The sequence below is a fragment of the Leopardus geoffroyi genome, chromosome C1, assembly GCF_018350155.1.
Source record: "Leopardus geoffroyi isolate Oge1 chromosome C1, O.geoffroyi_Oge1_pat1.0, whole genome shotgun sequence".
In the NCBI taxonomy this organism is placed as follows: Eukaryota; Metazoa; Chordata; class Mammalia; order Carnivora; family Felidae; genus Leopardus; species Leopardus geoffroyi.
Window position 1 is genome coordinate 105,712,602 of NC_059328.1, and position 275,022 is coordinate 105,987,623.

The 275,022-nt window shown below is 45.7% G+C and overlaps 18 protein-coding genes and 1 long non-coding RNA gene across 83 annotated transcripts in view; 12 read left to right on the forward strand and 7 right to left on the reverse strand.

The window, feature by feature from the left end:
• Positions 1 to 8,714: 8,714 nt before the first annotated feature.
• SETDB1 (SET domain bifurcated histone lysine methyltransferase 1) lies at positions 8,715 to 43,070 on the forward strand. 12 transcript variants are annotated; one of them, XM_045479101.1, is made up of 23 exons: positions 8,741 to 8,867; positions 9,937 to 10,207; positions 11,340 to 11,491; positions 18,221 to 18,238; positions 24,830 to 24,864; positions 25,512 to 25,611; positions 26,673 to 26,798; positions 26,966 to 27,167; positions 27,661 to 27,734; positions 28,929 to 29,119; positions 29,821 to 29,950; positions 30,599 to 30,773; positions 30,856 to 31,014; positions 31,624 to 32,250; positions 32,689 to 32,805; positions 37,940 to 38,109; positions 38,668 to 39,296; positions 40,122 to 40,150; positions 40,560 to 40,692; positions 40,974 to 41,139; positions 41,533 to 41,744; positions 42,021 to 42,109; positions 42,229 to 43,070. In XM_045479101.1, the coding sequence occupies exons 2-23, from the start codon at positions 9,948 to 9,950 to the stop codon at positions 42,344 to 42,346; spliced, it is 3,912 nt and encodes a 1,303-aa protein (XP_045335057.1). In that variant the 5' UTR covers positions 8,741 to 8,867; positions 9,937 to 9,947; the 3' UTR covers positions 42,347 to 43,070. The 12 variants fall into 12 exon arrangements, with proteins under 12 accessions (XP_045335062.1, XP_045335065.1, XP_045335057.1 ...); XM_045479105.1 differs by having other exon boundaries at positions 30,859 to 31,014; XM_045479100.1 differs by having other exon boundaries at positions 8,865 to 9,063.
• CERS2 (ceramide synthase 2) lies at positions 42,926 to 52,350 on the reverse strand. 5 transcript variants are annotated; one of them, XM_045479118.1, is made up of 11 exons: positions 52,229 to 52,350; positions 46,728 to 46,901; positions 46,148 to 46,265; positions 45,830 to 45,948; positions 45,559 to 45,616; positions 45,403 to 45,453; positions 45,091 to 45,183; positions 44,773 to 44,901; positions 44,454 to 44,560; positions 44,193 to 44,346; positions 42,926 to 44,014 (listed from the first exon to the last, which is right to left on the reverse strand). In XM_045479118.1, exons 2-11 carry the CDS (start codon positions 46,898 to 46,900, stop codon positions 43,874 to 43,876), a joined length of 1,143 nt encoding a protein of 380 aa, XP_045335074.1. In that variant the 5' UTR covers position 46,901; positions 52,229 to 52,350; the 3' UTR covers positions 42,926 to 43,873. The 5 variants fall into 5 exon arrangements, with proteins under 5 accessions (XP_045335074.1, XP_045335070.1, XP_045335071.1 ...); XM_045479114.1 differs by lacking the exon at positions 52,229 to 52,350 and adding an exon at positions 51,742 to 51,980; XM_045479115.1 differs by lacking the exon at positions 52,229 to 52,350 and adding an exon at positions 51,742 to 51,853 and having other exon boundaries at positions 46,728 to 46,944.
• A 4,960-nt stretch (positions 52,351 to 57,310) lies between these two features.
• Positions 57,311 to 66,902, forward strand: ANXA9 (annexin A9). 4 transcript variants are annotated; one of them, XM_045479140.1, is made up of 15 exons: positions 57,311 to 57,455; positions 57,769 to 57,846; positions 57,963 to 58,085; positions 58,572 to 58,657; positions 58,840 to 58,936; positions 59,506 to 59,600; positions 59,803 to 59,916; positions 60,137 to 60,227; positions 61,189 to 61,268; positions 61,453 to 61,512; positions 62,052 to 62,136; positions 62,279 to 62,374; positions 62,458 to 62,516; positions 66,161 to 66,283; positions 66,520 to 66,902. In XM_045479140.1, exons 4-15 carry the CDS (start codon positions 58,583 to 58,585, stop codon positions 66,580 to 66,582), a joined length of 1,038 nt encoding a protein of 345 aa, XP_045335096.1. In that variant the 5' UTR covers positions 57,311 to 57,455; positions 57,769 to 57,846; positions 57,963 to 58,085; positions 58,572 to 58,582; the 3' UTR covers positions 66,583 to 66,902. The 4 variants fall into 4 exon arrangements, with proteins under 4 accessions (XP_045335096.1, XP_045335098.1, XP_045335095.1 ...); XM_045479142.1 differs by having other exon boundaries at positions 57,963 to 58,063; XM_045479139.1 differs by lacking the exon at positions 57,963 to 58,085.
• An 832-nt stretch (positions 66,903 to 67,734) lies between these two features.
• On the reverse strand, positions 67,735 to 77,030 carry MINDY1 (MINDY lysine 48 deubiquitinase 1). Of its 2 annotated transcripts, none has more exons than XM_045479119.1 (10): positions 76,916 to 77,030; positions 72,788 to 73,609; positions 72,356 to 72,413; positions 71,875 to 71,939; positions 71,282 to 71,440; positions 70,837 to 70,939; positions 70,093 to 70,235; positions 69,117 to 69,308; positions 68,434 to 68,577; positions 67,735 to 68,097 (listed from the first exon to the last, which is right to left on the reverse strand). In XM_045479119.1, exons 2-10 carry the CDS (start codon positions 73,238 to 73,240, stop codon positions 68,017 to 68,019), a joined length of 1,398 nt encoding a protein of 465 aa, XP_045335075.1. In that variant the 5' UTR covers positions 73,241 to 73,609; positions 76,916 to 77,030; the 3' UTR covers positions 67,735 to 68,016. The 2 variants fall into 2 exon arrangements, with proteins under 2 accessions (XP_045335075.1, XP_045335076.1); XM_045479120.1 differs by having other exon boundaries at positions 72,788 to 73,355; positions 76,916 to 77,029.
• An 849-nt stretch (positions 77,031 to 77,879) lies between these two features.
• Positions 77,880 to 97,853, forward strand: PRUNE1 (prune exopolyphosphatase 1). 4 transcript variants are annotated; one of them, XM_045479122.1, is made up of 8 exons: positions 77,880 to 77,976; positions 86,380 to 86,472; positions 87,008 to 87,210; positions 89,632 to 89,816; positions 90,407 to 90,565; positions 91,195 to 91,289; positions 93,383 to 93,541; positions 95,919 to 97,853. In XM_045479122.1, the coding sequence occupies exons 2-8, from the start codon at positions 86,434 to 86,436 to the stop codon at positions 96,345 to 96,347; spliced, it is 1,269 nt and encodes a 422-aa protein (XP_045335078.1). In that variant the 5' UTR covers positions 77,880 to 77,976; positions 86,380 to 86,433; the 3' UTR covers positions 96,348 to 97,853. The 4 variants fall into 4 exon arrangements, with proteins under 4 accessions (XP_045335078.1, XP_045335077.1, XP_045335080.1 ...); XM_045479121.1 differs by lacking the exon at positions 77,880 to 77,976 and adding an exon at positions 78,983 to 79,217; XM_045479124.1 differs by lacking the exon at positions 77,880 to 77,976 and adding an exon at positions 84,976 to 85,245.
• A 744-nt stretch (positions 97,854 to 98,597) lies between these two features.
• On the forward strand, positions 98,598 to 106,332 carry BNIPL (BCL2 interacting protein like). 6 transcript variants are annotated; one of them, XM_045479134.1, is made up of 10 exons: positions 98,604 to 99,006; positions 99,890 to 100,063; positions 100,224 to 100,288; positions 100,710 to 100,934; positions 103,062 to 103,244; positions 103,433 to 103,535; positions 103,701 to 103,832; positions 104,940 to 104,984; positions 105,206 to 105,304; positions 105,674 to 106,332. In XM_045479134.1, the coding sequence occupies exons 1-10, from the start codon at positions 98,963 to 98,965 to the stop codon at positions 105,708 to 105,710; spliced, it is 1,107 nt and encodes a 368-aa protein (XP_045335090.1). In that variant the 5' UTR covers positions 98,604 to 98,962; the 3' UTR covers positions 105,711 to 106,332. The 6 variants fall into 6 exon arrangements, with proteins under 6 accessions (XP_045335092.1, XP_045335088.1, XP_045335090.1 ...); XM_045479131.1 differs by having other exon boundaries at positions 98,607 to 99,006; positions 104,940 to 105,026; XM_045479135.1 differs by having other exon boundaries at positions 98,609 to 99,006; positions 99,971 to 100,063; positions 104,940 to 105,026.
• Positions 106,333 to 106,439: 107 nt separating this feature from the next.
• CC1H1orf56 (chromosome C1 C1orf56 homolog) lies at positions 106,440 to 109,372 on the forward strand. The gene is made up of 2 exons (XM_045479138.1): positions 106,440 to 107,633; positions 108,469 to 109,372. Exons 1-2 carry the CDS (start codon positions 106,608 to 106,610, stop codon positions 108,487 to 108,489), a joined length of 1,047 nt encoding a protein of 348 aa, XP_045335094.1. The 5' UTR covers positions 106,440 to 106,607; the 3' UTR covers positions 108,490 to 109,372.
• A 1,322-nt stretch (positions 109,373 to 110,694) lies between these two features.
• On the reverse strand, positions 110,695 to 116,598 carry CDC42SE1 (CDC42 small effector 1). The gene is made up of 5 exons (XM_045479150.1): positions 116,479 to 116,598; positions 113,082 to 113,395; positions 112,435 to 112,545; positions 111,626 to 111,714; positions 110,695 to 111,329 (listed from the first exon to the last, which is right to left on the reverse strand). Exons 2-4 carry the CDS (start codon positions 113,133 to 113,135, stop codon positions 111,640 to 111,642), a joined length of 240 nt encoding a protein of 79 aa, XP_045335106.1. The 5' UTR covers positions 113,136 to 113,395; positions 116,479 to 116,598; the 3' UTR covers positions 110,695 to 111,329; positions 111,626 to 111,639.
• Positions 112,942 to 114,139, forward strand: LOC123598680. The gene is made up of 3 exons (XR_006712746.1): positions 112,942 to 113,030; positions 113,864 to 113,951; positions 114,035 to 114,139. It is a non-coding gene; the product is annotated as an uncharacterized LOC123598680 (long non-coding RNA).
• MLLT11 (MLLT11 transcription factor 7 cofactor) lies at positions 116,104 to 123,172 on the forward strand. 6 transcript variants are annotated; one of them, XM_045479148.1, is made up of 3 exons: positions 116,104 to 116,214; positions 117,455 to 117,526; positions 121,924 to 123,172. In XM_045479148.1, exon 3 carries the CDS (start codon positions 121,926 to 121,928, stop codon positions 122,196 to 122,198), a length of 273 nt encoding a protein of 90 aa, XP_045335104.1. In that variant the 5' UTR covers positions 116,104 to 116,214; positions 117,455 to 117,526; positions 121,924 to 121,925; the 3' UTR covers positions 122,199 to 123,172. The 6 variants fall into 6 exon arrangements, 5 of the variants coding, with proteins under 5 accessions (XP_045335104.1, XP_045335102.1, XP_045335101.1 ...); XM_045479146.1 differs by having other exon boundaries at positions 116,109 to 116,214; positions 121,920 to 123,172; XM_045479145.1 differs by having other exon boundaries at positions 116,199 to 116,214; positions 117,362 to 117,526; positions 121,920 to 123,172.
• Positions 123,173 to 124,044: 872 nt separating this feature from the next.
• GABPB2 (GA binding protein transcription factor subunit beta 2) lies at positions 124,045 to 160,111 on the forward strand. 5 transcript variants are annotated; one of them, XM_045479127.1, is made up of 9 exons: positions 124,045 to 124,653; positions 130,524 to 130,631; positions 132,504 to 132,671; positions 133,212 to 133,406; positions 136,804 to 136,942; positions 145,135 to 145,251; positions 148,813 to 148,998; positions 154,446 to 154,579; positions 154,971 to 160,111. In XM_045479127.1, exons 2-9 carry the CDS (start codon positions 130,524 to 130,526, stop codon positions 155,271 to 155,273), a joined length of 1,350 nt encoding a protein of 449 aa, XP_045335083.1. In that variant the 5' UTR covers positions 124,045 to 124,653; the 3' UTR covers positions 155,274 to 160,111. The 5 variants fall into 5 exon arrangements, with proteins under 5 accessions (XP_045335083.1, XP_045335082.1, XP_045335084.1 ...); XM_045479126.1 differs by having other exon boundaries at positions 124,046 to 124,653; positions 130,492 to 130,631; XM_045479128.1 differs by lacking the exon at positions 145,135 to 145,251 and having other exon boundaries at positions 124,046 to 124,653; positions 130,492 to 130,631.
• Positions 160,112 to 167,541: 7,430 nt separating this feature from the next.
• SEMA6C (semaphorin 6C) lies at positions 167,542 to 181,540 on the reverse strand. 13 transcript variants are annotated; one of them, XM_045479155.1, is made up of 19 exons: positions 181,428 to 181,540; positions 176,727 to 176,892; positions 174,851 to 174,965; positions 174,499 to 174,562; positions 174,284 to 174,340; positions 173,827 to 173,928; positions 173,513 to 173,603; positions 173,186 to 173,305; positions 172,917 to 173,005; positions 172,367 to 172,584; positions 171,948 to 172,079; positions 171,518 to 171,670; positions 171,103 to 171,276; positions 170,674 to 170,820; positions 170,349 to 170,426; positions 170,156 to 170,211; positions 169,940 to 169,984; positions 169,472 to 169,567; positions 167,542 to 169,063 (listed from the first exon to the last, which is right to left on the reverse strand). In XM_045479155.1, the coding sequence occupies exons 2-19, from the start codon at positions 176,836 to 176,838 to the stop codon at positions 168,018 to 168,020; spliced, it is 2,895 nt and encodes a 964-aa protein (XP_045335111.1). In that variant the 5' UTR covers positions 176,839 to 176,892; positions 181,428 to 181,540; the 3' UTR covers positions 167,542 to 168,017. The 13 variants fall into 13 exon arrangements, with proteins under 13 accessions (XP_045335111.1, XP_045335107.1, XP_045335110.1 ...); XM_045479151.1 differs by lacking the exon at positions 181,428 to 181,540 and adding an exon at positions 180,703 to 180,946; XM_045479154.1 differs by lacking the exon at positions 181,428 to 181,540 and adding an exon at positions 180,699 to 180,946.
• Positions 181,541 to 189,065: 7,525 nt separating this feature from the next.
• On the reverse strand, positions 189,066 to 202,717 carry LYSMD1 (LysM domain containing 1). 2 transcript variants are annotated; one of them, XR_006712748.1, is made up of 4 exons: positions 201,871 to 202,324; positions 196,812 to 197,176; positions 195,985 to 196,398; positions 189,066 to 189,077 (listed from the first exon to the last, which is right to left on the reverse strand). XR_006712748.1 is itself a non-coding variant. In XM_045479187.1 (3 exons), the coding sequence occupies exons 1-3, from the start codon at positions 202,048 to 202,050 to the stop codon at positions 196,260 to 196,262; spliced, it is 684 nt and encodes a 227-aa protein (XP_045335143.1). In that variant the 5' UTR covers positions 202,051 to 202,717; the 3' UTR covers positions 195,141 to 196,259. The 2 variants fall into 2 exon arrangements, 1 of the variants encoding a protein (XP_045335143.1); XM_045479187.1 differs by lacking the exon at positions 189,066 to 189,077 and having other exon boundaries at positions 195,141 to 196,398; positions 201,871 to 202,717.
• TNFAIP8L2 (TNF alpha induced protein 8 like 2) lies at positions 192,290 to 195,140 on the forward strand. Its single transcript, XM_045479188.1, has 2 exons — positions 192,290 to 192,420; positions 194,060 to 195,140. Exon 2 carries the CDS (start codon positions 194,065 to 194,067, stop codon positions 194,617 to 194,619), a length of 555 nt encoding a protein of 184 aa, XP_045335144.1. The 5' UTR covers positions 192,290 to 192,420; positions 194,060 to 194,064; the 3' UTR covers positions 194,620 to 195,140.
• Positions 202,718 to 202,827: 110 nt separating the features above from the next.
• Positions 202,828 to 205,305, forward strand: SCNM1 (sodium channel modifier 1). The gene is made up of 7 exons (XM_045479180.1): positions 202,828 to 203,012; positions 203,251 to 203,321; positions 203,491 to 203,579; positions 203,677 to 203,774; positions 203,878 to 203,966; positions 204,809 to 205,003; positions 205,152 to 205,305. Exons 1-7 carry the CDS (start codon positions 202,962 to 202,964, stop codon positions 205,249 to 205,251), a joined length of 693 nt encoding a protein of 230 aa, XP_045335136.1. The 5' UTR covers positions 202,828 to 202,961; the 3' UTR covers positions 205,252 to 205,305.
• A 526-nt stretch (positions 205,306 to 205,831) lies between these two features.
• On the reverse strand, positions 205,832 to 210,747 carry TMOD4 (tropomodulin 4). Of its 2 annotated transcripts, none has more exons than XM_045479185.1 (10): positions 210,660 to 210,747; positions 209,477 to 209,638; positions 209,109 to 209,265; positions 208,673 to 208,789; positions 207,801 to 207,890; positions 207,490 to 207,620; positions 207,286 to 207,393; positions 206,742 to 206,885; positions 206,339 to 206,483; positions 205,832 to 205,950 (listed from the first exon to the last, which is right to left on the reverse strand). In XM_045479185.1, the coding sequence occupies exons 2-10, from the start codon at positions 209,597 to 209,599 to the stop codon at positions 205,928 to 205,930; spliced, it is 1,038 nt and encodes a 345-aa protein (XP_045335141.1). In that variant the 5' UTR covers positions 209,600 to 209,638; positions 210,660 to 210,747; the 3' UTR covers positions 205,832 to 205,927. The 2 variants fall into 2 exon arrangements, with proteins under 2 accessions (XP_045335141.1, XP_045335142.1); XM_045479186.1 differs by having other exon boundaries at positions 210,632 to 210,738.
• A 421-nt stretch (positions 210,748 to 211,168) lies between these two features.
• On the reverse strand, positions 211,169 to 222,737 carry VPS72 (vacuolar protein sorting 72 homolog). 3 transcript variants are annotated; one of them, XM_045479181.1, is made up of 6 exons: positions 222,498 to 222,737; positions 218,250 to 218,402; positions 217,952 to 218,066; positions 217,375 to 217,551; positions 212,064 to 212,208; positions 211,169 to 211,745 (listed from the first exon to the last, which is right to left on the reverse strand). In XM_045479181.1, the coding sequence occupies exons 1-6, from the start codon at positions 222,612 to 222,614 to the stop codon at positions 211,358 to 211,360; spliced, it is 1,095 nt and encodes a 364-aa protein (XP_045335137.1). In that variant the 5' UTR covers positions 222,615 to 222,737; the 3' UTR covers positions 211,169 to 211,357. The 3 variants fall into 3 exon arrangements, with proteins under 3 accessions (XP_045335137.1, XP_045335138.1, XP_045335140.1); XM_045479182.1 differs by lacking the exon at positions 222,498 to 222,737 and adding an exon at positions 222,057 to 222,257; XM_045479184.1 differs by lacking the exon at positions 212,064 to 212,208 and having other exon boundaries at positions 211,602 to 211,745; positions 222,498 to 222,695.
• Positions 222,738 to 222,821: 84 nt separating this feature from the next.
• On the forward strand, positions 222,822 to 263,440 carry PIP5K1A (phosphatidylinositol-4-phosphate 5-kinase type 1 alpha). Of its 11 annotated transcripts, XR_006712747.1 has the most exons (17): positions 226,121 to 226,647; positions 235,816 to 235,854; positions 243,388 to 243,419; positions 246,080 to 246,160; positions 247,865 to 247,995; positions 248,438 to 248,555; positions 248,768 to 248,920; positions 249,891 to 250,190; positions 254,630 to 254,835; positions 255,618 to 255,701; positions 256,527 to 256,575; positions 256,773 to 256,857; positions 257,922 to 258,068; positions 258,270 to 258,399; positions 258,965 to 259,100; positions 261,445 to 261,493; positions 261,778 to 261,822. XR_006712747.1 is itself a non-coding variant. In XM_045479166.1 (16 exons), exons 1-15 carry the CDS (start codon positions 226,566 to 226,568, stop codon positions 259,062 to 259,064), a joined length of 1,737 nt encoding a protein of 578 aa, XP_045335122.1. In that variant the 5' UTR covers positions 226,121 to 226,565; the 3' UTR covers positions 259,065 to 259,100; positions 261,445 to 261,498. The 11 variants fall into 11 exon arrangements, 10 of the variants coding, with proteins under 10 accessions (XP_045335127.1, XP_045335126.1, XP_045335128.1 ...); XM_045479166.1 differs by lacking the exon at positions 261,778 to 261,822 and having other exon boundaries at positions 261,445 to 261,498; XM_045479168.1 differs by lacking the exon at positions 258,965 to 259,100 and having other exon boundaries at positions 226,122 to 226,647; positions 261,778 to 263,440.
• An 8,094-nt stretch (positions 263,441 to 271,534) lies between these two features.
• The window catches only part of PSMD4 (proteasome 26S subunit ubiquitin receptor, non-ATPase 4), an 8,953-nt gene continuing 5,465 nt past the window's right edge, over positions 271,535 to 275,022 (forward strand). Inside the window, exon 1 of one of the 3 annotated variants that reach the window (XM_045479178.1) lies at positions 271,535 to 271,647. In XM_045479178.1, coding sequence (XP_045335134.1) covers positions 271,622 to 271,647 — 26 coding nt within the window. In that variant the 5' untranslated portion in view covers positions 271,535 to 271,621. Of the gene's footprint in view, positions 271,648 to 273,541; positions 273,583 to 275,022 lie in introns of those variants that run through there. The other 2 variants (XM_045479179.1, XM_045479177.1) reach the window with 2 other exon arrangements.

Sequence of the window (275,022 nt, forward strand, 5' to 3'; positions counted from 1 at the left end):
ACATTACTTAAGGGTAAAAATGCAAAAAGTTCCTAGACACTGTCTTGTTTCCTAATCCTTCTATTCAGAGGTAATTGAAGTTAAGGTAGTATTTTTTTTTTAATGTATGCGTGTGTGTCCCTCCAGGCATGTTCCTTTTCTTTTCATTTTTAGTGTCATAATTTTGAATATACTATCCATTGTCATGTTTTAAAATTCAAAAGGTATAGGGACATCTGGGTGGTTCAGTTAGTTAAGTGTCCGACTCTTGATTTAAGCTCAGGTCATGATCTCATGGTTTGTGAGTTCAAGCCCCATGATGGGCTCCATGCTAATGGTACAGAGACTGCTTGGGATTCTTTCTCTCTGTCCCTCTCTCTGCCTCTCTCTCTCTCTCTCTCTCAAAAATAAATAAACTTAAAAAATTTTTTAATTCAAAAGGTATAAAGTAGTATACTGTGAAAACCCTTACTCCCATTCTTATCTGCCACCTTCCATTTGCCCTCTTCTCAGAAACCAGTATTAATCTCTTATGTATCCTTCCAGTAATCTTTTATGTATATGTAAGGAAAATATATTTTTAAACGGATTATTTACACAAATAATAGCATGCTATATACCATGTTCTACACCTGCTCTTCTCATTTAATAATGTTTCTTGGGCGACTGGGTGGCTCAGTTGGTTGAGCATCTGACCCTTGGTTTTAGCTCAGGTCATGATCTCACAGTTTGTGAGTTTGAGCCCCACATCTGGCACTGCACTGGCAGTGCAGAGTCTGCTTGGGATTCTCTCTCTCCCTCTCTCTCTACTCCTCCCCAGCTCATGTGCGCTCTCTCTCTCTCTCTCTCTCTCAAAATAAATAAATAAAAACTTAAAAAGTATTTAATAATGTTTCTTTTTTTTTCTGGTGAAACTCCTAAACTAACTTTCTTTCTTTCTTTCTTTCTTTCTTTTGCTTTTTAATATAATTTATTTTCAAGTTAGCTAACATACAGTGTATACAGTGTGCTCTTGGTTTCAGGGCACATTCCCATGATTCATAGCTCACATATAACACCCAGTACTCATCTCAACAAGTGACCTCCTCAATGCCCATCACCCATTTTCCCCTCTTCCCCGCCCCCTTCCATCAATCCCATTTGTTCTCTGTATTTAAGAGTCTCTTATGGGTTTGCCTCCCTCTCTATTTGAAACTATTTTCCCCTTCCCTTTCCGCATTAATAATGTTTCTTAAAGATCACCCCATATCAATGCACAAAAAGCTTCCTTTTTTAAAAAACATAGTTGAAGAGTATTCCATTGTTTGAGTGTGCCATAATTTGTTTAACCAACACCAGCTGATGGAAATCTGTTTTGTTTCTAAATACTTTGCTATTTCACACAATGTTCCAGAAGATAATTTAGCACTTACATCATATCAAAGGTATGAATATTCAAATGTATTCAATTTCTAATATATGTAGTTTAATTCCTAGAAGTTGAATTGCTGATTTAAAAAGTATAGCAGAACATTTAAAAAAATTTTTTTAGAGAGAGAGAGAGAGCATGAGTGGGGAGAGGGGCAGAGGGAGAGAGAATCTTTATATATATTTTTTCTTTTAATATTTATTTATTTATTTATTTATTTTGAGAGAGAGAGAGAGAAAGAGAGAGAGAGAGAGAGAGAGAGAGAGAGAGAATCCCAAGCAGGCTCCATGCTGTCAGTGCAGAGCCCGATGCAGCACTTGATCCCACAAACTGCAAGACAATGACCTGAGCCAAAATCAAGAGTCAGTTACATAACTAAGCCATCCAGGTACCCTGAGAGAGACGGAGAGAGAGAATCTTAAGCAGGCTCCATGCTCAATCCCCCAACCCTAGGATCATTATCTGAGCCAATATCAAGAGTTGGATGCTCAACTGACTGAACCACTCAGACATCCCCAATATTTTTTTAATTAGTTGTCAACATTCAAAACTCGAACGCTTTCATATAAAAAAATATTGATTTTTAAGCTCACTTGAAAAATTGGAAATCCAGCAACACCATATCTATGACATAGAGCAAAAATTAACTGGAGCTAAGTAGCAACTGTCCCCTTTGGTGAGACACGTATTTCTCAGGTGACCACAGTCCTCACCCACCCCATTTGGCTCCTTTACATTACTTTCCTGATGCCTAAAACCCTTTGAGTTTTTAATCCCCATATTCTTTCATTTTGATTCTGAGATCACTCAACATTGTTTAGATTATGATTTAATTTCCCTTAAGTCTGTCTGTAGGAAAAGGATCATTTGACATTCCAATGTTTTGAACCCTGTGCTATGATTTCTCGTGCTTAAGTATTAAGTAGCACATGGTTGTGATTTTTCAATGCATCACAAGGGATTACAGGAATGACTGTGCTGAGCACACCGTGAGTATTCCAAGCAGTATAGCAATTATTTATTACTTTATACTATTAAATTGGCAATAAACTGTCTACTTCAATTATTTGTACATTTTAATAACATGAATCATTTATATCAGGAGTTGATCATTTCTTTTTTTTATATTTATTTATTTATTTATTTATTTATTTATCTATTTTTGAGAGACAGAGAAAGAGCATGAGCTGGGGGAGGGGCAGAGAGGGAGACACAGAATCCCACGCAGGCTCCAGGCTCCGAGCTGTCAGCACAGAGCCTGATACAGGGCTTGAACCCACGAACTGTGAGACCATGACATGAGCTGAAGTCGGACACTTAACTGACCGAACTCCCCCCCAGGCGTCCCCCATTTCTTTTTTTTAAAGATATTCCAGATACATTGGTTCCCTGCCTGTATGTCAATCTTCAGTTAAATTCAAGGAATACATGAAGATTTTTTTTTTTTTTCAACGTTTATTTATTTTTGGGACAGAGAGAGACAGAGCATGAACGGGGGAGGGGCAGAGAGAGAGGGAGACACAGAATCGGAAACAGGCTCCAGGCTCTGAGCCATCAGCCCAGAGCCTGACGCGGGGCTGGAACTCACGGACCGCGAGATCGTGACCTGGCTGAAGTCGGACGCTTAACCGACTGCGCCACCCAGGCGCCCCAGAAGATTTTTTTTTTTAATTTAAGTTTCTTTATTTATTTTGAGAGAGAGAGAGAGACAGTGCAAGGGGAAGGGGCAGAGAGAGAGGGAGAAAGAATCCCAAGCAGGCCTTGCACTGTCAGCACAGAGCCTGATGTGGGGCTTGAAACCACGAAGCGTGAGATCATGACCTGAGCAGAAACCAAGAGTCAGACACTTAACGACTGAGCCACCAAGGTGCCCCAGTTCTTGATTCTTTCTTTTTTTTTTTATTTTAGTGTTTATTCATTTTTTGAGAGAGAGACACACACACTGAGTGTGAGTGGGGGTGGGCAGAGAGAGAGGGAGACACAGAATCTGAAGCAAGCTCCAGGCTCTGAGCTGTCAGTACAGAGCCAGACACGGGTCTCGAACTCATGAACCATGAGACCATGACCTGAGCCAAAGTTGGATGCTTAACCGACTGAGCCAGACAGGTGCCCCAGGACTTGATCACTTCTGACAAAAGTTAGTCTCCAGAGCTTGGCTCCCTAAATATTGGGGCCCTACCCCAGAAAGGATTACACAGCTCAAACCTGCCTTTCCTATAGTGATTCTCGAATTTGAGCAAACAAATTACCTGGAGATCTTATTAAAATTCAGATTCTGATTCAGTACATCCCGAGTGGGGTCAGAGATTTAGAATGTCTAACAAGCCCCTTGACTGCATGTTGAGTAGCAAGAGTCTTAGAAGACACCTCCTGGGGCGCCTGGGTGGCTCAGTCAGTTAAGCAGCGGACTCTTGATTTTGGCTCAGGTCATGATCTCATGGTTTGTGAGTTTGAGCCCTGCATCAGGCTCTGTGCTCACATCAGTGGAGCCTGCTTCAGATCCTCTGTCTCCCTCTTTCTGCCCCTTCCTTCCTCGTTCTCTCAAAAGTAAATAAATGTTTAAAAAAATAAAACAAACAAACAAACAAACAAACAAAAAGAAGACACTTCCTAAGTCCCTCTGCTGATTTCTACCAGACTTCTTGAAGGCAATGAAGAAATCAGTTTGGATATGATACCCTAAATAGCTCCTGTTTCTCTTCAACATTGTCCATTCTTCATTCTCTCCCCGCAAACCACCCCCTCCAGACACACAGCAGAAAGCTGAAAGAATCTAACTAATAGAAACATAATTAGGACAGAACACATTTCCCTTCATTTATCACACATGACAGGGCACCACATGTACAGGGCAATACGTCAGATGCTAGGGGAAACAAAGATGATTAATGATTAAGGCTAAGGTCCTTAGTCTGGGGTGCCTGGGTGGCTCAGTCGGTTAAGTGGCTGACTCTTGATGTTGGCTCAGGTCATGATCTCCGTTTTGAGTTCAAGCCCTGAATCCGGCTTTGTGCTCACAGCAGGGAGCCTGCTTCAGATCCTCGGCTTCCTCTTTCTGCCCATACCCCGCTCACACTCACTCTCTCTCTCTCTCAAAAACAAACAAATGTTTAAAAAAAATTTTTTTTAAGACAGGTCCTCAGCTTTAAGTTGATCACTAACCAGCAAAAGAGATAGAGACATATAGAGATAGGTCACAAGTGGAAGGAATTAAGGTAATGAAATAGAGACAGCAGTTAGTTCCGCAGAGGGCAAGTGATAGCCTAGATACAATGACTTTTTTTTTTTTTTTTAATTTTTTTTTTCAACGTTTATTTATTTTTGGGACAGAGAGAGACAGAGCATGAACGGGGGAGGGGCAGAGAGAGAGGGAGACACAGAATCAGAAACAGGCTCCAGGCTCTGAGCCATCAGCCCAGAGCCCGACGCGGGGCTCGAACTCACGGACCGCGAGATCGTGACCTGGCTGAAGTCGGACGCTTAACCGACTGCGCCACCCAGGCGCCCCACAATGACTTTTTTTTAATTGAAGTATAATTGACATACAATATTATATTAGTTTCAGGTGTACAACAGTGATTTCCCAATTCTATACACTACAAAATGCTCACCATGATAAGTGTAGTTACCATCTGTCATGATACAAAGCTATTACAATATTAACTATATTCTCCAGGCTGTACTTTTCATCCCCATGACTTTCTTATTTTATAACTAGAAGTTCATACCTCTTGTTTTTAATTTTATTTATTTAAGACCTCTCTACATCCACTGTGGGGCTTGAACTCACCACCCCAAGGTGAAGAGTCGCACTCTCTTCCCAGTGAGTCAGCCAGGCGCCCTGTATAGTCTGTACTTCTTAAATCCCTTCACCTGTTTTGCCCTCCCTTCGGGCAACCACCAGTTTGTTCTCTATATTGATGAGTCTGTTTCTGTTTTCCATTTGTTTTTTTAGATCCCACATATAAGTGAGATTGTATGGTAGGACAGTGTTTCTTAAAACTCTGGTCCCCCCTACCTGTAGCATGGGCATCACAGGGAAAATGTTAGATGTGAAGATTCTCAGACTGCACCCAAGTCTACTCCAAAGGTGGTGTGGGGGTGGCAATCTGTGTTTCAACAAACCCTCAAGGTAATTCCGATACATGATAACGTTTGACAACTGCTGGGTCTATGAAAATTTCACAGAGGAGGGGCACCTGGGTGGCTCAGTCAGTCGGAAGCGACCGACTTCGGCTCAGGTCATGATCTCATGGTCCGTGAGTTCGAATCCTGCGTCGGGCTCTGTGCTGACAGCTCAGAGCCTGGAGCCTCTCTCTGACCCTCCCCCAGTCATGCTCTGTCTCTCTCTGTCTCAAAAATAAATAAACATAAAAAAAATTTCACAGAGGAGACATTTGAGGTGGACCCTTAGAGAATTCATATTACAGCAGACAGAAAGAGAAGGGCATCCCAGGAGATCACAATGAACAAAGGTATGGAGATGAGAAATTGAAATGTGTAAACATGTTGGGGAAATAGCGCTTAAGCAGGTATGTGAAGGGAAAACATGGGAAATGTGGCCAGAGAGGCAAATGAGGGCCAAATTTTAAAGAGCCTCAAATTTCATACTGTAAAGTTTGAACCTTATTTTATAGACATAAAGAAAATATAGGTTTAAAGCAGGGGAGAGACAGTGATCAGAAATGTATTTTAAAGCTCTGTGTGGGACTGGTCTACCATGAGGCTACCAATTAAGAGGCTAGTTAGTCCTGGCAAGAAATAAGAGCTAAATACAATAGAATTAAAATAGAAAAGAGAGAAAATATATGTCAAACATTTCCAAAGTAGGATAAACAAGCTGTATTGAATAATGGTTTAAGACCACAAGCTTTAGGGCCAAACTGCCTGGCGCTGACACTTTTTAGCTCTGTGCCTTTGGGAAATATAACTGTGTGTCTCAGTTTTCTCATCCACAGAAAATATCCAATAATAGTTCCTACCTCACAGCACTATTATGAGGACTAAAATGAATAATCGTAAAGTGCTTAGAACAGTGCCTGGTATCAAGTAAACATTCAATAAATATGGTGTGTGTGTGTGTGTGTGTGTGCGCGCGCGCGAGTGTTTTTTAGGGAGTAATATGTCTAAAATGTTTAGTTCAAGTTAGAAAATAATACCATAAGATGAGTTGGGAACATGCTGAATTTGCAATGTCTAGAAGACACCTTCACTTTTCTGGACCTCATTTCCTAGGGTCTTAGCAATTGGAAACAGGCGCTCACAGTAGTCCCAGGAAACTAGTGGACAGGCGAAATGAGCATAGATAAAGGGGAGGTTATCAAGGCTGCCTGGGCCCCATTTCCAGTCTTACACAGAAGATCTGGTTTGTACCTTTATTTATTTTTTTTATATTTTTATTTTTGAGAGAGAGATAGAGTGCAAGTACAGGAGGGGCAGAGGGAGAGGGAGAGGGAGACACAAAATCTGGATCAGGCTCCGAGCTGTTGGCACACGGGCCCGATGCAGTGCTCGAACTCACAAACTGTGAGATCATGACCTGAGCCGAAGTCAGACGCTCAACTGACTGAGCCACCCAGGTGCCCCTCTGGTTTATGCCTTTTATTTTTATTTATTTATTTTTAACGTTTATTTATTTTTGAAACAGGGAGAGACAGCATGAATGAGGGAGGGTCAGAGAGAGAGGGAGACACAGAATCTGAAACAGGCTCCAGGCTCTGAGCTGTCAGCACAGAGCCTGACGTGGGGCTCAAACTCACAGACCGTGAGATCATGACCTGAGCCGAAGTCAGATGCTTAACCGACTGAGCCACCCAGGCGCCCCAGGTTTGTGCCTTTTAATTGAAGTTAGGTGTCATTAATGTAAATATAGCTGAACAAGTTAGAGCAATAATGAGATAATGTAGTCAATAGTGCTGGCTCATCAAATACGCCCAATTCTCTCTCTTTCCAAATGTGAGACATGACTGATCTTCCTGGCCCCCTTGTGGTTGGGTAGGGCCCTATGACTCAGTCAGGCCAATGAGTTGTTAATGAGAGTGTCCTGAATCACTTTAATTGCCAATATGAGACCGTCTAGCAGTCTCTCCCTCTGGCCTGACTTACTTATCAGCCTGGGTTCCTGAGTAGCTATCCTAGCAGAGCTCCAAAGTCAACTTTCTAGAGATGATTATGCAGTGTGAGCAACAAGTACACAGTTTTTGTTTTAAAGTTTGGGAGTTGTTTGTTTCCACAACACTATAGTCTATCCTGATGCAGATACTATTTTAAGACCCATCAAATTCTAGGGGCGCCTGGGTGGCTCAGTTGGTTAAGCATCTGACTTCGGCTCAGGTCATGATCTTACGGTCTGTGGGTTTGAGCCCCATGTCAAGCTCTGTGCTGATAGCTCAGAGCCTGGAAACTTCTTGGGATTCTGTGTCTCCCTCTTTCTCTACCCCTACCCTGCTCTCTCTCTCTCTCTCAAAATTAAACATTAAAAAAAATTTTAAAAAGACCTATCAAATTCTTAAAAATTAAATAGACACTTAACATCCAATCCTAATGAGGGTGTGGGGAAACATACTTTCAGAGATTTGCTAGGAGTAAAAATTGTTTCAACCTTTTTGAAAAGTAATTTGACAGTAGATTCTATTAAAATGAAAAGAGGTACATATATATACATATATATGTGAATATATATGTGTGTATATATTTTAACTCAGATTCCATTATGGGGAATCTCTTCCACAGAAATAAAAGTACTACTTCAAAAGCACGTTAATGTTTATTGTTGCATTATTCATAATGAATACATGCTGTAGTGAGAGCATCTTTCTAATTATGGTTTATCCACACTATTAAGTATTATGCAATTATGAAAAAGACAAATGTTGACTTCAAAGGATATCCACATGTGAAATAAAAACTAAACAAATCCACATTTAGGGGAGGCTGGCTGGCTCAGCAAGCAGTGCATGCGACTATCGATCTCAGGGTTGAGCCCTGCATTGGGTGTAAAGATGACTAAAAAATAAAATCTTTTTTAAAAATCCAGATTCATGACCTTGTAAGTACAAGCCTAGAAAACTAATCTATTTTACCTCAAAGCAGCAGGTGTAGTGATGAGAGGGGAGGAGAGGATATTGTCACGTTTGTCTCATTCTATCTTGATATTCCTCCACTTGTTACAATTTGCACCACTTCGTAATATAACAAACTAAAGTGAGAAAAACACCTAAACCTAACGGTTTGCTGAGTCTTTAAACAATAAACTTAGTGTGACTGCCAGGGGTTGGGGTGGCGGAAGAGGTGGAGCTTCGAGAATATACTCTAGGCCACGCCTACTTCACCCGCCCAGTGGCCTCTCACGTGTACCCTGGAAGGCTCTCCTTTGACGCATGCGTACTTGCCCGAGGTTGCCTGGCCTTGGAGGGGCGCTCAGAGGCTTAGGATTTGACCCCGGCAGGCTACCGTCGTGGCGACCGGAACGGCACCTGAGGTTTGCTTCCGGGCGTCTCTTTTGCTTCCCTTTCCCTCCCTCCCTCACGCTTCATCCCCTCCCCCTGCTCCCTTTTCCGTACGGTTTCGTTCTTCCCCGTCGAGGCCGACCCCAGAGTCTCGAGTCTGGGGTCTGGTTGGTGAAAAGAAGTGTTGTAGTTGGAGGCAGGGAGGTGTGGGAAGTACTGTTAATTGAGGTATTTGGAGATCCGGGGCCCGTCTGGAATGTTTTGTTTGTGGGAGGAGGTTGGGCGAGGGTGGGAAGGAAGTCTTCCCCGAGAGGCGAGCGGGGGCGGGGTTGAGCTGGGTTTGCGGGGTGGGTGGGACGCACCCCCAGAAAGGGTAGCGCGGGGGTGGGGTTGGTGTGTGGGCAAAGGAAAAATGGAGGCGGTGAGAACTGGTCTTGGAGTCGCACGGCATTCTGGCATCAGTTTTGCTCCAACCGTTTGATCAAAAAAGCAGTTAACACTAATGCGTAGGCTATTTGGATTGTAGTTTTTAGGTAGCCACGTTTTATTCCCAGATTGCTTTAATTTTCCTTTACTTTTGGGAAGCCTCTTTGCTTTTGTATGCATAAGTGTGAATAGACTTTAAAAAGTAAGTTTCCACGTGGAAGCAAGGTAATGTAAAGCGAACAAGTAATTAAAGAGAAAACAGTGAATTATAAACCAACGCCCCCCCATCCAAGTGGAGATATTTGTTCAAATTAGGCATAGCATGCAAACAAAGATTTCTCTCTTTAGTCAGTTAAGGAACACAGGTCACAGAAATACCTTCCTCAGCAAATTGGTTCTCTTCTGTTTCCTAAAACATTATTTTTTGGTAGCCTCTGTTGCGTATCATATGTTTTCCATGCCCTCACGCTTTTAAACCTTATCCAGGCCCATCTTCTGTAGAATAAGATCGGTACAAAATCTTAGCATCGGATACAGGGGAACGGAGAGGGAGAACATAGAATGGAACTTAATTGTATTTGAATGAGAAGTAGTAGTGTAGGAATGAGTTTTAGAGACTGAAGTTTGGCGGTTATAATAATTGCAAAGGTAATCTTAGTTTTCTCTTCCACGTAGGGGACAACAGCATGTCTTCCATCCCTGGGTGCATTGGTTTGGGTGCAGCCGCAGCTGCGGTGGAGTCTGATGAGATCGCAGAGCTGCAACAAGCGGTGGTTGAGGAGCTGGGTATCTCAATGGAGGAACTGAGGCAGTTCATCGATGAAGAACTGGAGAAGATGGACTGTGTACAGCAGCGAAAGAAGCAACTAGCGGAGTTGGAGACGTGGGTAATACAGAAGGAATCTGAGGTGGCCCATGTTGATCAGCTCTTTGATGATGCATCCAGGTGAGGACTACACGGAAAATCGGAGATCTCCCCTTGGCAGACATTTTAGAAGTGTAATTGCTCATGACGTTGTGCCAGTCTCTTTATTCTTTACAAGGTACAGACGTGTAGGACCTTTCTGTTTCTCAAAGGTTACGGCCAACAATCTGACCTCACGGTCGCAGGGTGGCTCAGTCATTTGGGCATCTGACTCTTGATTTCGGCTCAGGTCATCATCTCTCCCATCGTGGGATCTGGCCCCATGTTGGGCTCTGTGCTAATGGCGTGAACCGACTTGGGATTCTCTCCCTCTCTCTCTGCCCCTTCCCCACACCCTGTCTCTCTTTCTTTCAAAACAAACAAACAAACAAACAAACATTTTAAAAAATCCAACCTCACAACCACCCGTTATATGTAGAATATTCATCTATTGGAAGCCAGTGTATGGTCTACAGTAGAATGGTCAAGGTCTTGAGTCTTTTCCCCTTCTTTCTCCTGTACTCTGCTTCAGAACAACTGCACAGTTTTCTTAGTGGGATGATCTAGGGAGTGAGGATTGTAAGTCGTTGCTGTCTTATGAAACTGTGGAACATGAGCCCTGTATCTACTCATAAATTCCCAGAAGATTGGTGCCTAGTATGCCTTAGTTGTCACTTAGAACACATTTTCATATAGCAAGGTAAATGATGAGATATGGTTAATGTACTTTCAGGTTATTTTGGATTTTGTTAGGGCCTAGTCTGAAACCACTATTTAAACATATTTTAATGAGAAAAGCATTTTATTATTATTATTATTAAGTTTATTTTTGAGAGAAAGAGAGAGAGCACCAGCAGGGGAGGGGCAGAGAGAGAGAAGGAGAGGGAGACACAGAATTTGAAGCAGGATCCTGGTTCTGAGCTGTCAGCGCAGAGCCCAATGCGGGGCTCGAACTCATGAGCCGTGAGATCATGACCTGAGCCGCAGTTGGATGCTTAACCGATTGAGCCCCCCAGGTGTCCTGAGAAAAGCATTTTAAATTCTAAATGGAGACACTTTGGAATATGACCTGTTTAAATTGAGGTCAGTGTATACTTAAATATATATAAATTCTGATGGCTTTTATACCTATTTCTGCTGGCTTTGACCTTTTCTACATGTGTTCCAATATTAGGGCAGTGACTAACTGTGAGTCTTTGGTGAAGGACTTTTATTCCAAACTGGGACTACAATACCGGGACAGTAGCTCTGAGGATGAAGCCTCCCGGCCTACAGAAATAATCGAGATTCCTGATGAAGATGATGATGTCCTCAGTATTGATTCAGGTAAGAGATAAGGCTCTGGGTAGGAAAATCTCAGGATTGAAATTGAGACACAGGAAGACAAACAGATGAAAGAAGAGAGTAGAAATTGTTGTCACTAACTCCATATTCTAAACTGTTGAACTTGCCCGTTACCAAAAAGGAATAGAACATTATTAATATCATAGATGTCCTCTACGTGCTACTTTCTGATTGAATGACCTTCCTTTCCCCATTCTGTGTCACCTCTATTCTGAATTCCCTTCCTTTTCTTTTTAGGTGGCATTCGCTCCTATATATATATTTCAAAACGGTAGATTGTTTGGTTTTGTCTATTTTTGAGGGGTTTTTTAATGTATAATTTACAAACTATAAAATTTACCCACTTTAAGTGTAGAGTTTGAGTTTTAGTAAATTTATAGAGTAGTGCAGTCTTCACCACAGATGTTTGGATTACCCCAAAACATCCCTCTTACCTGTTTGTCTGCATTCTCCATTTTCACCCCAACCATTGATCTGCTTACTTCCTTTTTGCCTTTTCTAGAAATTTCATTTAAATAGAATCACAATTTGTTGTCTTTTGTATCTGGCTTCTGTCATTTAGCATAACATTTTTGTTGTGGAACATGTTGTTCCATGTATCTGTAGTTTGCTTTTTTTTTTCTTTTTGCTGAGCAGTATTCCATTCTATGGATATACCACATACTATCTTCTGTAATTGATGATAAATATTTGGGCTGTTTCTAGTTTGGGGCGATTATGAGTAATGCTGCTATGTACATTTGTGTAGAAGTCTTTATGTGGGCGTTATGTTTCATGTCTTTTGGATATTCCACCTAGGAATAGAATTGTTAGGGCTTAGGGTAAGTGTACATTTGAGTTTTTAAGAAACTGCCATATTGTTTTCAAAAGTGGCTATACCATTCTACATTCCCACTAGCAAAGTATGGGGGTTCCAGTTTCTTTACATCCTTGTTGGTGCTTGGTATTGTCAGTTTTTTATTTTAGCTTTTGCAGTGTGAGTGTGGTGGTATCAAATTGTGATTGTAGTGTGCATTTCCTGAAGGAAGTTGAGCATCTTTTCACATACTTAATTTACCATTTGTTTTTTCTTTGGGAAAGCATCCATTAAAATCTTGAGGCTTTTTAAAAAAATCGGGTTGTCTTTTTATTAGAGAACCGCTCTTTTGACTTAGAGAACTCAGGCTTTAGGTACAGTTCATTTATCAGATATATTTTAGAAATACTTTCTCTCAAATGTGGTCTTTTCATTTTCTTAATGGTGTCTTTTAACAGTAATAATTCTCAAGATAGAGGTTGAGAGTGGTTGGTTGATTTTGCTTATGACTATTTAGTTGTTTCACCACCATTCGTTGAAAAGACTATCCTTTTGGTATCCTTGTCAAAAATCATCTGGCCACGTATATGAGGGTCTATTTCCAGATTCTGTTCTGTCACATTGATCTATATATTTGTTGTTATACCAGCACCACACTGCTTTTATTACTATAGTTTCAATGGTAAGTATTAAAATCACCTAGTGGAAGTCTCCAAATACAAATGTATTTCATATGACTTTGAAATATATTTTGGAATCAGCTTGTCAGTTTCTATCAAGAACATTTTTAAAAGCCTGCTGGGATTTTTAATAGAAACTCTATTGAATCTAAAGGCCAATTTGGAGAGCATTACCTTTTTAACGACTAGTCTTCTAATGCATTAATGTGGTACATTTGTCCTAAGTGTTGTATTCTTTTTAATGCTAATGTGAGTGAGATTATTTACTTAATTTCATTTTAGGATTGTTTGTTGCTAAGATATGAAAATATAGTTGATTTTTGTGTATTAATCTTGTAGCCCTGACCTTACTAAGCTCACTTATTAGTTCTAGAAGTTTTTTGTGGATCCCTTGGGATTTTCTATATATTAGACCATGCTGTCTCTGCAAATAAAGTCAATTTTACTTCTTTCTTTCTAATCTAAATGTCTTTTATTTCTTTTTTATTGCCTTATTGTACTCAGTAGAACCTCGAGTACAATGTTGAATAAAAGTTTGAGGGTAGACATCCTTTCCTTGCTTCTGATCTTAGGGGGAAGCATTTAGTCTTTAGGCATTAATTATAATGTGAGCTTTAAGGTTTTTGTAGATATCCTTTCTCAGGTTGAAGGAAGTTGCTTCTGTTCCTAGAAACTGTCAGGTTGAAAGAAGTTCCTTCTGTATTGGATTTGCTAATATTTTTCGTTAAGAATTTTTGCACCTGGGGCACCTGGGTGGCTCAGTTGGTTAAGAGTCTGGCTCTTGATTTCAGCTTAGGTTGTGATCTTGCAGTTCATGAGTTCAAGCCCTGCCTTGGGCTCCACGCTGACAGGGGGCCTGCTTGGGATTCTCTCTCCCTCTCTGCCTTTCCCCTCTCTCTGTCTCTCTCAAAATAAATAAATAAACTAAAAAGAAAAAAGAGTAGTTTTGTGGAGGACTTTAAAAAAAATTTTTGTTGCATCTATGGTCATGAGGACTATAGGTTTTTAGTTTTATTGTGGTGTGGTTTTTTGACTTTGGTATTAGGGTATTATGGACCTTATAAAGATGAGTTGGGAAATGTTCCCTCCTTTGAATTTATGTGAAATAGTATTATTTCTTCCTTAAATGTTTGATAAATTCAGCACTGAGACTGTCTTGACCTGGACCTTTCTTTGTGGATGATTTTTTTTTTTTTTTTTTTTTTTGGATAGATTTTTTTTTTTTTTATAAGCTTTTTAGTTTGGAATAGTTTTTTGTTTTTTGTTTGTTTTAATTTATTTTTGAGAGAGAAAGAATGTGAGCGGGGGAGGGGCAGAGAGAGGATGGGAAATACAGAATCTGAAGCAGGCTCCAGGCCCTGAGCTGTCAGCACAGAGCCCGACATGGGGCTTAAACTGTTGAACCACCAGATCGTGCCTGAGCCGAAGTCAGACACCCAATGGACTGAGCCACCCAGGTGCCACAGTTTGGAATAGTTTTATATTTTTGTGTAAATTGCAAAGATAATGCAGAGAGTTCTGTATACCTTCCACCAGTTTATTCCAATGTTAGTATTTTTTAATGTTTATTTATTTATTTTGAGAGAGAGAGAGAGACAGAGCATGCATATGTGCACAAGTGGGGGAGAGGGAGAGAGAGAATTCCAAGCAGGCTCTGTGCTGTTACGTCAGAGCCCCACTCGGGACTTGATCTCCCGAACCGTGAGATTATGACCTGAGTCAAAGTCAAGAGTTGGACTGAGCCACCCAGGCACCCCTAATGTTAATATTTTGTTACTGTGATACATTGGCCCAAACTAAAAAACAAACATGGGTGCGTTACTTATCTAAACTTATCTAAACTCCACGCTTTGGATTTCTGGGCTTTTCCCATTCCAGGTGGGAAGCTTTTTAATTACTAATTAATTTTCTTTACCTGATATGTCTATTTGTATTTTCTGTTCCTTCTTAAGTCATTTTTGTTAATTTGTATCTTTCTAGGAATTTTTCCATCTCATTTAGTTGTCTAAATTATTGCCATAAAGTTCATACTATTCCCTTATGATTCTTTTGAATTTCTGTAGGTTCTGTAGCAATGTTCCTTTCATTCCTGATATTGGTTATTTGGATCTCTTTTTTTCCCTTGGTTAATCTAGCTGAAGGATTATTGTTTTTTTTGCTCTTTTTTAAGGGACCAGTTTTTGTGTTCATTTGTTTCTTTTTCTCTACCGTTTTCCTGTTTTTTTGTTACACTGATTTCTACTCTGATCTTTATTATTTTCTTTCTTCCATGTACTTGGGTTTGATTTGCTCTTCTTTTTCTAGTTTCTTAAAATGAAAATAGATTATTGATTTGGTTTTAGGTCTTCTTCCTTTCTAATATAAAATTTATGCATTGCTTTACTACATCTCATAAATTTTTTTGTTACATTTTCACTTTATTTTTTTAATATTAAAAATATATATGCTTTTTTTATATTTTAATTTTTATTTTAGAGAGAGAATGTGAGCGTGGGAAAGGGGCAGAAAGAGAGGGAGAGAGAGAGAATCCCAAGCAGGTTCCATGCTTAGCACAGAGCCTGACACAGGGCTTGATCCCATGACCCTAGAATCATGATCTGAGCTGAAATCAAGAGTCAGACACAACCGACTGAGCCACCCACGCACCCCATATTTTCCGTTTCCCTTTAACTTATAATTTTAATTTCCTGTGTGATTTTTCTTTGACCAATGGTTTATCCCAAGTATTTAGGAATTTCCCAGATTTCTTTGTGTTGTGACTTTTTTATTTAATATAATTTTGGTCAGAAAACCTGCTTTGTATTATTTTAATCCTTTTAGATGTATTTAAATGTTTTTTAATGGCCTAGTATATTATCTGTCCTGGAGAATGATCCATGTGTGCTTGCAAACAATTTGTATTCTGCTGCTGTTGATTGGAATATTTTATAAATGTTTTTTAGGTTAAGTTGGCCGATAGTGCTGTTCAAGTCTTCTGTGTCCTTATTGATTTTCTGTCTGGTTATTTTAACAATTACTTGGAAAGGAGTTTTGAAATCTTGAACTAAAATTGTTGACTTGTTTGTCATTTCAATTCTTTCAGTTTTTGCTTCCTATATTTTGGGACTCTGTTATGTATATGTTTATAGTTACTTTTTTTATTATTATAAGGTATCTCTTTGTGTTTCAAGTGATATCCCTTGTCTTAAAGTCTATTTTGTCAGATATTAATGTGGAATTTCCATTTCTGTTATGATTACTGTTTGTATATTGTGTCGTTTTCTGTATTTTTACTTAAAATCTTTGTTTTGAATTTAGTGTATTTCTTGCATACAATATATGTATAGTTAGATCTCTTTTTTTTTTCTTTTTTTTTTTTAATATATGTGTATTTTTGAGAGAGAGACAGAGCACAAGTGAGGAAGGGACAGAGAGAGAGTGAGACACAGAATCTGAAGCAGGCTCTAGGCTCTGAGCTGTTAGCACAGAGCCTGATGCGGGGCTCGAACTCACAAACCATGAGATCATGACCTGAACTGAAGTCAGACACTTAACCAACTGAGCCACCCAGGTGCCCCAGATCTTGTTTTTTTTTTAATCCATTCTCACAGTTTCTGCCTTTTTAATTAGTATTGAACGCATTCACAGTTGATATGAATCCATATGGGTGGATTTTTATCGGCCATTTTGCATTTTCTCCCCCTATGTCCCATGTCTTTTATATTTGTCTGTTCTTTACTGCTTTCTTTGTGTCGAACAAATATTTCAGTAAGTCATTTTAATTTCTCTGATTTTTTTTGGCTTTTAAAAAAAGTGCTTGCATATTTATCTGGTCATTAACTACTACAAGTTAATACTGACTTAGTTCTGGTAAAATATAGCAGCTTTGCACCGGGATAGCTCCATTTTCACTCTCTTCTTGTGTGGTAGTGTTGTCAAATATATTGCATCTACGTATGTTTAAAGCCAACAATTTTGTGTTACAGTTATTGCCAGGAGTAATCTTATTTTTAAAGATGTTATGGGAAGAAAAGAGAAAAATACATATTTACCCAGATGTTTACATTTCTATTCCTCTTCATTTCTTCCTGTGGATCTGAGTTAGGATCTAGTGTCATCCTTTTCCAGCCAGAAAGATTTCCTTTAATATTTCTTGTAATTCTGAGGCACCTGGGTGGCTCAGGTGTTAAGTGTCCCAACTCTTAAGTGATTAAGTGTCCAACTCTTGATTTTGGCTCAGGTTATTTGTGAGATCGAGCCTCGCGTCAGGCCCTGTACCAACCACACAGAGCCTGCTTGGCATTCTCTCTCTCCCTCTCTCTCTCTCAAAATAAATATTTAAAGCATATTTCTTGTGGTCCTGCTAAAAGTCATTTCATTTATCTGAGATATAGCATTCTTGGTTCACTATTTTCTTTTGGCATTTCGAATATGCCATTCCAGTGCCTTCTGGCCTCAGTTATTTCTGATAGGAAGTTAGATGAATGTGTTGTACCCTGGATGTGAGTCATTTTTGTTTTACTGCTTTTAAGATTTTCTCTTTTGATTTTAGTAGTTTCAGTAGGTTGTGTCTAGGTATAATTCTCTCCGTATTTGTCGTATTTGAGATTCATGGAACTTGGATCTGTAGATTCACATTTTTCATCAAATTTAGAAGTGTTTCGGTCATTATTTCTTCATATATTTTTTTCTAGCCCTTTCTCCCCTGGCCTTCTGAGCTCATCATTATGCATATGGTAGAATGCTTCACATTGTCTTATAAGTCTTTGAGACACTGTTCATTTTTCTTCAACCTTCTTCTCTTTGTGCTTTGGATGGGGCAATTTCTCTATATAGGTATCTATTAGTTTATTTATTCTTCTGTCATTTTAAATTTGCTTTTTTTAGCCCCCCCAGTGAATGCAGTAAAACCTTGGATTGTGACTAGTCTGTTCTGTGAGTGTTCTGCAAGACGAGCAAAAATTTCTAATAAATTTTAACTTGATAAGCAGGTAGTGTCTTGGAATACAAGTAGTTCATAACACTGAACATCAGTCACATGATCACAACTCAGCTCTCTCTCTGAGGGATTGTGGGTCATCATCAATGCAATCTCACATTTCTGTGAAATCCTCAAAAGGAGGCATTGGATAGGTTCCTTGTTAAAGTTGCACAAAAAGAAAAAGATTCCATTGAGCCAATAGCAGTGATTCCGTTAGTGACAGTGAAAGTCGTCCTACACAATAACCCTCCTCTCTCTTGTCTTCCTCACACCAGCCACAAAGGTTTTCAAAGGTAAGTGCAGGTTAATTTATTTTTCTTTGTATTTTGTATTTTCTTTATTATTATGTATTATAGTATTGTAATAATTTTTATATGAATTTTTGGGGTTGTGGAATTAATCATCTGAGTTTTCATTATTTCTTATGGGGAAATTTGCTTTGATATACAAGTGCTTTGGATTATAAGGATGTTTCTGGAATGAATTATGCTCAAAAACCAAGGTTTTACTGTATTTCGTTTCAGTTTTTGTAATTCAACCCTGGAATTTCCATTTGCTTCTTTTTATAGTCAAGTCTTTTGTTTATTAAGTATTAGCATATTTTCCTTTAAATCTTTGAATGTAATTTCCATGAGCTCTTTGAGCATATTTATAAATCCAATACCTAGGCCCGTATGGCAAGTCAGTTTCCATTGCTAGAGTTTTGTTTCCTGAGTATAGGGCGTACTTTCCTATTTCTTTGAATGTTTCATTATTTTTGTTGTTGAAAGCTGGATACTTTCAAGTTTTTTTTCTTATGATGCCAACTGTGTCTTCTTTGTAGTGTACAGCTGATGTCCCTGCTTGGTTTTTAAATTTGAACTATATATATTAGCTTGGCTCCTAACCTTTGCCCCCTTTTTTTTACATAGTCTAGCCAGTGAGTTTTATAGAAATATAGAGAATGCATTCAGAGATGCATGTATTCTCAAGTCTCCATTGGGTTTCCTGCATCTTTTCTGTATGTGCATAGTTTAGCAGTCACCCACAGATTCTTATATATGTATTTATGTGTGTGTGTGTGTGTGTGTGTGTGTGTGTGTGTGTGTATATAACTTTATATATATTAACTTGGCTCTTAACAATTGCTCCCCCCCCCCTTTTTTTTTGCATAGTTTAGCCAGTGAGTTTTACAGAGGTATAGAGAATACATTCAGAGTTGCATTTAGTTCTCAAGTTTCCATGGACTCCTGGGTCTTGTCTGCATTTGCACAGTTTAGCAGTCACTCAAGAATGCATAGAGAATTTATCTAAGCCTGTCCATGGCTCTCTCATTTTCAGGATCTCCTTGTTAAGTTTCTGACTGGTTTGCTGCTCACCCTAAACAAGAGCTGCAAGCTCAGACTAGTAAAGCTGCTCATTGCCATGGCTAGCGCCTCAATGGTAAAGCCGTAGTTTGCACTCACAAGGAGTGGAGTGGGGATGGGAGCCGCCCCAGGCAAGCAGGCCACAGACTTCTCTTTCTTACCAGAATTCAAGCAATTTTTCAGAACAAACACTTTGAATTAATTCTTTGCCTTTGGTCAATTTCCAGTGCCCTGAAATGATTGTTTGTAACTTTTTTTTTTCCAGTTTTATAGTTGTTTTCTGCATAGGGGAGTCATCTATATCACTATTTTCATATCACTATTATCAGAAGCGCCATAGTTTTGCCTTTTTTTAACAGAAGTGGAATCATACATAGTGTATACATACATTCTTCAGTCATTTCTTTAACATCTTGCTGATGTGCGATGTTTAACTCAGTAACTACTACAGCATAGTATTCCATCTTGTGAATATGACACAATATATCTATTCTCCTGTCAGTTGCATTTCATTTGTTTTCAATTCAAATAATGCTCTAAATATTCTTATACATGATTCCTAATCCACATATGCAAGAATCTTTCTAAATTTTGGCAGTCTTATAAATTTTTAGAAGATGTATATATATACACACACACACACACACACACACACACACACACACACACACACACACATATACACACACATACTCTAAGGAGTTGCTAGTTCTTAGGATATGGAAATTTTAACATTACTGGATAAGCAATGGCCAAACAGCTTTCCAAAGTGGTTGTACCAATTTATATTTGTAACTACCAGTGGATGAGAGTGTCCTGTGCTACACATACTTGACAACACTTGGTATTGTGATTTTTAAATTTTATTTCCCTACTGATGAACTTGAGAATCTTTTCATGTGTTTGTGAGTCATCTGTAGTTTTTCTTTGAAATGTCTGTTCATGTCTCTTGTTTGTTTGCTCACTCAGTGATCATTGCCATTACTAATCCTATGCAGTTGCGTGTTGCAAATATCACTCCCAGCTTACAGTTTATCTTTATTTGTTATGTTATTTGTTGAAAAACAGGTGTTATACTCTAGGATTTTTTTTCATGGTCATTGTGTTTTACATCCTTTCTGCCCTGAGGCTTTATTATAAAGGTCATTTATGTTGCCTTTGAAAGTTTCATAGTTTCACCTGTCACATTTAAGTCTTTAATTCAACTGGAATTTATTTTTTGTGTAGTATTTGAGGTCAAAATCAAATTTTTTTTCCATATGGTTATTAATCAATGTTTCAGCACCACTACTGAAATGAATCCCTCCTTACTGATTTTGCATTGTCTGCTCTATCATAAATTATTTCCAGGGGCGCCTGGGTGGCTCGGTTGGTTAAGCAACCGACTCTTGACTTTGTCTCAGGTCATGATCTCATGGTTCGTGAGTTCAAGCCCCGTGTCGGGCTCTGCGCTAACAGTGTGGGGTCTGCTTGGGATTCTCTGCCTCCTCTCTCTTTCCCTCCCCCACCCTCAAATAAATAAACATTAAAAAATAATTTCCATATGTATTGATTTGTTTCTGGATTTTCTGTTCTTTTTCATTGGTCTGTCATTTTTTTCTTTTTTTTATTATTTTATTGTATTTTTTATTTTATTTTTAATTTTTTCAAATTAACATCCAAATTAGTTAGCATATAGTGCAACAATGATTTCAGGAGTAGATTCCTTAGTGCCCCTTACCCATTTAGCCCATCCCCCCTCCCACACCCCCTCCAATAACCCTCTGTTTGCTTTCCATATTTATGAGTCTCTTATGTTTTGTCCCCCTCCCTGTTTTTATATTCTTTTTATTTCCCTTCCCTTATGTTCATCTGTTTTATCTCTTAAAGTCCTCATATGAGTGAAGTCATATGATTTTTGTCTTTCTCTGACTAATTTCCCTTAGCATAATACTCTCCACTTCCATCCACGTAGTTGCAAATGGCAAGATTCTTTTTGATTGCCGAGTAATACTCCATTGTATGTGTGTGTATCTATCTATGTGTGTGTGTGTGTATATATATATATATATATGTGTGTGTGTGTGTGTGTGTGTATATAAAACATTTCTTTATCCATTCATCCATCGATGGACATTTGGGCTCTTTCCATACTTTGGCTGTTGTTAATAGTGCTGCTATAAATATGGGGGTGCATGTGTCCCTTCGAAACAGCACACCTGTATCCTATGGATAAATGCCTAGTAGTGCAATTGCTGGGTCGTAGGGTAGTTCTATTTTTAGTTTTTTTGAGGAACCTCCATACTGTTTTCCAGAGTGGCTACACCAGCTTGCATTCCCTGGTCTGTCATTTTTTCTTATCTCAGTTCTGTATTATGTATAACTGGACTTTATTAGTTTCTATATCTGTTAACTCCAGTCACCTTACTTTGTTGTTCTTCATGTTTGTCTTGGTTCTTTTTATCTTTTGTGCTTATATATGTATTTGAGAGTCAGTGTGTCATATTCTCCACTCCCTCCCTCCCTGACAAAAAAAACACAAAAACAAAAACAAAAACTGTTGACATTATTAAAAGATCAATTTAGGAATAGCTGATAATTTCATGCTATTCAGTTGTTCTACATAAAAATAATTTATTTAGTCCTTAATATTTTTCAGCAAAATTGATGGTTGCACATCAGTATGAATGTGCTTAAACTACTGAACTGTACACTTAAAAATGGTTAAGGTGGTGTATATTTTATGTTATGTGTATTTTACCACAATAAAAAAAATGGGGATAAAAAGAACCAGATTTATAGGTACTAAGAGGAAATACTTTCCTAGATATTTGAGGTATAAGGATAAAAAGCAACATAAAAACTGATGTTGAAAGTGAGTAAAAGAATAGGGGAAAGAGTACATATTTACATTTATCTTTGGCTGCAACAGAAACTGATAATATTGGTTGTTTCTGAGGAGAGGAACTAGAAGCAGGAGTATGAGGGAAGTGTATTTTTACTGTGTGTCCTTTTAATAATGTTTGAATTTTTTTACCACATGAATACTTTTACTTTTAAGGGGCACTTAAATACAAAGGCCCTACAAGATTAAGAACTGTCCTTCCTGAAAGAAAAATACAGGATGTGTTTTGAAGCCTTTTACACTTGTGAGAGGTGTAAGATAACAGATCCTTAATCATATACTATATTCACAGCTCTTTGAGAAATGCACAGGGATGTCTGTATTCTCTCCGAGGTTGAGTTCATATCCAACAAATGACTATGTGTTCCAACTTTTAAAACTTAATATATCTTTAGCAGTCTCCTGTTACTGAAGATTCATTATGAACCTCATCTGGAGATGTTACAGTTTATTTATTTTGTTAAGTGGACATTGTTCTTAGAACATTTACATTGCCTTCTATTTTTAATTTTAGTTTTTTCTTTTTTGCTGCCTTTTTCTCCTAGTTTTATTTAAATATAATTGACATATAACATTGTATTAGTTTAAGGTGTAAAACAGTGATTTGATATATGTGTATATTGTGAAATGATTACCACCATTGCTTTCCATTTTTATCTATTTATTTATTTTAAGTTTATTCATTTTGAGAGAGAGTGCATGCCTGTGTGGGAGCATGGAGGGGGAAGGCAGGCAGAAAGAGGCAAGAGAGAGAATCCCAAGCCGACTCCACACTGTCAGCCCAGAGCCCATGGGGCTCAAACCTGTGAACCGCGAGATCATGGATCATGACCTGAGCTGAAGTCTGGGGTCAGACACTTAAACAAGTGAGCCACCTAGGCACCCCTGTTTTCCATTTAAACAGATGTTATAAATCTCTAAATCGGCACTGTCCAATACAGTAGCCGCGATACACATGTGACTGTTTAAATTATGCAAAATATGAAGGGTCTGGTATTTTCCAGAATATACCAAGAACCGTTAGGGTGCCCAGATGGCTCAGTTAGTTAAGTGTCCAACTCTTGATTTGGACATCAAGTTTGTGGGATCCAGCCTTACATTGGGCTCTGGGCTGACAGCACAGAGCCTGCTTGGGATTCTCTCTCTCTCTCTCTCTCTTCAATAATAAAATAAATAAGCTTAAAATAAATAAAATAGACTTTAAAAAATAAACTTAAAAAATAAATAAACTTAAAAAAAACCTGTTAACTCAAGAATGAAAAAAGGCAACCCAGTTAAAAAATGGGCAAGACATTTGAATAGTTATTTCTTCAAATAAGATTCGTAAATGACCAATAAATATATGGAAAGATGCTTGATGTCATTAATCATTAAGGAAATGCAAGTCAGAACCATTTTATACTAATTAAGATGGCTGTAATCAAAAAGACAGTAACAAGTGTTGATGTGGAGAAGCTGGAATCCTCTATATCGCTTGTGGGATTAAAAAATGGTACAGCCACTTTGGAAGTCTTTCAGTTCCTCAAAAGGTTAAACATGGAATTACTGTATGGCCCTGCAGTTCCACTCCTAGCCATATACCCAAGAGAAATGATAACTTGTGCCCATATAAAAATGGCTATAGAAATGTTCAAATCAGCATTGTTCATAATAGCTAAAAAGTGGAGACAACCCAAATGTCCATCAGTTGGTGAATGGATAAACAAAATATGGCATATTCATATAATGGAATATTATTCAGCCGTAAAAAGGAATTTCATGTGATGAGCCACATATATGATTTCGCTTATATGAAATGTCCAGAATAGACAAATCCATAGGGACAGAAAGTAGATTAGTGGTTACTGGCAGTTAGCGGGAAGGTTGAATGGGGAATTACTGCTAATGGGTGTTTTCATCACCCCAGAAAGAAACCTCATACTCATTAGTTGGTTTTGTTCCGGGGTGATGAAAATTTTCTGGAATTAGGTGGTAGCGATAGTTGTACAACAACTTTGTGAATATACTAAAAACCACTGAATTAAACATTTATGGTATGTGAATTATATCTGAATTTTTAAAAATTTTAAATAAAATTCAAAATTTACTTTGTTGGACTAGCTACATTTATTGTGCTTAGTAGCCAAATGTTAGCAGATTTAACAGTACAATATAGAACATTATCACAGCGGAAAGTTCTATTGGACAGCACTACTCAAGAATAAACATACTTTTGCTTCATTCATTGACCACATCTCATTTGTCAGATCATTCAGATAATCCATAAGCAAATTGTTGTTATAAAAATTTAAATATAATTGCACCTGGTTGGCTCATTCAGTAGAGTGTGCAACTCTTGATCTCATGGTCATGAGTTCAAGCCCACATTGAGCATGGAGCCTACTTTAAAAAAGAAAAATAATGCAGTGAAAAACCAAACTCCTGTAAACTACCACCTATCCCAGTACTTTATCCCAGGTAAGCACTGTCACCTATTTGCTGTGTATCTTTCTGGACCATTTAGTACTTTTAATGTATATGTTTATATATTTAGTTGTCATGTGTTATTAGTAATGCTTCTGTGATAATGTTTTTAAGTAGCTCAGTTTATTGATTTCTTGGAAATTCTTATGTTGTAAGTCTTTTATGCTCATTTGAGTTTTTCTCATCCATAGGTGATGCTGGGAGCAGAACACCCAAAGACCAGAAGGTGAGTTGGGATGGGGAAGGTAAGGTGAGAGGTAAGAATATGAAAATGTGAGAAACTTCTGGCCTGACCATTCAGTTGCTTCAGCCATCAACATAATCATCCACTCTGTAATCAGTCCTGTGGGTTCCAGTCCTTTAGTAGATGTTCTAAGGATGCAAAAGAGGTTACTTAGAAATACATGCACAAGTGCTATACGAATGTAGAATTTGGTGGCGACCAGCTAGGTGAGATTAACCAAGGAAGGCTCCCTGAAGCTGATCTCTGAACCAGATTTATAAGAAAGGGCAGTTTCGCCTGATAAAGTAACCATGACCTTCCAAATATAGCTCATTTTATTTTTTTTTTTTTTTTGAAAGACAAGTTCTTATTCTCAAGTCTAAGCCATGCTATTTTTTTAATTAAAAAGATATTTTATTTTGAGAGAGAAGGAGAGAGCGCGCGCACGCACACGCGCGCGCGCACACACACATACACACACGGGTGGGGGAGGGGCAGAGACAGAGGAGAGAGGCAGGGCTCCATCTCAGGAACTGCGAGATCATGTCCTAAGCCAAAATCAGGAGTCCGATGCTTTACCAACTGAGCCACCCAAGTGCCTTTAACCCATGCTATTTTAAAACTTGTTTCCCTCATCATCTTTCTTACAGCTCCGTGAGGCTATGGCTGCCTTAAGAAAGTCAGCTCAAGATGTCCAGAAGTTCATGGATGCTGTCAACAAAAAGAGCAGCTCCCAAGATCTGCATAAAGGTTAGGGTCAGGAGGTTCCTCAGTATAGGTGGGGGAGTGAATTCCTACAGAGATTTCATGGATAACTGGCTTTGGTTTAGCACCTCAGAATCCTCCTTCAGCCCTTTTGGGTTCTTTAAAATACTTTTTTCTTTTTTCATTTTATTTATTTTAGAGTGTGCAAGCTGGGGAAAGGGGCATAGGTGGGCAGAGAGAAAATGTTAAGCGGGATCCATGCTCAGCACAGAGCCTGATGCGGGGCTTGATCCCAGGACCTTGGGATCATGACCTGAGCTGAAATCAGCACTTGGACGCTCAACCAGCTGAGCCTCCCTGGCGCCCCTCTGTTAGGTTCTTTAGACACCAAAGGTTTTCCTTGTCTGCTGAAGTCTTTTGTCTGCTGATTTTCCGATGTGCATATTATCCAAATACCATTTTAGCTCTGTGGTCAGGACTACTTCTAGATAGAGATTAGAAGAGAGTAACTCAGGGGTGCCTGGGTGGCTCATTCAGTTAAGCGTCCGACTTCAGCTCAGGTCATGATCTCGCAGTTCATAACTTAAAGCCCTGCATCGGGCTCTGTGCTGACAGCTCAGAGCCTGGAGCCTGCTTCAGATTCTGTTTCTCCCTCTCTGTCTCTGTCCCTCCCCCGCTCACACTCTGTCTCTCTGTCTCTCTCTCAAAAATAAATAAAAACTTAAAAAAGCAACTCAAACTCTTGTAAAGAGGTCTGAAGAAAGCTTTGTTGAATGGGGCTGTTATTAGATCCCCTGCAGAAAAATGTTTTGTAAATGCTACTTAGCATTTAATGAGTATAATTAATATTGTTAATAAAGAGCTAGAGACACTTGATGTGAGATGTTCTTGTTAATGTGAATTTCAATTTTTGCAAGTTTTTCCTATTGGCATAAATAGTTGAGTCATCTGTAGTTTTTTGTGTCTGCCTGAGAGAGCCCCAGAAGTGATAAGGATCATTGATTACCCCCTTTTCCATGGTTACTATATTCTACCCTCTTTACTTTTCCATTCACGTTCCCAGTCTATGCCATATCTCTTTAGAACAACTTTGCTCTATTCCGTAGGAACCTTGAGTCAGATGTCTGGAGAACTGAGCAAAGATGGTGACCTAATAGTCAGCATGCGCATCCTGGGCAAGAAGAGAACTAAGACATGGCACAAAGGCACCCTTATTGCCATCCAGACGGTCGGTATGTTCAAGCTAGAAGAAGAGCTAATGAAAGGCAACCTGCAGGTCTCCATTGCCGATCATTTCTTTTCCCCACAGCCTTGCCTTTTGTCTCCCATGTAGTAGTCCTATTTACATGGAAACCAATGGTTTTTAAAATTTTTTTGTGTATCTTTTCTTTTTACTCAGGACCAGGAAAGAAGTACAAGGTGAAATTTGACAACAAAGGGAAGAGTCTACTGTCAGGGAACCATATTGCCTATGATTACCACCCTCCTGCTGACAAGCTGTTTGTGGGCAGTCGAGTGGTGGCCAAGTACAAGGATGGGAATCAGGTCTGGCTCTATGCTGGCATTGTAGCTGAGACACCAAACGTCAAAAACAAGCTCAGGTACCTGGACAGAGGATTGTAAAGAGAGTGAAGTCCAGTAGAGTGACTATTCAATCGTAGATCTCACAGTTAGCTTTTGTGTTTAGTCCCCAGTGGCCAGAAACCCTTGCTCTTTCTATGCCACAGGAGTCATGTGGGTGATTCTTACTTCTTTTTTTCTTTTTTTTCTCAAGGAGAAAACTTGGAGGAAAACTAGGAGAGGCATCAAGATTGTTAGGATAATAGGAAGGAAGGGGAGACTAAATGGTTTTAGCAGAATATGAACCTGGTAGTGGAACAAGAATAAATAACTGTTGGAAAAGTGGAGATAAGTTGGTTAGATTGAGAGGCTTCCTAACCCTTGGAAGGAACGATAATAGGAAGAAAGTAGTAGACTGGAACATCTTCACAAGAGTGTGTCCTATTTGTGATCAAGAGTGGAAACTATGATTTCTGTAGGTCGTGCTAAAAAATATCAGAACCCCTGATCTTTCTACCGTCACCTTCCTTACAGGTTTCTCATTTTCTTTGATGATGGGTACGCTTCCTATGTCACACAATCTGAACTGTATCCCATTTGCCGGCCACGTGAGTGTCCCTCCCTTCTTTCTGAGTTCCATCCATTTCCATCTCTACCTTGTATTTCTTAAGATAATCAGTTGAAAAGCCCTGATGTTTTTGGTGCTTCTGTCTCAAAGAGTGTAAGTTTGATTAATATCCTTTGGGAGATCAGTTCTATTTGTCCATCTCTAGTGCTGCTGGGGCCTTTATAGCCAAAGAGTGGCACACTAAGAGATCATGACGGACTTTCAGTGGATGCTCGTATTGTAGCATGTTTTCGTTTCATTTCTAAATGGAATAAGTGTTACTTCTTTCCTAGTCTTATGCTTCATCTAACATTTGTATATATATCTGTATAAATCTGTTTTCTGTAGAAGCTGTGTTAGATGGAAGCTTCATGCTGTCCTCTGCACTCGTGTCTCTGGCTTGGGAACAGACTGTTACAGAGCACTTATTTTTAATTACAGAAGAGTCAACTAACACTGCTGTGTTTCCACATAACATGGCAGTAAATGCATTCAGGGTCCATAGAAGTAGCCTGATAGAATGAGAAGGAAGGACGAATATTTTTTTTTATCAATTTCATGATGCCGCCTGAGCTTTTTTTTTTTTTATTTACCTCTAGACTTATGTAAAGTTAGCAAGAATTTCCACTTGAATTTTCTTTTTTTTTTTAAGTTTTTTTTTATTTTGAGAGAGAGAGAGTGGTGAAGGGGCAGAGAGAGAGGGAGAGAGAGAGTTCCAAGCAGTTTCAACACTGTCCGCACAGAGTCCAATGCAGGGGATCAAACTCATGAACCATGAGACCCTGACCTGAGCCAAAACCAAGAATCGGATGCTTAACCAACTGAGCCACCCAGGCGCCCCTCTGCTTGAATTTTCCTAAACCAAACATCCATTTTTATGAAATGAGTGACTCATCTCTATTTGCATATTGCCTGCTTAGTATTTACCTGATCTGTGTGTGCACTTACACATTAGGTTCAGGACTTTCAGGTAGTCTTGGTTTTGCTTCCTTAAGGTTATGTTTTCTTCATTTATTTTTTCTCTCCCTCCCAACTTGAAAAATACCCAACATCTCCTGGCCAACCATTGATTTTTTCCTATCAAGACATGCCTTGGGACACCTAGCTGACTCACTGGGTGTAAAGATTACTTTAAAAAAAAAAAAAAGACCTGCCCTACCTGCCCTCTCTGAGCCTTCATTCTTCCTTGGGACAGTGAAAAAGACATGGGAGGACATAGAAGACATCTCCTGCCGAGACTTCATAGAGGAGTACATCACAGCCTACCCCAACCGCCCTATGGTGCTACTCAAGAGTGGCCAGCTTATCAAGACTGAGTGGGAAGGCACATGGTGGAAGTCCCGGGTCGAGGAGGTGGACGGCAGCCTAGTCAGGATCCTCTTCCTGGTATTGTTCCCCCGTGGTTTGGAGGAAGGGTCAGGGTGGCATGGGGGAGCATAAGAGGCAGTAATGAGGATGATTTTGTCGTCCTCCATAACTTCTTTCTTGTCCTCCTCCCTGTTCTCACCATTTCGGGTCAGATTTTGCTTCGTCCTTTTGTATTTTTCTGTGATGTTATTGAAGATAAATTCCCTGAATTTAATTATGATGCTAATGTGCATGTTGGTTTGTATTTTTGGGTTTTTTCTCTTCCTAAGGATACTCCTATTATACGTAAGCACACAGCAGGCAGTTCGACTTGTTCAGGGTCAGGGTTTTAGTAGCATAGACCAAAAGGAGGCATCAAGGAATTAGGGGTTGATGACCTTTCAAGGCCCAGGTTAACTCTTGGATCTTCTGTACCTGTCCTGTTTCCCCCTCTCATACTTTTCTTAGAATTACAGTCCTTTTTGTTCCTAAGGCCTTACGATCCTTGTCACGCTTCGTAGAGTCATTATAAACACCTGTCTCTCCCGTAATTTCCTAAGGAGTGTATGATGGCTGTCATGGAGCCTGGAACATAAGTTTATTGACTAGATAGGGAATTGGGGACTCATCAGAGAGATTTCCTTCAAGGAGGCACATGGAGGCGTATTCTCCACAGATGGCAGGATAGATTCTAGCCTTTAACCCGTTTCCCTTATCCTTCACTCCTCCTGATCCCCTAGGATGACAAAAGATGCGAATGGATCTATCGAGGCTCCACACGGCTAGAGCCCATGTTCAGCATGAAGACCTCCTCAGCCTCCGCACTAGAGAAGAAGCAAGGGGGACCGCTCAGGACACGTCCAAATATGGGTATGTCCTGAAGGACCCTGGGGGAGGAAAGAAATGGACGAAAGCAAAGGAGGTTACACACAAAAGCTGTTCTTTGTTTACCAGCATGACACTAGTGACTCCCTGGAAACAGGACCTGTGCCCTGAGTTGTTTCCAGTTGTGGCGATGGGTTTGTGGTGCTGCCCCCATACGCCGTGGCTCTGATTCTTTCTAAACGACCCCATACAGATCTGAAACGACTGGCTTAGGTTAGGAGTAGAGGTGGTAGTAGTTGCCCTTGTTGTCCACACGAGGATAACTGCTTTGTATGTTATCCATGGACTTTTTTTAAAGCCAAAAGCGCTTTTGTTTTCACATGTTCCTGGCATACTTTCTGGTTGAGTTTTCCTGATAACATGAGTTGATCAAAGAATATGTTTTTATAAGCTTTCACTAAAGTGTAACGTAATTACTAACGTAAATCATTTGGGGCAGGAAAATAAAGTATTACTTGAGTCAAAGCCAGCCTATGCCAGTATTTTCACTCTTTGGTGTAAATCATGAGAACCGAGGGTCTTAACACTCAGAATGTTGCTACTTTTTCACATTATGTAAACTGAGAACATGTGTGCATGAATATATATGACGCAGCTGTCATCTTCAGTGGTCAATACCTTTTTCCTATATAGGTGCTGTGAGGAGCAAAGGCCCTGTGGTCCAGTACACCCAGGATCTGACCAGTACTGGGACCCAGTTCAAGCCAACGGAGCCCCCACAGCCTACAGCCCCTCCTGCTCCCCCTGCCCCCCCTGCTCCCCCTGCCCCCCCTGCTCCCCCTGTGTCCCCGCAGGCAGGTGACAATGAGTGAGTGACATTTTTTCTTATTTGCTAGTTTCTTCCATATTGCATTTCCATATCCTTTACTGTATGATGTCTGATCTCCTAGCAGCTTGGAAAGTCAGCTTGCCCAATCTCGGAAGCAGGTAGCCAAAAAGAGCACATCCTTCCGACCAGGATCTGTGGGCTCTGGTCATTCCTCCCCTACATCTCCTGCACTCAGTGAAAATGTTCCTGCTGGGAAACCTGGGAGCAACCAGACATATAGGTGAGAAACTCCCAGGCTCTCTGTGGGGAGGTGGCAGTGTGGACTAGATGGTCACTGTATGGAGACGTTACTTGGCTCCAGGGTGCTTAGTTAAGGTTATAATGGTGAGGAGTTTGAACTTGAAAGCTTTAACCTGGAAAGTTTCCAAGAAACAGAATATAAAATAATTGAATTAGGAACTAAGTGCCAAGAAATAAGGAATCACTAGAAAGTCATTTGTTAAAACTTGTCACTGAATGTGGCATCATCATTGGTACAATAGAAAGGGATCACTATTGCCTCTTTCTTTGAATCACAGGAATTAGTAAAGATATCTGTAGGACACACAAAAGGGGAAAAAGCATTGGTAGAAGACTAGACTCTACTTCCATAATTCACAGGCCAAAAACGTGTTAGGAAAAAAGGTGCACTGTTGAGGTAGAGATATTCTCAGTCAGTGAGGAGTAACCGGGGCCCTTCATTGTCCAGGTCTGGTGAAGCGATGGGAAACCTGACAGCTTCAAGAGCACAGCTGTTTGGGAGACAAATGGGTTAGCCAGCTTCAGGGGTCCGTACGCAGCAGGGAGGTCCTGTTGCTGTCTTACCTGATCTCTTGCGTGTCATTTGCAGATCACCTTTAGGCCCAACAGCCTCTGCCCCAGCAGCGCCCCCAGCACCTCCCGTGCCCCCAGCCTTCCATGGCATGTTAGAACGGGCCCCAGCGGAGCCCTCCTACCGTGCCCCCATGGAGAAGCTCTTCTATTTACCTCATGTGTGCAGCTATACGTGTCTGTCTCGAGTTAGACCTATGAGAAGTGCACAGTACCGGGGCAAGAACCCACTGCTGGTCCCGCTGCTCTATGACTTCCGGCGGATGACAGCCCGTCGCCGAGTTAACCGCAAGATGGGCTTTCACGTGATCTATAAGACACCCTGTGGCCTCTGCCTTCGGACAATGCAGGAGATTGAACGCTATCTTTTTGAGACTGGCTGTGACTTCCTCTTCCTGGAGATGTTCTGTTTGGATCCGTATGTTCTTGTGGACCGCAAGTTTCAGCCCTATAAGCCTTTTTACTACATTCTGGACATCACCTATGGGAAGGAAGATGTCCCCCTATCCTGTGTCAATGAGATTGACACAACCCCCCCACCCCAGGTGGCCTATAGTAAGGAACGAATCCCTGGCAAGGGTGTTTTCATTAACACAGGCCCAGAATTTCTGGTCGGCTGTGACTGCAAGGATGGGTGCCGTGACAAGTGAGTTGGGAGGGTAATTGCTGGCCCTGTCCCCAACTTCATTATCTTTGCCTTTTCTCTCCATCTCTTCCTTTGTCTTATATCTGCATTCCTTCCCCCCCCACCCCTTTACTTCCTCCCTTAGCTGGAGCTTCTGCCGGGAAGGCTGGAGTCTAACTTGGCCCCCATTGCATGACCCTGGGTACCTGTGTCCTGTGTTTGTTTCTTTCTCTGATTCTCCTTTTTCCTTTGTGTCCCTCCCATCGTGCTTTCAATTGCCATTGGTTTCATTTTGTCTTATTCTCACTCTACTGTGTTTTCCTGTCTTTTCCTTATTCATTTACATGTATGACAGAAGAAAAGGAAACTTCACTACCACCTCCCTGTGCTTCTGTAGTACTTCCTACCTCTAAAGGAAGCCTCACGGCTCTAGCCATTGTCCCCTTCTGTCTTACTCAGGTCCAAGTGTGCCTGTCATCAGCTAACTATCCAGGCCACAGCCTGTACCCCGGGCGGCCAGATCAACCCTAATTCTGGCTACCAGTACAAGAGACTAGAAGAGTGTCTGCCCACAGGGTAAGTAGGGGAAAGCAAAGCACTTCAGAGACATTTCTAAACATTGGAACCAAAAATAGAGTAACCGAAACCAGGTATTTTATCAGTTGAACCTTATTTACTGAATTTCCAACACGTTTCTTCCTCAGACTTTCCTTGAAATGAAGACATAAGATTGAATAGAATCTAGCAATTGCAGTTAAAGATGATCTTAACTTCATAGTGTGTGTATATCCTAACAGACTGCAGTTACTCTGGGAAGTGAGATCTGTTCAGAGAGAAGTAAGCAGAGACCTGATTATATAGGACTTTTGTATATCAGAATAAAAATTAGAACCGGGGCGCCTGGGTGGCTCAGTCGGTTAAGTGTCCGACTTCAGCTCAGGTCATGATCTCACAGTCTGTGAGTTCGAGCCCCGCGTCGGGCCCTGTGCTGACAGCCCAGAGCCTGGAGCCGGCTTCAGATTGTGTCTCCCTCTTTCTCTGCCCCTCCCCTGCTCATGGTCTGTCCCTCTCACTCTCAAAAATGAATAAATATTAAAAAAAAAAAAAATTAGAACCAAATTCATGGTGCGCTAGGAAGTTGTTTGAGAATTTTAAGCAGGCAAATGATGCCATCTGCCTTTTTTTTTTAATGTTTGTTTTAAATTTTATTTTGAGAGCGAGAGAACAGGGGAGGGGCAGAGAGAGAATCCCAAGCAGGCTCCACACCCAGTGCATAGAGCCCAGTGAGGGGCTTGATCTCACAACAGCAAGATCATCACCCGAGCTGATATCAGCAGTCGGATGCTTAGCTGACTGAGCCACCAAGGCGCCCTGATTCCATCTGCCTTTTGAAGGTTACTATGGCTTCTGTATAGAGACTAGGGCTTAGGGCAGCAAAAGTAAAATTAGGAAGTCCACTTAGGAGATAATTATGGGAATACAGGTGAGAAGCAGTGGTTGCTGGGGCTTTACTAGAGTACACGTGGCAGTGGAGACGAAAGAGGGTAGATTTGATGGAGGCCTGTGTGACTCAGTTAAGCATCTGACTCTTGATCTCGGTTTAGGTCACGAGCTCACGGTTTGTGGGTTCGACCCCACGTTGGTCTCTGCTCTGACAGTGCAGAGCCTGCTTGGGATTCTTGCTCTCCCTCTCTCTCTACTCCTCTTCTCCCCCCTCGAAATAAAGAAACAAACATTTTTTTTAAAAAAGAGGGTAGATTTGGGATGCATTTGGACATAGAGCTCCAGAACTTGATAGATTGACTGGACTGGGAGGGAAGCAGCAGAATCCAGGACAAGTCCTCTAAACTTTATAGTGGGGCAACAAAGTGGGTGTTGGTGCTTTTTATTAAGATAGAAGGCTAGGGGAGTGGTAATCTGGTTGAAACTCATCTTTTGGCCGTGTTGTGTTTGCGGTGCCTTCTAGGCAATCCAAGGAGAAATGTCAGGAAGGCAGTGAGGTTTCCGGAGAGAAGCATAAGGGCTGGACATAAAGAATTAGGAATCGGGCACCTGGGTGGCTCAGCCTGTTAAGTGTCCAACTTCGGTCAGGTCATGATCTCACCATTTGTGAGTTCAAGCCCCGAGTCGGGCTCTGTGCTGACCGCTCGGAGCCTGGAGCCTGCTTTGGATCTCTCGGATTCTTGTGTCTCCCTCTATCGCCCTCTGCCCCTCCCCCACTCACACTTTGTGTGTGTCTCTCTCTCAAAAAAAAAAAAACATTAAAAAAAAGAATTCGGGGGCGCCTGGGTGGCGCAGTCGGTTAAGCGTCCGACTTCAGCCAGGTCACGATCTCGCGGTCCGGGAGTTCGAGCCCGCGTCGGGCTCTGGGCTGATGGCTCAGAGCCTGGAGCCTGTTTCCGATTCTGTGTCTCCCTCTCTCTCTGCCCCTCCCCCGTTCATGCTCTGTCTCTCTCTGTCCCAAAAATAAATAAAAACGTTGAAAAAAAAAAAAAAAAAGAATTCGGAATCCTGAACACAGGGGTGGTACATAAAGCCTGGATGAGTTCACCCAGAGAGAATATTGATAACAGAAGAGATAAGCCCTGGGCCCTCTAACTAAAGACTGAGCAGAGGAGGTGAAGCCAGCATGTAAGGGAAAGAGGAAGACAATGAAAGAGTGGGGTAAGACTTGGTAAAATGGTTATATGTGAACATGGAAACTAACAAACCTGTGTTCAGGATACATAATTAACAGAACAGGAGAAGAAAAACATCAATGAAGTAATTCAGAAATTTTCACATAGTAGAAAATGGGAAATGTTTCCAAATGGAAAATGCCGGTCACGTCCCGGCATAAAGGATGAAAACAGAGCCCCACTAAAACACAGGATAATAAAATGTAATCATTGTGTCCACGGAACACTGAAGACAAAAGAAGTCCTAAAAGCTTCTAGAGAAGAGAAGTAGACCACAAAAATAAAGACTCAGAATATCTTCAGCCTTCTCAAAATGACATTGGGAGCTAGATGGAAATTAAGGACTCTTTTCAGAATTCTAAGGGGAAATTATTTCTAACCTAGAGTTCTAAACTCCAGGCCAGCAGTTTTAAGTGTGAAAGTAAGCTAAAGGCATTTTTTAGACATGAAATACCTCAAAATTGTCCATTATTCCCTTTCTCAGAAAGTTACTGGAATTGTTTGCCAAAATAAGGGGGAAAGTCGAGAGAAGAAAGCATGCTGATCCAGGAAAGAGAGGCTCTACCTCAAAAGAGGATTGAGGGGGAATCCCACAGACGGTGGAGTGAAGGGGGCTTCCAGGCTGACACCCGTGTCCTGGACACCGCGGCCAGTGTGAGCAGGGCAGCCCCAGCTGGGAGGGAAGCTCTGGGAAGATGGGTTTGGTAGGAAACCTGGTATGTCTGAGCATCTTCGCAGGAGACCGAGGCTACCAGGGAAGTCAGATGAATTCGTGCTGAATGCAAATTGCAAATGAAGCAAAGGAAAAGACAGTTAATTAGCTTTAGCTGCATCACTGTATCATGTATGTTTTAATTATAATCAAAACATTTGAATCTTCCAGTGATGTTTAGATTTGCTAATGCTGGGCAGTAGATGAACGTTCATTGTATCTTTTTTCCTGTTTGAAATGTTTCATAACAATATTTTCATATAACCACAAATAATCACTTCCCTGCCTGAAACTTTAATAGCTTCCCATTGTGCTGTAGATTTCATTCTAACTGTTAATCTTGGGTCACAAGACCCTGTGCTATCTGGCCCCTTCGTATCTCTCTCCCTCCAAAATTGTTCCAGCCACACTGATACTCTTTAGTTCCTGGATCCAGTCTGCCCAGTGTGTGCCAGCCTACCTCAAGGGCCTTTGTACATGCTGTGCCCTCTGCTTGCCATCCGCCCTCTGTTCTTTGCATGGTTATCTTCTTTAACCTTGAGCTCTCGGCTTTAATCGCACCTCCTCAAAAGAGACCTTTCTTGGTCACTCTAAAACTAGGTCGTTTTCACTCCCTTAATTCTCTCGTTGAGCACCCTGTTTGTATTCTTTATACCAGCTGGGCTGCTTTCATTTATGTTTTGACTTGCTTTTCTGTTTTTTCCCTTTAGCACGTAAGCTCCACGAGGATGGGGACCGGTCTTGTTCACCATGTAGCCAGCTTACCCAGGGCCTGGCACATAGTAATCACTCAAATTTTGTTGAATGATATTCAGTGTAGCTACTCTGAAAGTTTCCTATGGTGGTGATTTAGACCTAAGTCCAAATCCTCACTTTTCCATTCTTAGCTGATCTTGTTTTATTAGGTGTGAACAGAGGATAAGACCATGAACACCCCCATCCCCACTGAGGTTTTAAGGGACCTAACAAAGTTGTTTCTTGATAAGTTGCTAGTGACATGGTATGTTCAGTTTGTGAAGATTCATTGAGCTGTAAACATGTACATGAACAGTTGGGTACTTCTGTGTATATTATGCTTTTGTAGGTTTTTTGTTTGTTTGTTTTTTTAAGTGGCGTCTATACCCAGTGTGGGCTCAAAATCACATCCCCAGGATTGAGTTGTGTGCTCTGCCAACTGAGCTGGCCAGGCGCCCCACTTTGTAGTTAATTTTTTAAGTTAAAAATGTAACACTCTTATAGGGCTGCTTTAAGGATAGAGTAGGATAGAGTATGTAAAGCATAATGCCAAACGCAAAGTAAATGTTCAGTGACCAGAAGTTGTTCTTACCATCTTTGTCCAAAGGGATAGGACTAATGTCATCACCTCTGTAATTATACTGGTGTCATCTTGCCAAAAGTAGATGTTTCCCTTAAATCTCCTTATCAAGAAAATAAAATCCTAACACTGAGCAAAGTAGATGGAGCAGAAAAATTGGTACTAACTTCAGTAGTTTATTTTTTAAATAAACTGTGCACTTCCTTAAACTTGATAGAATATGAGCTCCTTGAGAGGAAAGATTGTGATTTTTTTTTCCATTGTCAGGTTTGCAGTATGTAGCACAGCTCTTGGTGTTTAGTAAATGTTCATGAAATAAAAGAATGAAAATCAGCTTTATCAGAAGAGCCCCGTGAACGTTTGTTCCAACTCCTTCTCTTTAGTCTCTTTCAGGATCTGTCATACTGGTTTCCGCTTTCCTCACATATCTTTATTTTATATATCTATTTCTGCACATTGATGTAGCTTATCTACTGATGTTTTTTTTAATGTTTATTTTTGAGAGAGAGTGAGCGTGAGCAAGGGAGGGCCAGAGAGAGGGAGATACAGAATCTGAAGCAGGCTCTGGGCTCTGAGTTGTCAGCACAGAGCCTGATGCAGGGCTCAAACTCACAAGCTGTGGAGATCATGACCTGAGCCAAAGTCGGACACTTAACTGACTGAGCCACCCAGGTGCCCCGCCTGTCTACTGATTTTAATGGCTCTTAACCTGTATTCACATCAGTTTGCTTGGCTTTTCTCCAGGCAGTAGACATTCTGGTATTCACTGTTACTAGTGCCATAAATACCTGTATAAATCACCTTCCCCTGTTCTGAATTACTTCCTTGGGCTATATTCCCAGATGAATCAAAGAGCATAAACAGTTCAGTAAATTCACTCACTTAGATCATTACCTAATAAGTGATGATACCTCAAGAGTCGTAACAGTTCTGTTACAATTAACAGGACTGCGTGGATGTTCTAGTGATCACGTTATGACTGATTTTATTGTAACTTCCTCCCAGAGTTTATGAGTGTAACAAACGTTGTAAATGTGACCCAAACATGTGCACAAACCGGTTGGTGCAGCACGGACTCCAGGTTCGGCTACAGCTATTCAAGACACAGAACAAGGGCTGGGGTATTCGCTGCTTGGATGACATTGCCAAAGGATCCTTCGTCTGTATTTATGCAGGTTGGTGATGAAAGAGTTGCCCCAGGGGTTAGGACACCACGGGGAATTGAATCAGAGAGAGGGTGAATGAGAATAAAATGCTTGACACGAGAACTTGGGAGTAAGAGGAGGCCATGATTTTCTTCTGTAAAGAACATGACAAGTGATGTGCCTGTTGGGGTGGACCAGGGAGGGACAGAAGGACAAGCAAGAAAAGGGGTAAAAGTGGACAGATGATTTTTCAGACGAGGGATGTGGGAGCAGAGTCCAGTACGTCATTTTATCCCACATCACCCTCCTCCACCCAGAGTCTTTCAGCATAGCTGCAGACACCCTTTTGGTAAACCAAGTGAAGAGGCAGAAAGGGATGGTAGAGAGGGCAGGATTTGAAACCAGAGTAAAGCTTCCCAGCCTCTCGTGACAACCCCAAGGAGGAGGGCATCGTCAGAGACAAGGGAGAGCCCATGATGGAGGTGTTTTTGACTGTGTGCTGCTGGGCTAGGTATTGTGGGAAGGACCCCTACACTCTCTAAAAGATCCTCATAACCCTAGAAGGCCTTTAATTCTCTTCATTCCCAGGCAAGATCCTGACAGATGACTTTGCAGACAAGGAGGGCCTGGAGATGGGTGATGAGTACTTTGCCAATCTGGACCATATCGAGAGTGTGGAGAACTTCAAGGAAGGATATGAGAGTGATGCCCCCTGTTCGTCCGACAGCAGCGGGGTGGACTTGAAGGACCAGGAAGATGGCAACAGCGGTACAGAGGATCCCGAAGAGTCCAATGACGACAGTTCTGATGATAACTTCTGTAAAGATGAGGACTTCAGTACCAGCTCTGTGTGGCGCAGCTATGCTACCCGGAGGCAGACCCGGGGCCAAAAGGAGAACGGACTGTCTGAGACGGCTTCCAAGGACTCCCGCCCCCCAGACCTTGGGCCCCCCCATATTCCTGTCCCTCCAGCGATCCCTGGGGGTGGCTGCAATCCGCCTTCCTCTGAAGAGACACCCAAGAATAAGGTGGCCTCATGGTTGAGCTGCAATAGTGTCAGTGAAGGTGGCTTTGCTGACTCTGATAGCCGTTCATCCTTCAAGACTAGCGAAGGTGGGGAAGGCCGGGCTGGGGGAGGCAGAGGGGAGGCTGAGAAGGCCTCCACCTCAGGGCTGGGCTTCAAGGATGAGGGAGATCTCAAGCAGGCCAAGAAAGAGGTAAGTGGTGGCAGAAGACTCTCAGAGCGGGAGCTTTTGTAGAACTTTGGTAATGGAACAACTTGACATGGCACACTGATTCTTCACGTGTAGATCATTTATTGGATGTTTATTTCTGTGGCAAACCTGATTATCTTCCCCCTGTACCCAACACATTCCTGGTGCTTAAAGAACCGAATTATTATTTTTTTATTTTTATTTTTTAATGTTTATTTTTGAGAGAGATAGAGCACGAATGGGGGAGGGACAGAGAGAGAGGGAGACAGTTTGAAGCAGGCTCTGAGCTGTCAGCACAGAGCCCGACACGGGGCTCGAGCCCACGGACTGGGCTGTGAGATCATGGCCTGAGCTGAAGTCGGACGCCCAACTGACTGAGCCACCCAGGCACCCAAGAACCAAATTATTTTTTAAATCAATCTGCTGGGGGGCGAAAGTATCTTGGTTCATTCCGAAGTAAAGGATTTATAAGTAATTTTTTTTTTTAACTTAGTGTTATGTCAAGTTACCTACAACATTGCTGTTTTTTGTTAGAGTTAAAAACCAAGAATTGATTATAGATGTATTTTTAATACTCTTGTCCTTGTAAAATCTGCCCATGGTGTTTGCCTTGAGTGTGTTATGGTCTGTCATTGGGAAGGTTTAGAGAACCCTTCTCAGGGGGTGTCCTGATGAGAACACAATTGTTACTGTTGAGCTGCAGAGGAATCTCTTTAGTGTACTTCTCACTGGCCTATGTCTTTGGAGGTCATTTGAGATGAACTCTGATTGTTGGATCTGTCACCCAGCGCCATGAAAACATCTAACCCTTCACTTGCTCTTTTCCAGGACCCCGATGACCGAAACAAGATGTCCTTGTAAGTGCTGCTGTTTCTGACCTGTTTCCAAATCTGTCTTCTCTCAAGCCTGTAAAAGAAGCCTGCCCTCTCCCACTCATGTTCAGTCTCTCTCTCTTAAAAAAAATGGATAAATGTTAAAAAAAAAAAATTTTTTTTTAAAGGGGCACCTGGGTGGCTCAGTCGGGTAAGCGTCCGACTTCAGCTCAAGTCATGATCTCATGGTTTGTGGGTTTGAGCCCCGCATCAGGCCCTGCACTGACAGCTCAAAGCCTGGAGCCTGCTTCAGATTCTGTGTCTCCCTCTCTCTCTGCCCTCCCCCACTCGTGCTCTTTCTCTTTCTCTTAAAAAAATAAATAAATGTTAAAAAAAAAAAGCCTAAGAAACAGCCAGTAATCTGATCCCCTCTTATTCCTTCCCCTCCCTTTAGAATCACTGAAAGCTCTCGAAATTATGGTTACAATCCTTCTCCCATGAAACTTGAAGGACTTCGCCGCCCACCTAGTAAGACTAGTATGCATCAGAGCCGACGACTCATGGCCTCTGCTCAGTCCAACGCTGATGTAAGTGACCTTGTTCCTCAAGCTGTACCTCCCCCCAGCCTTGTGTTTGGCGCTGAGTCTGAGGAATATTCCCCTCACCTCCTCAGGTCCTTGATGATAATTCCCAGTATATCCCTTCTTATTTCTTTGGCTGTGACTTCCTGCCTTGTCTTTCTTTGCCCAGCGTCTAGTCTTTCTCTTGCTGTAGTCTTAGCCTCTTCCTGCCTGACCATAGGAAGAGCGAGAACTTGAGTGGGTCCTCACCATTTACTCTTCTTTCTTCTCACTCTTCTGTTTTCCAGGATGTCTTAACACTGTCCAGCAGCACAGAAAGCGAGGGGGAAAGTGGGACCAGCCGGAAGCCTACCACCGGCCAGACTTCAGCCACAGCAGTGGACAGCGATGATATCCAGACCATCTCCTCTGGCTCTGAAGCAGATGACTTTGAGGACAAGAAGAACATGTCTGGTAGTCTAGAATGTTGGGGGTGGTAGGAAGGAATGATCGGAAAGTTGGGATAGAGGCTTTTTTAAGGAAGCTAAGGAAGTAGGAGGAAAAAATTCAGATCTTAAGAGTTGACACATGTCTGGGAGGGTTTTCTGACTCCCAGCTCAACTGTTCGACGCATCCCCTTCCTCTCTCCTTTCCACTTCCCTACTCGTTCCTCTCAGCTTTACCCAACAGATGTAATCCTGCTTGAAAAAACTGCCAGTTAGGATCTTTGCCCCAAGGGCCCAGCTAACCGGTATTCCTGCAGTGCAGTGGGTGGGATGGAAACGGGGGCGGGGGGGGGGGGGGGGGGCGGGGAGTAGAATGTCGGGAAATGGGATAGGGCCTAAGCCCGTTCTCCTTCCTGTCCAGGTCCAACAAAGCGCCAGGTGGCAGTAAAATCAACCCGGGGCTTTGCTCTTAAGTCAACCCATGGGATTGCCATTAAATCAACCAACATGGCATCCGTGGAAAAGGGGGAGAGCGCACCTGTCCGTAAGAACACACGCCAGTTCTACGATGGGGAGGAGTCTTGCTACATCATTGACGCCAAGCTCGAAGGCAACCTGGGCCGCTACCTCAATGTGAGACCCCCCCTCCCCCTCACCTCTAGATGCTGGATTATCGTACCATCGTCAAATTTTTTGTTCTTTTAACAAAAGAACAGTTCTTTTAACTGTGTAAACCCACCCTTTCTTGTCAGCAATTCTTGATCTCGAGCATCTTAAAGAGGTAGCTTTCTTTCAAAACTCCACTGTGATAGGGAGGAGCACATGGCATATTTTATCCAACTCCTGCTTACCCCACAAAGCCAGGTTCTGTTTCCTCGTTTCTTATGCATCCTGTCCTTAAACCCACAGCACAGCTGCAGCCCCAACCTGTTTGTCCAGAATGTCTTTGTGGACACTCACGATCTTCGCTTCCCCTGGGTGGCCTTCTTTGCCAGCAAGTAAGAGGGGATCAGGGAGGGGGGTGGGAGGGAAGAGCAGCATTCTGTCTGTGCTCCAGCGCCGCGTGCACCTGGTGATGGGCTGCCTTCACCGGACCTGTCCCTTCCTTCCTGTCCAGGAGGATCCGGGCCGGGACCGAGCTGACTTGGGACTACAACTATGAGGTGGGCAGTGTGGAAGGCAAGGAGCTGCTGTGCTGCTGCGGGGCCATTGAATGCAGGGGGCGGCTTCTTTAGAGGACAGCCTTCTTCTCAACGTCCTGAACCCTTCCCAAAGCATCCTTTCCTCAGGAACTGGGTCTTCCTGACTCTCCGACTCTGACCCTGCCTCCAGTCGCGCCCCTCCCCCGGCTCCTAGTAGGTAGAAATGGGGGCTCTGGATCAGGAGGTCCCTTCCAATGTGGTGCTAGCAGGCAAGGTCCCTCCTCCACCTCCTGAAGCGCCAGGGGTGGGGAGAGGTCACCACACCAACTGGGCCTGACATCCGTCGGTCCTCCTGTTACTCCTCCCTCCCAGCCTGTGTGTGTTCAAGTGTCCATGCTTCTGACAGACTTTATTCCTGGAATGAGGGCTGTGCGTTTACTATCCTTCATTTGTATGGTTTCTTGAACGTCTTTTAACAAGATGTTAAAACTAAGATTGTGATTTGATTTCTCTTTCTCAGTCCCCACACTTCTAGCTCTGGGTCTGTCTGGAACAGCACTGTTTCCCCCCCACCCTTCCCAAGGTGCAGCTGTCATTAATCTCTTACCCTCCCTACCTTGGCTTTTTCTTATTTGCCATATGAAATTTAAAAATGAAAACATCACATAACCATGAGGAAGACTACCTTAGTTTATTTAGTTGATCCCCCTTCGCAGTTCCTGCTAGTCTCAGACACTTGTTGCCATGTTTTCATCTTTAATATATTTTAATTAAAAAAAAAAAACAAAACACCATTAACAGTACATTTTGGTCTGAAGTGGTCCCTCTGCTCAAATGCCAGGTGCTAGCTGTAATTCTGGCTTGAAAACCAAAACACCGAATGTTTAATAAATAAAAATTAGAACTAGTTGCCATTCTATTCCAAACCAGCTAGCCTAGGGAAAGAGGCCAGAGAAAGGAGGCAGTAAGATCTTGGACCTGTGACTAGAGAGAGCTGGCAGAGAAGTGACACGTAGACCGGCCGAACAGTCCCAGTGTGGCTCCTCCTTTTTGGCAGAGGTAGGGCAGGGGTCATATGTACCCTCCTACACTCAATTTATTTGTGTCTTTGGAGGGAAAAAAGTAAAAGCTCAGCTTTGGTTTCTGGCCCAAGTTAGGGAGCCTAGAAAGGTGAGCCTTGGTCCATCTTTGGCAGAATGAGGCCCACAGGTGGCACAGTAAGGCACGACCCTGGCTCTGGAGGTCAGGGGGTCAGAGGCAAACAGCTGGGGCCAAATTCTGAAGAATAAGGAATGTGAGTTGTAACCCCCACCCCCAGAGCTGAGGAAGGGCCTCAAAAACAACAGTACACCTTGAAAAAAAGAGAGGAAAAGAAGTCCGTCCCCTTCTAACAAAGGATGTACCAGCCTCCCCTCTACCTGGGGATTGGCTGGTTCGAATTTGGTTTAAAGGCAACTGGGTGACAAAGAAGCAGGGGGCTGGGACACAGAAGAACTTTCTCCTTGCTTTCTGCTTCCCAGCCCCCTTCCCCAGCCCCCAGGGCTCAAAGTGGCCCTGTGGGGAGGAAGGACTAGTTCCTTGGCTTTATGCATTAATCTGAGGGGCAGCAGGGACAATGGTTCAGTCATTCTTACGATGGTTGTTACTGACGACAGGGTGGCCGTTGGCTAGTGGCCGGCTCTTTGCTCCTCCCCCTGCTATAGCCTCCTCCCCCTCTGAGCTCTCGGTTTCTTCCGGGTCACTGCGTTCATCTTCTACCAGCTGTGGAAGGGATAAGAAGGGTTACGCGCTGTCCTCAAACCCCCAAGAAATGCCTCTCTCAGCAGGCTTGTCCTGCTTTACCCAGGGCCCCACAGTAGTCTCTTAGCAGGTTGCTGGTACGGGAGGGAGTTTGGGCGGTTTCTAGAGTTGAAGGTAGTGGGGCCTACAGAGCATTCACCTTTCCAGTTATGAACTTGTGGGCCATGCGCAGAATGAAGTAGGCCCAGAAGACATGTAGCAGCTGTAGCACTCCCATCATGGAATTAAAGAAGTAGTAGCCAAAGAAGGCGGGGTAGAGCTCCAGTGGGTACACCACGGTGCAGTGCAAGATCCTGCAGCGGGAAAGTAGAGGGAATTGTAAACACACAGAGGAGGGGGCAGGGAGAGGCAAGACTCCTGATTCCTCGAGGACAGGAGTGTCCTCTGGCCTCCTACTCACCAGAAGGGCAGGATGACCAGTCGGGTGATGATGAAGACAATGGCGAAGACGATGAAGATGTTGTTGCAGGTGTTTTTCCATCCCGCATAGTTAAACATCTTGGCCGACTGCATAGATAGCCCCATCCATCATCACAGGCTCCTGACTCTCCCATATATGTTCATACACATGCTGGCTCTGTGCCCCCCGCTTCCTTGGTCCCAGGAACGTCACCACCACCACCACCACCACCACCACCCCCCCTTGCAAAAAAGGGAGAGGGAAGGGAGAACCTGCACCAGAGTCTCTAGGTTTGAAGAAATGGCCCAGGAAGCCTGACCTCTAGCAAGTAGTCAGAAGAGTCATGAAGAGCCATGATCAGAGTCCCTGCTCGGATGTAATTGGCAAACCAGGAGAAGCTGATGAGGATGATGGTAGCCACGTGGTGGATGATCTGTTCCTTGAAATCCTGAAGGAAAGATGCAGGCTTCAGGGCACTATTAACTGTTCCCCAGCCCCCACTATTCCTACCTCCCCTTCCCCTTTGTGCCCCTCAACCCACAGCTCCATCCAAATACCCAGAAATCAAAGCGGGGGCTCTTCCTCCCAGGGTTTTATCTTGGTTCTTTAGGCTTAATGGCACAGCTCCCTGACCCACCTTACGCTTGACATCAGAGGCAATGCTGAAGAGCAGGGACCAGTAGAAAGAAAGTTCAATCATGTAGTACCAATACTGGGAAGGGATGGTGCTCTGGGAGAGTGGAGAGAAAGAAAGGTAAGGGGCCCTGGAGCAGCAGGTCCCAAGAGTCTCACCTGTCCAAACCCAGCCCTTCTAGCCCAAAGTGCTTTAGCACCACGACTCCAGTGCCTTCTGCCATGTGTTCCAGAGATCCTCTCTTCACGAGGGCGTGTGTGTCCTAGTCCTGTCCTACCTTGATGCTATACAATGAGTCAGGACCCCATTTCATACCTGTATGGGATATCCCTCCCAAACCTTCTTCATGTCATAGAACCAGGGTTTCTGCAGAGAGACAGTGAGAGGTTAAAAGAGGAGGGACCCAAGTTCTGTGGCCTCATCCCACCTTGCTAGAGAGCCTACTCCCACCTCCCATTAATCCCCACTCACATCCACAATGACGGCCATGCCAGCAATGAAAGCGATCAGATAAAAGGTGAATCTCCAGCTGCAAGAGGAAGCAGAAAGGACTGGAAGAGTGGCATAGCCCTCCAGCCACCCCCAAGTGCCCCCAGATATCCTCTCAATATCATTAATAACCAAATTCACCTGCTCACCTAGGTACAGCCTCTCCCCGCACAGGGCCATGGCCCACCCCTCCCAGCAAGATACATCAGAACTTCCTCTGCCGCCCAGCTTCTCCTGCCCCAGCCTCCCCTACCTGGCTTCTCGGAACTTCTTGAGGAGACTGGGCCGGTCCTGGTTGCGGCGGCGCCGGAACCAGCGCTCTACCTGGCGGCCAGAGAGCCCGCTCTGCCGTGACAGGAGCTCTACCTCTGCCTGGGTGTCGTGAGGAAGCCCCATCACCATTCGGCTTCGGCTCCCCCACCCTCCCTTCCTCTCCCAGTGAGAAGCTAGGTCGGCACCCCTGCCCTCTCCTCTCTTCACCCACCAGGGTTGGCCCTGCAGCCTGCCCCCTCCCCCTGCCCTCCCCCCCTTAGCACCCAGTGACTGCCAGGCTGGGGTCTGCGGCTCAAACCTGTTTGGGCTGCTTGCCACTGGTCAGGTAGAAATGCTCCAAGGTGGGGTTGGGAGGTGCCCGCAGCCGAGTTTTCTCCTTTATGTTCAGGAGGGCAGCCAGTGGGGTGGCCACGTAACTGAGGAAGGGATAGGAGTGAGAAGTGTCTGGCTCTCTGGAAGCACCTCAGTGTCTCAGTAGCCCCTACACTGGGAGGGGAAAGGACTGCAAGCTCAGGCAACTTTATCCTGGGCCTCAGTTTCCCAGCAACCCTCTCTCTGGCCTCCATGGGCTGCCCAGAGCTGACAAAGCTGCCTGTGTTCACAAGTGACCGGGCGGGAGCGGGGAGGGGGAGAACAAACGACCATTGAAGGAGAGGGCCTGGGGGTGCTGAACCCTCAGGAAGACAATGCTGCCTTTAGTGGGGGGCACACAGTAGGCAGGGATCAGTGGGGGGGGGGCGCACAGTAGGCAGGGATTGGGGTGGCCAGAAGAGCGGGACCCAGCACCAATTAAACAGCAAGAGATGGACTTGAAGTGCGAGAAATTTCACTGTGTCTGGTAGCCAAGGAAGGCATGGGGGTAGGGGCAGTATGCTCACAGCTCAAAGAAGTATCGAACGATGAGGAAGAGCAAGGCCAGGGGTAGTGTGATGTAGAGGTCTGAGGCTTTGGCATAGACACGTCCATCCCGGTCTTCTAGATCAGCCCAGGTTAAGTTCACAGGCAGCCACAGCCGTTCCCACCAGAAGTAGTCATACAGGGTCTGGAGCATCCTGAGTGAGGAGGGGGGAAGGGAGAGGGCATCACAGGGGGCAGCTATGGGGGAAAAGAGAGATGAAAGTTTCCATGGTGTAACAAAGGAGAAGGGGACAGAGATTCAAGCCCTGGATTCTGGTCCTGGCCAATGGCCTCGGACAAATCAGCTTCTTCATCTGCAACATGGTGCCTTTACAGTTCTAACATTTACTGTTTTTAGCAACTGAAGGGTGATGCTGACAACCCCCAGGAGTCCCAATTCTCTAGAACTAAGAACCTTGGGGTCTTCCGGTCATGTTGCTACCCCAGCACGGAGGACAGGCAGGATCTGGCCCTAGAGGCTGTAACCAACAATCTGAGTAAAGGAGGCACCCTCCCCCATCCCACTCTTCAGCTACCCCCTCCATCCCTCAAGCCAACCCACAGCTGGAAGCTTCCCTGTCAGGGAAGCCCCGAAAACAGATTGCAGGGCTGAGGCGAACCCTACCTCCTCCTTCCCTACAACCCATCCAGGTAACAGGTCCCTAGGGAAAATTAAGAGGCCGAAGTAAAGCAAAATGATGTCCCTAAAGGATGCTGAGCCCCAGGACAATCAGTGGACCTCAAACTATCACACACAAGATTAACACCCCATGCTGAGACATCCAATCCCAGCAAATAAGGCTGAAGAACTCTTAACTGAAGCCTCTTTTCAGAAATAAAGTGAAAGCAAGGCTGCAAAGGATCAGGGATTGGGGAACAGACCATGGTGACAGCAGACCAAGACATCTGGTGGGACTAGGAACTATTTCTTCCTAAGGCTCATCTAGAAAATAAAACCCTAACTAGTCTGCAGGGGAACAGCCATCACAAATACTCTCAGATAATAAAAGCTGTTGCTTCCTCCGCCGCCCCACCTTTTCCTCCACTGTTAGAGAAAGGATCACCAGGGTGGTAGTGACCAACCACTTGGATACCAGAATGAGGGAGGATACAGACCTCCTTTGACGTATCCTACACAGCCACTGTCTGTGGCTCCCGAGGGGGACAGCAGCTGCTTGGAGCTAAGAGCAAGATGGTCCTGAAGCGTCAGTGATGCCGGTACCAACACAATACCTGGCAGTCCTGGGACTCAGCAATGAACGCCAGCAGGATGGCAAGGGCAGAAGTTTCCAGGCTCCCAGCCCTCATCCTCCCAGGAGGGAAGAGAGGTGGTGGTATTCAGGCTGGCCTTGGAATGAAGCGCTGACACAGAAGGAAGGTGGTCTCCTCCCACCCAGGGAGGGAAGAGAGTGGGGAGATTGTTCTCCACTGTGAATTGGACACCAGTTGGTGCCACTGGCTGAAGGCTGATCAGATCTCAGCTGAGCTGGGTTGGTCCTCCGGCTGTTCTTCCAACAGCTCCGCCCACACCCACCACAGAAGCACTTGCGAAATCCCTCTCAGCCTGTCACGGGTCATTATTCCAGCTCAAGGACTTTACCCTCTTGTCCCCACTCCTGGTCACTGCTCTCAGATGAAATCAGAGGTCAGCACTGACAATAAAGGAGCTTCAGCTTCACCTTCCCCCAATCTCTCTCTCTCTCTCTCTCTCTCTCTCTCTCTCTCTCTCACACACACACACACACACACACACATTCTCTCTCTCTCTCTCACACACACACACACACACACACATTCTCTCTCTCTCTCTCTCTCTCTCTCTCTCTCTCTCTCTCCAGGCCTCAGCTCCTGACGGCATTCATTGCCCCTTCCCCCTCCACCTTAGCCAGAATAAATATTTAATCAGTTAAAGAGATGGAACCTTTTTGAACTGAACAAAATTAAACATAATTATCCATAGTGGAACTTTACCCACACGACCATGTGTACGACACACTTTTATCCCGGAGAAAAGATAGAGAAAATTTAATGGAGAGGGGGCAAGGTAAAAGGCCTAGATGTGGTAGCACATCTCTGGATCCTCCTTTCCACATTCTTAGCTTAGCTAGATTGGAGGTAGGGAAGTACACCTGACATGTCCCCTGACTGCTGTCTCTTAGAGCCCAACTTGTCATTCACTGAGATCTAAAGCCAAAGGTACAGACAGGCCTGGAGATTGGGCCCCATCCCTACACTGGTCAGTGAAAACTGGCAGGAAGTTTCTCTTGTCAGGGACATTTTGAGGATTAAAGATTCAGAAGGCCGGCTGGGGTCCCAGAGGGTAGGAGTGGGGCCCCTCTCCCTGACTCCTGGGGTCCAGGAATGTCTTCTGCCAGTCTATCCCTCCAAAGAAAGTGAGAAGCTGGGGAAGCTGGCAGAAAAAGTGTCAGAGAGTGGTCAAGGGCAATCACCAGGATAGTGCAACTATCTCAACCCCAGGAAAGATAGCACTCATCCCCTTCCCATCCCAAACAGGGAAAGCCAAAGAATATGGTGTGTCAGGAGCTCAGAGATGCAGATTCATGGGGGCTCTCTCACACTTGGCTTTCAGTCTTTCTGTGACCACAGCCCTCCCTTGCGGCCCAGCCTAGGACTTCCATTAGCAGAGGAATGCTACCCCCTCCCTGCCCACCCTTCCCCACCCTGGGCCTAGCCCAGCAGGGAAAAGCACCAGATTCAGCAGGGTCAGGACTTCTGACTCAACACGGGGGAGGTGTGGGGGGGGGGGGGGGGCTGAACAACAGGGGCTCCCAGCGCCCTGCTTACACACCCCCACAGAAGCAACAAGTCTGCTCCCAGAGGCAGCCCTGGTGGCTTCTTGGCACCAGCGCATCAAGCCAAGAAGGCAGGATATCTACTTGGCCTAGGGAGACAACCCTGCTTTTCCAGCAAGTTGGCCCTCAGGGTAGATACTTGACTTTCTGCTGGAGGAATCACACCTACAGATGTTTTTCCACTCACAGAATTTACTCCTGACACACACATGAAGAGATGATAGTGTGTGTATGCATCTGTGTATGTCTCTCACATACATACACACATATACACATGCACACACACATACACACCTGCCTCAGAGACACAGATGCCACTTTCTGAGGCACAGGCTGGAAAGGGGCCAGCAGAGCAGGGATTTCATGGGCATTGGATTACCAGGAACTTGAACAGGGCTCTGCCCCACCCCCACCCTTTACCCCAACTCTGACTGACCCCTCCCACACACTCAAGAGATGGATGAAAAGGGGCAGAGGGTACCCATGGGGGCTTGTAAACCCAGAACGCTTAGAGGGCAAAAGTTGGAGTTGGTGGGGAAGGGATGTCCGACTCAATGTGAAAAGTCTCTCTGGCTCTTAGAGTTTGGAGATATGATTGAGGAAAACAGGATCAGCAAAGGAGAGAGTGACAAACACAGGGTCCCACAGGCTTGAGGGACTACAAAAAAAGCGGGAGGACCCAAATGGTCTTCCAGTTGAAAAGTCTCTTTTCAGGCAGCAACAGCACCTCAGGAACTAGATGAAGCCAACAGGAGGTGTGTCATTGTTCCAGGCCACAGTGTAGGTCCCCAAATTTAGCTTGTCTAAGCTGCCCCGCTAGAGGCCCCAACACACCCAAATACTGCATGTGACTACAGCCTCCAGGGGCAGGGAGAGGCAGGCAGGTTGAAGAGGCTGAGCCGGGCAGTGCTGTAAAGAATCAGTGGCCTGTGGCCAGTGACAGGGGAGAGAGGAGGCCGGCCCTCCCAGGGGGAAAGCCGTGCAAAGGCCCCAGTGAAGGGAGTGGACTGTAGGGTGCCAAGGGAGACAAGGAACTCTGTTTAGAACAGAGTGTGTGTGCAGGTCACTTTATGATTAAGGCCAGGCCCGGAGACACAAAGCTGCAGACAAGTCCTTATCCTAGAGCCCCACCACAAGTGCAGCTGGCCACCCACATTTAGATTAGGTGATCTGGACTTTGGTATGGGGGCAGCGACCCTTCCAGCACCGACCCTTCCAGCACCGATGCGGGGTGACTGCCTGCTGGAGGCTTTCCCAGACTCAGCTCCCTCCTCCATTTCTCAGGGTCCCCAGAGTCCCCCTGACTACTGAGTCTAGCAACTCAAGTGACTTAAGCCCAGGTTTTGATGCCAGGGGCCTGGCTTGGGGAGAGAGAGAAACCCCCAAGCTCAGGCCAAAGATTAGCGCCACACACCTGCCATTAACCTACTTGCCAGAGAGCCTCCAGGCCGGTAATTAACAAGCTGTGGCCCAGAAAACCAGTTTCACCGGCAGCTTCCCCCCTCCCCACCCCTGCCACACACACCCCATAACGGTATAGGAGCCTTAGCCTTGGGGGGCCGGGGCAGACGCAAGAGCCACTCCTTCCTGTTTCCCGTTAAGCACATGGACGCTCTGACCTCCCTCCCGGAGCCGGCACTGAGGACCAGCCCGAGAAAAAGTCGGCACGACCCCCAGTCTCCCTCCTACCCTGGCCGCGGGCCCGCCGCCAGGCCGGGGCGGGGGGGGGGGCTGGGGGGGACACTCTCCTCCCCAACAAAGGGGCGCCGGCGGCTCGGGCCCTCCGCGAGCGGCTCCGGGTGCCTCCCTCCAGCCTCTACCTGTTGCCAGGAGGGCTGTCTTCTCCAGGCCCGGGGCACCCGGCCAGCCTGCCCTCCGGCGGCGCTGGGGGCCCGGCCGCTCCCGCAAGGCGCTCCGGCCCGCCCTGCCCCCGGCCCGCCGCCATGAGCACCCCGCGCACGCGCCCCCCCCGCGCCCCGGGGCCGCCGCCATGAGCACCCCGCGCACGTCCCCGCTCGCGCCCCGGTGCCCCTGCCCCGGCCGCCCCCCCGCCCCCTCCGCGGCCAGGGCCCTCTCCGCGGAGCCGCGTCGGAACGGCCCCCACTTCTCCCAACTTTTCGGCGGCCGCTCCCCGCCCCTGCGCGCAGTGCCTGCGGCTCCCGGGCCAGGGTCCCCCACTCACTCGGCGGCGGCAGCGGCGTCGCGGGGCTGGCCGGGCCGGGAGCCGCTGCTCCGTGTCTCCGGGCGTCCGAGCTCCGCACCCCCCCCCCTCCGGACTGGCTCGGCTCGCTCCTCTCCTCCCCCTTCCGCCTGCCCGCCCGCTCGCTCCCTCCCTCCTTCCTCCTCCTCCCGCCGAGCCCTGCACGGCTGCGTCCGAGCCCAGCGCCGGAGAGCAAGGCCGCGGGCGGCCCAGGAACCGGGAGACTGGGCGTGGGCCTGCGGCCCGGCGACGGCAGGGGCAGGGGCGGGGAGGGAGAGCGGGCGGCGGGGCCCGGGCCTCTGCGCCCAGCCCCGCTCCCGCCGCCTCTTCCTCGGCCCTCGGACCCGTGCCCGCTGCGGTCGCCGCACCCCGGAGCAGCCCCCGAGCAGGGGAGGCAGGTGCGGGCCCGGCGGCCGCGCTGGGCTCTCCCCTCGGGGGGCAGACCCGCGAGATGCCCGCGAACCCGCACCTGCCGGCTCCCGACTGCGGTCGGCGACCTCAGCCCAGGTGCCCCCGACCAGTTGCCACCTTCCACCTCCCGCCTCACTGGGCAGCAGAGGGGGGAAGGTGCCTCGGCTTCTAGCGAGCCCCTCCACCTCAGTGCGGCGCGACCCTCAGGCCGACCCAGGTGGCGGGCGCCGGTGATTCCTCACAGAGCCTGCGGCCCCTACGAAGTCCCCCGCTGCGTCCCCGCCTTAAAACCCCCCAAGTGCGGTGAAACCTACCCCCCGTGGACACACACCCCACTGTAGTGGACGCTCTGAAAGGGCCAACCTCCAACTTTTGTTTTGTAAAATGTATTTGACTTTGCAATCTGCACCATTTCCCCCTCTCCTGATTCACGCTTTAAAAATGTCCTTCCTGCTCTGGTAGAATTGATGTTTCAGGAAGATGCCACATGCTTATTATCCTGGAAAACTGACCTTGACTCCTACCATCTCCTAGCATGGACAGAATGTGGCTAGGATGTGTTGAGAGATTTGCTTAAAGAGAGATCTAGAGTTTGAGCCACTAGAGGTAACTTCGTTTGGTTTGGTTTAGTTTTTACCTTGGTGAAATGTTGGTGCTTTTATATTATCACAGTTAGAACCTCTGACAATAATTTTGTTCATGGTTTATCTAGTCAAGTTCGGGTGTTTTAACAGCTGTGCTAGGAAGGAGAGTGGCCTCCCACCTATTCCAGTTGAGAGCTTGGCCCTCACCTGAGGCTCTGTCTTGGAGACTTGTGGAAGCAGGGGCTGATTTCGAAGCTATTTATTCATTTGCTCTTTGCAGTAGGACCCTCAGCGAATTCCTACCACTGGAGAAATGAGAACTATCGGCCCAACCCCTGGCCCACCTCTCACCGAACCAGCCCCCAGTGGGCTCTTCTGCAGTTTTTTAGCCCAGGCCTGCCTGATTTTCCAGATCCCAGCAAGCCCTCCAGCCCTGTCTTCCTTTGCCCCAGGCTGAATTCCTCCCTGACCCTTACCGCTTACATCTTTTTACCTCCCTGTACCCTCTCCCTCTGCCTTCCAATCCAGAATTCCCTCTACCTTTCTTGAGAGTCCTCCCCAGATTCCTCTGTGCTACACACCCACAGGCCCTTTTCCAGCTGGGTGCAGTGTCTCTTGTTTGGGCTCCAGCTAACCTTTGGGTGCCTCTCTACTTCCTCACACCTTGTACTATTTGGTTCCCTTTCTGTAGCTTCTGAACCCTTTTCTCAAGCAGTTTTCCTAGATGCCATGTTTCTCCAAAGGTGCCTACAAGACTTTTTTTTATTTATTTTAGAGAGAGAGAGAGAGGGCGTGTGAGTGGGGTAGAAGGGCAGAGGAAGTGAGAGAATCCTAAGCAGGCTCCACACTCAGCGCAGAGCCCTATGCGGAGCTCCAACCCACAACCCAGGGATCATGACCCCAGCGGGGACATCAAGAGTCCAACACTCAACCAACTGAGCCACCCAGGTGCCCCCCACCCCCGCCAGGCACAAGACGGTTTAAATGATTGCTCAGAGGACCGAAGACCGTTGAACCTTTTTAAGATAGCAGTGGGCAGGGGAAGTTTGGGGGCAGGAGTTGGATAGTCAAGGCCTGAGAAATAAAGATAAGAGGGTGTATCACTCCCCCAGGAAACAAATGAGAAGGTGGATGGAGGAGGGGGCAGTGGCTGTGGGCAGCATTAGAATGATGTTACCCCGTCTGGTCAACAGAGCGGGAGCACACACACTCCTGCCTTGACTGGACCAGGAGATTTTGATCACTACCTTTCTGACCCATCCCCCAGTGCCCAGGGCAGACATGGCCACACCCACAGTGCCCCAAGCTGCCTGCCCTGATGTGACTCACTTCCTCTATATGGGCTGGTGAGGTGTCCTGGGGCAGAGGACACCAAGCCTTCGGCCTGGGATTTAAGTATCTGGGCAGGCTTCTAGGAAAGAAGAGACATGGACTCCAGTCGAAGAAAGTCAACCTGACCCAGGTCAGACTGGCTTGTGCAACACAGAAGCCTATTTGGGTAAAGGAGTAGAGCGTGGCCACCATGTAAGCAGAGGAATTCAGGTGCCAGGAGTTCTGGGGAGAAAAGGTTTCATAACAAGAGGAAAAATAACTAGGAGGAATTTCTATGTGTTCTGAAATTATGCAATGCAAGGATTTTGCAGAAAAGCAATATGGAGTTGGAGTTGAACCAATATTCATGAGTCAACAGCTGAGTCTCTATATATTACTGCTTATCCCCTATATATTCCACTAAGAGGGGCCCCAAATCAGCCATGCCCTCATCTAAGTGATGAAGAAAACACAGGAGGAGTTGGGAGACCTGAATCTTGTTCCAAGCCATGGCCCTTGGGAAGTCACTCCACCTCCTGAATCAGTAACAAGAGGGGGGTAGGCTAATCACCTCCAACAACCCCTCCTCTCTGAAATTCTAAAAGTTGAGAGCATGGGGGTGAAAAGTGGTTAGTAAATCTAAAAACAACATCCATCTGACCCTGGAATTGAACAAAACAAAACGCCAGGACCAAAGGAGTGAGATTCCAGCAAGTTTCAGTGGAGCAGTTGTAAATGCATTTCACACACTCCCTCCTTGAACTTCTGGGCCACGAGGACTGCTCTTCCACCATGCGGCTTGGGTTTGGCCTGCTTTCTTCAAATATGGGGTTCAGCCTTGCTCAACTGCCAGGAATCCCTTGCAGAATTTTGGACTGGGGAAACAAAAGCCCTCTCTCTCCCTTCATCTTCCTCTAAGCCTACTTGGAACATGTGCCCAGAAGAGACACATGGGCAGAGAAGGGTAGAGAAGGTCAAAGACATGGGACCAGAGCTGTAAAGCCACTGTATGGTGGTAACCCAGACTAGGAAGTCTCCTGCAAGTGTATTGAGGTCTCAGAGTGTGCGGGGGGGGGGGGGGTGCCGGTGTCTGCTGGAGGCTCTTCTTCTGATCCTGCCTGCCCACCAAGTCCACCTAGGAACCTGGTGTCCTCCAGAGACTCCACTTCCCAACAAGTGAGCAAACGGAGCCCCTGGAGATCTGTGGGCGGAGCCAGTGCCTTGGAGACCTCTAGTGGCCACTAGGGGGCTCCCGGCTCCCGGTGGCTTCTAATGCCCTCCTGTGGCCAGATTGAAGATTGGCAAGATAGAAGTTGCAGAAGAGAGCCAAGACTGGACTCCTAAGGGAGACAAGTTAACAAAAACAGTTACCATTATAAAATAACATTATAGCAATATTTATTGTTTTTTAAATGTTTATTTATTTTTGAGAGAGAGAGAGGCACAGAGTGTGAACAGGGGAGGGGCAGAGAGAAAGGGCAACACAGAATCTGAAGCAGGCTCCAGGCTCTGAGCACAGAGCGTGACGTGGGGCTCGAACCCACGAGCGAGCTGTGAGATCATGACCTGAGCCGAAGTCGGACACCCAACCGACTGAGCCACCCAGGCGCCCCTCAATATTTATTGTTATGTATTGGTTAACATTTTGACATGTGTACCTACTGCTTTGTGCAGCAGCCCTCTTCTAAAGTGCTCTATATGTATTTATTTAATTCTCACAATAGCTTATAATATAAACACTATTATTACCTCTTGTTTCAACAATGAGGAAACCAAGCACAGAAGGGTTGAAATAATTGCCCAGGTCACACAGCAGACTGGAATTCTAGTCTAAGAAGTCTGTCTTGGGGCCTCTCAGTGGCTCAGTCGGTTGAGTATCAGATTTCGGCTCAGGTCATGATCTCACTGTTTGTAGCTTCGAGCCCCGTGCCTCACTCCCATTGTGCTCTGTGCTGACCGCTCAGATCCTGGAGCCTGCTTTGGATTCTGTGTCTCCCTCTCTCTGCCCCTTCCCCTCTCACTCTCTCTGTCTCTTGAAAATGAACAAATGTAATAAAACAAGTTAAAATTTAAAAAATAGTAATAATAAAATAAAAAATAAATAAAATAAAATAAAATAAAATAAAAAAGAAAATGAACAAACGTCAAAAAAAAAAATCATCTAAGAAGTCTAACTCCAGGACCTTTGCTTATAATCACCATGCTGAAACTGAGTCCAATTTTCCAGGTTTCCAAGGAATTACAGAATGCTCAGTTAAATCACAATTTCAGATAAACCACAAATAATTTGTTGACATAAGTATCTCCCATGAAACAGTTGGGTCAGACTTAATACCAACAAATTATTTGTTGTTTACCTGAAATTCTAATTTAACTGGGTATCCTGTATTTTTAGTAAGTCTGGCAGCCTTGTTTTACAAGGCATTTTTCTCTGCCAAATAACATCACACATATTACCTAATTTAATCCTCCCTGTAAGGCTATTCTCAGATGTCTAGGATGTCCCCTCCATACACTTCTCCCAATATTCCCATTTTTAAAAATGTTTTTAGGGGCGCCTGGGTGGCTCGGTCGGTTAAGCATCCGACTTCGGCTCAGGTCATGGTCTCACGTTCCCTGAGTTTGAGCCCCGTGTCGGGCTCTGTGCTGACAGCTCAGAGTCTGGAGCCTGTTTTGGATTCTGTGTCTCCCTCTCTCTCTGCTCCTCCCCTGTTCATGCTCTGTCTCTCTCTGTCTCAAAAATAAATAAACGTTTAAAAAAAAAATTTAAAAAAAATGTTTTTAATGTGCCCAGCCCCTGCTTGACCTATCTAGGGAGGCAGGAAGGAAACAGCTCCTAGATAGACCCCAGGGAGCTGACTGGGAGTTAGTTTCCAGTGACTGCCTGCTCAGGAGCCCCTCAGGCTCCCCAAGGCTGTTTACCTGCTGTTCCCCGCACTGACGACTTTGACCCCAGCTGCCGGGGTTGCATCACTTACAGCTACAACATCTCTGGCAGCCAAAAGGCAACAGAAGCAATCTAAGACACAGGGACCCAGGGAGCCTCTCCCATCTCCCTGTTGCCTTTTGGGAGTATGATGCTCTTGTCCACAGGGAACACCCTTTGCGTTTTTCTCTCTTGACTCTGCTGATCTGTTCCCCACCCTCTAATACCTGTGTTTTTCCTTCCCCACAGATATAAACAGTCCCCTGGCCCTTCCCAGCCAGGCTGGCTGGCTCTGATAAGGCAGTAGTAGTCAGGGACTTTGGGGGTTAGGAACCCCTCTGGGGTGCAGGCTGGGGTGCCCTGCTGGTATGTGCCCCAACAGGTTTTTCTCTATCAGCCTCAAAATCAGCCTAGAGCCTGTCTGACCTGTCCCCGCAGAGAGCTGGAGCCAGAGGCAGAGCCAGGTCAGAAGCTGGATTTAGAGACTAGGTTTTTACGGTCCCTCCTGGCCCCACAGGGAGAGCAAGGCACAAGGCCTCTTGTGTCTTCTCAACTGCTGAGAGGCTGAGAGGCTGAGCAGGCCTCCGTGGGCTGAGGCCGGGGCCCCTGGGAGGAAAGATGCTCTTTGGGGAGGGGTTTACACGGGGGACCAGGTACAGCTTGGTCCTCTCCCACATTTGGGAGGGGCCAGAGCTAGAGGCGACAGCTGAGCTGGGCTGCCAGGGAGGTCATCTGACTGGCTGCCCGGCCTGGGCTGACACACCCCTTCTCCTCTAGCAGGCCACACAGAAGCTGGTGTCCACACAGGCAGCCGCCAGGCTGTGACGACTGCCACCTCGCCTCCAGCACCTCTGGGTAAGCACCGGAACCTGGGCCCTAGTGTTGGAGGAGGTGGGGAAATCTGGATAATCCCATGGGAGAGGGAGAAAGGAGTTTTCCTTTTCTAGTGTGGTGCTTCCTCCCTTGTCTAGGCACCCAAGTGCCCGCAAGAACACATATATACATCAGCTCAGAGAGTGCACCTGCTTACCTAAAGATCCCTGCCAGAGACGCCAAGGGTGAAAGGCCAAAGGTGAAAGGCCGGTGGCAGGCAGGTAGCCTGGGGGGCAGGGAACAGGGGCTGACTTGTGGGCTGGGGCTGAAGGTGAGGAGGTGTTTTAGGAGTTGTTATCTCCCACCCCACATACTTAAACCTACCACCTTGCCTCACCTCCCCTGCGCCACCCCAGGAACACCTAGCCAGTCTACGGGAAGGAAGGGATGTGGCTCTCAGAAGGGGGTCATGCACCTGAGTCCAAAGTTTGGGAGCCATGGAGTCAGGGAGGGTTTGTTGAGGGCTAGCTCCAGCAGCATTCCTGACCAGTCCTTGCTTCCTGAAGGAGGGGTGAGAGCTGGAAAAGAAGGGGGCTCCCCTCCTGCCCTTCCACTTGTGCTCTCAAAGCTGCCAAGCCGATACTCTCTTTTTCTGCAAAAGGGGAAAGAAAGCATGGGAGGTGAGCCCCGGGGTCTGGGGGTCATAAAGAGGCCCAAAGGGCCAGGAGGCTGTCCTCAGTTGGCTCCCATTTCCCTCCCTGGCATAGCCAGTGACACCATGTCTGTGACCAGTGGGAAGACAAGACCATCCCTGACCCAGGAGATCCTCAGCCACCTGGGCCTTGCCAACAAGGTAGGGGCTGTAATGGTTGGAATCATTGTTGATGTATCAACTGCAGGGCAATGAGAGGATGAGGGACAGGAAAAGGGAGAGCAGGCCCTGAGACCCTGCCAAGGGCTGGGTTAAGGCCCTGGGGTAAGCGTGCACAGACCTGCGATGCTCCCCCCAACCCCTCACCCCTCGTGCTCTTATAGACTGCAGCGTGGGGGACCCTGGGCACCCTCAGGACATTCTTGAGCTTCAGCGTGGACAAGGATGTGCAGAGGCTGCTGAGGGCAATTGCAAGCCAAGGTGAGCCCTTCTCCCTCTGCACCTGGGGCTCTTCCCTACAGGAACCAGTCTGCAGACCAAGAAGGAGCCAGGAAGGAGGAAGTGATGTTGTTCAATAAACGTTTGTGGAATGCCTTAATTCTTGTCCGTCAAGTACCGTGGTGGGTGTGTGGTTCCTATTCTCAGGACACTGCCGTGAGGTAAGGCTTATTTCCATTTTACAGATGAGGAAACAGTGAGACAAAGGGGCTGGCCCGAGGTCACATGGCTCACGAAGGCAGGGCCGGGCCGGGACTCTAATCCAAGTCTGTGATCCCCAGAGCCATCTCTCCCCCAGCATACCAGGCCACCTACACTTAATTCGGGGCCAGGTTTGCATGCCATTTTGGCATCTTATTCGCATCTTCTCGAGGCCAAATGGAAGTTGGGGTGATGCAGCCCCTGCCCCTGTCTTTCACGGCCCTTTCCTAGATCTCCATCTCTCCTCCTCTGGAGGCTTCCAGTGTGAGGAGGAAGAGGATCCCCCCCCCCCCCGTAAAGACTCAGCTGGGTTGTGACCAGCTGATGGCCTAGCCCTCACCTCTGTTCAGGTGTGGACCACAGCGCCATTGTGGGTGTGCTGACCAATCGGAGTAGGGAACAAAGACAGCTCATCTCTCGAGCCTTCCAGGAGCGCACCCAACAGGTGAGGCCACTGACTTCCCAGGAGCAGTGGACTGGGGTGAGAGGCCCCCCCGAAATCTTGGGGTGCAGCAGTACCAGCTGGAGGGGGGGTGGCTGGTGCTTCTGGCCTTAGATAAAAGCCAGCCAGATATTCCAAATGTCCCCCGCGCCTCAGGGACCTCCCCCTCATATCTTCTCCTCTGTCATGGGGCCATTTATCACAGGACCTGGTGAAGTCCCTGCAGGCAGCACTCTCTGGCAACCTCGAGAGGATGGTGATGGCTTTGCTGCAGCCTGCAGCCCATTTCGATGCCCAGGAATTGAGGACAGCTCTGAAGGTACCGGAAGAGGCTCTCTGGGTTTCTAGGAAATGAGGACACCATTGAAGGGAGGAGAGGGTTCACTGCCTGGCCTTTGCCCACTCCAGAGGTGTCCACTTGGCAGAGGCCCCCTTTAAACAACCCATATTGACCCTTAGAAGGACAAGGGGTCATCCTCTGCTCTCTGCCATACTGCCGACATGGCCCAGTCTCAGAGTGGCCTCCCAATTTCCCACAGAACCCAGGTTCCACTGAGGATGTGGCTGTGGAAATTCTTGCTACCCGAAGCCCACCCCAGCTGCAAGAGTGCCTGACAGTCTACAAACATAGTAAGAGCACGTAAAGAACATGGAGTGGGGGTGGGGTGGGTGACAGGTTAGGTGAGCCCCCTTGGAACCTGTCTGCCTCAGAGCTTTTCCCTTGGGGTCTCTCCCCCCACCCACCCTTACCGGTTCTCAGTCTCCCCAGGGTAAGAGCCAGATGTGATCATTAAAGAAAGAGAAGCAGTGATTAACCATCTTAGTCTGGGGCCCCAGGGCGGATCCCAAGGTAATGACAATGTTGGGCGCTATGACAGCCCCAAGGGTGCCCATGTCATCTTCTCAACCCCTTCCTGATTCTGCCATCATATCACATCCCAGACTGAATGGAACCTTGCTACAGCTGAGGTGGGGGGGGTGGGTACTTCTCCCTAAGTCATGAGTGTTACCCCTCAGGCCCTTGCTTGGCTGCCACATGGCTCACCCACTAATTGCTGACTGGCCTTTTCTCACCATCTTAGCAAGCCCCCCCCTTTTTCTTGCTTTCCCCAATTTTCCTTTGATGTCCATTCTTGGCCTGTCTTAATCCCTCTCCTATCTCTTTCACTTCTTCCTTCTGTCTTTCTTTTCCCCTTCTCTTTTGTCTTTCACGTCTTCACATCTTTCCTCCCGGATCACTTCTCTGTGCCGCCAGTGAGAGGACCGGGCCCTAGCCATCTGGCCTCATAATGTAGGTTTCCCTATCCCCCTTGACTACCTGGTTACTACTTGAATCACAGACACCTCCTGCCCAGGGCAGGTTGGCTCCTGGAGATAAGGCTACTCCACTAAGTAGGGCATGGGTTACTCACAGTTTAGGGATGTTTTCAGGGTACCCACGATGGTGCTTCTGCCTTACATCCTGGGAACTACCGGCCATCAAGCTACCCCAAGCAGGGGCTGGCAGTAGGCACAGTGGGTTGGGCATTTGACAGAATATCTACACTGGAAAAAATTGGGAGGATTCAGAGAGCTCCTGACCCTACCCCAGATTTCCAGATGGAGGTGGAGAAGGACATCAAATCTGAGACCAGTGGCATCTTGCGGGACCTGCTCCTGGCCCTGGCTAAGGTGAGGGGGACTGGCCTGCAGGGGAGGGAGTTATACTGCCAGGGAAGGGGCTGGGGTGGGGTGGGGAGCATTGCAATTGTATAATTAAGGAGAGAAGGCTTTGGGAGGAGAACAGGCTGGAGTCAGTTTGCCTGGAGATAAAAAGCTACCCCTCAAAGAATCCTCCTGAGAGAGTTTTTCATAGGGGGCCCGTGAGAGCTATTCTGGAATCATTGACTACAACCTGGTGGGGGACGATGTCCAGGTGAGCAGGGGTGAGGAGTCTGCACAGCCACGCACGTAAGACACCCTCCCCCACCATATCCTAGAGCCAGTGACCTATGTACCCACTTGTCCTGCAGACCTCTCCTTGCCTGGGGGAAGGAGTCCTTAGTGACATGTGAGGACATGACCTGTTGGGTAGTAACCATCTGAAGCCTTTTCACTCCTTTAGCCTCTGACTCCTGAACTCCCAGGAAGTGAGCCCATCACGGATGACCGTTCTCTTGGGCATTTGGGTGGGGGAACCCTCCTCACACCTCTCCTTGTAGATCATTGAATTCCTTGAGTGCCAGGATTTTCCCAAATTGGGGAACTGAGCTGTCAGGGCAGAGCCTCTGTCTTAGCCCTATTCCTTTTTGTTTGCTTGTTTTAACCATAAATAAAAGCAACTACTTTACACTTTCAAATAAGCATTTCTACTCTGAATCCTGTTCCCATCATCATCATGATGGATTCTGGGAACGTCGCAACCGTGGCTCCCCAGCCCCCAAACAAGGATCCTGATTTACTCCTCCCTCCCAGGCATTAAAGCAGGCTGAAGGGCCCGGCACAGAGAGCACATGGGTCATAATATTCACGCAGAGAAATCCTGAACACCTTGTCCGAGGTACACACGGGACGTCTGGTCCTCCCAGCTTACTCTAATGATGAGCTTTGGCTGAGGAAGGTGGGGAGGGCTCATCCTTCTCTGTGATAATCACCCCCTGCTCTCATTTATCTTTCTGACTACTTCCCACACACACCACAAGTGTTCGATCAGTACCAGCGGTGCAGTGGGCACGAGCTAGAGAAGACCATCCAGAACATTTTCCACGGAGATGACCAGGCGGCTCTGCTCAGCCTAGGTAGGACCTGCTCAGGACATGTGGGGTAGGGTGCTCACCTGGCATGGGGAGCCATCTCCCCACTGTTCTCTCCTTGCTTGCAGTCTCCGTGATCAAGAACACACCGCTGTACTTTGCTGATAAACTCCATCAAGCCCTCCAGGTGAGACGGACACTTCTTTTCCCTCCCTTTGGAACAAAAACCGGGGTGGGGTGGCAGGGAGGACAACTTCTGGGCAACAGAGAGGAAGTTTCACGCTTTTGCTAATGTAACAATCTCATATTTGTTTTATAATCATAAAGCCGCTCTCTTTTCCTAGGTTTACTAACTGTCTTGTCAATAGCAGAGGATTGAGCTGTGGTTAGAGCTAAATTAGTCGAAGCAAAAGAGCACTAAGGCTAAAATTTTGGCCCAATTGGTGTTAGATGGCCAAACATAGATATAAATTTGCTCTATAAGACAGCATCTTGTCCAATTTCAGTGGTGGCCAGAATAATGATGGTGATAATGCTAGCAAGAATGGTGACAAGAGCCAGCATTTCTTGGGTGCTCATTGTGTCCCAGGGCCTATGCTGAGCTCGTGACACACATTTCAATTAATCTTCATGGCCACATTCCATCCCTGTTTTATAGATGAAAAAATTGAGGTACAGAGAGGCTAAGTTCTTTGCCCAAGGTCACACAGCTAATAAATCATACAGGCTTCCTACAAAACACATATGTTAACACATAACACTGTATGTTAACTCTATTGGAATTTAAACACAATTAAACACACATACACACACACAATGGTCCCACAGGACATTTAACTGCCATGTGTCAAATCATAGTCTATACCATAGGTGTTGGTCTATACTATAAGCTATACCATAAGAGTTCGTAGCATCCAGGACCACCTTTTCCACTCTGGTTGGACTTTGTTCCATATTATCCACACTTAAGTTGGTGATGTTGGTTTGAGTAATTTAATAAACAGAATCCAATCATTCTACTCACTGAGCTAGGTCTCCTATTAGTATAAATGTCCCCTGAAACCTATAAATAAAAAAACTCACCTCAATTCTTAAGAAGATAAAAGCAGTTATCATTTTGGTAGATGGCATAGCTTCATGAGGACTGTTTGAGAAACCATCATGCCTTATTGACAGCTATTCAAAAGACAGTACGTATATGCCCTTATTTTATCATCAATGGAGATTTCCATTGTATTTATCCCATGAAGTCTGTACTATTGTATTGAGCCAGCACTAAGACCGATTTGAAGAGTTGTGGTTATCTGTCTAAATTCTTGTTATAAAAACAAATTTGAATCCTAGCAGTAAATGATTGTAATGTATTTAGACTATAGGACCCATACTCTTGGATGTAAATGCCAGGTTGACCCTTAGAAGTAGAAGTCAAAAAATAATATAGGCCTGTTTTTCTGAAAACTTTTTTATTATTTTATTTTTTTTTAAATTTTAAGTTTATTTATTTATTTTGATAGAGAAAGTACAAGTCGGGGAGGGGCAGAGAGAGGGAGAGAGAGAATCCCAAGCAAGCTCTGCACTGTCAGCGTGGAGCTCGATGCGGGGCTCGAACCCACGAATCGTGAGATCATTACCTGTGCTGAAGTCAGATGCCTAACCGACTGAGCCACCCAGGTGCCCTGAAAACTTTTTTTAAAAAGGAAAAACTCAATCAGATGCTTCTATCTTATTCTCTTATGAGAAATATGTGAAAACATAGATTGTGACAAATATTTATTCAGAGAAGTGACCTTCAGTGAAGGCTGATTCAGGAAAATTCAGACCAATATGAACCATACAATGAATTTTCATTAAAAGATCCTAAAGAGGGGGCTGGCACCTTGGTGGCTCAGTCGGTTAAGCGTCTGACTTCAGCTCAGGTGATGATCTCATGTTTTGTGGGCTCAAGCCCACCGTTGGGCTCTGTGCTGACAGATGGGAGTCTGGATCCTGCTTCCGATTCTGTGTTCCCTCTCTCTGCCCCTCCCCTGCTCCTGCTCTGTCTCTCAAAAATAAATAAATCAACATTAAAAAGAAAAGAGAAAACACAATCCTTTATCATAATACAAAATTGGTGATATATGAAATTTAAGATAAAGTAGCTACTAGGCACACTGACAATGAGATCATGAGTCCAGATGAAATATGGCATCCTGTTGTTACTTCCTCATTTTCCTTTCTATTTTTTTCATGGGAACTTATGATCTGTGTTGATGCCATAAGTATGGGTGTCAGGCAGTTCTGGGAAGGGTCTTATGAGTCAAGCAACAGGAAACTCTGGGAAAGGGGCTCATAGGAAATAGTGACCGCACCAGTGCACATTTTTTATTTAGAAATCTGTCATGGTTACACATTTATTATAATCAGTTATAATTCAATTTGATACTGTATTGTACCTCTGTTATTTCTAAACAGAATCCTCCATTACCTTCTTTAACCAAAAGGCAGGAGGCTTGGTACAGGTTTAGGAGGAAGAGAATGATGCTGAACCCCAGGGGTCCAACCAGGAGAAACTGATAGATACAGATGAAGATGTGAGGTGGCCCTGGGAGATCAGGATTCAAACCGGAAGGCACATGACCCTGCTCCCTATCAGAACCCCATCAATTCAGTTTGGGGATAGGCTGGGTATATGCTCCTTGGACATTCACTAAATTGGAAGTTATAAAGTTCCTGGCTTTCATGCTGTAAGTCTTTATAGGTAGCAAGTCTTTCCTATCCTTTTTATATTTTTATATTTTTCATTTTTCCAAGTCTGGGTTTATTTCAAAATTATAAAGATTTATATGTTATTTTTTACATATAATAGCACATATAATACAATTATATGGATTTTATTACTTTATATGCATTTTGTTACATAAAATACAAATACTTATTACATATAATAAGCAATTTTTAGCTTAAAGTAAAAACTTTCACATTTAAAGTTTAAAAAAAAGATATTGGGAAAAAATTAGAAAAAAAGGGGGGTTGGGCGCCTGGGTGGCTCAGTTGGTTAAGTGTCTGACTTTAGCTCAGGTCACCATCTCATGGCTTGTGAGTTCAAGCCCCACATCGGGCTCTATGCTGACAGCTCAGAGCCTGGAGCCTGCTTCAGATTCTGTGTCTTCCTCTCTCTCTGCCTTCCCCCACTACACTCTGTCTCTGTCTCTCAAAAATAAATAAACATTAAAAAAAAATTTTTTTTAATAAATAAAGCACGTACCAGCTAATGCACCAATACTTCCAAGGGTGTAAAACGCTGCAAAAAGCTTTATGCCACCAGGAAACCACAGCAATCCAGTTCCACAGATGGAGAAGAAAATGCTGCACGCGAATCGAATGAGAAACCATTTCAATCTGGTGCTGAAACTAAGGAACGAGGAATCCGGGACCTGTGTGGTCAGGCCCTGTTCCTGGGAGTCCTGGCGGCTCAGCACCTTCTCCACGGCCCCGCTCCCCTGCAGCTTCTGATTTTTTTTTTTTTTTTTTTTTTGTTCGTGCCTTTGGGGCTGCTCACCACTGAACTCTTGAGGAATGAGACTCTAAGCTAGAGGCCTGGCCAGGAACGGTGGGTACACGGCCAGAACAACACCTACCCCAACTGCTCCCAGAGACTCCTCTTTCCTGCTGCATCATCTTCCATGAGGATGGACAAAGAGACAAATTTTGCTCCTAGATAATGCACACATCTCTTTTCCCTGCACTCACACCTTGCTTCCCCTTTCTAGAGTAATTTACCTTGCCGTCCAGTCTCTGCTCTGTGAGAATCTTACTACCAACCTCTCTCCATTCTGTTTCACTCTCTACCAGGACATGGGGCCCAATTACCAAGTCCTGATGCGCATCCTTATCTCTCGAAGTGAGACTGACCTTCTAAGCATCCGAGCTGAGTTCAAAAAGAAATTTGGGAAGTCCCTCTACTCTTCTCTCCAGGTGAGACTTGGCTAGTTCTTGACCTGGAGCCTCAGAGCTTCGCCCCTCACTGCCACTCTGCCCTCACTGCACACGGCAGAGTGTATTTACGCCCTTGGAGAACTCATGAGTCTTTGGTTAATTTAGTACAGAAATCTTGACATCAGATAGTTGTGGGCCAGCACAAGGGAGGAAACAGAGTGCCTGGGCCATGGTGGCAGTGGGATCTTTCTAACACTTGACTCTCTTGTCTACAGGATGCAGTGAAAGGGGACTGCCGGTCTGCCCTACTAGCCCTGTGCAGGGCTGAAGACCTTTGAGACCTCCCTGCCCTCCCTGCCCCACCACAGACATTCAAGGATATGAGATCTCCATGTTTGGCTGGGCCTGCAGGAAACCAGCTGGGCTCCAAATAAGATAACCCCTCACTGAACACCACATGCTCCAGCTTCTTGTGGAGGCTAGAATTTGAAGTTTCTTTCAAGTCCCTTAATTTCTTCATCTCAAAGTGAGGTCTATATGTGGGCCCCCTAGCTCTGTCCTGGGTATAGACATCTCTTTGATGGTTTCTGCCCTATTCATCCTTCCAGTACCCTGGCCAGAACATCTCACTGATTCTTGAATTCTTTTGGCAAACCTCGCTGTTGTTTGTGTGCCCTGATTAGAATTTGGGTGGAGCAGGACATGGGCTGGGAGGAGGTCTTGAAGTTGGAGGTGCCTTTGATGTGCACTTGCATATGCAACAGGGATCCTGTTTGACACTCCAGTGCTGCAGTAAGCAATAAGCCCCTCCCCTCAAGGTCCCCCCTTCCCCCCATTATTCTCTCTTCCCCAGGAAATTTCAGGCAAAGAAACAGAAACAGGAGCCAGAACGAGGTCAGAAATGGTCAGAAGTAGCAAAGAACCATCTGATCGCGCTGCCCTCTCCCGCCTGGAAAGTCTTATGTTAAGGGAGCACAACCCCCAAATTGCATCTGTCCAAAGCAGGGACTTGGAAACCCACCTCCCAAACTGGATTCCCATTGAAGATCTATCAAAGACTGATAAACAGAAACAAAAAAAAGAAACAAAAAAACCAGGCTTTGGTTCCCCCTGCTGGCCCTATTAGAAATGACAAGCAAAGCACACGCCACCCCCCCCACACCCACCCCCCCCCCCCACCCCCCGCCCCACACCTCTTTACCCCACCCACCCCACCTTTTTGCATTCCTTAATTGGGTCAAATACTTAACCTGACTGCTGCAGGGCAAGGCAAACAACAGATCTCAGGAAAGAAGTTTTATTTCCAAACCTTAGGAAGGCATTACAAATAACGGAGATAGAAACCCAAATCAAACCCTGAAACAATGGGAGACAGGCCTGCAGGATCCCCAGGGAGACCCAACCAGTCAGGGGTGGGAAGCAGGGGAGACGCATTCTAGACACATTCTAGACAGAGCCCTCTAGAGGGACGGAGGGACGGAGCCCTCCACACCCTGGAGCCTGAGTGTGTATATTAGTATGACTACTCCGGGGAAGGGGATCTGGGAACCAGAAAGCCTCACCCCCACCACCCCCAATGTTGCCCTGAATGACCTGGAGGCAGAGAAGGTGGCAGCACATAAGGGCAGGACCTTGGCGTTCACTGCCTGCTGGGATCCCCACCAGTCCATAAATAAGTTACCCTGCGTATCTCAGGAGTTGAGCTGGGGAAGCAAGCAGAAGAGCCATGGCCTCTGAAAGAGGAGGCAGGGCAGGCCCAGCCTTGGGCAGAGCTACAGCAGGACACAGTCTGACTCTTGCTTCGGCCTCTGCCGACGCTCCCCGGCTGGACGTCCCGACGTGGCTCCTCTCCCCTGTATGGGATTGAACAGTGGGTCACCCACCAGCTCAGAAGAGCACAAGGACAAAGGCTCTAGATGGAAGTGGGGGCTCAGTCAGTTAGGCATCTGACTTTGGCTCAGGTCACACTCTCACGTTTCGCGGGTTTGAGCCCTGCGTCAGGCTCTGTGCTGACAGCTCAGAGCCTGGAGCCTGCTTTGTCACTGGGGAGAGAAAGATAAGATGGGACCCAGGGGAGAGAGACACCTTGAAGAGACCATTGCAGGACTAGCAATGACAAGTGTCCGGATGCCGAGGAGCAGGGCACAGCTCTGGGCCAGTGGGAAGGCCCCTAGGCAGTGACCGCTCACCTGTGGGGAGGCCCGCCCTGGTGCAGGCTGGACTGCTGGCTGCTGCTGGTACTCCTCTTGCTGAAGCTGCTGGGCCAGTTCCAAGTCACTAAGACCCAACGTGCCTTGTGGTTGCTGCTGCAGGGACAAGGCGATTAGGTAGTCCTAGAGAGAGTCGCGACAGAACAAGAGCGGTGAGGTGGGCTGAGGCCTGGGGGACATTCAGGCCAGCTTTATGTTTCCAAACCCATTTTTCTTTATTTTTTTAAAAATGTTTATTTTTGAGAGACAGAGACAGAGCACGAGCAGGGGAGGGGCAGAGAGAGAGGGAGACACAGAATCCCAAGCAGTCTCCAGGCTCTGAGCTGTCAGTCAGCACAGAGCCTGATGCAGAGCTTGAACCCACGAACCATGAGATCTTGACCTGAGCTGAAGTCAGATGCTTAACCGACTGAGTCCCCCCAGCCCCCCAAGACCTGTTTTTCTTCTCCTTCAAATTCTCCAGCTCCTCCTCCAGAGCAGAACACACAGACAAGCACATTGTGTGTGGTGACACTCCAGGCATGGAGGCAGTCCGAAGTTAACAGTAAAGGGGCACAGCTGTCATGTGTTATGAACTATAGATGACCAAACGCATGCCCTGCCTGCAGCAAAGAGCTCCGAGGCAGCCGTGCTCCCTGCACCCTCCTGGAGGCCCCACACACCTGGTCTACGAGCCGCTGCTGTTCAGGGGAGCCGTTCCCACCTCCCGCTCCAGGTCCCTTGCCAAGGGAGTGACTCAGGTGGAAGTCCGAGTTGCAGAAGCAGCTGTCCCCATCCACGTTGTGCAGGCTCTCCCATACCACCTGCTCCTCCTGCAGGAAGCCCTGGTCGGTGACCAGCAGGTATAAGTGACTCTGCAAAGAAGAGGACAAAGCTCGTTGGTGGGATAGGTGACACAGAGGCAATGTGATGGCCAGAAATCACCTGGGATGCAGGGACCATTTGAGTCATCTGGTGTGCTGGCTGCCACCTGTCAGTGCGGGCATGTGTGTCTTTGACAAATACGTGTGGCCGTGGGGAGAAGGAAGGGATGTCTGAGCATATGGTCAGCTGGGGGTAAGTATGGCGATCGCTGTGGTCCAGCCTGAGTCCTCAGGGCTACGGGTCCCACACAAGATGCTGCTTCCTACCCTGCTTCCCATGGTTCTCTGGGCTCGCCTGATGGCCCTGAAGATAAATCCTTTGAGAGCCAAAGACCTTTCCCTCTTCCGTTTAATTCCATTCCCTTCCTGGGAGCGATTTCCTGTCCCACTGACAACAGCCTTATTCCTTCTGGCTTGCTCTGGCCAGTGAGATGTTAGCAGAAATGACACGCGTCATCTCGAGGCAGAGGCATTAAAAGTGAGTGCGTGGTGTCCCTCTCTCTCTTTTCCCTCTCATATTCCAGATTAAAACTGTTTTGTCAGCCTGGGTCCAAGAGCACAGAGGACATAGGCCAGAACTGCAGCCAATCTGCAATGGCCACGTGGCACGCATGAGAAATAAACCTTTGTTGTAGGAAACCACAGGGATTTCAGGGCTTGTTTGTTACCTGAACTCAATCTACCCTCTCCTGTCTGAAACACTGACCAGGAAGAAAAAGCCACGGGGCAGTGACAGGACGCCACCCCCCAGCCCCCATCCCCAAAGCCTCCTCACCTTGTGCTTTGTCATGGTGCTAAAGTGGTTGTTTCGGAAAAAGACGCTAAGTTCACCCTCCTTAGCAGCGGCTGTGAGCTCACACAGTCCATGGTAGGTCAGCTGTGCTGCAGTGGTCTCCAGGAACTGCTCTGCAATCAGGCCTGCCAGAAGGAAGGGCACAAAATTGCGGGGCAAGAGGCTTGGCTTAAATCCAAAATCCACAACAGGAGGAAGGATCATTCATAGAATCCCTGTCAAAAGCCCTAGGGATGAGGGGCACCTGGGTGGCTCAGTTGGTTGAGCGACCGACTTTGGCTCAGGTCATGATCTCATGGTTTGTGAGTTCAAGCCCGCATCGGGCTCTGTGCTGACAGCTCAGAGCCTGGAGCCTGCTTTGGGTTCTGTGTCTCCCTCTCTCTCTCTGCCCCTTCCCCACTCCTGCTCTGTGTCTGTCAAAAATAAATAAACATTAAAACAATTGTTTTTAATTAAAAAAAAAAATAAAGCCCTAGGGATGGTCCCACCTTCTGAAATCCCTTGGGGCCTGGCGGTATTCATTCACCCAACGGGTAGTTCCTTGTGCCTGTACTTTGTGCCAGGCAGCATGCTGGGTACTGTACACAACCAGCAGTTCCCCAGATTCTCTCTTGTGGGTTGTTTATTCTAGGGGGACTTGGTGGGGGAGGCAGACAATAAACAATAAACTGAAGCAGCCGTCCTTCCCTCCACTAAGATCCGCAGGAGAGAAGGCAGGGCTGTTACCTTCTGTCACAAGGTTGGTGTCGCTAGAGTGTTTGCAGGTGATAATCTTCTCTACCAGCTGGTTGTAACTCAGCTTCCCAACTGCGCTCACAGCCTCAGGACTCTGCGTGGGCAGTGGGGCGGGGTGGTACCAAGACAATTAAGATCTTTTGAGGAAGGAAATGAAGCAAGCCCGAAAGGATCACAACCCTGTAACCAAAGAGTCTTGACATTTTCTGTACCCAAAGAACGGACCTCCGTGCGTGTGGTCTGCCCGTATTTGAGTGTTACCCCTCTCCCCAGAAAGGTTAAAATTCAAGGAATTCTGCACTGGGTCCAGCCTCTAAAGCCTATTCTCTTCTCAAGCCAATCTAATTCCTGACTCCCCAACACCCACCCCACAAAATGCTGTTTCTCTGTCAGCTTGAGCTGGATAGGAGCCTCATTTGGGCCGTCTCACCCTCACCTGTGGATCGACCAGCCAGCCGTGGTACAGAGGTATGCCTAGGAGGTCAAAGACACTGCACTCAGGAGTATACTCAAAATCAGAGACCCCTGTGAATCGCACATTGACGTCCAGACCTGTGGCCAGTTTAGGCAACACTGTCATTGCATCGTCCACATTCTGGGGTTAGGAAAGAAAATGATGACTATGTCACATCAACATGGTAGATATAATCTTCACCTTACGCAATGTTATAAGTCAGTTATATCTCAATAAAGCTGGCAGAAAACAAGAAGACAATAATAGCTAGTCTAGCCTCCCCTCTCCCGACACCTAGCTCCAGAAATAAAAATAATAAAATTGTTGCTTTTCCTCCCTGGTTCGCTTCCAGGCTACTCCATTCCTCTTTTGCCTCATCCAGTCTTTATCTTGTATAAAGGAACATATTTTCTAGGACAAAGATATACCCTCCTCCTCCAGAAAGAAATAAAAAACACAGACAGAAATCATAGTTTAAGGGCCCTTCTTGAGAAGCAGAAGAAAGGCCTCTCTTCCTAGCCTCAGTGTCCCCTCACGAACCTGCAAATCCCCACGTCTGCAGACCTTTGCCTCACCTGCTGAAAATTCAGCTGAAGTCCCTCTGACTTCTCCTGGGGCTTGATGGACAGGAGGCAGTCTCCTATAAGACAGGGTCCCTTTTCAGCTTACCCCAATTTCCCCAAAACCTACTTCCTCTTCTCCTAGAGAATGGTCATGGACCACAGATTTTCAGAGCTGGAAACAGCCTTAGAATCTAATCCAGACCTCTCACTTCTCAAGGAAAAGAGAGACTCACAAAGATGAAGAGCTCACCCAAGGTCACGTGTGAAAGTTCAGGGCAAAGTAGGGTTACAATCCCAGGTTGCTCAGGGCAAAGTAGGGTTATGATCCCAGGCTCCCGACACCTTGATTTTTGCTTTTCATTCCCCAGCCCTGCAGAGACACCCTGTACACCTTCACCTTCCCTGCTACTCTGAGCCCCAAATGGGCAGTCCCTTCCTATTCTGGATTTCTGAGTGGCTAGCTCTTGAACCTCCCCAAGGCCTAGGCACTCACCAAGATGGGCCATGAGCTCATCTGATGTGATCACTTCCTTCTGAGGAGACAGCTTCACCTGGAGGCAGAAGGGGCAACCAAAGGGTTAGCCATGTGTGTATTTTCCTTCACAGAGCACTGAAGCAGAAATACATAGAAGGACTGGGGGAAGGGGAGGGAGTCGTGGGAAAAAAGGCTTGTAACTGGAGTGAGGGAATGCATGTGAAGACATTCCCATTTGCTAGACAATAGAAAATACAAGAGCAAGGCAGAAACTTGTTTCGTTTTGTCTTGTTTTTGTGAATATCTTCTCATTTGTTCAAGATGGAAAACTATGGAGAATAATCTGGAACGTGTTGCCAGGTTTGAGGAGATCGGGATGATCGAGGAGATGGATCAGGGAAGAGTACTCTCCCCAGCAATGTCTAAGCCCCCATCCGGACCCTCTCTTACCTTCCACTGAAGAAAGAGGATGTTCATGATGGCCAGGAGAGGGCAAGGGCCGTTAGTGCTCTGGGTGATGATGGGTGTCCGTTCTCCCTTCCAGGAGATCCACTTTACACAGTAGAAATCTACCTCCGGCTGTCGGGCCCTGGGGGGCTGGGGAAGCTCCTGGGGTCTGGAGCACACCCCTCCTGTCTCTGCCTCAGGCTGTGTCCCGTGGGCTGGCCCCAGTTGGATTGAACTAGCATTAGGTGCAGGTGACTCAAGGTTATCCTGGCCCTGGGCCAGCGGCGAAGTTTGGTCTACCGTCTCCTGTTCTCTAGCTGCCCCATCAGCATCTCCGGCATCCTTGTCCTGGGGGTGCACATCTGGTTGTGACAGGACCTCACGGTTTTCAGGGCTGACTGCTTCTATAATCCTGGCCTTACCAGAGGCTGGATGCCCAGGTTGATGGTGTTCCATGGTCAGAAGAGGTCAACTGAGGGTCACCAAAGGACTTTCCTGCCCTCTAGGAGTTGCCTAATCTAGCCTTGGTATGTGAAAAAGAGACCAATCCAATAAGGAGGAAGTCATTGGGCTGGAAAGCAAATGGACCCAGAAAAGTCTTGTTAAAGGAATACAGTGTGGAAGCCTGGACAGTGTCTGTACAGTCACTCCTGGCTATGGGAGTATGTGTCTTTCTTACTTAGCTGGGGAAGCAGAAGGGCCCTAGCCTGAGCTCTTGTCACCCCTAACTTGCTGTGACCACATGGGACCAATGAGGATACAGGGCTTTCAGGTTGGGAGGAAGGATTTCAGCAGGATTGAAATCATTGGATGGAGTCAACTTTCCTGAAATGATACGGACAAGGAATGGAAAAAGGATGGAGAGAAAGGGAAAGTAAAGGCAGAAAGAAAGGAAAGAGATGGAGAAAGAAATGTTAAAACTGTCCAGCTGAGCCTTGAACAACACTGTTTTCAACCGCACGGGATTTCAACTGAGCAGACCCACCATATGTGGATTTTTTTCAGTAAATACATGAACAGCACAGTAAATGTATTTTCCTTATGATTTTGTTGTTGAAGTATAGTTGACACACAATTTACATTAGTTTCCATTTTTTTTTGACTCTTATTTATTTATTTTGAGGGGTGGTGGAGAGACAGGGAGAAAGGGAGACAGAACCCCACACAGGCTCTGTGCCTAGCCCAGAGCGCCACTCAGGGCTTGACCCCATGAACCAGGAGACTACAACTCAAGCCGAAATCAAGAGCCCAACACTCAACCAACTGAGCCACCTAGACACCCCCTTTACGACTTTCTTAATAACGTTTTCTTTTCTTTAGCTTATTTTATTGTAAGAATATAGTATATAATACATATAACATAAAAAATATGTGCCAATTGACTGCTTATGTTATTGGTAAGGTTTCCAGTCAACGTTAGGCTGTTAGTTCAGTTTGGGGGGAGTCAAAAGTTATACACAGGTTTTCTTTTTTTTTTTTTTTTAATTTTTTAAAATATTTATTAATTTTTGAGAGACAGAGTGTGAGTGGGGGAGGGACAGAGAGAGAAAGGGAGACACAAAATCTGAAGCAGGCTCCAGGCTCTAAACTGTCAGCACAGAGCCTGACGCAGGGCTTGAACTCACGGACCATGAAATCATAACCTGAGCTGAAGTCAGACGCTTAACCAATGGAGCCACCCAGGCACCCCAGATTTTCAAATGCATGAATGGTCAGTGTCCCTAACCCCTGCATTGTTCAAGGGTCATCTGTACTAATGGTTATTAATACAGTGATCTTTAGCTCACCCTGTAATGGTGTCAAGTTGGTAACCCCCAACATAGCCAGGAGGGTGGTAATTCCTCTCCCCTACACCAAACCCCACTCCCTGGCTGTTCGTGGATCATCCAGAGCACACACAGGCTGCTTATATCCTTAGAGCTACCTTCTCTTTGCTTCATCCCAAGGGTGAAAAGATTAACAATCACAGAGTGCTTGGGGTGAAAAGTGGAGATACAGACAGACAGACAGAATCATCCCCTAAAAGATGAAACACCAGTGAGAAAGAAGTCTTTCTCCTCCAAGGACTCTACTGAACTTTACACAGTCCCAAACTGCAGCAAAAAGGTCTTGGGAGGGGCTTCCTGTAAGCCAGAGAGGGAAATGTAGGCCATGTGGACTTGAATCAGAGACAGGTTCTGATAGGCAACTTCAGATTCCAGCACAAAAACCACTGCCCCACAAATTCTGTCAGTACACTCTCGACAGCTGTAGTCGGCATAGCCAGTTTCTCAGTTCCTCTCTGCTCCCCAATCACTTAAACCTGGAGATACTCTCTTGCCCACTCTTCATATATTATGGAAAGTGAAATGCTTTCTATTGACTTACATAAGAAATATTCCCTCGTAACAAGCACAGGGTCACGTACAGAAGTGTTGAAACATTATATTGTACACCTAAAACTAATATAACACTGTTAATTAACTGGAATTAAAACTAAAACTTAAAGGGGGCGCCTGGGTGGCTCAGTCGGCCAAGCGGCCGACCTTGGCTCAGGCCATGACCTCTCAGTTCATGAGTTCAAGCCCCGCGTCGGGCTCTGTGCTGGAGCCTGCTTCGGATTCTGTGTCTCCCTCTCTCTCTGCCCTCCCCCACTCTCACTCTGTCTCTCAAAAATAATTAAACATTTTTTAAAAATCTGTTAAAAAATTAAAACTTAAAAAAAAAAAAAAGGAAATACCCCCCTTACATTCATCTTCCTGTGTACATGTTCTTCCTATTCCCATGTAGATTGTTTTAGATATAAACCCTGGGCCTGTTTAACCTGCTCTCTATCAGCACTAAGCACCAAATCTAGCACAGACATTTAATTAAGGCTGTGGATGGCAAAAAAATATATAAAAAGCCACAAACGCTGTCCCCTGGAAAACATCTCCCTTCAATCTCTTAGCTCCCCTCTGCCCCTCACTTACGGTAAGAAAAGGGGAGAGCTTAAGACTTGTTAGAAATCTTGTCTTTTCTCCAGCTCCCTCCTAACCTGACACTATGCTTCCTTCTTGTAAAGCGGCAGGAATTCAGGGCTAGGTTAAGGTCTGAGACATGAAGTTGAAAGACGTAAAAGTTACCAAAAGGAGTCTAGTCACCCAAATTGATACTCCTGATTCAAATCTAATTCGTGCTAGCTGCATCTTATTACGTGTTGTTAATTTAGAATCAGACTAGCAAAAATTGCCTGCACACCTTACACTGTTTTTTCTCTCTAGTTTTTTCCTCCCCTCCCAAATGACACTTAGGTTGAGCCTTGGAAGCAGAAACCAGAGCCTGGGAAAGTTAAAAGAGCTTGGAGAAAAGCAGCGTTTGTTTCTTTTCTGTCCAATGCCAGAAATGATCAATAATTCAGTGGGGGTTGGGCAGCTAGATGGTGAGGGGAATGAGCCAAAGGAAACCAGGAGCTAGACACCACAGGGAGCTGAGTCCCAGACAAATTGGGCAAAGCTAAGCAAGCTAAGTCTTAAGTGGAGGGGCAGGAGACAGAATGAAGGATTTCTACGCTACAAGGTGAGCTCCTGGTGGGGTGGGCACGGAGTATGTCTGAACAGGAAAGGAGGAGAGGGAGGGCACTCAAACAAACCAGGATTTCATTATTTTCCTCTTTTCTAAGTCCCACACATTCTCTCCTGCTGGAATTATCCTCTGGTGGTGGGTGAGGGAGTTAAAATAGCCCTGGCCCCTCCCTCGCAGTGTCAGTAAATAGTCAAAAGTTGCAAGAAACATATAATATGGGTGGGTAGCTTCAATAAGCCATACACACCCCCAGGAACCTTCCCACTGCAATCTCCTTCTCAGTCTGACCCAAATCTTCATGCAACTCCGGGTTAAAATTTTGTCCCCCGAATAAGTCAACCGCCCCTCTCATTCCCTGTCTATTTGCTTGCAGGAGAGACGGGGAAGTTTTCATTACAAGAAGTAAACGAAGGGACCACGCCTCGTCCCTTTTACATAGCCCTCCTGCCTTACCTCCTCTCAAAATCCAGACTTGTAGAGACCAGGAGTGGAGGGAGAGTCCATGTCACCTCCCCAGAGCTGGAGAGGAAAAAGAGAACTGGGGGTTGGAGGGGAGGTAAAGGAAATGGTTAAAACAAAGTTTTTTACCTTAAAGACGCTGCTGCTGTCCCAGGACTGAGGAGGAGGGTCCAGCTATGGCAGTTCGATGGGGGAAGTAGCTACAGTGAGGGGCGCTGCCACAGTCCCAGCTGCCTTTCAGCTGTCAAGGCCAGAGCTTATACAGGTCTACACAGGTTTATGAGCGGCGGTCCCGGCTTGGTGGAGGCCACTTCCGGACCCACGCCCACGACTGGGGTCACCAGAGAAGGGTGGGGGCAGGCTGGGGTTCAGCCTAGGTGCTCCCAGGTCGCCCCAGAACGTCTTCGGGTTCCCTGAGTTGCTGAGTCTAGGGCGTGCGCTCCAGGCCCAAACTACACGCTGGTTTTCAAAGGAAGTTTGTGGTTTTTCTTTTTTCTTTCTCTCTCTTTTTTTCCCATCGGGACAAAGAAAAATATTAGTCAAGGACGAGCTCCCTGGAGGAGGAGGGGCTTGCCCAGCACTGAAGAATTTCCATCAGGGCTTTCTGACCTGGTCAGCAGCTGGGTGATCAGCAGTGAGGGAGAGAGAAACAAGGAGAGGAAAACAACAGACCCTTTCTCTTCCCTCCGCCTGCCGCTGGAAGGGACGGAGCGCTTGTGCCTCTCTGGTAAGAACAGGGAAGAACACTGCCCTTGCTGAGCATGGGGAGGAGCAGGGCTGGACAGCAGCAGCCGGCTGGATTGGGCTTTCTCCCTGGGTATGGCGGGCCTTTGCTCTGGATCCACAGAAGCAGGGCCACGGAGCATAACATTTGCATATTTACTCATTTAAAGTTAAAAAATCCTGCTACTTTCTAAGTCCTTACTGTATCTTTTTTTTTTTTTTTTTTTCTTTCTTTCTTTCTAGAAATGGAACTGGTTGGGCTGTGCCCCTGGTGGTGCAGAAGGTGTGGAGGACTCCCCAGGCTCTGGGAAGAGAGGCAGCAGAGAGAGAACTAGCTGAGCAAGCAGGAGATCGAATGAATACCCCTGTGCCCTGGTCCTTGTTCCCAGCACAGGCCTCAGCTTCTCATCAGTCACCTCCTCTCAGTTCCTAGGGGGGCAGGGAGGGTCCAGCAGGAAAAGCTGTCGGTAAGAAATAAAGGGATGGGGGGCGCCTGGGTGGCGCAGTCGGTTAAGCGTCCGACTTCAGCCAGGTCACGATCTCGCGGTCCGTGAGTTCGAGCGCCGCGTCGGGCTCTGGGCTGATGGCTCAGAGCCTGGAGCCTGTTTCCGATTCTGTGTCTCCCTCTCTCTCTGCCCCTCCCCCGTTCATGCTCTGTCTCTCTCTGTCCCCCCCCAAAAAAAATAAATAAATAAACGTTAAAAAAAAAAAAAGAAAGAAAGGGATGGATCAATAAAGGAGGGGGTATTTGATGATGAGAGTACATTTATTTGTAGTAGTCTGCATACCGTGGGGCTGGAAGGTGGCAGTTGAGGGAGGTTGGAACCCAGCTCTACATTCTGAAGGGCTCTCCTAACTTGACTGGCAGGGCTGCGTCAGGATGAAACTTCAAGCAACTCTGAAGGCTGAAACGTCAGGTTGAACAATTAGGGAGGCAGGAAGCAAAAAACCCAGGTTACAACAGTCCAGGAAAAGGAGGAGACGTTTTCTGAGGCTATAGAAAAAAACAGGCCACCAAGTTGTAAAGCAGCAGGAGTTGGCAAGAGACCGTAGTAGGTATTAAAAAGAGATGTCAAAGATTATTCTATTGTTTTAATAACACGGACAATCAGAAAATTGGTGGCAAAGGGTCAGTTTGGTGAAGAGAAGAATTCGAGAAAGGAAGACCTCTTAAGAGCTGTTTTTGCCATGTATAATTTAAGACGTCAACCAGATGCTCCATGTAATGTATGGAAAGATGCTATACTTAGCCTGAGTCGAGAGGGGAAGTTCAGATGCCACAAATATAGGTCACACTGACACATATACATTTCTCTGTCAAATGAGTAATCTCGGAAAACTCGCCTTCCTTCGATTCTTGTGGCCATTTCGGAGCTTCTGAACTACTTTTCCCAGCACGCCCTGCGCCACGCCCCACTTCGCCCCTCCGGGAAGGGGTCCCGTGAGTCTCTGGGCGCAGAGCTCCGCCTCCGCCGCTGGGGGCGGGGCGACGTCGGACTCCAGGAGTGTCGGATTACGCACTTCCTCCGGGGTTGGGGCCGAATCGCTGTGTGGCGGGTTCGAGTCCCGCCTCCTGACTTTCGCCCCAAGCCCCTGAGTCCGAGGCGGGGAGCATTCGCCTGGTAACGTCTCCACGGCCAGGGGCGGTGGCACACCTTGGGACTTCGCCATGGAGGACTACCTGCAGGGTTGTCGAGCCGCTCTGCAGGTAACGGATCCCGGTCTGTGACTGTAAGGAATGGAGTATGAGGTCCAGGAAGAACGAAGATGTGGGATCTGGGGACCCCCGAGGGTGTGTGGGGAAGGAGCACAGAATTGTGGGGAGGGGGCTTGGGATCAGATCAGCCTTGGGGCCGGAGGAGTGAGGAACGAGAACCTAGCTCGGGGGAATGCTGCTCAGTCTCCCCGTTTTTGGCTCCTGCCTTTGGGGTTTCCCCAAGAGCTGGGAGGGGGAATCGTGGGTCTGGGAACTGCATCTGAGCCTCTGCTCGCTGTCGCCTGGGGTCAGCTCCGTCAAAAGGTGAAGGACTGTGGTGCCGCCAGTCGTGCCCCGCGGGGTGTATTTATCCCTTTCTCCCCGCCCCTCTTTCAGTTCTCCGCTCGCAGGGCCTCCTTGGCCCATTGGCCTCCCTGTGAGCCCCGGGGGTAGGAGGGAACCAGTGTCCACAGCCTTATTGCCTCAGAAGGGCTGTTTTTGTCTGGCGGGCCGAACTCATTCTAGATTTGAGGTGGTCATGGTGTTTTACTTTAAATCTGGTTTTAAGGTAAACATGCTCAGTACTGCAGGCGTATCAGTTGTTGACCCAAAACTTGCATTCCTTTGCCTTCAGTTTTCTTCTTTGGCCTTAACCCACATGTAAATTACGTAAGAATCCCTCGCCAGGAAGGGATAAGCCCAAAGTGTGTTTGGAATCAAAACTATAAGCTTGATTCCTGAATGCTTTGTGGCTTATTTACGGTGCCCAGAGCTGGTTGGAATCTCCCAGCCATGCTGACTGGTCATGCACATTAGGCTGCTACTCCCAGTTAGCAGCACAAAGCTGACCAGACAGAGGCTGGAAGAGGTCCCTTGGCCCCTGCTACCTCAAGTGACACTGCCCCTGTGGAGACCTAGACAGATGGTTGACTATGCTTTCCTTTTGAAGTATCTTTATTTTGAAGTATCTTTAAACTCTGCAGATTCCCTTGGGCGACAGATTCTAGTCTTTAACAAATCCTTAAAGTCACCTCTTTCCTTTTGCAGACTCGGCTTCTGGCATAAATGAATGTCCTCACCTGAAGTATAGGTGACAAAGGACAATTTTAATACCAATTGCACCAAATTTTTCCTTGTGAAATACAAACTTTGGGAAAGTTGACCTAATGCGTAGGGCAGTTTGGAACCAATTCGTTAGGTTACATCTGATTTGCACCATAGGGAGCTCATTGGAGGACTAATGTAGAATCTTTGTGGCACTGTTCCAAGTGCTATGTAGTTGGAACTCCGCCCCCCCCCCCTCCCTGCAGAACCCAAATGACAGGTCTCCTTTCTACCACTTGGTAAAGAGCCCTTAGATCTGAAACCTCACCAAATAGCCTTTCATTGCATGCATCTATCCTAAGTCGTCTTCACTCCAGAGTCCCCCCAGGTTAACAGTATATCTCCTACAGCAGTATGAAGCTGAAAAATACTGGATTTTTCCAGTATTGCTGGTATCCTGAGTTTTCTCTGCCTGCATTCATGCCCCAAGAAGCAAGATCTAGATCTTTATTTTTCCAAACTTGTGAACTTGTGAAGGTGAAGTTGTATCTTAGAGTTCTTATTATCACACAGCCTAGCCGGGGCTGGAAGAAATGAGAAAATCAGACTCTAGGAATCTTAGTGGAGGAACTGGTGACAGGACATACAGGTGGTTGCCAACAATGTAGATTGCTTTTAATTTATAGGGTGCCAGGCTGGTTTAGTCAGTAGAGCATGTGACTCCTGATCTCAGGATCATGAGTTCAAGCCCCACGTTGAGCATATCACTTACTTTAAAAAAGTAAAAATAAATACTAGAGGGGTATTTGGGTGGCTCAGTCGGTTAAGCGTCCGATTCTTGATTTCGGCTCAGGTCATGATTTCACAGTTGGTGAGATCAAGCCCTGCATCAGGCTCCACGTGGTCAGCAGAGCCTGCTTGGGAATGTCTCTCTCCCTCTTTCTCTGCTCTTCCCCTGCTAGTGCTCTCTCTCTCTCAAAATAAATAAACTTAAATAAATACTAGATTGTTTTTAATTATAGAAGTAGTAAATGTACACTGTGAAAAGATTTAAATACAAAAAAGATACGAAATGAAAAAGATCGTTTATCTTCTCCCCATCTAATTCCCCAGAAGCTGCACCATGATTTCTTGTGTAAAGAGATACATGATTTAGACAGACTGTATTAGGTTTGAGTGTTTCTGTTAAGCTTTGGTATAACTTTTAGGGAAATGTGAATGCTTGACTTTTACATAGGATAGAGACAGCGTTTAACCGGCCAATTCCCCTATTGATTTATTTTTGTTATTTGATACTAGAGAAATTTTTTTAATATATATTTTTTTATTTGAGAGAGAGAGAGAGAGAGAGAGAAAGAATACGTACTTGAGCAGGGGAGGAGGCTGAAGGAAAGAGAAAAAGAGACAGAATCTCAAGCAGGTTCCACACTCAGCATGGAGCCTGACGTGGGGCTGGATCCCATGACCCTGGGATCGCGACCTGAGTAGAAATTAAGAGTCGGCACTGAGGGGCACTCAGCTGACTGAGCCACCCAAGCACCCCTGATAACCAGAGAAATTTTCTACAGCCTCTGCCACAACGATAGTAAGATGTTCCATTTTATTTATTTATTTTTAGTGTTTATTTGTTTTTGAGAGAGACAGAGACAGAGAGATAGCATGAGTGGGGGAGGGGTGGAGAGAGAAGGAGACACAGAATCCGAAGCAGGCTCCAGGCTCTGAGCTGTCAGCACAGAGCCCAATGTGGGATCATGACCTGAGCCGAAGTCAGACACTTAACTGACTGAGCCACCCAGGTGCCCCTAGGATGTTCCATTTTAAAAGAAATCCTGTTTCACTAAATATCGTATTCATGGTGACTCATCTTTCACGTCTAATGGATAAAAACCTTTGCTTCAGGGCGGGGCTGCGTTCAAGTATAGGTAGCATCCATCCAGCTGCCTTCGGATAATGTGTGTTGTCTGCCCTCCTGTATGCATAGGGCAGGAATCAGGAGTGGCCAGCTGTCCTTCTGACAGCACAGTCCTTTCCTCAATATCTATACCATTCTCTGTGCTGGGAGGGCTTCTCTATCCCTGGCTCTTTTTTTCCTTCCCTCATTAACTATTTTGTAGACTAGGTATCAGACCATATTCAGCTTCAGAAGGGAAGTGGTTGACTTTGCCAGCCCTAGAGCCTATCCTTTCTCCCCACACGAGGCCACAAAGAACATCAGGACACAGTCATTGTTACTACCAGCTTTGGGTGTTTTTGTCTGTTTAAGAAAGAAAAGTTTATATTTACTTGGGGTGCTCAGATTTCATTTCTTCCACTGGCAGCTCAGGTTTCCTCCTGCTCTAAGTATAGCTATATCTGTCCTGAACTCTTCCTCTGATGGTCAGAAAACCAAAGCAGTTTGGCTTTGCTTTCAACTGGTGGGGGTTGGGGGGGAGAGGTGGAGGGTTAAGAGATACACACGCTCCTCCTAGATGAAGAGAAGGGTGCCTTATAAGTTGGGCAGCCCAGGACAGTTTAGTTTATTCAGATATAACCATTTATTGCACCCTTTTTTATCCTCACAAGTGTCCCCATTTGAATAACAGAATGTATGGTCACTAAGTCATAAACTGTGTTAAAAGTTAAGATACATGCCCACGAAAAGACGGCGAGCTCCTTAGGGTAGAAGCTCCATATGAGGGCTGCAGGTGCTGGAAGCTGGAGGTCTAGCGGAAGAGTATTGCTCTGGCCTGGGTGGCCAGGGGAGGCATCCCAGAGACAGGGCCTTCAGGTGGCATGAAGAGGCAGGGACCGGTAGGGAAAGGAGAAGATGGAAGGCAGCTACAGAGCAGACACTTATGGGTTATCTCATTTAATCCTCGTCACAACTGCATGAAATCGGTTACACGATTATCATTTTTAAATGAGGCTTGGGGAGGCCGAAGTCCCATAACAGGGAAGAAGCAAAGCTGGGAGGGGTGCCTGGGTAGCTCAGTAGATTTCTGACTTAGGCTCAGGTCGTGATCTCGCAGTTTGTAAGTTCAAGCCCTGCGTCAGGCTCTATGCTGACAGCTCGGAGCCTGGAGCCTGCTTCAGATTCTGTCTCCGTCTCTCTCTGCCCCTCCCCTGCTCATGCTCTGTCTCTCTCTGTCTCTCAATAATAGATAAATGTTAAAAAAAAAATTAAGAAGCAGAGCTAGGATTCAACCCTAGTCTGCGACCTCTTCACATGACAGTTCTGCCGCTTAAAGGGCAGAGCTGGGAATATACACAGCATGTATTGTGGGTGGTGAGTAGACCGGACAGGCTGGGATGATGGTGGACCGTGACAGGGGAGGGGAATGCCACCATAGCCTCTGCTCAGGCCTGCTTCAAGATGGGCTGAAAGCCCAGAGGACTCCTTTGCTATTCATTCCTTTGGGTTGCCATCTGGGCTTGAACAAGCACAAGGGGCTAGTTATTCCCCTTCCTGTGGATATCCTCTCAGAGTCACAGAGTTGTATGTGGCGCCTACTTCCTGCTCTCCTGCTTAGCCCCCCTCCATGCTGGGGATCTGACCCATCCTCATTCAGCTGGAGCAGCACTAGTGTGAGTTTTGGAAAGTTTCTCAGAGGGCCCAGCACGAGGGGGGTCCCACTTGCTCTGCCTTTTCTCTGTTCCTCTTACCTTATTTCTCTAGAGTCCGGGCCATATGGCCACTCGTGTTTACACAGTTCCCTTTCCAGTGAACACAGTGCCTCCCCTTGCTGCTTCAGTGAGCAAGCTATCTCCACAGTCACTTACCTCAAGTGCTGTGTTGTCACTCTGGTCTGCAGCCATCTGGGCAGTTCTCGGTATCCGGGAAACAGGGGGACTTTCTCCAGTATCCGAAGGAGAAATTGCAAGTTAGAGAAGTTAATATAGGACTGAATTCTCCCCTTATGTAGGAAAAGAGTTTAATTTTGAAAAGAATCTCCCCTCCCTTGTGTCATTCAGTGTGAGTGGGTCTGGCCTGCCACCCTCTTGAGGTAGGCTTAGAGAAATGGGTGCAGGGGAGAACCTAAGGGCGGACTTTCCCCGCAGGTCCTTTGTGCGAAACCTCTGCCTTTTGTACTTCTCTGAGGGTGGGAGTAGGAGATGTGGGGGGTGGGGGGGTAGTTTAAAATAAAAAAACTTGTGTGGGGGGGCGCCTGGGTGGCTCCATCAGTTAAGCATCCAACTCTTGATTTTGGTTCAGGTCATGATCTCACAGTTCATGAGTTTGAGCCCTATGTTGGGCTCTGCACTGACAGTGTGGAGTCTGCTTGGGATTCTCTCTCTCTCTGTCTCTCTCTCTCTCTCTCTGCCCCTCTCCTGCTTGTGCTATCTCTCAAAATAAGTAAATAAACTTAAAAAACACAAAAAAACCTGAGGCACCTGGCTGGCTCAGTTGGAAAATCATCTGACTCTTGATCTTGGGGTTGTGGGATCCCATGTTGGGTGTAGAGCCCATGTTGGGTGTAGAAATTATTTAAATAAATAAAACTTAGGGAGGAAAAAAAACCTGTTTAGTTACTGGATAGGGCGATTTATGCCACCAAAAGTCCTCTAAAATTGTACCTTTCTAGCTGTAGCTTTCTGGGGGAGGGAGGGTAACAGCCAAACAGGCAAGATGATTCTAGGTTCCCCCAGATTCCCTTTCTTCCTATAGTTATATTACTTGATAACTATTGCTTGCTATGTTTTGCTCCTCTGAACCCCATTCCTACTTTTCTAAACTCTTGGCATCTAGTAAATCTTCCCTGATTGAAGAAGTCAGAGTGTTTGGATTTTTACCTGAAAACCTAGCAGTTTTCAACTGGGAGTGATTTTGCGCTCCTGGGGAATATTTGGCACATCTGGAGACATTTTTGATTCTCATGACTGGGTGTGCTACCGGCATCTTGTGGGTACAGTCTGGGGTTGCTGCCAAACTTCTCCCACACAGGACAGCCCCTACAACAAAGAACGATCCAGGCCAAAATGCCACTGGTGCTGAAATTAGGAAACTCTGCTGTAACTGGTAGGTCTCATTTTGTTTTTATCTCTTCCTCTCTCAGAAGCACGCTGAGGTGTAAGTTCCAAAGTAAATTTGTAAGAGAGAATTCTTGTGCCCTAAACTGAGCCATGGACATAATTCGTAAAGTACCTACCTCTTCAGGTTGTTATTTAAGACTCTGATAGCTAGGGAGACACAAGGGAACAAGGTTAATATTAACAGCAGATATCCCTCCCTCCTCAGTTCTTATCAGCAGCTGGACTTTTCAAGGCTTTAAAAATAAAAGTTCCAGGGCACCTGGCTGTCTCAGTCGGTAGAACGTGCAACTCCTGATCTCAGGCTCATGAGTTCGAGCCCCACATTGGGTATAGAGGTTACTTTAAAAATAATAATGATAGTAATAAAGGGCTGGGGGCATTTTCATGGATTGGGTAACTGGATCATGGACTAGATTTTATTTTACCTTTATTTTCAAAAGCTCTTCGCCTCTTATGATTTAGAAGTGTATGGATGTTTTTCCCTATTTGAAAATAGCAGGGTCAGGGGAGGAAACTGGGGTTGATGCAGCCTGACTATCACCTATCCCAACTGTTCTACCTTTGATTTCTCAAGTGCCCAAAGAGGCGTAAGACATTGGAGAATTATTTACTGCTGTTCTTTAAGTTAACAATCAAGGAGGAGCGCCTGGGTGGCTCAGTCGGTTGGGTGTCCGACTTCGGCTCAGGTCATGATCTCACAGCCCATGAGTTTGAGCCCCGCGTCGGGCTCTGTGCTGATAGCTCAGAGCCTGGAGCCTGCTTTGGATTCTGTGTCTCCCTTTCTTTCTGCCCCTAACCAACTCGCATTCTGTCTCTCTCAAAAATAAATAAATATATATTTTTTTTAATTAAAAAAAAAAACAATCAAGGAGACAGCGTAGTAGAAGAAAGGGCACTTTTCTACCTCCTGGTTGGATGTGGAATGCTTAAACTTAGCAACACACAGGTGGCCTGTCTGCTAATATCCTCATCCATGAAATGAGGACTGTCATAAGATTGGCTGACCCACCTCCTCTGTGAAGATCAGTGAGAAGGTGTGTGGGAAGCCCTGCTCAGGTGTAAGGGCAGTGGAAATGGACAAAGGTATGTCTGCTAGCATCCCATTCTCATTCCTCAACAGGAGTCCCGGCCGCTACATGTTGTGCTGGGAAATGAAGCCTGTGACTTGGACTCCATGGTGTCAGCTCTTGCCCTGGCTTTTTACCTGGCAAAGGTGAGTACTTAGCAACAGAGTCCTTGAGAATGAAAAGATCTGGATCCAAGACCCAGCTCTGCCACTTTACACCAGTTACCCTTGGGTCAGTTAAATCCCTTAACCTTACTGAGTCTCAGGTCACAATCTCTAAAATCTGAAATGATGCTATTTTGCAGTGCCCCTGGGAGGATCAAATGAGTAGATGTATGTTGAAGAATTTGTAAATCATAAGGCAAATTCAAGCTGTTTATTATTTGAGTTCTTCTGGGTACCAGTGATCTCATGCCCAGGTCAGCTCTTAAGGATTAATAATCCCTTCTCCGCAGCATCTAGAACCAGGTCTTTTCCATGAGTTGTCTTCTTGACCTTCATGTATACTAAGAAGGAGAGAGGGCAAGAGTTGTCCTTTTGTTTTTATCAACTGGGTAGTTGTGGCTTTGAGAAAGGCAATTACTTCCCCCAAGATCATATCTCCTCTGGTTCCAATAATCTTGTTACTTTTCCTGTCTATGCCAAAACATTGCCATATGTTCTTTTCACTTTCCTTATCCAGACAACAGAGACTGAGGAAGTCTTTGTGCCAGTTTTAAATATAAAACGTTCTGAGCTACCTCTACGAGGTGACAACGTCTTCTTCCTTCAGAAGATTCACATTCCAGAGTCCCTCTTGATTTTCCGGGATGAAATTGACCTCCATGCCTTGCACCAGGCTGGCCAACTCACCCTTATCCTTGTTGACCATCATGTCTTACCCAAGTAAGTGGAAGGAAGTTAAGCCAATATTTAACATGCGCCATGTTGAGCTCTGATGAGTAAGAAATAAAGAAAGGAAGAATTTCTGCTCTTGGGGATCTCACAGGCTAATTGCAATTGCTGGGTTATATCAGATAGAGAAAATCAACAGAAAATATTGTTAGTTCTCCAGTTATGCAAGTAACAAAAAGAAATAGAAACAAAGAGAAGTCAAACTAAAGGATAACTCAGAAATAATTTAAATCTGCCTTTAGTACCATTATTTTGTGGCAGATTCACTGTAACAGAAGCCTTTGAATAATGGTTGCAACTGTTTGGGTTTTTTTAAATATTTTTTGAGATGAGAGCATGTGTGCAGATTTGGGGGAGGGGCAGAGAGAGGGAGAGAGATGGGGACAGAGGATCTGAAGTGGGCTCTGCTCTGACTCAGACTCACCAACTGTGAGATCATGACCTGAGCCAAAGTCCGATGCATAACTGACTGAGCCACCCAGGCGCCCCAGTTGCAGGTCTTTTTAATTTTAATCTTTAAATATATTTTTATTTTCTTTTAAGTTTATGTATTTATTTTTAAGAGAGAGAAAGCATGTGTGTATGGGGTTGGGAGTAGGGAAGGGACACGCAGAGAGAGAGAGAATCGCAATTCACATTGTCAGCGCAGAGCCTGATGTGGGGCCTGATCCCACAAACCGTGAGATCATGTCCTGAGCTGAGATTGAGTCAGATGCTTACCGACTGAGCCACCCAGGTACCCCAACTCTTTTTAATTAAAAAAAAAATTTTTTTTTATTTTTTTAATGTTTATTTTTAAAAGAGAGAGAGAGAGACTGAATGCGAGCAGGGGAGGGGCAGAGAGAGAGATAGACACAGAATCTGAAGCAGACTCCAGGCTCTAAGCTGTCAGCACAGAGCCCAACACAGGGCTCGAACTCACAAACTGTGAGATCATGACCTGAGCTGAAGTTGGACACTTAACCGACTGAGCCAACCAGGGGTCCCTTTTCTTAATTTTTAAAAAGCAAAATTATTTTGGGGGGGTGCTTGTGTGGCTCAGTCAGTTAAGCATCTGACTCTTGGTTTTCAGCTTAGGTCATCTCACAGTTTGTGATTTCAAGCCCTGTATCAGGCTTTGTGCCAAGCAGCTTGGAGCCTGCTTGGGATTCTCTCTCTCCCCCTCTCTCTCTCTCTCAAAATAAATAAATAAAATTAAAAAAAAAAAACAAAAAACAAAATTCCTCCACTTACGCTCTGTTTCTCTCTCTCTCAAAAATAAATAAACATTAAAAAAAAAAGTGGGGGGGTGCCTGGGTGGCTCAGTCAGTTAAGCGTCTGACTTTGGCTCAGGTCATGATCTCGTAGTTCATGAGTTCGAACCCCACGTCAGGTTCTATGCTAATAGCTAAGAGCCTGGAGCCTGCTTCGGATCCTGTGTCTCCCTCTTTCTCTGCCCCTCCTCCACTTACACTCTGTTTCTCTCTCTCTCAAAAATAAATAAACATAAAAAAAATTTTTTTAAAAAGCAAAATTATTTCCTACAAAAGAAAATATCTCAGTGTCATTTTGATGGGTGTTAGCAGTGTGTGGTAACTGACCCTCGAGAGGACAAATAGGTGTGTAGAGGATAGAGTAGTGAAATATACTGGAGGGGAGCAAAGGATACGAGGGAAAGTTTCCTAAGAGAGTTGACCCTTGATCTCACTCTTGAGTGTTTGCTCTTGGAATGGGGAGGTGAGGTAGTTAGGAAGAGCATCCAGGCAGAGAGAGGAATTAATATAAGCAAAGGCAGGCAGGCATGAAATAGCATGGTAGATTGGGAGAAATGGAATTTGTTATGCATGGCTGGAGCATAAAATGTGACCCAGAAGTAGGACATAGGAAGAGGTGAGACTAGGGAGGTGGGGGGGCTAGATTTTGGACACCCTTTAGGCCCTGCCAAGGAGATTAGACTTGATGTTAGGATAGTGGGGAGCTATTGTGAATTATATTTTATCCAGATCCTGACAGAATCAAATTTGCATTTTTCAGATGATCACTCAGCAGCTTTGTGGAGGATAGCTTAGGAGGGCCTGAGACGGGAAGTGGGTGTTTGGTTGGGAAATAGTTGGAACGATCTAGGTGAGAGATATTGAGGGCTTAGAATAAGGCGATAGCAGAGGGTTGGAAAGGAGGAGACGGATAAGGATTGAGGTAGAGTCCATAGGATCTGGTGAACTGTGTGCCATTTGGGTATTAAGCAGATTGAGTGACAGGAGAGACTGAAATACTGGGTGCCAAGCGTGTCAGTCGGAAAGGCAGCTCCTAAGGAGATCAAATACGTGGATGAGATGCTTGTCGCTGATACTTCACCAAGTTCACTTATATACTATTTTTTCCCGTTTATATACTATTTAAAGATGACTTCCCCACACCCACTTTCCCACACAGAAGTGACTCAGCCCTAGAGGAGACAGTTGCAGAGGTGCTAGACCATCGACCCATCGAGCAGAGACACTGCCCTCCCTGCCACATTTCAGTTGAGCTGGTGGGATCCTGCGCTACCCTGGTGACCGAGAGAATCCTGCAGGGGGCACCAGAGATCCTGGACAGGCAAACTGCAGCCCTTCTGCACGGTGAGGGTGGCTTTCTGGTTAGTTTCTCCGTGTCCACCCCAGAGGAGAGTGGAAACGTCTAGCCTCTTCTAGCTTAATCATACCCTTTCAAAGCTATCCAGCTCGTATCAAAGGCTGGGTTCTTTCAGGGGGCAATCAGGCATGAAAAGGCTGTGGTGAAAGCAGAAAGGAAGACAGACCTAGAAGCTGCCTGTTGGTGGCTATGTGACCTTGAGCAAAGATTTCTCAACCTTTCTTGTTCTCATTTTCTCCATTTGTAAAAAATAAAAGAGAGATTGAACTAGACTATCTCTTCCAACTTCTAGGTTTTTTTAATGGAATTTGGCTACAGAAGGGAGATCGTGTCTCTCTGACTCGGTCTCAAGATCTCTGAGGGTTGAGCTGCTCAGGCACCCTTTCTGCCTGCCCACATTTTAGTTTGGAATTGGGTGGTCTTACTCAGCACATAGTCCCAGTTCCTCATTTCGTTTCCAGTGTGTTTGCCACACGCTCTTCCCTGTATTATGTCCACCTGGTTGGAGGGTTGTGTGTGTTCTAGTGGTTGTGAATGGAAGGCCATGGGATTTGAGTCCTGCCTCCTGCCTCCACAGGAACAATCATCCTGGACTGTGTCAACATGGACCTGAAAGTTGGAAAGGCAACCCCAAAGGACAGCAGATATGTGGAGAAGCTGGAGGCCCTCTTCCCAGATCTGCCCAAGAGAAATGACATCTTTGATTCTCTACAAAAGGCAAAGTTTGATGTATCAGGTGTGAAACAGTAAACTGACTTCTCTCCCTCCCGCATGAGAAAACAGATGGACAAGCCTTGTTCACAGTATTTTTGAACACTATTGAAACAGTTTTCAGAGCATGTATAATGCTTTAATCAGAGAGAACCGAGGTAGTATGTGAGTCTGATCATGAGCTAATCAATTAATTTACTATCCTGGCTAATGGGTAGGAGAAGGAGGAATATATTAAGAGTGTCAGAGGTTTCTGGGCTAATCAGAAAGTATATGAGTAAAATCTGCTGAGGGAATGCTAAATTATCTGAGTGAGATCTAGATAATTGTTTAGGGAAGCAGAAGAAACATTTAGGGTAAATATACAAAGGACAAAGGAAGAGAACAAAAAAACTTACGTAATTTGTTACCCAGATACTACCTATTGACCTTAAAAAAAAAGTACCACATGTACTTACAGAAGGTTAAAACAACACAGAAAGGGGTAAAATAATCTGTTTATAATCATATAATAATTAGTTATCTCCCCTATTCATTGGCCCAAGGAAAGGCTGTGTTTGTTCTCACCTTTGACCTATCTTGGTGTCCTCACCTTCCTGGGCTGGGGACCCTGGGCTCTCTTGTTTGACCCCTGGTCTCACATTCACTGTCTAGGACTGACCACTGAGCAAATGCTGAGAAAGGACCAGAAGACCATTTGCAGACAAGGCATTAAGGTGGCCATTAGTGCAATATATATGGATTTGGAGGTAAGAGCAAGGCGTGGGTGGGGAGAGAAAATCTTCAGTTATATATGTAACCTTGCCCCTCATTGCTGGCTCATCTCCAAAATAAATCTTGTACCCATGTACCTTTCCCTTTCAGCAGACAGGTCTGCTGTCACTCCCACAGTCCGTGACCTCTCACTGCACTACCACAATAGCCTGCATACCGGTTTCCCTGCCTCTGCTCTTGCACCCCTACAAACCATTCTCCCCATAGCAGTCAGAGTCATGTCTTTATAAGGTGTAAGTCTGAAAAAACAAAACAAAACAAAACAGATGTAATTCTGATCACATCAGCTCCCTTCCTTTGCTGCCTTTTCATTGCGCTCCTGATAGAATCTAAAGGCCCCAGGGGCACCTGGCTGTCTAAGTCAGAGGAGCGTGCAACTCCTGATCTCAGGATCGTGGGTTCAAGCCCCACGTTGAGTGTAGAGATTACTTAAATAAAACTTAAAAAAAAAAAAAAAGAAAAAAATGGGGCGCCTGGGTGGCGCAGTCGGTTAAGCGTCCGACTTCAGCCAGGTCACGATCTCGCGGTCCGTGAGTTCGAGCCCTGCGTTGGGCTCTGGGCTGATGGCTCAGAGCCTGGAGCCTGTTTCCGATTCTGTGTCTCCCTCTCTCTCTGCCCCTCCCCCGTTCATGCTCTGTCTCTCTCTGTCCCAAAAATAAATAAATGTTGAAAAAAAAAAATTTTTTTTTTAAAAAAGAAAAAAAGAATATAACAGCCCTACTGTGGTTTACAGGACCCTCCTTGATTTGGCTCTCTCTCTCTCTCTCTCTCTGACCTCATCTCCTTCCAGCCCCACTCCTGTACTCACAGTGCTATAGCCACACTCATTTTCTTTCTGTTCATGGGATCCGTTAAGCTCATTCCCACCTCAGGGCCTTTGCACTGGCTTTTCCCTCTGCGGAGCTGGCTCTTCCTTATCACTCAGGTCTTAGTTCAGATGTCTCCTCTTATAAGAGGTTTTTCCTGACCACTGTGACTAACATAATATCCTTCATGCTCAAAAATCTCTAAAATATTTTAAATTTTGTTTTATCCTTAGCAGTTAATGGACCGAAGTGATCAATTTCATGGTTTCCTTATTTATTGTCTACATTCCTCTGCCAGTTTATCAGCTCCACCAGGGCTGGAGCCCTGTTTCTTCTGTTTCTTCTGTATCGGCACCTTTGACAGTACCTGGCGCATAGCCGGTGCTCAGTAAATTTTGTTGAATGGGTGAATGAGTGTAACTTTGATAACGGTATTTTACTACCTGGTTCCATATCATATTCATTTTAAATCATTTGGCAACTGGATCTGAACACATCCTGCCATAGTCTGTACAGCTTTCTATAAATACTGTGTAAAACTACTGAATAATTTTAATAAAACAAAATGGCCTGGTCTCTTCCCTTGCTGCCTAGTTTGGGAAACAAACATAAGAGTAGAAAAGTCTTGCCAAATAGCATAAATTGACACAGTGAGAAATTGACACGTGAGATATGCCAAGGACAGAGAAAAGCCCTGATCTGGGTTGGCTGGTAGTAGTATTCAGTAGAGGAAATACCACATGAGACTTTGGAGAAGAGTAGAGATTGGCAAAGAATGAAGAGCCAATGATACACTTGTCCCGTGTGTGTTACCGGTGTGTGCCATTGTTCTATTAGAATGAAAATACCCATGAGGCGAAGACCTTGCTTAAAAAATGGCAATAGCAGGAGAGCGTTGTACGTGCCAGGCATGTTACATGCGCAATCATGTTTTAATTCTTAAAACAGGCACATGGTAAATGTTTTATCCTCAAACTTAAGTCCAGGGAAGTTGATACAACTCCTTGATGGTACAGCTAATAGTTACCTATCAGAGCTGATCTTCAAACCAGTTCTGTCTGAATGCAAAACCTATATTTTCCCCATACTACATACTGCTTCCTGGCACACAGAGAACACAGAGTAAATATTGGATACCTTTTTTCCGGAGAACAAGACCCAGGTTAACATGGAAAGATACCCTTTGTTGAACACGTTTTGTTACTGGTGACAAGGAGAGTCCAGCGGTAGCCCTTTTCATTGCCCCATTTCTTCTTTTTCAGGCCTTCCTGCAGAGGTCTGGCCTCATTGCAGACCTCCATGCTTTCTGCCAGGCGCACAACTGTGATGTCCTGGTCGCCATGACTATCTTTTTCAACACTCACAATGAACCAGTGCGGCAGCTGGCTATTTTCTGTCCCCATGCAGCGCTCCGAATGATGGTGAGTCTCTGTCTCTTCTCCAGCCTGAGGTCCCTACAGAGCTCTGCTTGTGAGCACTGCCCAGTGCTGTAAAGACCTCTGCTTGGTTTTTGTGTTTACACAGAAGTCCTTTGACCTCTTTCCAGAATCCTCCCTCCCTGCCCTTCCCCATTCTCTCTATATGTGAATAGCCTTAGTCATACTGTTAAGAGAGATTCAAAGGGAATTAGAGACACAGTTCCCACTTAGAAGGACCTTGAAATCAGATTAAAAGACAGTGTTATAAATCTGGAGTTAAAATTCGATTCTTAGCCTAATCTTTAATCTTCACCCCAGAAAATCAGTTCCTTCCTTTTTACCCTATGGCCTTCAAAATGGGAAACTCAAGAGAAGCCTTTTCTACTACTTAACCGTGCAGCGATGAATGACAGTATCTAATGCTAATTCTGTAGAAAAGGGATTGAAGCACAGGTGTTCCTTCCTGATCTGTTTGGCCACCTTTCCCACTTCTTCCCCTTTCTTTTCCTCTGTTGGTTACTGGGCAATTAGCCCAGGGAAGAAGAATTTAAAAGTGGACGCGAGGGGAACCTGGGTGGCTCAGTTGGTTGGGCGTCCGACTTCAGCTCAGGTCATGATCTCACGGTCCGTGAGTTCAAGCCCCACATGAGGCTCCGTGCTGACAGCTCAGAGCCTGGAGCCTGCTTCAGATTCTGTGTCTCCTCCTCTCTCTGCCCCTCCCCTCCTCATGCTCTGTCTCTCTCTGTCTCTCTCTGTCTCTCTCTCAAAAATAACATTTAAAAATTAAAAAAAAAAAAAGTGGGTGTGAGGCAGTCCAGGGCCTTTGGGGTTTATTGGGCTACGTGAAGGCTGCTAAAGACTGGTCTGCATACAGCCTGATAATCTTTTGCATCCATGGAAGGTATGTCACTCTTTCTTCTCTTCCACAAAGCAAATGTGATTTCATTCAGTGGAAGGTAGTTTGGCACTGTGGAAAGAAGTAGTTTTTGTGTTTTTGGTTTTTTTTTAACGTTTTATTTTTTGAGAGAATATGAGCAGGGGAGGGGCAGAGAGAGAGGGAAACACAGAATCCAAAGCAGACTCAACTGACTGAGCCACCCAGGTACCCCAGAACTACAGTTTTAAAAGGCAGATGGACACGTTTTCTGTCCCAGATTTGCCACTTACCTGCTCTCTGAGCTCAGGCAAGTCAGTTGACTTCTTAATCTGTACGTGGCATAGTATTACCCACTGATTAGCCTGATGTGCTCATTAAACCTAACATCGTACGTAAAGTACATTGCTGGGCACAGAGTAAGCACCGAATAAATGGTGGCTCTCACTAATCGTGTCCAGAAGGAAAGGGTGCTTTGGCCATGGGAAGTGTCTCTCCCACCTTCCTAAGTGTCCCCACCTTCCCCCCCACCACACCCTTGCAAAGTTCTGCAGATAACAGAGGGTTTCCCCACTGTCCAGGCTGCCTCTGCACTGGGAAATGGGAAAGAGGTTTCACGGCGTGTCCTGCCATTTCGTCTCTTCCTCCTCTGTTGGAAATGATAGAAGAGAGTGGTTTAGAACACTGGTTTTGGTGGCAGACCTGGCTTCAAGTGTCAGTTTTGCTTCATTCAGACTATGACCTTAGGCAAGTTACTTCATCTAAGCCTCTGTTTCCCTACCTGTGAATGAAGGTAATACTAATCCAAATTTTAGAGGGTAGTTGTGATGATTAAATGAGGTAATATGTGGAAGTGGTCAGGCTCAGCACCACGCCTGATGTACCTCCCACCCCCACTTTGATCTGTTCATTCTTTCTGCCTCTGTCTTGCCCCTGACCTCAGTCTACATGTGTGTCCCATTGTAGCTAAGGATAGAGTTCAAGTTTTTGAGCACAGATATACACTTGGAAACAACACTAGGTCAGGGGGTCCTGGGTTCTGCTTCAGACTCCTATCATCTACGTGCTTTTGCTCAAGATGCTTAATCTCTCCAGGCTTGGGTTTACAAAAATTAAATATATGATCTCAATTGGGGCGCCTGGGTTGCTCAGTCGGTTAAGCGTCCTATTCCAGCTCACATCCTGATCTCGCAGTTCGTGGGTTCGAGCCCCGTGTCTGGCTCTGGGCTGATGGCTCAGAGCCTGGAGCCTGCTTCGGATTCTGTCTCCCTCTCTCTCTGCTCCTCCCCCACTCACATTCTGTCTCTCTCTCTCTGTGTGTCTTAAAAATAAACATCAAATGTTTCTTCTGTTTCTAAATACTATATGTATTCGCAGTAATACTGAACTCTGGCTGATTTAATCAAAAGTGTTTCTCCTTCTATAAGGGAAGCCTCTAACTTAAGAGACCCCAGCTGTTTGCTTCACCACCTCACGTACCATCTCCCCATCTTGTCTCCTCTTTAGATCTGTGGAGTTCTGGAATGCTCCCACTCTCCGTCCCTGAAGCTGACCCCTGCCCCAAGCACCCACCCTAACCTCCAGGCCTATCTTCAGGGCAACACCCAGGTATCTCGGAAGAAACTTCTGCCTCTGCTCCAGGAGGCCCTGTCAGCATATTCTGACTCTGTGAAGATCCCGTCAGGGCAGCCCGAGACCGAGGGTGTGTGCAGGGAGCAGGCGGACAAGGACTTGGACAGGGCGGGGAGCTCCCTGGTGCCTGGACTGAGTCAAGATGAGGAGGAGCCTCCACTGCCCCCCACGCCCATGAACAGCCTGGTGGACGAATGCCCCCTGGATCAGGGGCTGCCAAAACTCTCAGCTGAGGCCATCTTCGAGAAGTGCAGTCAGATCTCACTGTCACAGTCGACTGCTGCCTCACTGTCTCAGAAGTGACTGCTGGGGGCGGTCGGGGTAGGGAGGGCGGTTGCTCGAACCACCTCAGTTGCACGTGTTGAGATGTGTCGGCAGTTCTGACTTCGGTGCTCTGGGGTCTGGTGTACTGTTTTCGTGAACCTGGGAGGAGAAAGAAGTGAAAGAAAACAGTTGCTTGAGGGATGGCTTTTGGCCTTTTCTCCAGATCTCTACCCATTAGACAGATTATATTATTTAATTCTCCAAATCTGCACTGACTCTCCTCTGTTTCGTTGGCCAGGGGCACAAGGTAGTACCTGCATAGCTGCGGCAGAGCGGCACAGGAAAGCATACCCCAGGAGTGCCCTCAGTAAGGCTCTTCAACAGAACCGGTATCTCTCATGAAACCAAGCAATCATTGTCTCCTTGTATTCATTTATTCTCTTATTCATTCAGGTATTTATTGGTTACCTCCTTTAAGCTAGATAGAAGAGAGAGTGTGCTTTTGGAAACTTCTCTTGCTGTTTTCAGCCTTCAGCAGAATCTGGCCCCATGATTCCTCTTTCTGCCCCCAGTTAAGTGGTGGTGTCTAAGGCCGAGGTGGCCACAGTTGTGTTCTGAGCTCATTCTGACTCTTTTAGGATTGTTGGGAGGCCATTATCTTCTGTCCTGGTCAGCTGGCCTGGCTCTCAGTTTCTGGGAGCCACAGGGACCCTGAAAAGACCCAGAAGACCCCTGGTTCTTGAGAGTTCAGGAGACACCCAGGAAGGCCTTAAGACCACATAGGCACTCTTCCCAAAAGACAGCAAAAGTGCAGTGAGAGCCCCGGCTCTATGCCCTGCTTTGGTGGCCCCAAATTCCTTGTCCATCTCGTTCTCTTCTTGTTCATATCGAAGGGAACATGGAGTTCTAATACTGAGTGCCGTGAACTATGTCTCTCTTGGCAAGACCCTTCATTTCTCTAGGTCTCATTTTCCCCATCTGTAAGACCAAGGGTCTGGACTAGATGTTCTCTGGTATTCTGGGATCTGCCTCTTTTGCCATCTCTCCCCTGCTTCTGTGTGTGTGTGTGTGTGTGTGTGTGTGTGTGTGTGTGTGTGTGTATTTTATTTGTTTTCCCTGGGAAAGCTCAGGGTGGGTGAATTGTATTTATATGTGATTGTACCAAGGGACTCAGCCTCATGTAGCATGTACAGGGGTGTGATTCATACCGTAGTGACCCACAGAGCACTCCCCCACTGACTCGTTCTGCATGTGTAGAGTCTCCCTTTTGCCTTCAGACCAACCTGCTCCCCTTTTTCCTACCCCACGGCCCTATTCCATGTAAGTTGCCAGTGGTTCCACCGAACAGTGGGATGTGTGACAGTTTTGGCATGACGTCTTCAGTAAGAGGGGGATGATGTGACTTCGCTTTAGGGGATGATGTCTGTAGCCATTGGAAGGTAAAAATAGTTGTGTGATTTCTGAACCAAAGGAATTTATGTTTTGTAACTCGGGTACCTTATTTTGCATTTTGTTAAAGTATTAAATACTTTTTTTTTTCCTGTTTGGGGTCTCATTGTCTCTTTTTATAACTGTAATCAGGCCCTTCCCTCTGATAATGGTTTCAGTCTCCTCAAGACGCATCTTCCTTCTTCCTGCTCTAGGGGACGGCTCCCTTCATTAACTCTTTTTGGGAATGAGGAGTGACAGCCTTCTATCTCTCCTTATCCTCAGCCTTTCATTTGTTTCTTCTTTTTTTTTTTTTTTTTATTAAAAAAAAATTTTTTTTTTAACGTTTATTTATTTTTGAGACAGAGAGAGACAGAGCATGAACGGGGGAGGGTCAGAGAGAGAGGGAGACACAGAATCTGAAACAGGCTCCAGGCTCTGAGCTGTCAGCACAGAGCCCGACGTGGGGCTCGAACTCACGGACCGCGAGATCATGACCTGAGCCAAAGTCAGACGCTTAACCAACTGAGCCACCCAGGCGCCCCTCATTTGTTTCTTCTTCTAGAACCCAGAACGCTCCTAAAGATGGCTTTCCCAATCTTGCTTATGCTCAAAAAGTGGGGCCAAGATAGTCTCAAAACCAAAATATTTTTTTACCACTGTCTTTTGCTTTTTGTTTTTTTTTTTTAATTTTTTTGAGCAGCCTCCAGGTGGCTCGGTCGCTTAAGGTCCAGCTCTTGATTCGGCTCAGGTCATGATCTCATGGTTTGTGAGACTGAGCCCCATGTCGGGCTCTGCACTCACTCTGCAAGAGCCTGTTTGGGCTTCTCTCTCTCCCTCTCTCTCTGCCCCTCCCCTGCTTGCTCTCTGTCTCTCTCAAAATAAATAAGTTTTAAAAAAAATAAAGAGTAGCTTCCAGAAGATTATAAGGAGTCTGGAAGGGAAAACAAATTGCCTTCCTTGACTCCCCTGAGACTAGCCATTTTAGAAAATGTTCTCTCCTCCAAAGCCCGCCCCCACATAGGCAGGGTTTTTCTCTTGGGCAAACCTGTTCCTTGGGAAGGGAAAGGGAGGTGGCAAAACCTGTTTGAAGGCAAGGTTGCCTTTCTTGGAGGCAGGAGCATCTAGCAGTGAGACAGAGAAGGCCACGAAAGTTCTGGGGAGCCAGGACAACCCACTCTCAAGACAGCTGCAAGCATTTAAGGGAGACAGACCAACGTGGCAAGATGGGGACCACACAAGAGGTGGGAGAAAAGACGTTAGACCTTGGGTAAGTAAGATCTGGCCCACTGGATTGGAAACGAGCAATGAATAGTTGTGAGCTCTGACCAGGGCAAATCTTGGCTTCCTGGAAGAGACCCGACAGCAAGAAAAGGAATTTGCAGAGGAGTAGGGTGGCTTCAGGTAGAAAATGGGGAACTGGGGGTTCAGGATAATCCCCTATTGTGTTGTATCTGATAAAACTGCCCGTTGGGGGGCCTGAGTGCCTCAGTCAGTTAAACGCCTGACTCTTGGTTTCGGCTCAGGTCATGATCTCATGGTTCGTGGGTTCAAGCCCCACATCTGGCTCCGTGCTGATGGTGTGGACCTGCTTGGGATTCTTTCTCTGTCCCTCTCCTGCTCGCTCTCTCTCTCTCTCTCAAAATAAGCTTAAAAGAAAAAGAAAGAAAGAAAAGCCTGCCTGTTGTGTTTTCTAATACCCACTCCCCAGAATGGCCCTCAGGAAAGCTGACCCAGAAAGAAGCTGAGGTCCAGGTACTCCTTCCCAGCAAATCTTCCTCCTTACCTTCTTCCCCCACCCCTCCACCTCTGCCAGGCTTTGCCCTGACCACTCCCCAGCATCAGGCCTGACGAGGTTCATCATCCCCAGCCCTGCCTGGTGACAGCTGGGCGGGTCTGTCAAGTTCCACCCAATCGTATGTAACAAGGAATATCTTTACCACTCTCGTGTAGGTAGAGCAAGGCCACAGAGTTAAATACGATTACACGATTAGCTTTACATTCCACCCTCCCTGGGCTCTGAAAACCCCACCGTGGGGGTGATCTGTTTCCAGGAAGAGGTGGAGGTAGTAGAAGTATCCAGAAGACAAGAGATCTGAGGGTTTTCTTAAGGCCTGCTCTCTGCTCTGTACCTTAATTACTGTTCATTCCAGTGTCTCCTACCTACGATCCAGTTCCCTGAAGACACTACCGAGTTTGTCTCACGATCACCTCTTCTCCCCTGGGACTCTTAGGGCTGGGGAGAATGCTGAAGCAGGGCCAGCAGCACCCCTGAGACTCAGGGAGCTGGAGCTGAAGGAGGAGTGGCAGAATGAGGGATTCCCCAGGTGAGGACTTTGAGGGATGTTCCTTAGGACTTGAAGGAAGGAGTGGGGGAGGGAGGCAGAGGTGAGAAAATCGTGGCAGGGCAAGAGGACTGATAAACTGATACCTGGCTCGATGCGGTTACCCTCATTTCTGCTCCCCCTTGGAATCTTTCCCCTCTAGACTTCTTCCTGAAGAAGTTGACCGTTCTGAAGATCCTGAGGATCCCAAGAGAGACTCACAGGCAGGTTGGTAAATTAGAACATAGGTCTCGGGGCCCCTGGGTGGCTCAGTCGGTTGAGTGTCCAACTTCAGCTCAGGTCATGATCTCACGGCTCATGAGTTCAGGCCCCGTGTCGGGATTTGTGCTGACAGCTGGGAGCCTAGAGCCTGCTTCGGATTCTGTGTCTTCCTCTCTCTCTGCCCCTCCTCCACTCACGCTCTTTCTCTCTCAAAAATAAATAAACATTAAAAAAAAAAAAAGTAGGCCTCAAGTTCTTGATTCTAGCCCAGACTGCTGCCCTCATCCCATCACAGTTCTACTTCTCTTTTCCCCAATGTCTTCTTTAGAATTTACCCCATCTCACTACTTCTATATGCAGGAATTCCACCTCTTCTTGCCAACACACACATACTTTTTTATTCTTTTCTCCTTTCTCCCAATCCCAGGTACACCAAGCACTTTAGCCCTGTGTAGCCCACGCCCCATGCGTAAGCGTCTCTCTGCCCCAGAGTTGCAGCTGAATCTGACTAAGGAGACTGGAGGCCGTGGAGCTTCTCCCACTCATTCCGAACCTTCCTCTCCTGATGGCAGTTCTGACCTGGAGGTAGATGAACTGGAGACACCTTCAGACTCGGAGCAGCTGGACAGTGGACATGAATTTGAATGGGAAGGTGGGAAAGAAACCTGAGGCTGGAGCTGGTAGGAGTAGAAGCTAGAGTTAAAGCAGCTCAGGATGGATTTAATCGGACTAAAGTTAGAAGCAATAATGTGGGGACCAAGTGATAAGGTCAGCAAAATTACTTTCCTCAGAACAGAAAGCTAGAGCCTATAGATCCCATGCGAGAGTCATCAGTAGAGGGGTGGGGAGGGTCCTTTGTTTATTAAGGAAAATTTTATCCGGTGAGTGTTACATGCTATTACTGAGCAAGAACCGAGTTATAAAGATCAATAAGATAGTCCTATCCTCAGGGAATTCTCTGTTTAATAGGAAATTAAAATATACATATTTTATGCAAATAAATATAGTTAAGGATTATGGTCTACATATGTATAGGTTATGGTCAGCAGGGATGAGAACAAGGTCAATTCTGCCTGAGAAACATTAGGAAAGACTTCACAGAGGAGGTGATTCTGAGCTGGCCTTTATCAGGTAGCTGGGGAGGCACTCTAGGTGGAAGAAACAAGTTGGGTAAGAACGTGGCATGTTGGAGAATTCAAAGTATTAAGCATGACTATTTTGATATTAAGGAAAACTTTGTTTCTTCTCTGCTCATAACACTTCCGACACCAGATGTGTGGGTTTTCCCCACCCCAACCAATTCTCCACTTCTCCAGACATCAAAAGGGTGTCTTACAGTTCAGCCATGCTGCTTGACTGGAGTCAGCACAGACCCCACAGGTTAAGGGCTCCCCTACAGGATTGCCCTGGACTTCAGATGCCAATCACGTGTCCAAATTGTCACTTGAGCTTCTGAATCAGGGTGCTATGTTAAGTTGGCAAGAGTCAAATCATGGAGGTCCTTGCTACCATACTGAGGAGTTTAGATTTTATCCTGTAGGCAATGAAAAGGCACTGAATGGTTTTAATCAAGGGAATAACATGATCAGATTTGACGGCTCTAAAGAGGTTGGAAACAACCTAAAGGTCCATCAGTCGAGTATTAAATCTAATACGGTGTGTCCATGCAACGGAATACTAAATACTAGGCAACAATTTCTTAAGATGAAGCGGCTGTTTCCATTGCTATGGAAGGATCATGCAGAATTGCTGGATATGGTATATTGCCATTTGAATAAGAAAGGTAGGGCAGAAAACAAAGCTTGCTGTAGCAAGGGGGTAGAAGGTGGAATGAAGTAAACAAACTAGAGGCAAGGAGACCAGTTAAGAGGTTAGCATTAAAGCCAGGTGAGTAATGCTAAGAACCTGAATCAGGACAGCAATAGTGGAAAGAATAATAAGAGAATATAATGGAGATAGATGGAAGAAGATATGGGGTCCAGCTGGCTTGAGCACTGACAGAGAAGAAAATCTTGGATGACATCAGTTTTCTCTCTCAGGCAGCTAGATGGATGGAGTCATCAAGAAAGGAAATATGGCCGGGGCACCTGGGTGGCTCTGTTGATTGAGTGTCTGACTTTGGCTCAGGTCATAATCTTGCAGTTCATGAGTTCGAGCCCCACGTCAGCTTCACTGCTGTCAGCCTGTCAAAGCAGAGCCCACTTCAGATCATCTGTCCCTCTTTCTCTACCCATCCCCTACTTGTGCTCTCCCAAAAATAAGAAAAAAAAAAAAAAAAGGAAATATGGGAGAGAGGAGGAAGAGAATGAGTCTGACTTACAGCTGGGTCTGGTGACTTGAAGATGACACAAACTAGAGATGTCCACTCTAAGCGTTTAGGGACATGGGTCTGGAGTTAGGAGAGACGTGTGGGTTAGAGAGGCAAATTTGGAATCATCACCTTACTGGTGGTGATCGAAGACATGGGAAGAGATGAGCTCACCCAAGGAAAAGCATGGAAAGAAGAATCCGGAAAAAAACTAATACTGGCAAGGGCCATGGACCTACCATAGTGCAGGGTTACCTCAAGGCCAGTGTCTAGTGAAAAAGTGAGGATCATGAGTCATAGGAAATAGAAACCAGCAAGCGGTTGTATTGATTGGACAAACTAGGGCTGGAGTCCTGGAAAACACTGAGGAATGAGATGTTGGAGTAATCAACTCTAAGAACCTGGGGAAGTTACAAGACACTGAAGGTATGTACCGTGCCTTATGGACCCTTCCCCATCCCTCTCTTTTAGATGAGCTGCCCCGTGCAGAGGGTCTGGGGGCCAGTGAAGCAGCAGAAAGGCTGGGCCGGGGTTGTGTGTGGGATGTAGCTGGAGAAGATGGTCGTCACTGGAGAGTGTTCCGAACAGGACAGCGGGAACAGCGAGTGGACATGACGGTCATTGAGCCCTATAAGAAAGTCCTCTCTCATGGAGGTAATGACTACCATAAGTGGAGGGGTAAGAACTGTCTTACTGAATAAAAGGCTTGAGTTGGAAACTCAGTTACTGGGTACAAAATCCTTCCTGTAACTTTCAGAGACCCTCAGAGTCCTTCAACCTAAACAGATGTACTGTCAATGTGTAGCTGTTGACTGAATAAATGGTCCCTTTGTCCTCTCCAGGTTACCATGGTGATGGCCTCAATGCTGTCATTGTCTTTGCTTCCTGTTACCTACCCAGCAGCAGCATCCCCAACTATACCTATGTCATGGAGCACTTGTTCAGGTGAGTCCGACGCCCTGAAGGGCCCCAGGGTGGATGTTGGGAGGGAAAAGCAACAACAAGAACACCCTGTGATCAGCAGCTGACTGGAAAGTCTACAGTCATGTCCCCTCGACACCCCACATCCTGAAGCATGTCCCTTCCTTGACAGTTGTGTGCCCCCCCCAGGTATATGGTGGGAACTCTGGAGCTGCTGGTAGCTGAAAATTACCTGCTTGTCCACTTGAGCGGAGGCACGACTAGAGCCCAGGTCCCACCTCTGGGCTGGATGCGCCAGTGTTACCATGCTCTGGACCAGCGGTGAGCCACGGGGCAGCGGGGCTGCCACTCTCTCTGTGCCTTCTCTTTCCCTCTTTCCATTCTTTCTTCTTCCACGTAGCCCCTTCCTCTTCACTTTGTCCCTCTACACCCCTTTCCAGGCCTCTCCTGTCTTCCATCCTCTCTCGGAGTCAGGGAAATCTAGTCGCAGATCTTGCCTTTCCCATTTACCTGCTGTATGACTTTGGGCAAGTCACTTAGCCTCCCTGGGACTCCATTTCCTTCTCTGCAGAACAGCAACAAGAATACCTTCGCCATCGCGCACGTGTGAAAATCAAATAAATCAGCGTGGCATGTTGCCTGGCACACAGAAGGTGCTCCCTTTGGTCACCATCTCACCATTTATTTCACTTCCCAGGAGCCACTGTCTCTGCCTCTCTTCTCTGCCTGCTTCCCTGACCCGTAAGGCTTTGTTCCATGCGATGTTCCCTTTTCCTCCTTTCTTTCCCCCATCTTCCCTTTGCTCACTTTTCTCTTTCTTTTTGTTTCTTCCCCCCTCCCCCCCGACTGGCCTTCCTCCACCTGGAGTTCTGTCAGTTGTCCTCGTCACAAGGGGAGGGGACAGGGGAGTTGCCAAGGACTTAGGCAAGGGTAGGGCACAGGAGGGAGGTGGGGCAGAGGAGGACTCCAGGCTGAAGAGTTCTGGCAAGAGATTCCTAAAACCAAGGAGCTTTGGGGCACCTGCGTGGCTCAATTGGTTAAGCTCTGGCCTTGGGCTCAGGTCATGATCTCACAGTTCACAAGTTCAAGCCCCGCATCGGGCTCTGTGCTGACAGCTCAGAGCCTGGACCCTGCTTCGGATTCTGCTGTGTCTCCCTCTGTCTCTGTCCCTCCTCCTGCTTGCACTCTGTCTCTCTCTCTCTCTCAAAAATAAATAAACATTAAAAAAAAAAAAAAGATTTAAAAAGAAAACTGAGGAGCTTTGCAGGGCTAAACATGATGGGTGGGGCTCAGACTGTGGCCGAGGAGCAGGGACTAGCCCCAACTGCCAGAGAAATCTAGAAACTGCAGAAGTGAAAGCACAGAAGATAGCTCCACCTGATTTTCTGGAATGAAGGTGGGAGAACAGAACAATCTCCTATTCTGCAGCCTCCGGAAAAACCTGCGTGGCCTGGTCGTTGTCCACACCACATGGTATGTGAAGGCATTCCTGGCACTGCTGCGACCCTTCATCAGGTACAAGCTTTGGGGACCAGGACTCGCTCCCATTTTCAAAATCAAGATTAAGAAGATCTTGCCCCACCCTGGCTCCTTCTAGCCTTAACCATGCTATACTTGTCACATGTCCCTTTGTAAGCCTCTCCAGGAGCCCTTTTCCCAGTACAACACACACTTGGCTTATCCTCTCTTTTCAGTTCCAAGTTCACACGAAAGATCCGTTTTCTGAACAGCCTTCGAGAGCTGGCCCAACTCATCTCCTTGGATCAGGTTCACATCCCTGAAGCTGTCAGACAGTGAGTTCCGAGCTTAAGGATAAAAGTTGGGGGTGGGACGTATAAAGCCAATTCCCGTTTTCTTAATGCCTTGGGAGAGATGCAGGGGAACTAAATAAAAAACGATACATATAAGTGCTGAGGCATCCAAGAATAAAGGAATATTCACAGCACCGAATTTAGAGGAGACTGAGATCACCCCTAGAGGTCAAGAAGGGATATGTTGGCAGTGCAAAGGAGAAAACATGTGTTGGGGGGAGGTCCTAGGGGACCTCCAGCTTGACCAGCACCAGATCTTCTCCTTCAATTCTCTGGCTTCTCTCCCCAAACCAGTAGGTAAAATCCAGGTCTTGCTCCTGTACCACCTTTTTGTTTTTCTCTCTCTCCTAGGCTGGACAGGGATCTCCATGGCTCAGGAGGCACCTAGTATAAGACAGGACTCAAGGGCCTTAGAACCAAGCAAAGATACTGATCTGCCTATGCCCTAACCCTGAAATATCTGGGCTGCTTCCTAAACCACCTCATCTTCAACCCTAGTGCCACTGGACCTTCACATATCATTGGGGTGTCATTCCTCTCATAACCCTGCCTTCAAAGTTCTGAGGTCCGGAACCTGATCTGCGGGGGGGGGGGGGGGGGGGGGGGGGGGGGTGCGACACATCATTTCAGCAGTAGGGGTGCATGTAGGGGTGTCTTGTATGGGAAAGGGCAAGGCTGTGGGTTTTAGTCCTGCTTGAGCTGCAGAACCCTGGGCAAATAACTGCATCTCACTGAGTGTCCTCTTTTCCTCCCCCTTCAAATGGGAGCCCCTGGTCGCCTGTGAAGCTCAGGGCGGGTGGGGCATAACTGACTGCGGCAAGCCCCCCACCCCCACCCTGTCTGTTGGGGGACCAGGAGTCAGCTCCCTACGTATTGAAGAACCGCTGTTTCCTTCTTCGTCACGTCTGCTGCCTGTGAGCCTGGGAAGGAGCACTTTCAAAGCCTGTAGTTTCGTCCTGTCTCGTAAACTCAGATCCGTAGCGGTTAATAAACTGCGATGCACGATGTAAGCTCGGCTCCGAGGAAGTGCACTGCCTGACCAGGCCCTTACGTCACAATTGCGTCTGTTGGTTCCGCAGGAGTTCTGGCTGCTGGAGTTCCTGGGATTTTAGCTCAGCCCCTCGGGCTGCGCCGAGAGGGCCTGGGGGAGGGGCGTGGCGCGCGGTAGGAGCCCCACGGGCCTCGGTTCCAACGACCCCCTGGGTCGAGAGTGGAAGGGAGGGAAGAGGTGGGAGACCCGGCCTCCTTCGCTGGCCTCCTCCTCAGCCGCCCACTGCCTGGCCCCATGGTCCCCGCCGCCGGCGCGCTGCTCTGGGCCCTGCTGCTGAGTCTGGGGCCCCGGGTGGCGGGGGCCCAAGGCCTGACTTCCACTGAGTCGCAGCGGGTGAGTTTCCGCTCCGGGGTCCCGATGTCCCGCAACTACCGGACCACCCCCCGGACCGGTGCTCCCAAGAAGATGAGGGTAACAATGGAGGACGAGGATGACCTCGTGGCCCGTGCCGACCGCCTGGCAGGCCCGGCCGCGGCCGAGCTTTTGGCCTCCACGGTGGCCACAGGCGTCAGAAAGTCAATTGTGTCATCGCCGGAGGAAGATGAGTCTTTGGAAGAGGGGGTTGTGATCAACGCCAGAAAGAGTAATGTGAGCGGAGAGGCTCTCCGAGCGACTTCCAATACGGCCAGGATGCCCAACCCAAAGTTTAAAGCAAATACCCAGGAGCCCGAGATCAGGATGTCTTCTTCAGACCAGCGGGCCAACACGTGGATGTCCACTGAGGACTTGGTTCATCCCGACAGTACCATGAGCCAGTGGTCAACAGCAGGGTCCACCCCGAGACCGTGGCCACACCCCTCACCAACAGCCATGCCGCCAGCAGAGGACCTGCGGCTGGTTCTCATGCCCTGGGGCCCATGGCACTGCCACTGCAGGTCAGGCACCATGAGCCGGTCCAGGGCAGGCAGGCTGCAAGGCCTTTCCGGGCGCCTTCGAGTTGGAGCACTGAGCCAACTCCACACAGAGCACCGGCCTTGTACCTACCAGCAGTGTCCCTGCAACCGGCTTAGGGAGGAGTGCCCTCTGGACGCCGGTCTCTGCCCTGACACCAGCTGCACCACTCAGACCACCACCACCACCACCACCACTACCACTCCCATACCGCCCCTCAGCTCTAGACTCAGACCCACCCCCTTCCTCTTCTTTGGCCCCAGCCCCAGCCCCAGCCCCAGTCCAGCCCTTGCTTTTTGGAGACGAGTCCGGATCGGGCTGGAGGATATTTGGAACAGTCTGTCTTCAGTGTTCACAGAGATGCAACCAGTAAGTGTTTGGTGATAGCCAAGGACCTTTGTTGATGAAAAGTCCTGACATCCAAAATCCTGTTGGGTCAACCAGCCGGTGTGCTTCCATGAACTGTCATCTGTTTGGTCATTCATTCATAATATACTAGTTATCCACATTATTGTTAGCCATTGATTCCACTCATTTCTTGGGCAACTGCTGGTTGGTTAATGGGTAACATGTATGGGTCGTTAGAGAATTATTGACCAAATTGTGAAGATTGTAGGTATATCAACAATTCTTGATGCAGACAATAGATGTGGAAAATATAAATCATTCTCAGCTCATGAATGCAGTCTAATAGTAACAACAGCTAATATTTAAGGTCTTACTATGTGCACTTTACCTGGATCGACCCTCACAACAATGCTGTGAGGTGTTATTCCGTTACAGAGGAGGAAATGGGGGGCATTGACACCAGTGCCGAAGCCCTCCACCACCACTATCCCAAAGAACTCCTGGGATGATTTCCAGTAACTTAAGAATTCTTCGGGAAGGATAGTCCTCTGTATTACCAAATGAACTACCAAAGGTTCTGATTGACTTGATAAAATATTCTCAATTGATAGGATTTCGGGACCTTTGTGGGAGAGAGGAAGGACACTAAAATAGTATATACGGTCAGTCATTTTGCAAGTTTGTTTTTGTCCTTCTCCCCGGGTATCCAATACCAATGATTCAATATATAGAAGCCTAAGTAGGGGGCAGTAGCGTTGAGGGAATGAGGGCTTATGGGGAGAGGGAGATGAAGCAAGGAAGGGAAAACATAGATGTGGTTCTAACATTTCCCCTTCTCTTCTGTTTTCTTACCCAGCTAGAGAGAAACCGCAGGTAATGGCCACTTCATCCTCAAGAGAAGGTGTCAGCATCTCAACCTCCCCACCCTTTCAATCCCAGAACCTACTGGATATTTTTAGTACAGAAGAAATTAGAAAAAATATTGGTCTTGTGTCTCTTTACAGACGTATCTGAGGGTGGAGGCCAGAAATCTCTTCAACCTTAAAACTGAACCGTGTAGCTAACACCATCGGGCCTGATCCCTTCCCTTGTCCTCCAGCATATTTCACCCCCACCCCGTACCCCAGGATAAAATGTTGATGTTGCTCCTCTTCTTCCTTTCCCAAGTTTTCAGTGATTTTTTAAAGATGAAAAATCTCAGATGAAAGCCAAGAAGAGGGAACAGGAAGAACAAGGAGGTGAGCTCTTGGAAAAGGATGGTAGTCTTCTTATCTTCACAGTACTTGGCCTTCTCTCCTTGGAAAGGGTGATTTTGGCACAGAATTCCATGTCGGCTACTTCCTAGGAGTGACATCAACCATATCTATCCTTTGACCCAACACACACCTGTAGTGATCACTCTGCGACTATTTTGCTTACATGTTTTTTATTTGAAAAATGTAGTTAAAAGTCCAACACATTTTTAATATAAATTATGACTCTTGAACCCATTGCCATCACTCTTAAATATTGTTAAAGTGATGGTAGCATACACATTAGAAAAGGTAGCTAAAGGCAAAAGAACACCAAAGAAGACTGTGTCCAAAGAAAAGACATCAGAATAAGGCTAAAGATCAGTGTGTCCTGAGTCCACGAGCACCCCCCCCCCCCATCTTTCTACCCTATCCTGTTAACCCTTCAGATTGAGTATAACCCTCAGGCCATTAAGCTACTTTAGGACAAGATGAGCTACTTTCAGAGCAACTAGCTAGATTTGAACAGTAAATTGGGAATGTATGACCAATCTTAGACCCTGAAAAGGGCAGGAAATACACTGAAATGGAAACACAATTAGAACCTGTCACTAGAGGAGGGGCACACTGGATGGATGGTGGACTCAGCAGAGTGGATCCTAGTTCCCACATTCCTGACCCCATCACCATCAAACAGGATGCTGCTTGTTACGGAGCTAATGAGAGACCCCCACCCTCTCAGTCTCTGAGCAGGCGGAAGCTCACCGGTTTTGTCCTGCCTTCCTAACCACCCTGCAAGGGGACAGAAGAAACACCTGAGAAAACAAACTGCCTAAAGACCCTGTTCCTGCATTATTTTCCCACCTAAAGCAGACTCTTCAGGCAGGTGGGGAGTGGGACCTGGTCTTCAGACGAAACTCCCTGAGTCTTATTCGTATCTGGTTCTAGGACCAGGGCACAGAAAGAGAGCTTAAAGTTTGCAGAGGACACACCGGGGTGTCTGTGGCTCTCTCTATTGCCTCTTCTCCCTCCCTCCCCCAATCTCACCAAACCCTGTTCCTGCCTCCATACTGCAGGAACCCCTTCTCCACAAACAAGAACAGAGAAGGGTAGTAGGCATCGCATCCACCGGAGACATGAACCCATGTGAGCAGAGCAATACCCTGAATAAAGAGCCTGTTTTAGAGATGATGTGCGGCCCCGTTGAGCCTGCTTTCCAGAGGGCCTAGTTCATCTATGGCTCAGGCTTCAGATGAATAATGAAATGGGTGTAGGGTGAGGAAAACACTTTACAGAGAGATACCTGGACTCTTGAGCAGTGGCCCTCAACTAGGGGTGATTTTTGCCCCGGGGGGAGACATTTGGCAATACCTGGACATTTTTGGTTGTCGTAACTAGGATGGGCCAGATGTGCTACTAAATATCCTAGGATGCACAGGATAGTCCCCCATTACAAAGAATTACCCAACCCAATGTCAAAAGTGTCTGGGTTGAGAATCCATGCACTAGAGGTGTCCCCACTCCCATGTGGTAAGGACTGGAAGATCCCTAAACTTACAGACGATTGTTTTCAACCAACCACTCCTCCCATCTTCAGTGGTTTGGAGGTCCACTCAGAGACCTACCTCCTAGTTTTGCAACATTCTGGGTTTCTCTCCAGATCCCTCTTTCTCCTCACCTGGGCCAGCAGGGAGATTGGCAGAGGGCAGGCAAGGTCCCCAAGAGTTAAATGGAATACCATCAGGTTAAGATCCACCTCTAACCTAGGTCTTAATGGGAAACAAAAACGTTCCTAGTGGGGATGGGGTCAAGGGTAGAGGTAGTAGAAGGAGGGAGGTCATTAAGAGAACTCATCTTAAAATTTTAATTAAAGATGTTGGGGGACTCACAATGCTACAGAAACAGGGTTAGAGGCCTAATTAGAGAAAGACCCTGGTAGTTGGAGAGAGATACTGAGGGGCTGTGAGCTTAAAGTCTGAGATCTAAAGAGAAAGAGTAGACTCGGCAGTGGTCACCCTCCCCTCCTCTCCCTGCTTGACGTCTGCTTCAGTTCATTCCAGGAGGAAGAAGAAGGGCAGGTAAGGAGCTTCTCAGCAAAAAGCTGGCTTCAGCTTTGGGAATCTCACTCACCTACCCCATTTAAGGAGTTCCAGGTTAAGAGTTTAAAACAGATGGCAACTAGACCGTCATTCAGGAGAAGGGAACTTATCCTGGGTTCCCAGAAAACTCCTATCTCAGATCTGAGAGTGTCCGGGGCTTCAGCTGAGCTCCTCTGGCCAACCAGTAGTCACTTGGTCAGTCCTGCTGCCTTGACCCCATCTCCAGGAGGGGCTATAGCCAGAGGGAATAGAGGGAGTCCAGCCCCCAAGCCTTCTGAGGCACTAATAGGCAGATAGGGAAAAGAGGGACCCAGGGGTCACTGGTTCTAGGAGGGAGCAACATCTCTTCTGGGCTGGACATGGAGTGGAGGCTTCAACAGCAGAACCTGATTTAAAAAGAAATTGAAGAAGGAGGATTAGTGTCAAGGAAAACTGAGGCCTTAGGGGTAAGGCACCACCTAGTGTAGACTCTCGGCTATTTCCGCAGCATGCTCTTTTCTCGATTTCTATCTGTCTGTGCCTCGCTGTCTCTCTGCCCTTCTGGGTCCTCCATTCTTGACTCCCCCATCCTAATACTTGCTTCTCTCACCTCCCATTCTTGCAGGGGATCGGGGTTCTGAGGTGGGGCGTCAGGATGTGCTATCGGGCTGGAGATGTTGGACGGGTATCCTTAGTTACTTACCATTCCTGTCGGAGCTACAAGCCCCTAGAATTGCTCCATGGCCTGTCTCGGTTTCCCTTGGATCTCATCTGCTCCTGGACAGCACCTGTCTGTGAAAAAGCACACGTGAGACCCTCATCCTGTCTTGATATCACACAGGAAGCGATCTCCCTGTGCTCTCCATAGAAGAGGCGGACCCCATTGCTTTGGCAAAAAAAAAAAAAAAAAAAAAAAAAAAAAAAAAAATCAATCTGAAAAGGTTAAAACCAACCACCATTCTTCCAAGGGAAGTTTCAGTGTCTCCCTTCATACTGACTTTCATGAGGATGAGATAAACTGGGTCTTCTACTAATAAGACTCTCACAAAGGACTCTCTCATATTTATCAGAGTTTCACAATTGGTGAAAAGACTCCTTCACTATCTCCAGGCCTATTTCCCTTGTTCTGAGAGCAGAAAAGTGTATTAGACATTATTTAGGACAGGGGTGCTCAGTCAGTCTTTTTCCTGTCCTAATGCACCTGGCCACAATATGACTATTAACTCTTAACTAATAGAAGGGTCTGGTTTGGGGGAAAAGCCCTCCAAGTAACTCTGGGGTCACATATATCCCCTGTCCCAGTAAAGAATAATTTACTAATTATAAATATGAGGGAGCTTAGGCCAGAAACCTGAAATGCCAGGTCTCAGGTTTATGTGGCTGGTGACCAGGACTAGAATCCTAGCCTCTTACTTCCCCATCGATATTCATATGTCCCCTGCTTAAACTTCAAAAAAGGGGAATGGTTCTAGGCCGCAATCCCACATCAACCTCTCCCCACTGCCTTGTTACCATGGTAAGTCCATCTCCGGCCCCCATCTCCCCAGAGCCAATGTGAGTCAGGTGGACAAAATTCATTGGTTCCCCAATCATGGTCCGGTCAATTCGTCTCCTCTTCTTCTTCTGCTTAGAGAAGACAGGGGAGTTAAGTCTGAAGCCCCCTCTTCCACACGAAGTGTGGAAAACCACTTTTAGTGGTCTTGAAAACCACTAAAGGAAGAGCTAAGGGCCTGATCGGCAAGGGTATGTGGCATCACAACAGGAAAATCACTACGGTCTAACAATATAAACACAGAGAGGACACAGGCAGGGTGACAATGACAGGAGCCTGCAGAGTGAATGCCAAAGAAAGGACATATCAAAGTCACCTCTGGCTGATGAGGAAACAATGGGGGGGGCGGGGGGGGGGGGACGGACAGGTATTAAGCTCCGCCTACAACTCCCAGAATGGACAGAAACAGGAAGTGATAGCTAGGGCTATTCAGTTCCTCTGTCTCCCAGTTCCCCTGTATCCCATGTGCACACCTGCCTGGCCATAGAGACTACTGTGACGGAAAGGGAGGCAAGCAGGGTGCTTTCTGGGTGCTGTGTCTGCCTCACAGGACGCGGTAACTGACTTCGGTGTGTGCTGGGGTGGGGGTGGGGGGTTGGGGACTCACCGGCTGGGGTTTCTCTACCACGCAGCAACCTAGTTTGTGCCAGAATTCACTCATGTTCCCTGATGGTTCCAGTTTCACTCCTCTGCCTGAGGCCCCAGAGGGCTCTTGCTCTGGTGCTTTGACTGCCCACTCCTCAGTGCCCTCAGGTGTAATGACAACCCGGGTTTACTCAGCTGGACAGGTCTGGAGATAGCACAGTCTGTGGTACCCTTGGCTGGGCAGTGAAGGTCAGTGTCTCAGACCCTGAGGGACTAGCAGGATGAGACTGGGGTGAGCAGGCAGGCACAAGGTTATGTCTTCTCAGCCCCAGAAACCTGGATGGGCAAAAAGTAAAGAGAGAAGAAAGTTGGTGAGAAATCCCATCTCTACCACCAGCCCCTCCTTGAGAAGCCTCCTGATGAGCCTAGATCTTCTTGTTCTCCCTTAAAGACCCTGGTCCTGCACCCAACACTAACCTCTCCAAACACAGGAACCTCACAGTGTGATGCCCAGAGAAAGGAAAAGAACCAGAAGGGCACCAAGTGGTTGAGGAGCTGCTGGAACCAAGGGAGAGGCAGGGAATAGAAGCATTTAGGGTGAGGATGGGAGGGGCCAAGGGACAATGGCACAAAGGAGCAGTTTTGGGGGTGCCACAAGTCCCTCCTCCCATCTCCCTGGGTTTAGGGCAGAAGGGGAGGGGCAGTTAAGTGACCTTAAAGAGGAAATGGTGGTTTTTTTGTTCTCACAAACAGGGCCTCCACCCTTGTCCCTCCCTTTTTCCTTACCTTACCCTAAACATCTAGATTTTCTTTAAGACCAAGAGGGGCCTTGACTGCCCAGGTTGTAGTTGACTAACTGCAGCAGGTTGGACCTCAAGAAAGACTTTCTATGGTGAGGAGTTTCTTCCCTCTCTAATCCCTGCCCTTGTTCCTCCTCATTTCCTTCAATTGAGATCCAACCTCTCCCTTCAACAGCTCCTTTATTACTCGACCTTGAGATCTTTCCCGAAGGCTGTATACACCACACTCCTGCGTGTGCACCTCTGCGTGCACATATGTGGCACAGCCAGGATTCCTGCGTGTGTGCCTTGGACAGATGATCTGTGCACAGGCTGTAGGGACACAGGTACCAGGTATCTTCTGTCCCACAAGGCGTCTTTCTCCAGCTCCCCACCCTCTTCACATGTCCCATCGTGCAGTGCCGCTCTGCTCTGCCTCATCCCCCATGGGGCCTCAGGCCTCCCCGCCTGCCTCCTACTCTCATGCTGTGACCTGTTCTCTCCTCCCTCCTCTCCACTTCCATTCCCAAGCTTCACCAGCCAACCAGACATGAGGAACTTTCCAACAGCATTAGTGTCCAGGGAAGAACTTCCTTCCCTTTTCCTCCCGGCCAGCCAGGCTAGGGCACACCTGGGTTTCCCCTGGGCTCACTGCACTTCCCCAGTCCTATGATACAGGCAGCCTCAAAGACTCCAAATGGGGCTGCTTCATGAGTATTACACCCTAGCACGAATAGGAATCTCCCTCCCCTCCACACCTGGAACCCCGATGCTCTGGACCCAAGACCGCTCTAAGAACTGAGAGGATTTTCTAATATAGCTTTGGGATGAGATCACACAAACACTAAGATATGGCTTGTAGGGGAGAGAAAGACCTAGGAGCCTGAGCTTTACTTCCCTTCCCACCACTGGAGGGGAGGAGTAATGAGACAGGGGCGGAAGTCAGAACACAGCTGTCCAGAGAGGGGAGCTGTGGTCAGTGGGGAAGTCAGTCAGTCACAGGGTTTGTCGCAATGGTGGTGGTGGCGGGTGTTAAGGGCTGCAGGCGGGGGAATGAAGAAAACAATGGAGAATCAGAGGAAACCCCCAATACCACCAGCCAGGCTTTCCAGAGAGTGGACTCTCCCCCAACACCCAGCTGAGTGGACAGAAGTGGAGGGTGGGAGGGAAGAGGAGAGAAGAGGGGAGAGGAGAGGGAGGGAAAGGGGCAGTGGAGAGAACAAGGACGTTTCTGTTCCTTTTCCAGGGATCTGGCAAGAGCTGGGTGGAGGGAAAGCATGTGTGTGTGGGACTTGGCACGAAAGGGCCAATGATGATGAGAAGTGACCAGGAAATTCCATTCCCCAGGACACAGAACATAAGGGTCTCTGAAACTTGGCAGGGGAGTCGGAGTGTGGAGAAGGGTGGGCAGGGTGAATGTGGTGGTGGCAGGGGGTACAGGCCAGAAAAGGAAGTAAGAGCAACGGGCTGCCACTCTCCTTTAAAGTATCTAGAGATGAGTGGGTTGAGGAAAAATGAAGTCTGGAGCTGGTAAGCCCAGGAGGAAGAGACACCTGCATTCACTGCCCACTATTTTAGCCCCCCCAGTGGAGGGGAAGGGGCTGGGAAGAGAGCAGGAGGACTCAGCATTAGACTGTGTAAGGCCATATCCTGACAGCCTAGTAGCATTGAGAACTGGGCCTGAGTCCCAAATAGGAAGGCTGAACGATGGAGCTGGGAGACACCAAGGTCACACTAGGACTTAGGAGCTTCCCAACCACTGGGGAATGAGCAGGAGGAGGGATGGGAGAAAGGTTCCAGTGGGAAAGGATGTACAGAGGTAGTTCCCCGGTCCTGTTCTAGCCCCAAACCGGTTTTCCCGGTCCCGCTGCCTTCAGCCCCAAGGCCTCCAACCCGCTGCCCAACAAGCCTTCACAAGAAGCAGCTGGAGAAAGAGAAAGAGAACTGAGAGAATGGAGTGGGCAATTCTGGCTCTAAGCCCGGTGCTGCAGCTGGTTCCTTGTGGAGACCTCCCGACACGCAGGGCTGCTGAGGGGCTCCGGGGAAGTAGGGGAACAGCACTCTTCGATCAAGTGACAGGCATCTGCCCCAGTACCGACTGTGCCTTTCCCCAAGGAAGGTCTTGTGGGGGCTTACTAGGAACCGGAGCTAGGCCCTAAGCTCCCTCCCCAGGAGACTCAGTCCCATGGACTGCATTTCTGTCCACTCCCCAACTCTACCCAGAAATCCTCTGCTCCTCCCAACGCTGAACTAGGACTGGGATCCCGCTGTGAATTTTCCAGACTGTCACTGTCTTCCGTGGCTGCTTTGACCTCAGATTTGGCCATCCCAGGACCCAGCTGTGTGCTTCACTGTCCAGCACACGCCACCGCCGAGGTTAGTGAGTCTCGGAGACTTTATCCCCTCTGGCCTCCGTCCCCCCACCCCAGTCCCTCCCTGCCCTCTGCCCTTCAGCGGCCACGGCCTGCGCACCGCACGGGCGGGGATGGAGACTGTTCCTCTGGGAACGCACTCCTCTTCCCACCAACCCTGCATCTCTACAGTCCCAGCCTCCCTCCCCCCCACCCCCAGCATCCGGTGCGTCTCCACCCGGCAGCGCAGGCGGGGCTCACCGCCCGGGGACCCCCGCCGCGGTCTCACCTGCCGCGCTTCGACGTCGAGGCGTGCGGCTGCCGCGGGTGGGGGCTCCCGCGCCGTGCCCGCCGGTGTGGGCTTCCCGGGCTGGCTCCGCGGCGCGGTGGGAGAGCCGAGGGCGGGCCGGCAGAGGTGGGGCTGGCTCGGGGCGGAAACGGCGGCGACGCGATTACGAAACCCGTCCGGCCCGGAGCTGGGCGCACTGCTCCCCCCCGGACTGGGGAGGCACTGCACCACACGGGGCCGTGGGAGGTGGCCTGGCGGCTTCGGCCGGCTGGCACCCCTGCGCGGGCCGGGGTGGGGGTGGGGGGGGCGCCCAAGCCGCGATGCCCGCAGCCTCACGTCCCCCCTTGCGCGCCAGGCATTGCGGGGCAAAACTAAGAGGAGCCCCCAAATCCCCCGGACCCGGCTAAGTTTAGAGATTCGTGGAAGCACCCCACCCCATCCTCCCGTGCTCTCCCCGAAGTGGAATGGGGCTAGGTTTATTTACTCATTGTGAGGGTGCGGAGGCGAGTCGCAGGAGTAGGGATTGGAGGGGGGGAGGGGCGAGGATTTTTTTTCGGATTCTCAAAAATAAAACATTTCGTAACTTGAAATCCTTAAATTGAGGCATAAAGGGACACCCCTCTATTGTTATCCAGAGTTAAGCTTTTTAAATCCATAAGCCTAAAATTAGGGGACAATTAACTACTCATTCATTGCACCCCAGGCAGCAGGGGGGTGCGGGAAGAGCTCCGGAATAATTGTGCCGACCAATAAAGCCTACGGAGATGCTTTAATCCTGTCTCCCTCCCTGAAGTGTTCTGGAACCTATCATTTGAATTAGCCGAGTCAGGCAAGGAGGGGGCGGGGAGTCCTTCCGCCCTTCTTAGGAGGGGCTGCATTGCAGGGGGAGACTGAGCAGATAGACTCAGCCACTGGAGCGAGAGAGGGAGTGAGAAGACAAAGCCGTCAAAGCCCCAACAGCTTGCTTTTTCTCCAGCCCTGAGCAGACGCCGGAGCCTCGAGGTACTCCTTCCATCTTGGGAACACACTAGTAATTCATTGATAACAGGTAAACTAAATTGCGGGAAGGGGGGCAAGGGGCTGCAAAGATAAAAGAGCAGCTGCTTCTGGTTAGGTTGAAGACCCTTAATAAGGATGAGGTGGGGACAGTTCAAGAGAAGGGGCGCTGTGAACAATGGGTAGGTTTTGGTCACCTTTTTAGATCCCTTTGCTAAGATTTCCATTATTGCCTTCTAATACACAGACATTAATTTCTAACAATTTACATGGAATTATTTCTCAGCGTTTATCTCATTTCAAGTATCTATTTGCCTATAATTTGTCTTAGGTGTTTTATTATCTTCATTTGTTATCTCCATCTTCCTTTTCAAGCTATAATTTGTTTTATCTGTTTTTTGATGAATCTGTAGTCTTACTGTATTGCTCTATCCTGTACTTCCCCATATATATATATATATATATATATATATATATATATATATATATATATACTTTTTTTCTGTGGTGTTCCATTGATGTGTCTGCCTTCACCCCAAACTTATTTGTCTCCATAGGAGGGAATTTGGGGGAAGGGATGACATAATATTGAAAGTAATCCTGACCTCTCGTTTAACAGCCTCCCACTCCCCATCTCAAACCTTTGCTCCAAAGAAAGAGGCAGCTTGAGGTAGGAAGGTGGGGGCCTCTGTGTTGGAGAACTGCCTGATCCTATATTGAAATCAGTACAGCCCACAAAAGCTACATAGCAGATTCTGGGAAGGAATGCTTATTTGCAGCTCAGTGAGAATAGATGGGGGAAGGTCATGGCTAACAGGGAAATCCAAGACCAGAATGAGGGAGGCACTTATACTGAAATGCCAGAGAGCTTCCATCCCCTCCAACCACCATCCCTGTCATTCCCCCCAATGGTGGCAGCATGACACAGCAAGGCCCTGTCAGGCAGGTAGGCCTTGGGTTCCCACGGAGGGTCTAGACAAAGGGTATTTGGGTGTGTCTGTGGGGCTCAAAGAGAGTGTCTTTTTATACTACATATTTGCTAATCATGTATCCCTAAGAATACAAAGGGTGATATTTAGAAATTACCTTTGCCTAAAGTATCTGGATCATTTAAAATGAAGGACATTTGGAAGGATTTATTGAGCATATATTGTGGTACAAGGCACTGTCCAAGCCCTTTAAGAAATGGAAAGAGAGATGAGGTATGGATGGAGAACAGTTGGGGAGGGGAAGAGAAAGCTTGCTAAACAGGGACCTCCTGCAAAATTTGGAGACTTGGGAATTAAATCCATACTATATTAAACACCAGAATTTCCTTACTGATGAGAGTAGTGTGAATGGTATTTTAGTTGCAATTTTCTGTGTGGTCAGTGTTCTTGACTTGAATTTAAATGTCATACATGCTTGTATGAGTGTCTTTCTATGCATTTGGTACTCTCTGTACATGTCTCCGAGTTCATGGCATAGCTAGAGATTTTAGGCCTTGTAAGTTAATATTTTGTAAAATTTCCTTTAGCATTTTTTTATTGCAAGATACGCTCTGCCAGACGCTCAGGGATTGTTTAGACAATTTTTATACATATCTGGTTTTAAGAAAAGGAGTCCGTTTGTCAAAGAGCTTTTTCACTGTCTCAGATTCTAGCTTGCTCTCTACTGTCTTCTGCATTTTCATCATTCAGATCAGAATCACAGGAACAGTCAACATCTAATCTACTGAGTATCTGTTCTTCAGCAACTAAGAATTCTTGCAAGTTTTGAGAATATTGGTATAGGATTATATAAAACTGTACGGAACTATCTATGTACAACACATCAACAAAGACCAGATGGGGAATGAGACCTATGTTCTAACTGGCTGGAAGGCTTCACGAGTCAGCAGATAATTTCTAACATGTTTTCTTTTCTTTCCTTTTTTTAAAAAAAAATATACCGTATGTTACAGCACAGAATATATTTATTTAAGTAATCTCTACACCCAGCATGAGGCTCAAACTCACAACCCCAAGATCAAGAGTGAAACACTCCACTGAAGGAGCCATCCAGGAACCCTAAACATGTCTTCTAGTTTTAAAATTCTATGATTTTTTCCCCCCTGTGATTCTATTTTTTAAAGATTCTATCATGTGCCCACATTATACTAAGCTTGATCTAGAGAGGACTGGTAAGGGAGGAGATATTAAAAAAAAAAAAAAAAAAAAAGCCAGCAATGTAGGCAAATAACTGGCAATTTAGTTAAAAAAGAAAAGGAAGGAAGGAAGAAGAAGAGGAAAAAAAAAAGTCTCTGGTCAGAAGTCCGTAACATTGATGATCCTAAGGTGGTCCCTGTCTGAAGCCAGAGTAGGTAGTCTGATAGGTCCAACCATTTTTTGTAACTCTTTCTGTGCACATCTCTGGAAATTACTGTGGAAATGATCAGAGTTGAGTATCATAGGATGATGACCTCACCTTTCCAGCACCCTCCCCCACCCTGTTCCAGTCCCCACATAACCTTCCTTCTAAGCAATTTCTCTGCTGAGTAATGCTCAGTTCCCAGGGTTTATTTTGGAGCCTGAACCTCAGAAGAAAAAGAGCAACTGAGAACTGGCTTTTAACATTAAAAACATCCTGGTCTGCCCACTCACCAGTCCTAAAGCCCCTACACTCACACATAACTGTGCTCTAGATTAAGGCTTTTTTGTTCTGGCTCAGTAGAGACAGTTCACATTATATGCGGTTATAGTTCCTATAGTACAGTGGTTCTCATGTTCACCTAACACATTATATGGGGGCAGTTGGGAACCTATTTAAAGCCACTGTTTAGGAGCCTCAGGCCTGGTAGGAGCCAATGGAGTGTACTGGGAGGAAGGCCTTTTAAAATGGGGGTTCTATTTTTGGAGGCAGTGGAATGTTCATTCTGCTTCTTTGGGAACATTTCAACTAATGCTTTTGCCCCTTCTTGGCTAGTAACCAGCAGGGTGCAGGAGGCATACTAGTCCTATAACATCAGGGTGTGGGTGGGAAAAGATGATAGGAGTACTTGTTAGAGCATAGAAAAGTATCGAATTCTGTCAAAGGACTTTCTCCTTCCGGTCTAAACTCTTACTTTCCTTACCTGGAATTCCCAATCCATTTGCTCTCAGGTAAATTCTAGCATTAGGATCAGAGAATCAAGGTCTTGTTATAGCATAGGAAAATTCTTTCAAAACAACCTGGGCTTTGTTTTGAAGGAGAGGTAGGCTAGAGAAAACTATAAATACAGGCTGTTAAGGCTTACCTGTGGGCTAAAAGATGGGAGTGGCAAGTTATGGATGGATAAAGAGAGAAAATTAGGGGTGCTTTGGTGGCTCAGTCAGTTGAGCGTCTGACTTCAGCTCAGGACACAATCATGGGTTCAAGCCCTGCATCAGGCTCTGTGCTGACAGCTCAGAGCCTGGAGCCTGCTTTAGATTCTGTGTCTCCCTCTTTCTCTTGCCCCTTCCTGGCTCATGCTTTCTCTCTCTCTCTCTCTCTCTCTCAAAGCCCTTTTTAGAGGTATCTATTAAACCAAAGTTAGGAAAAAGCCAAGTATTTAAAAACATAAGAATTCAGAGGAATGATTTCTCTAAGGACTTGAATTCTTCTAGGGACTCCTGGTAGTCTTGAAACTTGGGTGGTATTTTAAGATGGAGAGCAGAGAGGAGCTTTCCAGGTTGGTGGAAACACATGATGTGGGGAGAGTGGAGCACCTGGAGAGGGCATGGGAGCTCTGCGCCCTCTTCCTGTACTTGGCCTTGTGTATCTCCTCCATCTGCCATTCCTGAGTTGTATCCTTTTATAGTAAACCGATGATCTTGTACATAAAAGAAATAATAATAAATACAAAAGATGGAGAGTAGACAAAGTTAAGCAAGACAGAAATGAGCATAACTAGCAGAGACTGTACCATGGCTAGGAAGGATGAGCCAAATTCTAGAAACCCTTGAAAACCAGACCCAAGATTGACTTGAAGCATTAGGCAGTGAATAAGTCCTTCCAAGATGGGAGAAGGCAGGAAATGGTAGAAAATAGTAATAAAGGAAAGGTTCCCAAAGCTTGTCCTAGGAAATCTGGATCACGCACAGAGGCAAATGATAATGGGAAGTTTTTTTTTTTTTTTTTAAGGTTTCTTTTTTTATGTTTTTTTTTTTAACCTTCATTTATTTTGAGAGAGAGAGGGCGTGCATACAAGTGGGAGAGGGGCAGAGAGAGGGGGAAAGAGAAGCCTAAGCAGGCTCTGTGCTGTCAGTGCAGAGCCCAATGCGGGGGGGGGGGGGGGGGGGGGGCTCCGTCTCATGAACAGTGAGGTCATGACCTGAGCCCAAATCAAGAGTTGGATGCTTAACCGAAGGAGCCACCTGGGTGCCCCTGTGAAGTTTTTGAGTAAGGAAAGGCCGTGGGCCATGAAGAGGTTGCTATAGAATGAGGACTAACAGCTGGTTCCTTTCTAGGAAGTTATGAGGGACCCTGTGAGTAGCCAGTACAGCTCCTTTCTTTTCTGGAGGATGCCCATTCCAGAGCTGGATCTGTCGGAGCTGGAAGGCCTGGGTCTGTCAGATACATCCACCTACAAGATCAAAGACAGCAGCGCTGGCAAGATGACCGGGCAACCAACTGGAGTTGAACAGAAGAAACACTCCGAAGGCGATGCCCTCCTGGAGTACAGCACCTTCAACTTCTGGAGAGCTCCCATTGCCAGCATCCACTCCTTCGAATTGGACTTGCTTTAAGCCCAAGACTCCTCTCTCCACCACCTTGCCCTGTCTTCCCTTGCAAGCCCCTCCCTTCCCACCCTTTGTCCTGTGAATCTTGCTCTCTCCCCTCTATGGTGTTGAGGTGGTGCTGATGAATCTGCCAGAGTTGTGTTGTATTTATTATTTATTTATTTATTTATTTATTTATTTATGTTATCAGTTTTTCTCAAAAGCCCTTAAGCCCCAAAGTTATCCCCCCAGACACTAATTCCAGAAAGAAGCCTGGTGGGGGGCGCCAGAGAGTAGTATAGTAGTTCAAAATGGGGGAAAATTTTTTTTTTTTTCATTTTAATCTTCTTCAGAGATTGCTCAAACCTAATATCCTGCTCCAGATCGGTAAACACAAATCTTTCTTCAACAGTCGCTGAAAACCCTGGAAGCTTTGAGATTATCTACTACAAGACAGTAGGATTTCTAAAAGGCTGTTAAGGTGTTAAGTCTCGCTGTTGGATCTTGCTCCTTACAATACCTTCTTTTCCTCAGAGAAATCGGGTGTAATGAAAGGTATAAAACAAGAGGTGATAATACCTCATGGAAAATGAAAATAAGGGAAAGAATTGAATCGTTTCAGAAATAACTATATTGTCAAAGGGGTAGTCCTTCAAACCTTTGCACTTTACAACTTTGCTCCTAACGCTAGCTGAGGGAAATGACTCCAATTTCAAATCTTAAAATGTAATCTTGCTGAGTACTATGATAATTTGTAAGGTATGATTCTGTTTCTAAAAGGCATAATAGGGTTTGGCCTTTAGTGTTTTAGTCTTGCCACCTCCTGCGTCTGCAATGGAGAATACTGATCAATGGGCCTCAGGCACAGTTCCTCAGCTACCTTGAGATCTTGAAATAATCACATTATGACCCTACACCTTGTACCCCCATTCCTTCCAAAATTATTGCTGCTGATTTGTGCTGCCATTTTCTCATTTCTTGAATAAAGACATTCAATCCCAGGCCTGGATTCTAGTTTTCTCTCTCTTCAAAGAGAAGCGGTATAGATCTCCGAAATTAGCCTTGCTTTCACCTTCAGCTTATATATTGTCTTTCAATAAGAGTTCTTTTAGTAGCCTTTGTACATTAAAAATGATGAATATCAGGTTGGATAGGTATCAATAAGGGTGAAATCAACTTAAAATTACAAAGCTATTTAGGAAGAAATGCAAACAACCACTCTTCTGCTTGACCATTGGCTACCAACATACTGAGGGAGTAATTCTAGATGTCTCAAGGCATCTGTGGCACGAACCGTGCTCTTAATGATCTCAGTATAGATGCCTTAAAAAAAGAAACTAAGTCATCCAAATACGTTATCTGCTTATTTATAACTCAGCTCATTAAAAACAAAGCCCCACTGGTCGTTTTTGGGTCCTTACTATACGAAAGGCAATGAGCCAGGAGATATAAAAGGATACACACGGCAATGAAACAAGATTTTGACTCTCAAAAAAAGGGAACCTGTAAATACCAAGGTGGATCATACTTGGGGAGTATGCCATACTTTAAAGATGGCACTACCAAGTTCAGAAAAGGAGGTAGACGCGAAAACAGTTGGCTTTGAAAGGCCCACCAAAACCGACAAAAGCCAAGATCTAATGAAAGTAGAGCCGAAATGTGTCCTTTTCTACGTTCACGTACTTTTGAAGGGCTTCTTTCCCGATTTCTCGCTGCCCTTAGGTAGTGGCGATCGGTAGGCGAAGGTGAGAATCATCTGGTAAGTAAAATGCGTTAAGTGGGTTTGCAAACTCAAGCTGCATGCCCTTGCAGGCCCCTCAAAAAAGCCTCCGTTATTTGTTCCACTATTCTGAGCAGATAGCTTGCACCAGGGCTCAACTTGAGCACAAAGCCAGGAACGTCTCCAACAGTTTCACCGGAGGCTGAGACAGAGAAAGTTTTCCCATCAATCCTAAGGCTGGCCCCGAGACAAGTTACCAAGAGGGTGCAGGACCGACGCTGATACCGATTTGCCCTCTGCACGACGCCGGGCTCTTGGCGCCAAAACAAACCATCGGGTCCATCCCCCTACCGGAACTACACGACACGTAAGACACGGAACAACAATCCTCCGCCTCGCCAAATAGTCCTCTCTGGGTCGTCTCGGATACACGCTTTTCCTCTTCAAAAGGCCTTCGGTGGAAAAAAAAAAGAGCCTCGGAGGTGCGCCGCTCTTCGGTTCTAATGGAAATGTGGGTTTTCTGGTCATTGTCCCCTCACAGATCCCTCCGCCATAAATTGTATTCGCTGAGTCTTCACTTCCGGGTCCGCCATCTTGTTGCCTCCATTTCTCCACGAGGGGGGGTTAAAGGCCCCCAAAATATGCATGTATGAAAAGGCCAAAAAGTAACCGTCAGTGACAGGGAGTCTTAACTAGAGAAGGAAACGGGACCAAACTGGCGGGCTCGGTGAAAGCGCGGCCGGCAGCGTCCCGGACGAGGAGGTGAGGGGGAAGAAGATGTGTACTCTGGGGGGCGTGAGGGCTGGAAGGGAGACTGCCGTGGGAAGGCGCACCGCGCCCAGCCCAGCCCCAAACTTCTGGGTGCAGACTGAGCGGCGCCCCTTCACCGGAGCGGGGGCAGCTCGGGGAGGGGGACGAAGAGGAAGGGGATGCGGCCGGGAGGAAGGGGAGGGGACTGAGAGGAGGTGAAGAAGGGGGTGGGTGTAAGACCTGGGGCTGGGGAGCTGGACCCAGGGAAGCTAGGGCCACAGAGGTGACCGCTAGGGGGCAGCGCGGGGCTCAGCGCCCCCCGCCGGGCCAAGACCTTGGCTTACTACCCCCATTGACTCTTCTTCCTGAAGGACAATGTTGCTGTCTGCAACTGGAGGGTTTGTGATGGAGGAAAAAACGGGGACTCTCAACTGTCTGACTTCAGTAGTAGCTTAAAGATTTTGAGGGAGCTCAGTAATCTGCAAGAGCAGTAAGGGCCCCGCCCTCATTTGTGGCACAGTTGTTTGTACAGCTGGCTGCCCGGTGGAGACGTGTGCAAGAGAAAAAGAAAAATGGGTCGTCATACTGTGGTTTCTTCCATTCCATTTCTCCTTCTCGTTACCTTTCTTCTGTTCTCACAGATTTCCTTGAGCCAGCAGAGATTATCCCATTCCCCTCCTTCTTCCCACAAGGACTTCTTTCTCTCTTAAACATCTACACAAAAGGACGTTCTGTGGCTTACCTCCAACAATTTAACAACATTTTTGGCCGTCAGGGGCCATATTTTCCTAGTGCCATTTGACCCACCCAATCCAATAGAGATGTTATTAAGCATGTATTTTCATACACTCTTTAATAACAGTGAAAGAACTGCCCCACCCAAAATTTTTTTTTTTTTTTTTTTTTTTGGTGTTTATTTATTTTCAGAGAGAGATAGCGTGCAAACAGGGAAAGGGCAGAAAAAGAACGGGAGAGAGAATCCCAAGCGGGGTTCCCCCTGTCAGCTGCAGAGCCAGACTTGGGGCTCTGTCTTATGAATGGTGAGATCATAACCTGTGTGGAAACTAAGAGTGAGATGCTTAACAGAGGAGCCACCCAACCCCCTACCTCTCCTCCCACAAATTCTTATGTCAACAGATGTAATTATTCTATGATAATAAGAGTACTTTGTTGTCAACAGCGCAAGTACTTCATCGGTTATTAAAACAAACTTATCTAGGGGCACCTGGGTGGCTCAGTTGGTTAAGCATCTGACTTCAGCTCAGCCCAGGTCATCATCTCCCAGTTTGTGAGTTCAAGCCCTGGGTCGGGCTCTTTGCTGACAGCTTGGAGCTTGGAGCCTGCTTCAGATTCTTTGTCTTCCTCCCTCCCCCCCTCCTTCCCCCACTCACATTCTGTCTCTCTCTCAAAAATAAATAAAGATTTTTTTTTTTAATTAAAAAACCACACTTATTTGGAGTTCTTGTGTGTTTGTTTGGGAGAGGGAGTGTGTACTTTGTTATTTTATTCATCTCCAAAATCCTAAGAGACAAGTTAGACCAGATTTTGTTCTTCACTTCCGATATAGGAAAAGTAGAGGTATGTCCAGTAAGGGAGAATGTTTTCCCAGTGTTTTCAATAATCAGGGAGCTTGAAAGTGCCTCAAGCTCCTCTGGACTCTTTGGCCACATCTCTTGTCTGGTGGGTGTTGTCAGCATTTACATAGGATATGGGAGAAGGGAATACAGTCCCCCCAAAATGCTGCTGTTTTATTATTACTTTCTAAAGTTTTAGTTATTTAAGCAATTGCTACACCCCATGTGGGGCTGGAACTCATGACCATAAGATCGAGAGTTGCACACTCCTCTGACAACCAGCCATGAGCCCCAAAATACTATTTTAAAAATACATTTTATTTTTAACTTTGGATAGATGCTTCAGGTTAACTCAAAAGAATGGAAGACAGGGGAGAAAAGAACCTTGAAGAGCACATTTCTAGACTTTTTTTTTTTAACAGTGATGAATATAACTCCCTACTTACATTCTAATCCCAAAGTTTAACTATATCTTTGTATAGTAAGAAATAAGGCTTTTCATGGCCTATTTAAAGAATGGGATGACAGATGCCTGGGTGGCTCAGTCGGTTAAAGGTCCAGCTCTTGATTTTGGCTCATGTCATGGTCTCATGATTTGTGAGTTTGAGCCCTGTTTGAGCCCCACTTCGGACTCAGTGCTGACAGCGTAGAGACTGCTTGAAGTTCTCTCTCTCTCTCTCTCTCTCTCTCTCTCAAAATAAATAAACAACAAAAAAAGAATGGGATGACAAATCTGAGTCAATTGCCATTTAGAGGTACTGATCCATGAGTCACAAATATGATTAAAGAAAAACGATACAATTAATATATATATGAAGGCAGACTATAGTGAAAAAAATTGACTTCAAAAATACTTTGGAAGAGTTCACGTGCTAAAGACAACAGTTTCCATGGGATAAAATCAACTTATTTATATAAAGGGTCTCGTTTTCTAGAAATATCAGCTTCCCTGGAATGTAAAGCAAACCAGATTTCTCCTTAGGCAGGTACCCCAACCTTCAACAGTATTTTTTTTGTGGTAAAGAACAGCTGAAATTTCACTATTAGGATACTTCTGGGATGCCTGGGTGGCTCAGTCAGTCCGTTAAGCGTCTGACTCTTGGTTTTGGCTCAGGTCATGGTCTCACGGTGCCTGAGTTCAAGCCCGCATCAAGTTACATGCAGACTGTGTGGAGCCTGCTTGGGATTCTCTCTCTCTCTGTCCCTCCCCAACTTGCGCTCTTTCTCACTCTCAAAATAAATTAATAAACTTAAAAAAAAAGAAAGATACTTCTGCTTTTTGCCAGCATGTCTTTCCCTTTGTGACCAGTTATTATGGAAGTGTTTAAGACTTGGTGATATACTGTGTATATCTATATCTACCTATCTATATATATATACATACGCCATATGTTATATATACCATATGTGTATGTATGTACTATATATACCGTATATATATGTGTGTTATGTATGTATATATTATGTATACATACCATATATATATGTGTGTATGTATGTATATATATGTGTATAGTGTAATTTGAGAAAATGTGAGGGAGTCATTTATGACTAATGAACCTCCTAAAAATTGTTAAGTATTAGTAATAAGATCATTAAATTGCAAGGCAATTTTGATATTTTAAAAGGAAGGTGATTACGGAGAAATACAAAGTATTGGTTTTCTATAATAAGGTTTTGCTATCTTTTTTTTTAATTTTTTTTTTTCAATGTTTATTTATTTTTGGGACAGAGAGAGACAGAGCATGAACGGGGTAGGGGCAGAGAGAGAGGGAGACACAGAATCGGAAACAGGCTCCAGGCTCTGAGCCATCAGCCCAGAGCCTGACGCGGGGCTCGAACTCCCGGACCGCGAGATCGTGACCTGGCTGAAGTCGGACGCTTAACCGACTGCGCCACCCAGGCGCCCCTATCATTTTTTTCTTTAGCATTTTCTTAAGTTGTGAAAACTGACATGTAGGTTATAGAAGTTTGCTATTAAAGTCCATCCTCTCCTTGTGAACATACTCATTCAAAGGGTCTGGACTGCAGTGTGAACTGTGCTCATTCTGAACACTCTCAGGTGGTCTCCTGGACACCCAGGTTTGAGGACAATGCTCTGGGATATAGATATGGAAGGTTAAATCACATGGTGGCTGAATGACTTGCCTAAGCTGATGAGCCTCAAATTTTCTGGTTTCAGGACTCATTTATATATATATATGTTTATATATTTATATATTTTAATGTTTTATGTATTTTTTTGAGAGTGAGAGACAGTGTGAGTGGGGGAGGGGCAGAAAGAGAGGGAGACACATAATCTGAAGCAGGCTCCAGGCTCAGCTGTCGGCACAGAGCCCAACACGGGGCTTGAACCCATGAACTTTGAGGTCATGACCTGAGCCGAAGTCTGATGCTTAACCAAGGAGTCACCCAGGTACCCAGGTAAATGAGTCCAGGTCCACCCTTGGACTCATTTATATTCTTAAAAATTATTGAGGACACCAATGTGTTATATCTATTGGTACTTAACTATTTTCAAAATTAATTTTTATTTATTTTTTAACTATGACAGGTACTTGTTTGAAATTACTTCATATTTCCTGATGTGTTTTATTTTCTTGCAAGAGAGTGTGTGTGTGCATGTGTTGGGCGGGGGGGAAGGAGAAAGAAACTCTTAAGCAGCCTCCACGCTCAGTGCGGAGCCCAATCTGGCTTGATCTCGGGACAGTCAGATCATGACCTCAGGTGAAATCAGGAGTCAGATTCTTAACTGGTTGAGCCACTCCGGTGCTCTTGGAAATTAATTTAAAAATGTTCATTCATTAAAATACAATCATAAATCCTGTACGTGTTAACATAAATAACACATTTTTATAAGAAATGTATCTTCCGAGTTAAATAATGAGAAGAATGGCATTGTTTTGTTTTTGCAAATCTTTCTAACCTCTGGCTTAATAGAAAACAGCTGCAGTGGGGCGCCTGGGTGGCTCATTCGGTTGAGCGTCCGACTTCAACTCAGGTCATGATCTCACTTTTGGTGGGTTTGAGCCCTGTGGTGGACTCTGCACTGACAGTTCAGAGCCTGGAGCCTGCTTTGGATTCTGTGTCTCCCTCTCCCTGTCCCTCCCCTGCTTGCACTCTATCTCTGTCTCTCAAAAGTGAATGAACATTGAAAAAAAAAAAAACAACAGCTGCATATCTACTATTGCATGTAATCTGTTGCAATATGTACTTGGAAAAAGGAATATTTTAATAGCTTTTTTGGGTAATTCTGGTGTTCTTCTTTGATTCTACACAAAAACTGTACAAACTAACGATTTCTTAAAAGTTACTTGCAGTGAAGAATCTGAAACCATATGAATGAAATTATTATACTCTGTTACCTTAAAACCAACTGTTCTTTCACTTTAAAGTATTGTTTTTACTTGTATGTGATTTTATAATATGCATTGGTCATTTGAAAAATATTGGTTCTGCAAATTATGCAGATCATCCAAATGTTGATGCATTTTATTTTACAATATTAAAAAATCACATTCATTAGTATCGTAACTAATTTCATCAGAAAACTTTATAGTAAGCTGTTAACTCATGGTGGTGGATTTGTTTCCCAAAATTCTAATTTTGCTTGAAAGCTCTAATTATAATTAATAAACGAACACTGCCAATTGTTTTCGTCGAAGTGGCAGGTTCACTTTATTCATTTTTGAAAAAGTTTCTGCTGTATAACTACGTCTCAATATCCTTGGATTGTCTATTCATCATTCTTTGGTGTGACATAACATTTTTTTAAAGTTTATTTACTTATTTTGAGAGAGAGAGGGAGTGCTCATGGGAGTGGGGCAGGGGCAGAGAGAGAGGGAAAGAAAGAATCCCAAGCAGGCTCCCCACTGTCAGCGCAGAGCCCAACATGGGGCTGGGATCTCACAAATCATGAGATCATGACCTGAGTCAAGGTCAAGAGTCAGATGCTTAACCAGCTGAGCCACCCAGGCTCCCTTGACGTACATTTCTACCCACAGTTGTTTCAAAGGGATGAAATGCTGTTTTTGATTCCTTAAGCTAGAGAGGTGGTAATGTGTTGCACAGGTTTCCAAAGTATTTTTCTGAATACTGAACATTAAGGAACTATTGTTTAGGGCCTAAACTTTTCCAAATATCTGATTGTGTTAGATGAGGTGGAGAGAAAGTGCCATACTGGGTAGTCAGCTTGAGAAATATCTTACATATATTTAAGTACAAGAGGTCTTCTCAGAGCATTTTACAGGCAGCTTTCCTTGTGTTTGAATTATAGCTTCCTGAAAACTTTTGTTCCTATGCATAAAGATGTCTTTGGTGGACTTGGGGAAGAGGTTACTAGAAGCAGCAAGAAAAGGCCAAGATGATGAAGTGAGAACATTGATGGCAAATGGCGCCCCATTCACCACAGACTGGGTAAGCTCTTTTCATTATTCCCAATGTGTGCTGTTGCCAATTTCCTTTTTCCCCCTAAACATTTAATTTTTTAAATTATTTTTTTAAAGTTTATTTATTTATTTTGAGAGAGAGATTGAGCATGTGAGCAGGGGATGGGGGGGGGGCGCGGGGGAGAGAATACCAAGCAGGATCCACTCTGTCAGTGCAGAGCCCCATGCAGAGCTTGAACCCATGAACTGTGAGATCCTGACCTGAGCCAAAATCAAGAGTCGGACACTTAACCAACTGAGCCACCCAGGCGTCAAAGATTTTTTTTTTTTAAGTAATCTCTATACCCAATGTGGAGCTTGAACTCACAACCCCAAGATCAAAAGTTGCACACTCTACGGACTGAGCTAGCCAGGTGTCCCCCAACCTTTTTCTTAAAGGCTGAAGATACTGTATTGCCTTTTCTCATTCCCTTTCTGCTTCGTTCTCCTACAAGAGTTTTGTTTTCTTCGTTTTACCTAAATACTTCTTTTAGTTTTCCAAATTGAAAGAGTCTCCTGTGGATATATATAGACGGTAATTGTAAGGTATTATATACTTGTGATTTTCCATAATGTTTCTTAGAGTATTTTCTGAAGGTTTAATTCTCCCTGGAGTGTACTTAGGTTATAGGCTTCTGTAATTAGCTAAAAATTAAACAAAATCAGTATAATAAGAGTGCATTTCTAGACTAATAAACTACTTGTTTCCTTTTCTCTAAAGTATCCCGGTTAATAAGGAATAGTCTAGGCATTTGTTACCTTTTTACCAGTGTTAAAATACATTAAGAGGAAGGTGTTAATTTCATGAGCCTAAACAGCCAGCTTGAAGAGCAGTTTCAGAAGATCCAGGTCCAGGTTATAATGTGGACTTGCTAAGCATTCATGGATTTTATAAGCAGTATCTAATTTAATTTTTTAAAAAAATTTTTAAATGTAATCTCTGCACACAACATGGGTCTCAAACTCACAACCCCGAGATCCAGTCACGTGATCTACCAGCTGAGCCAGCCAGGTGCAGGCATTGCCTAATTTGAACAATTTGATGAGCCAGTGTCCTCTATGCTGGGGTGATTAATTCATAGCTTTAGAGGTCAGCAGATTGTTAGCACTTCACAAAAAGGAAGAAAAGGAAACCTATGAGATTAGCATTTCTATAAATAGACCTGAAAAGAGCATTGTGAATTAAATCCAGTCAGGCAGAAAGGCCGAATATATAAGAAAGGCAAAGAAGCAACATAGGCTTAAAATAAAGAACGTAACACGAAGAAAGGAATAGATCTCTGGCCAAAGTGGCCAAAGATAGATAACTCTTGAAAGATGTACTTTGAGATGATACAGACGTATTGCTATTTGACAATAGCTTATTGCTGTTCACATGCCATTGCTAAAATTTTACTACCTCTTCATCTCATCAGTCTTTTTGCTTTGTTTTACGGTGGCAACAGACTTCTATTCCAACCAATTAAATTTTTACCCCAAATTTCTCACTAACTTTCTAGCCTCTGCCCTTTTCCTAAGAATTCTTTTGAATTTGCCTATCCCTTACCTTTACCCCAATGCAGAATGTTCCTGTTTATCCATTTTTTTTACCTTCTAAGCCTTGCTTAACATCATGTCCTTTGGAGAATCTCACCTGGTAACTCCACCTGACTTAAATCCATTAGCACTTATTTAATTGGTGGGATGTTTATTTGCTTGTTAGTATATTAAGCTCTTAATTAACATTCTTTACTCCTATTGGCCACCCAGATTCTCTCTCCAAGGACAGGAACCATAGACTGTACCTCTTGTTCATTTGTGTCTCTCAATGATTTAGGACTCTGCACACGGTTGATACTCAATGAGTATTATTTTCCCACAGCTTGGAACATCACCCCTCCACCTTGCAGCCCAGTATGGTCATTATTCCACAGCAGAAGTGCTCCTTCGAGCAGGCGTTAGCAGGGATGCCCGGACCAAAGTGGACAGGACCCCCTTGCACATGGCTGCAGCTGACGGACATGCCCACATCGTGGAACTGCTTGTTAGGGTAATAGTGGTGGATCTATATTGTAAAAAAGATATCCACCTCCCTGTCTTCTTACTTGAATGGGTGGTAGGAAACTAGGCTGGGAGAGATTAAGTTTAGGACAGTTCATAGCACAGACTTGCATCTCTTTCAAGAGTCGTCATGGCTATGAGGATCGGGTTGCCTAATCTTTTACAGGCTAAGCAGACTTTATTGATTTTTCTTCATTCCCTTCTGCAGGTGTTCTCTTTACTTATGCCTGTTTTTCTAGGCGCTCAGCTCTCTGTTAATAAATGCGACAAAAAATCTGCTCTTTTCTCCTTCCTTTCCCATCTGTTATAATTTCCCCGTTGTCCTTAGAAGACCTACTCATTGAAGACATTATGTCTGTCATCATTCAGGAGAATTTGAAGAATGCTTTTCCCTTTGATATGTCTTAAACGTGATCTAAATTTGAATATGTGTAATCTCCATGGAAATCCTCTCTATTTGGGTTTTGGGATCTTGCACCTGTGCTACTGTAACCAGTGTCTGTTTGAAACAATTACTATTGTGTGACAGAACGGTGCAGATGTGAATGCCAAGGACATGCTGAAGATGACAGCTTTACATTGGGCCACAGAGCACCACCATCGAGACGTTGTGGAGCTGCTTATCAAGTATGGAGCTGACGTGCATGCTTTCAGCAAGTTTGATAAATCTGCCTTTGACATAGCCCTGGAGAAAAAGAATGCTGAGATTCTGGTCATCCTTCAGGTCTGGTTCTTTTTATACCCCTAGAGTATATTGTAACTCAAGTTAAGGGTTTTTTGTAGGAGCTGACTCAAAATTGAATTTTCTATATCTTATCAAGATAGTACATCTGATATGTCTCAATCTTGTGACTCACTGTCGTTAGTATTTTTTTTAACCTTTATTTATTTAAAAATTTTTTTTAATGTTTATTTTTATGAGAGAGAGACAGAGCACGAGCAGGGGAGGGGCAGAGAGAGAGGGAGACACAGAATCTGAAGCAGGCTCCAGGCCCTGAGCTGTCAGCACAGAGCCTGACACAGCGTTCAAACTCACAAACTGCAAGATCATGACCTGAGCTGAAGTCAGACACTTAACTGACTGAGCCACCTAGGCGCTCCAGTATTTCTTTTTTTTTAAATGTTTATTTATTTTTGAGAGAGAGAGAGATAGAGCACGAGGTGAGGAGGGACAGAGACAGAGAGAGAGAGAGACAGACAGACAGACAGAATCCAAAGCAGGCTCCAGGCTCCAGGCTCCGAGCTATCAGCACAGAACCCAACGTGGGACTTGAGCTCACAAATCATGAGATCAGGACCTGAGCCAAAGTTGGACTCTTAACCAACTGAGCCACCCAGGCACTCCAAAAAGTTTATGATTTAGGGGTGCCTGGATGGCTCAATTGGTGAAGCATCAGACTCTTTTTTTTTTTTTTTTTTTTTTTTTTTTCAACGTTTATTTATTTTTGGGACAGAGAGAGACAGAGCATGAACGGGGGAGGGGCAGAGAGAGAGGGAGGCACAGAATCGGAAACAGGCTCCAGGCTCCGAGCCATCAGCCCAGAGCCCAACGCGGGGCTCGAACTCACGGACCGTGAGATCGTGACCTGGCTGAAGTCGGACGCTTAACCGACTGCGCCACCCAGGCGCCCCTCTTTTTTTTTTTTTTTTTAAGTTTATTTATTTATTTTGAGAGAGAGAGAGAAAGCATGAGCAGGGGAGGGGCAGAGAGAGGGAGAGAGAGAATTCTAAGCAGGCTCCATACCGTCAGTGCAGAGCCCAGTGTGGGACTCGAATTCACAAACCCTGAGATCATAACCTGAACTGAAGTCACTTAACTAACTGAACCACCCAGGTACTCTGTTATTGGTATCTTAAAAAAAAGTAGCATTCTATATAGCCCTGAATTATTCACGGTGATTGAAGAGTAGTGTTGTGGCTAGTATAAAAACAAGATTTCTTTGGTTTTAAAGTGTTTTTTTCTCCATGAAAATTTCCCTTTCTAATTGAGCATGACTTGGGACTAAAAGCCTCTTTATGTTTTCTGAATGTACATCAACTGATACGAGGCAGTACATAGCTCTAACGCATATTGAGTCATAAGGAAGCCATCTCAGAATTAAAAAGGAGCTGTGATTATTTCACCCCTTAATTTCTTAATCCAGCACTTGTATATCAGGGAGTAATAGGATGAAGGATGAAGGTTGGTAAGACATGCCTGCCCTTGGAGTGTTTACAGTGTGATGAAGGTAAGGATAAGAAATCAAGCATTACAATATTACATTGATACATTGGTATTTATCGAGCATTGCAGGGCCTCAGAAGAGGGAGTATGAATGATGCTTAATGCAAAGATTAAAGTGTATATAGAGGGGCGCCTGGCAGTTTCACTCAGAAGATCATGTCAGTCTTGATCTCGGGGTCATGAGTTTGAGCTCCACACTGAGTGCAGAGATTACTGGGGGAAAAAATATATATATATATATGTAGAACATGAACTGAGTTTTAAAGAAGTAGGCAGAGAAGTAAGAAAATTATATTCTAGGCTAGAAAAAGAGCAAGCCAATGACATAGAGGTATGAAAGGATATGGGATGTTCAAGAAAGCATATGTTTTGTGACTAGAGATTGAGCAAGGGAAATGGAGTTTGGGAGTGGAAGGAGCTAAGGCTTAAGGGTTAGGCAGAGTTTTGAGTGTAGGGCTGTTACATGCAAAAGAGTTTAGACTATTTTATGGGTAATAGGGATCCAATAGAAGCTTTTAAATAGAAAATTGAGATTTCTTTTTTTTTTTTTTTTAAGTAAGCTTTACGTCCAACGTGGGGCTTGAACACAGGACCATGAGATTAATAGGAGTCCCATGCTTTACCAACTGAGCCAGCCAGGCACCCCCATTTTTTAAAATTTTTAAATATTTTATTTATTTTTTAAGCTGTTTTTTTTTTTAAGTTTGTTTATTTTGAGAGAGAGTGAGCGGGGGAGGGGCAGACAGAGAGGGAGAGAGAGAATCCCATTGTCAGTGTGGAGCCTGATGTGGAGCTTGAACTCATGAAAGTATGAGATCATGACCTCAGCGGAAATCAAGAGTCAGTTGCTCAACCGACTGAGCCACCAGGTGCTCCTGTGAATTGTTTTTGTTGTTTTTTTTTTAAAGATGATCATTTGGAGTGTGGTACACAGACCTGAGAGAAAAGATACTCAATGTGACTTTCCTTAGGCCAGGGAAGGGCCAGTAGGGGCTTGAATTAAGGAAACAATAGTGGAGTATAGAAGAAGAGGCAGATTCAAGAAGGAATTTAACAGTAAGCAGAGAATGGATATTCTGTTTCACCTGAAGCTATTGGTCATAGGGATAATTATATGTAAAAAATAGGTAGCCATTTCTGTTGCATTTTCAGGGGTTTGTTTTTCCTGGCAGATGGTTCCCTATAGACTGGTTGTACTCTTCAACTTTAATTCCTTATTTAGAGCTCTTCCATAACTGGACTTTTGAAGTAGATACTATGCTTGTAGAAAACTGCTTCTGAAAGTTAGAAACTTAGATAAGCATCTTTACACCTAAATTGTACAAATACCCCTGGAAGCAAAAGTGCAGGTATGGCACTAGACTTTAAAATCTGGCACTCATTTATTTGCTTGTTATATATTCTCTTAGGAATTTCTTCACTGGCAAAGTGGAACAAGTAGTTGGACAAAACTCTGGAGAATATTGTTCTCTGTAGATTCGCTGTAGGGATCTCTTGCTAGCGCATTGACTTGTACATAATTAATTGATCGTAGAGTTTTAGAGCTGCAAATTACTTTTTAGGCCACTTCCCTCATTTTCCAAATAAAAAACAAGATCCAGACAGGTAAAGTGAATTGTCTAGAAGTTTTTACAAGTAATACACTTTTTTGCAAGTAATAACACTTCTTTTTTTAAAATTAGAAATAAACTTGGGAAAGCAACCTAACATCTTTGTTGCCCTGGTCTGGAAAAACAAAACAAAACCAGTAGTCTTAATGAGAACTCTGAGCTCCCTGGGACATTGTATGCCACAACTAGTTCTGCTCCACAGGGCACTGGGGTGCAGCGGCTGCTCAGTGACTGTATAACTAAAGCTAACGAGCTCTGACTTTGAACTATCCTGACTTGCTTTGTAGGAAGCAATGCAGAATCAGGTGAATGCGCATCCCGAGAGAGCCAGCCCTATGACTGTGGCCACGCCATTCATCTTCACATCTGGAGAAGTTGTCAACCTCGCCAGCCTTGTTTCTTCAACCAACACCAAAACAACCTCAGGTAATATCTTGATAACATGGCATTTATTTTAGACTTGAAATTAACACAACCCCTGTTTTTCCTAGGAGATGAATGGATAGCCTGTCCTTTGTTGAAATATGTAACAAATAGAAGATTTATAATAAATTTTAAAGCTAATGCACTTTTTCTTTCTTGGGGAAGGGAAGATCATACACAGGGATTATACATGAGTGCTTACTATATTAAAAGTAAAATAGTTTACAGATTAATCTGTGCAAAGGTTATATGTAACCACAAAATGAAAATATAAGGGTATTTTAGCATGGTACCATTAAGGAAAACAGTTAAGTACCATAGTCTAAAATGTGACAAATAAACCAGAATAAACATAAATAGGTGTTGGAGTGCTGCTATAAAAGAGGTACATGTGATTATTTGAATAAAGTGTAAGAGCTTCGATTTGCAATCTTGGGAACATATGTAACAACAAAATAGAGAAAAGCATCTTTTGAGATCCTTATGTTTTTAACAAAAACATCTATCTAAAACAAATAGGGGTGCCTAGGTAGTTCAGTTGGTTAAGTGTGTGACTCTTGATTTTGGCTCAGGTCGTGATCTCACGGTTCATGAGTTCAAGCCCCACATCGGGTTCTGCACTGACAGTATAGAGCCTGCTTGGGATTCTCTGTCTCTCCCTCTCTCTCTGCCCCTCCCCCACTTGCTCTTTCCAAAACCAAATATAAATAAACATTTTTAAGAAATACAAATCAATTTGAGGGGCGTCTGGATGGCTCAGTCGGTTGTGTGCAACTTCGGCTCAGGTCATGATCTCACAGTTCGTGAGTTTGAGCCCCGCATCAGGCTCTGTGCTGACAGCTCAGAGCCGGAAGCCTGCTTTGGATTCTGTTTCTCCCTCTCTCTGCCCCTCCCCTGCTTTGTCTCTTTCAAAAATAAACAAACATTAAAAAAATAAAAAGCAATTTGAGCTATTTTCAACATTTCCTTACATATATTTGTTTTACAGTGAGGGGACTTGTGTCTTCATTTAAATAAATTTTCCAACTGACTTGGTTTCTTTTTCTGTTTCTGACTTTCATTTAAAAATAAGACATTGTGGGGTGCCAGGGTGTCTCAGTCAGTAAAGTATCCAACTTTGGTTCGGGTCATGATCTCATGGTTTGTGGGTTTGAGCCCTACATAGGGCTCTGTGCTAACAGCCCAGAGCCTGGGATCTGCTTCAGATTCTGTGTCTCCCTCTCTCTCTGCCCTTCCCCTACTTACATGCGCGCGCTCTCTCTCTCTCTCTCACTCTCTGTCTCAAAAATAAATAAACATTTTTAAAATTAAAAAAAAAGGACATTGTATTCCTAGTTAAGTTTATATAATATCAAAGAAAGACCGTGAATGAAGTATTATTATGGAAAGGCAGTGTGGCAAAAAGAAACACAAATCAATTTGAGGGGCGTCTGGATGGCTCAGTCGGTTGTGTGCAACTTCGGCTCAGGTCATGATCTCATGGTTCGTGAGTTTGAGCCCCGCATCATATTCTATGATATGCATAGAATTTTACATTTAGAACTGCATTCAAATACTGATTTATTGACTACATGCTTGACCTTGGGAAAACCTTTGTCTAAGCCTTCTTTACTTATCTACAAAATTGGGATATAATAATACATACTTTATGAGGTGGTTGTGAGACTTCAAGTGAGATTTGTATTTCCATTTTATAGCAGGACTTAAGTAATAGTATTAAATGAAAATGTAACTTCTCAATGAAAGTTAATTCAGTTATGCCCTCAGGGGGGCAGTAGAGACCTTCATTTTGTAGGCCATCGACTATCATTTAAAATCACTGTGCTTTGCTTTCAGCCGGATGATTCAAAAGGTTTAGCTTAAAAATAAGTATACGTATAATCAGAATATTCACAGCTTTTTGGATTTGTTGTGGTTCAGGCCACAGTGATTAGAACAAATGCCTTTATAATCCAAAAGTCTTTAGAAGCTAGTAAAGTTAGGGGTGCCTGGGTGGCTCAGTTGGGTAAGGCTCAGAGCATGATCTCACGTTTCATGGGTTCAAGCCCCGCATTGGGCTCCGTGCTGATGATGTGGAGCCTGCTTGAGATTCTCTCTTTCTCTCTCTCCCCCTCTCTCTGCCCCTCCTCTGCTCTCTCTCTGTCTCGAAATAAATAAATAAACTTTAAAAAAATTAAAAAAAAAAGAAGCTAGTTAAGTTATATGTTCACAAATATGTGAAAGGAACTAGAGTTGATAATCTAATTATTGAAATTCTTCAGACCCTGACCTGAAATGATAAGCAAAGTTGAAGACATTTAGAATAGAGCTTCTTAGCCTTGTTTCCCATGAGCCTCTATTGTGTTCGTCATGTTGCTTTTAGCAGACCTATCGTTTCTCTCTTCTGTATGTTGCCGACCACACATTGAGATTGCTAAACCGTTACATAATAGACCTGATCTCTCCAGTGTTGTCTTACGCATGAAACAATTCTACCTAGCTCTTCCCCTTCAGGGGAGATAATCAGTGCAGATAAAAGAGATGAGAAAAGTTATAAGACAAATTCAGGTTGTATTACTCAACTGGGTTAAAGGATTTTCTTTTCCCGAATGGTGGGTGGCTTGTTTCCCATCGTCCAGTGATATTTTTTTCATCCAGTAATATTTTTAAGAATTAACTGAAAGGGAGGGGCTACCACACATACACAAGAAGAATTAACTGACATTATCCTAGAATTATCATTTTGATGGATATTTTTGATAAAATTCAGATTATAAAGCTTGCTTTCATTTTTCCATTTGTGACTAAAGATATCACTGATCATCAGTGCTACCATCAAACTGCAGCCATTCAAAAAGGCAGCTAGACTAAATTAAACATTAACCAGGGCAAAACAAAGTTATGGAGATGAATTTCCTATTTCTGTAGGATCATAAGATGCACTCCAAAGTCAAATATAAATAGCTTGTATTAGTTCATAAGGAGTACAGGCTTTGGAATGTAATGAATTGCATTCTAAGCTGGGCTCTGACATTTACTACCTGTGTGACGTGGGCAAGTTATGTAGTTTTTCTGGATCTAGTTTTCACCAACTCATTGAAATTGCCTAGCTTACCATAGCACACTCCCCTAAGTCGTGGCATAGAGTTTGTCGAAGCTACATTCTGAATTGGTAACAAGAGTCTTCACTGATAATGTCATTTCATTTCAAAACAACAGCATCCATGCACATTTTACTTTATTTGATGTTGGGCCTTATATTGAGGAGAAGGAAGCAATATTGTTTAACAGTAAAGTACCTTGTTTTCCTAGAATTCACTGGGATAAGTCTGAGGAGATCGTTGGTATCATCTCTTTTCAGTTTCAACTGTGCATGTCAGAATACTAAACCCAATTTCTCACAAATGTTCTTTCTTCATTTTGCTGTTGAGTGGACTTAGGTGAGTTAGTAATCAAAGGGAGAACACCCTTAGCCTGGTATCATCATGTACTGAAAAGTATATAATACTTTCTCAAAAGTAGTTTTACCTAGCTTTTCTACTTTAGCTGAGTGACCTATCTGAGGTTTGGCCTACTTGAACTTTCATTATAACAGCTGTGTGTGTGTGTGTGTGTGTGTGTGTGTGTGTGTGTGTGTGTTTTAACCCTGGTAAAATAATAACAACTTTGTTTTTGGATTGCTAGTAACTTATTGCCATATACATTCTACCCTCCTCGAGGGATATATATATATATATATACAGTAAAACCTTGGTTTGCAAGCATAATTTGTTCCCTAAACACGCTTATAATCCAAAGCACTTGTATATCAAAGTGAATTTCCCCATAAGAAATATTGGAGGGGCGCCAGGGTGGCTCCGTCGGTTAAGTGTCCGGCTTCAGCTCAGGTCATGATCTTGCGGTTCATGGGTTCAAGCCCCATGTCAGGCTCTGTGCTGACAGCTCAGAGCCTGGAGCCTGCTTTGGATGCTGTGTCTCCCTCTCTGCCCCTCCCTTGCTCATGCTCTGTCTTTCTCTTTCTCTATCTCTCAAAAATAAACATTAAAAAAAAACAAAAAACAAAACTGGAAACTCAGATGATTCATTCTACAACCCCAAAATATTCATATAAAAATTATTATAATACTGTAATACAAATTAATAAAGAAAATATTTATATATTTTATCGATAAAGTAATATAAACAAATAAAATAATATAAATAATAGTATTTATAAAATATTAATAAATAAAACAAAATATAAAGAAAAATAAACACATTAACCTGTACTTCCCTTTGAAAATCTTCATGGCTGGTGTGAGGGAGACAAGAAAGAGAAGAGGTTATTTTGTAGGACGACTTTCACTATCACTAATGGAATCACTGCTTTCCGTTGGCTCAGTGGAATCTTTTCCTGCATGAGGGCCATTGTATATGTTTGCACAGATGTTGACTACAGTATTCATAAACTCTTTGTTACTGTATTTAATGTAACTGGCAATAAGGCAGCAGAGGAAAAGGTCCATATCTGCAGGCAGCCTGACCTAGAATGAAGCAAAGCATTCCTAAGCTTACTCTTGTATGGAAAAGCAAAGGACTGTCTATAAGTGCTTGGAAGTGACAAAAAATACACTAGTGCCAGTTGTGGGCACCTTCCAATGTTCTGAAATATCATTGCTTTCTGCCAAATATTGCCCCTGAGACCAAGCATCCAAGCATGGGAGACAATCACCCACAATCCTGCTGTGAGAAAGAGAGGAGAGAGGAGACCCATTGGCCCAGTTGTGATCATGTGATGTTTGGTGTCACATAGTACTCGTATTGCAAGACATCACTTGTTTATCAAGTGAAAATTTATTAGATATGTTTGCTGGTCTTGTGGAACACTCACAGAACAACCTACAATTCTAGGTGTTACTGTATATATATCTAAAAATTGTTCCTTGTGTCATTGGTGAGTTTTTTTTTTAATATTTATTTATTTTTGAGAGAGAGACAGAGAGAGACGGAGAGAGACAGAGTGCAAGTGGGGGAGGAGGAGAGAGAGACAGAGACAGAATCCACAGTAGGCTCCAGGCTCTGAGCTGTCAGCACAGAACCCAATGTGGGGCTCGAACTCACAGACCATGAGATCATGACCTGAGCCAAAGTCAGATGCTTAACCGACTGAGCAACCCGGGCACCCCCTCATCTGTGACTTCTTATGTCAGTGTTTGGTATGATAAGTTGAGTGATGGGAAAAGCATGAATTTAGTAGGAACATTAGAGAATATAGCTGGATCTTGCTCTGCATGAAGTTATGGGATAGACATCGATTCCTTTCTGGAGGTCAGGCACTCTGTGTTCCACTCAGACTGTTTGGTTCCCTGCATATTTCATGAAAGAATTAGAATAAAACAGGGTTATCATCACTATCTCCACCCTAATCAACCACTGCCACCGTCATCATGCAAAAGCTTTGAGTAAGATCATTTGTAGCTGGGGTGCCCAGCTAGCTCAGTCGGTAGAGCATACAACTCTTGGTCTCAGGGTTATGAGTTTTTGCCCCAAATTGGATGCAGAGATTACTAAAAAAATAAATAAATTTAAAAGAAGATAGTTTGGGGGCGTCTGGGTGCCTCAGTCAGTTAAGTGTGTGATGCTTGACCTTAGTTCAGGTCTTGATCTCAGGGTGGTGAGTTCAAGCCCTGCACTGGGCTCAGTGCTGGACATGGAGCCTACTTAAAAAGAAGATAATTTGTAGCTGTTAAGAGTACTATACAAGAAATCCACCTTTTTTTTTCTTTTTAATTTTAATGTTTATTTATTTTTGAGAGACAGAGAGCACAAGGAGGAGAGGGAGACACAGAATCCAAAGCAGGCTCCAGGCTCTGAGCTGTCAGCATAGAGCCCGATGCAGGGCTCGAACCCACAAATCGTGAGATCATGACCTGAGCCAAAGTTGGTCGCCCAACCTACTGAGCCACCCAGGTGCCCCAGAAATCCACCTTTTTAAGGCAAATCTTCTGAAATTTAAATTTATAAACCAGTTAAATTACCTACATTAATCATATCAGAAAAGGATCCTTTGCTCTGTGGAAGGATTTATTACAAAGAGTGTTAAATGGGAATTTCTTTATTTTACAGATAACTGGCATTTTGATAGACAAAAGGCTGGGAAGAATCTTTAAGCATAGGTAGTGAGAAAACATAAAAATCAAGAGTACATTGAGAGGGCACCTGGGTGGCTCAGTCAGTTGAGTGTCCAACTTTGGTCATGATCTCATGATTTGTGAGTTTGACCCCCACATCGGGCTTGCTGCTGTCAGGACAGAGCCCACTTTAGATACTTGTCTCCCTCTCTTTCTTCCCCCTCCTCTGTTTGCACTCTTTCAAAAATAAATAAAACATTAAAAAAAATTATTTAAAAAGTATTGGGACTCCTAGCTGGCTCATTCAGTAGAGCATGTGACTATTGGTCTCGGGGTTGTAAGTTCCATCCCCACATTGGGTGTAGAGATTACTTAAAATCTTAAAGAAAATTAAGAGTACATTTAAAAAGTGGGTAAGTGTATCTGGGTCACCTAGGTGACTCAGTCCATTGAGCATCTGACTCTTGCTTTCGGCTCAGGTCATGATCTCATGGTTCGTGAGATTGAGCCCCACGTCAGGCTCTGCGCTGACAGTGAGAGCCTGCTTGGGATTCTCTCCCTACCCCTCTCCCACTCTCTTTCTCAAAATAAATAACTATTTTTTAAATAAAACAATCAATCAGAGCCCAGTCAGGAGACTAAACTACATGGCAAGTTGTATAATTTTTTTATAATATATAACACATAATTTGAATATGTTATACCTAAATGTATGTATAATTTATAAAAAATTATTAATAATAGTGGTTAACTACTAAGATATGAGGAGAACTCTAAAGAATACCAGAATAGCCAATTTAGGGAGCAGACACTCCTTCTGTATGATAAAATGTAGTTTCATGCTAATTGTCAAGAAATATTGATAAGGGTCCAGCTTAAGTATGACAAGGCAAGGCAAAACAGGGATTTGGAGCTGAGAAGCAATAAATCCACAACTGACACAAAAGTATCTTTGAAGTTCTAATGAAAGACATAGTGAAATGCAATTTATTTTATAAAAGTTAGATTTATGCAAAATTGTGAAGTAATACTTTTTTTTAATGTTTATTTTTTAACATAAACATGAGCCAGGGAGGGTCAGAGAGAGAGAATCCCAAGAAGGCCCCGTGCTGTCAGCACAGAGCCTGATGTGTGTCTTGATCATGACCTGAGCCACAGTCAAGAGTTGGATGCTCAACAGACTGAGCCACCCAGGCGCCTCAGTAATAGTTTTGGTAAATAAAGTTAGGCATGGCTGTTGCCCGATCTAATGCACTTTCGTCCCGGAGCGTAGTTGTAAGAATAGCACACAGAAACAAGAATACAAGGTTATAAATATAGTTGTTTTTTTAAGTGCATCATGAGATAAGTAAGTAATTGTTTTTAGCACAAACTGGTCGTACTACTGTTTGACATTCAGTAAGTGAAGTGTCAGGTTTTTAACTGTTCCTGCAGTAGAGGTCAGTGCTATGCTTTCTCACCTGTCTAGCTGATGGATAGATGCAGTGTGGTTAAGTAAAGCCCAGGCAGAGCCTCTTCCCGCAGCAGCAATAGTTTAGGGTAAGTCATACTCTGTGTCCTTACCACCTGCTGCCAAGCAGAGCTCTGTACAGCCAGCCGAGTGAGTGGGCGGCACTCCTGGGCTGCCGGCTACTAATGCTCAGCACTGGCAGTGCCAAGAGAATGAGCAAATGTGGGGAATGTAGTGGCCCTATACCAAGCATATTACCTTAATCCCCTTTAAAGGAAAAACTTTTCTAAACCTTCCAAACTGTTAATACCACAATCATTGGTTTATATCAGTTTGTATGGGAGAGCAAAGCTGAGGTTTTGATTTAATAAAAGCCATTTTTTTTAATGTTTATTTATTTTGAGAGAGAGAGAGAGAAAGCAGGAAAGGGACAGAGAGAGGGAGAGAGAGAATCCCAAGCAGGCACCACACTGTCAGCACAGAGCCCAACCCGGGGCTCGAACCCACAAACCTTGAGTTTATGACCTGAGCTGAAACCAAGAGTCAGATGCTTAACCAACTGAGCCACCCAGGTACCCCAGATAATAAAAGCCATTTTTAGTTCATCTCCATTTATTTTCTACACCAGACCTCATTTGCCTTTTTTACCAAAATAGGTGACCCCCATGCCTCCTCAGCAGCACACTTGGCAAATTCCACCACCTCGGTGCTGGCCACCCTTGCAGCTCTTGCTGAGGCCTCAGCCCCCCTCTCCAACTCCCACAGAGCCACAGGTAGGTAAGGGATATCTGCTGGGCAAATCACCATTTCTTCTTTGTTTCTAAATTTATTCATTGATTTTGGGAGAGAGAGGGAGGGGCATCAAGGGAGGGGGAAAGATAATCCCAAGCAAGCCCTGTGCTGTCAGCACAGAGCCTAACAAGAGGCTCGATCTCATGAACTGTGAGATCATGACTTAAGCTGAAACCAAGAATCAGACACTTAACTGACCAAGCCACCCAGACACCCTGAATCACCATTTCCAGCAGATTTCACATTTCACATTTCCAGCAGATTTAATTTGCATGAAGTATAATTAGATAAATCTAGGAAAGAGGCATGTAGAGTCATTGAGCATCAGAAAGAAAAATGACTAAGCAGTATAATCAGATGGCTGAATAATCTTAGAGAATGTCTAAGTTAATTTCTTTGTATTTTTGCAGTTTCAAGTTTGTTTGCCCTGACTCCAGTTGCTTCAGATTGAAGTGTTTAGTCTTCTATTAGAAGATTATTTGGGAAATACTTTATGTTATGTTTTGACTGATGCTATCATAGGATGATTCAAAATAGCAGCTTAGATATGTTGTGTTTATAAAAGCGTCAAAATACATAGGACTGCTACCTCTCTCATCATATCCTGGGTACTTCAGGGTGGCTTCCTTTTATTTTCACTGGAGATCATATTTTGGCACTTCTTTTTTTTTTAAATTGTTTTTAATGTTTACTTATTTTTGGGAGAGAGAGAGAGACAGAGCATGAGTGGGGAGGGGCAGAGAGAGAGGGAGACACAGAATCTGAAGCTCTGTGTCAGCACAAAGCCCAACGCAGGGCTTGAACTCAAACTGTGGGATCATGACCTGAGCCGAAGTCATATGCTTAACCGACTGAGCCACCGAGACGCCCCCATATTTTGGCATTTCTAATAGAGTTGGGGCGACATATGCTGTATAGTGCCCTTCTGATATTTAAAATAAAGAGGTTTCAAGTCACTTAGTGGGAGCCAGTAGTCTATGGGGAAAAGGCTTAGAGCTCCATATAGGTAGGGGCAAATAGTCATAGGTAGGGCTAAATAGTCATGTAGGAATCTTTCTGGAGCCCTCTGGCAGAGTCTGCTCCATTATAAATGAAGGCAGATTGTTCTGATTTCTTTCTGCCATTGACATTTGGGTGTGAGAACATTCCTCCAATCCTATTTTTCCGACTGGCAGCAATCATAAAGATCTCCATTCACACATGTATGAGTGAGTGCCATGGCAAAGGGAAAAACAATATATTTAACTTGTGTTTGTTATTTTTATTTGCTTTAAAAAAAATTTTTTTTTGATGTTTATTTTTGAGAGACAGAGCATGAGCGGGGGGAGGGGCAGAGGGAGAGAGGGAGACACAGAATTGGATGCAGGCTCCAGGCTCTGAGCTGTTGGCACAGAGCCCAACCCAGGGCTTGAACCCACGAACCATGAGATCATGACCTGAGCCAAAGTGGGACACTTAACCGACTGAGCCACCCAGGCGCCCTTGATTTGCTTTTTGACTGAATAAATTACTTAACTTCTCCAGGTCTCAGTCTCCTCACCTCTGGCTGAGGTTGGATGGTTGGATCAGATTATCTGTTGAGGTTCTTTCAGCTATAACATTTAACTGTGTTTTGTTTTTAAGAGATGTGAATGCTCTATTTCCATTTAACCACCTGAATGTGTTTCGTGTGGATAGTCCATACCCCATTTAGTGCAAAGTTTACCTTAGACTCTTTAGATAGAGAAATTCCATAGTGGTAAGAACTCTTTTCCCTAATAGTTACTGGGAATATTGACTAACCAAACTGAAAATCTTTTTTTTTTTTTTAAGTTTTATTTATTTAAGTAACCTCTACACCCAATGTGGGGCTCAAACTCACGACCCCAAGATCAAGAGTCATGCTTTTCTGACTGAGCCAGCCAGGCGCAACACCCCCCCACCCCCACTTTTTAATTACCAAACTGAATTTTAATTTTGTTTAAGTGTTTATTTATTTATTTTTGAGAGAGAGCACGTGGGGCAGAGAGAGAGGGAGACAGACAATCCAAAGCAGGCTCCGAACCGTCAGCATAGAGCCATCAGTACAGAGCCCCACACGGGGCTTGAACTCTTGAACCATGAGATCAGAACCTGAGCCAAAGTCAGATGTTCAACTGACTGAGTCACCTAGGTGCCCCTAAATTTTACCATCTTAGCCATTTTTTTAAACATTTATTTATTTTGGGGCGCCTGGGTGGCTCAGTTGGTTAAGCAACCAACTTCAGCTTAGGTCATGATATCACAGTTCATGGGTTCAGGCACCACATCGGGCTCTGTACTGATTGCTCAGAGCCTGGAGCCTGCTTCAGATTCTGTGTCTCCTTCTCTCTCTGCTCTTCCCCCATTCACGCTTTGTCTCTCTCTCTCTCAGAAATAAATACACATTAAAAAATTTTTAATATTTTTAAATTATTATTATTATTATTTTTTTTTTACATTTATTTACTTTTGAGAGACAGAGTGTGAGCAGGGGAGGGGGGGAGAGAAAAGGAGACACAGAATCTGAAGTTGGCTCCAGGCTCTGAGCAAGCTGTCAGCACAGAGCCCGATGTGGGGCTTGGACCCACAAACTGTGAGATCATGACCTGAGCCAAAATCTGACGCTCAACAGACTGAGCCACCCAGGCATCCTTTTGTTTATTTTTAAGAGAGAGCATGTGAGTGTGAGTGGGGGAGTGGTAGAGAGAGGATCCGAAGCAGGCTCTGCACTGTCTGCACAAAGCCTGATGTGGGGCTTGAACCCACGAACCAAACCATGAGATCATGACGTGAGCCGAAGTCGGATGCTTAACTGACTGAGCCACCCAGGTGCCCCATGAATATCTTGATTTAACATAATATATATAAAGCTCTTAGAAAGGTACCTGGGCTACGCTGTAAGTAGTTGGTGTTAGTTGCTATTAATATTATTGTTTATCTGTCAGATGGGAGAAGCCACCTACCATTTGTGTCTATCAGACCTCTTCAGTGCTTTGACTACTTATTATTGTTAATTCACTATTAAATACCTCCATTTTATTACAGAAATAGATATACTCTAATTTATAATTATTTTTCTAAGTTCCATAGATTTATTTAGACTTTCAAGATGCTTTCTGAGAAAAGAATTCCATGATCAGATACGCTGGGGAAACTCAGCATATCTTACCCCTATTGGAGAATCACAGTGCTCATTAGCCTGTCGGGGTTTCTGATACTTCTTACAAAACAAACAAAAAATTTAAACATATTTAAACTGGCGTTTTGAAAATACATTTCTGCATAGGGCCCATCCTTAGTGAAAGCTATTAACATCTCAATGAAGACATTTTAGAAAATACTGTTCTAAAGCATTCACTATTTTCTTTTCTCCTCTGACTTAGCATTGTTCACAAAAGCTTGCTTTAGAAACTGTTGAATCTAACTTCTTTTTTTAAGTTTTCCTATCCCTGATATTTATTATCAATTTCAAGGAGGCTGAAATTGTTAAACTCCTGTCTTTTAAAAAGCTGAAATTTCAAATTCACTTTTGTCATCTCTAGCTAATTCAGAGGAAATCATAGAGGGAGATTCCGTTGACTCATCAATCCAGCAAGTGGTGGGGAGTGGAGGCCAAAGGGTCATCACCATAGTGACTGATGGAGTCCCTCTGGGTAATATCCAAACTGCAGTCCCTGCCGGAAGCATTGGCCAGCCATTTATTGTAACTGTGCAAGATGGACAGCAAGGTGAGTTATCCCATTTAGGCAAATGTGTATTATAAGATATTTTACACACTCCACATTCTTCTGAAAATGAGGCATTAAAGCAAGTAGTGGGACTAGGAGAATGCCAGATGCCAGATGGGGCAAAGATGCTCCAAGATAGAAAAAGAAACAGAAATCAGGCTGGGAAAGCCTGATTTCCCTAATATATATAAAACTTGTGAGTAAAAGCCAATAATCTGATAGAAAAGAGGAAATAATATGAACCAATAGTTCATAGAAAATACTAATAGGTCTTAAAATATGGAAATGTGTTCAACCTATTTCATATATAGCAAGAGAAATGCAATTTAACATTGTACTGAGATACCATTATTATACTGTATTGTCAAAAGTGTGGGGAACTAGGCACTTTTTAATTTTTTTTTTAATGTTTATTTTTCGGAGTGGGGGCGTGAGCAGGGGAGGGGCATAGAGCAAGAGAGACAGAGGATTGAAGTGGGCTCTGCAATGACAGCACAGAGCCCAATGTGGGGCTCAAACTCACAAACCGTGAGATCATGACCTGAGCCAAAGTCAAGACGCCTAACCGACTGAGCCACCCAGGCGCCCCAAAATAGACACTCTTATAAATCACTGGCTGACTCAGTTGGTGGAGCATGGGACTCTTGATCTCGGAGTTGTAACTTTGAGCCCCATGTTGGGTGTAGAGAATACTTGATCTTAAAAAAAAAAAAAATCACTGGTTAGAGTGTAAATTAATGTATTCTTTAAAGAACAGTTTGCAATATCTGTCAGTACTAGATACACATACCTTTTGGCTAAAAAGTTGTTTTCTAAGAATTTATATTCACACACAGAAGTGAAATATATACTAAGTTATTAATTACAGCATTATTTGTAATCATCAAAGATTAAAAAGAACCTAATTTGATGGTAGCTATATTTGTGATGAGCATAACGTAATGCATAGAAAAGTTGAATCACTGTGTTGTACACCTGAAACTGATGTAACATTATGTGTCAACTATACTCAAATAAAACATTTTTTCTTTTTTTTTTTCTTTTTAAATTAGGCTTCACACCTAGCACAGAGCCCAACACAGGGCTTGAGCTCACAATCCTGAGATCAAGACCTGAGCTGAGATCAAGAGTCAGATGCTTGGGGCAAATGGGTAGCTCAGTCACGTCCACTCCTGGTTTCGGCTTGGGTCATGATCTCACAGTTCATCGGATCGAACCCAAGTCAGGCTCTGCGCACAGTGTGGAGCCTACTTGGGATTCTCTCTCCCCCTCTCTCTGCCCTTCCCCCATGTGCTCTCTCTCTCTCAAAATAAATAATTATTTACATAAAAAAAAGTTGGATGCTTAACCAACTGACCCACCCAGGTGCCCCTAAATAAAAATAAATAAATTTATTTATCTATTTATTTATTTATTTATTTATTTATTTATTTATTTTTAATGTTCATTTATTTATTTTGAGAGAGAGCACAAGTGGGGAAGGGGCAGAGAGAGGGAGAGAGAGAATCCCAAGCAGGCTCCACTTTGTCAGCACAGAGCCCAACTTGGGGCTTGATCACAACCCACGATATGATGACCTGAGCCAAAATCAAGAGTTGGAGGCTTAACCAACTGAGCTATCCAGATGCCCCTAAATAAAAAAAAATTTTAATGAAAATGAAAAATTAAAACAACCTAAGTATACATCAATAGGGAACTGGATAAAGAAATTGTTACACCCACACTTTGAAATACTATGCAGCTATTTAAAAACAATGAGGAGGGGCGCCTGGGTGGCGCAGTCGGTTAAGCGTCCGACTTCAGCCAGGTCACGATCTCGCGGTCCGTGAGTTCGAGCCCCGCGTCGGGCTCTGGGCTGATGACTCAGAGCCTGGAGCCTGTTTCCGATTCTGTGTCTCCCTCTCTCTCTGCCCCTCCCCCGTTCATGCTCTGTCTCTCTCTGTCCCAAAAATAAATAAACGTTGAAAAAAAAAAAATTTTTAAAAACAATGAGGAAATGCCTTATATATTAGCATGATCTTATCTCTAAACTATATTGTGAAGTTACAAGAGCAAGATGCAGGACAGTATAGAATATGCTGCATTTGTATTTTTTAAAAAGAGGGAGATATATGTATTTTTGCTAAAATATTCGTAGACTTACACCATCTCTGGAAGAACATTCAAGAATAACATTGAAAACGTTGGTTGCCTGCTGAGACAGTACGTGGGGATGGATGGGAGGCTTTTCACTATATATACTCTTATAGTTTTAGTTTTTGAACCATGTGAATGTATTACTTATTCAAGAAATACATCTGTAAATTATTTTTTGAAAAGAAAGAAACTAATCACACAACTTCATTCTTTAAAAATATTGGAGTTTAGGGGCTCAGTCAGTTGAGCGTCAGACTCTTGATCGCAGGGTCATGAGTTCAAGCCCCACAGTGGGCTCTGCTGGGAGTGAAGCCTACTTTAAAAAAAAGAAAAATGGGGGTTCATGGGTGGCTCAGTTGCTTAAGCATCCTACTTCAGCTCAGGTCATGATTTCACGGTTTGTGAGTTCGAGCCCCATATCAGGCTCTGTGCTAATAGCTCAGAGCCTGGAGCCGGCTTCAGATTCTATGTCTCCCTCTCTCTCTGCCCTTCCCCCGCTCACACTCTATCTCTCTCTCAAAAATAAATAAACATTTAAAAAAAAATTTTTTTTTTAATTGGAGTTTGAAAAGAGGAGGGTTGGTTTATTGAATCTGAGTCACCAAAATTTTCACTTGGCCTAACAATGATGGGGATTTTATAATTTTCAAACTTTAAATTGGTGGATCTTTGCAGTATAGGAAGAAAGAGTAGGAATTAAACCTTTATAATCCAAGTTTTGGTATCATAAATTCTTAATGGTTTTATTTGGAAATACATTATTGATGCTTTTGTGAACATAATTATCACTTAATGCTTTGGGGGCTTCATTGGGTAGGTGAGAGACTCTGCTTATAATGGAGTTAAATAAATGAGAATGGAGTTGTTTCAAAGAGAAAAAAATTGAGGTTTTGCCTGGATGAACTACACTGCTTTTTACAAATGTATTAACCAGGCACACAGAAGGACAGAAGGACAGCTGAGATTTTGTGAATTATCTGCAGAAAGTTTTAAAACCCAGATTAAAGTTCCTTTTCCACTTAGCTGATATCTAAGCTGTTTTCTATTGCCATCAATTGATGAGTACCCACAGAATACAAGCTAATTTTTATTTTATTTTATTTTACTTCTTTGAGAGAGATGGGGGAGCACAAGTGAGAGAGTGCGGGCAGAGAGAGAGAGAATCTCACGAGAGGCAGAGAGGGAGAGAGGATGAGAGAGAGAGAGAGAGAGAGAGAGAGAAGCAGGGCTCACCCAAAACAGGGCTCGTGTTTTACCCGAAGTGTGGCTCGAGCTCACCCAGTGTGGGACTTGAACTCCGAAACTGTGAAATCATAAGCTGAGCTGAAGTCAGATGCTTCACAACTGAGCCATGCAAGCACCTCACAAGCTAATTTTTAAATCAACCAAACCAAATAACTAGATAAATCTTCTGTTTTAAACAAAAATCATAAGGTACCCTAAAACCTAAATAGAATTTTAAGCTTTTGTATTTTGTGATCGTTGTAGATTTCTGTACAAGTGTAAGAAATAAACAGAGAAATCGAGTGTACCTATCACCCAGTTTCCCCCATTGGTAACATTTTGCAGTAGTGCTTTAACATAGAAAATTGACATTGATACAGTTTACCAACCTTATTGAGATTTTTCCAATTTTATATGCATTAATTTGTGTATATACTTAGCTCTATGCAGGATAATACATGTGTAGATTTGTTCTAGGACCACCACAGTCAGGACAGAGAACAGTTCAATCACAAGGATCCCTTGTGCTACTTTTATGTCCACGGCCCTCTCCCTTCCCACCCCATTCCTAACCCCTGGCAACCACTAACTCATTTGTTTTCTACCTCTATGCTTTTGTCATTCCAAGAACATTATAGGGGCGCCTGGGTGGCTCAGTCAGTTAAGCGTCCAACTCTTGGTCTCGCAGTTCATGAGTCCAAGCCCCACATTACACTGAGAGTGCGGAGTCTTGAGTGCTTGGCATTCTCTCTCTCTCCCTGTCTCTGCCCCTCTCCCACTTGCTCTCTCTGTCTCTCTCTAAATTAATTAATTAATTTTAAAAAGTATATTATATAAATGGAATCATGTAATATATAATGTTTTGAGATTGGGTTTTTTTCTCTCAGCATAATTCCCTTAAGAGCTATCCAAGTTGCTGTTTGTATCAGTAGTTCATTCCTTTTTATTGCTAAGTAGTATCCATGGTATGGAGTTAACCACTCATTGAAGGACATTTAAGTGTGTTGCTAGTTTTGGACTATCTATGAATAAAGCTGTTATGACCAATACTGTACAGGATTTATGGGAACATAAATTTTCAGTTCTCTGGGATAAATGCCCAAAAGTGCAGTTGCTGGGTTGCATGGTAAGTGCATGTTTAGTTTTGTAAGAAACTGCCAAACTGTTTCTTAGAGTGACTGTACAGTGTTACATTTCCACCAGCAATTTATGAATAATCCAGTTTTTCTACATCCTCGTCAGTATCTGGTATTATTAAAATTCTAGCCATACTGATAGATGTGTAATGCAGGATGTGTGTTTTGACCCTTCACTCACTTATCTATAAATATCTAAGCAAATTAGATACAGTGAATGGCCAGCTGCTTTCATGTGAAGTTTCTCAAAAATCTTATGTAAAGACATCAGGCCTTCTTTAGACAAATCGCTCCTAAAGAATTGTAAGGCGGGGTGCCTGGGGGCTCAGTCGGTTAAGTATCTGACCTTGGCTCAGGTCATGATCTCACCATTTGTGAGTTCAAGCCCCGCATCGGGCTCTATGCTGAGAGCTCAGAGCCGGAAGCCTGCTTCAGATTCTGTGTCTCCCTCTCTCTCTGCCCCTCCCACCCACTCTCTCAAAAATAAATAAACATTTAAAAAAACAAAATAAAAGCAAAGAATTGTAAGCTTCTCAGCCATAGCTTCTAACCTAGAGTGAGACATCTTTATATAAGAGCCTCAGACCTAGTTGTTGACTGCATGGCTTCCAGATTTGCCTCTCTAATCCTTTCTGTTTCTCTCGGTAAGGCTGTGCTTTACCTGTTGATTCTAAAATCCGAAGAGATATGAACAATAAGATTTCAGGTAACATCTTGCAGTTTATTTTCTAATTTAAAGCAAGCAGTAGGAGTCAGTGAGGCGCCTGTCAGTGTGGAGCCTGCTTGGGATTCTTTCTCCCTCTCTCTCTGCCCTTCCCCTGCTTGCGCTCTCTCTCTCTCTCTCTCTCAAAAGAAATTTAAAAAATTAAAAAAAACAAACTTGAAAGTAGGCAAAACCTCTTTGTTTTACTATGTATTCATTATCTCCAATTGGTGTCCTTTGGCTTGTAGTTCTAACTGTACCTGCTGGTCAGGTTGCAGAAGAGACTGTAATTGAAGAAGAAGAGGAAGAAGAAGCAGAGAAGTTGCCCCTGACTAAGAAACCAAGGATAGAAGAGATGACAAACAGTGGGGAGGAAAGCAAGGTAACGTGTTTAGGAGTGGTAGAGAGAAGAGACAGGAAATACTCAAAAGGCAAACTTGGAAGAAGGCCTGGACCCTTCTTTATATATATATATTTAAAAAAAAATTTTTTTAATGTTTATTTATTATTGAGAGAGACAGAGCATGACTGGGGGAGGGGCAGAGAGAGAGGGAGACACAGAATCCAAGTAAGACTTCAGGCTCTGAGCTGTCAGGACAGAGCCCGACATGGAGCTGGAACTCACAAACTGTGAGATCATGACCTGAGCCAAAGTCGGACGCTTAACTGACTGAGCCACCCCGGTGCCCCCCTTGTTTATATTTTTTGTCTACTCTCTGGATGACCAGGGATCAGGAATTCTTACCTGGCGGTGATGCGGTTTCCTTTTACAGGAGGGCACCGAAAGAGAGCTCCTACAGCAGCAGCTCCAGGAGGCCAATCGAAGAGCTCAGGAGTACCGACACCAGCTCCTAAAGAAAGAGCAGGAGGCAGAACAGTACCGCCTCAAGCTAGAGGCCATGGCCCGACAGCAGCCCAACGGAGTTGATTTCACCATGGTCGAAGAGGTGGCGGAGGTAGATGCCGTGGTGGTTACGGAGGGAGAGTTGAAAGAGAGAGATGCGGGAGTGACCTCGGGGGCCTCAGGGACGACAGGGCCGCATGCGGGAGTTTCCATAGAAACTGTTTCATCTTAACATGCGAGGGCCACAACTTGGACTGTGTCCGTCTTTTTCCTCTTTTTAAAAGAAAATACAGAGGACTCACATTGTGTAATCATGTCCTAAAGAAGAAAGGATGTCCTAAAGAAGAAAACTATAGCAGGGCACAGTGCTTGGACTCAGGAAGGCTTGCTATGCAACTGGAAAATGCAAAGCCAAATCAGGGGAATACTTCTTCTGGGGGACCTAAAGAATAAGGACCAAATTTCCAGCTCCCATCATCACTGCTTTAAGCTTAGAGGTAAAAGAGTGCTGGATATTGTGGGTTGATTGTTTTTTAAACAACTGACTTTCTCTCAGAAGATTTTAAGATAACATTCCTAGTATGAACACACACAGGGCCTTTAATAATCGTACCATCAGGTGACCTTATAACATGCCTTAGATCGATGTGTACCTGGTAGAGAAGGAAACTAACTGGGAGGCGGGGTAGAAGCAAGCTTTTGGGAAGAGAAAGAGATCTATTCCACTTCCAAAGGAGCAGGCATTCCCTTCTGTCCTGAGCTCACTTCACTGAAAAGAAATTGGTAATTGCCTCACTAACTCTGCATCCATTATGTGTCCATAATTCAGATGCCAGTTTAAGAAACTGAAGTGGAATATTTAAAAACTGGAAAGGAAAGAGAACTTGTTTACGTGGGAGAAGTGTATGTCAATCCAAAATCCTCCAGGCTGTGCTTCCACAACGCTGGAAGGTGGCCAGAAAGAGCTTGTGGGGTTATGAAACAATCTGGTCTCGAGATCCAAACTTTGCTCTGGCTGGATTTTATAAAATCACCATTAGAAGGGTAGTCTGTTGCTAGAACAACTTGCTTCCAAACACTTATTTATATAATACCAAGGTTTAATATCAACTTTTTAATTTTATAAAATTGTGTGGCGTTTTCTAAGCGTGCCTTTCTGTGGAGTTTACGTGGTTTCCTCTTAATTGCAAAAGAAGTCAGGGGACAGGTGAGTGCTGAGGGTGTTGTTGGAATTTTATGTTTCACTTCGGATGAGTAACTTGTTCTGTTTCCTTAAGGTCGGGCCCTGCGCACAGCTTTCGTGCCTTATAGGTGCTCGGTGTGTGATGGCAAAGGGAGTAAAAATCAGCAGTGTCATAAAGTAAGGAGCCAGAACTTTTAGCCTGATAACTTTGTCTGCCTGACTCCCTTCTCTACCGCTATGCCTGCTCCCTCTGCCTAGACACTACTGGAAAGTGTTTCATTGCTGGGTTTTCTTCGTGTGCCAGTTTGGAGTTTTTTCAAAAGAAAGGGGGGATGGCTGGAGAGAGAGAGGTTGTGGAGAGGTTACATTACAATAGTTACTGCTTTTGAAATTGGGCCCTCATCATTCTTGACCTGCTTGCTTGCTTTATTGTAAATTAGAAGAAGAAACCAGGGGGAGATGTGCCAAGTAAACATTTGAATGACTGTTTAGAATACGGTTTTCTTAATTAGCGATCATGGGGAAAACATACATTTTTAATCTGGAATAAAACTTGACAGTTAACATGGCTCTATTTACCTTGATTAGTGAAGTAATTTGCTGCAGTTTTCCAGAGGTGCAGAATCACTTGGGGCTCAAAATAGACTGAAAACATAACTCCCAAACCAGATTTAGCAAACAGAATTGGCTAGTAGAGGCTTATAGGCAAAAATACCAGTTTTGAAATGAGTCTTGGCTACTGGCCACCATAAAACTAGGTTTTCTCCGGGGACTTGAGAGATTACTCTGGGTTTGGGGGGGTGGGGGAGGGTGGCTGATGAAACGCAGTGGAGGAGCGTAGGTAAGGGTGAGGGGACAATTGTGCCTTCTGCTGCCAAATCATCCTTTTTTGTGTGTGTGTGTGTGATGTTTTTATTTTTTCTGAGTCCCTTTGTGAACCAGGTGCTAACAATAAGCTGCTATTGTGTGCCTTTTCAGAGCCTTAGCTTAACAACAGAGATAGAGATAGAGGGTCATTTTAGGTATGATTTCCTAATGTTCTTTGTGTATATATTGACTTTAATTCTTTTTTTTTTTTTTTTTTTTTCCTTTCCTGTTAAGGGGGTGGAGGTTAACTCTGCAGACGATATCCAGGCCCAGCCCCCTCACTCTTTGGGGTAGCTTCTGATTGGGGACGGGAGTTGCCATCCAACACTCCCTGCTGAGCATAGCTCCTTACTGCTTTGGGGAACTGTTTAGAAATTCTTACTATTCTCTTTCTGCAGGAGGCTGTCATTCTCACCTAGAAAAATCTTTACTACAGTGCAAGTCATTTTTGATGATGCGGTCTCTGAGATAGGGAGTTGGGATAGGGAAAGAGAAAAGAGAAATGTCTGGAAAGGGGTGGGTAGCAAAAAGGTATTTGTTGTTATTTACTTGAAATACACCGTTTAGCATCCCTAGGAAAAGAAATAGGATTTCGTCTCCACTTTGTATTGCCTTGAAGAGAATGGTAGGTCAGGATCGCTTGAAGTAGTTAGAAGTTAAATATTAAATGCATTAATGGCAGTACCATTTTATGATCTAGCATATCCTTCTGGATCAGCAATGGATATTGGGAAAATGTTGCTAGATTCTTCTGGGTTGGTGGATTCACCTGGTTTATTGGCAAGATTGGATTACAGAGAATCAAATAACAGACAGGTGGTTCAGAGTTGGTGCTTAAGCCGAGAAACCTGGAACTTAGGATGATTCCCTACCTTAAAATAAAGCTGCTTTAACAATATCAGTATTAATATATGAATTTTAGGCTCTACATTTGATTTTGGTCATAAGCCTTCCCCCAAGAGAGAAAGAAAGAAATGTTAATATTTCTGTTCTTGTTCCTGGCTTCAGGGAAATTACTTATAAATATATAAATGAACGTTCCCTTCCTATCACTACCTCTGTGGGATCTCTTAATTGTAATGCCAGAGTTGAGGTCTCTTAATGGAAGTATGGGAGAACTTGACTTTAGGATTTCTGTGTTTTGAACCCAGAGCCTTAAAAGATGTTCTTTTTCTCTGTCAGAGCTCTGTGTAGTTATTTTTGGCTTTGCCTTTCCCCCCTGTCTTCAGCCTTACCATTGAATTATTAACATTTTTGTGTCTGCTCAGTAGTGTTAGAAATCTATGGCATACAAAATGAGTTCTTTATATTGATGTAAGAGAAATGAATTTACCAGAGGGTTCTGTGACCAGGGCATTTTTAATACTCCTTTGTTGGGTGCGTATCACTGTGTACATTTATAAATACATACAGATTTTCCCACTTTTCTCTTTGTTTATTTGAGGTTCAACTCTAAAGTACCTGGTATAACCTGGAAATATTTTCATTTCATTAAACACATTAGAGAGGGTTTCTGTGGCTTCACTAAAGGGGCTGAAGAAGAAAAAGCCTTCTTTTGGCCCTTCTCTGAGACTCTGTAACAGGCATAATGAGAAACCTGAGGAGTCATGCCCCAGGGAAAATCAATCTCTGGCTTTACAGAGATTTATTTAGCGTGTGGTGTGATGACACCATGTAAGCCAAACAGCTCAGAGTGGTGTCCAGGGTAAAGAGGGAGCCGCCCTTCCGCAGAGCAAGCCTGTATCCACTCCTGTATCCCCTGTATCCACTCCTATGGCAGCAGGTAGGCGTGCTGACTGGCACCTGTAAAACCCCTGACACCTCTGTACAAGGAAGAACCCTGGATAAGGGCCATGGCGCAGGATACCTGCTTTCCCAGTTTAGAAATCTCATCCTTTTGAGAAAGCATCATTTTGAGAAAACGTGTATGGCTGTCTCCTCACAAACATCATTATAGACTTCCAGAGCTAGAGGACTTCAGGCAGATACTGACCTCTTCCCAGAAGTTGAATAGGAATCAGTTTTTATCCAGATTTACTGGGGAATGGTCTCCTGTTCTCTACTGCTTGTGCAGACATCTCTGTATGGCCAGAAAAGGAGCTTCAGAATGGAATATATGTCAAGACCACCTATATGCTATTCTGGGCTCTTATCGATCTCCATTTTATGTGATGGCTATTTTCTGACTTAGTACTCTCTTTCCCATGCCAATATGTTTAACAAGAGACCAGGAGCAAGAAGGATGTGAGTTTGAATTAAGTAGTTTTGAGCCTCTGGTACTTTTTTTTTTCTTCTTGGAGTTTCTTTAGGATTAGTGGGTGGGGTGACATTCCTAGACTCTACAGTAGCAGTTTGGCTTGTTAGTGGCAGGAAGTTGTGATTTCCTATCTCTCTCTCCTCCCCCTTCCCCTCTAACTTCTTCTGCTTCTGTGACCCCATTGGTCTTATCTCATTGAGTCTTTCCCAGGCAGTAATAATTAATAGGTCGTTTCTAATCTCTGGGCCTTGTCCTTCCTCTTTCCACTCCCCTCCTTCCCTATTACATATTTTCTGTTCATTCTGAAATGGTTTGTTTTTGACAGTTAATGTAGGTCACAGCCTATACCTTGTGCTTTCCTTCCCAGTTGCTTTCAGGCATCTTGGTCTATCAGCAGTAAAGGACGGATAGCAGCTCCCTTCTCTGGCTTTGTCCTGTGTACTGTCCTTCTGCCAAGGTCATTTATGTTAGTGGAGAAGAGAAAGAGGGTGGGTGGGGTGCCTAGATTCTTCTGAAAATGTCCTCGGTTTTTCAGGTTTTCTGACAGCTTTATGTACAGTATGTTTTAGGAAAGCTTAAATATACTTCTCTTTATTTAGGATTTTAATAGGGTTTGATTTTGATGAGGAGGATTGTGTGTATGTGTGTGTGGGTGAGCCTTTGTGTGTATATGTACCTATACAGATCTATATTATATATACAATTTTTGTACTATCATTTAAAGTAAAGATGTTTCTTAATAAAATGTCAAAGTCTTACCATTTCAGGGTGTCATTGAAGTTTTTTCCATCTCCTGGGCAAAAATTGCATCTCGTTCCTGATCACAGATAAATTCCAATAGGAAGTGTTCTCTGTCCAGCTGAGCTAATGAAGGCAGAGCAGGGGGAGGGTGTGGGAGGGTCTTCTTTCCCCTGTTGGGGTCTCTTGTAAGCCATTCACAGCCTCTGCATTTTCCTTATCTAGCTACTCCTCAGCTGGTATTCTTAACAGGCAGAGCAACTGGAGGTAAATGAGAATGGAGAGAGCTTTTGACTGGCTTGTTAGACTTACGTCTTTCTCCCTTCTGTCATCCCCCCACTCCCTTCCCTAGAAGCAAACAACCAGGACGAGAGCACAGGAGCTGAAGGAGATGACTCTGTGCCTTGTGTGGGAGTAAAGTCAACCCGAAGATATGAGGTGGAGGGAGAACATGAGGTTCAAGAAGGCTTGGAAATAGATTTGCTCTGCTGCCTTCTCAGCCATTCTTAGTTAATAAGGTGCTGTTTTGCTATCTCAGTCCAATACAGCATACATTTATTAAGTAAATACAAGTAGCATCCTGGTTGTGGCTCAACCCCCACTAGTATCCAGGGCTGAAGAGACCCATCTGGCTGGCTAGAGGGGGTCCCCATCCAGGGTACCGTGTTCTCAAAGCTGCTCCATTGGCAGAAAGGATGCCTTTTGTTTTTCTTCAAAAAAAAATTTTTTTTTTTTAATTTGAGAGAGCCAGGGAGAGGATCAGAGAGAGAGAGGGAGAGCGTAAGAGAGAGAATCTTTTTTTTTTTAAGTTTACTCTTCTTTATTTTTATTTATTTATTTTTTTAATATGAAATTTATTGTCAAATTGGTTTCCGTACAACACCCAGTGCTCATCCCAAACGGTGCCCTCCTCAATACCCATCACCCACCCTCCCCTCCCTCACACCCCCCATCAACCCTGTTTGTTGTGAGAGAGAGAATCTTAAGCAGCCTCTACACTCAGCTCACAGCCCAACCTAGGGCTCAATCTCACAACCGTGAGATCATGAACTGAGCAGAAATCAAGAGTCCGTCACTTAATGGACTGAGCCACCCCAGAGCCCCAAGGATGCCTTTCTTAAATAAAGGTGGATAATACTAAAGCCAAGGACATACAAGCATCTGTGTTCAACAAGTAGAACCTCCAAGGCAAGGCTCCAAGTCAGTATTCAGGAAATTGAGCACTACCATGTACTAGGTTGCGTGTAGGTAATTGCTTTTTGGTGTGTGTGTGTGTGTGTGTGTGTGTGTGTGTGTATGGTCAAAAACCCTGTGTACATATTAATTATAAGGTACATCTGGTAGCGTACCTCATAAATGTGTATACAGCCTTTGTTCTGCTGAGAGAAAAAGAGCAGGAACTTAAGGCTTAAGAAACAAAGAACTGAAAGTCTTGCTGAATTCAAATCCTAGTGTGAGAAATCAGGAGCATGGGAAGGTTGGAAGGGAATTGGAGAGATGGGAACCTGGAGTTCTCTGAAGGGTAATATTCTTAAAGGATGGGAAAAAAACCATGAATTACGGCAACTTTCCTAAGATTTCCTCGGTGAAAATGAGCCCTCTACTCCAAGAAGATCAGTAGGTAGAAAATACGAGAGAAAGTCGCAGTGGGAGCAACTTAGTGAAAACCACAGCTATGTACGGTTTGTGCAAGATGTCTGATAGATAAATAGAGTTAAGTTTGTTATAACTATAGGGGACAACTTAAAAAAAAAGGAAACTAGATAACTGGGAAATTAATAGTCATGTCCAGCAGACAATTTACATGTGTTAAAAATGTTAAAAAAAATAAAACAAAACAAAAAAACTATAAGGAACCCCTGAGCAAAGCGTGGGGCTGCACTCTGCTCCCATAACCAACTCCTAAAGTTTAAGAAAGTTCTTACTATAAATTTTTTTTTTTTTTAATGTTTATTATTTTGGAGAGAGAGACAGAGACAGAGAGCAAGCAGGGGAGGTGCAGAGAGAGAGGGAGACACAGAATCAGAAGCAGGCTCCAGGCTCTGAGCCATCAGCCCAGAGCCTGACGCGGGGCTCGAACTCACAGACCGCGAGATCGTGACCTGAGCTGAAGGCAGCCGCTCAACCGACTGAGCCACCCAGGCGCCCCAAGAAAGTTCTTACTATAAGAAATGTGCTGTTTGAGAGGGAGGCCAATATTATAAATAATAACAGCTTCTATGCATTAAGGGTTTTCTTGGTGGTGTTTTTGTTTTTTTTGTTTTTTTTTTTTTGGTTAACTCTTCACCCAACTTGGGACTTGAACTCACAACCCAATGTCAAGAGTCACATGCTTGAGGCGCCTGGGTGGCTCAGTCGGTTAAACGTCTGACTTCAGCTCAAGTCATGATCTCACACTCTATGAGTTCGAGCCCCACATCAGGCTCTGTGCTGACAGCTCTGAGCCTGGAGCCTACTTTGGATCCTTTGTCTCCCTCTCTCTCTGCCCCTCCCCCACTCATGCTGTCTTCCTGTCAAAAATAAACAAACGTTAAAAAAATTTTTTTTTAAGTCGCATGCTCTACTTACTGAGCCAACCAGGTGCCCCTCTATGCATTAACAATTTGCTACATGTCTGCCATTGAGCTAGACGTTTCACATACACACAAACACACCTATCTTGCAAGATATGTATTATCTTCAGAATATAGATTAAAAAAAAAAAAAAAAGTTGTGACTGTCCAGAGTCCCTCAGAGTCCCTCAACTTTAAAAATATATATACTTACGGGGCGCCTGGGTGGCGCAGTCGGCTAAGCGTCCGACTTCAGCCAGGTCACGATCTCGCGGTCCGTGAGTTCGAGCCCCGCGTCGGGCTCTGGGCTGATGGCTCGGAGCCTGGAGCCTGTTTCTGATTCTGTGTCTCCCTCTCTCTCTGCACCTCCCCCATTCATGCTCTGTCTCTCTCTGTCCCAAAAATAAATAAACGTTGAAAAAAAATTAAAAAAAATAAATAAATAAAATAAAATAAAAATATATATACTTTCTAAAACTACAGTTCTGGGGCACCTGGGTGGCTCCATCGGTTTGGGCGTCTGACTCTTAATTTTGGCTCAGGTCATGATCCCATGGTTGTGGGATCAAGCCCTGCGTCAAGCTCTGCGCTGAGCGTGGAGCGTACTTGAGATTCTTTCTCTCTCTCCCTCTGCCCCTTCCCACACTCCTGCTCTCTGATTAAAAAAAAATAATAAAACTACAGTTCCTACATTGTTATCGGTGTTCTTTCCTGTGTAATTCGTCCTTGAATCAGAATATGATCTTGCTCACTTAACTTTGGGCATATAGTTAAGAAACAGGGGTGACATAACTTCAGCCTTTTTTTGCAAACTCAAAGTCAGGTTTGCTCCAGAACCAATTCAGGAGGCATCTCCACAAAGTTGCTGGCCAGCAATACTTGAACAAGGAGAGTCAAAGGTAACCTCGCTTGTGAAGACTGGGTGGGGTCTTCAGCTCTAGGATGCTGGATAGCTTCTATCTTTCCTTCTAGACTACTACTCCCTCTATATCTTTTTCTCTATCCTGGGAGGCTATCCTGCATGCATTTCATCAGTGGGCTCCCTGCACTTTGGATTCCACTTGGATTCCTGCTCTGGCAGGAAATCAGAGGGAGAGAAAAAACTTGGATCGGTATATGGATTGCCCAGGTTCCATTCATTGGGGTCCCCTGGGCCTAGCTGTACCCTTTGGTTAAAGGTTATCGCTCCTCTCAATGCAGTCTCTCCTGCCAGTTCCGAATAACCACTATCTCCCTTTATCCTTTCAGGCCGAAGGCTGTTACTACCCTCAGTTACTGACCTATCCCTTGCCCTCACTTTAAAATCAGTCCTGGGGCGCCTGGGTGGCGCAGTCGGTTAAGCGTCAGACTTCAGCCAGGTCACGATCTCGCGGTCCGTGAGTTCGAGCCCTGCGTCGGGCTCTGGGCTGATGGCTCAGAGCCTGGAGCCTGTTTCCGATTCTGTGTCTCCCTCTCTCTGCCCCTCCCCCGTTCATGCTCTGTCTCTCTCTGTCCCAAAAATAAAATAAAACGTTGAAAAAATAAATAAATAAATAAAAATAAAATCAGTCCTTTGTTATTTTGAGTATGTTGTCTTATTTCCTGTTGGGACCTTAATATATGTGGTAGAGGTAGGCAACCTTGGATTCATAGGCTTCATATTTTATCCATGAACTTCAACCTAACTCATGGATATAACCTTAAATTCTTATGAGTTAACCGTTCTGAAGGGTCTGCTGGATTAAGTAGCAGAAAGTGACTCATACCTGTATGGTTCCCAAGTGTGGGGTAGTGCCATCAAGGAGATACAAATCTGAGAGACAATAATAGCTCAGGCCCTTGTGACTTAGTTCCCAAAGTACCCAAGATGTTGAACAGCTTTTCAAGCTTTGTGACTATAGAACCTTCTGTGTTTCAGATCCCCAAAGTCTTACACAAGCTGATGCACTCTGCCCACTGGGGCCCTGGTTTCTCCATAACCTCCCAGGATGCCTCTGAGAAATCAGCGTAGAAATCCCTCAGGGGGACAACTGTATCCTCTTGCTGGCACATACTGGTTTTTTTCTAAAGACAAAGTTTGAACTAGTATCCTAATTTCGTTTTTTTTAATTCTAATTTTTTAGTGTTTATTTAGTTTTGAGAGATAGGGAGAAAGAATATGAGTGGGGGAGGGGCAGAGAGACAGGAAGACAGAGGATCCCAAGCGGCTCCTCACTGACAGCAGAGAGCCCCACTGGGGGCTCAAAGTCATGAACTGAACCATGAGATCGCCTGAGCTGAAGTGGGACACTTAACTGACTGGGCCACCCAGGTGCCCCCCTAATTTTATTTTTAAAAGTCTGTTTGTTTATGTATGTATGTATGTATGTATGTATTTTTGAGAGAGAGAATCCCAAGCAGGCTCTACACTGCCAGTAGAACCTGATCCAGGGCTCGAACCCATGAACAGAGAGATCATGACCCGAGTCAGATGCTCAGGGCACCTGGGTGGCTCAGTTGGTTAAGCGTCCAGCTTCGGCTCAGGTCATGATCTCATGGCTTGTGAGTTCAGGCGCTGTGATGGATTCTGTGCTGACAGCTCAGAGCCTGAAGCCTGCTTTGGATTCTGTTTCCATGTCTTTGCCCCTCCCCTGCTCACACACTGTCTCTCTCAAATATAAACTTTAAAAAAACTTATAAAAAAAAAAAAGATGCTCAACAGACTGAGCCACCCAGGCATCCCAAACTAATATCTTAGTTAAAAAAAAAAAAGTGTGTCAACATTATCTTTAAGTATCCTTAAATTAAGAGGTCATGTTTGTCCCTCTGTTGTCAGTGTCAATAAGTTGTTTGGATTCATTCCCTTACTTTATTCACTACTCTTTGCCAGGGTGAGGTATTTCATGAGTATTAACGAATTGCATACTTGGTAGTAATCTATTTAGGGCTTTTCCCACAAAGCACTTAATTTAAACCTATGTATTTATATGGTGCTTTATTATAACCTCCCTGTTGCCATACATCCTTTACAAAAGAAATTGAGGCTCAGAGAGGTTAATCGAATTGCCAAAGTCACACACAAAACTATTAAAGTGGCAGAGTCCAAGACTTTCGTTCTCAGTGCAACATAGTTGCTTTTGCTAGCCCTGAGAAGGTTCTGAGAATCCAGTTTAGTCCACTCTTTAGGCTAGAGAAGTCGTCATACTTTGTAAATGTTAATAAATGAACACCCTTCATGATTAAAATGAAACAAGGACTTTAACCTGTAAATTGCTGCTGCCTGCACAGAGTCACAGGATTAACTTCTCTTGCACCTCTCTTTTGAGTCTATATTTAAACTTGAGGAACATTTACCCCTTTCTTGTGACCACCTTCAGAGCAAGCACTGAAGTATTTTGAGCCTTGTCCCTCAGAACAGAAGGCTGAGAAAGGATGCAGCCCTAACATTTTTCTTTGTCCTGGCTTTAACACCTTGGTTTGAAGAGGATAGTGAAGTCGTGTTTGGAAAGATTCTCCGCTCCTCCCTTGCTCTCCTTCACCATCTAGGAAACTAGCAACGGTTTTCAAGCATCTTGGTTTATGTAAGGCATCCAAAGAGGGTTAAACTAAGACCTAAAGGACCTCTCCAACCTGGGAGAACAAGCTCCAAGCAGAGGGTAGACTGCAGAGAGCAAATATGGCAGAACAATGTGTGAGGAAAGTTCAGAGGGTAATTTTCAAAAAATATTGAGGGTAGAATCTATTAAGACTGTGAGGATATAAAGGGAAACCGATTGCTTAGAAGATAGCAAAGTTAGGACACCTAAGCATGAGTTTGGAAGAATCACCATCTCAAAAGGTACCGTGTTTTCTCCTTTGAAAGTATTTTTACATACATTATCATTACTTGAGCCTCTCAAACAACCCCATTTTTCAGATGAGGAAACTGAGGTTTGGGGCAAAGTTGTGACTTGTCAGGATTACAGGTAGTCAAGGGAGGAGCAAGAAACAATCTCCGTTCTTCACCAAATTGTTCTCAGCGGTTTCCCATCAAAGGCCCTTCCGCGGCAAACAGGGCAATGGACTGCCAAGGCTTCCTTAGCGGCAGGGCCTGGGCCGGCCTCCAGGCGGCGCCAGTGGGACGGCGGCCTAGGGCTCCAACTGGGCGGATACTCGGGCCACGCGCCGGCAAAACCCCGGACTTGTAAATCCGCAAAAGCAGCCACCGCCCCCGAGAGGCTTTAAGAGCCCTTAGACTCAAGGTAGTGGGCGGGACAGACGGTCCTGTCAGCCCCTCCCATTGGCCCGCGGGGTAACAGACAGGTATCTTCAGCCAGCCCCAGCTAGATGAACGACCGAACGGGCACCCGCTAGCTGAACCTCGTCGGCACACGGTGTCCAGCCGGAGACTCCTCCGCGAGAGGAGGCGACGCATGCGTGCAAGGGAACAGACGCTCTGGATACTCCCTCCCGCTCTGCGAAGGGAAACTAACTGCTCCTTAGGGAACTGCCGAGGGTAGCCCCTGCCTCCGACAGCGCGGACTCCTTTGCTCTTCTGTGCAGCCTCCCGGTCATGCGACCCAGACTCTAAATTCTTTAGGACAAGATTTCCTGTTGTGAAACGTAAATCACTTGCGCTGCAGCTTCATTTTATTTCTCAAAAAGTACCCTCCCCCACCCCATGGAACAAGCTAGGAAAACTTCCTCGATCCAGGAACGTGCTCCGGTGCACTCCCCACCCCACCTAAGCTCGGCCGTGGGTCTCCTGGGCCCCGGCTCATCGCCACACACCATTTCTTTGCCTCCTTCAGGAAACCTTTCCTGATTAACCCCGGTGGGACCGCAGCCATCCCAATTACTCGGGAGAGTGCGAGGCCAAGATAAAGGCAGAGATTCGGGGGCAGAGGCGCCTAGCGAGCGGACCGGTTCCCGCCCCGCCCCCTCCGCTAGGAAAGTCAGGCACGACTCGGGGACAAAAAGCTGTATTGGGAAGCGGAGGCTCCTACACAGTAGGAGGAGGCACGTCCCGGGAGGCCCGAGGACTCCGTACACAGCGCGCGCGCGGCCCCAGCCCCGTCGGTCCGTCCATCCGTCCTGCGGCCCGCCCGCGGCTCAGTCTATGGAGGAAGCCCGAAGGGGCGAGTTAAGGCAGCTTGGCTGAGGGAGGGGGAAGTAGGAGTGCGCCAGTTCCCCCCGAAAAGCTGGCTCACTGAGGGGGCGAGCTTCTCACCTCCCACTCCTCTCTCGAGGACAGGGGGAAAGACAGTCAATAAATAAACCCGAGGCGGGCTGAGACCCCAGGAGACTCTCAGAGTCCAGAAAGGCTGGAGGTGTGGAACGCGGAGAGAGGGAGGGGTTCTGTCCTTGGAGACGCGTCCATGCTCTTGGCCTTGGAAGGCGCGGGCCTCAGGGGCCCAACTGGAGGACGCAGCGCAGCTCCCTTTAAAAGTGAAAATGGCTGCCGTTGGGGATGGCCGGCGGGGGGGAGGGCGTGACGAGGGGCGGCTGCGGGGGCAGCTGCGGCTTCTCGACGTCCACCCTCTTTAGGGCGCGGCCCCGATAGCCCTCCGGCCGGCCCAGGTACAGAAGATGTCTCCCGGGCCCCCCACAGTACCTGGAGGGGCCCCCCGAGGGGACCCGAGTGAGCAGGGCCGGAGGGGCACGATGTATGGGGAAGGGCGTTCTGCGGCCGCCCCCGACCCCTAGCCGGGGAGCGGGGGCGGAGAGGGCGGGCCGCGTGGAGGGGGCCGCGCACTTGCCCTCGGGGGGCACGTCCAGCCTCAACGGCGGGCCACACTCCCGGGGCAGGAGGCTGGGGCCCGCGAACAGGGTGGGGGTGGGGCTGGGTTCCGGCGGGAGCGCCCGCGAGGTAAACGCGGCCGCGGCCAGGGGCTCGGCCCCCTTCCTGGGTGGCTGCGGACCGTGCAGGTAGCGCAGCAGTTCTTCCAGGGTGGTGACCTCCACCGCCTGCCCGGGACAGCCGGGCGGCGGCGGCCTCACCAGCACGCGGGGCGCGGGGCCGCCCGCCGCGTTCCCGCCCCGCGCGCGTCCCTGACCCTCCTTGGCATTGTTCCCGTTCTGGTTCCACTCCCAGCGGCCCCCGGCGTGGCGGAGGTGCTTGGCCGGCAGCTCGGGCGTGGACTCCGGCGTGGGCAGGCAGGCCAGCTCCGGCGGGGCCACGCCCTCGGGGGGAGGCAGGAAGGTGGTGTAGAGCTGGGGCGGCTGCGCCCCGTCTCCGTCCTTGGACTGCGGCGGCTCCGGGCCCGCACCGTGCAGCCGGGCCAAGCTGCGAAGGGAGAGAGGGCGCGGGAGCCCCGGAGTCTCGACGTCCTTGCTCCGACGTCGGTGGGCTCGGCGGCACGCGCAGGAGACCAGGAGGCCAGAGACCGAGGCGCCCAGAGCGAAGGCTGCGGCAGCACAGGCCAGGAGGAGTGGGATGGGGACGGAGAGGGAGGCTGAGGCTGGGGGGAGGTCCCGGCGCACGCCTGCTGACCGAGAGGGAGGAGGGAGGCTCAGCCGAGGTAGGGGGGTGTGGGAGGGCGCTGCACCTCGCTCCCGCTGCTGCTCGCCTCCTCCGCTCCAGCACAGCCTGACCCTCCTCAGAATGACCTCCCCTGACCCCTCAACGCACAGCCCATCACACCAGCCCTCACACACAGGCTAGAGCTTGGGTCTTGGGGAGTCCCCAACCCAGCTCTGGCCCCTGGAGCCATGCCAAGAGCAGGTGCCAAACTCTGCCAGTGCAGAAGGAGGTGGGTAGGAGATGCCCAGCTCTGGGGAGAGGGGGCACCAGACAGGCATTAGTGAGCATCAAACGTGTCAGTGAGGGGCTTGGAGTTCTTCAAGAATCAGCAGCCCCACACTTCACTCCTGTCCCTCCCAACCAGCCCCCTTACCCTGAGTGTGAGCTCCAATAGTGGAAGACTGGGGCCGGGGGTGGGCATCACTGAGGGGGCTGGGGGTCTCAGGGGAAGGGCCAGGACCCAGAAGCACTGGTGACAGAGACCAGGTCAGAGCCAGTGAGGCTCCTGTTTTCCACATCTGACACCCATTCAGAGGGTCCTCCCCACCCCCACCCACCCCCTTTGGAACCCCAAAGTCCAGAACTCCAGCCTCTCCTTTCTTCTGGGCATGGGGAAGGGCTCACCATGCAGGCATTCTTTCATGTAGTTTTTTCAAAGACTATTTATTTAAGCACCCTACTGTATGCCAAGCACTGAGCTATATGCCAGGTGTGTGGAGGATGCTAACCCTTGAGACTCTCTCAGTGGGTCCGGGGTGCTGGTCTGCTGCTGCCAGGGAGCACAGACTCGGGTGAGTGTGGGCCGGGCAAGGGGGGATGAAGTTGGAATAGCCAGACTCACCATAAGCAGAATCCCCTGTACCAGACTGACTCCCAGTAGCTCCATCTATGAAGAAGGAAGATGGAGTGTGAAGACAGGGGCAGGGGAAGCTTCTAGAAGAACTGAAAGGGGTGACTGTGCTACAGAAGGACAGAAACCCACACCCGGGATGGTCGCTGAGGGCCTTCAGAGCCATGTGCAGCTGTGGCTACAGCCGCCCCTGCCCCGGCCATTTACCTTGGCAGTCACTGTGCTCCGTGGATTCCTGGTTCCCAGCCGGATCCACATCAGTCCTAGAAGGAAATGAGGTGGATGGGGGTGTCTCAGTGCAGTTATCCATCTTGCCCCCCAGCCCCTGCCCCAGCCCTCAGCTCCCTCTCCTAGTAGTGGGGAGCTTTCTCCTCAGGAGGTCCAGGGGCCCCTCACTTACCCACCGGGTCCCCTGATATCCACACAGCCTCTGGAGCTGTGCCATCCACAGTATGGGTCCTGAGAAGCCAGACAGCTCCTGGGGGAGACAGAGACATCTGAGGCTCTCCCCTCTAATCACAGCCCATGCCCCAGCCCCAGATCCCATCCTGCCTACCCTGATTCCTATTCTAGTCCCTGGTTGCTGCATACCTACAGAAGGCTCCAGGCAACCCTCCCTCCTGACCCTCCCCTGCATTTCTCTGCCACCCCCCATGCCTGTGTCCCCATGCTCCTTCCGGCTCAAGGAACCTCCCCAGGCAGGCCTGCCCTCAGCCTCTTCTCACCTCTGACAGGCCCCGTGCCGGGCACACCGACTGAGAGGGAGGTAGATGATGCAGCCAGAAAAAGCCACAAAGAGCCTGTGACCTTCAGTGTCCAGCTCCAGCCCTATGACCCGCCGTGCCGTTTGGGCCGCCCGCTTCCCACTGCACCTAGGATGGAGCCAGAAGGAATCAGAGATGGCGCAGGTGAGGCTCCTGTCTCGGGGGGGGGGGCGGTTAAAGAACAGAAGGTGGGGAGGTGCACAAGCCCTGAACACAACTCATAGGACTGCCCCACCAAACCACCCAGCTTCTTGACAAATCCCTATACCCTATAGCTTCTCGGGAGTTCCCACCCTATCCCCCCACATCTCCATCCACCACCTCACTTCCCATTCCTGCTCTGCAAGGGGGGTGGGGGGGGTGGGAGGGACTGCCAGACGAAGGCCTCACCTGGCAGGGCTGTAGGCATTGATTTCTTCCAACAGGATGGGCTCAGGGCCCCCTGATGGCCCCCCTGGGGGCAGTACCTTCAGCACTGTCCCATCTTCGGAGCCCAGGAACAGGACTGTGGTGTTACCGTAGGGACCAGCCCTACCATCCACAGCTAACTGGGTCAGTAGAGCCCTGGAGGGATAGGCCTTGGGTTAGGGCAAGCTGACTAGTGGAAGATGGCCCATGTATCCTGGTGCCCACTTCCGGGTGCTTCCTCCCGCCCAGACTTTTTCTTCTTCTCGCTCTCCCTTCCATTTTCATGGGTTCTTCTTCCCACCAATATGATTTAGCTTGTGAGGTCGGAGACAGAGAGTGGCGGGGGCGGGGGGGGGGGGGGAGTTGGGCAGTAGCTGTCATTTGTCTAGCCACATACCTGCTGGTGAGGGTGAGCAGAGGCTGATGGGTAGCAGGTGGCACAGCCGGGTCCAGCAGTGGGTGAGCCTTGATAAAGGTCAGGACGTCGTCAGGGAGATCTCTGGAAGAGGGGAACAAGGCAGCCACACCTACACCTGCACAGGATCCTGGCCTGGTAGGCACATGGAAAGGAGCCATGTTAGGACGGGGACCCAGGGTTTAGTTAAGTATCCCACCCCCCCAGCTGCTCCCAAACATGATTGGTAACCTTTGCTCTACCCCTTCACACAGACATTCAACTACTGCCTTCCTTTTCTCCACAGCTCTCCAGTCCCATGCCAACCCACTGAGCCCCCTCCCCCTAATCCCATAGACCCTCTCTTCATAATCCCATGTGGGAACACACTGCTTGCTTCTGCCCCCACAAAAGCCACCCCCATCCTGGGTACCTGGGGGAGGGAACCCTGTCTTCAGATACGGGTGTCCAGGCCCCATCCAGACTCCTCTGCTCCTTGAACTTGCCCTCAAACGCATGCTCGATATCATCCAGGTAGAAGGCACAGACCGCAGAGCCAGGGATGCTGAAGGAGCCAGAAAAGGATGTGGGCTGGGGGTTGGGAGGGATAGCACAGCCCCTCCCAGGTGAGACACGGCAGCTGCCCTTATGCACCATATTAGGACGTGGAGCCTGAGAGGGTGAGACAGTCTCTGGGGGCCATGCTGGGAGAAAAAAAAATGAACAGAATAGTAAACTGGCCTTGAATGGAGTCTCCCCTCATTATAAGGCATCAGAAGGCTGTGGGAGGGGGGCTCAGACGCTGGTGGGACAAGGGACAGATTGGCCCATGTCGGTTAGTCTACTACTAACCTATTGGTCTGCGTGGTGAAGACCCCAAAGAGAGCAGAGCGGCCATACAAGTTCACAGGCCCAGTTAAGGCCTGTAAGACGTCAAAATAGAAGGTAGAATCTCCAGGAACAGAGCAGTTGAGCCGCAGCTTCAGGAAGGATGTCCAGTGGCGGTCCAAGGCCCGAGGTGAGCCGCCCATGTCACGTTTACATACTCGGGCCACCCTGGAGAACTGCACCTGGGTGGGGTGGGGAGAGCCAGGACTAGGAGAACAGGGAGGGCCCCAGGGCCAGTGGCGGGGACACGAATCTGGAGTGTTGGAGGACCGAGAGACCAATGTTAGGGGCACAGCAAAGGAAGGGTATAGCGTGGTAGATCGGTTGGGGTCAAGGATGAGGGACACAGCAGGATGTGGGGGCAGAGGGCTGGGGGCTACTCCAAGTTGGGGCTCAGAGTCCAAGGGACTATATGGTGGAGATTAGGGCCAGGAGCTCTTCACTGACTCTTGACTGGCTCCTCAGGATCCAGCAGAACTCTCTAGCTACCCACCCCTGGTGCCCACCTCCTTACCCTTCCCAGCCGAGCATCCTCCACAGAGACCTCTCGGAAGAAGAAGTAGACATGGTCTCCGTGCTCCAAGGCATGGACGAAGTGTGGCTCTGAGGGGGCGGAGACAGGAAACAGCATGCTCAGAGACTCCAGGCCCCACACAGCCTTCTGCCTTTCACACAGGCACAGTACCAGTACCACCACCCTCTGCCTGCTCCCTGCACCTCCCCCTGTCCTCCCCCTGCACCTCCTCCCCAAGAGCAGCCTCCCTCCCCCAGGCCCGCCCTGACCTCTGAGCCACTTGGAGTCGTACTTGGCCGAGCGGAGTGGGGGCTGAGGCCCAAGGCTTCTGTAAACCACAGCATCACTGGCCTGGAAATCCGCAGCTGTGGCTGAGTATAGGCTGCCCTCTGGAGGGGCGGGTAGGGGGGAGTCAGGGGAGGGCCCAGGGATCTGGCGCTTCTTGGGCCTCCTACACCCCTACCTCACTCACCCTGGCCCTGCCCCCTACCTCAACCTTCCACTCAGGAGCATAGGGAGAGACCAAATTGGGAGAAGGGCTGAGGTGGTAGCCCCCTCCGGCCACAGGCCCACTTCTCACGTGCCCAGGTGCACACCTGCAAAGATGGCCACGTTGGACTGGGTGGCATCAAAGGGGCATCGAGCCTGCCCACTCAGCTCTTCACCCTCCTGCTGCAGCGAAGTTATCTGGAGGGAGAGGGAACAGATTCTTGGAACCATCAGGGTCTCGGAGTCTGGCTCCATCACCCACCTCCCCGCGTCCCCTTGGCTCTCTCCCCAACCCCTTCAGGACCCTTGCATTCTGGACACTCAGGTTCCCCTACCCTCGCTGGTTGCCCACCTTGGGTTCTCTTCCCACTCCCATCATGACCCCTTCCCTGCCCCACACCCCCTCCCTCCGCCTTTGTACCCCATAGCTGCGGCACACGGGGCTGAATGAGTTCGTTCCACAGGCAAGGAGTGTCTGGGAGTCCCAGGGAACAAGAACACGAATATAGTTGTGGCACTCGTCCTAGAGAAGCCAAAATTCCGGGTCAGCGACAGGGCTCCCTAGGACTGGGACAGGGGGCCACAGGAAGTAAGGCCACCTCCCCTGAGACGGTCAGAGCAATGTGGGGTAAAGTCCCAGCCAAGCTATTTGCTACCCTGCAACCTCAGACAGATTCTTTGGCCTGCTAGAGCCTAGCTCTTCTGTGAAGGAAGGCAAAAACTATTCATCCCCTTTCCTGCATCCCCCCCACCCCACCCCAGATGCAAGTGGGTGGGAAAACTGGGCACAGCAGAGGACCACTGTGGTCCTGGACAGAGCCTGGAGAGGCGGGAAATTCTCCCCTCGAAATTGTCACCCCGCTCCTCACGCTCCTCACCGTCAGCTTTCCCCGCACAACACAGTTCTCCATGTCTTGGCTCCGCCATGTTAGATACTGAAGGGAGAGACAGAAGGGAGGGAACATCATGGGGCAAGCTGGATGCCCCCTCACATGACGGCTCCTTTTGGATTCTTTTTCCCACCCGCTGGACCCCCAGCAGACCTTTCCAGGCCTCATCTCCATGCCTGCACCTCCTGCCACATGCCTCTTACCTTGTTGGGCACCAGCCCCTCCCCTGCCTCCTGGGCTTGAAGATCGAAGGAGAAAACGTGATCCCTGCAGGGAGAGGTAAGGAGGGATCAGAGCCAAACAAAGGCACCCCACCTGAGCTCCTTACTGCCACCCTGCTCAGGCTCAGTGGTCAGAGACAAACATCGCAGACCTCCTGCTATCCCCCCCCTTACTCCATGCCTCGGCATTTGCGCTCTGGGTCCAAGCATGTCCACGTCCCATGGCTTGTACACATGCATGTGTCCCCTGCAAGGTGCTGCAGTGGCCATGCAGGTCCCATGTCTGCCCAGGAGCATGCATGTCGGCCCCACAACAGTGCCACGGCCAGTTTACCGGGCAGCCACTAGCAAGGTCCGGTTCAAGGTTAGGAATCTCTGAAAGTCCAGCCCAAGTTCGGCAACCACAGCATCATCCTCCAGGCCCCGGAACCAGGATAATGGGGAAGTCCCTAGAAGACACAGAGAGGTGGGTGCTGAGGCTGAGCCAGGACACCATGCACTCCCCCAATACCCTTTCCAGCCAGATGAAATCCAGCCATGGACATTGTGGATGAGGAAGACAAGTTGTGAGGTATTAAAAAAACTATTAATACAGCTATTAATAAAATAATGCTAGCCCTGAGCACTTAACCTCGGCCAACCACCATGTTAGCATTTTAGATGCCTCGTTTAATACAACCCTATAAGGGAAATACAGTAAAACTTGGTTTGCAAGCATAATTCATTCTGGAATGATGCTTGTAATCCAAAGCACTCGTATATTAAAGTGAATTTCAAGAACCATTGGCTCAGTTGTGATCAAGTGATACTCAGTATCACATACTATTTGTATCACAAGACATCGCTCATTTATCAAGTTAAAATTTATTAGAGGGGCACCTGGGTGGCTCAGTCGGTTAGGCATCCAACTTTGGCTCAGGTTATGATCCCCCACGGTTTGTGAGTTCAGGCCCCACATCTGTCTTTGTGCTGACAGCTCAGATCCTGGAGCCTGCTTTGGATTCTGTGTCTCCCTCTTTCTCTGCCCCTCCCCTGCTCGCGCTCCATCTCTCCATCTCTCTAAAGATAAACATTTTTTTAATTAAAATTAAAAATAATGTTTGCTTATCTTGCCGCAAGGTTTTACTATACTAATATTGGCCCCACTTTACAGATGAGGAGTCTGAGGCTTAAAGCCATTAAGGAATTTGCCTAGTTTATTTAGCTGGGAAGTGGAAGGCACTGGGATTCAGATCCAGGTCTGTCCTACTCCAGAGCTGAACACAGTTCCTTCTTGGAAGGGCTGTAGGGCTGGCTAGCACTCCCCTCTCATTCCCGTGCCATACACTGTCTTGTCTGGAGCACTTACTCCATTTCTCCCAGCTTTTGGTATCATCCCCTCAAGGCTCTTCAGAAGCCACCTCAGCCGTCCCAGGTCACTGTCTCCGTTGACCACCCTCCGTGTCTGCTGGCCTGACCATGGCAACCATGATCATCAGTGCCCAGAGGCAGCTCAGAGTTCAGACATAGATGCTTTAATGTTTATACGGTGCTCAGAACCGCATCTGGCACATGCAAGTGTTTGCTATTCTTATCCCCCAACACTTACTCCCAGGGACCCAACTGCAGTCCCTTGGTCCTTAAAATTACACTAAATTCTACATCCATAACAGGAACCTGCAAATAGATCAAGGTTCTTCTCAGAAAAAAGTGGGTGTATGGTTTCCCTCACAGTGGGACCTAGGCTTAGTTGTGGTGCAAATGGTGGAGATGGGGGAAGAGGTGTGGGGAACCACTGAACCAGCCCTGAACCTTTGTGACATACCTAACAGTAATAGCAAACACACAGGCAGCACTTACCATGTGCCAGACCGTGTTCTCGGCGCCTCATTTAATCCCTACATAACTCTGAGGCAGAATGCTATTTGCTCTCTTCATTTTGCAGATGAGGAGACTGAGGCAAAGGAAGGTTAAACAATCTAACCAAGATTGTGCGGCTAATGAGTCGCCGGGCAGGGATCCAAACCTGCTAAGGTTTGGTCTGGCTGAGAGTCCGTGCTCTTAACCACCAAATGACCGCACTGCCTCCAAGTGAAGGAAGCAGGGCCAGCAGCGCCTGTTCCCTCTACCTGTCTGCTTCCCCTGCTGGGTGTCTTCCTGTACCCTGGCCTCCTACACAGGGGTCTGGGGTGCAGAGCTCACCCAGCGGGGTGTCAGGCCAGGGCACTCACCTTGCAGGTCAGAGGTCAGCAGAGGGAGGGGGTCCTGGGGGAAGGCAGCCTGGGTATGGGGAAGTGAGAGCAGCAGGAGCAGCAAGGGCATGAAGCGGGGGGCACGGGGCATCCTGTGCGGGGCAGCTCAGGCCCCAGGGGGTGCCCCCTCACCCATATGCCGGCCCTGAAAGAGGAGACAGATAAAAGTGGGGGAAGGGGCCAGATCCCTTCCGCCCTGGCCCAGGCGGGCTCCTCCCCTGGTCTGACCCTAGAGGACCCTGTGGGCCAGGGGAATCAACCCTTTCTCTGGCACTGCCTTGGTCCCAGCCAGCTGTCACTGTCACTCCAGGCCTTTCTCTCTCCAACTGGCCCAAACTGGCTGGCGTGAGACCTGCAGGCATGACCCCAGGTAAGGACAGAACACGCCCGTTCCCCTTCCAAACCTTCTCACACGGCCTCTTCTCCTTTCTTCTGAGTGGGCCTGGGACATTCGGTAGGTGACACCTCCCGGCCCCCCTCTTACTAACCCCTTCTCAGTTATAATTAGACACTGAAGCCTTAAAATTATAAATAGTGACTCCTTGGCACTGGAAGGAGGAAGAGGGCACCGTGTCTGCCTCACCCTCCCTCACAGACCCGGACGGCACCCTGGGAGCCATTCAGGCGCTGTGCCCGGGGAAGAGGCAGCTGCGAGGAAGCCATCCCCTCTCTAGGGTTGGGGAAGGACAGAGTGGGGGCAGGAAGCCTAGGGGTCGTTGTCTTAGTCTAAGTTCATGCCTCAAGGGCTCTTCTCTTTGCTAGGGAGAAGCTGGGTAGGGAGGGGTACAGGGTGGGGTGGGGGGCTGCCTTAGCCAAAAATGCATCTGCATCAGAGCCAGATCAGAGGCTAAACTTAGCTCTGGCTGCAGCTGTCTGCCCGACCACTGTGCCCCCTCCCAGCCTCTCCAACCCCCTGCTCCCTCCCTGGCTCCCAAGAACCAGTGCAAGTACTTGATGAGGAGGAGCAGACGCCTATGAGGAGCCAGGGATGCAACTGGCTATACTGGTGATGAGAAATGGCTCAACACGTATGTCCCTCTTTCTCTTCCTTCCCTCTTCAGGCTGCCTCAAAATGGAAATATAAATAATTCAACGACAGGCACAGGCAACGGTAGCCCAAAGTCCAGGAAAAGATGGATATGGTGAAAGCGTGGTGAGACTGCCCTTCCCACTCATCAGGCACCGCCAACCCCACCCCAGCTGACCCCGGTTGGGCCCCGCAGTGGGAGGTGTACTCCAGCTTCCTGCCCTCCCTCCCCTCAAACTGAAGCGAGGGGCTGAGTGGCTCCTGAAACCAGGTCGGGTGAGAATCCTTCCTTTCTGTGAATAGACAGCTATCCCTCACCAATCGTTAGTTGTTCATCCCACCATGTCCCCTTAAAGAACAGACCCTGGGTTTCCAAGCCCAGCCCATTCCATCTCCCCAAATCCACTCTTGGAGCCAGGACCCAAGTGTACCCCACCCCCAGTCCAGCGTCACTGGTGGGGAGGTTGACGTCAGATGGGGTCCCAAGAGGGCTGGAGGAGGGGAAGGGGTAGGAACATCTAATGATGACCCCCTCCCCAGGGGCAGAGCAGTCAGCTAGCTAACGACCCTCTGGTGCTGAAAGGCCAAGCCTCCCTAACCACCCCACCCCCATCCCCGGATGCTGGTGCTCCCAGGGGAAGAGAAAGGGACCCAGCCTGTCTCCTATCCTCCCCCTCCGGCTCCCCCCCCCCCAAGTTGCCCTGGGCAACTGGTATCTTCACCCAGGAAACAACTTTGGCCTCTGGCAAGTGGGGAGAACAGCCAGACCCCTCTTCCTGCTCCCAGACCAGGCCAGTTTCTATCCCCTGCCTTCAGGAGCTGCTGCCCTTTCCTCACCTGGGGTCGTGACTCCTGTGGGGGTTTGAGGGGGATAGGAAACCTGTGACCTGATGGAAGAAGGGACAGGAGGGAAGAGGCTTAGCTAGACCTCCTTACCACATCCCTTAGAAGTAAATGTGAAAATTTAGGAGAAGTCTACTGAGGCTAGGGAAAGGGACATGCGGCCCTGGAAAGGTGTGGGTGTGTTGTGAGGTGGGGTGGGGCGGGGTGTTGACAGTGAGCTAGATTACAGAGGTGCCGGCCGCTTCAAACCCAAAGATGTGAGGGCAGGGGCAGGGGCTGGCCCCTAGCTGGAAACTCCTAGAACTGAAGGACCAGTCTTGGGGAAAAGGGTGACAGGGAGAGTTTGTGGGGCATGACGACCACTCCCACATTAAAACCCTCAGAATCCAGCAGCCTTCACCGAGAAAGCGCCCTAGCTGGGGACAATAGAGGCTAATTTGCATCTCATTTACATGCTCTTCATTTCTAGGCAAAATGCTCCGATAGCAAACATCCCCAGCCCCTTCTTCCCTAAGAGAGCAGGTCCTGCCTCCCTCCTGCCCAGTGTCTCTGCACCCCACCCCCTGCCTTGGACTGGATTAGTCCAGCCTCTGAAAACACTTGGTTGGCCTTCGCATTGGCCCCCTAGACTTGTATGATATGTCTTTAAGAAGGCTTCCCACATTGGTTTTTGGAGGAGCAGCATCTGAGCAGTTCCCATCCCACCCGGGGCCTGGGGAAAGGCATCATACCCCCCATCTGAAGCAAATGGGGGAGGCCTGGCCAAACCTTTCTTCCCCTCCTAGGTCTTCTCTTTGCTGGGAGAGAAAACAGCCCTTCTCTCTCCTCCTGGCCCTACGGCCACCTCTGGGGAGTGGCCAGGGTCATAGCCAGAGTCACAACCAGAGTCAAGGCGGGTGGAGGGGGAGGCTGGGGAAGGGATGGAGAAGGGGAGACCGGGCTGGGGACAATAGCAGGAAGCTCTCAGGCTGGTCTCCCGCCCCAGTCCACCTTCCTCTGGGGGAGCAGACAGGAGGTAGAGGGGGTGGGGGGCGCGGTGAGGATCCTCGAGAAACAGGCTGAAGGCGCATTCCCTTCTCCAAGACATTTCTCCCACCCTCTGCCCCTGGTTCCGCACCTACTCTCCCTTCCACCCAACCCCCAACGAGGATAATCCAGGTGTTTAGAGCCTGGCATAAGATGGGCCCGGGGCCAGGGGCTCGACGTGTCTCCCCCTCACTGGATCTGGGGCTCCGAGAGGGGCGGGCAGCAGAGTCTGGGCCGGGACCGGGTCCCAGAGCCACGTTAGCGGGAGGAGGGGCTGGAGGGGCCTGCAGGCGCAGACAGAGTGAGGATGAGAGCGGGGGTTGGGGAGCGGAGGCGGGTCTCCCAGGCCAGAGAAACAGGGCCAGAGGCTGGGAACCAAAGAGGGCAGGCCTGCGGCCGGCGCTGAGCGGGGTCCGCGGGCTAAAGGTTCAGTCTCCAGCTAGGCTCTCCTCCTTGGGAGACCCTGGTCTAACAAAGCCCCGGGGCGAGTGGGGTGAAGAAAGGAGAAGGGCGCGGGGACTGTTGTTTCTCGGGGGGCCCCCTTCCCCGACTCTCTGCCCCAGCCAACCTCCTGAGAGGTGCTCAGACTCCCGCTTGCACAAGGACAGAGGTGCAACCGTGACACCAAAGTCTGGAACGACGCGTCCCCCTTCCCATCCCTGCAGAGACATCGAGAGGAGGGTCCAGTTCTCCGCGGGTTTCGGAGCCTTAGTTTCCCTGCCCGGGAGTCAAGGCACCAGGGTTTCCACCCTCTGCACGGTGCGCGCCTCAGATAATCCCCTTTCGCGCTCCCCAATCCAGGGGACGCGACTCAGAGAAGCCCGGTGGGAAGAGGAGCCCAGACGCTGCGCCCAACAGTGCACTGACGGGGCTCGGCCACAGTCCCCTCCTCCCTCCAAGCACCCCAACTCCGCTGACCCTCTCCACCAGCCAGGCACACAGCGCGCTGGCACCCTCCCGGTTCCCTCTCGCACTTCGGAACGTTGTCCCCAGCTGCGGCGTCCCCCGTCCTCCTGGCCTCCCCTGCAGCCCCATCTCCCCAAGCTCCGGGGTACTTGCTCCGAGATCCGGGTCAGCGGGACCGAGATCGCAGCGGGCGGGCAGCAGCCCCGCACCACGCCGAGTTCGCAATCCGTGATTGGGGCTCTGGCGAGATGTGATGAGCGTCCGAATGGGATGGAGCCCGGATCTGAGCTCCCGGCCGCTGTCGGGTCTGGCAAGCCGCGCGGGTCCCAGTCGCAGCCCCCACTCCCGCCGCGGCTCCGTGCAGGAAAACAATGCGACCGCCCGGGGCTCTGGGCCGGGCCCCAGCCGCCCCGCCCGCCTCCCGGCCGGCTCCGCCTCCCGCCCGCCTCTAGGTCGCCGCAACCAATCTGGCTCTCGGAAGCTGGCTGGACACCGCCTTCTCGACACCTCTTCACCAATAGTCCTCCTTGGGGGCGGGGCGTAAGGAGCACCGCCCACCGAGAGGGCCAGGTCGGGAGACTGAGCCAGAGACCAAAGCCAGGCGCGAGATGGAGAAACCAGCGGACCATCGCCGAGACTCGTACGGAGGAGGGGGTCTCACGGAGAGGTCCTGGGAGAAATCTTACAAGAGAGGAAGGAAGCGAAGCTGGAAGGAGAGACCGACGGGAAACCCGGAGACTCGGCTGGGCTGGACTGTCTGAGCCGCGCGACTCAACCTCCCTCCTTTCTCCCCAATGGCTTTGGCTACCTGGCTTCCACTTCGGGGGGGCTCTCCCCTCTGCCCCCAACCCTCTGTCCCTCCTCTCTACTGTTTTTACCTCGACCTCCTTGTTTCTTCCCATGTGCCTCCTCTGGTTCATGATGACCCCAATAAGGGAGGCCTAGCATGCGCTTGAGGGCTTGAGGCCCGGGAAAGGAAAGGAAGGTGTCACCAGGAGGTTTTCCTTGTCCCCATCATCTCCTCCCCTCTCACCCCTACTGTCAGAGCAGGATGGGCTTAGGCCACTAGGCCAGGAACTACGGAGCCAGGAAGCCAGGGTGGCTGGCAGTCAGGCTGTTGGGTTGATGGAAGAGGACAGGTGAGTGAGGCTCAAGCCAAAAGAGAGACGTGGAGATTGGGACAAACTGACTCAGAGAATCACACAGAAAGAGGAGCAACATGGAGACTCCAAAAAGGGAAAGTGACCAGTGTCCCAGCCCCACGTATAGCCTTACTGGTCCCAGACACAGGATTAGTGTTCCATCTTTCTTCAGAGGGCCCTGGACATTCCTTCGAATAGCAAAACTGCTTCTTCTCCAACCCCATCCTCCATAAAGACTCTTTGATTCTGGGAAGGTCAGTGGGGAGGGAGAATGAGACTACTTCAGACAGCACTGCTTGGCTCCCACCTTGGTATCGCCTGCTAAGATTCTTCCCTGCGTGGGGGCTGGGACAAAAGACGTTCTCAAAATTCCCAGGATAGTGGGTGGCCTGGGAGACATTGGCATTCTTGGACAGTTTTATCTGAGTGGGCACCTCCTGCCCCCTACTCCCACATACTAGTCTCTGGACAAGAGGAAAGGAGGCACAAGGGTTTGCTGGTCTTTACTGAACTCTGATCAGGCTCACTGACTGGGCTAAGCCTCACAGTGAGTAAGCAAGAGATGTATCTCCCCAGCTTCTAACAAAGGACTTAGGTACTCAAATACATGCTCATTAAATAGGTTAGTGAATAGAGACTGAGGTGTAATTTATTTAAAGTTTTAGGGCCCAATTAAAATCTCAGTTCCATCTATAAAGTATTAAGCACTTATTTCATATACAATTCGCTGTGGGATGCAGTCTCAGTCTTTGAAGAAATGGCCATCTACCATCCTACCAGAGCAGACCTAGCAGGGAGTGCCTCGCGATCCCCAGACCATGTCACCCACAACTCCAGCCAGCCAGCAAAAGTCACCAGGCACATGGAGTCTACACAAGCGATGACCCATGCCTAAGACCATTCCTTCAAGTTTAGGAGAAGTAGCTGTTCCACTAATTCATAGAAACAAACACAGAAAGTCAAGCAAAATGAGGAGACAGAGGAATATGCTCTAATTGAAAGAATAAGATAAAACCTCAGAAAAAGAACTAAATGGAGATGATCAATATTCCTGTTAGAGTTTAAAGTAATGATCGACAAGAACGCTAATCAAAGGGATACACAGACCCCTATGTTTATAGCAGCATTACTTACCATAGTCAAGATATGGAAGCAGCCCAAGTGTCCATCAATTGATAAATGGATAAAGAAGATGTGGTATATATATATATATATATATATATATATATATATATATATATGAATATTATATATTATTTATATATATAAAATGGAATATTATTCAGCCATAAAAAGAATGGAATTTTGCTATTTGCGATGACATGGATTGATCTAGAGAGTATAATGCTAAGACAAATAAGTCTGAGAAAGACAAATACCATATGGTTTCACTCATATATGGAATTTAAGAAACAAAACAAGCAAAGGAAAAAAATAGAAGGAGATATCAAGAAGCAGACTCTTAATTATAGAGAACAAAATGGTGGTTACCAGAGAGGAGGTTGGGGTGGGGGGGGAAGAGGGGATGGGGATTAAGGAAGGCACTAGTTGGGGCGTCTGGGTGGCTCAGTTAGTTAAGCGTCTAACTTCGGCTCAGGTCATGATCTCATGGTTCATAAGTTCAAGCCCTACATCAGGCTCTGTGCTGACAGCGCAGAGCCTGGAGCTTGCTTCAGATTCTGTGTCTCCCTCTCTCTCTGCCCCTTCCCCACTCTCTCTCTCTCTCTCTCTCTCTCAAAAGTAAACATTAAAAAAAATTTTTTTTTAAAGGAAGGCACTAGTGATGAGCACCAAGTAATGTATAGAAATGTTGAATCACTATATTGTACACCTGAAATTAATATTATACTGCATGTTAACTAACTGGAATTAAAATAAAAACTTTTAAAAAATAAAGCAATGGTTATAAAGATGCTCAGTAGACTGGAGAGAAAAAATGGAGGAACTCAAAGAGAACTTCAACAAAGAGAAAATACACAAAATAATAAATCAGAGTTGAAAAATACAATAACTGAAATTAAATACACACTAAAGGGAATCGACAGTAGATTAATGGATACGGAAGAAGATCAGTGATCTGAAGGGTAGGATAATGGGAAGCACCCAAGCTGAACAGCAAAAAGGAAAGAATTTTTAAAATGAGGTAGGTTAAGGGACCTGTTGGATGACATCAAGAGAATAAACATTTGCATTATAGGGGGTCTCAGAAGGAGAGGAGAGAAAGGGGCAGAAAATTTATTTGAACAAATAATAGCTGAAAACTTCCTTAATCTAGGGAAGGAAATAGACATCCAGGTTCAGGAAGCAAAAAGAGTCCAAAATAAGATGAACCTTTGGAGATCCACACTAGACACATAATAATTAAAATGTCAAAGAGGGGCGCCTGGGTGGCTCAGTTAGGCATCCGACTTCAGCTCAGGTCATGATCTCAGGGTCTGTGGGTTCGAGCCCCGCGTCAGGCTCTGTGCTGACAGCTCAGAGCCTGGAGCCTGCTTCGGATTCTGTGTCTCCCTCTCTCTGACCCTCCCCCGTTCATGCTCTGTCTCTGTCTCAAAAATAAACATTTAAAATAAAATGTCAAAGATTATGGGGGGCCTGGGTGGCTCAGTCGGTTGAGCATCCAACTTTGGCTCAAGTTATGATCTCACAGTTCATAAGTCTGAGCCCCGCATCAGGCTCTGTGCTGACAGCTCAGAGCCTGGAGCCTGCTTCAGATTCTGTGTCTCCCTCTCTCTCTGCCCCTTCCCTGCTCATGCTCTTTCTCTCTCAAAAACAAACATTAAAAAAATAAATAAAATAAAATGTCAAAGTTTAAACATAAAGAAAGAATTTTAAAAGCAGCAAAAGAGAAGCAAAGTTATGTACAAGGGGAAACCCCTATCAGCTGATTTTTTTCAGTGGAAATTTTGCAGGCCAGAAGGGAGTGGCATGATATATTCAAAGTGCTGAAAGGAAAAAAACCTACAACCAAGAATACCCTACCCGGCAAAGGTGATCATTTAGAATTAGAGAAATAGGGGCGCCTGGGTGGCTCAGTTGGTTAAGCATCTGACTTCAGCACAGGTCATGATCTCATAGTTCATGAGTTCAAGCCCTGTGTCAGGCTCTGTGCTGAAGGCTTGGAGCCTGGAGCCTCCTTGGGACTCTGTCTCCCTCTCTGCCCCTCCCCGGCTCATACTCTGTCTCTGTCTCTTTCTCAAAAATAAATAAAACATTAAACAAATGTTTTTTTTTTACATAGAAACAGAGAAATCATTTCCCAGACAAAAGACATGTGTGTGTGTGTATATATATATATATATATATATATATATGCACATACATACATATATACATATAGTGAGGAGGAGGGACTAAAAAAGTTCTTTTTATTCTTTTATTTTAGAGAAAGAGAGAGAGAGCTTGAGTGAGGGAAAAGGGGCAGAGGGAGAGGGAAAGAGAGAAAGAGAGAGAGAGAGAGACAGAATCTTAATCAGGCTCCACAATCAACACAAGGCCCAATGTGGGGCTCAATCTCACCACCCAGGGATCACAACCCGAGCCAAAATCAAGAGTCAGACGCTTAACCAACCAAGCCACCCAGGTGCCCCAAGAGAAGTTCTTTTTAGAATGTGTTTAAACTTAAATGACCGTCAATATAGAATGCTATATATTTAGGATGTGATATAGAAGCCATGATATATCATGCTAATCACAAACCCAAAACCTGTAATAGATACACAAAAAAATGAAGAGAAAGAAAACCAAACAACGCTACATAAAATTCTCAATCACCAAAAGGAAAAAAAAAGGAGAAAGACAAATACTATATGATTTCACTTGTATGTAGAATCTAAAAACCAAACAAACAACAAGCAGAAACAGACCCATAAACACAAAGAACAAACTGATAGTTGCCAGAGGCAGAAGCGTTGGGGAACGGGCAAAATAGATGAAAAGGAGTGGGAGATACAAGCTTCCAGTTATGGAAAGAACAAGTCATGGGGACGAAAGAGACAGCATAGGGAATATAGTCAATGGCATTGTATTAGCATTGTATGGTGACAGACACTTGTGTAAGCATAGCATAACCTACAAATTTGTTGAATCACTATGTTGAACATATGAAACTAATGTAACATTGTGTGTTAACTATACTTCAATAAAAAGAAAGAGGGGCCACTGGGTGGCTCAGTTGGTTAAGCGTTTGACTCTTGATTTTGGCTCAGGTCAAGATCTCGTGGTTTGTGAGCTGGAACCCCATGTCAGACTCCACATTGTCCTCAGGGAGCCTGCTTGGGATTCTCTTTCCCCCTCTCTCTCTGCACCTACCCTGCTCACATACGTGTGCTCTTTCTCTTTCAAAGTAAATAAATAAATACACATTTTAAAAAGTTTAAGGGACGCGAGGGTGGCTCAGTCCGTTAACTGTCCAACTTCTGCTTGGGTCACCATCTCACAGCTCGTGAGTTTGAGCCCCACATCGGGTTCTGTGCTGACAGCTCAGAGCCTGGAGCCTGCTTCGAATTCTGTGTCTCCCTCTCTCTCTGTCCCTCCCCCACTCACACCATCTCTTTCAAAAATAAATAAACATTAAAAAAACAATAACTTAAAAAAGAAAGAAAGGGAAAGAAAATACAAAGAAAATGTCAATTGGGGTGCCTGGCTGGCTCAGTCAGTGGAGCATGCAACTCTTGACCTCAGGGTTGCAGGTTTGAGCCCCACGTTGGGTGTAGAGATTACTTAAAAATAAAATATTTGAAAAAGAAAATAGCCATCTATTGAGGTTAAAATAAAACTTACATGCACTAAATGATTAAAATGCAATACCCATTCGAGAGAAAGAAAAAGAAAGAGAAAGAAAAAAGAGCTACATTGAGTATAATTCTGAAATGAAAGAGACACAATAAATGTTCTTCATGATGACTGCAGGGAAAGCCATTGGATATATTTTATCATGGAAGATGGTGAACTTTAGTGGGAGTCAGTTTGGTGCAAACGAAAGAAGAAAATGTTCTAAAGAGCAACTTAGCTTAAGCAAATTTGTACTTGGTAAGCCTGGAGCCTGAAGCATAGATAGCAAAACGCTGGGCAGGAGTGATGTAAGAAAGATACTAGTAACAATCAGAGTAAAGGGGAAGAGGGAGACAAATTATGGAAGGCTTGGAATGCTAAAGTGAGTAGGTTAAAATAATCTGACAGGAATAGGATGTCATTTCAAGTTCTCAAATAAGGGTGTTCCTTATCAAAATGCTTTTATTTTAGCAAGGAGACAAGGAGACCTACCAGCAAGAAAATAGGGGGTTCAAGGTTGAGGGGAGAGAGGCATTCAGGTAAGGATGGTGACACTGGGTATAGAAAGAAATGGATGAACCAGAGAGCTACATCAAAGGACAAATCCAAATGACTCTGTTCCTGCTTCTCGGGGTCTTACGGAGAAAATCCCACAGTCCCACAGATCAGAGCCTCTAATAAATTCAGGATCTCCAACTTTGGAAAATCACCCTCTCCCAATCCTTACAAGTAGCTATTTCAAACTTCCACCTCACTCCTCAAGTTTCTTTCATCACTACTTCTTCCTTTATCTCAGCAGCTGCCACATCTGTCTTCAGAGAAAATAGTAGTAATGTGAGAATTCCACCAACTTCTTGGGCCCTCTCCAGATGCCCTTAGGGACATCCTCACATCTTGGTCATCCCAGTAGATGAGGCATCTGTATCTCCTGTCCAAGGTCCACCTTCCCACCTTCCTGTAAGTTCCATGTACCCAGGGCCTAGCTATGGCCATCTTGCCTGTCACTGTACACTTTGTATTTTGCACACTACCTGGCATATAGCAGGTGTTAACTATTAACACGTTGGTTGAATAAATCTGTCCTCTTTATCTCCTACTTACAAGCTTTATTCCCTGGGTCTTCAAATCCTTTCTCCTTCTTCTATTTTTAACCTTTCCTTTTTTTACTGACATTTTCCCCTCAGCATCTACACATGCTCAAGTATCTCACATGATTAAAAAAAAATTCTCAACTTTCCCCTGATCCTTGTCTGTATTTAGCCATCTCTCCATTTCTTTCTTCCCTTCACAGCTAAACTTCTAGAGTCAACTAGAATTGCTGTATGCATTTCTTTCTACTCATTCACTTCTCAATCATCTTATTATTTTTTTTGCCCCCATCAACCCACTGAGATTGTTCTCATCAAGGCCACTAATGACCTCTTTGTCACATTCAATGAACAGTTCTTCAGACTTTATCCTTTTACCCTCCTTATGGCATTTGACCCTACTGGGCCCCTCCTTCCTTGAAACACTCTCCTCTTTTGGCTCCTGGGTCCTTCTTTCTCTTGACAGAGACTAGGCGTTTAATAAAAATAGGTAGTCTTAAATGAATGAGTGACTTAACTTCTATTACCATGGCCTCTCTCTCTCTCAGCCTTGTCTGATCTCTCCGTATGTGCTGGTGTTCCCTAGGGTCACGTCCGTACCCATCTCTTCTTGCTTTACACATTCTCATTGGTCAAGATAACCCACACCAAACATTACAATAATGACTAATGTGCTGTTCCCCATAAAACCTAGCTATTCAACCTGGGTCTTTCTCCAGAGCTCTAAACTCACTTTTACAATTGTTTATTGGATACTTCCATATGGACTTGCCATAGGTCTTTACTACTTAGTGTAAAGACAGGAAGCTTGTCTTTTATCTTTGTATCCCCAGCACTTAGTGATAATGCCCAGAGTTTGGTTAATGGAGGAAGATATAAACGCATCAAAGATGTGAACTATTTCCAGCTACGTCAGGCTGAAGTCTTGGTTGACTGCTTCAAATCGCACTGCATTTTCTTTTCCTGAAATGATACGAGTACTGATTTTAACCATGGTGCATCCTCAGTGAAACAGAAACATAGGAATGTTCCCTTCTGCCTATTTTCCCAGATAACTGAAGTTTATCCAATTACGTGCAAAACATTTTCATTCTAACTGTTTCAAATAGGGCTTATTCAAAAAGGGATTATTAATCTCCTGTGGATTATACAGTGGAAAGAACATGACTGGGTCGTTAAGACCTCAATTGAGCTATTGGAGTATGGCTTTGGATAAATCATTTCTAAGGCTGAGTCTGTCATCTGTTTGAGCGGCCACTTTCCCTGCTTGCCTACCTCACAGGATCGAGTGAGATAATGCAGGTGAAATGTTTGGTAAATCCAAAAGTGTTTCACACATTTAAGATGCCACCATTTAACCAATTTTTTGCTTACTCAGAGGAAGCACCGTGAACTTAATTGTACAGGAAACCAGTGAGGATGCTGAAGGATAGAATATGCATGGTTAATACTGTTGGCTCCTCTTCTGTATGGCCACGAATGCTAGTTTTCATTTTTTTGTTTTCCTAGTCTCCTCTTTCGATCTCTGTGAATTCTCATTGTTATCCTGTTCTTGCTTCTAAAACCTCCTCTTTCCTCTTTTAATTTGCTGCTAATTATATGCTGTGGGTTTGGAGATTACTAACAATGGGTATAGATTAAGAGAAAATCAAACAGGGGCACCTGGGTGGCTCAGTCGGTTAAGCAACTGACCAGCTCAGGTCATGATCTCGCAGTTTGTGAGTTCGAGCCCCACGTCGGGCTCTGTGCTGACAGCTCGGAGCCTGGAGCCTGCTTCGGATTCTGTGTCTCCCTCTCTCTCTGCGCCTCCTCCAATCACACTCTGTCTCTCTTTCCTTCAAAAATAAATACACATTAAAAAATTAAATAAATAAAAGAGAAAATCAAAGAAAGACTTGTCTATGAGTGAATTAAATGAACAATATTCCATGGGACTGTTGTGTTGCTACTGTTTCCCCCTTATCTCCTGCTTCTTGGGTGGGCTTTAAATTTATTCTTTCAGCCAATATTGATTGAGCAGGGTGTGTGAGGCACTCGGCAGGCACTAAGGCATCATCCCTGCCCTCATGGAGTTTACAGTCTAGTGGGGATGCAGTTAAAAAGCCACAGATTACAGTGAAGAAGGTAATTATAATAGGGGAGGTATACAGTTCAATAGCACTATGCATCAGAAGGGTCTAACCTGGTTTAGGGACTTGTGATGGCTCCACAGATTTGACTTTCCAGCTGAGACCCGAAGGCTGAGTAGAATTAAGTAGGCAGGGAAGAGGTGTGTGTGTGTGAAGAGTTCCAGGCAGAGACACAAGAAGGGGGAAAGTCTAGAACACAGAATGAGGTGGAAGGAGGGAAACAGCAATCACGCACGGTGAGTACTGGAGGAATTGAGACAATTACAACACAGCTGGAGCCCAGGACAAGGGACAGAGAGAGCTGAGCACAAGGAGCACACAAGAGGAGAAGCCAGAGAGGTTAGTGGGTAAGGAATTGGCAGAGAATTCTGGACTCAGAAAGTATTACTGTATTTGCAACTTCTTGTATTCACACTTCTCCTATTTTCCAATTAGATTGCACATTTTTAAATGTTTATTTCTTTTTGACAGAGAGAGAGAGAGAGAGAGAGAGAGAGAGAGAGAGAGAGCGCCAGCAGGGGAGGGACAGGGAGGGGCAGACAGCACAGAGCCTGACGTGGCACTGGATCCCAGGAACCGTGAGATCATGACCTGAGCTGATATCAAGAGATGGGCACTCAACCAACTGAGCCACCCAGGCACCCCAGATGGCACATTCCTTTTAAAAAGGACTCTCGGGGAGCCTGGATGGCTCAGCCGGTTGAACGTCTGACTTTGGCTCAGGTTGAAGCCCTGGGTTCAAGCCCTGCATCAGGTTCTGTGCTGACAGCTCAGAGCCCGGAGCCTGCTTGGGCTTCTGTGCCTCCCTCTCTCTCTGCTCCTCCCCCGCTCACACTCTCTCTCTCAAAAATAAGCATTAACAAATAATAAAAAATAAATAAAAAGGACTCTCACTGTCCCTGTGATTTTGGTAGTATCACTGTCCCCAGAGTGTATGATCAGTGAATTAATCAGAGCATACGGGAGCAGGACCCTGCCATGTTCATTATGAGGTAGAATTTACTGCTTCATCATCTTGTGAGGAAATGAGCTGGAAAGGCTTGGGAATCACCTAAGGCCCTTAATCTGCCATCGACTAGCTTTCGAATTTGGGGACAGGTTATTTCACCTCTTGAAGCCTCTCAACCATGGAGTCTGTGTCATGTGGATGGCTTCTATTCCGGAACTTCAATTTACTCTTCAACTTTTGCAAGCCAACCCACTTTCCAACCCTTCCCCTTCTGCTAGAACTTCTTGTAAAATCACCAAAGCCTAAGGTCTCTCATATAGCTGTGCAAGCTATATGCCAATCCAGCGGGCCCTCCCTCCGCTAAAAACTTATTGGAGCCTCTAACCCATTCCCACTGAGCTAATGATTTCTTTCTCCTGATTCAAAATGCTGAATGTCTCCCCACTGCCCACAGAAGTGTGAACCCTTGAGCAAATCTGTTAAAGCCTACCATGATCTGCCTTTTCCTTCTTTCCTTCTCTCTCAAGCAACTTCTCTCTCAGCGCTTCCTGAGTATGCTCTACATTACCTTTAATTGTTGGATGGCTTATGGTTATCCCCATCATCTGGGAAGCACTTCTACACCATCTCTGCCTCGTAAATAGTTGAATCCATTCTCCTCGTTCTGCCTGGTCAGCCCTCCTCTCAGAAATAATCTAAACTGGGGCGCCTGGGTGGCGCAGTCGGTTAAGCGTCCGACTTCAGCCAGGTCACGATCTTGCGGTCCGTGAGTTCGAGCCCCGCGTCGGGCTCTGGGCTGATGGCTCAGAGCCTGGAGCCTGTTTCCGATTCTGTGTCTCCCTCTCTCTGACCCTCCCCCGTTCATGCTCTGTCTCTCTCTGTCCCAAAAATAAATAAACGTTGAAAAAAAAATTAAAAAAAAAAAAAGAAATAATCTAAACATCTCTTTACTCTCATTATTCTTCCAATTTCTACTAAAGCTAATGACGTCATTTGACTTGCATTATAGTTACACTTGCTTAAGTTTATCTCCCTGTCCAGGCTGTCAGATTCTTGATGGTAAACATTTGGGCCTCATTCAGAAACTGTCTTACCTTCATCCCTATAGCAGCTACAAAGCACCGTAAGTAGCTGCGTTTCCTCTAGTGGTTCAGTGCTGTGCTGACACCTGCTGGTCACACCTGGCTTGGTCGCCCTGGCCCCAGCACCTTCCTCTCTAGGGTTAAGGGCAGAGACAGTCCATGCCACCCCTTACCCAGGCAGGCACTGGGGGCCTATGCTCGTGATACCGCTGCCCCAAGCACCACCCTCCCCTGGAGACTCCAGGGACACGCTCACACCTGCTGGTCTCTGGTCTGCCTCTGGCATCTCCAGCCTAAGCTCAATTCAATCTTCAAAACCTTCCCCACTGACCCCTACTCCAGCAATTTGTACTTCATATCATTCCCAGTACCACAAAAATCGAAGATCTCAAGGAACTGGGCATCGAGGAAAGAAAGAAGCAAACAATTTGAGACCAGGGGATGTGCAATCCCTCCTCATGACCTCAAATCAAGGCTATTTCCTCCAGAATGCTTGGTATTCCTTTTAACCTTTGTTGTATTTCTGGGAGGCTCTTGGGCCACAGACCTTCTTAGAGACAGTGTGATGAACCGGAGGTTGAGCACCGAGTTGGTAGGCGGGGCTTCAGGGGTGGGGCCAAGCCAAAGAGCCTCTCACTTAGGAGCTTCTCCATTCTATCAGCTCTCCCGGGACACCCAAAGCAAGACTGGCACCAGTGCACGCAGCAGGTGAGGGGCCAGCAATGACAGGAGGGTAGTCTCTAGGGGTGGTGGTGGCAGAAAGGTCCCAGCCCTGCCAGCCTGAGCCTTCCATATTGTGAGACTCTCACTTGACAGAATTCTTGGGTCCTCAGCAGAAAGGTCCAACTCAGTTTTCCCTGGGGCAAGGATGCCTCAGAAAGAAAGACGGGGTTTGGGACAGTGTAGAGGCAGGGCCGAGGCATGGGGGTGATGTGGGTGTGCAACAGAGTATGGAGACATGTAAGGACGTCCTAGGAGACATGGGGGTAGACATAAGGGCCAGAGGGGGAGCTGGAGCAGAGGGTCGCAGGGCAGGACCCAGACAAGAGAAAAAGGGAGACTGAAACAGGGAGGGAGAGGACAGTGGAGCAAATGGGAGATAACAACGGGTGCAATGAAGAGCTGGGGAACAGGAAGGCCAAGGAGGAAGGCAGGCTCGCATGGAGCAATCTCCTCTTCCGGCTGTGGAGCCCGGGCCAGAAAACCCCAGGCAGGCCCAGGAGCAAAGCAGTTTTTCAGGCTCCCATTGAACCGGTACAGCTGGGGAAGAAACCCCTGCCCCAGTCAATAGCACCCATCTGCCCTGAGTCTTCAGGCTCCCATTTGGGTTTGGGGGAGAGGGCGAGGCTGCTCCTCACTGCGGTCACAGCCACATCCTGCAGCGCAGGGTAGGGGGAAGTAAGAAGCAAAACAACCAGAACCACGGGCAAAGACCACGGGGAGAGAACCCTGGATATATGCCAGTGATGTGCCACCAGGAGGGCCCTGGGGTCAGTCCCAGTAGAAGACTGCAGGCCTCCAGGACCGCCTGCCCCCTCCCGCCCTGGGGTGCTTGTTTCTCATGCTCACATGTGCATGGACCTCACTGAGAACATTCCAGGGAAGGAGGTTTCTTCGGATTATTTAGTTCAAAGCTCATTATCATTTGCTATAGCGACTTTGGCCAAGTTGCTTAATTCCTCTTAGCTTCAGTGTTCTCACCGTAAGACGGTGACACCGACCTAACGAAGGGTCGGGAAGACAATTCCCATAAAGTACTTGGCACATAGGTTCTCAATAAACATTAGTTGTTATTTTTATTAGGACTCCTGAGATCCCCCACCCCCACCCCATTTCTTTACAGACAGTAGAGCACACGAGCTGACATGGGCTTTTGGGGCCAGAAAAACGGTGGCATTTGACATTGGGTAAATTCTTTAAAGCGAGCTTCAGTTTGCTCAGCTGTAAAACAGAGTCATAGCCACACCTCATAGACACATGGCACACAGTCAGCGTCCACAAGGGTAGAATGATCAGCCAGGTAAGGCGGATCTTCTCCACTGTAGGGCAGCAATGGCCTACTTCCCCTTGAGACTTCACGTGTGAGGCCGAGCCCCTGTGAGCCTTCACTCCTCCAGCCAAAGCTATTACTGCTCCTCTGGGTTTAGAAATCAAAATTTCCTACAGTACCACTTGAAAAGAAATGGGAACAGGCCTAGAGAACCGAGGGTGCCCAGGGGAAAAAGATGAAATGATGACAATGGGCAAGAAACCAGAGTAAGGGGGAAAAGCCATGTCTCTCTTTCTAAGGATGCCTGTGGCTGTCTTCTGGCGACTAACCACATGCCCCCACCGCCCCCTTCCCCAGGCACTATGGAGTCCTTCAGCTCAAAGAGTCTGGCACTACAGGCGGAGAAGAAGCTACTGAGTAAGATGGCAGGTCGGTCCGTGGCTCATCTGTTCATCGACGAGACCAGCAGCGCGGTGCTAGATGAGCTCTACCGTGTTTCCAAAGAGTACACGCACAGCCGGCCCCAGGCCCAGCGGGTGATCAAGGACCTGATCAAGGTGGCGGTCAAGGTGGCCGTGCTGCACCGCAGCGGTTGCTTTGGCCCCGGTGAGCTGGCCCTGGCCGCCCGCTTCCGCCAAAAGCTGCGGCAGGGCGCCATGACAGCACTCAGCTTTGGCGAGGTGGACTTCACCTTTGAGGCTGCGGTGCTGGCTGGCCTGCTGACCGAGTGCCGGGATGTGCTGCTGGAGCTGGTGGAGCACCACCTCACACCCAAGTCACACGGCCGCATCCGCCACGTGTTCGATCACTTCTCTGACGCGGGCCTGCTCACCGCCCTCTACGGGCCCGACTTCACTCAGCACCTGGGCAAGATCTGTGATGGGCTCAGGAAGATGCTGGATGAGGGGAAACTCTGAGGGCCCTGGAACCCAGCACATGCCACCTTGGCCAGAGAGCTGACTGAGGAAACAACCGGGAACGAGCTTTCTAACCCTGCTCATCTGCACTAATGCTTGTCAGTCCTCGGGCTTTGTCTTTCCTAAGAGTGCTTTGGACTCTGAGACCACCCCACCCCCGAACTGCTGGTGGAGAAGAAGCAAAGCTGAGGGTTGAGGCCTCTCTCCCACTCCAGCCCCAGGACAGGAAACAAAGCTGCCTGAAAAAGACGAAGTGAAACTTGGATCTCTATTTCCCCCATAAGGGACATTTGAAACAGGGAAGCCCCCTCCCCTGTGAACCAGTGTAAGAGGGCATAGCCCATCTAACCCGTCAGGGGACCCTAAAGACAGAAGTGGGAGTGGGGGCCCCTTAGAGCCATCCAAGACCTCCAGCTCCAAGTAGAGCCTGGATGGACACCAGAGGCTCTGTTCCAGAGTGCAGGAAGAAGGGGCTAGGGCAGGGGAGATTCTCACAGGGGAAATAAAACTACTAAAGCATGCACAGGGCTCAGTGTTTAATCTCTCCAGCTTCTTACACCTTATGACCATCACAGAGGTGAGGGAAAGAGAAACACCGCTTATCTAGCCTCTCACCATTTCCAGACAGGAGACAGAGGCATAGTGCCAGTAGTATTGGGGTTCCCTTGCCTACTGCTGCTTAAGAAACTCAAAAAAAAAAAACCAGTACCACAGATCAGTGCTACAGATTGCAAATAAATACGCAGTGAGGAGCAAGGCATAGATCAACAGTGCTGGTGGGGAGGGAGTGTAACAGAGAAACTCCCACACCAGCAAGTCTCCACCAACTGTCCTCCTCCTCAAACTCCAAAGTAATTCCTCTGTCATCCCTTAGCCTCACACATGCTGAACAGAGGAGCAGGTCAGAAGGGTGAACTGGTGATGTGGAAAGTTCCAGTTCCTATGTTGCTGCTTTTTCTCAGAGCAAGAGTTATAAACAAATTATAGTGGACTGGTTGGTTAAGACTGAGCCCAAATTCTTTACATTGAGACTGGGGAAAAGCCCCAGCACGGTCCGCCATTCTCTGCAGAGGGGCTAGATCACGGATTGCCCCACCCTCAGTGACATGCTTGGCTAAGAAGGTGGGGAAGGTGGGGAGCCAGCGGGCATTGGCTTACTACTCCTGGGCTCCCTTCACCCCAGAGTTATAGAAATCCCATTTTTCAGTTATAAGAGGGAAACGTACGATACAGCAAATAAATACTACTTCAATATAGCACCAAATAAATTAGGTAATAACATAGTTGGAGACGGAGAGGAAGGAGGCTGGGGGCTGAGGGAGTCCTCGCCACCCTGTTCTAAGGCCAAGGGAAGGTAAAAGGGACGGGGAAGCCAACAGGGACGTAAAAAGAGCCTTTTGAATCTGAAGGACAGCTCTAGATTCAGACAAAGAACTGAGGAGGGGTCTGTTCCCCATCCTCTACTCTTGCCAATCAAGCTGCCCCGGGCCAAGGAACTCTAGATCAAGGAGAAGGCTGGAACGAAGGCGGGAGGGAGGGAGGCGGGCCGGGAAGCCGTGTTCTTGAGCCTCACCTCAGGCTCCTCTCCCCCTCAAGTTGCTACTTCAACATCTTGCTTCTCCCAATCATTTCTGGGGACATCAGAGTTTGAAGATTTCATCCTCCTGGTCCCGAAGTGTCCGGGTCCGAGAGGTCCGGGTCAACGGGACCGGACCTAGGACTGCTCGCTGCTGCATCCGAGGGGAACTCAGGTGAAGGCCTGACTCCTCCCCAGGTACCCTGCAGGTGAGGAAAGGGGGCAAAGTGACAGGTCAGGGGAAGAACCTGAGAAAGGGCCCACTGAAAAGGTATAGGGGAAGCTGTCCTCCTCTCCTAGTATACATGAGCTGCTTGCTCTCAGATGGAGTCTTGTTACCCTCTCTGTAAATTCTAACCATTAACGCTCCTTCACGGATCATCAGAGCCATAACAACACTCAACTATTTTACTCCAATGAGAATACAAAACCATTTCCCGCTGCTCTACCCGTCCCAGCAGCCATTGGCTCTGTCGTTGTTTCAGGGCCATCTGGGGGAAAGGCTTCACATCGCTTCTGCTAACACTGTGCTTACTTACTTGTGTGTCTGGTCAGGCAAGACTGGAAGAATGAAGAAGTCTATGGAGGGGCGTAAAAGGAACCATTCAAGACTCACCCACTTTCCCCCTTTTTCAGCTTCTGGGCAGCAGCCTTCTTTGACAGGCTGATCTGTGAATCAAGCTTCTTAAGGAAATCAGAGGCAGAGAGGTCATGGATGGGAGTGTGGGGTTCCCAGCCAGGTGTGGGAAGGACTTCACCGTTAGCACGTCCTGAACCTGTTTCTCGTTTCTTCCTGTCAGCTGAGTGTGGCTGAACTTCATCCTTACTTGACTGTACTTCGTCCTCTCCCTCTTTCTCTTCCTCAGAATCCAAACCATTGAACAGGTCTCTGGGCTCTGTCAGGATGGGGATGTAGAGGGTTTTCTTCAGGAAGATGGAGTCATTAGTATAAAGGCGGTTTGCACGCTTAATCTGTTCCATCTTTAAAAAAAAGTCACCGCAATTAATGACAGTAGTAATGATCAATCTTCTAACTGTACAGCACCTCAGGCCTTTTAAAGTGATTGTACAGAGTCTTATTTGACCCTATAACAACCAAGCTAAAATACAGAGGGTTGATATTATTCCTATTTTATTTTATTTTTTAGGGTATTTATTTATTTATTTATAATATGAAATTTATTGTCAAATTGGTTTCCATACTATTCCTATTTTATTGATCAGCTGTTTTCATACTTTTTGGTTTTAGGGTCCCTTTGCATTTTAAAAAACTATTAAGGAAAAAAAAAAGCTTTCATTTATGTAGATTATAGCTATCAATACACATTCTTATAAAGTAAAAGTGAACAAATTGAAAAATGTGTACTTATTTAAAAATAACCCATTGCATGTTAACATAAATATGCTAATGAAAAATAACTATTTTCCAAAACAACAACAAATGGAGCAAAAAGAGAGGCAGTGCTTTATATTTTTTCAAGTCAGTTTAATGTGTGACTTAACAGAAGACAACAGAAGATTCTCCTATCTGCCTTTACATCTGATGGGCTATAATATTACACGTCATGTAGCTTCTGAAAAATACAGTACACTTGTGAGAATGAGGATGAAAAAGACAAAGTCTTACTATCATTACTATGAAAGTAGTTTTGACCTTGTGGATCCCTGAAGAGTCTCATGCTGGGAACTTCTGTTAAAGATGAAGGAACTGAGGCTCAGACAGGTTGTTACTTGCCTAAGATTAACCAGCAAATTAATGACAAAGGTGTAATTCGAATTCTGGGCCTTTTTACTCCTTCTGGGAATGCTTTTCACACGAATATTAATAATTTTGCTGACCAAATTATTTATTTAGTACCTATTTATCCATCACTGGACATAGTGTCTGGCATGACCATCCACTTGCCGCCCAAGGTAGAAACGAGGGTAGATGCCATCCTCAACTTATACTTTTCTTTCGCCACCCATACCCAGCTGGTCAACAAGTTACTGCAAAAAACATCTCTTCCAGTCTTCCTCTCTCCATTTCTATGCATCTCCCCCTGCTGACATTGATATTTATTTATTTATTTATTTATTTATTTATTGAGAAAGAGAAAGAAAGAGAGAGAGAGAGAGCACACGCAAGTGAGAGGAGGAGAGGGGCAGAGGGAAGGAGAGTGAGAATCTTAAGCAGGCTCTACACTGGGCTCCACACTGGACGAGGGGCTCAATCCCATGACCCTAAGATCATGGCCTAAGCTGAAGTCAACAGTTGGGCGTTCAACAGACTGAGCCATCCAGGCATCCCTGACATCTATCTTCCTAAAAAAAATTAATCTGATCAACCCACTACCCTGTGTATAAACTTCCTATGGCCCCCCATTGGCTCAGAGATAAAATTCAAATTAGCATTCAAGGATTCTCGATCTACCCCAATATGATGTCTAGCCTCATCTCTCTTCTGCCATCTATACATTTTGCCATCCTGAACTTTTCATGTTTTTCAAACATTTTATGATCTTCCACACCTTTGTGTCTTTATCTGTCTGACACACTTCTCCACTATCCCCTTCTCTGCTGGGAAAACTTCCACTCATCAACTGTCACTCCCTCTGTGTCACCTTCTCCAGGACTCCCAAGGTACACTGTAAACATTGCCATGTAACACCTATCACCCTATTGTACTGTTATTCACATCTTTGCACATTTGTCTTGCCCAAACTCTGTGAGTCCTTTGAGGGCGGGGATGCTGTCTCTGTATCCCAAGGCACTCCTCAGCATGACACAAATTTGGCATACAGCAGAGGTTCATTAATGTTTATGAGTAAATAAACTAGATAACAAAATATAGAAATCTCAGATGTAGTATATTAGTAAAAATCATATGCTATAATGTGTTTAAAATAAAATTGGATTAATCTGAACAATAAAAAAAGTTAAAATTGGCTTGCAGTTTTGTACTTTTATTTAGCCCAGTGTTTTGATGCTATTAATTTTACTTTGCCTAGATAGTATCCTAGGTCCCTTCTAGCTCCAAGATGCTATGAATTATTCTGTGAATTTTGTTATTTTATTATTTACTAGAAATTCCATTTAAGGCCACATCATTCCACTTAAAAAAATTTTTTTTAATGTTTATTTTTGAGAGAGAGAGACAGAGTGCAAGCAGGGGAGGGGCAGAGAGACAGAGGGAGACCCAGAATCCAAAGCAGACTCCAGGCTCTGAGCTGTCAGCACAGAGCCCGACACGGGGCTCAAACTCACAAGCTGTGAGATCATGACCTGAGTCGAAGTTGGAAGCTTAACCAACTGAGCCACCCAGGCGCCCGAACATCATTCCATTTTTTAACAGAATGTAACCAGGGGCACCTGGGTGGCTCAGTCAGTTGACTGTAGGACTTCGGCTCAGGTCATGATCTCACAGCTTGTAAGTCTGAGCCCCACGACGGGCTCTGTGCTGACAGCTCAGAGCCTGGAGCCTGCTTGGGATTCTGTGTCTCCCTCTCTCTCTGCCCTTCCCCCGCTCATGCTCTGTCTCTGTCTCTCTCAAAAATTAAAAAAAGAAAAAAAAGAATGTAACTAAAGCCAAACTCCAGAGGAGTCCTGGACTGCTGAGCCACAGTCCACTGAGCTAGAAAGGCCACTAGAATCTAGTTATTTATTTCTTTTTTGAGAGAGAGAGAGAGAGCGTGCAAATGAGCGAGCGGCAGAGAGAAAGAGAGAGCGAGGGAGAAGCGGAGCTCACCTGAAGCAGGGCTCGTGTTTTACCTGAAGCGGGGCTTGAGCTCACAAACCATGAGATCATGACGTGAGCCGAAATCAGATGCTTAACGACTGAGCCACCCAGGCGCCCCTAGAATCTAGCTGGTTTAACAGAGCAGTTCAAAGTGATGATTTTAGAATGAGACAACCTGGTCTGAATCTTAGTTCTACTAAGTAGACTTGTAATCTGTAGCAGGTTATCTTCCTAGGCCTTTCTTTCCTTATCTTTAAATATTTGGGGAATAGTTTTAGCCACCTCCTGAAGTCTTATGGAGATAATATATAGAGCTTGGCGCACACTTTGTGTTAACACTAAGGTAGCTGGTGTTAGGTAACTACCTAGTGTTAGGTAGGTAATAACCTAGGTAATTATCATTATTTAATATACCTTCTGCATTTTACAAATGGTAAGGAAGCTGAGGGCCCAGACAGGTGAAGTGACTTATGCAGTCACTCAGCTAGTAAGCAGCAGAATGAGGCCAGAACCTAGAACCCTTCACTAGGCTACAGAGCTTTTTTTGTACTCAGGAGGGGACAGGGCTGTAAGAAAACCTCCACATATAACCGATCTACAGTAGCACAGTTTCCTTCTTTTCACAGCTTCAGAGTCTCTCCTGGGATGCAGGAGCTGCTCAGTACTTTCATATCTCCTTCCTTGGTGTGGGCCATGGCCTCTACTTGAAATGTGGCTTTCCTAATCCTCCCAATCTCCACCTGTGGGAATCTTAGCCACGTTTTCATTAGTTCAAAAAAACCATCTGTTAGCTTCTATGTGCTAGGGACTATGCCAGACTCTAGAGATATAAAACTGAAATAAAATAGTTCTGTCCCTTAAGGAAAGCACAGATTATTGGAAAGACAAACACGCAAAAGGTATAAACAACTGGATTATAGGCTTGCAGAGAAGCTAGAGCAAGGAATTGCTAAGTGTTTCACGGCTCCTTAAAAACTGCACTTAATGTCCTCCCCTGCTTCCTTCCAAGTAAAAATTAATCTTCTTTTCTGATTTCCTACCCTTTATTAATACTTCTACAAAGTCACCACATTCTGTCACCTGCAATCCATATTTGCGTCCCTGTTCATTTCTCACTAGATTGCAAATTACAGAAGGGCAACAACAACACATTGTATTTATGTTTCTATCTCTTAGAATGGTTAGCACAGCCGTTGAAACATACCAAGCATAGAAATGTTGGCTAAACTCAACAGGGTATGGAAAAAAATTCATCCATTTTAATGCAATGTTTCTTACACCTATCAAAGAGACCCCACGCGTGACCTGAAATGCCTGGTGTAGAGAGTACCTGTTTTGCACCAAGGAGGCCACCTTACTAGAAAGAAGAAGGCAGAGCACCGATGAGATATAAAGATCCAGAAGAGAAAGACTTTAAAAACTTAGAACTAGAGGGATTAGAGTACTGGTCTCACAAAAACTCAGAACTAGAAACCAGCCCTGGACTGTTTGCTGTAAGTGTTTAATCACTTGCAATTAAAACGTTTATGTGTGGTTAACAGTACAGGCCTTGGAGTCTGACAGACTTGTTTGAATTCCCACTCTAACACTCATTAGTTATTTGACCTTGGTCACATTGGTTAACCAATCTAGGTTTCTTCATCTGTAAACAGGGGACAATACCTGTATGCTCCATAGGACTGTGAGAACCAAATGGGCTAATGTACATTGAAAGCCTCTAGGATAGAGACCGACATGATAAACAGAAGAAGCTCCTCTCCACTGGAGCAGTGGCACAAGATCTGTCCCAACCAGACAATGCAACATTGAGATGGGAAAACCAAAAGATAAAGGGTGGATCAGACCACAACAGAATTGGGACAATTTCAGGGGAAGCTGCCCAGAAGGGCCATGACATTCTCCTGAGGAATAAATCTCTTCTACATGGTTGCCTGCATCCCAGTCGTGGAAGACTCACCGTCACCCCGTATTTGAGTGCTAGTCCAGCCAGGGTGTCTCCGGGGGCCAGCTGATGCTCCAGGCGTCTTTCCCTCACCGGGGAGCAAGCCGACTGCACCAGGCTTCCGTAAGAACGAGCCCGGCTCCCTTGAAGCAGTCCCGACCCCCCAAGGGAGGCCTGTCTAGAGGGAGAAGCCATCTCCTGACCCTACCGACAGCCGGGGTTGCAACTAAGGGAGGCCCGGCTAAGCGCTCAATAGTGACGGAGCTGGGGTCTAGGAATGGATATCCAGAGGATCCTTTTTCCTTCTGTCTTCTCTCCTAATTCTCCCGCCTCCTCCGGTACTACGCACCCCCTCCGCTCTCGCGTCTCCTCCCTCCAAGCCCTTTTCCCACAAATCTGTACCCTGAGTGTTCAGTCCCTACCGGTGTCTATCCTCAGGACCCCGCCGACTTTCGACCCCCGCCCCCCGCCCCCCCCCCCGCCGCCACAGATCGCTACGCTAACCTCTGACCTTTGAACTCTAGTTACCTTCCTCCACACTCAGCTCAGTTTGCCCCCTAGTCGGACAGCCCCGACCTCCAGAATTCCCCTCACACCCTGGCTCCGCCCCGTCCTGGGGTTGGTCCACTAGTGTCAGGAATAAACCCGGCCCACCCCCGGTGGGCTGTCGGCCGGAGACTAGGCGCGTGATGAGTGCGAGAGCTCGTAGCACAGTTTCCAATCCGAGATCCTCTAAGGCCCGCACAGCACCAAATCCACCACACTCTCAAAATCAGTCTCCACATTTAGGTTCTTCCCCTGCAGACGCCCCGAATCTGTCAAGATGCAAGGGCTGGGCGGCAAGCTCTTTGAAAAAAAAAAGACTTCATTTCCCAAAATGCCCCGCACGCGCGCGGTCGCCGGGTGACGTAGAAAGTGCGGGCCCCTCGGCAGGCTGGGGCCGGCTTGCGGTAGCGCTGTGCATGCTGGGAAGCGCTTCCAGGGAAGTAAGGAGGCCAACCGGAAAAGAACCCGAAGGAAAGGAGACGCCCCAATCTTGCTACGGTGGCCTGAAAGGAGAGGCGAAGCAACCCAGGAGAATTGCTCGTTTCTGGGCCTCCGTCGTGATGTCTTTCAAGAGGGAAGGTGATGATTGGAGTCAACTCAATGTGCTGAAAGTAAGCGCTAGAGGAGAGCGCCGGGAGCAGCTTCACTGTCCTGGGAAAGAGCTGTTTTGCTGCTCTGGCAACAAGTCGGGGTGGGGGGTGGGGCGCGGCGCGAGGGAGAGACTAGAGCTGGGTAGTGACCCCCTTTTCTCCCTGTGATCTCTGTTCTCATGGGCCTTACTCCCTTTCAATCCTCGTCCTTGTCGTTTCCCGTCCGATCCTTTCTCCTAACTCTCTGATCCCCCTGTAGAAACGAAGAGTCGGAGATCTGCTGGCCAGTTACATCCCAGAGGATGAGGCGCTGATGCTACGGGATGGACGGTGAGGACGAGGAGTGATCAAGCCTGAGGGTTCTGCAGTTAGAGGCTCAATAAAATTTTATCAGGGGGGAGAGCTGGAGTATCTAGGATTAATTGCTAGATCAAGGTGGGACTTACAACCGAGACCCCTCTCCCCTCCGGGAGCAAATATCTTCTCTCCTCCTGTCCAGCTTTGCTTGTGCCATCTGTCCCCACCGACCTGTCCTGGACACCCTGGCCATGCTGACTGCCCACCGTGCAGGCAAGAAACATCTGTCCAGTAAGTTTGAGGGAAGACAGGGGTTAGAGAAGAAATCCTCCAGATCTCTGCAGATCACTGTTGCTTCTCTGTTTTTAATTCTTTCCCGTCTCCTCAGGCCTGCAGCTTTTCTATGGCAGGAAGCAGCCAGGGAAGGGAACAGAGCAGAATCCAAGACAGCAGAATGAATTGAGGAGGTCAGAGACCAAAGCTGAGGTAATCAGGGTGGGGAGAGTGTGTTCCCAGTGGGTCTGCTTGAAGGGTTTTGACTTCTTTCTGGCTCTGAAGACTCTGACTCTGTCTCCCCTCTCTATACCAGGCTCCTCTGTTAACTCAGACCCGACTTACCACCCAAAGTGCTCTGCACAGAGCTCCTCACTATAACAGCTGCTGCCGCCGGAAGTACAGGTCTGTGGGGTAGGAAAGCCAGAGGTTGGAAAGGGCAGAGGAGGTAGATGGCTCAAAAATGATTGTATTCCAAATTGTATTCTCAGGAATACTAGTAGTCCAGAGATGTTAACTGGTATTTCAGGAAAAAGAGAATTTTTTTTAGGTTTGGAAAAATGGCACTTTGTAATCCTAATTTGGATAGTAATACTAGTATATATTAAGGGCTCTACAAAGTCTTAAAATTAAAAAACTTCAAAAAATTTAACCTAGCCTTTAAAGAACTCAGTTTGATTCCAAAAAACATTTTTTTATTGTTTATTCATTTGTGAGAGAGAGACAGAGTGTTAGCAGGGGAGGGGCAGAGAGAGAGGGAGACACAGAATCCAAAGCAGTCTCCAGGCTCTGAGCTGTCAGCACAGAGCCTGACACAGGGCTCGAACTCACGAACCACAAGATCATGACCTGAGCTGAAGTCGGAGGCTTAACTGACTGAGCTACCCAGGTGTCCCCCAAAATTCTTTTTCATGCAGAACACTTACTAAAACATCTTAAGGAACACAACATATGTATATGTATATGTATATGTATATATACCATATGGTATATGTATATACATATATATATATGATACACAAATTTATATTTAAGATTTTTATTTTTAAGTAAGTGATCTTTACACCCAATGTGGGGCTTGAACCCACAACCCTGAGATCAAGAGTTGCATGCTGTACTGGCTGAGCCAGCCAGGTGTCCCTTGAGGGAAACAATTTAGGAAGCACTGCTGTAAGGGGTTGGGATTCATAAGAGAATTGGCCCTTATCCTTTACCACTTTTATAGACGTTGATTCTTCTCTACCCAGACCAGAAACCCCTCGTCCCTCTGTCTCCCATTTCCCTTTGCCACCCCCAGAGGTTGAAGCCAAGAGTGGGAAGATCAGTAGGGAACCCGTGCCTGGAGCTGGCCCACAGGCCAAGGAGTCAGCAACTGTCTCATCCTCTGCACCCATGAGCCCCACTAGAAGACGTGCCCTGGATCATTACCTCACCCTTCGAAGGTGAGGATACAGAATCACCTTAAGTTTTCTCTTTTCTCTCTGACTCTCCTTTTTTCAATCCTTCTCAATTGTTGTTGTTGTTTTTTTCCTTATTCCCTACTAACTTCTTAAATCTCTTTTCCTGACCTATTCTCTTTGTTATTTCCAGCTCTGGATGGATCCCAGATGGACAAGGTCGATGGGTAAAAGATGAGAATGTTGAGTTTGACTCTGATGAAGAGGAACCCCCTGATCTCCCTTTGGACTGACACATTCCATTCCCCCACTCAGTTCAGAAGTAAATTTCAGTGGGCTCTGGAAGCCGAATTTTCCTCGAGTCTCCTTCCTTGTTCCATTTCAGGATTTCAAACCTGCATTCTCAACCTGGCCAATTCTTCCCTGCAATGTACATGACTCCCCATACTTCTAACCCCTCCCCCACCTTCTACCAATGTCATGCCAAGCGTCAGCTGCACGTAGCCCAATGCCCTATTAATAAGTCTGTCAGAAGGAGGTCTGTGTCCTTCATGTTGTCTGCCTTCTTCCCCACCGCCACTCAAAGTCCTTTCCTCCTTCAAATCACACGAGGGTTGTGGGTAGACACCGGGGGACCTGGCCATGTCTGGAAAGAGGGTTGGGGTAGGTACTCTGTGAGAGCAGAAAGGACTAAATGAAAAGACAGCGGTGTGGGGAACACCAAGGGAGGGAGCTCCCCCACCTCCTCCTAGTAACTTGAACCTCTCTGTCTGCTGATCCCCAGAGTATAAATAATCCCCTGATGAACTGGCAGTAACCCTTGGGTGTTAGTGCCAAGATTCCCACCCCAGAGCCCAAGGAAGGAGGCAGGCAGAGTGGACAGAAGGGCCTTTATTTACAGGAAGGGGGAGAGATGAGGATTTAAGCATTCAGGGCTTCCAGCTCTGGTTGGTAAAGGGAAAGGAAGTGTTATCTCTTTTTTTGCTGGCGACCTGTAACAGGAAACAGTAAACACAAGTCTTTCTTCCCATCTCTTACTTCCTGCAGAGGTGCTCTTCTTTCCAGGTCCTTGAGGCCAGACTCATAAAGAGGTAGTGTCTTTGGCCAGCAAGCACGCCCACCCCACATTAACAAAATGAAATAAGACATGACATGGCAAGTAAAAGTACCATGCTCCCAAACGGGTATGTCTAGCTCCTTTCCTGCCTTTCTACGGGTATACGTTTGGGGGCAGGGAGACTCTTCTATACTTTTTAGTCACTTAGGGGATTTAAACTTCATGTGTGAATATTGCTTTGGCTGTACCCCAGGCTATTAGTCCCTAAGTCAGGCTTCAGAAGGATCTACTTGCCCCCATACAGCATGTCTGCATTTACTCACGTAGTTCATTGTTCCGGGTCATGGCCTGGGCTGCCCGAGCACGTGGCCCCTGCTGTGTGAAGTGGTAGCCAAAGCGGACAATGGAGGGACACTGCTCGAGCACGGTGGCCATCTCCATCTCCACTGCATCGCCAGGCCACTGGCGCTGGGGGACGGAGAGGTGAACCCTGTCAGCCCCCTTCTCTGTGTTGTTCACCGCGCCATACCACCAACCCTTTGGGAGGTTGAAAAACTTGTTTCATCAGAAGGGGTGATAAGAGGTGCTGACCTTGGCTCCCCTCATAGAGACAACGAAGAGGTTTCAGACAAGATTAGGTGAGATCCTGACCCAGTGGCAGCCTCAGGGAGGAGACTCGGTGAATATTAGTTGAATGATCAGGGGACCAGGGGAGGGAAAGCTCACCTGGTTGTCTACACGGAGCTCAGTGAGTGTGGCATTTTCCCGAACTGCCTTCAGCACAGCCATGAGCCCTGTGCTGCTAATGAAGTTGGATTCAATGTTCAGGCTCTGGAGGCTACGATTCTCACGCAACATGTCAGCCACCGCCTGGGTAGTAGGGACTTGGGTTAGGATTAGGGGACAGTTTCACAGATGACTGAGGAGAGAAAGAACAGGAGCAAGAGGGAAACACAGCTCTTTGAGAAGAGTCCTTGAGGAGCTGTAGGTGGGGTGAGAGGGAGATGGAAGGGAGCACAGGTCGTAGGGGAAGCAGGGAGGTTAAGTGTGTGGTGGAGTTGGCAGGGTGGTAGAGCAGGCTGTGGCTCTCTGAGAAGGTGATCTGAGGATTTCCGAGCTAAGAGCCGTGGGACTGAGGGTAGGAGTCTTCATCAGGCCATCCTAAGATTACGTGATGGGAATAGCATCCCCAGCACAACCCCAACCCCTTATGACAGCCCTGGCAGGGGTGCATGTATGGGGAGGGGGCTGGGATTTCAAGTTGCCTTACATTGGCGATGGGGTCACCACTCCTTGTGGCCACCAGACTGAGGCTCCGGACATAGGTATTTGTCTTCATGGCCTCACACAACTCAGTTAGCATGGGTATCGGGATGTCCTGTCAGAGGAGAAGAGGTGGTGGGCTAAGGGACCCACATATCTGGGACTCACGTAGTTAATCCCATTTATTATTTGGAACATAGGGGTCAGATACCTGTATGTTATTGAGGTTCACCTCCTCCAGCTCCTTGTCATTGTTTCGAACGCTCTTTAGTATCTCCTCGATGTTTGTGGGATTTGGGGGCTCATCCGGCACCGGCTTGTACTTGTCAGGCTGCACCACACCTGGTGGGCAAGGGCCAGAAGGAAACCACGACATGTCCCCCACAACCTCCTCCCCATTGGTTCTCCCATTACTTCTGTACCATGTCCTCTCCATGATCCCTGTTTCACCCTTTGCTACCTTTAATCAGACCTTGGGACTGCCTTCCCAAAGCCCTGGATGCCATGCTTCCAAACACTCACTGCTAATGCCTTCGGTGTTGCAGATTTCTCCGCTGCAGATGGCGTCATAGTATTGCTTGTTGCTCATCAGTGTGTACATGCCCAGAATTGCTGGAGAGAGTACGTAGAGGGGGAACAGGGAATGAGAAGAAGGAGTTTGTTCCAAATCCCCTCCCTTCTCATTCTGAATCTGTTGCAGTTTTTTAAAGCCTAACTTCTCCCCCCTCTTCCAAAGAGGTTCCCACTCTTCCTAGGTCCCAGGGTTTCCTTCTATGAACTGCTTAAGGTGGTAGTTTTTAAAACTTTGAGGGGGGAGAGGGGGGGCGCCTGGGTGGCTCCATCGGTTAAGTGTCCAACTCTAGATTTCAGCTCAGGTCATGATTTCACGGTTCATGAGATTGAGCCCCGAATCGGGCTCTGCGCTGACAGCACAGAGCCTGTTTGGGATTCTCTCTCTCCTTCTTTCTCTGTCCCTCCCCACCTCAAAATAAATAAATAAACTTTAAAAAAAACAAACAAACAAGTTTGAGACAGGGCTAAGGGAAGGTCCCTAAGGAGCCCCTAGAGGGTAAGGGAGGGAAAAACAACAGTGTTTCACATTCAAAAAAAAAAGAGAAAAGAGTGAGGGAGTCTGTTAGACTTCCTCCTATTTCCAGCCAGAATAGTTCTACTTTTATCTGCTTTATAATCCCTATAAACTTGTCTCTGAGATGTGAATGTATTAGATTAAAAAATGAATGAGTGAATACATAAGCAAAAACTTAAAACCATGACCTGAGGCTTTCTCTAACATTCATGTCCTGTTCAAGGCCTTCCTCACTAGTCCCATGGCCTGGCTAGAACCGCCCTGCCCTGGATCTCCCCACCCTCCCTAACCTTCCACTGCCGCCCACCTGCAATATCACACATTTCAGCGTCTGTGGCATGGGCCAATGCCTCTTCCAGTTCAGGCTCCAGAGTGATCTGCTCCTGTGCAGGAATTTCCCTCTTGGGCTGAATGTAGGGTTTCCCTGATGGGAAGATGAAGGGTGGCTCAGGTGGAGGTCATTCCTCCTACGATTCTTGTCTCTAGCTTCCTTCCTTTCCTTCTCCAGGAGGTGGGGTCTTGGGTCACTAGGGGCCACCGTAAGGCCCAAGTCCTCTACCAGCTCAGGACTCCTGGGTCCCCTAATCTCTCCTAAAAGCTGGAGAGTGAAAGAGGCATGTGTGTTTCAGGGTGGCCAGGTCCCTGGGCAGCCAGAAGCTGGAAGGTCAGAGGGAAGCTGGAGGGGGTGCACTTGAGAGATGACCATTGGGTTTTGGTAGGCATGGTTGTTAGTGTCTCCATACCCTTCTTCTCGCCTGTGAAGGGCACCAAGTCATCACGTTCTTTGACCTCTAGTGCCTGCTGTTCCAGATACTGCAAAAGGGCATCCCGGTCCAGTGGCCCCGTTGGGCTCTTCTTTGTCTGGTCACGTTGTCTTAGTCCAGCGGGCAGGAGCATGTTCTTCGGGATGAGTTTTGGGGAGGAAGTCAGACCTCTGATCTGGGGTACCTCCAGGGCTCCCTAAACATCTGCACACACCTTTTCCCTGGCCCTCTTGGGATTCCAAGCCCTATAGGCAGCCCTGATCTCAGCCACCCGGGGCCCACCACCCCTTCCCCAATGCTCGGAGGCTTCCCGTTTCCTCATTGGTTCCTTGTGCCAGAGCCCCTACCTCGGGGTCCATCTCCTGTAGCTCGCAGTCCAGCTGCTCCAGCTCCTCGGGGCTCAAGGTCTTTAGGATCTCATCTTCATCTATGTCTCTGTATTTCTCCAGTTCCTTCTGATACGATGACATGATGGCCCCACCCCCTCCCCACTCTGGTGCTCACGGAGCCTGGGGGGAATGGGGAAAGTGATTGGAGAATGGAAAGATACACATGGACACAGCAGGACACAGATGAGCCAGGGGGCAGAATGATGAACTGGATGCCTTGGAGGCTAGAAATCTAGCTGGGCAGGGGAAGGTGGGGACTTATGTTGTTTAGTTAGAACCAGAGCTTCCTTCTTCCTGCTTCCTCAGCTTCAGCCACCCTGGATGGGGATCCCAGGCATCCAAGCGTGATTTGTCTGCCCATTGTGTGACAGAGAAATCCTGGCAACACCCTCCCTTATAACCTCGTCTGTCCGTGCCTCTTGCCCAAGCACAGCTGCCAAGGGCCCTGCCAACACAGCTGGCCCCAGGCCCAGTTCCTATTGAAAGGAAGGGGGGCATACAAAGAGTTTCAGGGAAATTCCTCTTCTCTTCCCCACGATCCAGTCTTTTTTCCTAAACTCGAAGAAAGCAAGGGGGAAGAGAGACAGTTCTCTTACCCTACCCTCATTTCCTCTTTTATTGTGGGGGAATCAAGATTTCACTTTTTATGTTTGCTAAAACTCTAAATCCTAAGGGAAAGCAAGGGCTCAGAGGAGCTGGGGGGAGTGCCAGGTTGGGGGAAGGGTGGTATGGTCTCAGGAGAAGGGGCTGAGTCCCCATAATTTGTCCCTGACTTTGGACGGGAAGGTGACACCGGACCAATGGGTGGGAAATACCTTCTAAATGCGATAAAGTTTCTCTAAAAACAGTGGGAAGATTAAACTTGCACAATTTCTTACAATACAGAAAATACACACAAGCTACACATACACACCATACTGAATATGAAAGATCCAGAAAGTGTGTGAGATACTTGCATGGACAATGTACACTATGGTTAAGGGATAGGACAGACAGTGGCAGAAACATACGCTGAGGGACGGAGACACTCCACATCATTCCCGAAAGGAGCCGCTCCTCTCCTCCCACCTCCCACCAGGCTCTGGTCCATAAGCCCCCTGCCTTCCCACCTACCAGTCCTGGTGGCCACCTCCCTTCTCACCTCCCCTTCTGTCGGTTGGTCTGTCAGTGCTACTGGAGCACTGTCCCTGCGGCAGGAAGAGCCCAGTGCCGGGGAGAGGGTGGGGGAACAGTGAGCTCAGCATTTTATTATTTTAGCTCTGGCCAGGTGGGGGGTGGTGGGAGATCACATATACACAGCCCCCATACCCTGCCCAGCCCTGAGAGCCTCTAGTGGCCACTCACAGCCATGGCACTTCCTTCCCTTCCTGCATGTAAGCCAGAGTCCTAGAAACTAGGGGAATCATGTCATTCCTACTTATTTGGTGTCTTGCTATATTCAAAGCAGTGAATATAAGGTGATATAAAGGGGAGTACAGGAATTTTGTTTGGAGGTCTAATTTAAAGGTGTTTATAATCCAGCTGGAGGAGTGAATACTTACAATTTAAAAAGGGCAGCTCATAATAAATGCTATTAAACAAAATAAAGACCCATATATACTCAGACATTCACAAAGACTTCTTGCTCCCAACTCAATGAGACACCAGACAAAGGGGATCTTTCTCTTTTATTAGATTAAAAAACACAAATAAAACCAATAGGAACTGGGGGGAAAGAAAAGATGGAAAAGGGCCAGGCAAAGGTCAGAGATGACCAAGAGGAGAAGCAGGGAGAGGAGGGGGAACATTAAGAGCCCCAAGTCAGGGCAGGAAAGAGGTTTCTAAGGACTACTCCTCTCCTTATTTGATGACAATTTTCTGGCGCAAGGCTCGAGGCCCAGAGCCAGGGAGGGGCTCGGGAGGTGGCGGGCCAGGGCCCAGTGCTGAGGCCGTGGGCGGCAGTCCATGGGCAGTGATGTACTTCTTATAGGCCTCACGGATGATCTTGAAGGCTCGAGCAGTGGCGTAGGGGATGTCTGTGACAGGATCCCGGTACAGAGCTGGGCGATGGGTCACAGGGCAGACCTCCCGAACAGGGACCTTTGGGGGCCGCCCTTGGGGAAACCATTCCTCGAATGTCGCATCATCACTGAAAGTGATGAAGGTACGGGAGCAGCGAGCAGGAGGGACGATGGGTCCAGTGCCGGCACGGGGAGTCAGTGCAGAAGCTGTGGGAGCAGGATCCAGTCTGAGGGGAGAGACAGAGAAACACAAAAAGTCTGAGGAGAGAAAACAACAGACAAAGAGATAAGACAGGTGAGGAAAGAGAGGAAGGAGGCAGAATGACGGCAACAATCGGAGAGAATCTATTAAGTGACAGATGGGGAGAAGCAAGCTGTGCTGGGTGGGAAAACTGCTGAGAGAGGGGAGAGAGACTAAAAACAGAAAGAAACACAGCTGAGGGAAGAGGACCCTGAAGGACATCTGTGTGTTGGAGAGCTGTGTGAGGAGAACTGAGGATGGCAGGGAAAAGGCTCTCTTCCCTTCTCCCCTGTGACGCACTCACCCTTCCACATCCACATTCTCTTCTTTAGGGCCTGGCTCCCCAACGAGCGGCACCGTCACCGAATGATAGGTGATTATGGGCCCAGGGCACTTCCGCTTCTTGTGCACCTGCTTCTTTTTGTCAGCCTCAAGCCGCTCATAGGTCTCTTCAGGGTCAAAGGGAGGAATGAGGGGGCGGTGAGTTCCCCCATGCCCACACTCATGTCTGTCCTGTCTAGTCCCTGCCTGCCCAAGCCACTCACACCAATCCTCTGAGGCCCCCCTAGCACCTCCTAGTTCCGACATTCTTTGCTTGACCACCCCCCAACCCCCAACATCCTCTCTGCCCACCTCTCCCGTCCACTCAGCTCCTCACGCACTCAGACAGCAGGACTCTGGAGCTGGAAGGAACCCTTGGATGAGGAGCCTGTTTGCCCAAGCTGCCCTGTCCGCTCACTCCCAGCCATGGCAGCACGCTGCGTCTTCAGGCATCTCTGGTCATTACAGAGTTCTCTCCTATTTCCAGCTGAAATTATGTTGCCTGATGACACTGTTTCACCTTTTCAAGCTGTAAAGGACACAGGTCCAACCTGTCTTCCCCATGACAGTCCTTTACATAGTTGAAATTAGTATCCAGGTCTCTCCCTCCAGGCCGATCACAACACCCATTCCTTGAACCATTTCTCATAAAACATGGTTTTGAGACACACTCTCTTTTTGCTAGCCCCTGTGCCTAGGACACTTCCATTACTGTACTTTTCACAGTCTATGGCAGAGGGTGCATGCTGGCAGCTCCTCTAAGTGTTTTGTTTGATCTGTATTGTATTTTAAAGAAAATTTAAAATAGTTACTGATGTTTGAAAATGAGGAAATTACATTTAAATACAGAGATTTCTGGCCCTTCTTTTTTTTTTGAGAGAGTGAGCACATGTGCAAACGGGGAGAAAGGGCAAAGGGAAGGGGAGAGAATCTTAAGCAGGCTCCATGCTCAGCACAGAGCCAGACGCACGGCTCGATCCACAACCCTGGGATCATGACCTGAGCTGAAATCAAGAGTCGGACAATCAACTGATTGAGCAGCCCAGGTGCCCCTCTGATCCTTCTTAAAAAAATAACAAGGAGGGGCGCCTGGGTGGCTTAGTAGGTTAAGCGTCCAACTTCAGCTCAGGTCACGATCTCACATTTTGTGAGTTCGAGCCCTGCATCGGGCTTTGAGCTGATAGCTTAGAGCCTGGAGCCTGTTCGGATTCTGTGTCTCCCTCTCTCTCTGCCCCTCCCCCACTCACATTCTGTTTCTCTCTCTCAAAAATAAACATAAAAAAAAAATTAACAAGGAAATCGGGCAACCTGGCATCTGCGTTGCCACATGGCAACAACGAGCTGGGCAGAAGAACCAATCCTCCTTCTGAGCGCTCCTCTTATTCGCCACAGTCCCCTGTCTGGACAGTGACACTGCTCTATGGTAGTTCATTGCTGGTACACAGGTCTCCTCCTGAAGGGCAGTGACTGTGACTCATGTTACCTACATATTATCAGGGCCACGCGGTGTGCCACCCAATACAGGCACTCAGCAAGTATTTGTTAATGTTCAGTAGGTCAAAATATTCCTGATCCCTTTCCTCTGAATGAACTCCAAATTTCTGTTTCTTAAGTGCGCATCCAATCTTCTAGATAAAGTCTGACCAGAAAAGTGTGCTCTGGAAACCCCACCAATGATTTAGCCTCTCTTGTACTTGGAATTCTGGTTGGTAATGTTGCTTTCTTTCCCTTCTGCCAACCTTCCAACACTTCCCCTTTCAAACACTTCCCTGTACCTTCTGGAATTCCTGCTCTATAACCAGCCAACTCATCTATGTCCTCAAGTTTCTCACTGTGAATTCCTTCCACAATTTGTCTTCCTGGAAGCCTGTCATCCCAAGGCCACTGCTCTCCCTGCAGCCCTCTGGTGGAGGTCTCTCGTCCTGCCACCTCCCATGCAGGGTGTGCCTGGGTCCTGTTGAGCCCACACTGCAACTTTAGACCACTGCTTTTCTCCCCATGCGCAAACCCACTTCTCTCTGGAGACTTATGCCACCAGGCTAGATCATGTTTCTTTCCTGTCATGCTAACTCCCTCACTCTCTGAAGACTTTAGCAATGCTTTCCACTGTTCCTCTCCACTCAACTCCTATCATCCTTCATCACCCTGGTGACCTCAAAGTGCATGCACATGGGTAGCCCCTTCAACATCCCATCCCCACAGTTTACAGATCTCATCTTCCTGTCCGTGACACATTTGTTGCTCCATTCCACTACGGCTACAGCCAGGAACTGCCCCAGCTCTGAAATACTAAAAATCACACATCCCAGGCTCTGGCCGCAACATCCTATGCTTTGGGTGTTTTGCTCCACAATTCTAGATATCCTCTGTCCTTTGATACCTCCCATACATGGATCTCTCCTCATTCTATCTGGCAGCCCCCTCCAGTCTTCATTGTTCTTTTTTTTCTTCCAGTTTCCTTTTTATTTTTTTTTTTTTTTAATTTTTTTTTTTTTTTTCAACGTTTATTTATTTTTGGGACAGAGAGAGACAGAGCATGAACGGGGGAGGGGCAGAGAGAGAGGGAGACACAGAATCGGAAACAGGCTCCAGGCTCTGAGCCATCAGCCCAGAGCCCGACGCGGGGCTCGAACTCACGGACCGCGAGATCGTGACCTGGCTGAAGTCGGACGCTTAACCGACTGCGCCACCCAGGCGCCCCTCCAGTTTCCTTTTTAAATCAAGGTTAGGTTCCTCAACCTATCATTTCAGTCACTCTCATCAATCTACACTCCCTGGTCCAGACCTGGATTGCTGAGTGCTCCTGGAAAAATACTACACAACAGGCTAGACTGGAACCACCATGAATGCATGTTCCCCAAATTCAACAGACTCCCCCAATGCCAGCAGATAGTTCTATCTCAACTATTTCTTTTCTTTCTTCTTCTTATTACTTTTTTTTAGGGAGAGAGAAGATGTGCGTGCAGTGGAGAAGAGGCGAGGGAGAGAGAGAATTTAAGCAGGTTCCATGCTCAGCACAGAGCTCGACATGGGGCACGATCTCACAACCCTGGGATCATGATCTGAGCTTAAATCGAGAATCAGACGCTCAACCGACTGAGCCACCCAGGCGCCCCTGAACTACTTCAAGCACATTTCACTATCCTCAAGCTTCCAACTCTATGCCCAACACCTGACAGGTGATAGTGCCTAAAAGACATCAGATGAGAACCACTCCAATGTCCTGCTATGGGTTTATAAACCTCCAACTACAAGCCATCCTTCCTTCCTCCTCCATAATTTAGGCCAATTCTTCCACCTGTACTCTAGCTACCCCACTCCCCCCACATCTCACTTCTCCAAAAACCCACCCTATTAACTACCCTTTCTTTCTTCTCTGTCATTAAACTTTCAGTTGCTTCTCACCAAAGACAAGAGTTCCTCTAATCTTAGATAAAACAAATAAGGAAAACTGTACATTGACCCCAGATCCTATAGGTTTTACTCCTTAAACCACCCTTCACAGCAAAGCTTTATAAGTGTGGCTCCCCAGCCGGCTTCAAAATGGTGTAGTCTTCAAAACATGTTCCCTAAGTTCATCTGACCTCCTTGTCATCAAAACAAATGGACACTTCACAGTTCTCCTCTTGAGTAGCATTTCTGCAGCATTCAGCAGAGACTCTCTCTCAAACATTTTCTTTCCTTGGTGTTCTTTTTCTTTTTTTAATATTTATTTATTGGGGGGGAGGGAAGGGCAGAGAGAGAGGGAAGGAAAGAATCCCAAGCAGGCTCTGCGCTGACAGTGTGGGGCTCAAACCCATGAACTGTGAGATCATGACACGAGCCGAAACCAAGAGGCAGACACTTAACTGACTAACCACCCAAGTGCCCCTCCTTGGCATTCTTAAGATAAATTCTCCTGAAGTTCTCCAAATCCTGGCCACTGCTAAGCTCCTCTTGTACATCTGCAGGGTTCTCTTCGGCCTCTGTCTTCTCTTCCCCATGCTTTCTCCCTGGGTGATCTGACCCACTCCAATCTCATCAATGCTATCCATACTCTACAGACTTCCAAATTTCTGTTTCCAGCCTAGATCTCTTGTCCAAGCCCAGACGTGTACATTGAACTCTCAGCACTGCACGGACCACTCAAAAACTCCTCGAATTCAACATGTTCAAAAATGAACTTCTTGTCCCCCCTGCAGAACCTGCTTCTGCAGGGTCTCCGATGTCAGCTACCGGTACAAGAAGCCCGGGTGTTACCCTCCTTACAGTGGCCCAAACCAACCAATGTGGTCAAAGGATGAGGACTGTAATTACAGTGATATCAAGGTCACCTCACTGTTTGTGATGGTTCTCAGTCATTTCTGTTTTGAGGGATAGCTACTGTTTGAAAGTACTGAATTACCATCAAAGATTAAATATTCAATGTTAAAGTCACTATAACAAAACAGGAAAACACACCCTGAAGATGTTGGAACTGAAGTAAATCTTTTCTCAATCATTGTGTTCTTTTGGAGTTATCTACATTTGAGAAATATAAAAGTAGAATGGGATGGGTCCCAGATATTCTGCGTAAACAATACTCAACTCCACATTTGGGCTATCCATGTTTAACCATATGTGTTTGACCAAAAATAAAAGATTCAGAGAGAGAAAGATTTGATGGGGGTTGGGGGAGAAAGACAGAGAGAACAAAGCACATACTATATAGGTGATTGTATGTGTTATTTCACTCAATGGAAGTATGCCCCAGATGGAGCATGTGACAGGAGGCGTATAACCTGCCATTCCTTCGTGTACCTCTCATGATTTGCAACTCTCAACGCCCTATAAAGAAATATATGTTTTGTACAATATATTACTTTATGTGACAGTGTACTCGGCATATAAACTGAAGGGATTTTAAAGAATTTTGACTTTAGCTCATCTCATGGACTAATTCTGGTGAATTTCTAATTTTCATGATTATCATTAAAGGAGGCATTATCACCCCACCTTGTGAACCAGGACAGCAAGATGCAAGTAGGTTAAGCAATCTGTCAGCAGTCTTATAGCAACTGAACGGCAGAACTAGGATTTGAACTCAGTTCTATTCGATTCTTATTTTATACAAACACACTTTTTCTTCAATATAACTTGTTCTTTAGAGCCCAGCTAACTGCCTCACTCCTTGCTCCTAATCCCTCACTCTCCCCATTTCCTTCCTCTGATTCCCTTCTTCTGGATCTTCAACTCCCTAGCTCTTCAGGCCCTTCAGTCTCCGTTTTTCTAAGGTTCTCCCTCCCTCTGCCCACTAGTCTCAAAACCAGACTGACCTAGTGAACGTAAGTTGAGCTCCTCTGTGATCTTGGCCTCTCTTAGCAGCTCCTCCTGGGTCAGTGGCCGCTCACAATGGGGCCCCTTTCGCCTCCGTGACTGTCCCTGCCTCTCCTGTACCCGAAGAAATGTCTGTCTTGTATGCTCAGCTGTAGACTGACGCATGGACTTCCGACCTGGGGAAGAAGTCAGAGAGGAAGAAATCTTTGAATTCATGTCCACCTCCTTTATTTTTAATTTTAAAACTTCTTATTTGGAAATCATTTCAAACTTACAAAAAAGTTGTAAGAAGAGTCCACAGAAAGTACCTATGTATCCTTTACCCAGATCACTTCCTGTTAACCTTTTGCCCCATTTGCATCGCGTGTGTTTTCCTGAATGATTAAGTTGCACACATCTTAGTTCTCGACCCTAAATACTTCACTGTGTATTTCCTAAGAATAAGGGCTTCCCTTATGTAACCATAGTACAGTTGTCAACTTCAGTTAACTTGCCATGAATACAATACTTTTTCGTTATGTTCCGATTGACCCAATTGACCCAATTGTCAATTGACCCAAACATCTCCACACTCACTGTCAGAGCCATCATCTTGTAGTTCTAATGGCAGCAGAGCTTTCTCTTCTCGGGCCTTCTGAGAGCTACCAGCTGGAGTGCTGACCTTTCGAGGCCTCAAGCTCTTGAGAGGCTCCTGGGAACAGATTGGAATCAGATACCATGGAACAGAAGTAATACGGAGAAAGATGAGGATTTTAAGAAAAAACCAGTCCTGTGGGAAATAGGACTAGCATGGGGAGTCCTGTGACCTTATGAAGGGCAGAAGAGAAATTGTGGGAAATTACAGGAGTCCAAGAAAACCAGGATACCCCTGCACCTTATATGCTTTGGTGACTACTCGGCGCTTCCTTCTAGGCTCTTCTGCTTCTCCATCACTGGATGGTTCATCCCCTTCATCAATGTCAAAGTCAGAGTCCACTTCATCCTCTGTGTCTGACTGGTCCCCTTGATATTCATCATCTCCAGATTCCTGAGGATATAAGGAGAGAAGGTTCTCACTGTCACTGGAGTCATCAGTGCCCCTCCAGGTACAGAATCTCTTTGCTTTCTTGGTAAGAGCTGCCCCACTCTCCTTCCCAACCCAGCTCTTCAATTTCCTTAGGCAAGAAGCCCTTCTAGGTAATGGCCTCTGGCTCCAGCACCACCTCTTTCGGCAGTCATTAACTGCCCTTTACCCGTAGCACACAGTGTTAAGTGCTGGGATACAGAAAGGATTTGGTTTCGTCTTTACCTTCAGGGGTCTCACAGTCAGGCAGAGGACAGGATATCATTATAAAAGGAAGTTTAAATACAAGACAACATATAAGGTATCAAATGGTACTAAAGTGTTATAGGAGCTCAAAGGAAGGCACACTTGCTATAGATTGGTCGTCTGGGAGGGTCTAAACTTTAGACTTTATTCCTTTAGAGCAGGGGTTGGCAAACTTTTTCTGTGAAGGGCTAAAACAGAACAGGTAGCGGGCCAGATTTGGTCATCACGTCACAGTTTGCTGAGACTCTAAAGAACAAAGAGAACCTGAGCCATGGTTTAAGATACTGGTAGTGTTTTGGGGCGCCTTGGTGGCTCTGTTAGTTAAGCGTCTGACTCCTGATTTCAGCTCGGGTCATGATCTCACAGTTTGTAAGATCGAGTCCTGCTTTGGGCTCCACGCTGACAGCGCAGAGCCTGCTTGGGATTCTCTTTCTCTCTCTGCCCCTCTCCCATGTGCACTCTCTTTCTCAAAATAAATAAACTTACAAAATAAAATAGGGACGCCTGGGTGGCTCAGTCGGTTGAGCCTCCGACTTTGGCTCAGGTCATGATCTCACGGTCTGTGGGTTCGAGCCCCGCGTCGGGCTCTGTGCTGACAGCTCAGAGCCTGGAGTCTGCTTCAGATTCTGTGTCTCCCTCTCTCTCTGACCCTCCCCTGTTCATTTTCTGTCTCTCTCTGTCTCAAAAATAAATAAACATTAAAAAAAATTTTTTTAAATAATAAAATAAAGTAAAATAAAATAAGATAAAATAAAACGTGGGTAGCGTTTAGACAGCCAAGAGGGCAGAGGTAACATGGGTAGATGGAACAGCAAGAACAAAGATGCAGAAGCAGGAATGTGCATAGCCTATTTATAGAATAAAGATCTAGACCTAAGTAAAGCAGAAAGTTTTTCTTGGGCAAGAAATCTTCCTAGCTGGCTGCCTTTGACTCCAGCACAGCCTTCTTCCAACATTTCCTGACTGCCCTATAAGGCTCTAAGACTTGAAAAGGTTGCATTCAGTCTACAGAGAGACTTACATTATCAGGCTAATAAACTCATGAGTTTATTTGCAGGCCAAGGATTCTCAATCCTCTCCCTCTCCTTGCTTGTTCCAGTACTGATAATCATTGCTGAGGTAAACTAAAGTTACTGAGAAATAGGTCTCATTCCTCAGGTGTGTTGGAACAGAAAAATAATTGGGTACAAGTACTAGTAATGGGGAGCCAATGAAGACTTGGGGAGATAGGAAGACTGTATACAAGGAGTGTTTCAGAAAGTTCTGGAGGTGGTTAGCTGAGTGGAGTAGAGAACATGGGGCCTAGAATTGAAATTGAGAGAGTGCAGGTTAAGTCTAGGACGGCAGCCCCATTAAAAAGTAAAGGGAAAAATACACTTGGGGGCAGGGGAGTCAACTGAGCGGAGTGGCATCTCAAACATGTGGCTCTCTCTTCAATCAATGATGTAGACCAACAGGCTAATCTTGGTACATATGCTGCCAAAGCAAGCAAATAGCACAGACAGTTGACACTCCAAGCTAGCCAGAGTTCAATCCTGCACTGATGACCATCATTTCCTCCCAACTGATGTTTGTGAAAGACAGCCTGGGAACACATTAATCCCCTCAGCTCTAACCTGGTATTAAGTCATCTCACCAGAGAATAGTAGTTCAACTACACATTAGCTTAGTGTCCAATCAAAATACTTTCATTAAGTTAGGGATTTACTACCATTCCTTTGGCCCTTATTGAGGGTCATTAATAGACATGACTAGATAAGAGGATATTTCTACATCATCTGCCGAAACCCTGTTAGTTTATACATCTTATATAAGGATTAAATTCCTAAAATTTAGCATTGAATAAGTTTTTCTCTTTTAAAGAATGTATATGCTTCTTTCTTACTGAAAAAAGAAATTCAGGGTTTGGCTGCCAGGAAGCTCACAGCTAAATTTAGTATCAATTGCTATTACCATTTTAGCAAAGGATCCTGGTACAATTACTTCTGATCTGTCTCTATTTTTACTGTTCCTACTTTTTGTTTATATGGTAAGCCTCCTTTAATCCTTTTTGGAAGCATGAAGGGCACATATTAAATAACGACTCGTAAAATGACAGGAATAGGAAAATGGCCTTTGGGGGAGGGAAGAGAACATTCTATTTTAAACTATAGCTGTGTAAGTAATGACTCCCAATCAGTCATCAAGTCCTGTGGATTCAATTTCCTTAATGTGTCTTGAAACCTATTGCCCATGTTTCTCTACTCCCACTGCCTCCTTCATTCTCTTCATTAGAGTGACGTTTCTAGAGTACAAATTTGGGGGCACCTGGGTGGCTCAGTCAGTTAAGCAACCAACTCCCACGCAGGTCATGATCTTGTGGTTTGTGGGTTCAAGGCCTGCATTGGGCTGTGCTGATAGGTCAGAGCCTGGAGCCTGCTTTGGATTCTGTGTCCACCTCTCTCTCAGCCCCTTCCCTGCTCACACTCTGTCTTTCTCTCTCTCAAAAATAAATAAACATTAAAAAAATTTAAAAATATTCTGGGTCTCCCTGTCTTTCTGCCCCTTCCCCGCTCGCACTCTCTCTCTAAAATAAATAAACATTAAAAACTATATAAAGTACAGATTTGATCATGTACTTTGATGAATCTTCTCAGTCCTCTGGATGAAGAGCAAACTCCTTAACATGGTTCACAAGGCCCAACATGATCTGGCCCATGCCTACTGTCTCCAGCCTTACCAATCTTTATTCTCTTTCAAGGTCTGGAGAAAGAGTAGACATGCAGGCTCCAGACCCAGACTCAGTACCTTTACACATCTGCTCCACCCCCTCAGTGGGCTAACCTTTCTCCTTACCCTGCTCTCAGCCCTACTGCTGTACATACAGCCACAGCTTACTTTTCATACTATCCTAAGTTTAAACATCGTGTCCCCCAGGATGCCCATCCCCACCAATGACTCTGGCTCCCACATGTTACCACAGCACCCTATCCTTACCACTTATTTTACTCCTTATCACACAGTATTTCAACTGTTAATTCAGCTGGTTCCCCCATTGGGGTCTGGTATAGGTAAGAAAAAGTGTTCTTAATACTCTCTGCTTCCCTATAACCTGTCACAGTAGTTGGTTTGCCCCAGCTTCTCAACGGCTATTTTAAGAATGGACAGATTCAATCAATACAAGTGCCAATCCAATCCAGACCCTAGCCCAGGCACTAGACTTATTCTGTTGAACAAAACAGACCATCTCTAACCTTACAGAGTTTACAACCTAATAGGAAAATATAAACAAGTAGGCAAACCAAATCTAATTACAATTTGAAATGTATACTATGAAAGAAATAAATGGGACACTTTTTATAGCAAAGAAGGGTTATCGAAGGAAACACTTACATTGAGACTTGAAAGCTGGAAAAAGCATAGGCTAAGCTCCTCTATTTTTTCTTTTTTGAAAAGAGATTCCTTTCTATACCTCTGGTGAAGAACCATACCGTGGGCCCGCTACTATATACCGCGTGGCTGCGAGAAGCTCGCGTTACGTTAGACGTCAAGAGTGTGGTGAAAACAGGTAACTAGAAAAGTACGCTGTCGGTTTCTGCCATACTCTGGGGTGCCTCCGGAGACCCTTCCATCCCCGACCCCTCCAACCCCATCTAGGGCTCTACCTTCTAGTACTCCATTTTAAACCCCCGCCACCCCCAACTCTCCCACCCCGTCGCGAGTATCAGCTACCAGGGCCCCACTCCATTCCCCGCCCCCTTCTTTGTCCGAGGTTTCTCCCTTCAGGACTCCCTTTAGCTTCCTCCCCTCCCTCTTCCTGGACCCAGCTCTTGCCTCTGTGAAACCCCCATAAGTCGTCTGGTAGAACTCATCTTCCTCCTCTGCCTCCAGGAGGCCAGAAAGCCGGTTCCCCGCGGTCTTCCGGGGGGCCCGGCCCCCAGCCAAACTCATACCGCCTACCGAGACTGCGCCGCGATCAGAGGGCCCTCACCCAGCGCGGGTAGCGGAACTCGGCGCTCAACACCACTACCTGCGGGTGGTAGGCGGTGGCGGAAGCCAGTAGTCTACAGGCAGAAGTAGCAGAGCTTCGAGAGGCCCCTAGTCCTGTCAGCCGCGCCTTCCTCACTCTGCAGCCCCGCCCACCGGGAACGCGGAGACCACCTAGCTCCCCGTTCTAGCACGCGCGGACCTGGACTGTGGAACGATTGGGCTCGGTGACTCCAGGAGTCCTACTAACCTAAGTCCAGAATTTAGGAGTCAACAAATTTTCACTTAGAAGAGGTCAGTCTTTTACCTCTGTTCCAGTCCGTTTTCCATTCTGCTTCTAGTAGGAACCTTTCTAAAAACCCAGACTTTGTCACTCTTCTACTCGAAGATGTTTAATGGCTCCCTATCATCTACGGGTTAAAGTCCCAAATCCTTGAGACAGAATAGTAGTGTGTTTAAGAGCATAGCTTTAGAGCCAGCCATACCTGAGTTTGAGTTTAAGATCTTTTAGCTGTGTGACTTTGGACAAGTTGCTGAATCTCAGTTTTCATCTGTAAACTGGAACTAGGGACGCCGGCTGGCGCAGTGGGTAGAGCATGCGACTCCTGATATCAGGGTCATGACTTCAAGCCCCACGTTGGGCGTGGAACCTACTTAAGAAAATAACAAGGTGGGACGAATAATACTTATCTTTTAAAGTTGTTGCAAAGATTAAGAGATATTAATCTTGTAAACTGCTTAGCACAGGATTTAGTAAGCACATATGGTTAGTAGGTGCTAACTACTATTAACATGGCATTCAAGATCCTTCATAGTTTGGCCTCTCCCTGCCTTTCCAGCTTCACCTCCTGCCTCATCGTCCTATTCTAGTATCACTTTTCAATTCTTCGTCGTGCCTGCCTGCTTTTCCTTCTTAGGATTCTTTTCCTTACTTGTCTACCTGGCCAAATTCTGGTTCTATAGGTTCTATAAGACAGTAAAGTCTTCTCAGTCGCCAATCTCTCTTCCTGGCACAGTTTCCATAAACACGGAGGTCATGCCGCCTTGATTCTCTGGAATAGTTCCAATATCAAATAGTCTGTGGTATTGTCAAGACCCTGTATCAACTTCTCTTCCTATCTTTTATTCTGAGAGTATGATTGTCAACCCATAGCACTTGTACATACTCTATGATGGCAGCTATTACATTTTACTCTAATGATTTATGGGGCTGCCTCTCTCATTAGTCTGTGATCTTTTTGAGGGTGAGGACTTTATCTTCACCTGGTATACCAGGAACTCTCATGGTGCCTAGGACATTGTTGGGGCTAAATAATGTCAATTCAGTGAATGAATTAATGAATGACAATTGAATGAATAAGGTACTCATCCTCTTATTTTGTGTCTACGTTGATCTTGCTTGCCCCTAGCCCCCTCCATTCTGACCTTAGGGACTATTCTAAGATATGATAAAATCTGTGTGTGTATGCATGTGTGTGCACACTCACATTATTTCTGTCAAATCTGTATACGTGGACCTATTTTGAAATCACCAGATTGCTCTACTTTTCCAAAATATATATTGGTGAACTCCTTTTTCAATTTCCTTGGGGCACCAAGCCAGCATGTCCTGCTTTGCCTCTGCCTCCACACCCTGCCACGTCACCCCAGGTCTTCTATGCCAGGAATGTTACTGGGGAAGAGTGGCTCTGTGACTCAGAGGACACCCCAGGGATTGAGTGGGAGTGGAGGCAGAGATAATGTAAAGGGGGAAAAGATGAGAGACACCCTGGCCCCACTTTTTGAATTTTGCTTTCATTCCTTCATATATTCAGGAGACATGTATTATGCACCTACTTTGTGCCAGGCACAAAGATTCTTGAGATATAAAATGCTTGAGATATTAAATGGGTAAGATGTAATCTTTGCCCTGAAATATTCAGTCTTGTGAGGAAGACAAACAAGTAAACAGACTGACATAATACCATGTAGTAGGAGTAATAGCAGCCATTTTCTGGTACATAAAGAGAAACAAAGACCCCTAAGAAGCTACAAAACAGGGATCTCTTCTTTTCAGGAGGGCTGAAATCAAATTCATAGATCAAATCCCAGGGAGAAGATCCCTCTATTTGACCTACTGCCTGTATGAGTCAGGGCTTTATTGGTCTATTTCCAATTTTTAAATCAGAAACAGCTTTAGTTCTACACCAGCTGATTTCTAAAATAACTCAGGAAATGGTAGCAACTCCATGCCTTTTATGGAAACAAGTATAATTTATTCAATAAATATTTATTTGACCTATGAGCCAAATCCTGTGCTAGACAGTGTGCTCCCATCTGTCTAGTTCCTGTACTGTTAGTTGGGTGGAGGGGTATATGTATAGGCAACTGTAAAATACTTAAGTGTCATTCAATTCCATTGCTATTGAATGAAATGGCAACGCAATCATGTAGTTTGTCTACCTTCATACCCAATGGAATATGAATAATCCAGCAAGTGGCAGCAGGGAAACAATTATTTCTATCTTGAGAGAGGGGTAGAAGGCAGAGGAAAATAGGCAGTGGTAGTCTCTGGACTTCATGGTCCTAGGTTCCCTTTCGAGGACCCGGAAGACATCCGGATAGAGGATAACCAGGCCATCTTGGGGGCTGCAAACCAAGACCCCCCCCCCCCCACACACACAATTTCTCTTCATTTATTAATTTCACAAATAATTATTGAGCCGCTACCATGTACAGGCTCACAAGATGGGAGGAGCTGGAGATATAAGAGTGAAACAGTCTTTGCTTTTCAGCAGCTTACAGTCCGATCAGTCTTCAGCTCCCCATCTGGTTTTCACAATCTCCAGGGTACTTTATTAATCCGAACGCTAGACTAGAATGGGGAATTTCTCTGTGCAGTTCGGTGCACTGATTAACAGAACCAAGGGTTTGCCTGGATCGCAGATTGTGATATGGTCGCCTTCCGTGGCTTTTTCTGAGAGGTCTTCTGAATTCCATAACTGTGCCCAGCATTGCGCTTGAAGCAAAGTGTAGATCTGTTTTGAATGTCATTCAGAGGAAGGCAAGACAAGCACGCATGTTAAGCCAAACAGTAAACAAGCAGTAAAGCCGGAAGAATAGTCGCATGTGATGTTTTGTGATATTCAAGGGCTTAACGTCGCTGAGTTGACAACAGCGCCTCGGTGGGGAGCTCTAACCCTGGGCTCTAAAATTGAAGGCCAGCCGGGCCGACTCTTGCTTATCCCGAGCTCCGGCAACTCAGCCAGGTCCTTTCACAGAGACGAATTTAACTGGACCCACAGAGCCACCGTAGCGCTGGTTCACAGTCGGGGAAGAGCCTGTCTTCGACCTGTAGATTCGTTAGGGCAAGAGGAACCCGTGTAATGTGACCAACACCAGCCTTCCAATTGGTTCTCAGGGCCTCCCTCTTCTCCCCCCCCCCTCCATTGAGTGGGCTGGAACGCTGGAAAGGTTACGCGCATGAGCAGTTCCCGGATTTCCCCTGGCCACCGAGTGGAGCAGTGAGGTTGGGCGATAAACAGGCTGTGGCTGGGGAGGAGGGGCGGGGGCATTTGTTCCTCTGGGACTTTTCACGCCCCCTATTTCGTTAGGTGTGGTTAGGTTCGGACGCGGGGTCCTGGCGGCGGGCTGGAGCCTACTTCTTTGTGAAAGGGGAAAGTAGCTCCCTCGGAGCACTGGTGAAGTTGCGGAGCGGGTGCGAGACGGCGGTTTTCCCCTATGCCAGCCAAATGGTGCGGCCCTGAGCTGTTTCAGGACCCAGCCCGACGTGTCTGAGAGAGGCCCCCGAGGGGGCAGGGAGGTGGCCCGCAGAACGCGGGTTCTGTGAAGAGACGTGGAGAAAATTCGACTCGGAGAAGAGGAAGAGCCCGATTGAAAGGGAGCGAGGCCGCTGAGGGGTAGGGGGCTGCCAAGATGGCGTCGGCCTCCTCACGGCCGTCGTCGGTCGGGTTTTCATCCGCGGATCCCGGCGTCCCTTCCTGCGCCTCGTCCTCAGGTAATCAGGGCGGGGCGTGGGCAGGGGGCTGATGGCGGCTGTGCGATGGGAACGAGAGCGAGACCTGGGAGGGCACCTGTAACTGGGGATGTCCGAGGAGTTGCCGGTAAGGAGGACGGAGGTTGGGTTTTCAAATAGGGCTTTCTGAGCGGTCAGGGGGAGTCTGAGGAAAGGGTGGATTTGATTGAGGAAAGGGAGGCTCTCAAAAACACAAGCTGTCTTCGAGGAGACCGACTTGAGAACTTGAAAAGGGATGGAGATTGAAAATGGGGGTAGGACGGTAACAGAAGGGAAACCGAAAGAAGTAGAGAAAACTGAAGTAAACGGAGGCCTTGTATTTAGAGGAATTACTTAGTGTGAGAGGTAGGTGGTATTCAAGTTGACTATGGGGTTAATCGGATAAAAATGTGGAAGAGAAGCCATGGGGTTAAAACATGTTTAAGGGTTATGTGACGTTTTCTTTGGATTGCTGAGGAATTAGGGAATTGTGGGTTTTGTTGGGGGTGGGAGTTATTGGAGACCTTTTTCCTTAGAGGCCTCCCCCCTCGTGCGTCATCCCTTCCCAGTGCCGACCCCCGCGCACGCGCTCGTACCCACATGCATTTATATCAGACACCCTCCTTGTAGGATTCCCATTTCCAGACTGCCCACCTTTGGGAAGGAATAGGGCGTTTTGAAGGAAGGCGGAAAATTAGAGTTAAAAGACCCTAGAAAACAGATGGAGAAGATGGAATGATGCACAGTAGAGGCTGAGAGAGGTTGTGATGGGAATTAGGCCTGGGAAGGATGGAGTGCTTGGGAGGTGGTTGTACGTGCTGTGGAGAAATATTGCATAATAGGAAATGCACTGGAAGAATGCTTAGTCTGTATCAGGAAACCGGCACTTGGAGCACTGAGCCATGGTAGTTAGAAACTACTGGAGATTGAGGCAGGGCAGAGGAGCCCACAAGAAAAGCAGCAGATTGTGTGTAGGAGGGAAAATGTGTGTAAGTGTGGGGAGGTGGGTGGAAATTGAGTCAGAAACTGTTCTAGAGCTTCCATCAGAAATGTCTGGTGTTCCACAGTTACTGTTGCCTCAACAGGCAGGAGAAGCTGTCAGATGTTGGATGCTGTACTTGAGAGGTTGACATTTCCTTAGGCCTGGGATTGCATCCTTCCCTTTTGACTTGGCTAAATAGAGGGTTCCCGCTTTCATATTCCAGCTGGGATGAGCTTGGCTACATGGTCACAAGTATCTTCTTCATAAGCTGCAGTTTTATTTATGTACATCTATTTTTAGTTTCTTGAGAGGTGTTTTTTGCATTTCCTGTAAAAGCATTAGAGGACCAGAGCAACTCGTGTTGCATTCTAAGTGCGAAGGATGAGGTAAAATAACAGGTGTTTTTCTAGAGTAATCCCTTAATTTAAACCTTTTCTCTCCTTCCCCCAATGCAGAAAAGAAGGTTGTGTGTAGTTCTTAAGCTTATAAGAAGTTAGGTGTTCTATTAGAACCAGGGTAACCTTAAAAACCATGTATTTATGTTCCAGGATTTGATTCAGCCTCTGTCCCATGGAAGTATTGGCCATGTGGGCAGATTTAGGAGTAAAGGAAAATTTCTTTTGTCACTTAATGGAATCATCTTCCTCCTCTTCCATCTCTACTGCTTCGGATAGTCCTGCTGTCTTTTTCAGATGTCATTGTTTGATATTTTTGTTTTTATGTTTACTGCCAGATCCTACAGCTAGCAGTTAGTAATTCAGATTGTGTAAATGTTTTTGTCCTATTGTGTTTTCACCAGAAAATAAAATACTGGGTTTCAGTGGACGTTACAGCTCCTTGACTCCATGATGTTCATATGAGAAGTCAAAGTATAAAAATGTCTAAAAATAGCTTCAGATTCTTATTTTTACTTTTGTTTCTCACACCTTCCATCTTTGCTTCTTTGACAAATGTTGAAACAATTGGATTAAGAAATTAAGAAAAAGTGTTTATAAATAGTCCTGAAAACCTGATGGGATTTTTGTGTCCAGATCCATAGTGTTGACTTTTTTTGTGTGTCTTCACTTTCACTTAGGTTTGGCCTTAGTAAATTTAATTTAGTAAAATACTTCATTCTAAGGATGTGATTGAAGAAGAAGGATATTAGATTCTGATGCAAAAAAAGGCTATTAGAATTTATTTTTATTTTTATTTTTTTTAATGGGTTTTATTTGTGATTGGGGGTGAGTGTTGCTGTGTCTGGATGGTACCAGGGGAATTAGGACATAGACAAGAATGAGCGATGGTTTATGATTTCCTAAATTGTTAAAGGTAAGAAAGCTGGCTTTGTAGAAATTCAAGTAGGAGATTGTGTGTGTGGGTTTTGTAACCATTCTAAAACCAGTTTATTGTTCTTAGATGTTTAGCTGAGCTCACTTAAGTTTTGGTGGAACTCTCTTTGACAATATTGAAAATAGATTCAAGGTTAAGAACGTTAGGATTCAGGGATAGATTGATGTCTTAGATAAGCTGCCTATAACCTTTCGAGGCTCAAAATCTTGGAATTCAAATTAAAAAGGACAGATTATTTGGAACAGTCATTCCCTGTCTAGAGTATTTCACCATTAAGTCAGAGCTGGTCTTTTATTCTGCTGACATGTGAAATACAGAGGTTAGATCAAACCATACACTCTAAGTGATGTTTGACATCATTTCCCATTGGAATAATTAATTACCATGTTTGGATTTGGGGGAAGCAATTATAAATGAGTATCAGCTTACAGCAACCATCATCATGTGCTTGTTCTTACCCTTTGTTAATAAAAGTTGATGCAGTTTTCCTTCTAGTCTCAGCTGTTTGGTGTGCAAAGGAAATTTATTCCTTCTTTTGCTTTCTCCCCATCCTCATTATTTGGACAGTGGCACCACTTAAAAATAAAATTAGCCCTGATGAGGTGCTGTTGACAGTATGACCATCTGTCACACCAGTGTGCAGAGAGCCTGTTTCCCTATCTGTAGTTTGACTAGTTTATCAAGAGCTTGAAATTCAGGGCCGCCTGGCTGGCTCAGTTGGTAGAGCATGTGACTCTTGATCTCAGGGTTGTAAGTTCAAGCCCTACATTGCTGTATAGAGGTTACTTAAAAACAAAATCTTAAAAAAAAAAAAAAAAAGATTTGAAATAAGCCACTGCATCCCTTTTTTAAACTACCATGAAGGGAGTAAGGAGTTTCTGTTTTGGAGACTTGATTTGAAGGAGTTAGAAAGTAAAGTTAGAATGCTAAGGTGTACACTGTTCTCTGAAATAAGAGCTTTGTGATAAAATCATGCGTGACTCCCCCAAGAAAAAGTACTTGAAACATTAGAAGATCATGAACCTGTAGTTCCTTTTTGCTTCAGACAAGAACATTTCTGAAATTGTGGCCCTTCACCTATGTGATTTTATCATGAGCACAAATGATTTGGAAATAACTTTATAGCTCCTTTCCTGACTTCATGTAACTGCTGAAGGAAACCCCACAGAACACAGGACTGAAGCATTTTTGCTTGTGACCTTTATAGTAGGGCCAGCCTCATAAATCCTTGATTTTGGTGGCTCTCTTCTTCCCAGAAGAGCCCCACTAGTAAATTAGTCTGTAATCTGATAACTCCAAATGGTAGGGATTTTGTTGAGTATTTTTTTGTTGTTGTTGTCTGTGTTCTGTCTTGTTCTCTAGAGAGAGAATGAGTGTGTGTACACGCTCGTGTGAGGGGGAGGGGAGGGAGAAAGAGAGCGCATCTTAAGCTGGCTCCACTCTCCATCTAAGGCTCAATCTCATGACCTTGGGATCATGACTTGAGCCGAAATCAAGAGTTGGACACTCAACTGACTGAGCCACCCAGGTGCCCATCCGTGTTCTTTGTGTCCAGTGTAAAACATTTGTACGCTGGTCCTTTACCCTTCAGTGCTTCTGTTCTAGTGGATAGTAATACAATTTAAGCCACTTTACTGGAGTGAGAAACTGAAATTTGGAAATATAAAGATAGAACAGAATGTCATGTAGTCAGAATATGACTAGGTTCACCATTTTGGTTGACATTTTGTAAGTAGGGAGAGATATTGCTGTTTGTTTTCTCCATTGGGGTTTTGACACTTCTTTTTTACTTTTGTTCCCTTGGGTAGATTCTGACAGAAAACTGACATCGGAATGTCACTGTTTTTGTTTAACCATTTATTTCTGCCATGGCTGCTCAAACTTGGTCAAGTATGATTATACAGATTTTTTAGGTGTCTAGTATCAGATATTAATTGGTAATAATGTACTGATAAGTTGGCTTTGGATTCAAAATTGTATGTTTTGTTGGTTTCTATGTGCGGTTCTGGGTTGATACAAACGTCTTCTGATTAATATTTGCCCAAATAGGTGCCAGCTACTAGTTATTACATGTTTTATTAGTCTGTGTTTCTTTGATAATATAATGGAAACTGTAGCCTGTGAAGTGAATAACAGAGATAAAACCAGGCCAAAGACAGAACTGGGGATAAAGAAAGAAGGTGGTTATTTTTATCCTTTAATCTGGATATTTTCTTTCCTAGAATTTTAGGATATTCTTGCTTGACATAAAGTAAGAGCAAAGTTGTTAGTTTCTTCTCTCTTTCTGTTGACTGGGTGTGTTTCTTGATCATGGATAAAAGTATGTTTGAAGAAGTATACTATTTTCTGATAGCCTGGTAGAGGGAATCTCTGTTTCTCTGTGTTCCAAACCCCAGCCCACCATTCAGCCTCAAAGAGAGAGTGTTTGGGTTGATGGTATTTATTTCCTAGAGGAAACCCCTTCCTAGCCAGTTTCCCCTATCTCGCTTCACTCCCCCACCCTTTCCTATCAAAGGAGAGCATTGTTTAGTTTCTGTGTATGTGTTGATTGGTTTTGTTCATACTTCCTGTGAGCTTCCATCATTCTTTTTACAGTTTTCTATTTGAAATGAACTTTTTTTCCTCAACTCCTCCATTTTTTTAAACTTTGTCTCCCAGTCATTTTTCTTTCTTCTCCTGTGAAATTCCAGTCTGTTTGTTTGTAATGGCTGTAGACAATATGTATTTCTTTTTAAAGGTTTTATTTTTTTTAAGGATAATTTTTAAGTTTATTTATTTTGAGAGAGAGAGAGAGAGAGAGCATGCACGCAAGTGGGACAGGGGCAGAGAGAGAGAGAATCCCAAGCAGGCTCTGCATCCCTGAAGATTTTATTTTTAAGTAATCTCTACACCCAACATGGGGCTCAAACTTAGAACCCCGAGGTCAGGAGTCACATGCTCTACTGACTGAGCCAGTCAGTTGTCCCTGTAGACAATGTATTGGTAAACATCTGATTCCAGAAAAAGCTCCTTTCTGTTGAGTCTGAGGAAGACTTTGGCAAGAGTAAGGAGGGCAAGTTCTTTGCAGGGAGTTCAGTATATCTTATTATTTACCTTATATACTTAACTGAGCAATGTGGGTTTAACCCAGAAGAAGCACTATCCCAAAGATCAGCAGTGTTGATGGGGAGTGGTCTAAAGGAAGATAAGCGAGGGAAGTTGTGGGGAAAGAATGGGAAGAGGTCTTTTTAGCATACATAATGAGCTGAAGTAGAGTAGATTTCCAGTGAACAATGTAGGTAAACAAACTTGGTAAACTTCAAATTTTCATTGACAAGAACCTGTATAGGGACACCTGGGTGGCCTCAGTTGGTTAAGCGTCTGACTCTTGATACCGCTCAGGTCACGATCTCACAGTTTATGATTTCAAGCCCTGCTTGGGGCTCTGTGCTGACAGTGTGGAGCCTACTTGGGATCTTCTCTCTCCCTTTCTCTTTGCCCCTCCCCCACTCGTGCTCTCTTTCTCTCAAAAAATAAATAAAAATAAACTTAAAAAAAAAAAAGAACCTGTATAAAAGGGATGACAAGTAACATTATCTCTTATTTTCCTTGTAATTCCTTGTAATTGCCTTGTAATTGCCTTGAAGTGCATTGTTTGGGGCAATGATATCATTAAAATTTCTCTGCTAAAGCATGTACATTCCGATCCATCAAGAGTCCTTGCTTTTTCAGGATAGATAGAGCCAGGTTTGGAAGTAGGAGGTGGTGATCTGCCAAGAAATCAATGGCCATGAGTGGCTTATCCAGGAGACTCCTGTCTCTTCGGAAGGACACAATTTTTTTTCAACCAAAGTTTCAGTGCCAAGAAAACATATATGAGGCCTGAGAACCATGAAATTTGCCTTGTAGAAGTAAAAGTTTATCACTAGAGGGAAATGAAGAGGTATTTTAATTAACCTCATTTTCCAAATCTGGGAACTGAGGTTCAGAGAGCTTGTTACTAGTGGCAGAGGTGTTGTAGAAAGGCTGTATGTTACAGGATGAGTTTTAGTAATCTTGTAACTCATTTCCTTGCTACTTAGTTGGCTGTTATCTGAGGTGACCTCAGGACTGGTAGATCAAACTGCTTTGTAGCTTTTGTTTCTAGGAGCATCCTTGGCTTTCTGACTTTTTTCTAGAAGATCCTTAGGAAAACTTGACACTTGGTAGGAAACAACATTTAGCTTTCCTCTGGGATGTGGCTTGGTTTAGTCCTTATTGAGGCGGTGGTAATGGTACCTTTTTGTTTGTTTCTAAACAGTTTTTTGAGTGCTTAGGAGGTGGGCTGATACCTCAAACATATTTCTCAGTATTTTCATTTGGAGAACATGTTGTGCCTCGCACCTACAGGGGTGTAATTAAAATGGCTTTCAGTATTTCAGGGTAACAAGGACCAGAGAGATTGCTTTAGAAAGTGCAGCAGATAACTGGGCTGATTGTGTTTCTGTTTTGTGTAGGTTTTTGCTTTTGCCTTTTTTTTCCTTTTAAAACCTCTGGCTCTCACTCTTCTCAACCAAGAGAACCCCTGAGAGTTAGCATTTTGCTTCCCAAAAGTCTGTTTATATCTCTTTGTGCTGTGTGTAGGTATCCTTGACACGTTTGATGTGGTAGTATTGGAAAGTCATTGAACTAGGTCTCTGGGATTGCTTCTGAATGACTTGCCCAGGCGAAACTCCAGTTGTCTGAGGAATGAACATCCGGCCAGCCTCTGGCGTCCCCAAATTATATGTGTACTTCAAACATTGAAGTCAGTCACACACTGCCTCTTAGTTTTTCATCTGATGGATGATGTCATCTCATCTCCAACGGAAATGCTTCTGTTCTGAAAGTGCAGGGAGAGGCTCTGGTATTAAGGCCAAGTCTGTTTTGTTCTACACTCTGGTGGGGGGAGAAACAACTCTAATGTCGGAGGTTTTTATGGTTGGGAAATATCTTTATTTCAGTTATCTCCTCTTTTAAAGTCAACTTGTTTCCCCTTCTGAAGTTTGCCTTTTTATACTTCTCAGAGTTATATTGATGGTTTTTCTTTTCCTCTACATTTTCTCCTTCTTAATAGTGAATATTAGTCTGCAAGCAGTTCAGTGCTAACAAGCAAATATATGGAGAGTCACATTGGTGTTTTGCCAAGTGACTAGAAACCAGCCCCTCCAGTACCTTTTTCATCATAAACATGAGTTAGGGTGGGGCTGAGGACCAAAATGGAGTGCTTCCTTAAGACTGGTCCAGAGTTCTCAGAAAAGTACTCTGTGACGTGGTGTGATGATTCAGTGTTGTATTTTAGCAAAATTGATTGGATTGTTTCCACTTTAGCACTTGACTGGTTCAGCTGTTTTGAAATTATTTTAGTAACATTAAAGATTTCCCAGCTTATTTTCATAATTTAGAGGGTAGATCTTTTATATTTTTCAGGGCCTGGTATCCAGGAGATGCGCTGAAATTAAGTACCCGTTTTATAGGAAAATACTGATATTCTGGAGGACATGAAAGATAAACCTCTTCAGAGAGAGCCTCTTATATGTGCTGATGAATGTTTCAGGTTGTACAAACATCTCAAAGTGATTTGTGGCAGAGAGTGAGTGTAGAGGAGTCATGTAGCTTGGGATTGTGTGCATTCTGGACATTCTCTTTTCACATTTTTCTTCTAGTGTATCTCTGCAGCCGCTCAATATGATTATAATGAGCTTGAGATAATGTGTGAGGAGGGAGTGATATTGGTCTGTATGTGTGGGACTGTCTTGTAGTGGTTTACTAGGGAAAATGGAGTAGGAAAGCCATCCCTGTGTATCTCTTTTCTTTAATTATGAAATTATCTATGTAATTATTTTTTCCAGAAATTTTACATAGATAAGGGAAAATTAATATTTAAAATTACAAAATCAACCTAATTTTGGATCTTTTCATTGTATGTAAGTACATGTGAATTTATAGATAAGTGTTTTACAAAAGTATTGTACTATATAATTTTTTTAACTTTTTTCATATCCTATTCTTAAATATACATAAGAATAATAGTTTATATGTTCTATTTATGACATGATTTATATCACCAATCTCCTTTTGTTTAGATTTTTTTCTAATTACAGTATCTATCCAATAATAGTTATTACATACAATGCTGCAGTAAATATCTTTGTATATACGTCTTTATCCACTTGACTATTTCTTTAGGACAAATTCTCACTTCTAGGTCAATTGTACATATATGTTTTTAAGACTTTTTGCTAGGCATGACCAGATTATCCTCCAAGAATGGAAGACCCTCAAATAAAATGTACACACATTTTTTTTTTTTTCTTTTCAACGTTTATTTATTTTTTTTGGGACAGAGAGAGACAGAGCACGAATGGGGGAGGGGCAGAGAGAGAGAGGGAGACAGGCTCCAGGCTCTGAGCCATCAGCCCAGAGCCTGACGCGGGGCTCGAACTCACGGACCGTGAGATCGTGACCTGGCTGAAGTCGGACGCTTAGCCGACTGCGCCACCCAGGCGCCCCAACACATTTTTTTTTTAAAAGGGTAGATGCCTCTATACAAATGAGCTTTGCACCTGAAATTTTCTTGTCAATATGAAATCACTCCAGAGTAAAATGATTTGGGTTACAAATTTTGTGACCACTCTTGGAATTTTCTGCCAGAACTTCTCTTGTTTTTTGGATGTTTACTCAGAACTGCAAAAAAATCGTACATTTCAAGTATGGTGCTAGGGATCGGGTTAAGTAAGCCCTGTTCATAATTTTAAACTTTAGAGGGGTTTTGTTTTTGGTTTTTTAATATGCTTATTCTGCTGTAAGCAAGTAGAACCCTCGAAGTAAGTGATAACTTTCTGTTTTTCCTCATTTAGGTTTCAACTTTCTGTGCTGTGGGGTCAGCCGTAAGAGAGGTAGATCTGATGTGTATCTGTGCTGAAGAAGCATGAGCTCCTCGCAGTAACTAGCAGCCAGCTTCTTTTCCCCGTAACAGTGACAGACTTTGTGTAGTGGTCACTACATGGCCTTCTTCTGGGAAGGCTGTGGGTGTCTTGCAAGCATTATTTGATGTTAGCTCCCATTTCTCTCTGCCCTTCCCAAAAAAGATGCTATCGTAACACAGAAAGTTCTTTTCTTACAGTTCCACAGTATGATACAAATCAGTCAACTACCTTTTTGTCTCCCTCAAAATCTCCACATAACTTCCTTTCCTTTTGTTTCATTAAATTAGTCCAAACTCTTCTTCTTTTCCCTTTCTATTGCATTTTTCATTTCTCTGACCCTTCCCATCCTGTAGATAGGTTTCCTAATTCACAATGCAGATAATAGTTACTAGTTATTTATAGAGCATTTATCATATGTTAAATGTTATACGTGATTTATTTAATTCTCTTAACAGCCATATGAGGAACATGTTATTATTTGCTTATTTTATACATGAGGTAACCAAGGCCTAGAGAGTTTTCACTAACTTGTGCAAGCTTGCCTAGTTAGTGATGGATCAGGTATTCAAACCTCAGGTGTTCTGATTTCAGAGCCCACATTTCTACCCACTGTGCTGCTATTGCTCCCCTGACTAATCTGAAAGTCTGTGTGTGAACTAATGTGATTTTAAACCAGATTAACTATTTATTGTTGAATGGTTACTGACTGAACCAGGAATCCTTGGTGAAGGAGAGAGTAGTACAGAAGACAGCTTCCCCTTCTGACCTTAGCTCTCCTAGAAAAACAGCGAAATTCTGAGCTCTTCTGTGCATAAGATGTGGAGTTATTGATTCTTTCATTCTTTCAGAAAGTATCTTAGAAGTTAACGTGCCAAGGATTGGTAACGATTCTGCAGTCAGTTCCAAGATCCCTAAAACAAAACAAACACAAAGAGTTTGTTTATCAGATGCCTTCTTTTTGTCCACTGAAAATTCAATAATCATAAAAGCCTTATGCTTTTAATCAGAGCCAGTCATGGTCCCACACACACTAAAAAGAAAACTCTAATCTGAGATGGAGTTCTTTTTTTGTCTCCAAGTTATTGATGTTTTATTACAGAGACAAAAAGGTACTTTTCTATTACTAGTGAGGACCTTAACGTCTGTAAAACTGCTCTTGCAAATATTAGACTTGAAAGAGGTTTCTACTGCTCTAGAATACAGGCATTATTTGGTCCAGAACAAAGATAACTTCACTAAAAGAAGCAAAAGGTATTTTCCTACTCTTCTTGCCAGTAACAATGCTGGCCGTTACCAGAGGGACAGAATTGTCGTTATTGTTAATTTAAGATGGAGAGGAGGAGGACTGAAGGAGAAGGACTCTTATCAGTGAAAATGAAAAAAAGATTTCCTTGTCTCAAAGAAATGGGAGATCTCAGGGGAAGAAAATTGTGTTCATATTGTCTCTTAGAAGTTCTGAGATTAATTTAGTTTAGTAGAGTATTCTAGTTCCCTTGGTGCTTGCTTGGGCTCTCTAGACGCTAGGTGGCCAGGAAATTGAAAACAAAACTCTCTTAGAAGAGAGTTGAATTGGGGATTAGGAATGTGAATTCGTGTTCTGGCTCTGTCACTACCTTTGCTTTGTGATTTTTGAGCACATCCCTTAATGCTTTTGCTTTTACTTAAAAAAGAAGATTAGACTAAAATTCTCAAAGGCCCTTTTGGAATGACTTTTTTCATAATATAAATGGTTATTGATTATGACTGAAGGAGCTGAGTTTTCAACTTGTTTTGTTTAAAAATCAACTTTCATCAATAGCTATAGATTTCAGGGGCGCCTGGGTGGCTCAGTCAAACATCCGACTTTCCCTGTTGTGGGAGCCCCGCATGGGTCAGGCTCTGCACTGGGTGTGGAGCCTGCTTGAGATTATCTCTCTCCCTCTGTCTCTGCCCCTCCCCCTATCCTGGGGTGTCTCTCTCTTTCTCTCTCTCTCTCTCTCTCTCTCTCTCTCAAACAAACAAACAAACAAAAAACCCATCTGTAGATTTTAGCCAGACTGAGCTTGTGTTGTCAATTTTTAAAAATTCCCAAATTTTTTTGGGAATTTTTAAAATTCCCAAAGTGAGTACACCCTTGCATCTGTAGGTCTTTTACATTTTCTTCTTTCTGCAGAGTAACCAGGGTTCAATATTGCCATGGTTGTTTCTATATCATCTATTGGCCCACTCAAAAATAAGTTATTTGAACGATTAATTTTTTTCTGATGCAGCCTTTTTGTCAAGGCCTCATTTCTTGCTTTCAGTGCTGCAACATTAGTTGTTTAGAATGTTTCTTGGTCCAGGGCCTGTTAATGAGAAGGAGTCCCATAGTCATGAAGGAAACAGACTATGGACATGACTTGGGAATTTAGTGCAATATATAAAGAATTTTACTTCAGAACTTCATCTGGGTGCTTTTTACCAGAGAAAACCTCTCAGAAAGAAGCCAGCTCAGACGAAGAAGTTGATTATCCAGACTTGTTTCCTTCTGTGGTATTTTTTCCCTAAACTTTTAATTATAAAATTTTTAAGCCGTACGCAAAGTAGAACGAAAACTATAAAGAACCTCCTGTGCCCATCATCTAGCTTCAGCAGCAATATTTTGCAAGTTGGTTGCATCTATTCTCCCATTTCCCTACCTCCACCCCTTAGAATATTTTAAGGCAATCCCAGTCTTCATGTGATTTCAGCATAAATACTTCATAATGTTATTCCTACAGATCAGGACTGTATTTTAGGGGGAAAAGGAGGGAGGGAATTATGACATAACCATAGTAGTATTGTCACATCTACAAAATTAGTAGTAGTTATTTCTCCTCTCAAGGTTCCTGTCCCAGAAATCTTTTTAGTTTACTACTTATCTGATCAGCATCCAAACAAGTTTCATACATTATACTTGGTGGATATGTCTCTTAAGTCCTTAATTTAAATGGTTCCCAAAGCCTGTAGTACTGTTTTAAGGGTCAAAGGAGATACGTTTGTAAGCTTTCAAAGTGCTATACAAATAAACATTTTGCCAGTGGAAAGAAATACTTTCTAAAAAAGTATCAGCATTTCCGTTGAGTCTTGCAGTCAGCATTAAGGAAAACTAGGAGGATCTGCCCAAGTGATAGCAGAAAAAAAAGAAAAATTTGTGAGCTCCTCTAGGTCAGGAACATAAAGCTCTGTCCATAGTGCCTGACATCGTTCCTGACATGTAACAGATGATCAATTAATAGTTTTTAAATAAATTAATGAGGTGGGGGAGCAGAAATAATTCAACATTGAACTGGTGTTGGGAGGTGTTAAAATTGAGCTGGCGAGAGGTGGGTCCAGGACTTTCTTTGTTTTTTAAAAAAAAGTTTTTTTTTTTTTAATGTAGGTTTATTTTTGAGAAACAGAGACAGAGTGCAAGTGAGGGAGGAGCAGAGAGAGAGGGAGACACAGAATCGGAAGCAGCCTCCAGGCTCTGAGCTGTCAGCACAGAGCCCAACGCAGGGCTCGAACTCACAAACCGTGAGATCATGACCTGAGCTGAAGTCAGATACTTAACTGATTGAGCCACCCAGGTGCCCCTCTAGGACCTTCTTTATAGCTAAGCTGTCAGCCTCCATATCTGCCCCCCTTGGGTAATGTGCTCTCCTTTCTTGTAGCACATGCCACGTTTCATGGTGTGGACTGATGATGTAGGCTTTTTCAAAATTTATGTATTTTAAAAATAATCTCCACACTCAATGTGGGGCTCAAGCTCATCACCCTGAGATCAGGAGTTGCATGCTTCACTGACTGAGCCAGCCAGGCACCCCAATATGTAGGCATTTTAATAATAATCCTTGAGAGTTTTGGCTTAGAGGGGAGAGGCAGGCCCCCAGTTTCTCAGGAGAAAAGTTTTTCCCTGAGTAAAGTAAATTTTAACATTGGAGCTCTGCCCTATACTCTGTTTCCCTACCCAAAAAGAGAATGATATATATAGATCATGGATATGGATTATAAGATAATAACATCTTTATCAGAGAGAATTTTTCACAAAGATGCTAGAAAACAAACTTTCTGCTAAACCATATTCTAGTCTTATCCATAGGGATGAATCTCATTTCCCTTAAACATTGGCTGGCTGGCATTACCAAGCCCGGTGTTGCCATGCTGAGTTGGTCTCCCTCCAACCCCCCAACTTCTCCTTCACTTCCCTCAGCTCCTCTTCCTCCTCCTTCTGTACTTACAGAAGAGAAAGTTTGATTATGAGGTGAACAGGTACAATGCTGTTGACTCTTCAGTCTCATGGACTTCTCTAGTAGACAGTTTCTTATTGGCAGAGCTTTGGACCAAGTGGTCAAGCCTTAGCAGGTGGTATCTGGTTCCTTGAAATGTCACTCTGTTCTTTATTAGGTTTGTAGACCAACCTGGGTATTAACAGCAACACTGGTAAAATTCTCTAGATATTTTTCTCTTCCCTTCCATTGTTCATTTTTGTTAGATTCGAGCTCCAGTCTGTGCCACAGGGGCAGAACTTCAAGCAAGGAATAGAGTAAATCTTAGGTCCATGTTCTCCTCTTTGAAGAGAATATTACTTGGTCTGATTATTACTATTTGGATCCCAATATTGTTCTAACTGCTTCAACTATAGTGTCCTTGGGATTAATCCCAGTTTTGCGCTTGCTGATAGCTAAACCATTGGCACCAAAATTCTGCTAAGTGAACTCCTCCCATCCTGGTTCTGGGTACTTTTGCAAGAGTGTAGCAGCTATAGAGCTACAATTTTTGTGGGATAAAACTAGGAAAGGATAAAACTAGCAAAATAGAACTTTTCAGGGAGTAAGAAAGCTATATACCTAACTCTGTGCCTTGAAATCACTTAATCTGCCTTTTTATCTGCATTGTTTAACTTTGTCCAGTGACTACTTCTCTACAGAAGAGGAAATACTGTCAGACTAGCGCTGGATGTTGGCTTTTCTTGATTCTGCCAGATCGCTTCCAAACCTCTTCCTCTGGGATAAAAAAGGAAGGGATAGGCCAAGCATTGACCAAGGAGTACAGAATCTGTTCGTCTTCTCAACTGAAAGCCTACTGATTTTCTCATTGAGAATCACTGATTCCATAGTTGCATGTATGCACTTGCAGGAGGGTTGGGGAGGGGGGGCGCGTTGGGAGGAGCCAAGTAATTTGAGATGCTGATTAAAATTTCATGAAGGTGTAGGTAATTGAACATTAAACCTTGCTACGGGCCCAACTTTGCTCTTGCTTTAGAAATCACAGAGTTGGGGCGCCTGGGTGGCTCAGTCGGTTAAGCGTCTGACCTCAGCTCAGGTCATGATCTCACAGTTTGTGAGTTTGAGCCCTGCGTCGGGCTCTCTGCTGTTAGTGCAGAGCCCGCTTCAGATCCTTTGTCTCCCTTTCTGCTCCTCCCCCACTCATGCACAAGTGCGCTTTCTCTCAAAAATAAACATTAAGAAAAAAGAAATCGGGGTGCCTGGGTAGTAGCTCAGTCAGGCGTCCAACTTCGGCTCAGGTCATCATCTCATGGCTTGTGAGTTTGAGCCCTGTGTGGGGCTCACTGCTGACAGCTCAGAGCTTGGAGCCTGCTTCAGATTCTGTCTCCAGCTCTCTCTGCCCCTCCCCCACTCTCTCACTGCCTCTGTGTGTGTGTGTGTGTGTGTGGGTGTCTCAAGTATAAACAACAACAACAAAGAAATCATGCAGAAAGAAAGTATTTGTATAGCACTTTATAGTCTATTTGATTTAGCTTATCTAATCTTTACATAAGCCTTCTAATATAGGTTCTTTTTTAGTTAAGTATAGAGAACAATTTTCCTGATTTAAAAGAGATTTGAACCCAGCTCTTCTGATTTTTAAATAGCTCAGCATGTTGACTCTTGGGTAAAAGGTTATAAGATATAAAAGGTTAGACTTTTTTTGGTGGTGGTGGACACTTTATTGTAGGTCAGTAGCAGTTTTAATCCTAAATCTGAATCATCCTGGCTTATTGTTCCTTGGAAGCTTAGTTTAGGATTCCATTACTAATTTACCTAGTCTTTTACCCAAGTAAGTTGATGATTGAAGATGAAGCATCTCTAAAGGGTATAGATTATTGGGCTCTACTGGTTTTTCAGTTTTCTGGGTCATTTTATGCAGCATATCTTCCTAACAGCTAGGTGACATTTTCATTGCTTCTGTTTTTGGGAAGAGGAGTGAAAACCATCTGTTCCCCATTTTTTGCCACCCTGACTCACTCACTATAGGGAAGGAAATTTTACTGCTCTGTTTATTGGTAACAGAAATACTTGGTCTGTGGCCTCTGTACAACTAAGGGCTAATTATCACAACCTTGCCTCTGAGCCCAGCTGTATTCTGAAATTCTCAGGGCCCTTGATCAGTTGTCTTAAACAGTCATAATTAGAGCTTTACCTTATTGCCCTTAATCCCATGTGTCTGTTGCCTCACCATTAATCCTTATACATATAGTGGAACTGGGGTCTTCCTACTCAAGTATTAACTTACATTATTGAAGATCCATCCCATCAGGCTCCTCTTTTTAATTTTCTTTAATATGGCTAATCTTTATTCCCTTTGAATTCATTAGAATTAGATTAAAGTGATATATCAGTAGTCTTTGAAGGTATAGATCAATAGTCTCCAATATGAAGGGGAGGACAGTCTGTCTCTGAGTGTTCATGTGTCTCCAGTATGATCATGGATGAAAGTTATGGGGATGACAGACCCTTGAGAATTGATTTAACCTTTCAGGGTAGGTTTTCTACAGATAGGTTCTTTTAATCACTTTAGCTAAATATATTCTTAAAAATCTTTCCTAAACGTAAGTGAATAAAAGTCATAATACGAGATTGAACCACACACTTGTCTTACACATCTGCGTTGATTAAATATTTGGTAAGTAAAACTCACTTTAGTAAGTAAATGCCAACAAATTCCTGTTGGGTTTACAGCAGAAATCAAGGTGAGGAGGTAGAGATGCAGAATCTTCATTATTTTGACATTGCGTTTTCTCGTCTTTAGCTGCCTCATTTCCATAGATCAACTCTTTACCTTTTTTTCTGAAATAATTAGGAGTAAAGCACCATAGATAGGCTCTAAAACTTCTTACCCTTTTACCTCTATAGGAAAAATTATCAAGCCCTAGACTCTCCAGTGGGTCTTTAGGTATCTCTTATACCTGTTCTCTTTCAGCCCCGGTATCAAATGAGACCCTCTTGACTGATGGTTAAATGTATCAAGAACAGATATATTTTCCAGAAAAAATATGATCACTTGAGTAAGAAAAGGGACTAGAACAAGAATGGAATATGCATAAGGGTTCTGTGAGTATGGAGGAAGAAGAGGAATGAATATTTAAAACCCCTTCCCAAAAGGATCTAGTATCAGAGCAAGAGGCAGGGGCTCATGGGTTTAGTTTGACGCAAACCCCGATTGTTTCAGTGTGCTTGATAGAGATTGTGGGTACTAGTGTGTGTGTACACACTTGTAATTGTGTTTTGTTTATTCTTTTAACAGCATCTGGAATCAAGAGACCCATGGCATCTGAGGTGAGTTTTATATTGATATCATGTTTCTAAAGCTTTAATTCTGGGATAGAAGGATACCTGTTTATAACATCTTTATTTTTAACCCTCGGATCTTGGAAGCTAGACTAGATTCTGACATGTCTTTGGTAAGCTAGAAATTATACAACTACTTTTGTTGCAGTTTATTGTAGGTATTAATAGCTCACATTGATGATTACAAAAATTTTTTTTTAGCGCTTATTTTTTTTTTTTTTTAATTTTTTTTTTTTTTCCAACGTTTATTTATTTTTGGGACAGAGAGAGACAGAGCATGAACAGGGGAGGGGCAGAGAGAGAGGGAGAGACAGAATCGGAAACAGGCTCCAGGCTCTGAGCCATCAGCCCAGAGCCTGACGCGGGGCTCGAACTCACGGACCGCGAGATCGTCACCTGGCTGAAGTCGGACGCTTAACCGACTGCGCCACCCAGGCGCCCCAGCGCTTATTTTTGAGAGAGATACAGAGCGCGAGTGGGGGGAGGGGCAGAGAGAGGAGACGACACAGAATCTGAGCTGAGCTTAACCAACTGAGCCACCCAGGCGCCCCTATCTTTTTTTTTTTTTTTTTTTTTTTAACGTTTATTTATTTTTGGGACAGAGAGAGACAGAGCATGAACGGGGGAGGGGCAGAGAGAGAGGGAGACACAGAATCAGAAACAGGCTCCAGGCTCTGAGCCATCAGCCCAGAGCCCGACGCGGGGCTCGAACTCACGGACCGCGAGATCGTGACCTGGCTGAAGTCGGACGCTTAACCGACTGCGCCACCCAGGCGCCCCAGCGCTTATTTTTGAGAGAGATACAGAGCGCGAGTGGGGGGAGGGGCAGAGAGAGGAGACGACACAGAATCTGAGCTGAGCTTAATCAACTGAGCCACCCAGGCGCCCCTATCTTTTTTTTTTTAATGTATCAAATACAGTGTACCAGAGAGTAAATAATTTACTTAAGTGCCCTTTATTCTTAATTAGTCCTGTAAACACCGCTGTGAACTAAGTACCATTGTTATCCATGTGTTACAGATAAGAAGAGTGAGGATTAGAGGTTCTGTAACTTGCCCAGGGTCACACAATTAATAAGTGGGATCAATAAGGCTGGGGTTAAAACCTGCAAAGTCCGGCACTAAAGCTCACTCTCTGGTTTTTGCTGTTACTGCCTTCTGGTTACATAGCTTCAGTGAATTTAAAGAACTTCTTTTAACCATACAGATGCTGTTAATTGCCTAAATTTTTCTTTTCTGTGCAGAATATCTTCCATTTGCTTACCTTTCTTTCTATTCATTATTTCCTAAACCTCTTCTTACTTCTTGCCTCTCTCCTCAGTTTTATGACAGGGCTTCAGAATGCAGACCCCCTTTGGCCTGTGATTTTAGATTTTTCTCTTGAGAACCTCTTCCAAGATCTTTGAGATTCTTTACTGAAGGTTTTCTGACACTAAGGGCCTCAGCAAGAACAGTAAAACTTGAATATCAGGCCCTAAAATCATCACACCCTATTTACACTGGGCTTTTTTGCCTCTGGCTTGTTAACTTAAGGAGTATTGACTTCATGAAGAATACCTTTGTGTCTTGTGCTTCATCTTGATGTGGGGAATTGCCTTCTAGGCTCAGCCGCTGTACTGTGTTACTCCTTCCTCATTTCAGGGGCTGTCATGTGGGTGGAAAACAAAGCCATATCTCATTCACAGGAATCTCTTCATGGCCCTGAGGCCCCTGTCTCAGGAGTCCTCTTATTGCCTTAGCTTTTTAGTGCCTCAACTAGCAGTACTTTCATTTGCAAGTGGCTAGATCATTGTTAGTGGTGAATTCACTTTGGGCAAATAGTGTTCAGGTTGGGTTGAAGAGAGAGAGTAATTTCTGAAAGGAGGTTGGTGAAAAAAGAAGGTCTGTGGAACTACTTTTAACCTATCTCCTGTGAACTGAGGTTTGTTCTTTTTCCTGGAGCAGCTATTTCGTAGTTCTCTTGTTTCTGCTTTTCCTTAATGATACTCATTTTTTTTTAATTTATTTTTGAGAGAGAGCATAGGTGAGTGAGTGCTCGTAGGGGAGGTGGGGGGGGGGGGGGCGGGGGAGAGAATCCCAAGCAAGCACAGCCCAATAAGGGACTCAAATTCACAAATCATGAGATCATGACCTGAGCAGAAACCAAGAGTTAGACACTTAGCCAACTGAGCCACCCAGGCACCCTGGTACTCATTTTTTAAACGTCATCTTTCTGAGGATCAAAGGTGAAGCATGTGGGGCACCTAGGTGGCTCAGGCAGCTGAGTCCAACTCCAATTTCAACTCAGGTCATGATCCCAGGATCATGGGATCGAGCCCCACATCAGGCTCTGTGCTGAGCGTGGAGGCTGCCTAAGATTCTCTCTGTCCCCCCTTTTCCATCTCCTCCAGCTTGCATTCTCTCTCTCTCTCTCAAAAAAAGTGAAATATTTGTGCCTAGGAATTTTCTGTGTTCTTTTAGCCAGTTAATTCATTGGGAAGCAACACTAGAGCTGTGTATTTGCACGGAATGAATCTTGTGAAGACTTTATAAAATGTTCTTCTAGAAAGGGTAGGTTGAGTGTTTTGGTTTGTTTTAATGTACCATCACAGTAGCTGTATGGTGTATGGCGTGGGGATCGTGTGCTAATTTTGACTCGTCTTTTTCCAGGTGCCATATGCCTCTGGCATGCCCATGAAGAAAATAGGCCACCGAGGTGTTGATTCCTCAGGAGAGACGACATATAAAAAGGTATGTCTGGGGGCACCTGGGTGGCTCAGTTGGTTGAGCATCCGACTTTGGCTTAGGTTATGATCTTGCGGTCTGTGAGTTTGGAGCCTGTTTCGGATTCTTTCTCTCTCTGTCTCTCTCTCTCTCTCTCTGCCCCTCCCCCACTCATGCTCTGTCTCTCTGTCTCTGTCAAAAGTTAATAAACATTTAAAAAAAAAAAAAAAGGTATGTCTGGGTGGAACCCTTTCATCTTACTCCAGGAAGGGATAATTCTGTCCCCTTGATGATATTCTCCACATTTTGTCTCATTCCTTGATATCCTAAGGCTTTGTGCAAGAACTATCATACAACTTGGACTTTAGAGTTTACTTGCAGTTCTGGACTACTCTGGAGTTTCTCAGGCTTCCCAAGGGACAGTGTTCAACCTTCCATTGAGCATCTATACTTTGCTTAATATGGGGTGTGATGATTTCTTGGAGTCCTGTTTCTGGCCCATGTAGATTTTTCTTATATGTGTTCTCTGCCTTTATTGCACTGTCCCAAGTAATAGAGGTGGACTGAAGTCTGTCAGGCACCTGGCCCTCCTGGGAATGGGCCCAAGGCCCAGTGTCAATTCCACAGATATATATCGAGCTCTGTTTATGTGCTGAACATTGAGACAAAAAGATGAGTTTCTAGTCTAATTGGAGAGGCACACAACTTAAAAATCTAGTTATAAAAAAAATTTTTTAAGCAATCTCCACCCCCGACGTGGGACTCAAACTCATGACACCAAAATCAAGAGACATGCTCTACCGCCTGAGCCAGCCTCTAGTTTTAATTTTATTTAGTTTTAATTTTAATGCTTAATGAGGACTAAATAGAAGTACCAGTAATTTAATACTTGATGGGGATTGGGGATGAGGGAGATCATTTAGAGCAAAACTGTCCAGTAGAACTTCATAGTGATTGAAATGTGCTATAATCTGTGTTATCCGGTAGTAGCCACTGGTCATACTTGAATGTGGCTGGTAAGACTGAAAAGGTGAATTTTTAGTTTATTTTGATTTAAGTTGACACATAGCCATGCGTGGCTGGTGTATTGGGCAGCACAGATCTAGATGATCTGATAATTTCCTATAGGATTGTAAGAGTGGGGCTCTTGACCATAGTGTGATCATTTTAAATCTAAATACTTCCCGCGGAAATAATTTGAGTCTTTCAGGCTTTTTTCACTTAGGAACTATTTTGTGCCACTCTGTTGTCCTTGGGACACCAATCAGGCCCTGCCTTAAAAGGACTTAAAAGGCCTTTTGTAGCCAGGTAGTCAATCAAAATATCAGTTAATTTTAGTTACATTCTATATTCCATGAATAAAATGTTTGGAGAAGCCCCAGGTACTCTGGGGGCAGGAACCTTTGGAGTGAGATATAAGATTGTTCTCTCAGGACGTTATCTTCCAAATGTAGATATGGATAGGCGGGAACACCTTGCCTAGCTGAGGCTGACTCAGACAGTCTGCCTTTGCTACTGTGTATCTTTGTACCCTGCCAGTCTTTACCAGGCGTAACTGCCGAGTTAAGCAAGAGGTTAGAGGAACTGGATTGCCCCAGCTTAGTCTGAAGTATTAGAAGGGCATTTGGAGTGCTTTGGAGTGCTTCTTCTGGCTCTTCCCTCCAGAGTTTTTATTGTTCTGATCAGATTTAATACTAGAATCTTTCCTCTCATTTCTCTTCTGTTTCTCAGACAACCTCATCTGCCTTGAAAGGTGCCATCCAGTTAGGCATTACTCACACTGTGGGAAGCCTGAGTACCAAACCAGAGCGTGATGTCCTCATGCAAGACTTCTATGTGGTGGAGAGTATCTTCTTTCCCAGGTACAGAGGTTAATGTTCATGGGAATTTCCTGGGAAGTGTGGCTTTTTCATATCAACCTGAGGGCAGTTTTAAGGGGTCAGATCTAACATAGGCATGTGCCCACTGTCCAGTCCTTAACTTGATCTTAGTTGGGGTGATGTGGGACTGGAGAATTTGGAGAGCAGATGCTGTTTTTTGAGTACTTCCATGAGCCTCTGGCCTGTGGAGTGAGCCGTAAAAGCAATTTAGTGCACTAGGTAAGAGGCAGTGTGATTCTCTATGCCCGTGTCTTAATCCCCATATTGTGCCAATGTCCCATTAAGTAACCGACTCTTTTAATACCTCTGGTTCTCTCAGAAGGGATGTACTGACCTGCCTCTGGGTGACTGAGTGTCTGTCCAGGGTAGACTCCTTGGTTGACAGGGACTGGTAAATTATAAGTTCTTCTATTTAACCCTACAGTGAAGGGAGCAACTTGACTCCTGCTCATCACTACAATGACTTTCGCTTCAAAACCTATGCACCTGTTGCCTTCCGTTACTTTCGGGAGTTATTTGGTATCCGGCCTGATGATTACTTGGTAAGCTTCTGGATCTCAGGACCCTATGACTCCAGTACCAGAGGGATCCTCCCAAAGGAAAACCCTCTCTCCACAGTCTTGCTTTTCTAGTCTTTCTTTAGAATAGCATCTGTACTTAATTTCTGTACTTTAGGATTGCATCTGTACTTAATTTCTGGTTGGACAAGCCCTGGTATTTCTGAACCTCTTGCTCTCTTCTTTCTGGGCCCTAGTACTCCCTCTGCAGTGAGCCACTGATTGAACTCTGCAGCTCTGGGGCCAGTGGTTCCCTCTTCTATGTGTCCAGTGACGATGAATTCATCATTAAAACGGTCCAGCATAAAGAGGCGGAGTTTCTGCAGAAGCTGCTTCCAGGATACTACATGGTGAGGAAAGAAGAGCACTTGGCCACCTGTGCTGCCCACTCCACTCTTGGGCAAGGTGGGGGTTGGGGGGCGGGGTGGTTCTTGTCAGCAGGGCAACACGATGTCAGCACTTCTGTCTTAAAGACGTAATTCAGGGGCGCCTGGGTGGCGCAGTCGGTTAAGCGTCCGACTTCAGCCAGGTCACGATCTCGCGGTCCGTGAGTTCGAGCCCCGCGTCAGGCTCTGGGCTGATGGCTCAAAGCCTGGAGCCTGTTTCTGATTCTGTGTCTCCCTCTCTCTCTGCCCCTCCCCCATTCATGCTCTGTCTCTCTCTGTCCCAAAAATAAATAAACGTTGAGAAAAAAAAAAAATTAAAAAAAAAAAAAAAAGACGTAATTCATTTTGGGGCTTTTGGGCCCATCTCTCTTGCCTCTCTGGGGCCAAAAGGGTTTTATGTGTCATATTTTAAATGTTATTTGGCTTAGACCGTCCTACCCAAAGGTGATATTCAGTGATAATTTTATTTTCTGTTCTTAGTCTTCCTCCTACACCAGGAGAATGAGGTTGGTTACTTCCCTTGATAGTACTCTATTCCATCTTACTCTGATTGACTGCCCTTGGAGCTTCTGGAGAAGTTAGTTTTGCTTCACATCACACCCACAAGAATATGCTATACCAAGGGCTTAGAGTTAAGACTTTTTCAATACGATCTTCTCTTGAACCTCTCTGAAAGAATATATCCATCATACATTGAGTATGCTGACTGATTACTGGATTGGAGGGTCTGTGGCTCAGCTTGATGATAATCGGATCACTGAGATAGATGTGTTGGAAAATTGTAAGCAAATATGATGTGGCCTTATGGGCAGACAGATTGGACCTGAACCCCATGTAGCAGACAAAGAAAGATGGGTGGCAACTTTTTGCCCTTGAGTTTCACTGAAAATCAACTGATTTGTTGTCTTACTTCTTTTTACTTTCATGCCCACAGAACCTCAACCAGAACCCTCGCACTTTGCTGCCTAAATTCTATGGACTGTACTGTGTGCAGGCAGGTGGTAAGAACATTCGAATTGTGGTGATGAACAATCTCTTACCACGGTCAGTCAAGATGCACATCAAATATGACCTCAAGGGCTCAACCTACAAACGGCGGGCTTCCCAAAAAGAGCGAGAGAAGCCTCTACCCACCTTTAAAGACCTGGACTTCTTACAAGACATTCCAGATGGTCTTTTTTTGGATGCTGATATGTACAATGCTCTATGTAAGACCTTACAGCGTGACTGTTTGGTGAGTTTGTCATATTTCCTTCACTCTCAGATACCAAAAATTTCAGTCACTTAAACAGGTTATTATTCTCCCATCAAATCTGTAGGAGATGGGACTCAGTTCCTTAGCTCTATATGTCCCAGACTTCATTTAAAATAACTTTTACAGGGGAGCCTGGGTGGCTCAGTCAGTTAAGCATCTGACTTTGGCTCAGGTCATGATCTCACAGTTCGAGAGTTCAAGCCCCGCAGCGAGCTCTGTGCTGACAGCTCAGAGCTTGGAACCTGCTTTGGATTCTGTGTCTCCCTCTGTGCCTGCCCCTCCCCCGCTCACACTCTGTCTCTGTTTCTCTCTCAAAAATAAACATTAAAAAAATTTTTTTTATATAAATGTATTAATTACAGGGTACCTGGGTGGTTTAGTCAGTTAGGTGACTGACTTTTTTTTTTTTTTTTTTTTTTTTTTTTAAATTTTTTTTTTCAACATTTATTTATTTTTGGGACAGAGAGAGACAGAGCATGAACGGGGGAGGGGCAGAGAGAGAGGGAGACACAGAATCGGAAACAGGCTCCAGGCTCTGAGCCATCAGCCCAGAGCCCGACGCGGGGCTCGAACTCACGGACCGCGAGATCGTGACCTGGCTGAAGTCGGACGCTTAACCGACTGCGCCACCCAGGCGCCCCTAGGTGACTGACTTTTGATTTCAGCTCAGGTCATGATCTCATGTTTCACGAGTTCAAGCCCTGCATCGAGCTCTGTGCTGACAGCTCAGAGCTTGGAATCTGTTTCAGATTCTGTCTCTCTCTCTCTCTCTTTCTGCCCCTCCCCCGCCCTCTCTCTCTCAAAGATAAACATTAAAAAACATTAAAAAAATTAGTTAAAAAATTGAAATAAAATAAAATAACTTTTACATTAGGTCATTGCTGAGCCTTTACATTTTTACATTCTGTTTATCCTCCCCACACCTGGCTTCATTTTCTTTTCTACCTCTCCTAGGCCTCATAATCCTGTATTCTTCTTATTTGCATATCAGCACCATCATTCCTCAGATCTTGGTCCTGCCTACCAAATCCACATTTATATCTTGGAAGCTGTGTGCTGCTGAAGGAAATCACACACCTGTGTCTACTGGCATCTCTATAGGTTGATGCTGTCCAGCCTCAATATTGTCCACCAGTCCACTTCCTATTCCTTTCAGCACAGATGTCACATGATTGGGACTGTCTCCAAACCATTTTCTAACTTTTATCCCCCAGCCTTGTTTCTTCTGTTCCATATCAGACTACCTCGCTCTTCTGTTCCATACCATCCCTTTGTCCTGCCCCCATCTCCAATTTATAAACATGTCTGCACTCACCCATCCTTAATCTCCTTTCTGCCCAACTTGGTGTCTTAGTCCAGGTCAGTCCCTTTTGCAGGACTATTTCCTTAGGGTCCTGCTTCACAACTTCCTTCCTTTCCCTCCCCTGGCTTCCGCCTCTACCAACTGTTTTCTTTCTATGTACAAACTTTTATCTCTTTTATCTTAAGGTTAGGAGGGTCCTTTTTCAGTGTCTCTATCTAATGATGTTTCTATTTTTTCCTTTTCATTTATCTTCACCTATTCTTGCCTCAACCCACTGTCCTGGCTTTTGCTCTCTCTTCAAATGAACTGTTCTCCCCAGTGACGACCTGGGATGCCAAATAGAGAAAACTACTTTTTTTTTTTTTAATGTTTATTTTGAGAGACCATCCCAAGCAGGCTCCCCGCTGTCCATGCAGAGCCCAAAGCAGAACTTGAGCTCCTGAACTCTGAGATCATAACCTGAGCTGACATCAAGAGTCAGGTGCTGGGGTGCCTGGCTCAAGTCGGTTGAGTGTCTGACTTCAGCTCAGGTCATGATCTCACGGTCTGTGAGTTCAAGCCCCGTATTGGGCTCTGTGCTGATAGCTCAGAGCCTGGAGCCTGCTTCGGATTCTGTGTGTGCCTCTCTCTCTGCCCTTCCCGTGCTTATGCTCTGTCTCTCTCTGTCTCAAAAATAAAAACATTAAAAAAAATTTAAAAATGTAGGCTTAAAAAAAAAAAAAGTCAGGTGCTTAACCGACTGAGCCACCCAAGTGCCCTGAGACTACTTTAGAGTCTTTCCTTGAATTTTCTGCAGCTTGACAGTTGACTATTTCCACTTTCTTAACATACATTTTTTTTTGTTTTTCATGACACTTTTTCCTACTGATTTTTTTTTTCCTCAGCTGTTACTGTAGGATCTTTCTCTACTCTGTAACATTGTCCATCCTTGTTCTTTGCTTACTCTGCATCTATTTACAGGGCAATGCCTATGTTAGTTTGAGTCCTTTGGTTGAAAGGACTAGATACAATGGAGCAGAGAGTTGGTTTCAAACTTTAATAAGAATCACTCCTGGGGTGCCTGGGTGGGTCAGTTGGTTAAGCATCCAACTCTTGATTTCAGCTTATGTCATGATCTCAGGTCGTGAGATCGAGCCCTGTGTTGGGCTCCACTCTGGTTGTGGAACCTGCTTGAAGTTCTCTGTCTCTCTGTCTCTCTCACTCACTCTCTCTCTCACTCACTCACTCACTTTGCCCACCCCCTCTTTCTCCAACAATGACAACAGCAAAAAAAGAATCACTCCTATGCTCTCTTCATCGCTTCCTCCACCAACCTACCAAAACACCCTTGGTTGAGCTGCATCACCACAGTGGGCCACTGGAACTGGTGGGAGTACACCCTTTCACACGCTGTTCTGGAATGGAAGGAGGGTTGAGAACTGTGGGATACAATTCAAGCTCCTTGTTTTTTATTAAAAAAAAATTTTTTTTAATGTTTATTCATTTTTGAGAGACAGCAAGCATGAATAGGGGAGAGGTAGAGAGAAGCACCAAAGCAGGCACCAGACTCTGAGCGTCAGCACAGAACCTGACGTGGGGCCTAAACCCACAAGCTGTAAGATCATGACCTGAGCCGAAGTTGGACCCTTAACCGACTGAGCCATCCAGGCACCCCACAATCGAGGCTCCTTAATATGACACATCAGGCCTGTTACTGTTTTGCCCCTATCAACCTCTGTAATCTGCCACACCATTTTTTTGCATTTTCTGTTTTAGTAGTACCAAATTACATCTCACAGGATGTAACATGCTGTTTGTTTCATGTCTCCAGGCCTTTATTTGGACTTGTTTTCCAATTTATCCTTCATAAGCTTATTTATGTATCACTTCTTGACTTCTACACTATTTAGTCATGTAAGCAGTTTTGTTGTTGCACATAGTAGACTGTATTGCATTTATTTTTGTAGTTGTTTTCTTTCCTAAATTATAATATCCTTGAAGACAGAACCCCTCTTAAGTATCTTTGTACCCCAATAAGCAGGCACAGCGCATACAGATGTTAGGGCTTCGCTAAATACTGAACTGAATTGAAGCTGGGCATATAAGGTCCTGCAGCAGATCTGTTCTATCACGAAGTGTACTTTACCAGACTTTCCTTGTGGATTCTTTACAATTCAAGTATGTATTCCTTGTTCCCTTGAGAAAATAATGCTTAATAATAATAATAAAGAGATACAAGGAAAGAACAAAGAGCGTCTTGTGGGCTAGGCAGCGGTCTAATATATATTTACTCAAATGGAAGAAAGCTGAAGGGATGTAAACGGTGACCAGAGGAGGTTAATATGTTCTTCTTCAGGGACTAGGAGGAGCAAAGGATAAGCCTATGTAGTTAACCCTGGAGGTTTACTGTCAAGGGGCACCTTGGTGGCTCAGTTGGTTAAGCATCTGACTCTTGGTTTCTGCTCAGGTCATTTATCTCACAGTTTGTGAGTTCCAGCCTTGTGTCGGCACAGAGCCTGCTTGAGATTCTCTTTCTTCCTCTCTTTGTTCCCCCACCCCCCACCAGTAAACATTAAAAAAAAAATGATAATTGAAGGACACCTGGGTGGCTTGGTCGGTTGAGAGTCCGAGTCTTGATTTTGGCTCAGGTCATTATCTCATGGTTCATGGGATTAAGCTCCACACCCCACATCGGGTTCCATGCTGATGATGTGGAGTCTCCTTGGATTCTCTCACTTCTCTCTCCGTCCCTCTCTCTCTCTCTCTCTCTCTCTCAAATAAATAAACATTGGGGTGCCTGGGTGGCTCAGTCAGTTAAGTGTCAGGCTTCAGCTCAGGTCATGATCTCAGTTTGTGGGTTCGAGCCCCACATCAGGCTCTGTGCTGACAACTCTGAGCCTGGAGCCTGCTTCAAATTCTGTCTATCTGTCTCTGTCTCTGTCTCTCTGCCCCTCCCCTGCTCACACTCTGTCTCTCCCCAAAATAAATAAATTTAAAAAAATTAAATATTTAAAAAATATATCTTTAAAAAACAAAAAAAGAATTGAATCAGGAAAGCTGTGAGGTCCTGTAAAAGAGTTCTCTTACCTCCCAAGGCTCAGATCATGGTTTTTGTTTTTGTTTTCTTTCCACTTAGGTGCTGCAGAGCTTCAAGATAATGGACTATAGCCTCTTGATGTCAATCCATAACATAGATCATGCCCAACGAGAGCCCTTAGGCAATGAAACACAGTATTCAGTTGATACTCGCAGACCAGCCCCCCAAAAGGCTCTCTATTCCACAGCTATGGAATCTATCCAGGGCGAGGCTCGGCGAGGTGGCACCATGGAGACTGATGACCAGTGAGTGGGCTCAGGGACACCGGAAAGGAGAGCATAGACTCACTGTAGGTTTTTCTTGAGGAGGGGACCCAGCTTCTAGAATAAGAGTAGCCCTGATTCAGGAGTTAAGTTGACAGTATTAGTATTTATAGAACTATAGAATGAACTTTCTTAAGAATATAAAAAGAAAGGAAGAGGTCTCAAATTGGGGATTTATAGCACATCTGAGAAAGAGAGCTATTCGAAATTAAAAGACTTTTTGAAAAGAATCTACTCAGGGTCTTAGACATGTCTGCCTATTATATTAAAACTTCACCAAAAGCAATTTGTTATAGGCAGCTTTATGGAAGATGTCCTTCTTACCACAGTGGATCTATCAGTGAAGCATATTTACCGTGAAGTATAAATGTCTTGTAGGTAGTTTCAGTTTTAAGTCATGGTAAAGGATACCATGACTCTCAAGAAGAGTGTCCTAGTGGGCGTGAATTAAAATATGAAAGTACTGAGGAAGTTCAGTTATTGGAACGTTTCCAACATGGCTGAGTAGAGGTGATTTTAGATTCTCTTTGGTGGAATTAGGGTCGGAGGGGGCAGGTGAGTGAAACTTGGAGGCAAAGAGGTTGTAATACGTACTCCAGAGTGGTTCTTGGGGATGGAGGAAGTTTCTCTTCCCCAGTTTATGGGAGATGGGACGGTTATGTTTAGGTCTCAGTTCCCTGTCCTGATCTGACTCGAGGTTAAGAGAAGCCCTGTGTGCCAGGCCAAAGATTTTCTTACTCTTTTCTTCTTGTCTTCCGGAACAGTATGGGTGGCATCCCGGCCCGCAATAGTAAAGGGGAAAGGCTGCTGCTTTATATTGGGATCATTGACATTCTTCAGTCTTACAGGTGAGGAGTGCGCACAGATCCCAAATGAGGGGGCAGAGTGGTTGCAGATAACCACTCACATTTCTCCTTCAGGTGGGTTTGTCACTAAATTCTTCCTGAAATAAGAACAGTGAGTTGCAACCCGGCTGCTTACCTCATTAGGTTTTAAATGGTGGTTTGGTTCATTGATTTTGCCTGTCTCCCTGGCTTCATTACCCTGCCACTTCCCCAAACATAACACACACCTCTGTGGAGAGCTGAGTCAGTACTCAGAAGCACCAGGGTAGAATACACCATCTGTCTGGCTCTTTGTGAGAAACCTGTGGGATGAGTCACACTCCACATTGGGATACAGCTGGAAACACGTTCCCCTTTCCTCAGAGGAAAAACAAGAGGATCACTGTGTTCTGTGCAGAGTGTTAGCCTGTGGAACAGAGGTAGTGAGGTGGTAGTGAGGGAGAGCTGGGAATGCTGGATCCCAGGTTTCAGCTACTACTGAGGATTGGACAATACTTGGTTTACCGTTTCAGCGTCTTATCATCCAGTTTTAATTCCTCTTTTCCCCCTAGTAGCATACCCATCTATTCCTTCAGTTCTCCTTTTGTAGTAAATGCTCTTATCTCTGACTTACCAGGGACATAATTACTGCTCTCTTTCTATGGGGAGCTAAGTGACTTCCCTGGAAACAGCTTTGATCTCCATGTTGAACAAGCATGACTGTGTCTGTTCTTTGGAAAGCCAGTTTTATAGAGGGAGTGCTTTCCCAGCTTCTTCAACTCTAAAAGAGAAAACGGTGTCATTCGCTTAAAAACTGTGGGGCTGTGTGATAAACGTTTTTCTCGGCAGGTTTGTTAAGAAGTTGGAGCACTCTTGGAAAGCTCTGGTACATGATGGGGTGAGTAGCAGTTTGCTAGAGGCTCTCCTGCCTCCTTCAGTTCTGATTTGCCCCCTCCGTTTGTTCTTATTTCGTTTGTGGGTTCTGCCCTTCTGCTTGGGTCCCAGCCTAGGGGAAAGCAGCCCTAGGACTAAATAGAGGCCCTCTTGCTGGGCCTCCCCATCTCTAACTCTGCAGCCCTCTCTTCTGCTCTGCAGGACACCGTATCGGTGCATCGGCCAGGCTTCTATGCTGAACGGTTCCAACGCTTCATGTGCAACACAGTGTTCAAGAAGATACCCTGTAAGTGGCTTCTACCAGATGACCCCCCAGTGCCTCCCTTACTCCAGGAGATGGGGGGGCAAGACACCTCTGTCAGGGAACTGCCAAAGCCTCTTCTGCTCTACCCACATCCCGTGAGAACTGCTGCCCGTCTTTATGTCAGTCACTCTGTCTGTCCCCGTGGTTTCCGAGTTGCTGCTTTCCCCCTGGCTGTCCCTCCGTGTGTCACTGAGGTGAGGGGCATTTCTGGGAAGTGGGATTGGTGGGGAAAAAGTGTCGTTGTGGGAGTAGGATCCACGCCACAGGCTGACATAGAGCCAGACTTACAGAGATAGACAAGGATATCACAGGTGTTCTATTTTCTGTTCGTATCCCCAGTGCCAAGGAATTCTCAGAGTAGGATCAAAGGGTTGGAGAAGCATTTACTGATTTCTGCTTAGCAGTCCTTCTCACTCTCTTCCCTCAACTTTTGTGACTGGAAAGTGCCAGTATTCTTCTTCCCAAACCTTCCATGCTGTTGACCCTGGCACATTTCCAACTCCTCCTTCCCATCTCCTCATCTTAGGCCTCAGTCATCCCTCAGTGCGGCAGAGAGGACTTAGGCATGCCAGACAGTCTTAAAGAAACATGGAAAAATCTTTTCAAAGTCTTTTCAAAGTGATATATAAACAAGTGTAAAGTATCACGGTGCTGTGTGCGTAAGTGCTACGAGGATGCAGAGTGAAAGGGTCATCTTCGTCAGCTTGACCTGGAGGACGTTACTAAAGAACAAGGGGATGACGGAGCGGAGGACATCTCATCGGGTGGAAGCAAAGCCATCGAGGTTGCGTGTAGCAGGGAAAAGATGTGTGTGTGTGTGTCTCCTTTCGTCTAGGTTCTCTGCTTTCCAAAGTGAGGTGACCCAAGATGCACACCCTGTCCTCTGAAGAGTAGTTAATAGAGCTTGTCTTTGTTGACATTAGTCCTTCTGCCCGCTTTGCAGAGCACCTTTGGGTTTGTGTTGGGGGTGCTGGCGATTTGTATCTGTGTCTTGGTGATGGTTTCTTAGGTGGGTGCTAAGTAGGCTTTCTCTTTCCCTTTTGAAGTGAAGCCCTCTCCTTCCAAAAAGTTTCGGTCTGGCTCATCTTTCTCTCGGCGAGCAGGCCCCAGCGGCAACTCCTGCATTACTTACCAGACATCGGTCTCTGGGGAGCACAAGGCACAAGTGACAACAAAGGCGGAAGTGGAGCCAGGTCAGCGCCAGGGCTGGGGCTCCCATGTGCGTGGGCACTCCCTCCCTTCCTTCGGAGCCCTGTCTTATCTGCCTAGGACCTCTACTCTCCATTCCTGTCCAGGAAAAGCCAAGTTGCTTCATTTTTTCCCCCCCCTATTTTCCCCACCTCATTTTGTCTTCTTTTTTATTTATTGATTTTCTTCCCTTTTCTTTTTTCCAGGCGTCCACTTCGGTCGTCCTGATGTTTTACCTCAGACTCCACCTTTGGAGAAAATCAGTGAGGTCACGACTATTCCTGACCCCTATTTCTCACCTGTAGTTGGAGAGACTTTACAAATGCAAACTACAAGGTTGGTTCCTTGGCCCCTTTCTCCATATAATCTTTTCATGTCTCTCTTCAGGTCCTTAGGAACCTCCATAAGTTGTTTCTTCAAGAGATCATTGTCATTTGCTCCTCACTAGATTTTTGCAGGTTTACTTTCTTTTAGCTGATCTTTAGTGATTTGGAAAAGTGTCAGTATCTCTCCATCTTTAGGGGGGTGTGCAAGACTTTTCTGATATTCAGTCAAAACACACCCCAACCAACCCTTTATCTCCTGTTGAGTTCGATGAGAATTCTCTGCTTATTTTGTAAGCCTGGGAAGATTCCTGGGCAGTGAAGAAAATGAACAGTCAATCTTGCAAAAGAATCCAGTATGAAGATTGTGATTTAATTTTGTAACATGGTGTGTTGATTATCTATTCCATCATAAAACATTAACCTAAAACTTGTGGCTTAAAATAACAAGCATATATCATAGTTTCTGTGGGTCAGAATCTGGGTCTTTCATGAAGTGTTGGCCAGGATTACTGTCTTGTCTGGAAGGTTTGACTGAGAGGCTTCACTTCTAAGCTCATTTATGTGCTTATTGGCAGCATTCAGTTCCTTGTGGGTTACTGGACAGAGGGCATTAGTTCCTCACCAGCTGTTGTCTGGGGACCTCCCTGTTCTTTGCCACGTGAGCCTCTCTGTTAGGACAACTCAGCACATAGCACCTGGCTTCTCTCAAGAGTGAGTAAATGAGAGTGCATGCACCTTTGCAGAAGCCATAATCTTTTTGTAACCTAACCTCAAGATTGACATCCTGTCACCTGTACTGCATTGTAGTCGCTAAATGTGGCCCACACGCCCACACTCACAAGGAGAAGGGCTTACACAAAGGTATGAATATCAGGAAGCAGAGATCATGGGGAGCCACCTAACGAGTGACCTGTCACAGTCCATCTTCTGGCCCCCAATAATTCACATCCCTCCATGTGCAAAATACGTTCATTGGCTCCCATGGTCTCTAAAAGTCCCATCCCCATTATAGCAGCAGCTCAAATTCCAGAATTTTGTCCTCTGAAATAGGTCTTGGTTTGAACAAATTCCCCAGGTGGTGTTCCTCGAGTATAGTTCCTCTCAGTCTTTTGACCTGTGAAAAATAAAGAGGTTTTCTCCCTTCATACCCAGCAGACAGTGGTGAGGCAGTAAGGAGATAACTACTGTACACATTCCTGTACAAAAAGAGGAGCGAAGGAGGCACAGAGGAGTCACTGGTGCATAGCTAAGTCCAAAATCCAGCGATTGTTGGAGTTTCTTTTATCAAGTCTCAAAACATGGGGGTAATTCTCCATGGCTCTTGGCTCCACCGTTTGGAGTCTTGGTTTTGCTTTCTGGGTCTTACCTTTTCACAAAAGGTAGAATGTGTTTGCAGCTGAGTAGTTTTGTCAGCCTGCTCTCTTGCCAGTACAATTTTAGGGTCCAGTGGTTTCTTCATTTTGTACTGTTTCTGTCCCTTTCAGTCCAAGCTGGTAATGTTTCTGTTGTTATAATGCCCTCAAAGATTTTGTGGACCTCCTATGAATCTCATTGGGATTCAGTCCTTCAGACAAAAGCCACACCCACAGATACTGACCGTCTTGATATAAGCCCTGTGCTTCTTAGAGATCCTGTTGTTGAGAGGATCTACAAGACATTAATCTTTTTGGATGGCCTTTTGCATGATTGAATAGTACTCTAACCAACAAACTTTGATTTTTCTGAGGTCTCAAAAAAATGTTTTACAGTCATACCATTGGCTTTGTCTTTAGGGCACATTTTCCTGGTAGTGCTCAGGTTATAAAACCTTGCTTGTTCACAAGCCGTTTCTTAACTTCAGCGTGGTTTGCTATCTGGAGGGGCTCAGAATTTTCAAAACCATTAAGTCCTGGCAAGTCCTCCTTTTATTTAATAGTCCTTCTCTTAATCTTTTTCTTCTCTTAAGTTTTATTCTAAGCATTATTAAGAAGGAATTGCATGGCACCTTCAGGACTTTGCTTAGAATTCTCCTTTGCTAGATCACCCAGTTCATTAGGTACATATTCTACTTTTCACATAACTGCATATGATATTGTTGCTAAACTTTGTTCCACTAAATTCCTTCACTTGCCAGTAAGATCTTTCTCACTCTCCTTTCAGCCCACACTGGCCACTCACCCATTCAAGTCTAAAATTCTACAGTATATTCATGGCACTTTTAAACTTTCACTAAAACTCTCTTTAAAGTCCACTTCCCTCTTCCAAAGCTACTTCCACTTTTTAGATTTTTAGTTCAGCAGCACTTCATTTTCAAGTACAAAAAGCTGTATTATTGATTGTGTAATAAATTACCTCCAACTTGGCAGCTAAAAACTACAAACATTTATTATCTCAGATTTTATGTGGCTTAAATACTTCATTGTGACTTAGCTGGGTGCCTTTGGCTCAGAGTCTCTCAGGAGATTACATTCAAGCTGTTTGTAAGGGAAGTAGCCTCATCTGGAGGCTCGCCTGAGGAAGGATCCATTTCCAAGCTCACTTATGTGGTTGTTGGCAAGATTCAGTTCCTTGCAGGCTGTTGGCCAGTGGTACTTCCTTAGTTCCTTGTCGCATGCTTCTCTCCATGTGGCAACTGGCTTCTCTCAGAGCAAACAGTGAGAGCATGAGCCAAAGAGGAAGCTAGGTAGGGTATTTGGTAACCTAATCTCAGAATTGATGTTTTCTCATCTGTCCACTAGAAGAGAATCACTAAATCCAGCCTACACTCAAAAGAAAATTTTACAATGGCATAAATATCAGGCAGCAGTGATCACTGAGTGCCTGCCACACCTGGGAATTGAGGACAGAAGGGGAGGATATTAGGAAATATTTTGTAGTACTCAAGATGATAAATAGTTAATTAAAATGGCATGCTTCTAAATCTGGTAGTTTCTTAACCTTTTCTTTCTGAATCCTAAATCGATCTTGAAGTGAAATATGGAGAAGCAGTATAAGATCTGACTTGAAAGGAGGGTCCTTTTTCTTTTTTATCTTCTAATACTTCTCTCTGCCTCCATTTTTTTTTTTCTCCTGTTAGTTCAATCCTCTTGGAAAAGCCTGAAGTTGCAGAGTCAGAGTTCACCCATGTGAGTGTCTGGGATGTGGGGGAGGTAAATGCTTTGAAGGGTATAAAGATGATCACTGATGGAGTGGAACAAGGAGTTAATTGGCAAGGTTGGAGGGACTGGGTGTCCCCCTAAATCTTGCCTTTTTAAATTTTGTGGTTTGGGAACCTTGTACTTGCAAGCAGAGACTGAAATAGAAGAAGACTTCTTAACTCTTCTAATCAGGTTGAAATTAACTTGAATTCCCTTCCTGGCTCCTCATCTCCTACTCCACATCCTTAATTTTACACTCTTTCCCTTTCCAGTGAGCAAAAAAATTCAGAAGACTTAGAACAAGATTCTACCAGCTTGGTGATCCCAAGATGCCAGCCCTTGCCCCAGCAATGCTGAGTTTTCTTCTTCGTGGTCATCACAGAAGAAGCATATTGGAGGCTAGGGGGGCTGTCTCTTTCCTGAAGAAGATCGTCTTCTCCCTCCCTTTCCTTACAAATGGGCCTTAGTGCCTCGGACAGTTGAGGACAGCAGCGTCCTCCCCACTTCTGAGTTGAGTGGCATGAGTTTTCAACTGGCCAGTCTTGGCTTCCACAAGTGAATTGTTTTCAAGCCCCCAATTCTTCCTGCTAGAAGCGGGGTTGCTGCACTTGATGGTTTTCTTCCTCCTCATCGACCCTTCACCAGGAGCTGGACTCTTAATTTCCTCAGGACAGACTGGCTGGCACCTTATTTCCACCTTAGCTCTTTCTCTAGAAGAAGACCCTGGTAACTTTTGTAAAGGTTTTGGGGGAGTAATGGTGTTAAACCAACTCCCAACTTCCTTTTTTTTTTTTTTTTTTCTTAAAAAAAAGGAAAAGAAAGACTAGCGCACAGCACACAATTTCAAGCTAGTTTCAGATCAAAACTCCAGAAGTGTTGGAGAGCTGCCTGTTCATGGGGTTCCCTCAGAAGAGCCCCCTGGTGTTTGAGAAATGGAAGTGTGGAACTGCTTTGCCAAGAGCAGCACCTCTTTAACTCCACCTCTCTTGATGAATTTCTTAAGGCTGAAGGAATGGAGAGAGTGGGACATGGGGTAATCTTTACCCCTTTGGTTGAAACAGAAGGGCAGTCATGGGGCTGGAAGATCAGAGCCCTTCCTAGGCAGGACCCGACTCACTGCGGGGCCATCACGATTATTACTGTTCTGCAATTTGAAATATATTCTGCTTGTTTTTCTAAATACGAAGACTTAATCAAATGAATTTGGATCCTTCTCGAAAGGTTTCTTCCTTGCCCTTCCCACCTTTTCTGACAAAGTTCTGCTGTTCGTGGAGTTCAAGTGGAAAGGGGACACCTGTGTCCATTTAACAGGCAGTCTAGCTATGAGGCTAGAGGATATTCTCTTAGACTCACGGGGAGCCAGCAGATTCTTGCCTAGGTGAGGTCATTGCTGTGCCACATGCCCTGCCCCTTCTCATACAGAGAACTCGGAAATGGGGGCTTTGTAATCCCTCTGTTCCCGTCTCCAAGAGTTGTGGTTCCCCATCTGATCCTCCTACTCCTGCCAGGGGAAGAAGGAGGCCTGGCATCTCAGGCAGATTGTTGAAGACTCTCCTGTCCATCCCACCCGACCTTGATAGTAGGGTAGCCCATCCCCCAAGTAACTGTCTATATTAGACACCCCCAGCCAGTTTCTGGCTGCCTGTCTTTGCTGCCATGTTCTTTTTTACAAGAAGGAAAGAAACAATTCTTGCTATTTTTTTTCATAATTTACTATTTATGATGTATTTAAGTGTTTTATTCAGGACAGAGTTCTGTAGGGGGTGGGAGGGAATATTTGAGGGAGGCTGGGTCTTAGGGAAGGGAATGGGGAATCAACATTTTTATGAAGTGTCATTATTTGCCTCTACTTTGTATTGTTCAGAAATCGCAAATGCAATATAAAAGTGATAAATCCTTGGTTTTAATGTATTAAACTTTCATCAGTTATTTAGACCTCTTGTTTCTTCCTAATTCTTTTTCATAACACCGTACGCTCCATCTCCTGCCCCAGTTCAGGCTTCATGTTCTTTGTGTTTCTCTGAGCGAATACTGTGTCTTCCCCAGGTTCCTTCAGTCTGGTACAGGCTGGTGCTGGCTTCATTCCTTACCTTCCAGCCACCCCTCCACCATAACAACTTCAATTTGACAGGGAAAAGCAGTGAGTGAAGAAGGGAATTACCGTAGGTCTGTTGCCTAGAAGGCAACCCATTTTAACTGATGGATCTTGGGATCCAGCACCAAAAATCTTCCTCAAGTTTAGGAGGAAAGGAGAGGGACGCAGCAAGATTGAGACAAGTTGGTCTTCAGATTCCCTCTCTTTCCTTCCCCCAGCATGGCCCTAAGGCATCACTTAGAAGAGCATAGAGAAAGCATCCCTCAGTTCTGTTTTCCTCTTCTGTGAGGTTGAGCTTAGTTAGGCTCTTTTACTGTGATGGGAAACTAGGTCAAAGAGGGGGTGTTCATTCTAAGGCTTGTAGGTGGGGGCCTTTGGAGAGAAGCAAGTTAATACTATTCTTTCCACAGCACTATTCCTTACCTTGTTAAGATCATTCTACAAATACATAAGCGGCAGGTAGCAAGCAATGCACTGGGCAGTGGAGGTCAAAAGAAGTAATTGACCTTCAAGAGTGTATAGTGTACATACATGTGTGTACACAAAAAGAACATGTTAGATGGGATACAGTTAAGGATTTCAGTTGTCTGGAGAATGGTACGGAATATGTAAGAAGAAAATTAGAGGTCACTGTGGACCAGAAGTGTTGAAGAAAGTTGTACTTGAGCCCAAGGTCCTAGAGGTGTCTCTCCAAAACAGAACAAGGAAGAGAGCACAGCAGAAGCAATAGTGGAGGAGACTTGAATGAGAATCTTGGTGTAGGTGGAGGACACACAGGAAACCCTGACTGCTAGACTGAGGAATTTTTTATTTCATTTTATTGTTTAAAAAAAAATTTTTTTTTAAACGTTTTTCTTTTTGAGACAGAGACAGAGTATGAACAGGGGAGGGGCAGAGAGAGAGGGAGACACAGAATCTGAAACAGACTCCAGGCTCTGAGCTGTCAGCACAGAGCCCGACGTGGGGCTCAAACTCACGGACCGTGAGATCATGACCTGAGCCGAAGTCAGACGCTTATCCGAGCGAGCCACCCAGGCGCCCCTGTTTTTAAAATTTTTAATGTTTATTTATTTTTGAGAGAATGTGATCGGGGGAAGGGGCAGAGAGACAGAGACACAGAGTCTGTCAGCTGAGCTGTCAGCAGAGCCCGACACAGGGCTTAAACTCATGGACCGCGAGATCCTGACCTGAGCCGAAGCCAGACGATTAACCGACTAAGCCACCCGGGTGCCCCGGAATTTTTTATTTTAAATTACTATGGGCAGTGAGGAACTGTAGAATGTTTTTTGCCTGTAGGACACGATCAAAATAATTCCAAGACTAATCTGTTGACAAAGTTATCTCAAAGTATTGGATAGGAGAAGCAGACTGATTAGACTATAATAATTCAGGAGTGAGGTGGTGATAAAAAAGCTAACTATGATAGAACAAGTAATTGCAGTAAAAGGAACTGGGGATTCTCAGTTTTGAATGTAAGCCATAGGCTCAGCCTTCCTTTAGACTGGATAAGGAGAAAACTTCCCTAATAGGACTTGAATCTGAACATGTTTTAGGCATAAGTGGTCTTTCTGCCACTCTTACCTGTTATGCTGAATAGGTGCAGTAGACACCCTCTGATGGTCAGAGGGCCCCTCTAATGAGCAGCAGCTGCTACTTCCACATAAAACTAAAAGTTTAGGAAAGCAAGAGACCATGGTTTAACGTTTTTCTTTTAAGCATGTCGATCTCAGCTATTCTGAAAGTTATTCACTAGAATTGGGGTCTCATCCCTTCTTGCCATAGATTCCAGATTAAACTGTGTATTCTTTAGTTTTTCTTCCTCTTTTCTTAAATATTTTATTTTGAAGTAATCACTACACCTAACGTGGGGGCTCGAACTTACAACCCTGAGATCAAGAGTAGAGTCGCAAGCCAACTGGGCCAGCCAGGTGCTCCTCTTTAGTTTTTCAAGGACACAAAAAGGTCAATATCATTTGAAAAATTACTTTCTAGAAGTTCATTATACAGCATCTTTTTCTAATTAATTCTCTCACTTAATGGAAATTTCCAACCAAAAGAGTAGTGAACCACCATGTATGCATTGTCCAGCTTTCAATAATTATCAACAGAAATAAGGCCAATCTATCTCACCTATTACTTTCTTTTTTTACTTTTTTTAATGTTTTATTTATTTTTGACAGCATGAGTGGGGGAGGGGCAGAGAGAGAGGGAGACACAGAATCCGAAGCAGGCTCCAGGCTCTGAGCTGTCAGCACAGAGCCCCATGTGGGGCTCGAACTCATAGACCGCGAGATCATGACCTGAGCCGAAGTCGGACGTTCAACCGACTGAGCCACCCAGGTGCCCCTCACTTATTACTTTCTAGTAATCCCCACTTTCTTTCTGCACCTCCAGAGGATTAAGTTAAAATAAATCCCAGACACCGTATTCTTCCATCCACAAATACTTCAACATTTAACTGAGATAGGGACCCTTTTTAAAAATATATATAGGGGTAGGGTCGCCTGGGTGGCTCAGTCAGTTAAGTGTCCGACTTCAGCTCAGGTCAAGATCTCATGGTTTGTGGGTCTGAGCCCCACGTCGGGTTCTGTGCTGACAGCTCAGAGCCTGGAGCCTGCTTCGGATTCTGTGTCTCCCTCTCTCTCTCTGCCCCTTCCCTGCTTGCACTCTGTCTCTCTCTGTCTTTCAAAAATAAGTAAATGTTTAAAAAAAATTTTTTAATAAAAAAACATATATGGGGTAAAAAAATTATATAGAGAGAGAGACAGAGAGAGAGAGGCACCTAGGTGGCTCAGTAGGTTGACTAAGTCTGACTCTTGGTCTTGGCTCAGTTCTTGGTCTCGAGGTTCATGAGTTCTAGCCCCACATTGATCGGGCTCTGTGCCATCAGCACAGACTGGGATTGTCTCTCCTCTCTGCCCCTCCCCCGCTTGTGCTTGCTCTCTCAAAATAAACTTACAAACTTTAATATATATATAACTATATTATCATGCCTTAAAATTTTCTTAATAAATCTCCAGCCAGTGGTCAGAGTTAGCTAATTGTCTTACAGATGAATTTTTGTTAATAATTTTTTTGACCCTAATCTCTCTTGAACTCCCTCTAAGGTTTTGCCCCCACCACCCAACCAAAACTTTTAATAAGGTCACTGGTGACCATCTGGCTAAATCTGTCCGTCCTCTGACATGGCAGCAGCATCTGACAGCTTATTCCCTCCTCTTGGCTTCTGGGATACTACTTTCACTAGGTTGTAGCATGGTGCTACATTGCTACATCTCTTTTTTTGTGCCTGCCTCTCTAGCCTCTAAATGTTGAAGTGCCCCAAAACTCAATAATAGGACCCCTTCTTTCAGTCTACATTCATTCCCTAAGTAATTTTTTAAGTCCTCACAGTAGCCTAAAGACCTGTATAATTTGTTCAAACCCCATATCACCTCATGATCTAAAGACTATCTCAATATCGGCTAAAAGCTCCCAAATTTCTGTCTCCAGCCTAGACCTTTCCTTTGAACTGCAAATTCCTATATCCACCCATTTACTTGACATCTAGATCCAGGTGTCTAATAGGCATCTTAAACCTAACCATGACCAAAGCTGAATTTCTGGTTCTTGTCCCTCCTAACCCATCTTCAGAAATAGTGATGGGGCATCTGACTGGCTCGGTAGAGCCTGCCACTCTTGATCTCAGGGTTGTGAGATCAAGCCCCACGTTGCACATGGAGACTACTTTAAAAAAAAAAACATTGATTAAAAAAAATAATGACTCCATGCTTCTAGTTGTCTAGAATCAACTGGTGTCTTCCTTAACACTCCCTTCCCTTAAAACCTCCATCAGATCCATTGGCAAATTCTGTCAGTTTTGTATTTTATGAAATACTTGAAACCCAACCATGTATCACCATTTCACCCTTGTTACCACCCTAGAATAAGCCATCTTCATATTATCTGATCACTGAAGTGGTCTCCTAAACCGGTTTATCTCCTGCTCTTTTCCCCAAGGTCATTTCTCTGTAGCAGCCAAAGTGATACTGTTAAAACACAAGTCAAATCCTGTCAATCGTCTTGAAAACTGCAACGGCTCCTTAACTCACTCAGAATCCTTAAAATGATCTATGAGACTGTACACCAACCTCTATACTTTACTACATTTGCTTCTCTGGTCTTCTTCTCCCTCCCTCTGTCCCTCTACTCCCACCCTAGTAGACTCCAAGTTCTTAAGTACATTCTTGCCTCAGGTCATTTTCACTTGCTCTTTTCCCCAGGTATCCTTTAGGTGTCTATAATATAAGGCTTCCCTAATATCCTATTTATATAAAATAGAAACCACATCCACCCGGGTTTAATTTTCTCTGAAGTGATCACCATTATTTGGAAACAAATTTATATATTTATTTATATTTTTAATGTAATGCAATATATTTCACATAGAAATATATAATTTTATATATAAAATAATATATAAATATAAAAGTATATATATTAAATTATATAAATACATAATATTTATATTTTATTTATTCATTTATTTGCTTGCTTCCTCACTGGCTTACTGTCTGCCTTCCCCCATAGAATGTAAGCTCTGTGAGGGCAGGATTTTGTTTTGTTCCCCTCCAAGAGCCCAGAATAGTGCCCGAGCCACAGGTAAATGAGTGGATTGTTTTGTTCTTTTTTTCATTATAGAGCTCTCGTTTTACCAAAATGTGATGCTATCAGATTTTGTCTTTTGTGCACATTGTTGCAACTCTCATTTCTCTTAACAGCTTCTGACATAATGCTAACAGGACATCTCTGTTCAAAGAGAGTATTGGTTCTTGATTCTCCAGGTTGAATTAAGTCAATCTATTTTTCACTCTCATTTTTTTTAAGTTTATTTATTTATTTTGAGAGAGAGAGCAAGAGGGGGAGTGGGGGGGGGCACAGAGAGAGAAGGAGTGAGAGAGAGAATTCCAAGGGGACTCCGAGCTGTCAGCGTGGGGCCCAACTTGGGGCTCATCTCACCAACCATCAGATCATGACCTGAGCTGAAATCAAGAGTCAGACGTTTAACCAACTGAGCTACCCAGGCGCCCCTCACTATCTCATTTTTTGATGGTCATTATATTTTGTATTCTTTGCAATATCTCCATAGACTTTTAAAAGTGTAGTAACTAGGGGCGCCTGGGTGGCTCAGTCGGTTGGGCATCTGACTTTGGCTCAGGTTATGGTCTCAGGACTCGTAAGTTCAATCCCTGCGTCTGGCTCTGTACTTACTGACAGCTTAGAGCCTGGAGCCTGCTTCAGATTCTGTGTCTCCCTCTCTCTCTGCCCCTCCCCCCACTTGCCCTCTGTCTCTCTCTCTCTCAAAAATAAATAAATAAACATTAAAAATTAAAAAAGTGTAGTGACTAAAAACTGGTCACAACCTATTAAATGTCTGACTAATGCTGAGATGGCAACACTTCCCTGCACAGGTATCATGGATCATGTTTTCCCAGAACAGTGATGACATTCCAGAACATTCATTTCCTAGTTTGTTTGTGTTGAATGTTTGTCTTTGTTTACTTATACATTTAAAAGAATACTTATAGTTATCCTTGATATTCAATTTGTCTTTGGAGTTGTATTATTGTAATTAACCCAGAATATTTTTTTGTTGATGGATTTTATATTTTATGAAATACCCTTCTCCTGATCTTACTTCAGCTATTTGTGTTGATTTCCATTTTGTATAATATTAATATAGGTATACACGGTTTCTTTCATTACTGTTGCCTGATATATATATATATATATATACACACACACACATATAGTATACATATATATTTTATGTATATACACGTATATGTATACATATATATAGTTTTTTTAACTCTCTCCCTTTATTTTTAACTTTTTTAAATGTTTATTTTTGAGAGAGAGTGCGTGAGCAGGGGAGGGGCGGGGGTGGGGTGGGGAAAGGGGATCCAAAGAGGGCTCCACTCTGACAGCAGCAAGCACAACTCAGGCCTCGAACTCAAGAACTGTGAGATCATGACCTGAGGCAAAGTCAGATGCTTAACTGATTGAGCCACCCAGGCGCCCCAATTTTTACTTTTTATCACTAGTTTTGTGTGTCTCTATTTACAATGTGTAGCTAGTTTTTAAATATATTTCTTGTCTTGTTTGCAAAATATTTTGGTTATATTTGAACTTGTAATTATTTTTCTGTGCTTATTTCCCCATTCCTGTCTATGGTTATGTTGACAGTTTTTTTCTCTAGCAATAGGGAGATTTTACTCCTATACAAGCTCTGATGCCTACCAATAACTTTTGAGCATATCTATTAAACCAACATTTAGGTAATATCCACAACACTCCACTCTCCCATCTCTAAATATGGTGTTCTGTAGCCATGCCTGGTCCCTTGCTACGCTTTCCCTCCAATGGAGAGGCCTGGAATTTCCAGTTTTACATGTGTGTGTAGGGAAAAGTAATCCAAAGCATTTTTGAATATTATTCTTTTTTTCCTTTTTTAAATTTCCTTTCTTATTTTTTAAAATTTACATCCAAATTAGTTAGCATATAGTGCAACAACGATTTCAGGAGTAGATTCCTTAGTGCCCCTTACCCATTTAGCCCATGCCCCCTCCCACAACCCCTCCAGTAACCCTCTGTTTGTTCTCCATATTTAAGAGTCTCTTATGTTTTGTCCCCATCTCTGTTTTTATATTATTTTTTGTTTCCCTTCCCTTATTTCATCTGTTTTGTCTCTTAAGGTCCTCATATGAGTGAAATCATATGATATTTGTCTTTCTCTGGCTGACTAATTTCACTTAGCATAATACCCTCCAGTTCCATCCACGTAGTTGCAAATGGCAAGATTTCATTCCTTTTGATTGCCAAGTAATACTCCATTGTGTATATATACCACATCTTCTTTATCCATTCATCTATCGATGGACATTTGGGCTCTTTCCATACTTTGGCTATTGTTGATAGTGCTGCTATAAACATGGGGGTGCATGTGTCCCTTTGAAACAGCACACCTGTATCCTGTGGATAAATGTCTAGTAGTGCAATTGCTGGGTTGTAGGGTAGTTCTATTTTTAGTTTTTTGAGGAACCTCCATACTGTTTTCCAGAGTGGCTGCACCAGCTTGCATTCCCATGAATATTGTTCTTGATTAACAAACCAAAATGGTTTACTAGTTTGTCTCCCATTCTTTGGGAGATTAGTTAAAAGGATTGATTTGTCAAACCTTTTCTTGGCTCCTACCATGTGTCAGGCTCTGTACTGGGCTTAGGGACTGCAAAGATTAAGACACTTTTCCTGCCCTTAATTAAATGGGAGGAAGAGATACACATTCAATTCAGGAGGCTAAGGGCTTGGTGGTTGGGTGCACAAAGCGCTATGGGGAACTGACGGAGCTGGAACGTCATTGGCCATCCCGCCACTTTTTTTTTTTTTTTTTTTTTTTAAAGACAGTTTTATTTTATTTTATTTATTTTATTTTTTTTTTTCAACGTTTATTTATTTTTGGGACAGAGAGAGACAGAGCATGAACGGGGGAGGGGCAGAGAGAGAGGGAGACACAGAATCGGAAACAGGCTCCAGGCTCTGAGCCATTAGCCCAGAGCCCGACGCGGGGCTCGAACTCACGGACCGCGAGATCGTGACCTGGCTGAAGTCGGACGCTTAACCGACTGCGCCACCCAGGCGCCCCCCGCCACTTTCTAAAAAACGATGCTGGTAGACACGTCCACAGTAATTTCAAAGGATCCTTCCCCGCTTCTCGTAGATCAGCCAGCAGAGAACTCAACCACAGAACCTGCAAGACACGGAAAGCAAAGAAGGGCTCTCTTGCGTGTTACCTACGTCCTACGTCACTCATGCATTCCATTTTGGCTGCGCCTACAATTCCCAAAATGCAACGCGGAGGCTGGAGGTGAATGCCCCTCGCCGAGCGGGGCCTTATGATTGGTGGTGAGCATTGGACCAATCGGAGAAGTTGTTGTTTGTCAGTCTAGGAGAACCGGTCCGGGAGGGAGGAAGGTGGCAAGATGGTGTTGGAAAGCACTATGGTCTGGTGAGGAGCTGCCTCGGGGCCCCGTGATGGGGCGAGATGGGGTGGGGGACGCATGTCGCGCGGAGGCCGGGTGGGCTGGGATGGGGGTGGGGGACCAGTCGGCGAGATGCGGCCCAGGGCCAGGAAGGAAGGAGCTCCATCGACTTCCTGAGTCATCCCAGGGCCCGGGAGAGGTGGATGGGCCCGGAGCACCCCCAGTATCCCTCAGCTGTCGGACTGTCATTGACCAGCCGATCCCTGCTGCCTTGCAGTAGTCTAGCGTCATCTTCTCTAGACTATCCCCAACTCTGCTGTCTGTAGCCAGAGTCCTGCTTCTCAGAGTCATCGTGTAGTTTGCCCTCCGCTTCTCAAAATAATGGGTATTAGGAAGGGAAATTGTAAATTCTTTCCCAGCCCCGGGTGCTCATCTCTGTCTCCATTACCTTTCCCTGTATCATCTCGAAAGGTATTATTTATAAATTGCTTTCTCTGTGTCAGGCGTGAATTTACGTTGTCTCACTTACACCTCACAACACTCCTAGGTAAATATCTGTCCATTTTACAGATGGAGATACCGAGTCTCAGCAATTTTAAATGACTAGCCTGAGCCAAGATTTAAACCCCAGGCTTTCTGACATTAAAGCCCTTATCTGGTGAGCTAGATCTCTTAATCAGTCTCAGACTTGGGCTGAGTACTTTATTATAAGTTGGAGTAGAAGATGAGGACACAAACTTTTGCGAGGTTTCAACAATTTCTTCTAAGTATGAGAGTAAAATATAATACAAAATAGTACACAAATACAAATCGCCAGTTGGATGGAGGAACCACCTGAGTTTTCTTTTGGTGGGCGGGGAATAGCATTGCCAGATAAAATATAGGATACACAGCTAAATTTGAATAGTTCATATAAATAATAGTTTTTAATATAAAAAATGGCCATAGGAATGTCCCAAATATTGCATGGGACACATTTATACTAAGAAGTTACTTAAATGTTTTTTTTGCTGGGGTGTGCCTGGGTGGCTCAGTCGGTTGAGCGTCCGACTTCGGCTCAAGTCATGATCTCGCGGTCTGTGATTTTGAGCCTGAGCCCCGTGTTGGGCTCTGTGCTGACTGCTCAGAGCCTGGAGCCAGCTTTGGATTCTGCATCTCCCTCTCTCTCTGCCCCTCCCCCACTCACACTTTGTCTCTCTCTGTCTCAGAAATAAACATTTTTAAAAATTAAAAATAAAATAAAAATTAAAAAATTTTTTAACATTTTTTAGAGATGGGGTGGGGGAGGGGCAGAGAGAGAGGGAGACACAGAATCCCAAGCATGTCCCAGGCTCTGAGCTGTCAACACAGAGCCCAAAGTGGGGCTCGAACTCATGGACCGTGAGATCATGACCCAAGCCAAAGTCGGAAGCTTAACCGAGCCACCCAGGTGCCCTGGAAGTTATTTGTTAATTATGTATAGTTCAAATTTAACTGGGAGTGGAGTCCTATTTATTTATTTGCTAAATCTGGCAACTTCTGGGAGAGAGCATGTTAGAGTAGAAAAAGGACAGGGTTTGGAATACGAAATCCTGTGGTTTTGGTACCAGCTCTATGTTCTTGAGAATGTAGTAAATCTCTCACTGGGGAGAGTAGTGACCTCCACTTGCCTTATAGCACAGGTGGGTAAAATGTTTGTGACGGTGCTCTGTAAACTGTACAGTGCTGTACATCTGTTAGGTTCAGTGTACTTGAGGAGTCCTCAAGAGGGAATTTAGATTTTGACAAATGTTGAGGAAAGACAGACAGTTAGGGGGAAGGGCAGAAACCAAGCTGCTGAAGTGTAAATGCCCAAGGTGTGGTTAGGAATTAGGAAATAGGCTAGTGTGACTTGATTATAAGGTTGTTGGTGTAAGGTAGTTTCTTTCTTTCTTTTTTCAGAGGTAGATGGATGTCAGGCTCAGGAGGTCGACCTCTGTCTGGTACCTTCCACAGAGGATTTCTGAAAGAGTTCACGCCATGGGGAGGCCAAGCCGTATACAAAACGGCGTTTAAGAATATTGCATGGGATATGCCTGGGTGGCTCAGTCAGTTAAGTGTCCAACTTCGGCTCAGGTCATGATCTTGCGGTCTGTGAGTTTGAGCCCCATGTTGGGCTCTGTGTTAACAGCTCAGAGCCTGGAGCCTGCTTTGGAGTCTGTGTCTCCCTCTTTTTCTGCCCCTCCCCTGTTTGCACTCTGTCTCTCAAAATAATAAGTAAACATTAAAAAAAAAAAAAAAAAGAATATTGGCCTGGCTCATGATCTTGCAGTTTGTGGGTTTAAGCCCCACATCGGGCTCTTTTCTGACAGCCCAGAGCCTGGAGCCTACTTTAGATTCTGTGTCTCCCTCTGTCTCTGCCCCTCCCCTGTGCGTGCTCACACACTCTCTCTCTCTCAAAAGTAAATAAACATTAAAAAAATATTGGCCTGGCTTGATGTATAGGAGGAAAGATTAGGTCCAGAGAGACATATTGGTGGCCAATTGTAGCAGTCCAGTCATAGAATAATGATGAGAGCCACTCCTCTTTTTCTGTAGAGCCTCATAGTCTGCTGTGCATGAAAATTCTTTGGAGGAGTTTATTAAAAATTGCAAGTATTTGACTCTGCCCTCCATGTGCTGAGTCAGACTCCCAGCCAGGGAAGTCCAGAGATCTGTATTCTTTTTTAAATGAAGACTTTATGGAATAAGTGGATAATATCATAAGTCCTTATTTAAAAAAATTTTTTTAATGTTTTTATTTTTGAGAGAGACAGAGCATGTGCGGGAGAGGGGCAGAGAGAGAGGGAGACACAGAATCAGAAGCAGGCTCCAGGCTCTGAGCTGTCAGCACAGAGCCCGACGTGGGGCTCGAACTCAGAAGCAGAGAGATCATGACCTGAGCTGAAGTTGGATGCTCAACCAACTGAGCCACCCAGGTGCCCCTAAGCCCTTATTTTGAGTTGGGTTTTTGTTGGGAAAAATTATATACCTTTGAGCAAAAGTAGTCAAATAGATACATTATTCGATTCATATAGAGGTCAAAACTAGAAAAACTAAACAGTGTGCATACACTTTTCTAGGGATGCATACGTAGGTGTTCAGGCATCTGTGTTTCCCCCACCCCCAAGGCATCTGTGTTTTTAATCCCACCATACTACCATCACCTTCCCTGTGTTCTGATGCCTGTCAAAGTGGGAGCCCTGCTGCCGCATTCTCCACTGTCTGTTCTCCCTACTGCTCAAGTCCCCTTGCTTACATGAGGCCTTTCTTCCAGTCCTTAGCCATCTGCTCTTGCCCTGTTGCCCAGAGTCCTTATACTTAGTAGCTGTCCAGTTGGATGGTCCTCAATGCCTCCATTGTTTTTTATATTTGGACTCACTACTGTATTTGAAGCTAGAGAG

Excerpts from the sequence above, each read along its gene's own strand:
- SCNM1 (XM_045479180.1), top strand. The coding sequence starts at position 202,962 with ATGTCTTTCAAGAGGGAAGGTGATGATTGGAGTCAACTCAATGTGCTG. Across the intron at positions 203,967-204,808 it reads TGCTGCCGCCGGAAGTACAG|ACCAGAAACCCCTCGTCCCT; the intron begins GTCTGTGGGGTA and ends TTCTCTACCCAG. Across the intron at positions 205,004-205,151 it reads CATTACCTCACCCTTCGAAG|CTCTGGATGGATCCCAGATG; the intron begins GTGAGGATACAG and ends TGTTATTTCCAG.
- SETDB1 (XM_045479101.1), top strand. The coding sequence starts at position 9,948 with ATGTCTTCCATCCCTGGGTGCATTGGTTTGGGTGCAGCCGCAGCTGCG. Across the intron at positions 29,951-30,598 it reads CAGGACACGTCCAAATATGG|GTGCTGTGAGGAGCAAAGGC; the intron begins GTATGTCCTGAA and ends TTTCCTATATAG. Across the intron at positions 41,140-41,532 it reads GGACAAGAAGAACATGTCTG|GTCCAACAAAGCGCCAGGTG; the intron begins GTAGTCTAGAAT and ends CTTCCTGTCCAG.
- ANXA9 (XM_045479140.1), top strand. The coding sequence starts at position 58,583 with ATGTCTGTGACCAGTGGGAAGACAAGACCATCCCTGACCCAGGAGATC. Across the intron at positions 58,937-59,505 it reads GAGGGCAATTGCAAGCCAAG|GTGTGGACCACAGCGCCATT; the intron begins GTGAGCCCTTCT and ends ACCTCTGTTCAG. Across the intron at positions 62,137-62,278 it reads TCCTGAACACCTTGTCCGAG|TGTTCGATCAGTACCAGCGG; the intron begins GTACACACGGGA and ends ACACACCACAAG.
- GABPB2 (XM_045479127.1), top strand. The coding sequence starts at position 130,524 with ATGTCTTTGGTGGACTTGGGGAAGAGGTTACTAGAAGCAGCAAGAAAA. Across the intron at positions 145,252-148,812 it reads CAACTCCCACAGAGCCACAG|CTAATTCAGAGGAAATCATA; the intron begins GTAGGTAAGGGA and ends TGTCATCTCTAG. Across the intron at positions 154,580-154,970 it reads ACAGTGGGGAGGAAAGCAAG|GAGGGCACCGAAAGAGAGCT; the intron begins GTAACGTGTTTA and ends TTCCTTTTACAG.
- TMOD4 (XM_045479185.1), bottom strand. The coding sequence starts at position 209,599 with ATGTCATCGTATCAGAAGGAACTGGAGAAATACAGAGACATAGATGAA. Across the intron at positions 207,621-207,800 it reads CAACACCGAAGGCATTAGCA|GTGTGGTGCAGCCTGACAAG; the intron begins GTGAGTGTTTGG and ends CTTGCCCACCAG. Across the intron at positions 205,951-206,338 it reads GACCCGGAACAATGAACTAC|GTCGCCAGCAAAAAAAGAGA; the intron begins GTGAGTAAATGC and ends TTCCTGTTACAG.
- BNIPL (XM_045479131.1), top strand. The coding sequence starts at position 98,963 with ATGGGGACCACACAAGAGGTGGGAGAAAAGACGTTAGACCTTGG. Across the intron at positions 99,007-99,889 it reads GAAAAGACGTTAGACCTTGG|TGTCTCCTACCTACGATCCA; the intron begins GTAAGTAAGATC and ends TGTTCATTCCAG. Across the intron at positions 100,935-103,061 it reads ACATGAATTTGAATGGGAAG|ATGAGCTGCCCCGTGCAGAG; the intron begins GTGGGAAAGAAA and ends CCTCTCTTTTAG.
- PIP5K1A (XM_045479166.1), top strand. The coding sequence starts at position 226,566 with ATGGCGTCGGCCTCCTCACGGCCGTCGTCGGTCGGGTTTTCATCCGCG. Across the intron at positions 247,996-248,437 it reads GAGAGTATCTTCTTTCCCAG|TGAAGGGAGCAACTTGACTC; the intron begins GTACAGAGGTTA and ends TTAACCCTACAG. Across the intron at positions 250,191-254,629 it reads CCTTACAGCGTGACTGTTTG|GTGCTGCAGAGCTTCAAGAT; the intron begins GTGAGTTTGTCA and ends CTTTCCACTTAG.
- CERS2 (XM_045479118.1), bottom strand. The coding sequence starts at position 46,900 with ATGCTCCAGACCCTGTATGACTACTTCTGGTGGGAACGGCTGTGGCTG. Across the intron at positions 46,266-46,727 it reads GTTCGATACTTCTTTGAGCT|TTACGTGGCCACCCCACTGG; the intron begins GTGAGCATACTG and ends TCCCTTCCTCAG. Across the intron at positions 45,454-45,558 it reads GCATGGCCGTCATTGTGGAT|AAACCCTGGTTCTATGACAT; the intron begins GTGAGTGGGGAT and ends GTCTCTCTGCAG.
- TNFAIP8L2 (XM_045479188.1), top strand. The coding sequence starts at position 194,065 with ATGGAGTCCTTCAGCTCAAAGAGTCTGGCACTACAGGCGGAGAAGAAG.
- SEMA6C (XM_045479155.1), bottom strand. The coding sequence starts at position 176,838 with ATGCCCCGTGCCCCCCGCTTCATGCCCTTGCTGCTCCTGCTGCTCTCA. Across the intron at positions 174,563-174,850 it reads ACCTTGCTAGTGGCTGCCCG|GGATCACGTTTTCTCCTTCG; the intron begins GTAAACTGGCCG and ends CTCTCCCTGCAG. Across the intron at positions 170,212-170,348 it reads GATATCAGGGGACCCGGTGG|GACTGATGTGGATCCGGCTG; the intron begins GTAAGTGAGGGG and ends ATTTCCTTCTAG.
- CDC42SE1 (XM_045479150.1), bottom strand. The coding sequence starts at position 113,135 with ATGAGTGAATTCTGGCACAAACTAGGTTGCTGCGTGGTAGAGAAACCC. Across the intron at positions 112,546-113,081 it reads TGGTAGAGAAACCCCAGCCG|AAGAAGAAGAGGAGACGAAT; the intron begins GTGAGTCCCCAA and ends TTCTCTAAGCAG. Across the intron at positions 111,715-112,434 it reads CCGGAGATGGACTTACCATG|ACAGGTGCTGTCCAGGAGCA; the intron begins GTAACAAGGCAG and ends GCTTTTTCACAG.
- PRUNE1 (XM_045479121.1), top strand. The coding sequence starts at position 79,179 with ATGGAGGACTACCTGCAGGGTTGTCGAGCCGCTCTGCAG. Across the intron at positions 87,211-89,631 it reads GACCATCATGTCTTACCCAA|AAGTGACTCAGCCCTAGAGG; the intron begins GTAAGTGGAAGG and ends TTTCCCACACAG. Across the intron at positions 91,290-93,382 it reads CAATATATATGGATTTGGAG|GCCTTCCTGCAGAGGTCTGG; the intron begins GTAAGAGCAAGG and ends CTTCTTTTTCAG.
- MLLT11 (XM_045479148.1), top strand. The coding sequence starts at position 121,926 with ATGAGGGACCCTGTGAGTAGCCAGTACAGCTCCTTTCTTTTCTGGAGG.
- LYSMD1 (XM_045479187.1), bottom strand. The coding sequence starts at position 202,050 with ATGGCTTCTCCCTCTAGACAGGCCTCCCTTGGGGGGTCGGGACTGCTT. Across the intron at positions 197,177-201,870 it reads CACTCAAATACGGGGTGACG|ATGGAACAGATTAAGCGTGC; the intron begins GTGAGTCTTCCA and ends TTTTTTTTAAAG. Across the intron at positions 196,399-196,811 it reads CTGAAAAAGGGGGAAAGTGG|GGTACCTGGGGAGGAGTCAG; the intron begins GTGAGTCTTGAA and ends CCTCACCTGCAG.
- CC1H1orf56 (XM_045479138.1), top strand. The coding sequence starts at position 106,608 with ATGGTCCCCGCCGCCGGCGCGCTGCTCTGGGCCCTGCTGCTGAGTCTG. Across the intron at positions 107,634-108,468 it reads TGTTCACAGAGATGCAACCA|CTAGAGAGAAACCGCAGGTA; the intron begins GTAAGTGTTTGG and ends TTTCTTACCCAG.
- MINDY1 (XM_045479119.1), bottom strand. The coding sequence starts at position 73,240 with ATGGAACACCATCAACCTGGGCATCCAGCCTCTGGTAAGGCCAGGATT. Across the intron at positions 69,309-70,092 it reads GCACCATGACAAAGCACAAG|AGTCACTTATACCTGCTGGT; the intron begins GTGAGGAGGCTT and ends TCTTCTTTGCAG. Across the intron at positions 68,578-69,116 it reads AGCAGCGGCTCGTAGACCAG|GACTACCTAATCGCCTTGTC; the intron begins GTGTGTGGGGCC and ends GACTCTCTCTAG.
- VPS72 (XM_045479181.1), bottom strand. The coding sequence starts at position 222,614 with ATGAGTTTGGCTGGGGGCCGGGCCCCCCGGAAGACCGCGGGGAACCGG. Across the intron at positions 212,209-217,374 it reads GCTCAACTTACGTTCACTAG|AGACCTATGAGCGGCTTGAG; the intron begins GTCAGTCTGGTT and ends TTGACCCTGAAG. Across the intron at positions 211,746-212,063 it reads GAGAATGTGGATGTGGAAGG|ACTGGATCCTGCTCCCACAG; the intron begins GTGAGTGCGTCA and ends CTCTCCCCTCAG.